The sequence below is a fragment of the Oncorhynchus clarkii genome, chromosome 1, assembly GCF_045791955.1.
Source record: "Oncorhynchus clarkii lewisi isolate Uvic-CL-2024 chromosome 1, UVic_Ocla_1.0, whole genome shotgun sequence".
NCBI lineage: Eukaryota > Metazoa > Chordata > Actinopteri > Salmoniformes > Salmonidae > Oncorhynchus > Oncorhynchus clarkii.
The window spans coordinates 21483139-21753709 of record NC_092147.1 but is presented as its reverse complement, the minus strand read 5'-3'; the positions used below and the strand labels follow the sequence as shown (position 1 = coordinate 21753709).

The following is a 270571-nucleotide window of genomic DNA, read 5'->3' as shown; positions in this document are numbered from 1 at the left end:
TGTGATGAAAGAAGTAAAAGCTGAAATAGAATAATAGTAGAGAGAATTATTTAACATTTCACATTCTAAAAATAAAGTGGTGATCCTAACTGACCTAAGACAGGGAATTTCTACTAGGATTAAATGTCAGAAATTGTGAAACTGAGTTTAAATGTAGTTGGCTTAGGTTTATGTAAACTTCTGACTTCAACTGTATATACTGCCTGCAAAATCATGTAAATGTTCCCTACAAGCCAGAATGTTGAATTAAATTACAAACCGCACATACCGGTTCTCTGTGCGGTTCGTCCTTCAGCTGCTCTACATTTTTTACAAAATATCCACAGGTAAGTATTGTTTACCTGACTTTTTAGAGAGCTGGTAGGCATATCAGAGTAGGATGGAGAACAAGCAACACCTTTTTAAAATGTTTTATTAGGATTTAAATATACCAAAAAATAAAAATATATTTTTTTATGTTGTTCTTCATCCTCTCCTGATTTGTTACCTTTATTTAACTGGGCAAGAAGTTTAGAACAGTTATTTTCTTTTAAATGACAGCCTAGGAACAATGGGTAAACTGCCTTCTTCAGAACAACATATTTTTAACTTTGTCAGCTTGGGGATTTGATCTTGTAACCTTTCAGTTACAAGTCCAACACTCTAACCACTAGGCTACCTGCCAACCCATTGTTCATGGAATGCTTGGTTCAATAGCTATAGATGAGTGAAAACCAAATATCCAATATAAAACAAACTTTACCTTGGTGCCTAATCAAACCATACCTACCAGCTCCCTAAAAAGTTGGTTAAGCAATACTTTCCTGTGGATATTTTGTCCAAAATTTAGAGCAACTGAAAGACAAGCCGCACAGGCAACCGTTAGAGAAAGTTTACATTTTGTTCATCATTATGGCTCGTAAAGAACGTTTACACGATTTTTTCAGGCAGTATCTCTCAATTGCCCTACTGTAAATGTACAAGTACAAGGATCTGACATATACTGTGAGCCACACTGTTGATGACCACCATACTGTGGGCTATAATGTACTTACAGTCAGGCTAATAACCTAGTTTGGCAGCTTCCCAGAAATGTCATGAACATACACAATTGAGTGGAGAAACAATGCATGCCGGTGAGATAATAATTTAAGATGAATACAAATATATACACAATTCCTGGAAGCGGAAAATGTCAGAGTTCCTTCATGGTCTGCGTACTCACCAGAAATGTCACCCATTGAGCACGTTTGGGATGCTCTGGATCAACGTGTACGACTGCATGTCACAGTTTCCGTCAATATCCAGCAACTTCGAACAGCCATTGAAGAGGAATTGGACAACATTCCACAGGCCACAATCAACAGCCTGATCAACTCTATGCGAAAGAGATGCACTGCATGATGCAAACTTATTATTTTTTTTAAAGATATCTGTGACCAACAGATGCGTATCTGTATTCCCAGGCATGCAAAATCTATAGATTAGGGCTTTATTTATTTATTTATTTCAATTGACTGATTTCCTTAGATGAAATGTAACTCAGTAAAATCTTTGTTCCATGTTGCGTTTATATTTTTGGTCAGTGTACATTAAGAAGACAGAGAGCCTTTCACACACTCACTCCTCCCTCTAATGCCAAACATAGATCAGGGCTTGTCAGATACTCCACAATCTCATATTTTATTTACCACTGATTAAGAGAGACATGTGAAATCAATAAATTCCATTAGCCCTATAAGTCTGTGTAAAACTAAATAAACACTTTGAACAGCGAATCTCACTCCCCAGCGATGGGATTGACAGTGGTCTGCTGCACTCACTGCTTAGTATGCAGACATGTTCTGCAGAAAGTCTATTGACCTTCTCTCAGTGAGTGCCTTGGATACACAGACTCCTGGGAGTTGAGAGGTTAAACGTCAAGCTGAGGATTGGCTGCAGCAGTATTGTGTGTAAGGGGTGGTTGGTGTTGTCATTGTGGAGCAGAGAGCAGCAGACTAGGACTGGCCTGACTGCACCACTGGGATAGAGCATACAAACAGGAACAGTTGAGGACAAAACTACAATTACAACAAACCCTACACTGAACAGTAGGCTACAACATAGATAGTGTTGTGTTGTAAATGTGCAAGCTTCCGCATTCACAATGGCTCACAAATTCTGGGGAAAGTATAAGAGGTAAAATTAAGGGGGGGGGGAGAGAGAAGCAAGCTGTGTAAGGTTGTAAAGCCACTTGGAAATACCATTGTGTAGTCTTTCTAGTGATAGGGAGTAGTGAGCTACTATACATTTAGCTCCACTAGTAACTATACTCCATTTTGCAGTAGCTTGGTGGTAGTTTAACTAAATTCAAATATAGTTAGTGTTTTCAGTAGTTAATTACTATTTTGCCATGTAGCGGTGTAGAAAACCACTGGAATTACTAATAAATTAATTTTTTGCAAAAAGTAAAGATGGGTCTACATTCTTAGAAAAAAGGGTTCCGAAAGGGTTCTTCACGGTTCTCCTATGGGGACAGCCAAAGAACCCTTTTAGGTTTTTTGTTTTTCTTCTAAAATTGTAGGCAAGAATTTCCTTTCTTTGTTAACATAATACCTGCCTCATTTTCACTTGAAACATAGGTTTGTGTTTAATAGACTCAACAACACATCCTATTAACAAGGGACTCGAGAGTGATCTGTTTTTGCTATTTGTATTATATGACATTTTAGATTTGCATATGATCATTTTTCACAAAGTAGTTTGGATGTAGATAACTACTTTTTCAATGTATCTTTAGTTAATAAACTATATTTTTCTGAAGGATAGATTTAGTGTAGCTGAATTCTTCCAGTGTGAAGTAATTGGTACCTTGGAAAACTATATTTTCAGAATAGCTTCCCCAACACTGAATCTCTTTCAACAATACATGGACTTTAAGCTTGAGCTGGAACTCAGAACCAAACATCATAAAGACAATCAAATATTCCATCCAGGACACAACTGTTGCATGTTGCCCTCCCCTATTATAAATCATGTATAGCAGCCATGAGAATTAACAACATGTGAGCTGAGCCAGGTCTCTAGTTGAATTTATTCAATTTAAGCTCAATGTATTAATTAGTCCCTGTAATAATGGTGTATGTAGTAACACTGGTTAATTCATGTAATAACTTTTATAAATATAATAACATTTAGTATTTTATTAAGATCCCCATTAGCTGTTGCCAAGGCAGCAGCTACTCTTCCCAGGGTCAGAAATAAAACATTACATCATACAAACATTGTGCATCATATGTACATTGCTCCATTATTACATTACTAAGAATGTGTATGTGTCTCTCTCTCATTGTGCTGTGAGTTGTTTTATCTGTTTTTTTTAATCAGATTTTATTGCTAGCTTGAGTTACCTGAGGTGGGAGAGAGTTCCGTGTAGTCATTGCTATATATAGTACTGTGCGTTTCTTAGCCTCTGTTCTGGACTTGGGGACTGTGAAGAGACCACTGGTAGCATGTCTTGTTTCAGTGGGGTATGTATGTGCTGTGTTTTAACTGATTGAAACAGACAGTTTGGTACTTTCAATACCTCTGACAAAGACAAGTAGTGATGCAGTCAATCTCTCCTCCACTTTGAGTCATGAGAGATTGACATGCATGTTTTTTTGTAAATTCCTGTCAAGAAAAGAGACTCAGAAGCACAGTTAGCCTAAAGTTTGAAATGGAGGTCGCTAACAAACAGTTTCAATGCTGCAGGAGCTGTGATATTTTGTTTTATTCCCAGATAACGTGGTCCCCCCGGACTTTCAATGTAGCAACTGTTTGCTCGCAGAGGTGAAGTGGCTACTCTTAGCAAACAAGTAGTGAACTTACACAAGCTACTGGGGAATCCACATCACCTGACTTGCCTAAGTAAATACAAGTTAAATATAACAAAATAAAACATCCACATACTTTCTCTTCTACTCCAGTAGCTGGACGCCGCTCTAACCTGATGGGTGTGTTGCCGCCATGTCGTCTCTCCATAAACGACTGGCCAGTGTTCTGCAGGGATCCCTCCACGAAAGGGTCTCCCCCTTCCCTGGGAAATTGAATTAGTAGGATGCTCCTGGATGACTTAATGGATGTTCCTATTTGTTACAGGCTTAGGTTTTTCCATTTGTTGTTTTGACTGAATGAAAGGCCAATGCAATGATACTGTATGTTGTGTGGTTCTAGGTTAGATATTGTCCACCCTACATACTAACATACTGTACATTCAAAATTCAACATATCACCTACCTCAGTCCAAAGTCTTTTGACGGCTGGACATTTCCATAACAGATGCATTAGTGTACCAACCTCGATTTTGTGCTTTTCCATGTTGCATCCCACTGTACTGCAGTGAGAGATACACCCAAGTCCTGTTCCCAACATAACTGAGCAGGGATGTTGTTGTTTGAGGAGGAGATGCCAACCAGCTTGTATAAGGCGGTAAACATTTTTTTTCCCATAAGCAACACCCCTCAGTTTGTTGTCTATCACACTTTTAGATCCCACATCAATACCGTTGGAGGATTTACATTTTATTATTGATTTGTGTCAGGACCTGGTTACGAACTCAGGTCTCCGATGTGAGAAACAGTCACTTAGTAAACTGAGCCACTAATAGTCGGCAGAACCCAGAAGATGAGGCAGACACAGCAGTACTAGAGACGGTGATTTAATAAAGAAAAAAATCTTCAGGCAAAAATATAAATCCACAACGTCAGAAGTAACTCCAAGAGAAAACATGTATATCCTCCAAGACACAAGGAAAATCCACAAAGTGGTAAGAACAGCAGGGAAAAAACAAACCTCAAAAGAATAATCAAAAATAAACAAGAACAAAAAACCAGAGTACCTCAAGAAAATCCAACTAGAGAAACAAAAGTTCACAGCATGGCTGGGTGCTAACATACAAACACAGAGCAAAGAACTGAGGAACACTAAGGGTTTAAATACATTCAAGGAAAATGAGGCACAGGTGCAACTAATAACTAGAACAAGGGAAAAACAAAAGGGTCAAAAAAGCACAATGGGGGCATCTAGTGACCAAAACCTGAACAATCCTGGGCAAATCCTGACAATTTGAGCTGCAAATAGGGTAGAAATGCCGTATCTGTCACGCCTGTTCCCCCTCCCCCTCTCTGGCACTGGAGGGTGCCAGGCTGCCCATCATTACGCACACCTGTCACCATCGTTACGCACATCAGCACTTCATTGAACTCACCTGGACTCCATCACTTTGTTGATTGCCTCCATTATATGTCTATTCCTCAATTTGATCCCCATGTCAGCATTCATGTCGTTATGTTTCCCTTGTCCAGGCGCTGTCCGTGTTTTGTTTCATGTCTGTTATTTATAAAATATTCAGTCCATGTACTTGCTTCCCCTCTCCCAGTGTCTGTCCTCACACCAATATTGGAAGCATCAGGGAGTTTTTTGTTGTTTTTTGTTTTGGTTGGTGAAGTCGGGTCCGTGTGCCACTGCCGAAGAAACCAGGGATGCCTTAGCTGGCTCGAGAGGTTTTATTATTTTTGTTATCCCTTTTTCTCCCCAATTTCGTGTTATCCAATTGGTAGTTACAGGTCAAGAGCTATGCATCCTCTGAAACACAACCCAGCCAAGCTGCACTTCTTCTTGACACAATGCCCTCTTAACTTGGAAGCCAGCCGCAGGAAACACTGTACACCTGGCAACCATGTCAGCGTGTATTGTGCCAGGCCCGCCACAGAAGTCGCTAGTGCGCGGTGGGACAGGAACATCCCTGCTGGTCAATACGAACCACAGAACCCCACCCCAAAAAATACTCTGTTAGTGATCCCTCTAAATTCTGGAAAACTGTTAATTCACTGAAGCTTGGTAATTCCTCTACTTCCCTGCCTAAGCAAGTAGTTTTAGACTCCATCATTACTGAAAAAGTTAAGATCTGTGATGCTTTTAATTAGCATTTTATCTCTGGCTTCCTGTTTGGCTTCATATTTCCTATTCCTGGTTTCCTATTTGAAAGAAATGGTAGTCATACCGGTCTTGGCCAGCCAGTTAAGCACCACTACGGCCACCATGGCTGTTGCAAATTAAATTGCAAATGCCTTAGATAATGAATTGTGCTGGCAATTTTGTAGCTTGTTAAAATCTTTTGGTACTGTAGTCCATGTTTTTCTGTTGAATAAGCTATCCTCAATAGGGTTGGGTACTGATGCTTGCCGATGGTTTCATAATTATCTCAATGACAGAACTCAGGCCATCAAGGTAGATGGGGTCAAATCTGAGTTCCTTTAGTTACTTAAAGGGGTTCCCCAAGGTTTGATACTCGGCCCAGTATGCCCCACTAATGTTTACAATCTATATATACTGAACAACAAATGTAAAGTGTTGGTCCCATGTTTCATGAGCTGAAATAAAAGATCCCAGAAATGTTCCAAACACACAAAAAGCTGATTTCTCTCAAATGTTAGTGAGAATTTCTCTTTTGCCACGATAATTAAATCCACCTGACAGGTGTGGCATATCAGGAATCTGATTAAACAGCATGATCATTAGACAGATGCACCTTGTGCTGGGAACAGTAAAAGGCCACTCCAAAATGTGCCTACCCTTAGTGACTATTAAAACCTACCCTAACCAGAAACCGTGGATATGTAACGATCTTCTTCATCTGAGGAACAGGAATAGGAAGGATCAGACCAATATGCAACGTGGTACGTGTTCATGTTAAATGTATTACAACTGAACACAAAATAACAAACGTGAAACAACGAAAATCGAAACAGTTATGTATGGTGAAAACACAGACACAGAAAACAACTACCCACAAACCATAGTGGGAAAACAGGCTGCCTAAGTATTGTTCTCAATCAGATACAACGATTGACAGCTGCCTCTGATTGGGAACCATACCAGGCCAAACACATAGAACTATAACACATATAATGCCCACCCCAATTCACTCCCTGACCAAACTAAAATAGAGACTAAAAAAAGGAACTAAGGTCAGGACGTGACAGTACCCTCCCCAAAGGTGCGGACTCCGGCCGCCAAACCTAAACTCTGGGTGGGCATCTGTCCTCGGTGGCGTCTCCGGCGCGGGACGTGGACCCCACTCCACCTTAGTCATGGCCTACTTAGGTGGCGCCTTTAGAGTGGCGACCCTCGTCGCCGACCCCGGACTGGGGACTCTTACATCGGGCCCCGAATAGACGGGAGTCTCTGGCAGCGCCGGACAGGCGGGAGACTCTGGCAGCGCCGGACAGGCGGGCGGCTCTGGCAGCGCCGGACAGGCGGGCGGCTCTGGCAGCGCCGGACAGGCGGGCGGCTCTGGCAGCGCCAGACAGGCGGGCGGCTCTGGCAGCGCCGGAGTGAAGGGCGGCTCTGGCAGCGACGGAGTGAAGGGCGGCTCTGGCAGCGCTGTAGTGAAGGGCGGCTCTGGACAGGAGGGAGACTCTGGAAGCGCCGGACAGGTGGGAGAACCTGGAGGGAGGAGATGGAGAGACAGCCTGGTGCGTGGGGCTGCCACAGGACCCACCAGGCTGGGGAGACCTACAGGAGGCCTGGTGCGTGGAGGAGGCACCGGATGGACCAGGCTGTGGGGGAGCACTGGAGCTCTGGTGCGCAGCCTTGGCACCACTCCTCCATGCTGGATGACCACTTTAGCCTGGACCCTCCAAAGTGCAGGTACAGGTTGAACCGGGCTGTGGGGGAGCACTGGAGATCTGGTGCATACCACTCGCACCTCTCAATGTCCACATTCGCCCGGCACGGGCGGAGCGCAGGCATAGAGTGAACGGCACCCTCCCAACACCCTGGCTGGATGCCCACTCTCGCATGGCACTTGCGAGGGGCTGGCCTATAGCGCTCCAGGCTATGAGCGCGCACTGGCGACACGCATAATAACACAGTGCCTGACCAGTACTACGCCTCTCCTGGTAAGCACGGGGAGTTGGCTCAGGTCTATTGCCTGACTCCGCCAATCTCCCCGTGTCCCTCCCCCCCAAAAATTGGGGGGCTGCCTCTTGTGCCTGTTGCGCTGTCTTACCTCATATCGCTGCTGCTCAGCTTTCGCTGCCTCCAGTTCTTCCTTAGGGCGGCGATATCCGCAGCCTGTGCCCAGGGTCCCTTACAGTCTAGTATCTCCTCCCAAGTCCAGGAGTCCAGAACCCTCTGCTCCTTGTTACCACGCTGCTTGGTCCTTTTTTGGTGGGTAGTTCTGTAACAATCTTCTTCATCTGAGGAACAGGAATAGGAAGGATCAGACCAATATGCATTGTGGTACGTGTCAATGTTAAATGTATTACTGAACACAAAATAACAAACGTGAAACCACGAAAATCGAAACAGTTCTGTATGGTGAAAACACAGACACAGAAAACAACTACCCACAAACCATAGTGGGAAAACAGGCTGCCTAAGTATGGTTCTCAATCAGAGACAACAATTGACAACTGCCTCTGATTGGGAACCATACCAGGCCAAACACATAGAACTATAACACATAGAACAAAAACATAGAATGCCCACCCCAACTCACGCCCTGACCAAACTAAAATAGAGACATAAAAAAGGAACTAAGGTCAGGACGTGACAGGATAGATGGCAGCATTCGCGCAACACTGAAAGCACGAACCATCGCATTTAACCATGACTGAGAATATTGCTGAATACAAAAAGTGTAGTTTTTCCGTCCACAAGGCAATCAAACAGGGCGAAATGTCGGTATAGGGACAAAGTGGAGTCGCAATTCAACGGCTCAGACACAAGACGTATGTGGCAGGGTCTACAGGCAATCACGGATTACAAAGGGAAAACCAGCCACGTCAGAGACACTGACGTCTTACTTCCAGATAAACTAAACATCTTCCTTGCCCGCTTTGAGGATAATACAGTGCCACCAACATGGCCAACTACTAAGGGCTGTGTTTCCTCCCTCTCCTTCTCCATGGCTGACGTGAGTACCAACAACGACAAGACAGCCTACAGGGAGGTGGTGAGGGTTCTCGGAATGTGGTGTCAGGAAAACAACCTCTCACTTAACATCAACAAATCAAAGGAGATGATCGTGGACTTCAGAAAACAGCAGAGGGAGCACTCCCCTATCCACATTGACTGGACAGCAGTGAAGAAGGTGGAAAGTTTTAAGTTCCTCGGCACATCTCGGACAAACTGAAATGGTTCACCTCACACAGACAGAGTGGTGAAAAAGGCGCAACAGCGCCTCTTCAACCTCAGGAGACTGAAGAAATGTGTATTGTCCCCTAAAACCCTGACAAACTTTTACAGATGCAAAATGGTATGGCAACTGCAGCGCCCACAACCGCAGGGCTCTCGCATCACCGTGGCCAAACTATAGGACACCTACAGCACCCAATGTCACAGGAAGGCCAAAAAGATCATCAAGGACAACAACCAACCAAGCCACTGTCTGGTCACCCCGCTACCATCCAGAAGGTGAAGTCAGTACAGGTGCATCGAAGCTGGGAACCAAAAACAGCTTATATCTCAAGGTCATCAGACTGTTAACAGCCATCACTAACAAAGAGAGGCTGCTGCCTACATACAGACTTGAAATAGAACCCCTTCAAATTCATAGACAGTGCTCTAGTTGCAGAAGCAGAAGCTGTACACGGAGTCTCTGTGTTTACACAAATACACAGATTGATGGTGGCAACACTTCCTTATTCAGCTATTGCTCCACTATAACTCAGAGGCCAGTGTAATAAATAAGACCTGATCGCTGCTGCTGCTGGGACTGAGCTCACTACTTTCTACAGGACCCTCCCCCTCTACACCACTACAATACAGGCAACCTGACCTCAGGACACACCAGGACTGTTTACATGGGAGGGTTTCTGTTGGAACTTACCTTAGTCAGTGGTCATATCCAAATGAGTTAATGAGAAACTGGCGAGTCATCAGCGTCTCCCTTGCCTGAACTTTACTTATCTCCGATACTACTGTGATCTTCAAAAAGTGATGTATTTCTTTGCTCTCTCCTAATCTAATCCCATATAACAGTATAGTTACATTGCTACATGTTCAGTGGATCATTTCATATTTTATATTTTCTTTCATAATTTGTTACGGTTAAGTGAATCATTTTATGTAAACCTGCTGAGAAAATTCTGAACATGACTTACTGTATTGCCTACTGTGTAATGACAGCTTGAGAGAGGGGAATGTAGGAGCGAACATAGCATTTCCACAGAAACATGCTGTGACACGCTCCACCCAGGTTAAGATTGTCAAATTTACATAACAAGAGTGGAGATGCCGGGTATAGGTAAGCCCAGGGCTCGACAGCCCAGGATCTCTGTGCATTACTCTGGGGTAATGTCATCTGTCTGTCTGTCTGGCAGTAAACGTGCCAAGTGTGGGAAGGAACTATGCGAGAAATGAAGCTGTAAAATCAGAGGTGACCTCCCAGAGCAGTGCTGAAACAACAAAGCTTGTGCTGGATGCTCACACTCTGTCTTACACACACTTTCTCTCACAAACATGCATATACACGCTCTCTCTCACACACATGCATGCACACACTCGCATGCGCACAATCCCATGCACGCACACTCACACACAACAAAGTACAATATAAAACTTTAATTTTTGCTAATCCTTGAGAGATTATCTTCAAGTACACAGCTGAGTAGAGGAACAGCATGCCAGGGGAGAACAGTGTTCACACGTCAACAGCACACAGAAGAATGAATCTGAGCACAGGGTTTAGTCACTCTTTGCTGCACTGCCTTTTAAAGTAGGACACTTTGTTTGTTGTCATTGTTTGCATTGCTGTTTCCATTTTCTCGTGAGTGAGAATCATGTTATGTAAACCATGTTCACTGGTGAAAGAGCAGGAGAGGGGAGATGTGAAGTGGGTAGAAGGGAGGAGGGAGGAAGGGAATGGGGGAGTTGTTTCAAGCCTCACACCTCATCGAAGAAAGATATTTTGGAGGCAGTCATGTCAGCCACAGACTCAGCGTGTGAACAGGGCCCAGTGGGGGTTTGATGCGTCCTCTTATAGAAAGCACAACCTGAAGAAGTGTAGCCTGATGTTCTACCCCGAGAGGAATACTGTAGAAAGAGCATGGAAGTCATCAGTTATCACCAATGTAATTTGTAAATGTATTATGGAATCTACGTGGAAAAAACCTTGGATTTGAAAATAGTTGTTTGAGGGTGAAATTTCAACCACAGGATTATGTCATCATGGTAACCAAATTTCAACATAGACAAATCTTGAATAAAATATGTAAAATTTGTACCTTTAGAACAATGTCAGATTTTCAACGTTATATCCATTACCAGACAAAAATGATAGACCGGGCAGCACCTCCTACTGGAGAATTGATCTATCTACAGCTATCCATTTGGTCTTCCATCCAGGGATTTAACCAAGCCCAGCTTAGATATGATATTTGTCACTGACTATTACCAATGTGCTATAGTGAGAATGATTATTGAGAGATCTCCAATTAAAAACTAAATAGATTCCCAGTTTCTAGTGAAGTCATTCCTAAGGGTAGGTTTATCAGAGCGAATGAAATGTGGCCATACTTTATCACTCATATATAATTTGTAAAGTCATCAACAGCTATAGTTTCAATTTAACTCAGAAATCAACTAACAATAGACAATACAAAAAAAAACGGGTTCTTTGGCTGTCCCTATAGGAGAACCCTTTTTGGTTCCAGGTTGAACCCTTTTTTTGTTCCATGTAGAACCCTCTGTGGAGGGTTCTACATGGAGGGTACAATAGGGTACAATAGCTTATTTACTTGTCGACAAGTTAACAATTTATATGTTGGATTCATGTTTCCAACTCAACCTAAAATACAAATTTAAGAATGGGATTAAGCCAGTGTCTCAGATGGAACTATCCAAGCAGTAGTTACATCTCCTTTAATTGTTGATATTTGGTTGCATTGTCAACCAAACACACTTCAATATTACTTTTGTAATACAGTAAAAAGCCTGAAGTTAAGGCTATTTTACAAACTAATGTAACATTCTATTTTAAAATTAGTAACACATCCATGGCCACATTTCGAGGTTACTGTAACTCTAAATGTCTTATGAAACCATATAAAGTGGGCATGTTCAAGAGAGCATGCCTAGGTGGTTACAGGTCTGTGGAGATCTTCACAATTCCTGTAATAATCTGTGCAGAATCTCGAACAGCATTAATCACCTGCACATTGCACTTATAATGTAATCTCAACTGCAATCCATCCAAGTCATTTGGTTCTTCTATTAGATTAAGCATAGTGATAACATCTGTTGTATGAATAAACAAAATATCTGATGTAGTATTCCCATTTGAATTTAGCTATGCTTTTAAAGGATTGAAAGTGCAGTGATAGACATTTGTATGAAAACTAAACAAGCAATCTGTCAAAAAAATAGTTTTTCCATTTAATTTTGGTTGTACTTTTAGATGGTTGGAAGCATAGTGATACCACATTGGAAATTCAACTAACTTTTGGCTGTATTTTTGAGTGGGTGAACATAGGTTGTAGTCTTATTGATCAAAGTCTCAACCAAATGCACTACTTGACCAAAAGTATGCTCGTCGAACATTTCATTCCAAAATCATGGGCATTAATATGGAGTTGGTCCCCCCTTTGCTGCTATAACAGCCTCCACTCTTCTGGGAAGACATTACACTAGATGTTAGATCATTGGTGTGGGGACTTGCTTCCATTAAGCCGCAATAGTTTATATTGAGGTCAGGCACTGATGTTGAGAGATTAGGTCAGGCTCGCAGTCGGAGTTCCAATTCATCCCAAAGGTGTTCGATGGGGTTGAGGTCAGGGCTCTGTGCAGGCCAGTCAAGTTCTACCACACCGATCTCGACAAACCATTTCTGTATGGACCTCGCTTTGTGCATGGGGGCATGTCATGCTGAAACAGGAAAGGGCCTTCCCCAAACTTTGTTGCCACAAAGAATCGTTGATAATGTCATTGTATGCTGTAATGTTAAGATTTCCCTTCACTGGAACTAAGTGGCCTAGCCCGAACCATAAAAAATTGCCCCAGACCATTATTCCTCCTCCACCAAACTTGACAGTTGGCACCGTTCATTGGGGCAGGTAGCGTTCTCCTGGCATCTGCCAAACCCAGATTCTACCAGATGGTTAAGTGTGATTCATCACTCCAGAGAACGCATTTCCACTGCTCCAGAGTCCAACGGCGGGAAGCTTTACCCCACTCCAGCCTCTTGGCATTGCTGCTCGGCCATGGAAACCTATTTCATGATGCTCCCGACGAACAGTTCTTGTGCTGACGTTGCCTCCAAAGGCAGTTTGGACTTGGTTGTGAGTGTTGCTTCCGAGGACAGACAATTTTTACGTGCTATGAGCTTCAGCACTCAGTCCCGTTCTGTGAGCTTGTGTGGCCTACCACTACGCGGCTGAGCTGTTGTTGCTCCTAGATGTTTCCACTTCACAATAACAGCACTTACAGTTGACTGGGGTAGCTCTAGCAGGGCAGAAATTTGACAAACTGTTGGAAAAGTGACATCCTATGATGGTGCCACATTGAAAGTCACTGAGCTCTTCAGTAAGGCGATTCTAATGCCAATGTTTGTCTTTGGAGATTGCATGCCTGTGTGCTCGATTTTATACACCTGTCAGCAAAGGGTGTGGTTGAAATAAGCCAAATCCACTTATTTGAAGGGGTGTTCAAATGCTTTTGTATATATAATGTATTACCCAATTATCCAAGTTTAAATGGCGTGGTGTGCCCATTGGGCAGTATTCTTCCTTTCCATTTTGTAGTCTTGCTCTATAGACTCCCCAAATATGGTAAATATGTCACTGGAAGAGCACTATACTTACAGTGCTCTGTGCGCTATGCAGGGATTCCACTTCCACATTTCAGGACTCTGTATACTGTATACTCTAATGTGGATGGAACCTCAAAGGTCTCCCATCCCTCCCCTCCTGCCAACAGTTGTGTGACAGGACAAGGCCTCTTGTTAGTCAAGGTAGGTACAGTACAGTCTGCAGTGAACAGGGCCATGCACCAGCCAGAGCACCGCGGCTCCCAGGGGCCCGATGGACAGGCCTGGTCAGGACATGACAGGAGACAAGAGAGGTGTGGTCCCCTGGACAGATGAGTCATCCCACACATTTTTAACAATGCAATTAACAGCCTTTGAAGAGGTGGGATACCCGGCCTGTTGGAGGGAGATCTCTGGGGTACGGAGCAGTGAAGAGAAGAGAGGAGACGAGTGGAAAGAGGAGAAGAGGAGAGAAGCTGCTGGCTCTCTCTCACTCTCTGAGAGGAGTTGTTCTACCTCTGGAAATCAACAGCAGCCAGCCTTGGTGCCAGAGTAGAGTAGAGCAGAGCCAGTGTGTCAAAGACAGGATATGCAGCATAACACATCCACCCTAATGGACCTTACCTGGCATTCCTGTCCTTTATCAGATCACTCTGCACTTTAGAACCCAACCCTGCTATATGCTGAATCACTACGCTATACAGATGATGAAAGGGCACGGTGCCTTTCAAGAAAACTGTAGGAATGCTGTCATAATACATCATAGCATAATGTAAGCTCTTTACGGTAAATGTGTCATATATAGCATGCCACTGCAAAGGACACAGTGCAAAGGACACTAGCAAATTATAAGGTCATTAATAAAGTAATGTATAAAGTATGGTGTTCAGGTGTTGTGACAATAATCGTCAAGAGGTCACTGTTGGTGCACAGTAATCTATTTGCCATAATAGCTGGAGAACAGTATCCTGAAAACCCGGGCATCAGAGCAGCCATACTGCTGTTATTCTTTAGTCTCCTCTCCCCTTCTTCTCTGAGTGACCTCTCCTCTCTCCCTGGTTTCCCCTGACTGTAATTCAGTGGAACACATTACTATGGCTCACGTAACCACCCTGTCACATTGTCTACTGCGGTGTTCAGGGTAAATACAGCTGCTGCTCCCTCCCTCCTCCTCTCCATCCCTCTCCCTCCAACAGTAGGTTATATGGCCAGACCGAGCCAACTGCTGGGGCCGAGGGGGGGGTGGGCTCAGGGCGTCAGTCTGTCCAGTCCTAGTAGCTGTGTGTTTGTATAACAGTCGTATGACACTGTGACTAGGTATTATAACTGTCCTGAGGAGGGGGTGGGACAGGGTATAAACCCAGTGTTTAGAGGGGTAACCACCGGAATGTCTGGGATAATACTCGCCTGAAGCTGTCCAAGCTGTAATTTTGGTCCCACTCTTGAAAGTTGTAATAGTAGAATGAATGGTAACACTTTACTTGACACTCAGTGTCACAACACATCATAATATGTCATAACCGCTGACATAACTTGTCATTAACTGTAATATGGTCATAACATTGTCATGACACATATTTAGACCTGTTGTGACATATATTGCGTTATTTTAAGGCCGGTTATGACTCCTACATAAGAGTCTCAAAACCCACAAAGCCTACAACACGAGGCAAAACATTCCATTACACCATAGCCTACGTGTCAACAGTATGTTTAATTAATTACATTGACCATATTAAATTATACAGTCGAAGTCGGAAGTTTACATACACCTTAGCCAACTACATTTAAACTCAGTTTTTCACAATTCCTGACATTTAGTCCTAGTAAAAATTCCCTGTCTTAATTCAATTAGGATCACCAATCACCAATCAGTTAGGATCACCAATATTTTAAGAATGTGAAATGTCAGAACAATAGTAGAGAATGATTTTTTTCAGATTTTACTTATTTCATCACATTCCCAGTGGGTCAGAAGTTTACATACACTCAATTAGTATTTGGTAGCATTGCCTTTAAATTGTTTAACTTGGGTCAAACGTTTCGTGTAGCCTTCCACAAGCTTCCCACAATAAGTTGGATGAATTTTGGCCCATTCCTCCTGACAGAGCTGGTGTAAATGAGTCAGGTTTGTAGGCCTCCTTGCTAGCACACGCTTTTTCAGTTCTGCCCACAAATTTTCTATAGGATTGAGGTCAGGGCTTTGTGATGGCCACTCCAATACCTTGACTTTGTTGTCCTTAAGCCATTTTGCCACAACTTTGGAAGTATGCTTGGGGTCATTGTCCGTTTGCGACCAAGCTTTAACTTCCTGACTGATGTCTTGAGATGTTGCTTCAATATATTCACATAATTTCCCTCCCTCATGATGTCATCTATTTTGTGAAGTGCACCAGCATCACCTGCAGCAAAGCACCCCCATAACATGATGCTGCCACCCAGTGCTTCACGGTTGAGATGGTGTTCTTCGGCTTGCAAGCCTCCCCCTTTTTCCTCCAAACATAACGACGGTCATTATGGTCAAACAGTTCTATTTTGTTTCATCAGATTCGAGGACATTTCTCCAAAAAGTACGATCTTTGTCCCCATGTGCAGTTGCAAACTGTAGTCTGGCTTTTTAATGACGGTTTTGGAGCAGTGGCTTCTTCCTTGCTGAGCGGCATTTCAAGTCATGTTGATATAGGACTCGTTTTACTGTGGATATAGATACTTTTGTACCTGTTTCCTCCAGCATCTTCACAAGGTCCTGTGCTGTTGTCCTGGGATTGATTTGCACTTTTCGCACCAAAGTACGTTCATCTCTAGGAGACAGAACGCGTCTACTTCCTGAGCGGTATGACGGCTGCGTGGTCCCATGGTGTTTATACTTGCGTACTATTGTTTGTACAGATGAATGTGGTACCTTCAGGTGTTTGGAAATTGCTTCCAAGGATGAACCAGACTTGTGGAGGTCTACTATTTCTTTTCCGAGGTCTTGGCTGATTTCTTTTGATTTTCCCATGATGTCAAGCAAAGAGGCACTGCGTTTGAAGGTAGGCCTTGAAATACATCCACAGGTACACTTATTGACTCAAATTATGTCAATTAGCCTATCAGAACCTTCTAAAGCCATGACATCATTTTCTGGAATTTTCCAAGCTGTTTAAAGGCACTGTCAACTTAGTGTATGTAAACTTCTGACCCACTGGAATTGTGATACAATGAATTATAAGTGATATAATCTGTCTGTAAACAATTGTTGGAAAAATTACTTGTGTCATGCACAAAGTTGATGTCCTAACCGACTTGCCAGAACTATAGTTTGTTAATAAGAAATTTGTGAAGTGGTTGATAAACAAGTTTTAATGACTCCAACCTAAGTGTATGTAAACTTCCAACTTCAACGGTATTTATATATTTTCCCTTTTGTACTTAACTATTTGCACATTATTACAACACCATACATAGACATAATATGACACATCTTTATTATTTTGGAACCTTTGTGAGTGTAATGTTCACTGTTAATTATTTATTGTTTATTTCACTTTTGTTTATCTATTTCACTTGCTTTGGCAATGTAAACTTAAATTGTAATTGCACACACATTGATGTCAGACATGCACCTACCCCAATGCTCTGTTGCTGATGAGTGGGATGACTGCAGGAGCAGATTTCAGCAGCAGGACAACACACCCTTTTTTTTGACTTATGACTGGCATGTACATGATAGGCCTATTCGGCTTATATGATAATGATGGTCATAATGTTTCTTGACAGTGTCATAAAATGTATTTTCTTATTCCAAGGAAAGTGACACAGGATGGTCGTAATGCTTCAATGACAGTGTCACAAAGTTATTTAAAATATGATGGGGAAAAAACATGACTGTAAAGAATTCATTAGAAAAAAAAAAACAAATGAACTGAGAAAAATACTTTCAGATGAAAGGAATCTTCTTGGCAGGGGAAAAACCAATTTGAATAATTTGGGTTTTGACATTCTTATTTAGGTGTCACAACCAGCCATAAAATAATGCAATATATGTCACAACAGGTGTAACTATATAGGTCATGACAGTGTTATGACCATATTATGACATGTTATGACAAGTAATGTCAGCTGTTATGGCACATCATACATGGTTATTACTGTGTCACAGCGTGTAATGACACTGGATGGAGAGTAAAGTGCCATTTCGAAGTTGGGTAGTGCATCAGCAGTTTGTCTCTTGTCATGCCAGTCATTGCAGACCTTATATTTATAGCTTTTCAGAAATGTCCAGATCAACTAGCCTTTTTTTTAGCTAGGATTTTAACCCATTGATTTTGTTGTAATGTTGGTCACTCAAATATCACATGAACAAACATGAGCTTTAAAACTGCAAAATGTTCTCTCCACCCAATGGCAAATGTTGTATAATTGCAGGAAATTAACTTTAAATTAGCTTTTAAATGAAAAAAAATAAATAAATGTCCACACCATGGCAAAATGTATGGAATTGCAGGAAATAAGCTTTAAACCTGCAGAATTCTCTGAATTTTCTGAAGGCACAGAATTCTCTGAATTTTCTGAAGACACAGAATTCTCTGAATTTTCTGAAGGCACTTGTATTTCTACGGGCACAAGCACTGTCTCATTGACAGTGCTTGTGCCCGTAGAAATACAAGTGCCTTCAGAAAGTATTCTCAACACTTGGCTTTTACCACATTTTGTTGTGTTAGAGCCTGAATTTAACATGTATTACGTTTAGTGCAATTCTTATTTTCAAATGTTTACTAATTGATTAAAAATGAAAGGCTTAAATATCTTGGGTCAATAAGTATTCAACCCCTTTGTTATGGCAAGCCCAAATATGTTCAAGAGTAAAATTTTGCTTAACAAGTCACATAATAAGTTGCATGGACTCACTCTGTGTACAATAATAGTGTTGATTATTTTTTTATGACTATCTCATCTCTGTAACAAATACATTAAATTATCTGTAAGGTCCCTCAGTCGAGCAGTGCATTTCAAACACAGATTCAACCACAAAGACCAGGGAGGTTTTCCAACGCCTCGCAAAGAAGGGATTGAAAATCCTTTAGAGCATGGTGGAGGTACTAATTACACTTTGGATGGTGAATCAATACACCCAGTCAGTACAAAAACACAGGCATCCTTCCTGAAGCAGTTTCCGGAGAAGAAGGAAACTGCACAGGGATTTCACCATGAGGCCAATGGTGTCTTTAAAACAGTTACAGAGTTTAATAGCTATGATAGGAAACACTGATGATGGATCAACAACATTGTAGTTACTACACATTACTAACCTAATTGACAGAGTGAAAAGAAGAAAGCCTGTACTGAATACAAAATATTCCAAAACATGCATCCTGTTTGCAACATGGCACGAAAGTAATACTGCAAAAATTGAGAAAAAGGAACTTTTTGTCCTGAATAGAAAGAGCTATGTTTGGGGCAAATCCAATTACAGAGTACCACTCTCCGAATGTTCAAGCATAGTGGTGGCTCCATCATGTTATGGGTATGCTTTTCATCGTTAGGGACTGGGGAGTCTTTCAGCATAAAGAAAAAATGGAGCTGACTCACAGCTGTAATCACTGTCAAAGGTGCTTCTACAAAGTATTGATTCAGGGTTGTGAATATTTATGTAAATTCAATATATCTGTATTTCATTTTCAATAAATTAGCAAAAATGTAAAAAAACAAACATGTTTTCACTTTTCCATGATGGATTATTATGTGTAGATGGGTGAGATTATAGATGTACAGTTTGAATTCCGGCTGTAACACAACACAATGTGGAATAATATAAGGTGTAGGAATACTTTCTGAAGGCAATGTAAACGTGACAATAGTGAAAAAGTTCAGGAACCACTTCCCTGCTAGCTGGAGAATGACAATGACTGACGGTGATCACAGCTAAGATATTAGGTTTCCATGAAGGCCAAAGAAAAGTATTTGGTCAGATGTTGGGTAAAATGTGGAGAAATTCTATTAAGAAAAGGAGAGAACACAGCACAGGCACACACAAACATTGAGTGACAAAATAAGATTTCTGAGAGGATACTATCTAGAAAACAACTTACGGTAGTTTCACACGCGAGGTGTTGCCGTGCGTCAGCATAGGGTACCATCCACTTTCACACCTTTCAGATGAAATCATAGAGAGAGAACACGCTGTACTGTCAGAGGGAAGGGGAAACAGGAAACGGGATGGATTCATTATAAAACTGTATTCACATCAAAGACACCGTATTACTGGTCTGGCATGGAATTTTAGAAACACTCGAAGGTCATGCATCTCCTCATAATGAACATTGATCCACAGGGATCCGAAGAGGATATATGATGGATATGAAAGATTCCTGTCATTCAATCAGAGTACAAATAACTATATAAGGTTCCACAGTCGACAGTGCATGTCAGAGCAAAAGTCATGAGGTCAAAGGAATTGTCCGTAGAGCTCAGAAACAGGATTGTCACAGTGGCCTCCATCATTCATCAATGGAAGAAGTTTGGAACCACCAAGACTCTTCCTAGATCTGGCCGCACGGCCAAACTGAGCAATCGAGGGAGAAGGGCTTTGGTCAGCAAGGTGACCAAAAACCTGATGGTCACTGACAGAGCTCCAGAGTTCCTCTGTGGAAATGGGAGAACCGTCCAGAAGGACAACCATCTCTGCAGTACTCCACAAATCAGGCCTTTATGTTAGTGGCCAGACGGAAGCCACTCATCAGTAAAAGGAACAACAGCCCGCTAGGAGTTTGCCAAAAGGCACATAAAGGCTCCCAGACCATGAGAAACAAGATTCTCTGGTCTGAAGAAACCAAGATTGAACTCTTTGGCCTGAATTCCAAGCGTCACGTCTGGAGGAAACCTGCCACCATCACTACGATGAAGCATGGTGGTGGCAGCATCATGCTGTTGGGATGTTTTTCAGCAGCAGTGACTGGAAGACTAGTCAGGATCGAGGCAAAGAATAACAGAGCAATATACAGAGAGATCCTTGATGAAAACATGCTCCAGAGCAGGTTCACCTTCCAACAGGACAACGACCCTAAGCACACAGCCAAGATGCAGGAGTGGCTTCGGGACAACTCTCTGAATGTCCTTGAGTGCCCAGTCAGAGCCCGGACTTGAACACAATCAAACATCTCAGGAGAGATCTGAAAATAGCTGTGCAGCAATGCTTCTAATGCAACCTGACAGAGCTTGAGAGGATCTGCAGAGAAGAATGGGAGAAACTCCCCAAATACAGGTGTGCCAAGCTTGTTGCGTCATACCCAAGAAGACTCAAGGCTGTCGTCGCTGCCAAAGGTGCTTCAACAAAGTACTGAGTAAAGGGCCTGAATACTTATGTAAAGTGATATTTCAGGGATTATTTTTTGCTTTGTCATTATGGGGTATTGTGTACAGATTGATGAGAAAAAACAAATTGAATCAATTTTAGAATAAGGCTGTAAAATAACAAAATGTGGAAAAAGTCAAGGGGTCTGAGTACCTTCTGAATGCACTGTATACAGAATCAGCACAGTACTAGTACAGTAGCTTGGTTGGGATGTTTCTATGTGGTGAGTGTTTCATCACTGTTATAAATCAAATCAATAATGTCATATGCAACAGCAACAGACTGAGAATGGCTGCTGTGTAATCCTTTAGCCCAACCGTTGAACCTATCAGATCCCTATGGATCTCTAATAGGTTATAAATGACCATTGGCAGACTCAGAGATATGGATGGATAAAGAATGAAGGAGAGGAGGGGGTGGCACACCATTGGTCCTCTGTCTCTCTCTGTCTCACTCACTCATCCTTTCTGTGAAAAACAGCCTATCTATCTGAGTGCATAGTGCCATTAGTGTTCATTGTTCAACCATTGATGGGAACATACACACATGACCTGACAACAAATGTCGGCACTTGTCTGAGATTGAGGTTCCTCTCCACAATAATAATAACACCCTGCTTTCTATTACCTGTCACCTTCCTCCTGTGGCTGGACTGTGAGGGGAGCAGGATAGGGGAGAGAGAGAGGGGATGGGCATTATACAAGCCTATTTGTAAGAGGAACAACACAATCTACGAAACTGACTCCCTCCACTGTGACACAATATGAAAAAGATGTTTAATCTTTATCAACATCTAGCATAAAAAATATATATAACACGCTTGAGGGTGTCTGGGGGAAATCAAAGGCTGGCAATGGTGAACATGCTGTTTTTGATACTCAATGGCCGTTCTGTTCTCTGTTCGTATTGAGACACACTCTCTGTCTGGATTTAAAGCCCAAGAAGTAATTGATGGAGTGGAAACACGTCCGTTATCACAAAGGAACCCAAAAAGAAGAGACAAATGTGGAGCAGACAGAGAATGCCATTGTTAAGTAGTGAAAGGCTCTCTAGATTGATCTCTCATCTTCATTAGTCACACCCTATTAGCAGGCTTAATTACTCCTATCTCCCTGGCCACTGGTCTTCCAAGTGTAATCAATCAATCATGCTCTGGACCCGGCTGACAAGGACGGGAGAGGACTGGCTTTCATGGCTGTGTGATCAGACTGACCAACCAGATGCATTCCTACAATTTATGTCTACAGGTGGCAGATGCATTACTATGTCTACGGTTATGAATATGAAACTTACTAATAATAAACTCTCTCCAAAAACAATGTTTGTTTCTAAGCTGCTGCAGGAGCTGGACTGACTTGGCTTCCACCCCTTTGGTGAGCCATAGCTTATAGATAAATAGTGCACTTTATAGCAAATATTACAGTCTGGCAGGGGCAGACCGAAACGCCAGATAGGCTGGATAATGTTTTGCCTAGTGGGCCTGTCTAACTAGTTTTTTTTGCACAAAATGATAAATATCTGGCTAATAATCGGGGCCTCAAGGAATAAATGGGCTGGTGTGGGGGCCTTGAATGGGCTGGTGTGGGGGCCTTGAATGGGCTGGTGTGGGGGCCTTGAATGGGCTGGTGTGGGGGCCTTGAATGGGCTGGTGTGGGGGCCTTGAATGGGCTGGTGTGGGGGCCTTGAATGGGCTGGTGTGGGGGCCTTGAATGACAAAATGTGCCGGTGTTGGGTCCTCAAGGAAAAAAACGGTCCGCTGTGTTTGAAATGTTCACTTTATCAAACTGTTTCAAGGTATTTGCATGCCATATGGTCCGCTGTGTTTGAAATGTTCACTTTATCAAACTGTTTCAAGGTATTTGCATGCCATATGGTCCGCTGTATGTAGGGATGTGAACATAGCAGAATCAGTGTGCCCTATGGCGTACTTTTTAATGAGAGACTTAAGTGACCAGGACAACTAGTTAAGAATTATTATCAAAGGCTAAAACTAGGTCCCAGAGTTTTTCCTGGTTAGTTTACATGTGGAAGAAACACTCCTGGTCCTATCCATAGCCTATCAGGTGTGTGATTGTAGTTGTTCATTAAATTGCCTGCCTGGGACCTTGGTATAGGCTGACTGGGGCCCTGGCATGGTCTGAGTTGGGACTTAACATTGAGATGTCAGAACCCTAGCGTCCTCACAATGCTCCTTCAGAGAATGTGACTCCTGTCCTCTCCTCGCTTCATTCCATTCCAAAGCATTTAGCAGTGATGTTCAGTAAAAAAGGACACTGATTGGCTTAAACCTATAGCATATTTTCCCCCTACAGACATGAATCAACAGGTTTCACTTCGGTTTTCAAGATAGTTTGTCTTACTTCAAAATGCAATTATGAATTATTGATAACAAAATACATTTCTTGAAAGTGAAAGGGGAGAATACTATGTTGTATACTGTACATACTGTTAGAATGAATATAATGAACAATCCCACCAGTTCCATATGTTATTTTTGTGTCAACCTGCTGTGCAGAAGACAATTCCTCTACCCCATTCAAAGTAGGCTAAACAATTTGAATGCCTAATGACTAGAAGTCTTGAGTGGTCAGATCATGAAATTCCAATACTTCAGACTAGTCAAGGTGCCCTGCCCTGCCTATGGCTCTGACCTCCAGCCAAGTTTCTCTCAAGCAACATGTTTGTCTTCTTTCTCTCCTCTTTTTCATTACAGGGTGGTATTTGCCAAGCAGCTGTCACTGAGGAGATGTTGGCCATTGTGTGTCAACAGCCTGGTAACCATGGAGTTATGCCCAATAGGAAGCATCTAAATCAAAGTCTACAAAATATTTACATTCATCAATTTTTGTTTTAAACAGAAGTCCCATTTAAAGTTAACGGTCACAACCTTGAAACTAAAAACTTCTAGACAGAGAACTACATCAGTGGTCATCAACTGGTCAATCACAATCGACTTGTCAATCTCCAAGGCATTCCTAGTCGATCGCTAAATATTTCTGTAAAAAACCCAACGATAAAGCCTTGCGTTCCTATTTTTAAAAAATTGTATTACACTTTTTGCAGTAGGTCCACCCGATTCAGGTGCACTGCGCACCGGGTAGGCGAAGTGTTCCCATTTTATGTGTCTGAAGGTTCAAAATCAGCCTTCCCGGTGGACCCGGAGAGCAAATCAAGTGCTCTATAGGCCTATTGCTGGCCAATCGGATGTCTCAGATTTCCATGTCTGCAGTAATGTAGCAGACGTTAAAAAAAGAGATTTCTAAACGTTTAAAACCATGACCTTAGTGATCACTCTTTTACAGTCTAGACCAGAGAGCTGTGTAAGGATATCAGGGTTAAAATTGTAGACCTGCACAAGGCTGGGATGGGCTACAGGACAATAGGCAAGCAGCTTGGTGAGAAGAAAACAACCTTTGGCGCAATTATTAGAAAATGGAAGAAGTTCAAGATGACGGTCAATCACCCTCGGTCTGGGGCTCCATGCAAGATCTCACCTCATGGGGAATCAATGATCATGAGGAAGGTGAGGGATCAGCCCAGAACTACACGGCAGGACCTGGTCAATGACCTGAAGAGAACTGGGACCACAGTCTCAAAGAAAACCATTAGTAACACACTACGCCGTCATGGATTAAAATCCTGCAGCGCACGCAAGGTCCCCCTGCTCAAGCCAGCGCATGTCCAGGCCCGTCTGAAGTTTGCCAATGACCATCTGGATGATCCAGAGGAGGAATGGGAGAAGGTCATGTGGTCTGATGAGACAAAAAATATAGCTTTTTGGTATAAACTCCACTCTCCAAGTTTGGAGGAAGTACAACCCCAAGAACACCATCCCAACCGTGAAGCATGGAGGTGGAAACATCATTCTTTGGTGATGCTTTTCTGCAAAGGGGACAGGACGACTGCACCGTATTGAGGGGAGGATGGATGGGGCCATGTATTGCGAGATCTTGGCCAACAACCTCCTTCCCTCAGTAAGAGCATTGAAGATGGGTCGTGGCTGGGTCTTCCACCATGACAACGACCCGAAACACACAGCCAGGGCAACTAAGGAGTGGCTCCGGAAGAAGCATCTCAAGGTCCTGGAGTGGCCTAGCCAGTCTCCAGACCTGAACCCAATAGAACATTTTTGGAGGGAGCTGAAAGTCCGTATTGCCCAGCGACAGCCCCGAAACCTGAAGGATCTGGAGAAGATCAGTATGGAGGAGTGGGCCAAAATCCCTGCTGCAGTGTGTGCAAACCTGGTCAAGAACTACAGGAAACATATGATCTCCGTAATTGCAAACAAAGGTTTCTGTACCAAATATTAAATTCTACTTTTCTGATGTATCAAATACTTATGTCATGCAATAAAATGCAAATTAATTACTTAAAAATCATACAATGTGATTTTCTGGATTTTTGTTTTAGATTCTGTCTCTCACAGTTAAAGTGTACCTATGATAAAAATTACAGACCTCTACATGTTTTGTAAGTAGGAAACACTGCCGATTTTGCAGGTTATCAAATATTTGTTCTCCCCAATGTATATCACTCCAGTGTAAATTGCTAAATTGTAATTACTTCGCCACTATGGCCTATTTATTTCCTTACCTCCTTACTTCATTTGCACACACTGTATACAGATTTTTCTATTGTGTAATTGACTGTACGTTTATTTATCCCATGTGTAATTCCGTGTTTTTGTCGCACTGCTTTGCTTTATCTTGGCCAGGTCAAAGTTGTAAATGAGAACTTGTTCTCAACTGGCCTACCTAGTTAAATAAAGGTGAAATAAAAATACATGTAAAACAAACTGTGAACTCTCCTTCCAGACTCACATTAAGCATATCCAATCCAAAATTAAATCTAGAAACGGCTTCCTATTTCGCAACAAAGTGTAACGGTTTTCTTTATGAGAAGGAGAGTCGGACCAAAATGCAGCGTGTAGATTGCGATCCATGTTTTAATGAACAAACGTAAAACACGAATCAATGCAAACACTACAAAATAAAGAACGTGATGAACGTAACGAAAACCTAAAACAGCCTATCTGGTGAAAAACACATAGACAGGAACAATCACCCACAAACACACAGTGAAACCCAGGCTACCTAAATATGGTTCCCAATCAGAGACAATGACGAACACCTGCCTCTGACTGAGAACCATATCAGGCTGAACATAGAAATAGACAAACAAGACATGAAACATAGAATACCCACTCAGATCACACCCTGACCAATCAAAACATAGAAAATACAAAGTAAACTATGGTCAGGGCGTGACAGTACCCCCCCCCCCCAAGGTGCGGACTCCGGCCGCAAAACCTGAACCTATAGGGGAGGGTCTGGGTGGGCATCTGTCCGCGGTGGCGGCTCTGGCGCTGGACGTGGACCCCACTCCATGACAGTTTTAATCCCCCTCCTAAACGTCCCTAAATAGGTTACCCACCACAATGATAACATGGGACAGAGGGACAGCTCGGGACAGAGGTAACTCGGGACAGATAGGTAGCTCAGCACTGAGAGGAAGCTCAGCACTGAGAAGAAGCTCAGCACTGAGAGGAAGCCCAGGCAGGTAGTAGAAACTACCAGAACCTGGCTGGCTGGCGGTTTCAGCAGATCCTGGTCGACTAGCAGATCTGGGAGAATCTGGTCGACTGGCGGATCTGGGAGAATCTGGTCGACTGGCGGATCTGGGAGAATCTGGTCGACTGGCGGATCTGGGAGAATCTGGTCGACTGGCGGATCTGGGAGAATCTGGTCGACTGGCGGATCTGGGAGAATCTGGTCGACTGGCGGATCTGGGAGAATCTGGTCGACTGGCGGATCTGGGAGAATCTGGTCGACTGGCGGATCTGGGAGAATCTGGTCGACTGGCGGATCTGGGAGAATCTGGTCGACTGGCGGATCTAGGAGAATCTGGTCGACTGGCGGATCTGGGAGAATCTGGTCGACTGGCAGATCTGAGAGAGTCTGGACGACTGGCAGATCTGGAAGAGTCTGGACGACTGGCAGATCTGGAAGAGTCTGGACGACTGGCAGATCTGGAAGAGTCTGGACGACTGGCAGATCTGGAAGAGTCTGGTCGACTGGCAGATCTGGAAGAGTCTGGTCGACTGGCAGATCTGGAAGAGTCTGGACGACTGGCAGATCTGGAAGAGTCTGGACGACTGGCAGATCTGGAAGAGTCTGGACGACTGGCAGATCTGGAAGAGTCTGGTCGACTGGCAGCTCTGTCTGCTCCATGCTGACTGGCTGCTCCATGCTGACTGGCAGCTCTGGCTGCTCCATGCTGACTGGCTGCTCCATGCTGACTGGCAGCTCTGGCTGCTCCATGCTGACTGGCTGCTCTGGCTGCTCCATGCTGACTGGCTGCTCTGGCTGCTCCATGCTGACTGGCTGCTCCATGCTGACTGGCTGCTCCATGCTGACTGGCGGCCCTGGCTGCTCCATGCTGACTGGCGGCCCTGGCTGCTCCATGCTGACTGGCGGCCCTGGCTGCTCCATGCTGACTGGCGGCCCTGGCTGCTCCATGCTAACTGGCAGCTCTGGCGGCTCCTTGCAGACTGGCAGCTCTGGCGGCTCCTTGCAGACTGGCAGCTTTGGCGGCATCCTGCAGACAGGCAGCTCTGGCGGCTCCTTGCAGACTGGCAGCTCCATGCAGACTGGCAGCTCTATGCAGACTGGCAGCTCCATGCAGACTGGCAGCTCCATGCAGACTGGCAGCTCCTTGCAGACTGGCAGCTCCTTGCTAACTGGCAGCTCTAAGCTAACTGGCAGCTCTATGCTAACTGGCAGCTCTATGCTAACTGGCAGCTCTATGCTAACTGGCAGTTCTGAACAGGCGGGAGACTCCGGCAGCGCTGTAGAGGCGGAAAGCTCTGACAGCGCTAAACAGGCGGGAGACTCCGACAGCGCTGTAGAGAAGGAAGGCTCTAACAGCGCTCAACAGGCGGGAGACTCCGACAGCGCTGGAGAGGAGGAAGGCTCTGGCAGCGCTGGACAGGCGAGGCGCACTGTAGGACTGATGCGTGGTGCTGGCACTGGTGGTACTGGGCCGAGGACACGCACAGGAAGCCTGGTGCGGGGAGCTGCTACCGGAGGGCTGGGGTGTGGAGGTGGTACTGGAAAAACCGGACCGTGCAGGCGCACTGGAGCTCTTGAGCACCGAGCCTGCCCAACCTTACCTGGTTGAATGCTCACGGTCGCCCTGCCAGTGCGGCGAGGTGGAATAGCCCGCACTGGGCTATGCAGGCGAACCGGAGACACCGAGCGCAAGGCTGGTGCCATGTAAGCCGGCCCAAGGAGACGCACTGGGGACCAGCTGCGTAGAGCCGGCTTCATGGCATTAGGCTCGACGCTCAATCTAGCCCGGCAGACACGCGGAGCTGGAATATACCGCACCGGGCTATGCACCCGCACTGGAGACACCGTGCGCACCACTGCATAACACGGTGCCTGTCCGGTCTCTCTAGCCCCCCGGTAAGCACAGGGAGTCTGCTCAGGTCTCCTACCTGGCATAGCCATACTCCCTGTTAGCCCCCCCCCAAGAAATTTTTGGGGCTGCCTCTCAGGCTTCCATCCGCGTCGCCGTGCTGCCTTCTCATACCAGCGCCTCTCTGCTTTCACCGCCTCCATTCTACGGTAACCCTCCTCGCACTGCTCCAGCGAATCCCAGGCGGGCTCCGGCACTCTCCCTGGGTCGGCCGCCCACCTGTCGATCTCCTCCCAAGTCCATACCCCCTCTTTGGGCTGCTCCTGTTGCCTCTTCTCCTGCTGCACCTTTGGGCGGCTACACTCCCCTGGTTTAGCCCAGGGTCCTCTCCCGTCGAGGATTTCCTCCCATGTCCAGAAATCCTTATTGCGCGTCTCCTCGCGCTGCTCCTGCCTGTTGACACGCTGCTTGGTCCTTTTGTGGTGGGTGATTCTGTAACGGTTTTCTTTATGAGAAGGAGAGTCGGACCAAAATGCAGCGTGTAGATTGCGATCCATGTTTTAATGAACAAACGTAAAACACGAATCAATGCAAACACTACAAAATAAAGAACGTGATGAACGTAACGAAAACCTAAAACAGCCTATCTGGTGAAAAACACATAGACAGGAACAATCACCCACAAACACACAGTGAAACCCAGGCTACCTAAATATGGTTCCCAATCAGAGACAATGACGAACACCTGCCTCTGACTGAGAACCATATCAGGCTGAACATAGAAATAGACAAACAAGACATGAAACATAGAATACCCACTCAGATCACACCCTGACCAATCAAAACATAGAAAATACAAAGTAAACTATGGTCAGGGCGTGACACAAAGCCTCCTTCACTCATGCTGCCAAACATACCCTCGTAAAACGGACTATCCTACTGATCTTTGACTTCGGCGATGTCTCTTACAAAATAGTCCCAAACACTCTACTCATCAAACTGGATGTAGTCTATCACATAGCTATCCGTTTTATCACCAAAGCCCCATATACTACCCACCACTGCGAACTGTATGCTCTCGTTGGCTGGCCCTCATTACATTTCCGTCGCCAAACCCACTGGCTCCAGGTCATCTATAAGTCTTTGCTAGGTAAAGCCCCACCTTATCTCAGGTCACTGGTCACCATAGCAACACCCACCCATAGCACGCGCTCCATCAGGTATTTTGCACTGGTCATCCCAAAAGCCAACACTCCCTTTGGCCGCCTTTCCTTCCAGTTCTCTGCGGCCAATGACTGTAGCGAAATGCAAAAATCACTGAAGCTGGAGTCTTATCTCCCTCTCTAACTTTAAGCCTCAGCTGTCAGAGCAGTTTACCGATCATTGTACCTGTACACAGCCAATCTGTAAATAGCACACCCGACCACCTCATCCCCATATTGTTACTTATCCTCTTGCTCTTTTGCACCCCAGTATCGCTACTTGCACATCATCATCTGCACATCTATCACTCCAGTATTAATGCTTAATTATAGTTATTTTCGCATCTGGGGCCTATTAATTGCTTACCTCCCTACTCTTCTATATTTGCACACACTATACATAGATTTTTCTATTAAAAGAAATGTTGTGCTATTGACTGTATGTTTGTTTATGTGTAACTCTGTGTTGTTTTTGTCGCACTGCTTTTCTTTATCTTGGCCATGTCGCAGTTGGAAATGAGAACTTGTTCTCAACTGGCCTACCTGGTTAAATAAAGGTGAAATAAATAACCATGTTGTCATGTGGTGTTGCTACATGATGAAATGTGTTGCTGCCATGCCAGGTTGTCTTAGGTCTCTCTTTAAGTAGTGTTGTTGTGTCTCTCTTGTCGTGATGTCTGTTTTTTCCTATATTTTTATTTTTAACCCCAGCCCCCGTCTCCGCAGGAGGCCTTTGCCTTTTGGTAGACCGTCATTGTGACTTGCCTAGTTAAATAAAGGTTAAATAAAAATAAAAATAAAAACTAGAGCGAGAATGTCAGCGAATACAGCAAAGAGCTTTTGTTTTTATGAGCGAATTCATGTTTAAGTTCATTCTCAGCACTGTCAACGCAATTCATTCAACACTTTTATAAGCCATAAAATGTGAGTTCTATCTTCTTCCACTCACTCTACAACCAGCATTGCAGCTGTAATGAGTAAGTAGGAAAGTGTATCAATAGGCTTGGTTGCATTGTTATTAGCGGATTGGGACTTTTTTAATATCGAGGAATTTCACTTTCTCTGCTCATAGGAGTAACAACAACATGAATTTGTGCATGAGGCAGAAATAATGCGATGCGACTCAAGATTCACCATCAGCTGGAAAACAGTGTACCTTTTTGGTCAGTGTGTCACGCCCTGACCTTAGAGATCCTTTTTATTCTCTATGTTTGGTTAGGTCAGGGTGTGACTCAGGTGGGAAAGTCTATGTTTTCTATTTCTTTGTTATTGGCTGTGTGTGGTTCCCAATCAGAGGCAGCTGTCTATCGTTGTCTCTGATTGGGGATCACATATAAGTTGTCATTTGCCTTTTGTGGGATCTTGTTTTCTGTTTAGTGTCTGTACATGACACAACTGTGCGATTTCGTTTTCACTTTGGTTATTTTGTTTGAGTGTTTTTTGAAAATAAAATATCATGAACACTTTCCACCCTGCGCTTTGGTCAACTCCTTTCAACGAGAGCCATTACACAGTAGAGGAAAAGGAGAACGGAGGGATGTTGAGATGCTGACTGAGGATGAGACTGACTATCAGCTGCAGGCACCATCAGCCCAGTAAAATACAAATAAAATACAAATGACTTAAATGTATGCTCACTCAGCTGTTCCCCACAAGTAATATAACAACTAATCTATTACAGGTGTGATTATATAGCCTACCTGACATTTTTCAAATATATACAGTACCAGTCAAAAGTTTGGACACCTTTTGTAGAGTAATAGTGAAGACATCAAACTGTGAAATAACACATGGAATCATGTAGTAACCAAAAAAGTGTTAAACAAATCTAAATACATTTTATACATTTGAGATTATTCAAAGTAGCCACCCTTTGCCTTGATGACAGCTTTGCACACTCTTGGCATTCTCTCAACCAGCTTCATGAGGTAGTCACCTGGAATGCATTTAATTTAACAGCTGTGCCTTCTTAAAAGTTAATTTGTCAACATACATTTTGACTCAAAGTGATTTTGACTCAGAAAAGTTTGGTGACCACTGAGGTGCATATACAAACTGGTGGAGATAAATATTTGTTTAACAGAGTAAAAACTCAAACAGACAACTAGTGAAAGCTCAAACCAAGTTTCAACCCAATGGGTGCCTCAGCTGCAAGCACAACATACAAGTCACAGAAGCAAATACTTATACCTAAGATAAACAATCCTTCTCTGTTGCTAGGCAGAAACTCAGTCTGCTCTTCTTACTGGTATTGTCATGGCCCTGCCTAAGTCCTCTGGCCCCCCTCCCAAAGGTTTCTTCTCTCTTCAAATGCTGACCTTATTGAGTTTAGTTCCACACCCATCCTTATCGTAGTTCTACAGCATCTGGAACTGAGACTAGACTGTTACTCTTCACTCTTCGGTGTAACGCTCGTCGGAAGAGGAAGAGTAGTAAATGTTCATACTTTATTTACAACTGAACACTAAGCAAAACAACAACGACCGTCACGTTCTGACGGCTACACAGAGCTAAAAAAAAAAAAAAAAAACATCCCACAACCTAAGGTGGCAAAACAGGCTGCCTAAGTATGATTCCCAATCAGAGACAACGATAGACAGCTGTCCCTGATTGAGAACCATACCCGGCCAAAACATAGAAACACAAAACCTAGAAATAAAGAACATAGAATGCCCACCCAAATCACACCCTGACCAAACCAAATATAGAGACATAAAAAGCTCCCTACGGTCAGGGCGTGACATTCGCCTCCTTCCTTAGAAATATTCATATTCTTCAATGACATGTTTGCACAGCTATTAACTTTCTGTACTTCCCCTTGTCTCACACAGTAACTCTCCTTACACAAAGTTTGTATTCAACCTTCATTTACCCCTAACATATACTGTAAATGTCTTATATATGCAAAGTAATCAATGTTCTATAATGGTGACATGAATAAGTATATTTGAAGACAGAATCCAATAGGTAATTGTTGTCCCATGTAGCTGATTTGGTAGAGTATGGCACTTGCAACACCAGGGTTGTGGGTTTGATTCCCACAGGGAACCAGTATAAAAATGTATGCATGCACTACTGTAAGTCGCTCTGGATAAGTGTAGTAATTAGATCACAAACAAGGCCCTACAGCTGCTTGCCCTGTGACTGGGGGTGAAAAAGCTGACTACAGTTGTTTGTGCACCCAGACCATGGACTGTGGCATTCACTACTCTGGATGCAGCATTCCAGGGGTTTCTATACATCTGCATTTGACCAGAAACCCATTACTCAAGCTAATGCCAGCACAAAACACACCCATTAATATTTTTCTTTTTTAACACCCATCAACAGAACATACAGACAGGCCAACCGACACAACATACTGCACTTCCTCAAAATACTCTATTTACATACAGACACAGAGGGCTGTGGTAATTGGTCAGATGACACCCAGTGGGCTGTGTAGTGCAGCTCCCCCAGAAGGCCCAGTAAGATCAATGAGCAGTCCGTCTGGTCTATTCAGGACAGAGCAGAACAACGCTCCATCAGAAACATGGTGGAGCCTGGAACCCCTGATCGGCATGCCGATGAACTCATCCTCTCTCTCTCAAAGAGCATGTTCACCAGGAGCCCAATGGACTCTCACATTTTCAACTGGCCTGGCAGGCCCTTTGATCTATTGTTGTGCCCCAGTGATTGAAATTTCCTGCTTGCTCACCAGTAGCTGGTTGCAGTGCCTGGTCAGCCTAGTGCTAATGAATGCACACACAATCCCAGAAGCTTCCAAAGCCCCCGCTAGTCCAGCGCCAATGGCAGAGCGAGTGCTAAGCTCCCAGTGAACCGGCACATTAAAATACCCTTGTTGACAGCCGTAATGGAGCGAAAACAATTGAATTCCTTCAGCTGCGGCTACAAACCACAGATTCTATTGTGGCCTGTGTGTGTGCATCTTGCATAATCCCCCCCCCCCCCCCCCCCACAGAGCTAGGGGATGTTGGAGGAGAATTGGGGGAGTGCCTGGTTGTGGTGGGCTGGTGAGTAGAAGACGGTCTTTGGGGAAAACACAGCAAAATTACAGAGCATGCAGAGAAGGGCAGCATCTGCTGGAGCACAGAAGATGATGACCAAACCCCTCACATGTCACACCAAGAATGTGCCTGACTGCTACAGCACAGTGGGAGGCCATAGACAACCAATAATGGGCAGGGAGGAAAAGTGCTTTTGAAGTGCATGTACCTTACAAAAAATGAGTTCTGGTTCAGAAGAAAGACATGTTCATTTAACAGCCTGAAAAAGAAGCAGAAGTTCTGGATGAGCATTATTATCCCTTCTCTCTCTGCCACTCCAACGGGATCAATATAGCCCTAATGCCATCATTTATGATTAATGGAAAAGGCAAAAAAAGAAAAATATTCTGCAGATCAGGTATAGAGAACAAATTAGCAGAAATAGAGATTGAAAGGTGGAGGAGGAGAGAGGAACAGAGGGAGGGAGTAAAACAGGAAGAGAAGGAGAGAGAAAGAGCTGCAGAGCGGAAGCAATTTAGTTCTGAACCTTTAAGAGTCTAGGTGAAATATGATTTGCCGATGGTGGGAGCCGCTGAGGGGGTAAATTATGAACCCTAGTCTCATCATCGCTGCCCCCGGGGAGAGGAGGCCCAGAGATGGATGGAAATGGCTTCAGACCCTCTGCCTCCCATTTCCATCAGACAGTGATTGAGTTCAATAATAACCCATAGGGTGCTGCCTGCGTGGTGTGTGGGGGAATGGGAGAGACAGGGAGGCACTGCACTGTCCTGCCTCCAATGTGATATATATGGAATGAACAAAAGAACGTGACACCTGTGAGATTTACGAGGTACTGGCTTGTAGAAACCCAGGCTGGCAAGTTATACAGCTTTCATTGTAAAACAAAGACATCAGTCAGCCATCCATCTGAGATGACCGCCTGTCTCATTAAAGTTATTATCATATTGAAATAGCTCAATACCATACAGGCTGGCCTCTTTAATACATCTTAATATGTATTATGTTTCTTTGATGCCTCTACGTTCTCTAAGATCAGTATATCAGTATATTCTTCATCTGGTATCAAGGTGTTTCCCATGTTATATATACACAGGTTTCCGTACTCAACTGAGGCAGATAGGTTGCCATAACATACTGTAAGTTGACGACCACGGTGAGCAGATCATTGATGTTTGTACTATAATATGTAAAAGGAGAATAATGACTCATGCCCATATCGGAGCACAACACCAGTCTGCCACTATTGTTCTAGCGAACATACCGACAGTATTTATATGCCCGTCGACACAGAACACAATAAAGACTCAGGTTTCTTTTGTTTTGTTCCTTTTTCTTTTCTTCCCCCAGATGGAGCAGTCTAGAATGGCTCTTTCACGTTACACACCAATTGGCACCAGGAGCTAGATAAAGGTCACTACTGACAGTGAGCAATGCATGATAATATCATCCTTTACAAGCCAAATCTCTGCTCTTCTGCTCACATTCTAACGGTGTGACAGGTTGCCCAGTCATTCTTCCACTGCAGTTGAGGGAGGGAGGGCCAGGGGGATTTGGAAGCACTTTGAAAAGGTCATACTAGCAAAGATGAATATGTGCTTAGGTGAAGTTATAATGGCAGACATCTTGTAGGCTGGAGCTTTGGGAATTATATAGATCTGGACCTGAAAGTGGGGCATTTCACAGCAGCTGCTAGAGAATGCTCATCACGGCTTAATAAAGCTGTTCGTATCCCAAAAAACGTTCAAAGTCAAATATGGATACTCATCTGGGACAAAATAATAGAAAGCAGAAATAGAGAGCATAATGTGTTAGTTAAAAACTGATAGATTGAATGGATCTGATTAGACAGTTTATCTTCCCATCCTCGTACCTTGAAGTCCTGTGTTTCTCCTCGGCGCAGTGCAGTACGATGCAGGCCAGCTGGGCAGGGTCACTTATTGTCACTGACAAAGGCAGGGCTAGTCACATCCAGAAGTGGACTCCGCCACACCCTCTACCACAGAATTCCTCCTGAAGCCACTCTCAGCCTACAGAGCTGTCAGTGAGGTGGATGAAAAAGACAAGTACATTTCTATCTTGTCCATGGAGTGGAACACACAAGCGTAAAGAAAGACAACGTCCCCGGCAGAGGAATGGCAGTTTCGCGAGGTACCTCGTCAAACTAGACAGCACAGGATCTTAGAGACAGAGAGAGAGAAAGAAAGTAACGGGTGGTTAAATCAAACATACCCTCTGTGCAGCTGGCATCAGACAGTCAATTAAGGCCAACATTCACCCAAAAACTGTGAAACACGATCCGTGCAGTTGTCCTGCTTGACTGGCCCTTATGTGTGGCCTAGAGGCAATTAACACACAAAGACAGGGGGAGAAAATAGACACAGACACAAATCTCAGTTGACAAACAATAATAGTTATTTATTAAGAGAAAAATGAATTTACATTTTATACCTCCAAAACAGGGAGGACACTGATAAATAAAGCCTCATTATAAAAAGCTTAAATCGATCCAAAAATCCACAAACAATACTTTAAAAGTTAAATTTGTACATGACACATATTTACATAATGGTTGCTTTGCCCTTTTATTTTTTATTTTTACATGAAATTCCGCAAGAAATACAAATTGTACCTTTTTAGTACAAACAACAAATGACTTTAAAAGCACTGGTATACAGTATAACTGTAAAACCCACTCCAACTCCTCACAGATGCTGGCTAATATTCTAGTGCATTTCAATTTGAGCATAATGGTCTCCCCTATCTCTGCATTTGCCACAATGCGTCATGTACAACATTTCAGAGCTACTGAAGCACTGCTCAACATCTATACTGTAGACGGCCATGACAGTTGTTGTTGAAGGGATGATTAGCAGATATTCCCAGAAGAATATCAAGTGATAAAGGGTAGGGTCTAAGAACGTTCACACCTGTCAAAAGCGGAATATGTCTATTAAGGCAAGTCAGTAAATGTGAATGAACCAATCAATCAACCAATGATCCCTCCCTATGCTTTCACTTTTATAAAATCACTAAACAAGGCCATGAAACACCATGCTAACGTGGTGATTCACTTTGCATATATATGACCAGGGGGAATTGTTGTGAAATATCAAGATGACAAATCGAACAGAGTAGATAGTATTGGTGAATTATGAAGATTGCCACAGCGCCATCTGATGGTCAAAACAAGATAAACCAACGCAGACAAGAAGAAGCAGAGCAGTTAGGCTGCATTTACACAGGCAACCTAATTCTGATATTTTTTCCACTAATTTGTATTTTTACCCATCAGACCATATATATATTTTTTTAGAGCTGATCTGATTAGTCAAAAGACCAATTAGTGATAAACAGATCAGAATTGGGTGTAAACACAGCCTATGTGACCGATGATTAGCACCATATTTCAGTTTTACAGAGTCAGAAGAGGACTTTGCTGTGCTTTCATTTTAAATTCTGCTCATCAGCAGTAAAGAGAAACGACAAAACTGAAATATTACGCATTATGAACCACTGGTTATATGGATCAAAACCCCAGACTGGAGCATGGACGGAAAAATATCAATGAAGAAAATACAGGGACATGAATTATTCTGGACTATTTGAGAGGCACAAGAGAGCTTATGGTACCACAGGCTACCAATACTAGAGCAGACTGCAGGGAAAATAGGGAAATGTGGGGTTTTGTCCAGAGGAAAGGTTTGCTTTGGTTTGACTAATGGACGAACAGCCTGTCCTGCAGGCAGATATACAGTATCAGTGTAATTCCAATGGGAATGGTTGGTCAGGGCTAGATTCATCTATTCCAATATCAGCATTAAAATATTACCCCAAAATTGTATCAGAATTTTTGTCTGTAAATCCATTCTTGTGAGATAGATATCCCTTAATCAGTCTGGATTTCGATTTAGGCTGTGTACATTGAATGATTGTCACTCATTGTAAAGCAGGAAGTCTTGCCACTTGTAACAGAGTGAATATTATCATCACCTTCAAACCCTATGCCAGTATTGCATTGCAGTGATTGACAAATAAAATGGTTCACAAATTCAAACTCAAGTGTGCAGTGGAGGAATAGAAACACCGCAAATGTTTCTTCTACCCATTCAATCAGCTGGAACCGTAACGTCTAACAGTTTATCATCATTATATTCAATTGCAAAGTGGACAATAGCGACAAAAGCAAGTCAGCCACTATGTCTTTGAGTTTCGCTTCCTTACACACTCTCTTTCTTCAGCTCTTCCTCTTCGTCACTCATCTCTCTCTCTCTTTTCTCTACTTTCTCTCCTCCATTACAAGCTATTCTTTCTCTTTCTTTGGCCTGTCTTGTTTTCCGTTCCTCCCAGACTCATTCATCCTCTTCTCATAACTCGAACTCTGTGGTTAGTCATGTCTTCTCTAACCTTGAGTTGCCTTTCTTTACAACTGATGTAGTGCTGATGGGAGAAATGAGGCTGTAGTTCCTTACAGGCGGGAACAAAGCATTATGGGGCCCAGTGTTAAGCAATACCTTTAGAAGTATGACAATAAACACTATTGCATAAGCTTTACTCACTCAACTGGAATTGTTGAATAGGGTGTACTGTATGCTCTCTTTTGTCATATTGGCTATTAGGGTATACTTACATTTGTGAAATGCAGCATATTCTACAACAGTCACTCCCCTACGACACCTGCTCTGTTAAATCTTCCCTTCACATAGAAAACGAATGTCAGCTACTGTATACTTCATGAATGCTAAATCTTCTTCTAGCCATGGTAAAATTCCTGAAACTGTCCAAATCATATCTGAACACTATCAAACTCCAAAGTAACCAACCCATGCATACCAATCCAATCCATGCCACAGCAGACTTGCAGCTTCACCACAGAATCAAACCCAAATTATCTTCATCTAAAAGTTACACCTTGACAATTCAGTGGCAACTAAGCGCGAAGTGTCTGCATGGTTCCGTAATAAGTTCACAGGAAGTGCTCAAGCTGTACATCCTGTCCATGGCCATGGTCGACCCCTCCAGGTCCAGGTCAGTGGGTAGGGTACAGTATGTCAATGGGGTGCATGTCTATCTGGCCACACTACTACATGGTCTGGCAGTCAGTTGATGCAGTGAGTGTGGGGCATTGTGGGATAGTGGATGACAGCGGGATCAGCAGAAGAAGATCTTTCCGTCGCACTGAGACTCTGTGACCCCAGTGTTCCCGGGATCTGTGGAGAAGAAAGACGGACATAGACTTTAGTTAGACTGTAACAACATCCCTTATACACCGAGTATACCAAACATTAGGAACCTTTCCCCCCTTTCGCCATCAGAACAGCCTCAATTTGTCAGGGCATGGATTCCACAAGGTGTAAAAAGCGTTCCACAGGGATGCTGGCCCATGTTGACTCCAATGCTTTTTCTACAGTTGTGTCAAGTTGGCTGGATGTCCTTTGGGTGGTGGACCATTCTTGATACACACAGGAAACTGTTGAGCGTCAAAAACCCAGTAGCATTGCAGCTCTTGACACAAATCGAAGCGCCTGGCACCAACTACCATACCCTGTTCAAAGGCACTTAAATCTTTTGTCTTGCCCATTCACCCTCTGAAAGGCACACTGTCACATACATAATCCATATCTAAATTGTCTCAAGGCTTACAAATCCTTCTTTAACCTGTCTCCTCCCCTTCATCTACACTGATTGAAGTGGATTTAACAAGTGACATCAATAAGGGATCATAGCTTTCACCTAAATTCCCTTGGTCAGTCTATGTCATGAAAAGAGCAGGTGTTCTTAATGTTTTGTACACTCAGTGTATAGCGCGTAGCACAGGTAACTCAACTTTTCCCATGGCTCTCTTTTCCTTACAAAGATGTTTGGTGCTACTGGTACCTAGCTGGTGCTACTGGTAGCTGGCTGGTGCTACTGGTACCTGGCTGTGATTGCTGCCCCTTCCCTTTCTTCTTCTTCTTCTCCTTCTTGTCCTTGGTCTTGGCCAGCTGCATCAGGCGGTTAGGGATTTGGTTCTGGCCCTCTGTGCTGCTCTGGGCCTTGGAGTTGGCGTTGGAGGAAGAGGACGAGGAGGAGAAGGGGTTCAGGTTCTTCCCTTTCCTCTTGGAGCCCATCCTGAGGAAGGGGTCTTTGGTGGCGGGGGAGGAAGACAGCTCTGCCTCCCCTCCTCCAGGCTCTTTATCCAGAGAGGTGGAGCTCTGAAACTTCATGGACTCCTCTGAGGTGGTGGAGGGCGTCCGCTGGGTCCTGTGTGCCTGCTCTGCCTACAGATCAAACCAAACCATACAACAACAAGTAGGCACTTAAGCCTCACAGCAACTTAATGATGGAATCTGACTTTTGAAGGAAGAGATTATGTCTAGGATTCAAGGTTGAGCTAGTTTTAGAATTAGAAGCTCAGGCTTGAGCCCAGGTTATGGTAAAGGGTTATTTAAAGGCCATCATTACATGGCCCATGTGTAGTCAGTCCATTGTGGTTACATTTTGTTAAATAATAGTTATTTGATTTCTGTAATGTAAGGTAACAGACAGTGAGCAGTAGCCCTCTTTGAGAACCGTGTTGGCCGATCCAGCTCACCTCGGCTTTCTTCATCTGCTCCACCATCTCAGCCTCCCGCTGCAGCGTCTCCTTGTCTCTGTCCAGCTTCCTCTGGGCGTCCCTCAGCCTCTCCAGATCCCTCTGATACTCCTCCTTCCTCCTTAGAAGCTCCTTCCTCTCCTCCTCCATCTGCCTACGCCTCTTCACTGTCTCCTCCTCCTGCTCCTTCACCTGCACCTCCCTGTCGCCCAGCCCCGACTCCCTCACCTCCCACTCCCTCTCCCTCCTCCTCCTCTCATCAGCGTGGGCCACCTGCTGGCGCTGCAGGTTGGCCACCTCCTGCCTCTGCTTCTCCAGGCTGCGCTGTTTCTCCTGCTCGATCAGGGAGTTGGGCCGCGAGGAGGAGGAGGACAGGGAGGAGGTGGAGGAGTGGCGCGAGGCAGGCCGCTCAGCCAGAGCATGACGCTGGTCCTCAATGAAGGTGTCCTGCTGCACCACCACTGCCTGCAGGAGGACAGTAACAATGGTTATAAACACATGAAGTTGTATTGACATGCATACTAATGGACAGTTTTTGTATGTCAGTGTGCTTTTTAACAGCTTTGCGTGATTTATCAAATAAAAGAGGATAGGAAACATGAAGAAGCGAGGAGAACATCGTATGAAAGAGAGGAGAAGTGGATATACCTGCAGTGTGCTGAGGAGGTCATGGAGGTGTGTGACACTCTGGAGGACCTGCTACATTATAAGACGAGAAGAGAGATCATAAACATGTACCTGTGTATGGTTACACAGTAGGAACATACACACAATAAAATACTTCCTATGAAATAACATAATACAGTACAGCGGCAACTAGAGGCCTGTCTGTGGGAACAGGTAGTGATGCCTCTCTCAGTCAGCCAGCCAGCCAGTCAGTCAGGGATGTACAGTATGCTGGTAGTGTAACATAGCGTTGGAGTCAGACCTACCTCACTGTTCCTCTTGAGCAGTAGCAGTAGGTTGTTGTTGCCCCCCTGTGGAAGAAGACAAGTACAGCTGCAGTTAGTTACTGAGATATTAACAGAGCTGCTGAAGCGAGGGGTCACGTTAATCACCCCCTCAAAGGAAGAGATTGATCCCACCTGCCTGGCGGGGCGGCCTGAGCAGAGGAGATTGTAGGCATTAAAAGCACAGGACTGCTCCCACACATTTCAGCCCAGCCCGGGGGCATCACCTAGCCTAATGGAGCCTTATTAATATGGACCAGCTCAGCTCAGCCAGCCCAGGGCCTCGGGCTGGGATAATGTCTGTCTGTTAATGTCAGTGGTGGTGATGGGGGACCGGACCAGGCCTACTGAGACACATACAAGTTTAAATCCTTCCTGATGGCATTGGTTAGGAAATAATAGTTATAAAGAATAGCCAGGAGTTAATGAACAAAGTGTGTGTGTGTGTGTGTGTGTGTGTGTCTAAGCTGGTCTTCAAGCATTCCTCTGTTCCTTTCATTCATTTGCTGTGACTCACACACATACACCTCTGAGTTGTACAGTTACTGTAATTACCTTCTTTAACACACCGTCTGACTCAGTCCTCCGAAGGTCTAATGAGTCATCCCCCTCTTCTTTCTCTCCGTCTGGAATAAAAAGAGACCTTTATCCCACAGCTCAGCTACAGTATGACAGGCAGTCAAGGTACATAGGGAGAGGGAGTAGGAGTGAGTGATGTGACCTTACTTTTGGAGATGTTCATCTGGTGGCTGTCAAAGCCACCGAAGGTCTCAGCGCGCCGAGGCAGACACACTGGCCCCACACTGCCCCCTGATGCATCTTGGGTACTGGACACCTGCTGCCCCACGGCCCCGCCCAGACTTCCATTCACCAGCACATGGAGAGTCTCCACTGAAACACACACACACACATTACACACATAAGGATAGGACCTGCACTCTAGTTCTGTATTCATGCCGGAACATGACATAAAATCATTCACAGTTGTGTGTTGTTTTTTATTACTATTTGCCAGGTCTTGTGACCCTTAACTGGCTACATGTACACACAGCATCCTGTATGATTTCAGTAACGACTACACACACTACTCTAGGTAGCTGAAGAAACCTGGACAGACCTCCATAAACTGGGTTTCTAAGGGAACCAGGAGAAAATGAGAAAAAATATAAATATCTGGCTCATTACTCAACCTGCAGTGTTAAAGCAATCCATTTGTATTGATTCTATCGCTGTCTACAGAGAGAAAACGCTGATATAAATAACTATGACAAGTAACCATATATCACTCTGGCTTTAGCCAACAATGAGTTTTCGGCACTATTCTGTAATCTCTCTGCCTTGGTCTTTCAGCTGCTACCGGCATTATATTATATTAGGGGTATTTTCGGGTAATTTCCTGATTGTTTCTGATTGGTCCTGTGTGTCTTTAGGGGCGAATCACTGGTTGGCCATGTGTCCAGGTAATTCAATAGGTGACCACTGATTGAATAAAGGGACATCTGTGTTGTGTTTGGTCTCTGCCAGAGGACTGTCCACTCTGACTCACCTTCCCTCAGGGCATCCTTCATGATGGGCTCTCCCTTGGTGATGTCATCTGGGGTGGCTCTAAACAGCATTTTGGTCCTGATAGACTGGGTTGGTCTGGTCTCCTCTGCTGGTCCCTCACACATGTCCCTGAACACCTTCACCTTCTCCTCCAATAGACTCATGATCTGCTCATCCTTCTTCCTCAGCAGCTCTGAGAGGAACAGAGACACACACTGTGGTTAATACCTGTCATACACAACACTGACAGAGGATATCCTTCAGGTTATACAGAATTTGATGAAAAAAACAGAACAGGTGTTTTACCTCTAATCTCCCGTGCTTTGGTCTCTAGCAGTCTCTTGTCTTCCTCGGTCTCACTGGGGATTCCCTCATCGTCATCCTTCTCTCTGTTAACACACACAATCCTCCATCAATCAAACCATTTACACTGCATGTGGAGTATAAAACAAACATGTTCTGCGTATATATTTGTGTATTTGTGGGTACACAATGTGTGTGTTCCCATTGATATAGAATTCCAGATATTTTTTATAATAAACAAATTGCTGTGGTCTGATGGGTTTTCCCCATTCTAGTCATTATATTTCTATGTGTGTTCCTGTCTAACTGACTCACATGGAGTGCATGGCGTCTTGTATGAGCTGCATCCAGGTGTTGCGTTCCTCCTTGGTGCTGGCCAGCACCTCCACCATCTCTGGCTTCTCTATTCCCGCTGTGATCAGGAACAGACCCCTCTCCTCGTTAGCCACCTCACGCACAATCAGCTTCTGCAGGGAGATCACCGTGGACCGCTGATCCTGGGGGACGGGAGAGCGGGATGGAGGGGAAAGAAAGAGGGAAGAATGGAGTGAGAGGAAAGAGAGAGAGAGAGAGAGAATGGAGGTGAAAGGATGTATTGACCAGGTTTCTATTGAAGGATGTATAGACCAGGTTTCTATTGAAGGATGTATAGACCAGGTTTCTATTGAAGTGTGTATAGACCAGGTTTCTATTGAAGTGTGTATAGACCAGGTTTCTATTGAACGGCGTATAGACCAGGTTTCTATTGAAGGGTGTATAGACCAGGTTGCTATTGAAGGGTGTATAGACCAGGTTTCTATTGAAGGATGTATAGACCAGGTTTCTATTGAAGTGTGTATAGACCAGGTTGCTATTGAACGGTGTATAGACCAGGTTTCTATTGAAGGGTGTATAGACCAGGTTTCTATTGAAGGGTGTATAGACCAGGTTTCTATTGAAGGATGTATAGACCAGGTTTCTATTGAAGGGTGTATAGACCAGGTTTCTATTGAAGGATGTATAGACCAGGTTTCTATTGAAGGGTGTATAGACCAGGTTTCTATTGAAGGATGTATAGACCAGGTTTCTATTGAAGGGCGTATAGACCAGGTTTCTATTGAACGGTGTATAGACCAGGTTTCTATTGAAGGATGTATAGACCAGGTTTCTATTGAAGGGTGTATAGACCAGGTTTCTATTGAAGGATGTATAGACCAGGTTTATATTGAAGGGTGTATAGACCAGGTTTCTATTGAAGGGTGTATAGACCAGGTTTCTATTGAAGGATGTATAGACCAGGTTTCTATTGAAGGGTGTATAGACCAGGTTGCTATTGAAGGGTGTATAGACCAGGTTTCTATTGAAGGGCGTATAGACCAGGTTTCTATTGAAGGGTGTATAGACCAGGTTTCTATTGAAGGGTGTATAGACCAGGTTTCTATTGAAGGGCGTATAGACCAGGTTTCTATTGAACGGTGTATAGACCAGGTTTCTATTGAAGGATGTATAGACCAGGTTTCTATTGAAGGATGTATAGACCAGGTTTCTATTGAAGTGTGTATAGACCAGGTTGCTATTGAAGGGTGTATAGACCAGGTTTCTATTGAACGGTGTATAGACCAGGTTTCTATTGAAGTGTGTATAGACCAGGTTTCTATTGAAGGATGTATAGACCAGGTTTCTATTGAAGTGTGTATAGACCAGGTTTCTATTGAAGGGTGTATAGACCAGGTTGCTATTGAAGGGTGTATAGACCAGGTTTCTATTGAACGGTGTATAGACCAGGTTTCTATTGAAGTGTGTATAGACCAGGTTTCTATTGAAGTGTGTATAGACCAGGTTGCTATTGAAGGGTGTATAGACCAGGTTTCTATTGAACGGTGTATAGACCAGGTTTCTATTGAAGTGTGTATAGACCAGGTTTCTATTGAAGGATGTATAGACCAGGTTTCTATTGAAGTGTGTATAGACCAGGTTTCTATTGAAGGGTGTATAGACCAGGTTGCTATTGAAGGGTGTATAGACCAGGTTTCTATTGAACGGTGTATAGACCAGGTTTCTATTGAAGTGTGTATAGACCAGGTTTCTATTGAACGGTGTATAGACCAGATTTCTATTGAAGGATGTATAGACCAGGTTTCTATTGAAGGGTGTATAGACCAGATTTCTATTGAAGGATGTATAGACCCGTGGGAGGTTTCTATGGAAGCTACTATAGGGAAATTCAATGTAAAGCCCAAGGAAAGGGGAGCTGAATGAAAACTCCAAACGTAAGTGAATGGTAAAAAACTGCAAGATAAGATTCTACAAAGAGTGTAACCAAGCTAATATACTGCTTCATTAAAATGTACATCTAGAATGCCACGGCCTTGCGAGGCACAATATTAATAGAGCTGGATAAACCTTGAAGGACTGGTGTTATAACAGCACAGAAAGGTAAACTTGGTGTAAAGTAACATGAAGTGGGCACAGTTCTCTACAAAGTGTGGTACATATGAAACATTGAGCTGGGAAAAACAAAAATAACATACCAGTGAGGCAAAGACATATTTCTGGTCTTTCTCCTGGAGGAACACAAACACGTCAGACAGCAGCATGGCCTGGACATCTGAGGAAAATAACAGAGTCGGGATCAGTGGAGGAGGGAGGGAGGGGCAAGAGAGGGAGAGAGTGAGAGAAATTGAGGACAGAAAGAGTGAAAAAACTAGAAGGAGAGGGAGAGAGGAGGGAATGAGAAAGAAAGAGAAACCTAGCGAGAGACAGAGAAGGCGAATGATACAGAGATAAACAAGGCTGATCCCGTACCCTTTAGTCTGCCTGCAGAGTTCTTGAGCTGCAGTGGTCCATCATGCAGCAGCCTCCTGCCTCTCACCAGGTCTTCCCGTGCAAACATCTGGCCACTCTTCATCCTCTGAATGGACTTGCTGTCCGTACGGCTGTACACTTCTTTCAACCGTTTCTTCTTGTCGTGTTCATTCACCTTGTTGTCCACCGCATTTAGAATCTCCTTCACCAGTCTCAGAGCCTGGGTTATATCGTCATGGTCTTCCTCATTCTCTGCATCAGGGAAAGAAGACCCGCATGTCACTTCAGCACACACAGAGGGAGAGACATCACCACTCTTTCTCACAAAGTAAGTGTACGAGTGCCATTCAAGGAATAGAGAATACCAGGCCTCACCTTTGGTGTGATGCAGTATTCTCTGTAGTAGCACGGGGTACTTGGTTATTCGCTGTGTCACTAATAAGATACACTCTGGAATGCCTAGTCTTCGGACGATTGTGCTGCTCATCTTTTTCTGAAAAACAGACAGATCCAATTCATATATGAATATTCTGTTTCAAACAACTGCAGATTTATGCAATAAAATTACAACAGTGCAGTGGCACCACCTGGTGGATAAAGTTATGTTTTTCATACTGCTTATAATCAATAAAATGTATTTATAAAGCCCTTCTTACATCAGCTGATGTCACAAAGTGCTGTACAGAAACCCAGCCTAAAACCCCAAACAGCAAGCAGAAGAAACCTAGAGATGAACCAGGCTATGAGGGGTGGCCCGTCCTCTTCTGGCTGTGCCGGGTGGAGATCATAACAGAACCAGCAGGGTCAAATAATAATAATCACAGTGGTTGTAGAGGGTATAACCATGTACAACAAAGAGCAGTTAGTTACCTTGATGAAGGCTTGGAAGCGTTTGTCTTTGGTGTGAAGCTCCTTATAAAAGTTAACCGCCTCATTGTGGCGACTGCAGAATTTCCCGTAGACTTTCTTCATGCGGTCGGCATTGGGCCCTGAGAACTAAAGACCAGACAACCCATCGAAGATTAACTTACAGGTTAGTCTGCTAGTCAACATTTACACAACGATCACTAAACCCCTAATGCCGTCAAACGGTCTCCCCCTGCTAACCTGTGAGACAAGGACGTCTCCTATCTTGTGGATGAGGAAGCTCCCGTCATCCCGACCCTCGATTGAAGACTCCCTCTTGCGCTCCAGGAGGTGGGTGAAGAAGTCTGTGTGTAGGTCCAGGAGTTCGTCCAGCATGGGGAACACCCGCTCCACCGTGAGGGCCTCCAGCTGCAACTCCTTCTGCAGGCCCTTACTGTACACCTCAGACATAATCCTCAGCGTCCGTACGTGGTGCATCTCTGTCTGGACCAGCTCTGCAGAGAGACAGGAAGGGAAGGGTAGGACGGAGAAGTAGAGAATGGGTTATAGTGCAACATCCCAATTAACAACACCCTCCTCACATTGTGTTTAACCCCAGGGTGAAAGTAAGCCGGTAAGGTCCGGTACAGAGTACCGTTAAAATAACTAGTGGGGATACGCCGTACCGGTTAAACATGGCCCTATCACAATAATTAAACAAAGATGCAAATAAAACTGTCAGCTATTACACTTTTATTTATCATTACCACATGTCAGTCGCATGAAAAAAATGTGTGAATGTGTAATACGCTCCGAAATGCGGTGTGGTTCGACGACAAAGGTGTCATTTTGCGAAGGCAGAGGTGAGTGGCCAAGATGGAGATGCACGCGGACAGCAGTGGACCCATTCATTCAGGTTAAGTCTAATGAATGACCATCACTGAATGTCATTCATTACATGTTGGGGTGTTTTGTAAAGCCTGTCGCATGCTTCCCAGTCCAAACAGCGCATATATTATGAAAACATTTGTGTCGTTTTGCAGTGGTGTAAAGTACCTAAGTAAAAATACTTTAATGTACTACTTAAGTCGTTTTTTGGGGTACCTGTACTTTACTAGTAATATTTTTGACAACTTTTACTTTTACTCCACTACATTCCTAAAGAAAATAATGTACATTTTACTCCATACATTTTCCCTGACACCCAAAAATACTCGTTAGATTTTCAATGCTTAGCAGGACAGGAAAATGATCTAATGCACGTGCATATCAAGAGAACATCCCTGGTCATCCCTACTGCCTCTGATCTGGCAGACTCACTAAACACAAATGCTTGTTCGTAAATGATGTATGAGTGTTGAACTGTGGCTATCCTCTGGCTATCCGTTTAAAAAAAAAAGAGAAGAAAATGGTATCGTCTGGTTTGCTTAATATAAGGAATTTTTTGTGATTTATACTTTTGATACATAAGTACATTTAAAACCAAATACTTTTATACTGTCACTCAAGTAGTATTTTACTGGGTGACTTTCACTTTTACTTGAGTAATTTTCTTTTAAGGTATCTTTACTTTTATTCAAGAATGAAAATTGGGTACTTTTTCCACCACTGCGTTTCTGTTGGTTTTGGTGTTCAGCAGGTTTTTTTCGGTTGTTCGTACACCATTTGTTTTCTTGAGGCAAGTCGAAGTCCGGTAGACGAAGTCTACGCCCCTTCGTTGGTGATTGTTCAACAGTAATACTCTTAGTAGGAGTGGGAACTATGAACGGGATTCTTCAATGAAGTGTTTCTTGTCATTCAACAAGAGACGACTAGTTTTCATGCACATTATTTCACATGAGAAATAATGCACCGAACATCTTAGTTTGATGTAAAATTAAGCGACTAAGACCTCCTCGGCAAGAACAAGAACAAAGTGAACCTAGTATGCAGGCGCCTTAACAGATGTCTCTTTCCACTCATCAAATGGCGGATGTACAGTGCAGTGTACGGATGTAGGAATGATTTTCGAGTAGACAGGCTTACAGGAGGAGCCTATTGAAGTGATTGTTTGACAATCAGTTGAGAACATGATGACTGGTTGTGTTTATACCACATTAAAAGGTAATACATTTTAAAAGTAAAATGGACAAATCTTTACTATTAGTCCCACAGATATCCTATTAAATTAATAAATGAATTGTTTGACTGAAACAAAGGATGGGAACATATGAAGGAATGAGTGGGATTGGGAGAGTTGCCCTCCTACCATAGATGACGTCCTGTCTCTTCACCACCTCCTTCTTGAGCCCCTTCACATACTTCTTGTCCACAGTGAAGGTCCAGGAGTCTGCCTCAAGATCCTTAGACTCTGCCTCAAACTCTCCCATCAGCTGGCTGTCCATCATCTCAGTCCCTAGGACAACACACATAAAACACACATGAACAGTTCGTTTGGACGGGGCAGGAGTGGCTATACTGTATGTACTGTAAGCATTCATATGCTCTCCTACACTCACATATGCTGTAAATTGGACCAATACAAAGTCATGCAAAACAACAGCTGAAAACAGAAGAAATCCGAACATGTCACATTTGCTCACACCTTTGAACCGATCCCCACAAAGAGAGTACAGCAAATACAGGCTTTGTCACAGTGATAACTCTCCAGCTCACTACCGTACCTTCATCAGTGAGAGACTCAGTGGACTCATTGACCTTGGAGGTCTTGTGCAGTGAGTCTGTGGACTGGGACAGGTACTTCAGGCCCTTCAGTGGCATCTCATCCATCAATGGCCTGCATGGACAGACAGACAGACAGGGTGGAAGAGAGAAACAGAGTTAGTGAAGGAGGGACTGTTACAGTGATAACATAAGTTGTGTATACACTCTGGTTGTACAATGCATTTGACACAACACTTGTGAGTACACAGTATTGTTGATGTGTGTCAGCATGAAAATGTACACCGTTTGTACAACCCTAGTATGTAAGGGGCGATAGTGAGTTGGTTGGTGATTGAGTGGCGTTGTGTCTCACCCTGCGATGTTGCTGATGGAGATGCTCTTGGACAGGTTGCTTTTGTTAAAGGGGAGGATGCTGTGATTCCTGCGAGGCACCACCGCTGCCACCGTAACCATGGCCTGGTCATCAGGGGACAAGATGGCAGACCACGGACGCTCCCGAGACGATGTCGATGATGTAGCTGATCACACGAATACAGTTAGCATGTAAAGTAGTACAGCTCATTAGGATATCAGGAATTCTACATGCACAAAGTCAAATAAATACTGTACATAAAAACATATACAGTACTTGGGATTTTTGGGGGGGGGGAAATATTAACAATGCATAGATTGAGACAGACAAGGTTGAAGTCAGAAGTTTACATACACTTGGGTTGGAGTCATTAAAACACGTTTTTCAACCATTCCACAAGATTCTTGTTAACAAACTATAGTTTTGGCAAGTCGGTTAGGACATCTACATTGTGCTTGACATAATACATTTTTCCAACAATTGTTTACAGACAGATTATTCACTTATAATCACAATTCCAGTGGGTCAGAAGCATACACTATGTTGACTGTGCATTTAAACAGCTTGGAAAATTCCAGAAAATTATGTCATGGCTTTAGAAGCTTCTATTAGGCTAATTGACATCATTTGAGTCAATTGGAGGTGTACCTGGATGTATTTCAAGGCCTACCTTCAAACTCAGTGCATCTTTGCTTGACATCATGGGAAAATCAAAAGACCCCAGAAGAAAAAATTGTAAACCTCCACAAGACTAGTTCATCCAAGGAAGCAATTTCCAAATGCCTGAAGGTACCACATTCATCTGAACAAACAATAGTACGCACGTATAAACACCATGGGACCACACAGCCGTCATACCGCTCAGGAAGGAGACGTGTTCTGTCTCCTAGAGATGAACGTACTTTGGTGCGAAAAGTGCAAATCAATCCCAGAACAACAGCAAAGGACCTTGTGAAGATGCTGGAGGAAACCGCATAGAAGTGTTTGGCCATAATGATCATCGTTATGTTTGGAGGAAAAAGTGTGAGGCTTGCAAGCTGAAGAACACCATCCAACAGTGAAGCACGGGGGTGTCAGCATCATGTTGTGGGGGTGCTTTGCTGCAGGAGGGGCTGGTGCATTTCACAAAATTTCACATCATCACTTCACATCATGAGGATGGAAATTTATGTGGATATATTGAAGCAACATCTCAAGACATCAGTCAGGAAGTTAAAGCAAATGGTCTTCCAAACGGACAATGACTCCAAGCATACTTCCAAAGTTGTGGCAAAACGGCTTAAGGAAAACAAAGTCAAGGTATAAAAGGTGGCAATCACAAAGCCCTGACCTCAACCCTGTAGAACATTTGTGGGCAGAACTGAAAAAGCAGAACTGAAAAAGTGTGTGCGAGCAAGGAGGCCTACAAACCTGACTCAGTTACACCAGAATTGTCAGGAGGAATGGGCCAAAATTCACCCAACTTATTGTGGGAATCTTGTGGAAGGCTACCCAAAACATTTGACCCAAGTTAAACAATTTAAAGGCAATGCTAACAAATACTAATTGAGTGTATGTAAACTTCTGACCCGCTAGGAATATGATGAAGGAAATAAAATCTTAAATAAATAATTCTCTCTACTATTATTCTGACATTGCACATTCTTAAAATAAAGTGGTGATCCAAACTGACCTATGACAGGGAATTTTTACTAGGATTAAATGTCAGATATTGTGAATGTCAGGAATTGTAAATGTACTTGGCTAAGGTGTATGTAGACTTCCTACTTCAACTGTACATCTGAACTGCACAAATAAATATATTACATTTACTTCTCAATACGACTCCGGATATGGACTCAGAATCTGGCACCGTTTGCTGCTTCTGCTGCTGAAAAATACAGTAGTGTATTACAATACATCAATGCCATTAACAAGTCTGTTACCCATTCATTCACGATAGACAGAGACTGATCCCGCACAGATGCATTCTGCTCCTGTGTGTTTGAACAAAGTAGCGTTGTAGACAGCTGACGGCAAGCTTACCTTCATTTTGACCTGGACACACACAGGAAGACGCTCTCTGCAGCCCTTATGGACCTGTGCATTGCAGTCTGAAATCATCAGAAGAAAAACAACATTAGGACAAAGATTTGGTAGAAACATCTGTTAAAGACTGCAGGAAAAGCAGAGTAGTATGGTCTACCCATCTCACTCTGCTCCTTCATCAGGTCACAACGTTGCTACTTGCTACTATTGTAAATAATGTAATTTCAATGCAACAAGATCACACAACAGTGTAAAAAACCTGCTAGCTTGGTGATGTGACTCATACCAAATCAACATTGCTCATCTGAACCACCCTGAACTATAGAAACAAACAGGCAGCAAGAGGAAACTCTAATCTGTACACTGAGAAAATGTCTTCATCCAGATTCCATCCCATTTTAGGCTGCATAAAAGAATTAGAAAAAGTCCCAAAATGGTATGATGTTCTGTAAAGAAAAACATATTTTCTATGTTTCTGCCTAGTTTCCCTTTTCAGACAGGGTACAGTGTCTTACAGTACCTCTTCCAGCACTCCATGTCTGACCTCTGAACAACTACAAAGTCTTGTTTGCTGAATACAGTTAGCAGACACACCCAGGTTAAGGTGAGGGGTGTTCAGAGCAGGCGCCATATAAACAGTTGACCTAACAACATAAAACATAAAACAGAGGAATCAAGACTAAGTGTAGAGTAGGAACAGACCATAGAGTTCAAAGTGTTCCACTCCACCTCCAGTCAAGCCCATCCAAACAACACCAACACAACAACACTTCAGGGAAGAAAGAGTTGGGAAGAGGGGAGAAACACAACAATGAGCAGGCTCTCCCAGCTCTCCCAGCTGGAGGTTTTAAACAGTGAGAGGGGACTGTGCTATTACTCTCTCCCAGCTGGAGGTTTTAAACAGTGAGAGGGGACTGTGCTATTACTCTCTCCCAGCTGGAGGTTTTAAACAGTGAGAGGGGACTGTGCTATTACTCTCTCCCAGCTGGAGGTTTTAAACAGTGAGAGGGGACTGTGCTATTACTCTCTCCCAGCTGGAGGTTTTAAACAGTGAGAGGGGACTGTGCTATTACTCTCTCCCAGCTGGAGGTTTTAAACAGTGAGAGGGGACTGTGCTATTACTCTCTCCCAGCTGGAGGTTTTAAACAGTGAGAGGGGACTGTGCTGTGCAACACGGTGTGTGTCCATTTTTTAAATTGTGTGTCAAACACAGATCGAATCTCTCAAAATGAGTCTGAGAGAACAGAGAGAGGAGCAGTGGTGTAAAGTACTTAAGTAAAAATACTTTAAAAGTACTACTTTGGGGTATCTGTACTTTACTTAACTATTTATACTTTTACTTCACTACATTTCTAAAGAAAATAATGTACTTTTTACCCCATACATTTTCTCTGACACCCAAAAGTACTCGTTACATTTTGATAGGAAAACGGTCTAATTCACACACTTATCAAGAGAACATTACTGGTCATCCCTACTGCCTCTGATCTGGCAGACTCACTAAACACAAATGCTTTGTTTATGTCTGTGTGTTGGAGTGTGCCCCTGGCTAACCGCCAATAAAAAAAAACAAGAAAATGGTGCCGTCTGCTTTGCTTAATATAAGGAATTTGAAATCGTTTGTACTTTTACTTTTGATACTTAAGTACATTTTTAGTAAATCTATTTACTTTTGATACTTAAGTATATTTTTAGTAAATCTATTTACTTTTGATACTTAAGTATATTAAAACCAAATACTTTACAACTTTTACTCAAGTAGTATTTTACCTGGTGACTTTCACTTTTACTTGAGTCATTTTCTATTAAGGTATCTTTACTTTTACTCAAGTAAGACAACTGAGTACTTTTTCCACCACTGGAGAGGAGGCAGCTCTCCATTAGACACTACACTCTATTAGTTCATATTTCAGAAAGAACTCATTGACTCTCCACAAAGCCCTATTTTACTATTAGATAAGATAAGGATCAAAATCACTGATCAAGAAAAAAAAAAATCTGAATAATTATGTCAATTGTCAAAATGAAGGGCTGGTTTCAAATGTAGGTCTTTGCTCGTCAAACCCGATGTGGGCCACAATTCTGTGTATCTGTGTGACAAAAACGAAGTCACTTTTGAGAAATGAGCAAAGGAAGCCCATATAGGGCTTACAGCACATTCTCTGCCAGTGGAAGAAAGGAAGAAAGAAAAGAGAGAGAGAGAGAGAGAGAGAGAGAGAGAGAGAGAGAGAGATAGCCGGGATGTAAGAGTAGAGTTGACATCTTCCCAGCTGCGTCAGGGGCCAGGGGCAGGGTGATGCAACCCATTGAAACGTTGAGAGGACTGACTGGGCCGAGGGGCACATCCCTCCCCTGACTCTGGTTCCCTCTAACCACCCAACTCCTATTCACTGGGACAGACCCACCCAGTCCATCACGCTTCAGACAGACTGACAACAAACAAAGTAGCTCTGAGAAAAAGTATTGGGAGTGGTCTACTCTGCTCTTCTAATGCATGCTGCTGGCCATACAGAGATGGTGGGAGGAATGAATTTACTGCAGCGACATAGTTCCTATATATGTCCACTTCTGATGGCCCCAGAATAAACAACATCCTCTTTAGCTCTCTGCAGATAGACCCTGGATATAGAGAATTTCCCGTGTCCTGCTTAATGTGGAGCAGTTTCAGTAAAGTGACTAGACTGAATGAATAAACAGGATAACCAGTCACCATTTTGTCACATTACTTGGAGCTAACGTAGGATGTTCCACCACCAGACATTACACAATGATGGAAAACACGGCTTGAGCCCCTGAAAACATACCTTAAAGTACTGAATCTACTGACTTACGGAGACAGCATAGTTTCAAAGTTTCAAAATACACACAAAACAGGTCCAAAGCAGCACCAAGGGTAGGCCTATGTAATCACCATGTAAAGGAATAAGGGGTATTGAGGTGTGGTAAATGGCACTAAAACTAGAGCAGTGGTCCCTTACCATGGAACAGAGAGACTAAATAATTATGTGGAGTCTGGTTTCTCATAAACACTCAGATTTGTTGTCTTACTGGTGCAGAGGAAGGCTTCTTTAGTGATAATGGGTTTGTTGCATTGGTGGCAGGTTGAGGATGGGGCTGGGTTCACAGAGCTGAAGAGATGGCCGTTCAGGTTTTTTTTCTCCTTCTCCTTGGGGTCTTTATCTTTCCCCTGAGCCTTCTCTTTCTCCTGCAGAGAGTTAGAGACACAAAGGGAATACCATAAATTCTCTAAGTCAAAGCACTATGGCACTGTGTATGCTTTCCGTACTGTAAGCAATCAAGGTCTCACAAATAGATCTCACACTTCGATAGTACTTAGCCAAAGCCGAGAGATATGAGTCATTTGTGCAAAGATGTACTGAAGTTTGACAGCTGTCAAAAACCCCTTCACAATATTTCTGTATTTTCTATCCAGAAGTCTCATTCACAAAAAGAAACATAATTATGAAAAAGGTTACAATATATCAATATAACCACAGACACAATACACTGGACTGTCCGATAACACACTCTCAGGTTGACTGTACAGGTAGACACTCATTCATAATCAGTACAGGAAATTAAACAACCAATATCCTATGATTCTGACTCAAACTAAATGTGTTGCTAAAGCAATTCCTCCTGAAAAAGGGAAGAATGTGTATTTAGAGAAGAGCATCAGAGCCTGTTCCTTTCTGAGCAGTGAGCCGTGAGACAGGCAACAGGCGTTAGCCAACACAAAGAACCAATATCTCCTACCTCATCCTGTATTGTATCAGCCCTCAGCTTCAGGGAGCAACCGTGTGCCAGGACATGTCTACACAACATCACAGTGGCAGTCTGTCTCTCTGTCTGATACATTATTACAGTGGCAGTCTGTCTCTCTGTCTGATACATTATTACAGTGGCAGTCTGTCTGTCTGTCTGATACATTATTACAGTGGCAGTCTGTCTGATACATTATTACAGTGGCAGTCTGTCTGTCTGATACATTATTACAGTGGCAGTCTGTCTGTCTGTCTGATACATTATTACAGTGGCAGTCTGTCTGTCTGTCTGATACATTATTACAGTGGCAGTCTATCTGTCTGTCTGATACATTATTACAGTTACAGTCTGTCTGTCTGTCTGATACATTATTACAGTGGCAGTCTATCTGTCTGTCTGATACATTATTACAGTGACAGTCTGTCTGTCTGTCTGTCTGATACATTATTACAGTGGCAGTCTGTCTGTCTGTCTGATACATTATTACAGTGACAGTCTGTCTTTCTGGCTGATACATTATTACAGTGACAGTCTGTCTGTCTGTCTGATACATTATTACAGTGGCAGTCTATCTGTCTGTCTGATACATTATTACAGTTACAGTCTGTCTGTCTGTCTGTCTGATACATTATTACAGTGGCAGTCTATCTGTCTGTCTGATACATTATTACAGTGACAGTCTGTCTGTCTGTCTGATACATTATTACAGTGACAGTCTGTCTGTCTGTCTGTCTGATACATTATTACAGTGGCAGTCTGTCTGTCTGTCTGATACATTATTACAGTGGCAGTCTGTCTGTCTGTCTGATACATTATTACAGTGACAGTCTGTCTGATACATTATTACAGTGACAGTCTGTCTGTCTGTCTGATACATTATTACAGTGACAGTCTGTCTGTCTGTCTGATACATTATTACAGTGACAGTCTGTCTGTACGCTGGTCTGTACGCTGGTCTGGAACAACAGGCAGTACAGAATCTACAGATGGAACTCTGGCATTCCCATGTTGCCAGCCATCAGCCCAAAAGAAGGAAGTGAGATACCATGGATGTACCATGAGTGTCTGTGCTGACTGTTTTGCAGTCTCCGTTACACACCAGCCCCACTGCAACTTCCAGCCTATAATCTAGCTCACAGTCTCAGCAAACTATTGTAAAGTATGTACAGGGCATTCAGAAGGTACTCAGAACCCTTCCCTTTTGTTACATTACAGCATTATTCTAAAATGGAATAGATCAATGTTTTTCCTCATCAATCTACACACAATACCCCATAATGACAAAGTGAAAACAGGTTGAGAAATGTTTGATAATTTATTAAAAATAAAAAAACAGAAATACCTTATTTACATAAGTATTCACACCCTTTGCTATTAGACTCAAAATTGAGCTCAGGTATATCCTGTTTCCATTGATCATCCTTGAGATGTTTCTACAACTTGATTGGAGTCCACCTGTGGTAAATTCAATTGGTTGTACATGATTTGGAAAGGCACACCTGTCTATATAAGGTCCCATAGTTGACAGTGCATGTCAGAGCAAAAACCAAGCCATGAAGTCGAAGGAATTGTCCGCAGAGCTCCGAGACAGGATTGTTTCGAGGCACATATCTGAGGAAGGGTACCAAAACATTTCTGCAGCATTGAAGCTCCTCAAGAACACAGTGGCCTCTATCATTCTTCAATGGAAGAAGTTTGGAACCACCAAGACTCTTTCTAGAGCTGGCCACCCGGCCAAACTGAGCAATCGGGGGAGAAGGGCCTTGGTCAGGGAGGTGACCAAGAACCTGATGGTCCCTCTGACAGAGCTCCAGAGTTCATCTGTGGAGATGGGAGAACCTTCCAGAAGGACAACCAAGATTCTCTGGTCTGATGAAGCCAAGATTGAACTCTTTGGCCTAGAGGAAACATGGCACCATCCCTACAGTGAAGCATGGTGGTGGCAGCCTCATGCTGTGAAGATGTTTTTCAGCGGCAGGGACTGGGAGACTAATCAGGATCGAGCAAAGATGAACGCAGCAAAGTACATAGTGAAAACCTGCCCCAGAGCTCTAAGGACCTCATTCTGGGGTCAAGGCTCACCTTCCAACAGGACAATGACCCTAAGCACACAGCCAAGACAACGCGGGATTGGCTTTGGGACAAGTCTCTGGATGTCCTTGAGTGACCCAGCCAGAGCCCGGACTTGAACCCGATCAAGCATCTCTGGAGAGACCTGAAATTATCTGTGCAGCGACACTCCCCATCCAACCTAACAGAGCTTGAGAGGATCTACAGAGAAGAATGTGAGAAACTCCCCAAATACAGGTGTGCCAAGCTTGTAGCATCATACCCAAGAAGACTCAAGGCTGTAATCGCTGCCAAAGGTGGTTCAACAAAGTACTGAGTAAAGGGTCTGAATACTTATGTATATGTGATATTTAGCAAAAATTGCTTAAAACCTGTTTTTACTTTGTCATTATGGGCTATTGTGTGTAGAGATTGATAAGGGAAAAAACGATTTAATACATTTAAGAATAAGGCTTTAACAAAATGTGGAAAAAGACAAGGGGTGTGAATACTTTCCGAATGCACTGTACAGGGTACATACTTTCAAAACCCATATTGGAAGCTATACAAACATTGAACATTTTTCTCGGTCTGTATGCATGTGTTATGGATTGAGTAGCATTTTTGATGATAAGCATGTTTTTCTATGTAATAACTAGGCCTGCTATAAAACACATAGAAATATATTGTTTTGGATACAACACAGGGAAATCAAATCACATGAGAACTGTGTTGATGCATGGTCTGGGCATTACTGTTATTTCCCTTAATGTTATCAGGAAGTCTAATGTTATTAGGTCTGAAAGAATTGTGGTTTGTTTTCGTAGCAGCAGTGATGCCATACAGACGTCTGTTTGAGACAAACCACAGCATGCCTCTGTTTCCTGTTTGGCTTCCCTACTGCGTGCAGACCAGGCGCCTCGCTCTGCTTCTCACAACTCACAGACTCACAGCCAGATACACTTACCCAGCAGATATATACTGTATACTCCCTCACAGTCATTTACAATCTGATTATGACACCTAGAACACAGATAAGCACCAGGGAAAAGTATCTTATTCTGGAAACTACAGTTTTGAGATTGCAATATGTGTATTAGCCTGCACACATAAGCCTGGACATAAATTATAACCTGAAAACGTGTATCCAAAGAACTACAATGAGAAACCTTTAGACACGTAATAATCCATTGGATTCAACACCAATACAGACAATGGCGCTGGGATCAGACTGAAAAGGTACTGTACTACTGGATCTTCTTAAATTCAAGTCACTTCAATACTTTATTTATCCCCTGAGGGGCAATTCGGAGCCAGGCCCTATGCCGGTTATTTCATTGTTAGTCTACACCTGTGTGTACACCTTTGTTTACAAAGCATGTGACCAATAAAATGTGATTTGCTTCGCTAGTGCAGGAGGAGGAAGAGAGGCTGAATGGACAGACTCACCTTGTTCTTCTTAGTACTCATCTTGCTCTTGAGGTAACTGAAGGTGCGGCTGACCTTGGTCCCCTGTCTCCCCTCAGAGTCGCTCCGCAGTGGCCCCGGGTCCTCCTCAGAGATGCTGGATGAAAAAGAGTAGGAGAACCAGAGAGACAAACTCAGTATACTGTCAGATACTACCCTGCTGGAGAAATAGCCTTTAAGAACAGGCCCATATAAAACGGGACAAGGTTTCTGTCTTACCTATGCTCTAGTGATGCCGATCCCATTCCTACAGCAGAAACAGAGAGAGGAGGTGATGAGCTGGATCAATGGAACAGCAGTTTGTGTCATTTATTTATTTACATTTGTATTATTTTTTATTGGTACACCAGATAGGTGCAGTGAAATGTGGTGTTTCACAGGGTCAGCTATAGTAGTACGGCGCCCCTGGAACACATTAGGGTTAAGAGCCTTGCTCAAGGGCACATCTACAGTTTTTTCACCTTGTCGGCTCAGGTATTTGAACCACCGACCTGTTGGTTACTGGCCCACACTCTACGTGGTAGGCTACCTGCCACCATAAATGGGACAGGGAGTTGTAAATGTAGTTAGAGAAATATAAATATAATCAAAATATAGTTGTACATGTATATACAATACGAGCAATGAAAGCATGTTGAAACAACAGAGATTACAGAGTGGAATCCCCCCCCCCAAAAAAAAAGATATGTACTTTTATCAGTATTTTGGTTCAGTACAAGCATACATTACATAACCATTACAATACATTTCCAAGCAGAGGTGATATCACATAACACGTAGTAGTACCAACATCCAACAGAACCAGGTTAAATGTGGAATTGCACACTGGGTCATTTGGTTAAGGACTTGGCCAATTAACAAGACCAACAAATACATACACAAAGGAATGTGACGATTATGCAGCATAGATGTACACTAGTAGTCAAGGGTGGCCAATAATAAAGAGATTTACTGAGGGTCAGACACAGCACTGAAACGCAGCCTCAGAACTACAACAATGCTCAATAAGACACACATATCACCACAAACACAGAGACATTTTCAACAACAAAAATCTGCCAGGCAAAATCTCTCACAGCTCTTAAGCTGTAGATATGGCACGCTAGAGCAGCGAAAGCCCTTTGAAACGTCATCCTCCAGCAACGGCCCGGGCAGGGATTTTCTTCCAATCGTTCTCTCCAAAATAATATACAAGGCTCAAAGGAGTGTGAAAGCAGCAGTGAAATGTTCCTATCCTTTCTAGCAGCTGTGAAGCCCAACAGGAACACTTTGACATGTGTTTATGTGGATTCCAAAGAATGGAGGCTAGGGGGAATAAATAGAACTGATGGAGGAAAGAGAGGGGAGAAATGTGTGTAAAACTCACAGGAGAGACAATAGGAATGTCAGCCATGTCAAACACAATAGAAAAAGGGCTACTTTGAAAAGGGGCTACAATGCTAACAGAACGCTGATTATTTGGTCTCAGTTAGATACCAATAGAGGGAAATAGATTCTGGGATTATATGTGTCTCCAGCAGATGTAACATATGGCTGACTGGACTGGAAAAGGGCTTTTCACTCTGCTACAGCGTCCCTACTCTTTCAAAAAATCTGCACAATGAGTCTGCTGTTCTTGCATGGGTTTCAGCAATGTAGATAGTTTCAGAAATACAAGGCTCTTAAAAGGACAAAAGAGTTAACTGTTCATAAACATTTATGAAATATGTGAACATCTTGGCAGGTTTGACATCCTTTCATACTTTTTTCAGTCATTTTCATGGCAGCCAAGGTTTTCGAAGCTGATCAAATAGTTCAATTTGCTTGAAACTTTACATAAACAGAACAGCAAACAGTGCATATTTGATCACCTGTTGAGATTTGTATTAGTAACTAGAGGCAATTTAAGCCTATGTAAGTAAAACATTTTTAGAAACAATGGCTTCTACTGATTGATATTTCATCAAACCAAATTATTTGCCTGACAATGTTAACCGTGTTAAGGTTAGGGGACCAAACAGAGATGAATTGATTTAAAAGAGTTGATTTAGAGAGAGGTAACGTCCTTTAGTGACACGGGTTGACCTAGAGGCACACTACACAGGAAGCAGCCAGGGGCTAAGGGGCCACTCAGGGCATTCTGGGAAAGGTAGAACATCACTGGAGGAAGAGCCAATAGAAAATAATGTTCTATGTTGAGTCGGTCCACTGACTATCCAGTTCAAGGGTACAAAAAATATCAAATCACACGTTAAATTAGCACAAGAACCTGGGCCGCCCCTCATTCCCTTCCAAGTGATCAAATGACTGAACCCTACACAAAGGGACAGGGAAACGAGAGAAGGCAGAAATAATAACCCCAGTGATAGTGAGGAGAAGATCTAACAGTAGCCCCTGTTAGCCCCAGAGGAGATTGGGATTGAGAGAGTTAACAAACCACCTGATTCCTGTCTGGGAAACACAGCAGAGGGACAGAGAGAAAATGTACCTGTAGGACGAGGTTGGAAACAGCAGGTGACAGGAGACTTGATTGTTGGATAGATAGAGGCATGGGCCTGAATCCGCAAAGCATTTCAGAGTAGGAGTGCTGATCTAGGATCTGTCCATATAATCTTATTCATAATGACCTAAAAGGCTAAACTGATCCTAGATCGGCACTCTTACTCTGAGACACTTTGTGGGTACATGCCCTGGCCTTGTGTACCACTATGTCACCACAGAGAGAGAGAGAGAGAGAGAGAGAGAGAGAGAGAGAGAGAGAGAGAGAGAGAGAGAGAGAGAGAGAGAGAGAGAGAGAGAGAGAGAGAGAGAATGTAGAGGGTAACCCAGAGAGAGTGTTAAAGTGACCCTCACCGTCCAGGTCTCTGTGACTGATGGCCAGCATGGACACCGACTTGGTGAGTGCTTGGTGAGGAATGGAGGTACAGCTGTGTCTCACAGGCAGAACTCTACCTGATTTCTGAAATAAAGGAGAGAGAGAGAGAGAGAGAGAGAGAGAGAGAGATCAGTGAGCTGTCTGGGTGAAAATAAAACATGAACTATTGTGCATAGAGAGAACCAGTCTACATGGGATGGTACGAAGATTCATGGATTCAGTACAAGTGCAAGTCATTGTGCAAGCAAAACACAGGACCTCTATGGTAAAGATACGCCTGGACAGTATAGTGTGTGAGGGTTACCTGGCTGTCGAGGCTGCTGTAGTCTCCCAGGTCTGACTCCTGCTCCTCTGTTAGGGACAGAAGCGAGCCCCTCTCCTCACTGTCCAGACGCGCAACAGTTCCCACACCAGAGGAGATCTTCCCAGCATCCTCCTCTCCAGCTAGACCCTCCAAACTGTAACTGCAGACAAAACAATACCATGTTAGTGAAAGAACACTCCACTGGTGTTTCTGGTGAAAGATGTGGTAATTTGTTTAGGGACAGTAGATACAAACACCCTGTTCGATCTTTAAACCCTTGGCAGGAAGTGAACTCACACCCAGCAGATCTTCATGCTCCAGAAAGGATGACACAATCAGTTATTTCAAAACTGAAACCACACAAGTGGAGAGCACAAGTACATACAGATATACACAGTTAAAGGAAAAATCCACTCCAAAACAATATTTTTTATTTTTTTAAATTAGCCCACTGTTGATACAGTCCCAAAATGTTTTGCATGTCAGCAGTTACGTTTTGAAGATATTCGATTTTCAAGAAGCAAAGTGTCACTTGCCACATCATGATAATGATGCGTTTTGCACATCTTGATATCTTGAGAACTTGAAAAAAATAACAAAATATATTTTCTGAGTGGATTTGTCCTTTAACTAGATCCCTGCAGTGAGGAGATGATGAGATACAGAAAAGAGGAAAAGCATGTATAGACAAAGAAAATACATATGAACACCAGCACAAACAGGAAGAAACACATACATGTAAACCTAAACACAAATGTAAGAGGGAAATAACTGAAGTAAAATAAACATAAAAATACAATTCCCCAAGCTTCAAATCAGTTAAACAACCTAGCTAACTTGATTAAAAAGTGTAGCATGTTAAATAATAGGCGACAAATAAACCCCTTTGAGACCATACATATGTCATTTATGAATGCATAACGAATCAGCATTCACTATTAGAGTACAACAGATCTATTATCTCATTCTAGCTGTGTGTCAATTGATCCTCTCACTGAAGCTGTAAGTCTGGCTAAGCGAGATGAACAGAACTAAAACCATAACTCACCTGTCTGGCTCACTGATGATGATGACGACTATATTAGTCATTCTAATCTTTGCAATAGTTAACAAGCAGTGTAGCAGTATAATACTATTGTTCTAAAGATGCTTGATGTTTCCTCTCTAAATTCTAGCTTCCTTGTCTCAGAAGAGAGAGAGAGAGAGAGAGAGAGGGGAAGAAGATAAGTGACTGTGCATCGCTGAGGTCGACCACAACTGACCAACAAGGTGAATAAGACAAAGAGAGAGCAACAGCAGCAGTGACAAAGCATACACCAAGCCAGAGACACACCAAGCCAGAGACACACCAACCCAGAGACACACCAAGCCAGAGACACACCAAGCCAGAGACACACCAAGCCCGAGACACACCAAGCCAGAGACACACCAAGCCAGACACAGACATGCACAGAACAGAGAACATGCAGAGGCCTCTTCCTCTATTTTTATTTATTTCATTTTGTTTGTGTGTTTGTCCTCTTAAGCTATTAGTTGACACGGTGATGGCATACCTTCTGCTATCAATTTGTTCCGGGTGGGGAGGGGGGACGTTGGAGGGACACCAGCTCATACTGACAGGGAGAAGCCAGGGAGGGAGAGGGATGGAAAGGGACAGGACAGGACAGGACAGGACAGGAGAGGAGAGGAGAGGAGAGGAGAGGAGAGGAGAGGAGAGGAGAGGAGAGGAGAGGAGAGGAGAGGAGCAGAAGGGAAAGGGTGATGTTATTTCAGGGTGAGATGTGATGGTCAAAGGGGTGAGTTAATGGGGAAGGTTTTTTTCGCATTGAAGTGTCTTGATACATATCATATTGGAGAGATAAATAAATAAAAATAATAAAGTTTTCACTGTCTTCATTCTTTATATGTTTTAGAAATGATTTTTCCATTGCATAAGGCACATAAAATACAATTTGATTTGATTAGGGAGTGTTCAATATAGGTAGCAATGAATTTTACATTTTCTTCCTGTAATTAAAACACAGCTTGGCAGTGACACACCAGGGAGAGTCAGAATGGAAACAGTGAGGAATAACTGTGTGGTACCTTCTCCTATGAAATGTTGGCTTTCGAGGCTTCCCTTCCCCTTGACCTTGCAATAAACTGAGAAGAGATGGAGATGAGGAGAGGACAGAAAAGATGGGATGAACAGAGAGAGATGAGAGCACTGACAGTACAGAACATGATCACATGGGTGATAATGAATAAAAAAGGAAAATGGTGCCAATAAAAATCACAGTGTTTAACCTTTGACCTGGACCAGGTCTTTTCCACAAAGTCCACTGACACAGAGGTGCCTCCAGGCTTATCTAACTGTACTGTATAAGGCTCCCTGAGGGAAAAGCATGGATTAAATACACACAGAGACAAATATCTACATACACATGCGCTCACACACAAACAGTGGCCCACTGACACACAAACACAAAGTGTCTGAACTTGAGGCCGTATGAGGACCAGTCCTCGGAAAGCAAGTCTCTGTCAGTCTCATCCCTGCAGACTGCGCTTCCCAGGGTACTACTGTCTCAAGTGACTCCCCAATAGATATCATCATACCGAGGACAAGTCAGGATACTGTAGGAGTTGGAGGCTTATGGTTCACACAGATTATGACTTTTCACCACTCATCCATAGCTATCCTTCCTGGGTATGTACTATAGGGTAGTGAGTGTGTTGAGTTAGAGGTCAGTGTGTGGGGTTAAGAGGACTCACCTGCGTTGGTTCATGTCTGTGTCTCCTGCAGGATTCTTCCCCGGGCCCCAGCTGTGCCGGCGGAATGGAGAGAGCGAGCGGATAGAGGAGCGCAGGATAGCGGAGCACACAGGCACCTCTGTCAGCTTGTCTTTCCTCTCGTCCTCCTCTCCGTCCCTCCCTGTCGTCTGCCAGGCGTCTCCGGCACTCCAACTGGCCCTAGTGCTCAACACCCCTGCCCCCGCCCCAGTCCAAGCGGGGCCCACTCTGCCCTGGGAGGAGACACTGAGAGGACCCACACTGCCCTGGGAGCTGGCGCTGAGGGGACCCACACTGGCCACGTCGTCTATGGAGGAGAAGGACACCGACACACCACTGTTGCTTTCACTTGGCCCAGTCACAGCCTCCTCTCCCTTTGGACAGAGAGAATACAGAAAGACCCTGTTACCCACTGCAGTCAAAGTCAACTGAATGGCATTGTGGAAGGATTTGGAATTGCACATTTCAGCTAACACATTTGGGTAAGGGGCACTTTGTTTTACACCAAAAACAAAGCTAAAAACATAAATTATACTAAAGGTGTGAAAGCTAAATAAATCTGTATCTATTGTCAAGGTAGTCAGTTTTGACCTAATGTCCTGTCTTGTATGCCAGTGAGGTTAGACCTGATGACCGGTCTGAGCTGCCTTTAGTCTGAGCTTACTGCAGCCTTCAGTGTGGCGAGGGGAAAGGGCAAGGCAGTGAGAGAGAGACATGCTGCTGGGAGAGAGAGTTCTTTCCAGCCCTATGAAAGGTTACATAACAACAGAAACACGCACACACCCTTTAGGGAGGCCGGCAGGCAGGCAGGCTGCAGATGATTTCCATTGGGACTGTATCATTAGTTTTCACATTGTCCAGTAGTGGGCGTGCGAGCGGGTGGTGAGCTAACGGACGGCCACTGTGGCTCAGAGCATAATCATGCAGGCCCCTTTATGAGGACCAGGCCATAGAATATCAGCTTCCAGAACAAATGAGTCACCCTTCCTGAGCTCATGCAGCAGAGCAGCAGTCAACCAGCTAACACTGTCTACACAAACACACACCTATAGGCAAGGTTATTATAGTAAATGAAAACTGAAACTAAAACAAGAACTAAAATTGGAAAAACTATTTAGTAAAGTGATATTAAAACATTTGAAAAAAGAAAACTACTGAAACTACTCCCTTTGACTGTAAAACTAATTAAAATAAAATAAAAACCATCATAAATTAAGCTGAGTTTTTTTCTTCTACACTCAGGACAAAAATCTAAAAGGGGATTTCAAGCTTTTTTGGTAATGGGGTTTTTGAGCTTCTGAATCTGGAGGTAAATGCTGCCAGTTGATGGCGATGTTTCAAATAGGCGGAGCTTGTGCATCACTATCCTTATCTATAACGAGCTAACAGTCAAGAAATCTGAGGGCGAGTACAGGAAGTAACTGAGCCAATCTAGAACAGCTTGTGAAGTTGATGGAGCCGTTCGCAATCCAACCAAACCAACTTCAAACTGACAGCCATTCACTGATTGATGTGGTGACTTGCCTTGAGGCACATTTGCAGTCAATTACTGTTGCAAAATAGTTGGCACAGGTCCTCCTGAAGTTACTGCGTGAGCTCTTCGCATGCATTCTGAATCCTCTGGCATCCAACTTTCATCCAACCCCTGCATTAGCTTGCCTCATGGCACAGATACAGAGATGTTAGGTTTATCCAAGTCTATGGTCTTGGCCTATCACCTAATGTATTACTGCCCCTCAGCGGCAAGAAGTGGCACCCCCCCCCCCCAAAAAGACTATAGGCCTACAACACATAAATAGCTCCTAGCCTCCCACGCATAGGCTACTTTCTGTCCCTAACAGTAAAACAGAAATTAAATAATAAAACGAAATAGAAATGTTGTTATCAAACTAAAACTAAATAAAAACTAGTAAATCAAGTCTAAAATCTAACAAACTAAAATAAGTTTAAAATAAAATGTTAAAATCTAACATGAAAACACATGTAATAACCATTATACTAATTTTGATAAAACATGAAAAGGTCTTGAGTCAATAAGTATTCAACCCCTTTGTTATGGCAAGCCTAAATAAGTTCAAGAGTAAAACTTTGCCTAACAAGTCACATTATACGTTGCATGGACTCACTCTGTGTGCAGTAATAGTGTTTAACCCCCTAGAGTTGGTTGATGCACTGGCGCGTCAATCTAAATTACATAACAAAAAAATCTGTCAGTTTAAGCTAGAGATATATTTTTTTTGTGGGGGGGGGGGGGGGGGGTGGGCACAAACTAATGGAAAGGGGAGATTATGGAAAGGGGAGATTCTCACGAACACCTCTCCGTTTTGCTCTACGACCCTAAAACTGTCACAGAACTCATCTGAAGCTAACCGGTACCGGTTTAAAAAAACAAATGGAAGCATGAAGATTGTTTTGTGACTAACCAAAAAAAAGGGGTTAAATGTGTGTAAAATTGTATATACAGTGCATTCGGAAAGGATTCAGACCCCTTGACTTTTCCACATTTTGTTACGATACAGCCTTATTCTAAAATATATAAAATTATGTTTTCTTTTCGTGAATCTACACACAATACACCATAATGACAAAGGGAAAATCAGTTTTTAGACATTTTTGCAAATGTGTTAAAATTTTAAAAAAAAATAATACTTTATTTATATAACTATTCAGACCCTTTGCTATGAGACTCGAAATTGAGCTCATGTGCATCCTGTTTCCATTGATCATCCTTGACATGTTCCTACAACTTGATTGGAGTCCACCTGTGGTAAATTCAATTGATTGGACATGATTTGGAAAGGCACACATCCGTCTATATAAGGTCCACAGTTGACAGTGCATGTCAGAGTAAAAACCAAGCCATGAGGCATTGTCCGTAGAGCTCCAAGGCAGGATTGTGTCGAGGCACAGATCTGGGGAAGGGATTTCTGCAGCATTGAAGGTCCCCAAGAACACAGTGGCCTCTTCCTAGAGCATGCCGCCCAGCCAAACTGAGCAATTGGGGGAGAAGGGCCTTGGTCAGGGAGGTGACCAAGAACCCGATGGTCATTCTGAGCTCCAGAGTTCCTCTGTGAAGATGGAAGAACCTTCCAGAAAGACAACCATCTCTGCAGCACTCCACCAATCAGGCATTTATGGTAGAGTGACCAGATGGAAGCCACTCCTCAGAAAAAGGCACATGACAGTCCGCTTGGAGTTTGCCAAAAGGCATTTAAAGGACTCTTAGACCATAAAAAACAATGATTATCTGGTCTGATGTACCAAGACTGAACTCTTTGGCCTGAATTCCAAGCGTCACGTCTGGAGAAAACCTGGCACCATCCCTACGGTGAAGCATGGTGGTGGCAGCATTATGCTGTGGGGATGTTTTTCAGTGGCAGAGATTGGGAGACTAGTCAGGATCCAGGAAAAGATGAACAGAGCAAAGTACAGAGAGATCCTTGATGAAAACCTGCTCCGGAGCGCTCAGGACTGGGGCGAAGGTTCACCTTCCAACAGGACAACGACCCTTAGCACACAGCCAAGACAATGCAGGAGTCACTTCGGGACAAGTCTCTAAATGTCCTTGAGTGGCCCAGCCAGAGCCCAGACTTGAACTCGTTCTAACATCTCGGGATAGACCTGAAAATAGCTGTGCAGAGACGCTCCCCATCCAACCTGATGGAGATTGAGAGGATCTGCAGAGAAGAATGGGAGAAACTCCCAAATACATGTGTGCCAAGCTTGTAGCGTCATACCCAAGAAGACTTGAGGCTGTAATAGCTGCCAAAGGTGCTTCAACAAATACTGAGTAAAGGGCCTGAATACTTATGTAAAAGTTACATTTCAGTTTTATTTTATTTGATACATTTGCAAAAAAATCTAAAAAACAGTTTCTGCTTTGTCATTACGGGGTAATGTGTGTAGATTGATAAGGGGAAAAATTATTTAATCAATTTTAGAATATGGCTGTAACATAACAAAATGTGGAAAAAGTCAAGGGGTCTGAATACTTTCCAAATGCACTGTATATATTTCCTGATTTAGAACAGACACAAAATCTTGTTTCTTATTTTTTATTTTTTGACTGTCCTTTTTGCCATTTATGAATATGTTCTTCAATGGTTCTATGGCCTTTAGTATTAAAAGCCAAAATCAGTATTTATCCACAAGAAACAAGAAATGAGGACCAAGGCTGTAATGTGAAATTGCATTGGAGTGCCATTATGCCGCAGCCCAAAAAAAAGGGTGGGGGGCAGGGCAGGGGAGGAATGAGCGAGCGAGGGGGATGAGGTCATAATGAGTTAGCTGGCCCAGGAAGGAGTGCTCATGGGAGGCTGCTGATGTTACATGGAACGGGCAAGCTGACCAGTCTGCTGTGGACTGGAGGTGGGGGCCAGAGGCCAAAACATAAACTAACGAATAGAGGAGCTGGGAATTATATGGAAATATATCACCAGAAACATCCAACATAAAGTCATAGACCATGTTGTTTGTGTTATAGGATAACTGACTTATAATATACTTGTATGCTATCATGTCATAGCCACTCAAGACACAGGCTTACTCTTCTTCTTTGACGGTGTTGTGACTATAAAGGGAATGTCTCGATCCAGTGTGCTGATCTCACCTTTCTGAAGACACCTTCCTCTCCCAGACTGTCCAAATCACTGACAGAGTCCCACAGGGTGGTCGACACAGAGCCTCCAACAATCTCTGAGCATGGCGATACTGGGAATTCTGGGAAAGAGAAAATTGGTATTAAGATTAGAGTCAGATATTTACTATGGCAAGGCAGCACATATTTAATTGTATTGTTATTTTTAAATTGAACCTTTATTTAACTAGGCAAGTCAGTAAAGAACACATTCTTATTTACAATGACAGCATACTCCAGTCAATGCAGAGTCAATTGTGTGCTGCCCTATGGGACTACCAATCACAGCCAGATGTGATACAGCCTGGATTCGAACGAGGTACTATAGCGACGCCTCTGGCACTGAGATGCAGTGCCTTAGACCTCTACGCCACTCGGGAGTCCCAAGTCAACAGGCTTTAAAAGACAATCAGATTTTTCAATATCAAAACACAACAGAAAGATTGATCATCAAGGTCACATTTTCTAAGAGAATTGGGCCAGATTCACCACTTTGATCACAACACAGTCAAATGATCAGTAAGAAAAATGTGCTGCAAAACATAATTGCATCGCCAGTTGCAATCCTTTTGGGCAGGATGTTGATGTCAGAAAGGATTTTATTCTATGAGTATACTGTATGAGTGGGTTGTTGTTTTGTCATTGTTTGCCCTAGCAACCAGTGGAACAGTGGAAGTGAAAGTTGCCTAAAGCGAAGGGAAGCGCATAACATAAACACAAGATACAGTGATTTGGAGATCTTTTTAAGCTATGATCAAATCAAATCAAATGTTATTGGTCACATACACATATTTAGCAGATGTTATAGCAGGTGTAGCGAAATGTTTGTATTCCTAGCTCCAACAGTGCAGTAGTATCTAACAGTGCAGTAGTATCTAAAAACGATTCACAACAATACACACAAATCTAAAAGTAAAAGAATGGGATTTAGAAATATATAAATATTAGATTGAGCGGCATTGACTAAAACACAGTAGAATAGAATACAGTACATATGAGACAAGTAAAGCAGTATGTAAACATTATTAAAGTGACTAGGGTTCCATTATTAAAGTGGCCAGTGATTCCAAGTCAATGTATAGAGGGCAGCAGCCTCTAAGGTGCAAGGTTGCGTAACCGGGTGGAAGCCGGCTAGTGATGGCTATTTAGCAGTCTGATGACCTTAAGATAGAAGCTGGTTTTTAGTCTCTCGGTCCCAGCTTTTGATGTATCTGTACTGACCTCGTCTTCTGGGTCATAGCGGGGCGAACAGGCCGTGGCTCGGGTGGTTGATGTCCTTAATGATCTTTTTGGCCTTCATGTGACATCGGGTGCTGTAGGTGTCCTGGAGTGCAGGTAGTTTGCCCCCGGTGATGCGTTGGGCAGACCGCACCACCCTCTGGAGAGCCCTGCGGTTGCAAGCTGTGCAGTTGCTGTAACAGGCGGTGATACAGCCCAACACTATGCTCACAATTGCATAATTTAAAAGTTTGTGAGGGCTTTAGGGGCCAAGACAAATTTCTTCAGCCTCCTGAGGTTGAAGAGACGCCATTGTGCCTTTTTCTCCACACTGTCTGTGTGGGTGGACCATTTCAGATAGTCAGTGATGTGTACATCGAGGAACTTGAAGCTTTTCACCTTCTCCACTGTGGTACCGTCAATGTGGATAGGGGAGTGCTCCCTCTGTTGTTTCCTGAAGTCGATGAACAGCTCCTTTGTTTTGTTGACATTGAGTGAGAGGTTATTTTCCTTGCACCACTCTCCCAGGGCCATCACCTCCTCCCTGTAGGCTGTCTCGTCATTGTTGGTAATCAGACTTACTACTGTTGTGTCATCTGACAAACTTGATGATTGGTTGATGATTGAGTTGGAGGAGTGCATGGCCACGCAGTCATGGGTAAACAGGGAGTACAGAGGGGGCTGAGCACACACCCTTGTGGGGCCCCTGTGTTGAGGATCAGTGAAGTGGAGGTGTTGTTTCCTACCTTCACCACCTGGGGGGTGGCCCGTCAGGAACTCCAGGACCCAGTTGCACAGGGCGGGGTTCAGACCCAGGGCCCCGAGCTTAATGATGAGCTTGGAGGGTACTTTGGTGTTGAGTGCTGAGCTATAGTCAATGAACGGCTTTCTTACATAGGTATTTCTCTTGTCTAGATGGGATAGGGCAGTGTGCATTGCAATGGCAATCGCATTGTCTGTCGATCTATTGGGGCGGAAAGCAAATTCAAGTGGGTTTAGGGTGTCAGATAAGGTAGAGGTGATATGATACTTAACTAACCTCTCAAAGCACTTCATGATGACAGAAGTGAGTGCCACAAGGCAATAGTCATTTAGTTCAGTTACCTTACCTTCTTGGGTAGAGGAATATCTTGAATCAAGTGGGGACAGCAAACTGGGAAAGTGAAAGATTGAATATGCCTGTAAACACAACCAGCCAGCTAGTCTGTGCATGCTCTGAGTACGAAGATAGGGATGCCATCTGGGCCAGCAGCCTTGCGAGGGTTAACACGCTTAAATGTCTAACACACGTTGGCCACGGAGAAGGAGAGCCCACAGTCCTTGGTAGTGGGCCACGTCGGTGGCACTGTGTTATCCGCAAAGCGGGCAGAAGAAGGTGTTTAGCTTGTCCGGAAGCAAGACGTTGGTGTCCGCGACGTGACTGGTTTCCCTTTGTAGTCTGTGATTGTCTGTAGACCCTGCCACATACATCTCGTGTCTGAGCCGTTCAATTGCGACTCTACTTTGTCTCTGTACTGACGTTTTGCCTGTTTGATTGCCAAACGGAGGGAATAACTACACTGTTTGTATTCGGCCATATTCCCTGTCACCTTGCCATGGTTAAATGCGGTGGTTCGCGCTTTCAGTTTTGCACGAATGCTGCCATCTATCCACGGTTTCTAGTTTGGGTAGGTTTTAATAGTCACAGTGGGTACAACATCTCCTATACACTTCGTGATGAACTCAGTCCCTGTATCCGTGTATTCGTCAACGTTATTCTCAGCGGCTACCCGGAACATATCCTAGTCCGCATGTTCAGTAACAATCTTGAAGCAACGATTCCGATTGGTCAGACCAGCGTTGAATCGACCTTAGCACGGGTACCTCCTGTTTGAGTTTCTGCCTATAGGAAGGGAGGAGCAAAATGTAGTTGTGATCTGATTTGCCAAAGTGAGGGCGGGGGAGGGCCTTGTAGGCATTTCGAAAAGTTGAGTAGCAGTGGTCCAATGTTTTACCAGTGCGAGTACTACAGTCAATGTGTTGGTAGAACTTCGCTAGCGCTTTCCTCAAATTTGCTTTGTTAAAATCCCCAGCTACAATAAATGTGGTTTCCAGTTTGCATAAAGTCCAGCGTAGTTCTATAACCGAAGACAATTATCTTGGGAGTTAATACGGTCGGATATGATTGAGGTATTCTAGGTCGGGTGAACAAAAGGACTTGAGTTTCTGTATGTTATCACAATCACACCATGAGTGGTTAATCATGAAACATACATCCCCGCCTTTCTGCTTCCCGGAGAGTTCTTTATTCCTGTCTGTGCGATGTACTGATAACCCACATGCCTGTATGAATGGGGACAGTATATCCTGAGAGAGCCATGTTTCCGTGAAACAGAGTATGTTACAATCCCTGATGTCTGTCTGAAGGGGATCCTCACCCTGAGCTCATCTACTTTATTATCCAGAGACTGAACATTAGCGAGTAACATACTCGGAAGCGGTGGATGGTGTTCACGCCTCCTGAGTCGGACTAGAAGTCCACTACGAATATCTCTTCTCCGCCGGCTGTTCTTTGGGGCAGCCCCTGGAATAAGTTAAATTGCCCTGGGGGAATACGAACAACGGATCCAATTCGGGAAAGTCGTATTCCTGGTTGTAATGTTGGGGAGTTACCGCCGCTCTGATATCCAAAAGTTATTTCTGGATGTATGTAATAACATAAAACATTTTGGGCTAATAATGTAAGACATAACACACAAAAAAACAAAATACTGCAAAGTTGCTTAGGAGCTAGAAACAGAACTGCCATATAAACTCAGCAAAAAAATAAACGTCCTCTCACTGTCAACTGCGTGTATTTTCAGCAAACTTAACATGTGTAAATATTTGTATAAACATAACAAGATTCAACAACTGAGACAGAAACTGAACAAGTTCCACAGACATGTGACTAACATAAATGGAATAATGTGTCCCTGAACAAAGGGGGGGGTCAGAATCAAAAGTAACAGTCAGTATCTGGTGTGGCCACCAGCTGCATTCAGTACTACAGTTCATCTCCTCCTCATGGACTGCACCAGATGTTCCACTCTTCCACCAAGGCACCTACAAGTTCCCGGACATTTCTGGGGGGAATGGCCCTAGCCCTCACACTCCGATCCAACAGGTCCCAGACGTGCTCAATGGGATTGAGATCCAGGCTCTTTGCTGGCCATGGCAGAACACTGACATTCCTGTCTTGCAGGAAATCACGCACAGAACGAGCAGTATGGCTGGTGGCATTGTCATGCTGGATGGTCATGTCAGGATGAGCCTGCAGGAAGGGTACCATATGAGGGAGGAGGAACGCACAGCGTTGGCATTGCCTGCAATGACAACAAGCTCAGTCCAATGATGCTGTGACACACCGCCCCAGACCATGACGGACCCTCCACCTCCAAATCGATCCCGCTCCAGAGTACAGGCCTCGGTGTAACGCTCATTCCTTTGACAATAAACGCAAATCCGACCATCACCCCTGGTGAGACAAAACCGCGACTCGTCAGTGAAGAACACTTTTTGCCAGTCCTGTCTGGTCCAGCGACGGTGGGTTTGTGCCCATAGGCGACGTTGTGCTGGTGAGGACCTGCCTCACAACAGGCCTACAAGTCCTCAGTCCAGCCTCTCTCAGCCTATTGCAGACAGTCTGAGCACTGATGGAGGGATTGTGCATCCCTGGTGTAACTCGGGCAGTTTTGTTGCCATCCTGTACCTGTCCCACAGGTGTGATGTTCGGATGTACCGATCCTGTGCAGGTGTTACACGTGGTCTGCCACTGCGAGGACGATCAGCTGTTTGTCCTGTCTCCCTGTAGCGCTGTCTTAGGCGTCTCACAGTACGGACAATGCCATTTATTTCCCTGGCCACATCTGCAGTCCTCATGCCTCCTTGCAGCATGCTAAGGCACGTTCACGTAGATGGAGCAGGGAGCCTTGGCATCTTTCTTTTGGGGGTTTTCAGAGTCACTGTGACCTTAATTGTCTACTGTCTGTAAGCTGTTAGTGTCTTAATGACCGTTCCACAGGTGCATGTTCATTAATTGTTTTTGGTTAATTGAACAAGCATGGGAAACAGCGTTCAAACCTTTTATAACCTCAGGGGGCTGAAGAAACTCAGCTTGTCACCAAAAGCACTCACAAACTTCTACAGATGCACAATCGAGAGCATCCTGTCGGGCTGTATCACCGCCAGGTAAGGCAACTGCTCAGCCCACAACCGTAAGGCTCTACAGAGGGTAGTGAGGTCTGCACAACGCATCACCGGGGGCAAACTACCTGCCCTCCAGGACACCTACACCACCCGATGTCACAGGAAGGCCATAAAGATCATCAAGGACAACAACCACCCGAGCCACTGCCTGTTCACCCCGCTATCATCCAGAAGGCGAGGTCAGTACAGATGCATCAAAGCAGGGGCCGAGAGATTGAAAAACAGCTTCTATCTCAAGGCCATCAGACTGTTAAACAGCCACCACTAACATTGAGTGGCTGCTGCCAACATACTGACTCAACTCCAGCCACTTTAATAATGGAAGTTGATGTAAAAAAATGTTTTATCACTAGCCACTTTAAACAATGCCACTTAATATAATGTTTACATACCCTACATTACTCATCTCATATGTATATGTATATACTGTACTCTATATCATCTACTGCATCTTTCCATCTTTATGTAATACATGTATCACTAGCCACTTTAAACTATGCCACTTTTATGTTTACATACCCTACATTACTCATCCAATATGTATATACTGTACTCTATACCATCTACTGCGACTTGCCTATGCCGTTCTGTACCAGCACTCATTCATATATCTTTATGTACATATTCTTATCCCTTTACACTTGTGTGTATAAGGTAGTAGTTGTGGAATTGTTAGGTTAGATTACTCGTTGGTTATTACTGCATTGTCGGAACTAGAAGCACAAGCATTTCGCTACACTCGCATTAACATCTGCTAACCATGTGTATGTGACAAATAAAATTTAATTTGATGTGAAGTTATTTGGATTTTTACGAATTATCGTTGAAAGACAGGGTCTTGAAAAAGGGATATATTTTTTTGTTGCCGAGTTTATGTCGGCGAAATCTTACTTAATGGCAACTAATCTCTGCACAGATGTGAACAGTAGTCTAAATCCTATGAAATAATGAGCAACATAAACTATCTTCTTCAGATATCAAAGGTAGCAGAGGTAGGTAGCCTTGTTCGTGAGCTGCACAGTGTGCTGCATGCCTGGCCTGCCAAGCAAAGGGGTGCAGTGATACCGAAGGGACACATGGTACAGTAGGGATAATATTCAAAGAAAGCAGTGCCATTCCATACCCATCTTATCTGCATCAATGACCTTACCATTTCAGTGCTCCAGACTGGGACTATTTAGTTGCCGTTTTCGACCCTTTGACTTGACTGTGCAAGTTCAATTCTTAATTGGTGGCATTGGTGCGAGCTGCACATTATATCTATATGGTCACCTTACTTTAAAAAAAAAAAAATTTTTAGGAGGCTAAAACCATGATTTGGTGAAAAAGTCAAGTACATTAACTGCATCATTCCTGTAAAGAAAGTGTCTGCCTGCCCCTGTACCTGTTTCACTGCTGTGTGGAGCAATCCACTTTCTCTCCTTTCCTGGGAAAACATTTCTGTTCCAGTGTTCTTATTGTATAACATTTCAAAATCCAAATGTGGGGAAACCACAGCTATCATGGTTCTCAGCTTTCTGTAGGTATCATTTTTATTTCTCAACTCAAAATTTTGCGCTCAATATAAACTATTTTGCAACAGAGATACTTGATATGGTTTTGAGATAATGGAATGCGCAAAATGCGATATGGCCATTGAGATTGCATAGGCCTCATTGGGCAGCATAGGCTATAACAAAATTTGTCAATTACTTGCCTGAACGTGTTTTTGTTTAGGCATTTTAGTTTGCTTGATATTTGGCAATGTGAAAACAACTGGACCAAATGAAAAAAAATACAATGTAACAAGTAATCTAAATGATTCGAACTATAGCTCAGAACTGTGTGTGAAACGCCCTAAGCCTCTCTCTCTCCTCCTACAAAGCGCTGCTCTCTCCTCTACAGTATGTCTTAATCCTCTGAAATCAAGTTACAACCTCGCCTTTCCAACTGAGATCCTCCAGAAATCAAATTACATTCTGGCAAATGCTCTTCCATGATCCAAGCAAGGACCTCTGGAACTCTGACATCCCTCCTACTCTTCATTTATGCTCCTCTCTATTTTATATAACCCCCAATGATTAGTGACTGCCTGACAGAAAAGAAAACTCAACACTGGCAATGCCATGGCTGGAAATTGTCAATACAAATTCCCCTGACAAGCTGCCTTGAAGACAGAGTTCCTTTGACTAACAGATCTGTATGTAAGTTCCCTTAGCCTCATCTACAGTACTGCATCATATTTTGACTCGTTCTTACCTGTGCATTCTGGGATCGTGGTTTTCACCTGTAGTGTGGGATCTGTGCAGGGCTGGACAGGGTAAAATGACTCCTTCTCTTTGTGGATCTGTAAACAGAGGAAATTTGGGATCAACAAGACTGAACTTATACAACAGATGTCTTCAGCAATGTAGAGGGTAAAATGTTGTAGTTTTTGAGAGACAAAACCACTACTGGATATTCACCAACTACCCGTTTCTCCGAATGTTCTATTTTCATAAACCCCAAGAACCTGAGAAGAATTCCTAGTATTCTCAACCACATTGTCTTGGCTGGTTGGTTGTGTATGAACAGTCAGACAGACTTACAGTAGTGTTAGTCTCAGGACATTAACATTGATGGCCTCTACTTTGGAAGACCCCATTTTCCCTACCACAGAACCATTTTCCTTACCACAGAACCATTTTCCCTACCACAGAACCATTTTCCTTACCACAGAACCATTTTCCCTACCACAGAACCATTTTCCCTACCACAGAACCCAGCCTTGCATATGGGGGAGAGAAGAAATACATTCCTGGGGGTAGAGAGAATCTAATCACGTGAATAAAAGTGGGACTGTGCCGCAATCTGACTTGCCAGGCCCACATCTGGCCTATCCCATGGGCCCAGGTCTGCTACAGGCAGCATAGAGGCATCATACTGTCTGGAACAGCCTGGGCTGAGCTAAGCTGAGACTGCTGTTCACCACACATGCTGCTGGGAATTTGGACTGGGAGTCAGAGAGGAATTCTGCCCACATGTAAACATGAGGCCTGATTGACATTCAGCTAACAGCTGCTAGCAGTCTGAGGCTCTGGGTCTAGCAGGAGTTCAAGTAATATAAGGATGATCAGTGTTCACTGTTCAGATGGCAGTACGAGCAGAATGGAAGAGGGAGAACACAAACACTCAGATTCATACAGAGAGTGATGACAAAATGAATAGAGATAAACTATTGCTTTTTCTAGTAGATGCCCTTATTACAACCCAAATAGATCAGCTGAAGATTTCAAGAGTTAAAATATAGTGACTACAATAATTACACTTCTCCAGGGAGGGGTTTATTGAGAACTTGGCCATGGAGAGTTGAAGAGGACAGAGAGGAGATTCACACCGCTCAGCCTCAGTACCCCATCATACAGCCCCAAACATCACACCCACAGTCAGCCCACTCATCATGTGACTCCAGGTCGCCAACTACAGAGCCAATCCTGGCCATGTTCTATTATAATCTCCACCCGGCACAGCCAGAAGAGGACTGACCACCCCTCAAAGCCTGGTTCCTCTATAGGTTTCTTCCTAGGTTTTGGCCTTTCTAGGGAGTTTTTCCTAGCCACTGTGCTTCTACACCTGCATTGCTTGCTGTTTGGGGTTTTAGGCTGGATTTCTGTACAGCACTTTGAGATATCAGCTGATGTACAAATGGCTATATAAATACATTTGATTTGATTTGAATCCTCACATGTACTGTACTCAGTTTGTAATAAGTGTGTGTGTGTGTGCATGCTCGCGTGTGTGTGGCTGTGTGCTTTTGCTTATACTATCTTTGTGGGTACCATAGTCCTCACAAGGATAGTAAAACAAGGACAATTATGACAATTGAGGACATTTCACCGGTCTCCACAAGAAAAAAGGCTATTTTAGGCTTAAAGGTTAGGTTTAGGGTTAGGGTTAGAATTAGGGTTAGGTTAAGGTTTTAGAGAAAATAGGATTCTGAATGGGAATCAATTGTTTAGTCCCCACAAGGATAGTAAAACAAACACGTGTGTGTGTGTGTTTACATGAGTATATTATTCAAATGCACTCATGCATGCAAGTGTGACTGCGTGTGTGTGTGTGTGTGTGTGTGTGTGTGTATCTGCTTATGTTTATGTGTTTATCCAGGACATTCTCCAGTCACACACACACAAACACGCACGAGCAGCTGCTGATTACAGGGCCTTATTGTTCCTCCCCTTATCAGCTGCTGCTGCTCAGACTCAGGCCAGGGTGACAATACGGACACGTGACCTGGTGATACTATCCTCTCAGACCACACAATGGCTTTATCACACCACACGACCCACGGAAAGATAGATGACCCATGACCACATCTCAACATGCTTTTATCACTGACAGACAACCCACGATGAGACCTCATCAAGGTTTATCTCACATAGACAACCCACGGACACATCGCAACATGCTTCGACAGTATCACACCAGACGACCCACATTCGGACATAAGTATGGTTTATCACGAAAACCAAAACACATTAGGACCTTTCTATCCCTTTACAACCTGTAGATGACCCTGTGGAGACCTATCACATAAGGCAACCCCATCCTATCACAGACCAGCCCCACAATGCACCACCCTTTATCCAACCAGACTCTAAGATGTAAAGGTCCTGACTGAATCAATGACTATGGTCCCATCAGCCCAGACCCAGTTGAGTTTGTGACAGCCCCCTGGGCCCCTGACGGTGTGCCCAGTCCACATCAAACACAGGACTCTGACACCGGACACAGTTCATTGACAAACTGCTGGACACATAGCTGGATTCCATTCTGATGCCATGTTGTGTAGTCACCAATTGTGATGTTAATGAGCCTTGCAGTCTGGGTTGGTAGGACACACAACCTGGTCTACAGTCAGCGAAATCCTATCTTGGCTAAATATCCGTCTGAAGACCTTGACTCTGACTCAACCACACACACAGAGCTACAGTAATCAAGAAATATGCAATACATTACACGGGTCTGTATTACTATACAGTACATTCTCAAAATGGGCAGAAAAATGATCAGCTATCTGGACTTCCAGAGGAGAGTTCACTGTCTATTGGGTTTCCACCACTGAGGAGAGAAAAGTCAAGACGTCCAGGATCTTTTTGTTAAAGAGGAAATACATCAGTCAATCAGTTACCTGTCTGGACTAAACAGTCCTTAAGGGCCAGAGATTGAAATTATTTATGATCCAACAATTAAGTTATGAAGCCATTCCAATGCTTTTTTTCACAACACAAACATGTGCACTGACGTTCATTACTAATGACAACTTACTTGATGACAAAACTGATTGAGTCAGGTAAAAGTCAATTATATTTCAAAGCATGAAACCCAATAAAATCTATATGCATTTTTGTTATGAGAGAGAGAGAGAGAGAGAGAGAGAGAGAGAGAGAGAGAGAGAGAGAGAGAGAGAGAGTGTGTGGGAGAGAGAATAAAGTCCATGTGTACATTGCTCTTCTCTGTAGTGGGAATGTGAAAACGTGGATTTCCCCATGCTTGTGGTTAATTGTCTTAGCCCCACTAGAGGGATGTGGGGGGAGGGGGCTTCTATACCAGGGGCTCTGCACAGTCAAAGTGGCTAGTGGACAATGCACAAGGCCTAATTGATGGGCCTGCCTACAGCCCAGTCAATCACTGAGCAGCCTCTGTGTGCCCTGCAGCACTAGGTGGAGGAGAACACTACACTCTTATTCTCCAGAAGCCCAGGGTCCAGGCCCCACAGCAGACACACACACCGGACACACATACTTAACATACAATATAGAACATGAGACATGGACACAGTTCTTATTGTATACAATGCATGCAGGTACAAACACATATCCATTATTATCCAACAATGAATAATAATTCATTTTTGTTCTATTCTATTTTATTATATTCTATACAAAAATAGCATGCATTTACACAGTATTTCAGGCCTTAAGCCTGTGCTGTCTGAGAAAGTAGATGATCAGCTAAAAATTGATTTGGTGGGTGGAGAAAGAGGCTCCATGTTTAGAAGTGTCCCTGAAGGAAAATACACCAAAATATAGTGTATGGCAGACAGAGACATGCCATTTCCACAGTGACAGCCAATGGCTGGCGTGACACAGTGACATCCAATGGCTAGCATGACACAGTGACACTGCAAGGGAGAGGAATGTCCTTGGAGAGAACTAATTCGAAGTGCTTTGTTACAGTACTTACTGTGTAGATAAAAACAACACTGCCAAGCTTAGTTTACGCACATACGATCAATACATGCACTTAGAATAGATTTGTAAATTGTTTTTATTTAACTTGTATTTATTCAGGCGAACCCATTGAGACCAGGGTCTCAATTACAATGGTGCCCTGAGGACAACGATACAACAAATTCAAAATGATCAATAAAAATAAACTGAAAATTACATAATAAACACTACAGCTTCAAACACCAAATACAATTGTTTATATTAAATCCAAATAGTTGCAATTCTCATTAAATTCATTCAACATTAAAGTCCTAAACTGCCCTAGAGGCACCAGAGTCAAGATGAGTTTTGTAGACTATTCTAAAAATGGGAGGGGCACTAAAACTGAAGGCGGCTTTACCGAGGGGGGGAGGGGGAGGGGGGGTAATTTCAGAAAAGATTTCTCCCAGGAGTGGTACTAGCAACGAGTAGCAAGGAGTTTTACCCTGGTCTATCTGGCACTGAGTTCACTTGGCCATCGCCCTTCACGGCACACATGACCACACCACACCAAAGAACTTCACAGGACAGTTTGTCAGTCTGAGAAAGGGCCAAAGCTAAGGAAAAATAGATTTGATCTGACCACTAACGCCGTCAACCCTACTTTTGAGGGATGGTGTAAGACAGATGCAATAAATAAGGTATAGAGGCCATCTTGTCTCTAATATACAGTGCCTTCAAAAAGTATTTCTATCCCTTGACTAGTTCACAAATGTTTTTTCCCCCCTCACCCATCTACAGTACACACAATACCCCATAATTACTAAGTGAAAACATGTTTTTAGACATTTTTACAAATGTATTGAAAATTAAATACAGAAATATCGAATTTACATAAGTATTCACACCCGAGTCAATAAATGTTAGAATCACCTTTGGCAGCGATTACATCTGTGAGTCTTTCTGGGAAAGTCAGGTTGCTCCAGTGTATATTTGGCCATGTGTTTTATTCTCCTGCTGAAAGGTGAATTCGTCTTCCAGTGTCTGTTGGAAAACAAACTAAGACAGGGGCTCCTCTAGCATTTTGTCTGCTTAGCTCTATTCTGTTGATTTTTATCCTAAACAAACTCCCTAGTCCTTGCCGATGACAAGCATACCCATAACATGATGCAGCCAGCACCTAGCTTGAAGTGGTACTCAGTGATGTGTTGTGTTGGATTTCCCCCCAAATAAACACTTTGTATTCAGGATATAAAGTACTTTTCTTTTCCACATGTTTAGCAGTTTTACTTCAGTGCCTTATTGCAAACAGGATGCATGTTTTGGAATATATGAATTCTGTTGAGGCTTCCTTCTTCTCACTCTGTTATTACAGTTAGTATTACAGTTAGTATTATGGTTAGCATTACGGAAAGTATTAGACTCACAGATGTAAATTCTCGGGCCGACTCTTTTCTCTGTATATATCAATGATGTCGCTCTTGCTGCGGGTGATTCTCTGATCTCTTTCTTTGCTAGGTAAAGTTCCGCCTTATCAGCTCATTGGTCACCATAGCAACACCCCCCCCCCATAGCACGCGCTCCAGCAGGTATATTTCACTGGTCATCTCCAAAGCCTACACCTACTTTGGCCACCTTTCCTTCCAGTTCTCTGCTGCCAATGACTGGAACGAATTGCAAAAATCACTGAAGTTGAATAATTATATCTCCCTCACTAACTTTAAGTGTCAGCTGCCAGAGCAGCTTACAGATCGCTGCAGCCGTACAGTGCCTTGCGAAAGTATTCGGCCCCCTTGAACTTTGCGACCTTTTGCCACATTTCAGGCTTCAAACATAAAGATATAAAACTGTATTTTTTTTGTGAAGAATCAACAACAAGTGGGACACAATCATGAAGTGGAATGACATTTATTGGATATTTCAAACTTTTTTAACAAATCAAAAACTGAAAAATTGGGCGTGCAAAATTATTCAGCCCCCTTAAGTTAATACTTTGTAGCGCCACCTTTTGCTGCGATTACAGCTGTAAGTCGCTTGGGGTATGTCTCCATCAGTTTTGCACATCGAGAGACTGACATTTTTTCCCATTCCTCCTTGCAAAACAGCTCGAGCTCAGTGAGGTTGGATGGAGAGCATTTGTGAACAGCAGTTTTCAGTTCTTTCCACAGATTCTCGATTGGATTCAGGTCTGGACTTTGACTTGGCCATTCTAACACCTGGATATGTTTATTTTTGAACCATTCCATTGTAGATTTTGCTTTATGTTTTGGATCATTGTCTTGTTGGAAGACAAATCTCCGTCCCAGTCTCAGGTCTTTTGCAGACTCCATCAGGTTTTCTTCCAGAATGGTCCTGTATTTGGCTCCATCCATCTTCCCATCAATTTTAACCATCTTCCCTGTCCCTGCTGAAGAAAAGCAGGCCCAAACCATGATGCTGCCACCACAATGTTTGACAGTGGGGATGGTGTGTTCAGGGTGATGAGCTGTGTTGCTTTTACGCCAAACATAACGTTTTGCATTGTTGCCAAAAAGTTCCATTTTGGTTTCATCTGACCAGAGCACCTTCTTCCACATGTTTGGTGTGTCTCCCAGGTGGCTTGTGGCAAACTTTAAACAACACTTTTTATGGATATCTTTAAGAAATGGCTTTCTTCTTGCCACTCTTCCATAAAGGCCAGATTTGTGCAATATACGACTGATTGTTGTCCTATGGACAGAGTCTCCCACCTCAGCTGTAGATCTCTGCAGTTCATCCAGAGTGATCATGGGCCTCTTGGCTGCATCTCTGATCAGTCTTCTCCTTGTATGAGCTGAAAGTTTAGAGGGACGGCCAGGTCTTGGTAGATTTGCAGTGGTCTGATACTCCTTCCATTTCAATATTATCGCTTGCACAGTGCTCCTTGGGATGTTTAAAGCTTGGGAAATCTTTTTGTATCCAAATCCGGCTTTAAACTTCTTCACAACAGTATCTCGGACCTGCCTGGTGTGTTCCTTGTTCTTCATGATGCTCTCTGCGCTTTTAACAGACCTCTGAGACTATCACAGTGCAGGTGCATTTATACAGAGACTTGATTACACACAGGTGGATTGTATTTATCATCATTAGTCATTTAGGTCAACATTGGATCATTCAGAGATCCAACTTCTGGAGAGAGTTTGCTGCACTGAAAGTAAAGGGGCTGAATAATTTTGCACGCCCAATTTTTTAGTTTTTGATTTGTTAAAAAAGTTTGAAATATCCAATAAATGTCGTTCCACTTCATGATTGTGTCCCACTTATTGTTGATTCTTCACAAAAAAATACAGTTTTATTTCTTTATGTTTGAAGCCTGAAATGTGGCAAAAGGTCGCAAAGTTCAAGGGGGGCGAATACTTTCGCAAGGCACTGTACACAGACCATCTGTAAATAGCCCATCCAACCAACTACCTACCTCATCCCATATTTGTTTTTGATTTTCTGCTCTTTTGCACACCAGTATTTCTACTTGCACATCGTCATCTGCACATATATCACTCCAGTATAAATGGCTAAATTGTAATTACTTCGCAACTATGGCCAATTTATTGCCTTACCTCGTTACTTCATTTGCACACACTGTATACAGATTTTTCTATTGTGTTATTGACTGTACGTTTGTTTATCCCAGGTGTAACTCTATGTTGTTGTTTTTGCTTTGCTTTATCTTGGCCAGGTCGCAGTTGTAAATAGCCTACCTGGTTAAATAAAGGTGAAAAAAACTAAAATGTTGTTGATCCATCCTCAGTTTTGTCCTATCACAGCCGTTAAAACTCTGTAACTGCTTTAAAGTCACCATTGGCCACATGGTAAAATCCCTGAGCGATTTCCTTCCTCTTTGGCAACTAAGTTACGAGGAATGCTTGTATCTTTAAAGAGTAATTAATGACTTCGCCGTGCTCAAAGGGATATTCATTGTCTGCTATTATTTTTTTTTTTTTAAATACCAATCTACCAATGGGTGCCTTTCTTTGTGTGGCATTGGAAAACCTCCCTGGTCGTTGTGTTTGAATCTGTTTGAAATTCAGATTGTGTGGGGGACAGAGATGAGGTAGTCATTCAAAATGAGGAAAAAGTAACACAATAACAGTGTACTTGGTCTTCTCTTCCCCTCTGTATTGAAGCCATCCAAAATGTTATTTAACATTTTAGTGATACAGCAGACGCTCTCATCCAGAGCAATTTATAATTAGTGCATTCATCTTAGGATAGCTATGTAAAACAACAGTCACAGTTGTAGTGAGTACATTTTCCCTCAATAAAATAGTTATTAGCAAAGTCAGTGCTAGTAAGAAAAGACACATTTGGGGATTTATTTAAGATACTCTTTTTAGAGGTAGGGTTTCAAACGTTTTTGGAAGATGGGCAGGGACTCCGCTGTCCTAACAGAGTGAAGCTGGTTCAATCATTGCCAGGACAGAGAAGACTGGGCTGAGCGGGAGCTATCCTCCCGTTCGGGTGGGACGGCCAAGAGCAGAGGAGGCAGAACAGAGTGCTCAGGTTGGGTGTATGATTTGAGCATAGCCTGAAGGTGGGGAAGGGCAGTTCCTCTTGCTGTTCTGTAGGAAAGCACCATGGTCTTGTAGTGGATGCAAGCTTCGACTGGAAGCCAGTGGAGTCGGTGGAGGAGCGGGGTGACATGGGAGAACTTGGGAAGGTTGAACACCAGGTGGGCTGTGGCTTTCTGGATAAATTGCCGGGTTTTTTTGGCACAAGAAGGAAGCCCAGCCAACAGAGAGCTGCAGTAGTCCAGACGGGAGATGACAAGTGCCTGGATTAGGACCTGCGCCGCTTCCTGTGTGAGGAAAGGTCGTACTCTACAGATGTTGTAGAGCATGAACCTGCACTGCCTTGATATTTGCAGAGAAAGACAGGGTGTTGTCCATGGTCACGCCAAGGATTTTTGCACTCTGGGAGGGGGACACCATGGAGTTGACAACCGTGATGGAGAGTTCTTAAAGCGGGCAGGCCTTCCTCGAGAGGAAGAGCAACTCCGTCTTGAGGTTGAGGTGGTGGGCCGACATCCAAACCAGGTGTTAAATCTCATCATTGTCCAATGCTAGTCTGGCCTGTTCTGTGACATCCAAAGATGATGGCGAGCAGAGAAGAGAGGTCGCAGGACTCAAGCCCAAAGATAGAGTCTGACGCCTGGCCACAGAGATGCAGCCTGAGCCCTTATCACACACCTAATCCACAGGCCACTCTACTCTGTCCAAGTGCTTGAACAGGCTCTGCTGATTTGGGCTGGCCTCTCTCAGACACAAATAAAGTGCCCTTCCTTACCACTACATATACTGTATATTCACCAGCCCAAAGCCCACAAGACACATTCCACCTCTGTTCCCAGTGCCACCCAGCTACAGTAGGGAGACATGCTTGATGTGATAATGATGTGAGAGATGCTATGAATATCACTCAAATCCTTCATCCTCCACTGAAAAGGTTGCCATACCCTTGAGCAATAATTGTGTTTTACAGAAAACAAATTCAGGTTTGCCTGTTTTATAAGACTGTATCTGTGAACGTCTATGGAAAAACATGATCTAAGCTGTATTATTTTTTAAATAAAATGTTTTATCTGTACAATTAAAAAGGGGACAGGTTTTGACAAGCCTATGAGATATTGTAGGCATAATCTATCCCGACACACACAGACAACTGAATACGCATCACATGCAGAATCCTAGCATTGTATTCAGTGACTCACACTTTGCACACAGACAAAGAGTCAACCAAAATAAACAAGGAGCAAGAGTGATAGAAAGGGAGAGAGAGACAGATCGGGAGAGGAGAGAGAGGAGAGAAGGGAAGAGAAAACAGTGAGAATGAGAGAGAAAGAGAGAAAGACAGAATGAAAGAGAGAAAGAAGGAAAGAGAATGGATATTAATGGGATCTGGCCTGCAGGCCTCCACTCTCCATCCAAAAACAAACTCCGCCCTGAGAGCACACTCCTAGAGGCTGTCAGTGTGCCCATCTACCAACGGCTCACACACACACTCCACACCTCCTGAGCACACACAGAGGAACAGCTAATAATTAGACACAACCGGACAAATACACACTCAGCGACTAAATAATGTTTCTGTGACATTTTTGCGACGTAGATATGAAATCTACTTTGTTACCACACGGATACAGCAGAGAAGAAAAGCTAAAATACAAAACACACATTTATAAAAACTAGTTACAAAATATTTCCATGACCATATCCATAGGAGTAGAGCTCTCTCTCATGTGGCAACTGAAAATATTCTCTGTCCATTCATACCTTTATCAAAACGACATCCACTGTTCTCTCCCCCTTTCCACGCAGACTGTACCTCCGCTTGTGTCGCTCGTACATCTTTCCAGGCAGTGAAAAGGAGTGGTTATTAACAGAAATGCGCTAGATTCCAACATGAAGCCCAGCCTTGTGGAGTCCTTCGTAAAGTTTGGGGAAAATGAGCAACTCTTCCCACATCTGCTCACAGAACCAGCCCCTGGGTCTGACCCTCCCTCCCTCTCTCCCACACACTCCTCCCTCCTCTCAAATTCACTGTTACTCACCGAGCCTCTCCCTCTTTTCCTGGCCTCCCTTTTACTGATACTGTTTTTTTGGCTTTTTTGGCTGTTTTCCTCTATTCATCTATTTCCATTTTTGGTTCATTTCCCGTCCTCTTATCCTCCCTTCTATCTCCATCTATTTCCTCTTCCTGTGTCTCTTTAGTGACGAGTTGAACAGTGTTGTGCTGTGATGCTGAGCGGCAGGGAGAGCGTGTGTGTCTTTGGAAACAGTCTAAGGCAGCCAGCCATGAGAGAAGCCTCTGAGGCCTGCCCTGAATACTGCCATCCTGACCCAGGAGAGGGATGCTCTCCTACAAACGGTGATTCCTCGGCCATAAGGAAGAAAGATAAGTATTTTCCTAAGGGAAAATAAAAGTGTGTTAGTCACATACACAGTTTAGAAAATGTTATAGCGGGTGCAGTGAAATTCTTGCACTAGCTCCTAACAATGCAGTAAAATGTCAAATAACTACACAAATAATCAAACACAAATACTGTTACTTCTCCCATAGGTTTCTATTAAATAACACTACAGTTAGTAATTGTTTTCATTAAAAACATATATTTAAGTAGAAACAGCAAATGCATGGTAAACATCCCAAGCTTATCAGTAAGCTCACAATTCATATCTCAATGTGAGTAAAATGACCTCAACCCCCGGGAACAGAAGAGATGGAGAATGCAGAACTGCCCCCTGTGTGGAAGACTGGGGAAGAAAGCAGGAAAAAACTCCACATCTGCAGACAGATCAATGGAAAGGACAAACAGCTGGAAGCATGGCAACCATTAAAAAACTGTCCACTTGACAAGAGAGAGAGAGAGAGAGAGAGAGAGAGAGAGAGAGAGAGAGAGAGAGAGAGACTTGAGACGGCTGGGGCTCCTTCCTTTCTAACTAACACGTCTGGGCAGCAGAGCAGAACGCAACACAACCCCTGGAACCAAGAGCAAAATGGTCCTAATCCTACTACTCCCCGGGGGCACACTACACATAACATTAGGAGAGGAACAGAAAAGAACAGACCAAAATACATGATGTGCCCATCTTGTTTAGGGTTTTTTTCTAGTCAGGTCATTCTCATTGGTGAAAACCTATCACTATGGAGAAGGGGTAAAACATGTGGTTTAGCTCCTCTTTTTCCTTCCGACTGCGTAACTTGCAAGAAATGTCCAACCAATTCACATTGTTACATCATTATTACAATTGCTAAGATAGTTCAATCAACTGGCAGTCTGGTTTAGCAGCCATTCTGAATAGGAAGTCACACACGAGGGCAAAGACAGGACAAAGCCATGCAAGCTGATAGAAACACACTGTGCACACAGAGTGCATAGCCAGAAAATTAGAAAACAGCACAGAACACTCTCAAGGGCACACACACACACACACACACACACACACACACACACACACAAATCACCCTCATAGCCAAAGCTTCCTGTTTCTATTGAGACTGATCTGCGTGCCCCGCCCCCACCCGACCGTTCTAACAGTAAACACTTCCATATTTCCTCCAGCCTCTCGTGCTGCGCTAACAAACGGCGGCCTTCTATTTGAAGGCAGTCGTTTGCATGCCACAACAAACTCTCAACACATGCCTACCGTAAATAACAGCCCTTTTCAAAACATTTAAGAACGCAGAATTCACTAAATGTCAATAAGCGTATCATTTCCCATGCTGCCTGCTCAGTTAGCATAGTGGTGTGGGTGCAGCTCGTCCCCTGGGAGAAGGATCATTTATCATAAAAGGGTCAGGGTGGGTTGAGAGAGGTGGTAGAGGGGGGGGGGGGGGGGAGCACTGTGAAGGGGCCTTTGTAAAGCCCTGATGCATACAAACATAGAGGGTCTGAGACTGGGTCTCTGCTAAATACATGGCACCTATGGAGCTCTGGGCTTAGGACCTAGGCTAGTTCAGGACCATAACCAAAAAAGACCTAGGCTGTTATAGGACTACCCTATAGGACATACGCTGGTGTAGGACCTCCCTACAGTAGGTGTTAGAGAGAAAGAAAGAAAAACAAACTATGTTTCCTCATAGACTCTTAGGACATTTTTTTAAACTAGGCAAGTCAGTCAAGAACAAATTCTTATTTACAATGACGGCCTACCAAAAGGCTTCCTTCGGGTATGGGGGCTGGGATAATACATAAAAAAAAATATATAGGACAAAACACACGTCATGACAAGAGAGACACCACAACACTACATAAAGAGAGACCTAAGACAACAACATAGCATGGCAGCAACCTAAAAGGGTTATTCGGCTGTCCCCATAAGAGAACCCTTTGAAGAACCCTTTTTGGACCCAAGTAGAAACCTTTTGGGTTCCATGTAAAACCCTTTCCACAGAGGGTTCAACCTGGAACCAAAGAGGGTTCTACCTGGAACCAAAAAGGGTTCTACCTGGAACCAAAAAGGGTTCTCCTATGGGGACAGCGAAAGAACCCTTTTGGAACCTTTTTTTCTAAGCGTGTATCCTGCTGTACAACTACAGAGGACCTACGGAGGAAGAGGAAGAGAAACCAGAGGGAGGGAGAAGAAGAGGGACATATGTAAAGACTTAGTGAAACGACTGATATTCCCCTTTTCACACACACTCACGACAGCTAGACTCACCATGGTCAGACTCAGTGAGCCATGAACAGGCTCAGTGTGTTTGTCTAGCTCCACTGATCAATCTCACTGAAGACTTCACAAGCTACCCCTTCCTCCCATCCCAATCGTCCCCAAAATCAAACAATATGGTGGAAAACCTCCTTCCTGTTATGAATGGAGCACTGAGCAGCCTCAGGATCTACTAAGTTGTACAGTGCCCAGACAGCCCATTTCACTGCAGTAAGGACGAGTGCCAGATTTATAACAGCCTTAATACCATGCTCGCTTTGGTAACCTGTGAAAACTCTCAAAATCATTACCCTTCCTAATCACAATTCCTGACTAAACTGCAGGCTCTCAAGAATTCCTCTAAAATATTACTGAACCAAGGCTTCTGGAGAAGAATAAAAACAACTTTTAATAATCTGTGTTGTCTTTTTCTTGTTAAACCATATGCATTGCAGTGAAGAGCAGCCCAAGCACACATCTGGAGGTAGTTATACTAGAACACAACACAAGGGGGTGCCTGAGGACACACAGCCATGGCTGGCAGGAACAGAAGCTCCATCTGCTCTGTCTTTGAGGACCTACTTCTCTCCAGGCTGCTCTCTGCAACTCTTCCCCCACAGTACTCAAGAGTTCTGTTTTTCGAAGATTACTCAACTGTACCTCGCGTTAACTCCTTCACACTAAAATCTGTGATGCATGTCAAAACAAAGCATTCCACAAACGTAACATCTTACTTTATATCATCAATGTAACATCAATAGTGAATCTGTAAGTGCTCTATATTCTCCTTTGTATGATCCATGTATTGTTGAAAACTTTGGTCATGAACATTTTCAAACAAATGTAGATCTCTGGTGCAGTCTGTTGACTAACATGCAGCTCCAGTTGATGTAAAACATCTCTCTGTTGGTGACAAGCACCAAATTATTATTCCAGGCATCTCCTCCAATCTGTCCCTCTTGACATGTTGTCATAATCAATGAGGCAGAAACCAAAGATTGTGAATAAATAAGATAGTTTACTCAGGCCATTTACCATTGAAAAATGTTTGTCAAGGTTCCTGTTCCTGTTAAACTCAACTTCATGATTTACGATGGTGTTTCGAGCTCCGACGTCACATAAAATGACATTTTTATCCAAAACGACTGATTTCAGCAACTAAAACAATAGTCCGCAATTACACACAACATTGTGTGAGTTTCTTAAAAGAGAGAGTGCTCCAGAGTTAGTGTAATTCCTTTCAAATGCTAACAATGTAGGGAGGTGGGAGTCTGGCCAAGAGAGAGCTGCGATAGTGGCCCTGTCTACAGTGCCTTCAGAAAGTATTCACACCTCTTTACCTCCTCCAGATGATGTTGTGTTACAGCCTGAATTAAACATTTATTACATTGATATTTCTTGTCACTGGCCTACATACAATACCGCATAATGTCAAAGTGGAATCATGTTTTTTGAAATGTTTCCATTTTAAAAAATGAAAAGCTGAAATGTCTTCAATATGTATTCAACCCCTTTGTTATGGCAATCCTAAATAAATTCAGGAGATTATCTCGTCTCTGTACCCCACACAAACAATTTTCTGTAGGGTCCCTCAGTCGAGCAGTGAATTTCAAACACAGATACAACCACAAAGACCAGTTAGGTTTTCCAATGCCTCGCAAAGGAGGGCACCTACTGGTAGATGGTTAAAAAAAATATGGACATTGAATATCCCTTTGAGCATGGAAAGTGTATTATTACACCCAGTCACTACACAGATACAGGCATCCTTCCTAACTCAGTTGCCGGAGATGGATACGGTGGATTTCATCATGAGGCCAATTGTGACTTTAAAACATCTAGTGGACCAGTATCCCTGTGGAACACTTGACACCTTGTGTCCATGCCCTAATGAATTAAGGCTGTTCTGAGGGCAAAAGGCTGGGAGGGAGCAACTCAATATTAGGAAGATGCTCTTAATGTTTTGAACACTCAGTGTATACTTCCATCAGTTTTTCAAACTGGTACTGGGCTATTTTCAGACAGGTATTTTGAGGCTTGTAGGCATCCTATAGCAAAACAACTGACATGTTGGGGTCATAATAGAGGGGTCATAATAGCCTGAGAAGAACAATTTTCGGGATTAAAAAATAATAATATGCTAATTAGATTCCTGCAGGGGCGCGGAAATTGACTTGAGGGTTTTAAAACAGTTACAGTGTATAATGGCAGTGATAGGGGAGAACTGAGGACGGATCAACAACATTATAAGCTAACATTACCAACCTAATTGATAGAGTGAAAAGGAGGAAGCCTGTACAGAAAACACCTATTCCAAATGCATCCAAGTCACTAAAGTAACACTGCAAATAATGTGGCAAAGCAATTAACTTTTTTCCTCAATACAAAACTGGTTGAGAGAATGCCAAGAGTGTGCAAAGCTTTCATCAAGGCGAAGGGTGGCTACTTTGAAGAATCTAAAATATATTTTGATTTGTTTAACACTTTTTTGGTTACTACATGATTCCATGTGTTATTTCATAGTTTCAATGTCTTCACTATTATTCTACAATGTAGAAATCTGTTTGAAAATCTATAGTAAGACTTGAAAATGGTTGTCTACCAATGATCAACAACCAAATCAACAGAGCTTGAAGAATTTTTAAAATAATAAATGGGCAAATGTTGCAGAATCCAGGTGTGGAAAGCACTTAGAGACTTACCCAGAAAGACTCACAGCTGTAATCGCTGCCAAATGTATATTTCTGTATTTAATTTTCAATACATTTGCAAAAAATGGGCTATTATGGGCTATTGTGTGTATTGTAGATGGGTGATACATGTTTAATTGAGGCTGTAACACAACACAATGTGGAATAACTACTTTCTGAAGGCTCTGTGTACGTATACATGCCACTCCCCAGATTAGCATGAGAGCAGCACAGCTCCGCCACATTCAGAGTGGTGGGGGGAACAGAAGTACAGAACAAATTACAACTTAACAATACTAAAATACCTCATGAGGAAATACAAGTATCATAGTTGCAGACAGAGTTTAAGCTAAACAACGTCGATGACGAGCACACTGTGAGATTGTGGTGTGATTGTTTGTGTGATTGCAACAGTGGTGCCACACACCATGTGTTTGTGGCTGAAGCATATGACATGAATGAAGTATACAGTATGAGATCATCCCAGTCACATAGGCTCTGTGGCCTATGCTGACACAAAATACCACAAGACAATCACAAAGGAAGGCTGCCTACATCTGCAAGGTCAGTCCCTCACCATAACATCATTAAGCAATAAGGCCCGAGGGGTCGTGGTATACGGCCAATATACCACGGCTAAGGGCTGTTCTTAAGCACGACGCAATGCAGAGTGCCTGGATACTGGCCCTTGGCCGTGGTACAGTATATTGGCCATATACCACAACCCCAGAGGTTTTATATTGCTATTATAAACCAACGTAATTAGAACAGTAAAAATAAATGGTCTGATATACCATGGCTGTCAATCAATCAGCATTCAGGGCTCGAACCACCAAGTTTCTAATACCTACTATACAACAGAAGGACACCTTTTAGAACCAGGTGGTCAAAAACCAATAACGACAATGGTATGAAACAATATGGCTTCCCATAGGAAGAGATATGTTTCTAGAGCTGTGATGGAGGGCAGTGCCCTGGCCCTGCTGGTGTGGATGTATCATGCTGGTAATAAGACACTTCCTCTCCCTCCCTTCCTTCACACTTCTTGCTGCTGCTGTCAGACTGTTATTTCTGCCTCCCTCTCTACGGCTTGTTTCTTACCCCTCATATCACTCCTCTCAGGGGAGAGAAGATACAGTGAGGTCATCTTTCTTTTCTCCTGGTTAAACAGGGCAGGGCAGGGCGCACACACACAGTGAACCGCATGGCCACAGCTTTCCCAAATCTTCCCACTCGACTTTTAGAAGACAGAGTTCAACTTATCAGGTCGAAAAGTGCGTCATGTTTGTACGGACATCCCCAAAAGTGAAGGCAAACATGAAAAGGGTTTATTTAGTGAGGTCAGGTGAGACTGCTTCCCAGTAACAAATAGTCTCCCAGTCATGAAAAATGTTACATTAATCAAACTACATGTGACTTCCCCCTGATTTGTGGGAACTGGAGTCACAGTACGTTTTTACTTATGTTCCAAGTTCTTAAACAACCTGAGACTGTACATTCAGAAACACATGAACACAAACTCACCAGTGTAGAGTCTGCCGTGTCTGAGAGGGATTCCTTCTTCTCCTTCTCTTCTCCCTGGGATGGACAGACGATGTCTTTGTCTGGGGAGAGATACAGTAAGAGACATAGGTATGACACAGGAAGAGGAATATGAAGCCATGACCTTATGGAAAAACTAACACAGAATCCGCTCAGTAAATTAAACTTCATTTGAACTCAAAACACAAACTCATAATAACGAATCATACCAGTAGTGTCTAATGTATAAAATGGTCTATGCCTTGACAACCATTTGGATAGCAACAACAAACCAGCTGTCATGCAGGAAGAGAGGAGGTAGGTTGGGGGAAACATAGTCATTTCTATTAGGGAACAATGATGTTGCTCAGCATCAGTCAACACTGCCCTGCTATTTATACCACATCAGTGTAGATGTAGAGGATCTATTCTGCCTCATATTCCCATCCAGACGGGAAAGGGCCAGGGCGTAGCCATGTGCTTACAGACTGCCAAGATTTGGCCCGGGGCTCCGAGTGGAAGACCACCGTTCAGGCTACCTCTATTTTCAGAACCTACTGTAAGGTCTGGTGAGATCATTGTATTGTTGCTTGGATACACAGACTGACATACATAAATACACAGCCAGCTCCATTCACATAGCGCTCTAGATGACTGATATGAAGCCTTTGACCTCTTCAGACTGACTAAAGGACCAGAGGCCAGAGGCTCATGTTATGTTTCTCCTGAAAATTAAGCTTCTCTAATTCACATACTGAAGCTGACAATATTATGGACTTAAGTTACATTTTGTTCTAGTTTCTGTTTGGGGACTTGTTTGACGTAAATATTCCGTAGTTCAACATCGCCAGAATGTCATGACAAATGACAGCCTCTCTTTAGCAGCAGTTGACACATAGCTGAACTAATGGTCACATGCTCAGAGTCATACGACAGTGTGCCATGCCTCAGAGCAGGCGGTGCACTTCAACAGCATTTGAGGGATGCACACTGGGCCTGAACTTAGCAGCTGGGCCAGGCTCAGATACTGTATACAGTAGAGCAGGGGTCTCCAACAGTTAGTTCACCAGCTAACAGCAGCTCGCAGCCATCCTCAAGTTTCAAGTTTTTAATTAGTTGTATGTATGGGATACGCATGGTATACATCGTCCAATGAAATGCTTACTTGCAGGTTCATTCTCCACAATGCAACAACAACAAGAAATAATACAAGATAAGAACACACACTATGAGTAGCTTGCCAAGCAATTCGGAAAGTACATGCGTTTTTTTCATGCGTTCCATCGCAAACTGTCAAAAACATAAAGCTCCCGGTTACTTTCCAGTCGAAGCCACATTGACATTATCCCACTCCTATTGGCTTAAAAAGCCAAACGTAAAACACATTATCTGCCAATTCATTGCCAGCAATATTGCTTGTCTGTCTGTTTGGTGTGCACATTTGTCTATCACCCTGTGCGTAGCCAGTTAATGATGCTAATGATAACCGTCTTGAGGGTAGACAGAAAAACTTTCCCCAAAAACCTTCTCAAGTAAATGGTAATTGCTAAGCAGGCTTACCTGACAGAATATGATTATTTGTATCAATTGGTTGGCCATTGTTTTGCAAAGTGCTGTATCAGTAGTCCTAACAGCAGAAACATTCCTAGACAGACACATTCCTCTCTTATTTAATATACAATTAAATGTGTATTACATAACAACAACAAAATAATCACCTCAAAATTGGTCTTCTGATGCATTGACATTGACTCAGAACATACATTTTCATGAATTCTCTATGAATATGTGTATTATTGAGAGTAAAAAAATATAAAACCAGGAAAACGTCCTGAGTCAATGTCAATGCATCAGAAGACCAATTTTGAGGTCTTGGAAAATAACTAAAAAAAAATGTTTTTTTTGTGTAACCTTAAATTGTGCAAGAGAGGAATGTGTCGGTCTAGGAATGTTTCTGCTGTTAGGCCTACTGAAAAAAATTGGGGGCCCTTATAGTTGCTTATTAACCATTATTTTACCAGTTATATTGACAGAAAACACATCTCTTCTACACCAAGGACCAGGGGGAGAATAGAAGAATGTGCCTATTTGAAAGCTATAAAATGATGATGCTAGAAAAGGTTGGAGACCCCTGCAGTAGAGGGTGCATGTAAATGAAATATGAGCTTCAGGTTAGCCTCATGACCCAAATCTCTTTGAATTTCAGCTAGTGCCGACTGTATACTAAAAGCATTCTTCTTGAGCAATAAATTAATATCTATGCAAGCAAAACAAAGACAAAAACGGCATAATCAGGATATAAAAGGGCCATAATTAGCTACAAACTAGCTATATGTGTATTATTATGTGGCCTTACCTTTCACTGGCTTGTCAAGCTGTCTTAAATCTTCAGAATGCTCTTCTTTAGTATCCAGTGTTCTCACACACACACCATCCAGGCTTTCCAGTGTGTCTGAAGACTGAAGGCCCAAGGACATGCCAATGACTACTTCCACAGAGGAGCTGTTCTGCTCGTCATCCAGGCCTGTTCCATTGTCTAGCTCCAAGGGGGAAGTCAGCTCTGGATTCAGGGATGTACCACTGTCTGGGTGTGTAAGGGTGGTCAGGGTCAAGTCACTGGGTGTATGTGTATGTTCAGGTGGGGCTGGTGGGGCCAGGCTCTCTGGGATGGCCTCCTGATGTGTCAGCTCTGAGGATCTCTCTGGGGAGATAGAGGAGGAGGAGGATATGACCTCAGCACTCTGTCTGTCCACAGCCCTTTCATCATGTAATAACGTGTGCGAGTGGGAGTCTGCACACTCTCTGCTGGCTTCTACACTTTCTTCCTGTGTCAGACTCAGGCCTGGTAGTTGGGCCTCCACTCCATTCTCACTTCCATGTGTGGTATTGGACAGATCACTGTTCTCCTCTACCTGTCTGACATGAGGCTCATCCGCTCCCTTTGAGGGGTTCTTGACCATCACATCCTCCTCTAATGGACTTGCTGAGACAGTCGGACCCCTGTCTGAGGTGCTAAGGTTCTCAGTGGCCTCAGACACCGTGACCCCTGACCTTCGTGCAGTGTCTTTGGGTCCAGTCTGATGCTTACTCTGGCTCTCTGCGGCAGCTTCCTGTACCTGGCCTCCCTCCAGCATGGAGTTGGAGTTGCATTGTTCTAGGCTTGCTACAGCAGCTGCTACTGCTACAGCCACCACTGCTACTGCTGTTGCTGCTATTTCCTCTCTACATGCCAGAGAGTCTGCCTCTTCTAACGATGCCCACTGTACAGACACCTTCTTCCCAGGGGCCTCCTGTCCTGTGACTGTCCCCTCCTTAGACAGTTTGTCTGTGGAGCAGCCGACAGACTGGACGAGTTCCCCATCCTCACAAGAGGATGTGTGGACCGTGACATCACAGTGTTGTCCTCCCATGGTCTCTCCACTCTCTCTGTCCTCAGCTGTTCTGCTGGCTAAGTCAGTGGACGGCTGTTCCTCACATTCCTGCCCAGTCTCGTGGCCCTGGCTGTGGGTGCCGTCCTGGTCCTGCCTTGGCTGTGGTGGGGTTGCCACTACCTCCACTGTATCCTCAACTTGTTGATCCAGGACCTGCTGCTCACTGGGTTCTTTTGCTGTAACGTAACCTGGTCCGTGTGAATGGCTGCTCTTGATTTCTCCCTCCACCATAATGGGGCTCTGCTTCATGCTGTTTGTGTCAGTCTCTCCACTTCTGCTGCTGGTTGTCTCAGTGCTACCGTTGGTCTGTTGGCTGGGGTTTCCTGCCTCTGTCTTTCTCTCGTCTGTACCGCCCCTCTCAGACTCCCAGGTCTGTTTGCTGTTATCGGCCCACTCGGGCTCCACAGAATAACTTGTCACTGCTGTAGTGGTTTCCTGTCTTTGTTCGGAGTCCTGTGCCTCTACAGCTTGTGCCTCATGGCGGCTCACAGCTCCCGTCAAAGTCTGAAGAGTACATTCAGAAGTGGCCTCAGCATACTCCACCTCAACCTCACCGCTATGTTTGTCGTGCTGTCCATTCTCCACAGGAGCCCCAGACTCCATCTCCTGGATGTTCTCAGGCTCGCCCTGCCTTTCCATAGTCCTCTGAACACTTGTGTCCCCACAGCCACTACTTCTGCTGCCTGTAGTCCTCAGGGACTGATGCTTAGCTTCCGTGTGTTCCTGAGACTGCGCGTGGCCCATGGCTCGTGAAGCCTTTGTCGGAGCAGCAACAGCCTTATCGCCCGTCTCAGTCTCTGCTCTCCACTTCTCGTTCTCTTCCTGGTTCCTTTTACAGCGCCCTGCCTTGCTGCCCTGCGTGGCAGTGATTACGCCTGTCCTCTCTCTATCAGCTTCCTCCTGCTGGTCTCCACAGGATGGTGCGCTGAAAGCTGGAGTCTCGCCCTCTCTTCGCTGCTGGGCATGGCTGTGGGGGGGCTGGGACTCTGTGGCTGAGTGTGCTGATGTGTTGCTGATGCCACTGGATCCTGCTGTAGTGTTCAGCTCATCTGGTGACTGCTGCTGGAGCACATGATCTTCCTACAGCACAAACAGAAACACAGTGTGAATAACAAATGACACAAATAATAAATCACACACTATTTATTATACACACACACACACACACATATTAACTTCCTGTAAAGATAAGATGTACAAAAAACTTTCAGAGCAAGCAAACGGAGAGCATGCAGGTAACTCACAATAGGCCATGTTTTCTCTTTTGGCAGATATGAATTAGCTAGCTAGTGCACACAAGATTTGGTTGTAGGATCTGAGAGTACATACTGTACTGTATGAGCCCTTAGTTCTATTAGGAGCTGTAAGGAATACCTCAAGTCATGATTTAAAACAACAACATGTGAGAGTTAAAATCAGAAAGAGATGAAAGCAGACATGGTTTAAAAACAGATAGAGTTATATATCTCACCTTGTCGTCTCTGTGGCGCTGTATGAGTTTCTGTAGCTCCTCCACCTCTCCCTTTAGGCTGGGCAGAGGTTTCCCTAGCAACGTGTCCACCGTCAGGGTGTATGTGTTCAGTTTAGGGTGGTGCTGCAGCACTCGGCCTCCTGGGTAACACTGTCTCTCCTCCGTCTTTATCCGGGTCTCTGACAAGGTCTCAACCCTGCCCAACACAAACAGAGCACACCGTGTCAGAACGGAGGTAGCCAAATCACATAGCACTGATTCAGCATTCAGCACCACTACCTACGCCCATAATATATCACCTAGTGTGAATGACAGGTTCATTCTGGGGGTAGGAAGGCACTGGAGACATGGTGTACTACCAAACCTTTCAACAATCAACCGCCAACATCCAAACTGGTTCAGCTTCATTGTATTGCTACTTCTACTCGGTCAGCTTTCTGGTATTTAATTCATTGTTCTACGGTATCAGTGGAATTGAAAATGAAAACACTACCTCTCCCTTTCTAATCTACTTCACGTGAAAACACTTCTACCGAGTAACAAAAATGAAGAAAAGAGACCAAACATGGCTGAGCTAAAATTAAGTTTCCTTCATGGTTCTAGACTAAATGTGTCTTGTAATGGGTAAACCCAGGTAGGGTCGAAATGTCTATAGCAGTGTATTGTCCTGTTGAGCTGGCTCTGGGTCTGTCTCTGCCTGGGTAGAGTCACATTTTCTACTCTCTTACAATGCGTGTAACTGACCCCAACTGACTCAGGGGTGATGATGTCACTGCTGGTACACTCCGGTGAGAGACACAACAAAACAATCTGATGGAAATAGGGCTTTAGAAACAAAAGGAATGAGGGAGTATGTAAGTCCCCCTCTAGCCCCAGCCCCATGAAGCCCCTGGGACAGGAGTGCAGACCTGGGTTCAAATAGTATTTGAAATCATTTAAAATACTTAATCTGTGCTTGATTGAGCTTGCCTGGCATGTTGGACAAATGGAACAGTCCCAAAAACGTCATATCCCCGCCATATGGTACTCCAGGCAGGTTAGAGCAAACACTAAAAGATTTCAAATAGTATTTGAAGCCAGGTCTGCAGTAGTGATGCGATCTGGGGCTGTTCTCACCTGCCTCATGGCACTCAGTGCCAATGCAGGGCAATAAAGGGCTGAATGGGTGTCCATGGCAACCCCCTGACATCACTCAGTGGGGACTGAAAGGCAAGACGCAGGGCGGGGGAAGAACAGAGGCACTTTGTGGGGCCTGAGGCAGCCTCAACTCTCTGCACATCCAGGGGAGATATCTTAACAACACACAGAACTGCACTATACATGTTAGAGCTGTTACTACTTCATTACTAGATTACTAGTATACAACTTAACCAACTTCTTCCCACAGTCAGCAGGTGGAATTAACACATGTATGCTGTCTTCAGAGTTGGAATTCAGTCATGACACCTAACTGTTGTCTTGTGCCAAATAACAGCAGGCCCTCTGCTTCTCCCTGACCTGAACTAATCCTGTCTCAGAGCATTTAACACCAGCAGCCAGGTGACTCAATCTCTCTACTCCCAGCTTAACTCAGGACTACTTCAAAAACATAACAGCTTCCCCTAACAATATCAGACAGATAGGCTTGGTGTCCAGGTGAAGGAGTACAGGTAGTGTAGGTAAGAAGAAAATGCTGGTCTGGTATGGAGAAAAGCTACAGCTTGGTTCTCTTCTGTAACACACACACACACTAACTCTCCGAGGAGCTCCCACCAGGCCCTTTTCTTTCCTATGGTTATAAGGTTTCACCGCCTCCACCAAACCAGGGCACGGCCGACAGACACCCAGGATCCGGTGACCTAGGGGACAGCCTGTGTGACGCAGACCGACCGAGAGACACCGTTGATGTGGCCTGAGAGTGTCCCTGGGCCAACTCTTTACTGTTCCTGGTCAGCACAGGATAGCATATCTCTGTCAAGGACTGGGCGACACCTCAATCTCCATGTTATAGAAAAAGCTGATGATCTCAGGTGATCTCTGTAATGAGGTTGCTCATATGTGCTCAGCTGGAGAACAGATCACCACCTTGTCACGGACACTGATGGAACAGGTAAACAAACTGGTTTGGTGAGGTGCCAGTGGAGGTTGTGTTCATCGTCTACCAATAGGATAGAACTACCCCTGCTAGATCAAATCTGATAAAGCTCTGACAGTTTGTATACAAGGACCCTAGAACATCTATTTCCCGCCACTTGTACATGTGGTGCCTGGTGTTTTTATACAGCTCAGATGTGTCACAGAGCACATGAAAACAGTCCCATACAGCTATCACAGCCGGTGAGAACGCTGTGCAGTCTACGAGCTGTCATCTAGCACGTACACTTTTCCTCCTAATTCTAGGTACATTTTGTGATTTTATCCCACGACAAAAGACCCATACTAGTCTGATTTTATGTACTTTAACAAAGTGCATATAAATAAAGTTGGATTCTGTGGTGATTTCTGTGCTGACTTCAGCTGTTTACAGCAGCAGTCCGGAGTTTGTCCTTGGTCGGTCTGCTTATCTGTGTGTACCGCCAACACTCCAAACACATTTCAACATCCACAACAAGTCCCTCCTAACCATAGAGCTGCTCCCATTCCCATGGTTACATAAAGACCTCTCGTTGATTTGGATTCCAAATCCTAGTTTGCTAGCTAATGTCTTGAAGAATATAGGAGTGCAAGAGTATGTGTTCAAAAAAGAGGAAGAGGTGCTAGGTAAAGATGTGACGATGTTGAGAGCCAATAAATACTGTGGAGAGGGCTGTGCCTTTCATTCACAGATAAAACAGCAGAATATATTATGATGACACTGTTAGTTCAGCAAGTTCTGATGTTCAGCATACAGTCCGTCCCAGGGCTAGTAGAAACGATTGGCTAGCCAGCCTACTCCCATAGAAACATAATAATAATGTATCTGAAGGTTATTACTAGTGTAATAAAGGCTATTAAAAGGTTATTCATGTTTAGAGCCTGTGTGTAATATACAGTATGTGATCCAGTTAAGTACTTACTCAGTGAAGAGCTGCTGTAGCTGGTCGTGGCCCCTCTTCTCTGCCACGCTGACTGGTGTAGAGCCTTGCTTGTTGGGCAGTCTGAGAGACTCTCTGCCTCCTGGCTGATGGAGCAGAAACAAGGCTACCCTCCGCAGACCGCGCCGAGCCGCAAAGTGCAAGAGGGTCTCGTGTGGACCGGGCTCAGCTGAACGGGACACACAGGGAGGGAGAGTTACACTGGGCTCAGAGACGGTCAACAGTTACAGCCTTCTAACTAGAACACAACACACATTCAACGATGTCCTGCCAGTGAGCATCCAACAACACTCCAGCTTCTGCTTAATATCCAACCTGTTTTCTCTACTACCGTGTGACCAATAATCTGTTTTGCAGTACAGTATGTTCATATGTAAATCCCTCAGTGCGTCTGCAGGCGGACACGGTCGTCCCTCTCTCCACTCTCCCTAACCCCTCCCACCTTTGCTATCAGCCTTAACTGATAACCCTGTCAGAGTCCCGCCCCCTAACCTGTGTGACACACTGTCCTTCCTGAGTCATATGTCTATTAACCCCACCCCCTCCTACCCTTTCACTCCTACTGGTCAGACTGCTGATTCTCTGCTTCAATGCACACTGAGTCACCAGGAAGGCCTGACTAACTGTGTGTCTAACTAAAAAAACACACAGCTATAGTCCAATTCGGTGTGAGTAAGTGATTAAGTCTTATGGAGACCTTCTCCCTACCGATCACAATGATGTAGTAGGAGATACAGTGGGGCAAAAAATTATTTAGTCAGCCACCAATTGTGCAAGTTCTCCCACTTAAAAAGATGAGAGAGGCCTGTAATTTTCATCATAGGTACACTTCAACTATGACAGACAAAATTAGAAGAAAAAAAATCCAGAAAATCACATTGTAGGATCTTTAATGAATTTATTTGCAAATTATGGTGGAAAATAAAATAAACTTTTGTTATTGACCAAATATATTTTATTTTATTTTCCACCATAATTTGCAAATAAATTCATTAAAAATCCTACAATGTGATTTTCTGGATTTTTTTTCTCTTATTTTGTCTGTCATAGTTGAAGTGTACCTATGATGAAAATTACAGGCCTCCCTCATCTTTTTAAGTGGGAGAACTTGCACAATTGGTGGCTGACTAAATACTTTTGTGCCCCACTGTAATCTGGCCTTGTCGATGGGGCCTGGCAATCGCCATTACCATCCCAACAGTATGAGGACACACAGGGGGAGGATTCAGAGGCTGGGAAAGAGACTGCCACAAAACGGAGTCCTACTAGAACCGTAACCTGGTATTGAGGAGATAAGGATTAGGTCCTAGCAGGGGTGAGGATTTAACACAGTTACACCAGGTCTAACAACAGGGGTCTCATTTATCAATCATATGAAGGCAGAAATCTGCGCGTAATCCATGCGTAAGATCATGTACACGCAAAGTGTGAGATTTATCAGTATAAACATTTGGTTGGGTGTGTGTGAATTTACACACAACCATGACCATGCGTACACACACGTGCCAAGTGCTGGAATGAGGGAGCTGCTTGTCAAGCACAGAATGAGGAAAAAATATATGTTGACCTTTTTTTAAATTATGATAGTGGGCCTAATAATGATGATAGTGGGCCTAATTAATTGTATTTCCATTGTGAATTCATGCAACATATCTTGACAGGCTATATATAATTTGACCATATCAGTGCCTTTGTTACAATATTAATCAATATAAAGTACAGTCATTTTGCTAAATTAGAGGCACGTGTGAAATTGAGACCTCTGTTGAAATACTATAAACTATAAACTGTTGGTAGATTTGGCACACGCTGCATTTCGCAGAGAGTGCGTTTTTAGAGACAGGTGGGACTTTTTTGCAGAAAGTACAGATCGGTTCATCAGATATCGTTTCCCAAAACCAATCTCATAGGATCTTTGTGAGGATGTGAGACCTACTTTAGAAAGGCAAACGTTCCATTCCGGTGCACATCAAAGTGCTATCTACCCTCTGGATTTTGGCAACAGACACGTTTCTGCGGGAGATTGCAGATCGGCATCTCACATCCCTCTATGAGCCAATGTTTTGGATGCAATCATCACCAAAACACCATCGCACAACAGGTTGAAGTCAAGAGGGGTTTCTTTGCCATCAATGGGTTCGCAAATATGAACTGAGCAATAGACAGCACCCACATCACCATAAAAGCACCATCCCATAATGAGTTCAACTATGTGAACAGAAAAGGTTTCCACTCTTAATGTACAGGTGATAGGTTATGTGATGCGCAAAAAACACTGCTAAATGTGGAGGCCTACAGGAGGGAGCTGTTGAGGATGGATGGCTTATTAGTGAGTTTTGCCTACTCATTTGAACTCTATTTTCCATTGTTAAGGCAACTTGAAATTGCCCAATTGGTCCTCGCTTTATACTTACGTTTGCATTTTTAATGATCAAAATATAACCGAGGCAGCCAAATTAAACCTTTTGGCTGTACTCAGTGTTTTGTTTTAAGCTTTTTTTGGTTGCGCCATTGTAGGCTATTTCATGGTACGGAGTTGTATATTCCCCATTGGCTTTAAAGGGATGATTTTTACCATAGATGGTGGTCACTGTTTACCCACGACTGCGTGGCCAAACAAGACTCCAAAACTATCATTACGTTTGCTGACGACACAACAGTGGTAGGCCTGATTACCGACAACGATGAGACAGACTATAGTGAGGAGGTCAGAGACCTGGCAGTGTGGTGCCAGGACAACAACCTCTCCCTCAATGTGAGCAAGACAAAGGAGCTGATCGTGGACTACAGGAAAAGGCGGGCCGAACAGGCCCCCATTAAAGGGGCTGTAGTGGAGCATGTCGAGAGTTTCAAGGTCCTTGGTATCCACATCACCAACAACCTATCATGGTCCAAACACACCAAGACAGTTGTGAAGCGGGCACGATGACACCTTTTCCCCCTCAGGAGACTAAAAAGATTTGGCATGGGTCCCCAGCTGCTCAAGAAGTTCTACAGCTGCACCATCGAGAGCATCCTGGCGGGTTGCATCACTGCCTGGTATGACAACTGCTCGGCATCTGACCGTAAGGCACTACAGAGGATCATGCGTACGGCCCAGTACATCACTGGGTCAAAGCTCTACACCCAAGCCATAAGACTGCTTAACAATTAATCAAATGGCCACCCGGACTATTTACATTCATACCCCCCATTTGTTTTTACACTGCTGCTACTCGCTGTTTATTATCTATGCATAGTCACTTCACCCCACCTACATGTACAAATGACCTCAACCAACCTGTACCCCTGCACACTGACTCGGTACCGGTACCCCCTGTACACAGCCTCGTTATTGTTATTTTATTGTGTTAATTTTTTATTTATTTTTGGTAAATCTTGTCTTAACTCTTTCTTGAACTGCACTGGTGGTTACGGGCTTGTAAGTAAGCATTTCACGGTATTGTATTCGGCGCATGTGACAAATAAAGTTTGATTTGAACCAAATAGCCAAGGTTGTGCACGAGCACTGAGAAGAATTGGTATTTATCAACAGTTATCATCTCCTACCACTGTGAGTATGAAGCTCGTAGGATTGTTTGATAAATCACACTTTTTCTATGCGTACAAACATTCTAAATTCTGTTCGTAAGTAGAAGCAGAGATTGTAATCACCACTGCAGAGTAGAGGTTGTTTTTATGTTTTGCTCTCATTTTCCTGTCAGAAGATGGCAGAGAAAAAGGGAAGTAAAACAAGAAAAACAGGCACTGTATTTCGTCACACTGACAGACACACAGGACAAAAAGAACAAATCAAATGTTAGGAAATCTGTAATACCCGAACTTACCATAATGCATGCATAATAAACAATATAAACTCAATGGCCTACAGTTGACGGGAAATGATCAACGTGAAAAATAAAATCAACCCCGCTCCAGATCTCTACAGGCTCAGTTCAGTGGATCCGATTTGTAGAAACACAGAGACAATATGAGCATGGGCCTTCATTTCCTCTCTGTCAGCCCCATTCTATGGTAGAACTCTCACTCCAACAACCACTTACAGGAGTAGGGAGAGACACTAACAAATCAGATTTTCCACCAGTGCTGGATTCTCATGGCTACTTTTCTCCCACAAACCCCCAGTCTAATAGACGCCGAGCGATGCGCTGGAATGCTAGCAGATCCTCTGTTGGCATTTAGAGCGCTGGCAGCCGATGTGACAAGGGATGAAATATGCCTTTAGGAGTTTTTCTGCGTTCTTCATGATATTAATGCCCCTCTGTGCTTTATTTTACTCAGATTTAGTTTTTGGCTGTGGCCGGGAGGTGCCAGTAGAGCCACCTAACAAAGACAGCCTCTAGGCCAGGCGGTGCCATCATGCAGCTAACAGAGAGAGCCTCTAGACCGGGCGGGGCCAGCAGAGCCAGCTAACAGAGAGAGCCTCTAGACTGGGCGGTGCCAGCAGAGCCAGCAAACAGAGAGAGCCTCTGGGCCGGTTGGTGCCAGCAGAGCCAGCTAACAGAGAGAGCCTCTAGACCGGGCGGGGCCAGCAGAGCCAGCTAACAGAGAGAGCCTCTGGGCCGGTTGGTGCCAGCAGAGCCAGCTAACAGAGAGAGCCTCTAGACCGGGAGGGGCCAGCAGAGCCAGTTAACAGAGAAAGCCTCTAGACCAGGCGGTGCCAGCAGAGCCAGCTAGCAGAGAGAGCCTCTAGACCGGGCGGTGCCAGCAGAGCCAGCTAACAGAGAGAGCCTCTAGACCGGGTGGGGCCAGCAGAGCCAGCTAACAGAGAGGGCCTCTGGGCCGGTTGGTGCCAGCAGAGCCAGCTAACAGAGAGAGCCTCTAGACCGGGAGGGGCCGGCAGAGCCAGTTAACAGAGAGAGCCTCTAGACCAGGCAGTGCCAGCAGAGCCAGCTAACAGAGAGAGCCTCTAGACCGGGCAGGGCCAGCAGAGCCAGCTAACAGAGAGAGCCTCTAGACTGGGCGGTGCCAGCAGAGCCAGCTAACAGAGAGAGCCTCTGGGCCAGGTGGCCTGCTGCTAGCTCCAGTTTCAAGGCTCACTGTGCCTCACCAAGGTGCCCTGGACCAGCTTCAGGAAATGCCAGGGCTGGATAAGGCATTAAACAGCTGGCCCACTCTACCGGCAGGTTGGGGAGAGGAATGAAATGTTCCTAACCTGACTGCAGCATCATCTATTCTAAAAGGACCATTCATCTTTCCCCCTTTTCTTTTTTCAAACATCAAAGAGTTTTGGAATCAAATATTTTCAGGGAAGACCTCAGGTAATAGTGGAACCGGAGGAGATGCAAAGCACAGGGGATAAAAGCAGGCTCACATGTCCCACCAAATAGAGGACAGCATGCTTTCATATGGGTGCACGTCAGACTCAGAACCACCTGAAGCATATAAACCGGCCAATCTGACAGGTGTTTCTAGCTCGCCATACATTGTTGGCTTGTTCTGTAAATTGTTACTAGGCAGATCCCTGTGCTCTTACATGCTGAATCCCTGAGAAAAAAGGATCAAAGCCATTCTGATACTATAAACCTATCCCAATGCGTTTAATAGGGATATATCTATCACTGAGTGGACAAGACAACGCAGTCCTTTGAGAGGCTGATAGGAGGGGCTCAGTCTTCTAGCTCTGTGAGTTTTTGTGTTCCTCTTATCTATTCCTGACAGAGGCACTGGTTTACAACCCAGACAGAACATCTGCTCACCACATCAGCTCTGACAGAATGCAGGAATTGGAACTAACATTAGAGGACTAAACACATTCTGTTAGTATTACAATCTGTCATCAGTCAAAGCTAAATACACAGACGGTAGACTCAGACATGGGTACACAGCATACCGATTTTAGGGCTTTGGAAGTCAGACCATGGTTGTGTCCCGATCCAAAGGGCAGCTGCCTGCTGCCTACCTGCTTCCAAATGAACCTATCTTAGTAGGTAGCACTTTCCATTTGGGACAAGGCCCAAGGCAGCATCACGTGATAACACATTCACATTCCACTGAGCGCGAGACATTTGTTTACATTGTAGTCACTGTAGCAGGGTGAGCTAGCAATTCAGTGAACAACTATCCCAAAATTGAAATATCTGACATGAATAACAAGTAAACAAGTAACAGAGTCGATCTCCTCAGTACCTGTTAAGGAATTAAGTTGACACCGACCAGAATAATTATCCTACGTTATAGGGTCCTCCTCTCGCATATTGCTTGGTGTGCTGCTCCATCGTTGTGGACATGACAGGTAAGCTTGCTTGCATGATAGAGGCTACGATTGTTTTTTTTATAGCTAAATAAGCTATTTTACTGAGTGTTTAGGAATTATTAATAACCATAATAGTGGTGTTTCAGTGTGAAGCTAATATTGCATTCGAGCTTCTATTGTTTTTTTCTAATAAGTAGGCTTGCATTGTGATTCATTCATACTATCAAACCATCACACCCGTGCATATTATTAAATGACACGGATGGTCAAGATAACGTAGTGTTATATTAGTTGACAACTAATATTGAAAGGTGATATGATGCAATCTAACTAGATTTAGAAGGCTACTTCAACTTAATGTCAGCTGAAAAAAAAAACAAGGTGTTGTGGGTTAGCCTCCCCGGCAAAGGATACATGGGATGCTACCTTCAAAATAGCCGAATGAAGAGTTCTGATTAGACGGAGTACAACTACGACCGGAAGGACTTTTTTATAGCAGGTTATGATAACTAAAGTGACAGGTTGGGGACTTAGGTTAAGGTTAGGAAAAGGTTCAGACAGAGTTAGATAAAATGCTCTCCTAACCTGCTACAAAAGTCACTTCCGGTCATAGCTGTACTCCCTGTAGTCACAACCTGAATGAAGGCCCCTTAGAAGGCAGCACTTTAAGGTACCTTGGGATTGGGAGGCAGCATCCTCGTCATTTGGGACACAGCTCATATGTGCCTATGTCAACAAAAGTCTCAGGGGATGAGAAGCACAAAGGACTGAAAGGTCCTTCAAATGGCTTTCTGTAGTATTGCTGTAAATATCAAATCAGCCTGGAGTTTACATTCTTAACTAAAGATATGTGCATGATGGATTATAATTGCTAAGCACTGACAATGTTAGACAATGTTAGAAAACAGAAATCTGTCTTCTCCAGTATGGTGTTCCAAATTACCCAGCAGGAGCCAATAGTTTTCATGATGACCTATGGGTCCTATACTATTACAGTATATTGCTATAGGGCCATACATTCAAGTGGCTGAAAGGGCTGCCTGTCTGTCTCATCTGCCTCTAGTTTTTTCATGACTGTTCATGCACAATTATTTCATCCTAAAATACCAGGTTTTTCCTCCTTTACCACAATCTCTTATTACTGGTGCAGAGAGAGAGGAGCAGAGAGAGAAGGGAGGAGAGGAGAGGAGCAGAGAGAGAGGGGAGGAGAGGAAAGAGGAGCAGAGAGAGAGAGGGGAGCAGAGAGACGAGAGGGGAGCAGAGAAAGAGGGAAGCAGAGAAAGAGGGAAGCAGAGAGAGAGAAGAGAGGAGCAGAGAGAGAAGAGGGGAGGGGAGCAGAGGAGAGGGGAGAGGAGCAGAGAGAGGGGAGGGGAGCAGAGGAGAGAGGAGCAGAGAGAGAAGAGAGGAGAAGGGAACAAAGAGAGAGGAGTAGAGAGAGAGGAGAGGAGAGGAGAGGAGCAGAGAGAGAGGTGATAGCACACTAACACTCTACTGACAAGAAGAGGCTTACTGTCTCCAAATGAAACAAGTACAAGTCAGCTCTGACCAGAGCCGACATTTATCCCAAATGTCCCCTTTTGTGCTCCAGAATATGTCCCAGGCTCTGGTTAATAGGCCATATAAACACTGTGTGTTACTGCCTACTTATTAATTGGGTGGGAATGTTTGTTTTTAGCATATCTGACATTGCATTCCTGATTTATGATGATGAGGAGCAGAAAACAGAAACACAGAGGAAATAAAGTGGGTGTAAACGCAGTCGGAAAGCCGAGCAATGAACATCAGGAGTGGAGAACTGGTGCTATCCCAGGGGACACTGCTCTCTCAGCTAAAGCCCTTCCTCTCCTTTCTAGGGTAGACCTCTCTAGTCAGACTCTCTCCTCTGTCAGGACCCTCTGTGTGCCAATTAACAGAATCGCTGCAGTTTGACTGAAAGTAGTTACACATGTCAGAGCCCTTCCAAAAAAACACAAAATGAATAAAGTGACCTCTGAGTGGATCTTTCTCCTAAAGGTGGCTGTTGCGAACATTAATGCACAGGCGGAGCTGGAGTATCATTAGTGAACCACCTGGTGGGCACGCTCCACTACTCACACAGCGGAATGGGACCCCGGCCAAATAATCTCTCGGTGGAAACAACAAATGTTCCCTAATTACCTCACTGAGGTGTGAACAGAACACAGCAACACATACTGTAGGAAATCTACAGGCACATTAAGAGGGTATAAGGCATAATAATGTACAGACAGACCGTGCTGCAACACTAAACTGTGAGAAACATACAGAAGTAGACGCACAGAGACACACAAAGCAGAGACCCCATCCCTACTCACCAATGCTGTTGTCCAGGTTGGTGCCTGGTGGTGTGCCTACGTTGGAGCCCAGGACGCTCCACCCCTGGGGCAGGGCCAGGTGTCTGAGTGCCAGGGAGAGGCTCTCGTCTAGTCTCTCACACTCCTGCAGGGGGATCTGGCACTCATCCAGCAACAGAGCCCCCTCCAGACCGTCGGCCCGCCCTGCAGCGCTCACCAGGAACTGGGCCATGTCGAAGGCCAGGTCCTGGACGAATTGGAAGCGCTCCTCGGCCACAGGGTCCACCGAGCCATCAGACCGCGCAGAGCACAGCGTGACCTGCACCGACTCACAGCAGTCATGGGCTGGGGAGGGAGAATGGAGGGTTAATATAACCTGCACACGTGCTTCAGACATGCCAAATATACTTTACAGTGTGAGTTTACAGTGTGTCGTAGCCCTACAGCTCAGACTCCAGAGAGAAGAACAGAGAAAACCATGTTCAAGCTCCACTGTCCTGCTGCAATGCTGGCTTGAGTTCTGTGGCTTCGCTGGTTGCTAAGATGCACAAAGTCCAAACATTAAACACTATTTGTCAGTGAATAGTTTTAAAAACCACAGAGAAATGAAAAGGAAGCCTTTAGCATGTATGTCTCTAGTCAGCTAATATGGGTGGGAGTGACAGAGTAACTGCCACGTTGCTTGCCCAAATAACTTGGTTGCATGGGGTCAACAGGTTTCAAAGCAGACAAACATGAATCTAGCCTCCATCCCAGTGGATCATTAAACAGACCATTTTAAAACAGACCACAGATAGAGATGTAACATTGAAGAGGCCTGTGAACCAAAAGGTAAATATGCTATTCTCACAATCAGAGGAATATTCATTCATATTCAAATTACCATCAAAACCTATTAGCAACAACAAAACGTGTTTAAAACATGGCCTAGTGACGTGATATACAGAGCTGTTCATTACCATGTTCCTCCTTCCCTCTAAACGTGTTTAAAACATGGCCTAGTGACGTGATATACAGAGCTGTTCTTTACCATGTTCCTCCCTCCCTCTAAACGTGTTTAAAACATGGCCTAGTGACGTGATATACAGAACGGTTCATTACCATGTTCCTCCCTCCCTCTAAACGTGTTTAAAACGTGGCCTAGTGACGTGATATACAGAGCTGTTCTTTACCATGTTCCTCCCTCCCTCTAAACGTGTTTAAAACATGGCCTAGTGACGTGATATACAGAGCTGTTCTTTACCATGTTCCTCCCTCCCTCTAAACGTGTTTAAAACATGGCCTAGTGACGTGATATACAGAGCTGTTCTTTACCATGTTCCTCCCTCCCTCTAAACGTGTTTAAAACATGGCCTAGTGACGTGATATACAGAGCTGTTCATTACCATGTTCCTCCCTCCCTCTAAACGTGTTTAAAACATGGCCTAGTGACGTGATATACAGAGCTGTTCATTACCATGTTCCTACCTCCCTCTAAGAATGCATGGACTCCACAGCAAAAGGACTTCAGTTAAGGAGAGCTCATATTATGAAACAGGAGTGATAAGACAGAAGACCCAAATACACACGCACACAACACACACACACACACACACACACACACACACACACACACTGATAAATCAAAGCTGGGGCAGCCATCATACCATCATCAATATGCCACTTCAGCCATGTTTTACATGGCCCCTGCATTCTGCTCAGGGTGATAACTGAAGCCGGGTGAAAGACAAAAATACCTAAATATATTTTTGTTTTATCACCAAGTCTTCTTCTGGTAAGGCTGCCTAGACATAAACAGCCCTTTGATGAAAACATGGTTTATTGCCAACAACCAGACTGAGATAGATATACAGTCGTATGAAAAAGTTTGGACACCCCTCTGAGGCTGCATAATAATTGACTCTGTCGTCACAGAAAATGATCACAATGGCCATTCATTTTCTAATAAAAGCTGAGTACTGGGGTATTGTCCAGTCAAAGATTTTTAGTGTAGCAATATTAAGTTGTATGGAATTAAATCAGATGTGAAAAATAGGCTATGCAAAAATGTGGGCACCCTTGTCATTCTGTTGATTTGAATACCTGTAACTACTTAGCACTGATTAATTGGAACACACAATTGGTTTGGTGAGCTCATTAAGCCTTGAACTTCATAGACAAGTGCATCCAATCATGAGAAAAGGTATTTAAGGTGGCCAATTGCAATTTGTTGTTCTCTTTGACTCTCCTCCGAAGAGTGGCAACATGGGGGCCTCAAAACAACTCTCAAATGACCTGAAAACAAATATTATTCAACATTATGGTTTAGAGGAAGGCTTCAAAAAGCTATCGCAGAGATTTAAGCTGTCAGTGTCCACTGTGAGGAACATAGTGAGGAAATGGAAGACCACAGGCACAGTTCTTGTTAAGGCCAGAAGTGGCAGGCCAAGTAAAATATCGGAGAGGCAAAGTCGAAGGATGGTAAGAACGGTCAAAAACAGCCCACAGACCACCTCCAAAGACCTACAACATCATCTTGCTGCAGATGGTGTCACTGCATTGTTCAACAATTCAGCGCACTTTGCACAAGGAGAAGCTGTATGGGAGAGTGATGCGGAAGAAGCCTTTTCTGCACACACGTCACAAACAGAGTCGCTTGAGGTATGCAAACGCACATTTGGACAAGCCAGCTTCATTTTGGAATAAGGTGCTGTGGACTGATGAAACAAAGATTGAGTTATTTGGTCATAACAAGGGACGTTATGCATGGCGGCAAAAGAACACTGCATTCCAAGAAAAACACTTGCTACCCACAGTAAAATGTGGTGGGGGTTCCATCATGCTGTGGGTTCCATCATGCTGTGGGGCTGTGTGGCCAGTGCCAGTACTGGGAATCTTGTTAAAGTTGAGGGTCGTATGGATTCCACTCAATATCAGCAGATTCTTGGGAATAATGTTGAAGAATCAGTCACAAAGTTGAAGTTATGCCGGGGCTGGATATTTCAACAAGACAATGACCCAAAACACTGCTCAAAATCTACCCGGGCATTTATGCAGAGGAACAAGTACAATGTTCTGGAATGGCCATCCCAGTCTCCAGACCTGAATATCATTGAGAATCTGTGGGATGATTTGAAGCAGGCTGGCCATGCTCGGCAACCATCAAACCTAACTGAACTGGAGATGTTTTGTAAGGAGGAATGGTCCAAAATACCTTCATCCAGAATCCAGACACTCATTAGAGGCTATGGGAAGCGTCTAGAGGCTGTTATTTTAGCAAAAGGAGGCTCTACTAAATATTGATGTGATTTTTCTATTGGGATGCCCAAATGTATGCACCAGTCTAATTTTGTTTCGATGCATATTGCACATTTTCTGTTAATCCAATAAACCTAATTTCACTACTGAAATATTACTGTGTCCATCAATTATTTGATAGATCAAAATGAAATTGCTGATCCAAACACCCATTTATAAATGGAAATCATGGAAATTGTCAGGGGTGCCCAAACTTTTTCATACGACTGTAATTATTGAGCAATGTTCTCACATTATAACAATGTATTTCCATGACTGTGAAAAAAGCAAGATGGCATACATCTAGGAGAGAAGCAGTCATTTACAAATGCTACTTTCCTGTGGCAGCTACCAAGAGGCTCGTCCCATTTTAGTGGAACCATAAAGCACAAATCATTAGCTGGAAATCCATGTACAATGTCTCTCTGTGCCCATGAAGAGCAGGGTGTGTGTGTATTACTATCCTCGTGGGCACCGGAAATCCTCCAAAGTCCCCACAAAGATAGTAAAACAAGGACAATTATCCCTCGTGGGGACAAAGGCTATTTTAGGCCTAGGAATTAAGTTTAGGGTTAGAATTATGGTTAGGATAAGAGAAAATAGGATTTTGAATGGTAATCAATTTTAGGTCCCCACAAGGATAGTAAAACATATGGTGTGTGTGTGTGTGTGTGTGTGTGTGTGTGTGTGTGTGTGTGTGTGTGTGTGTGTGTGTGTGTGTGTGTGTGTGTGTGTGTGTGTGTGTGTGTGTGTGTGTGTGTGTAGTAAAACAAGGATAGTAAAACAAGGAAAGTAATCTCCCTTGTGGGGACATTTCCCACATCCACATGTGGGCAAAGGCTATTTTCAGCTTGTTGTGTTACAATTAGGTTTAGGTTTAGTGTTACAATTAGGGTTAGGTTTAGTGTTACAATTAGGGTTAGGTTTAGGGCAACGGAGGTTGCTGAGGTGAGGTCGGGTCATAATAATGGCTAAAAAGGGGCAAATGGTAGCCATGTGTTTGTTGTTGATACATTTCCACCTATTCCACTCTAGCCATTACCAAGTGCCTGTCCTCCCCAATTAAGGTGCCACCAACCTCCTGTGCTTTAGGGTCAGGGAAAATAGAATTGAATAGAATAGAATTGTAGGTCCTCACGAGGATAGAACCACATTATGTGTGTGTGTGTGTAATCATAAAAGACTTGGTTAATCCAAACGGATCTGCCACACACACACCACCAGTACGACTGTCCAGCATCAGACCTAGCAACCAGTTGTGTGTGTGGTGCATGGTGAAATTTACCTGGGCACACAGCCTGTAGGGTGACATGGCTTATCCTCAAGGTACTGGTCAGGTGCCTCTGGGTGGTGCCAGCAAAAAGCAGGTAGAACTCTACATCCTCCTCATCCTCCAAACGCTCTCCATCACCCAGCTGCACCGTCAGAAGACACTCACCCTGGAACAAGACAGACAAATAGAAATACAGTTATACATTTGATCTACAAAGTTTGATTTACATAGTTTTAACCCAAACAGAAACAGAGAACATTAAGATCATGGTGGTCAGGTATCAACACCTGTCTATTATAGTAGGAAGAGGCTGGGTTTTGTTATTTCACTATCAACCTGTAATGTAGGTTGGAACACTCTACTGTATACAGAAAAACAAACCCTGCTAAAACAATAATTACCCTGCCTTATTTAATTACAGTGTATTGCGTAAGAAATGTGTGTGTACCAGTGTTGGGGAGTAGTGAACTACATGTAGTTCAACTAGAAATTGAATTACATTTTGCAGTAGCTTGGTGGTAGTTGAATTAAATTCAAATCTAGGTAGTGTTTCCAGTAGTCAATTACTCTTTTGCCATGCACAGTGCCTTGCAAAAGTATTCACACTCCTTGGATCTCTTCACATTTTATTGTGTTACAAAGGGGGAATAAAATAGATTTAATTGTATTTTTTGTCAACAATCTACATAAAATACTATTTAATGTGAAAGTTAAAGACTTTAAAACATTTTTAAAAGATCGATAGCAATTCAATAACTAGATATAGGCGTTACATAAGTATTCAGCTCCCTGAGTCAATACATGTTAGAAACCCCTCTGGCAGCGATTACACCTGCGAGTCTTCTTGGGTAAGTCACTAAGAGCTTTACACACCTGGATTGTGCAATATTAGCCCATTATTATTTTCATAATTCTTCAAGATCTGTCAAGATTTTGGGGATCATAGCTAGACAGTAATTTTCAAGTCTTGACATATTTTTTGAAGCAGACTTAAGTCAAAACTGCAACTTGGCCACTCAGGAACATGCACTGTCTTCTTGGTAATCAACTCCAGTATACACCGAGTCTACCAAACATTAAGAACATGTTTATAATATTGAGTTGCATGTTTCATCCTCAGTTTTCTCCCATCACTGCCATTAAACTACGTAACTGTTTTAAAATCACTAATGGCCTTATGGTAATATCCCCGAGAAGTTTCCTTCCTTCCCTGCAGCTCAGTTCAGAAGGACGACTGTATATTTGTGTCTGGGTGGTTCAATACATACTGTAATCCACAGCATAACTTGACCATGCTTAAAGGAATATTCCATGTCTGATTTGATATTGGTAACCATCAACCAATCACTGCCCTTCTTTACGAGGCTTTCGAAAAGTTCCCTGGTATTTGTAGTTGAATCTGTGATTGAAATTCAATAATTGACTGAGGGACTTTACAGATGTTGTACGTATGGGGGACAAAGGAAGGGTAGGTCATTCAAAAATCATGTCAACCACTATTATTTCAGTGAGTACATGTTACTTATTATGGGATTTGTTAAGCCAAATTTTACGACTGAACTAATTTAGGGTTTCCTAAACAAAGGGGCTGAATACTTAGGCAACAAATATATTTAAGTTTTCACATTTTCATTAATCTTAAAATATATATACACTACCATTCAAAAGTTTGGGGTCACTTAGAAATGTTCTTGTTTTTTAAAGAAAAACAATTTTTTTTTGTCCATTAAAAGAACATCAAATTGATCAGAAATTCAGTGTAGACATTGTTAATGTTGTAAATGACTACTGTAGCTGGAAACGGCTGATTGTTTATGGAAAATCTACAATGGAGTACAGAGGCCCATTATCAGCAACCATCACTCCTGTGTTCCAATGGCACATTGTGTTAGTTAATCCAAGTTTATCATTTTAAAAAGGCTAATTGATCATTAGAAAGCCCTTTCACAATTATGTTAGCACAGCTGAAAACTGTTGCCCTGATTAAAGAAGCAATTAAACTGGCCTTCTTTAGACTAGTTGAGTATCTGGAGCATCAGCATTTGTGGTTTTGATTACAGGCTCAAAATGGCCAGAAACAAAGAACTTCCTTCTGAAAGTCTATTCTTCTTCTGAGAAATGAAGGCTATTCCATGCAAAAAAATTGCTGTGTACACAATGCTGTGTACTACTCCCTTCACAGTACAGCACAAACTGTCCCTAACCAGAATAGAAAGAGGAGTTGGAGGCCCCCGTGCACAACTGAGCAAGAGAACAAGGACATTAGTGTCTAGTTTGAGAAATAGACGACTCGCAAGTCCTCAACTGGCAGCTTCATTAAATAAAACCCGCAAAACACCAGCCTCAACGTCAACAGTGAACAGGCGACTCCGGGATGCTGGCCTTCTAGGCAGAGTTGCAGAGAAAAAGCCAAATCTCAGACTGGCCAATAAAAAGAAAAGATTAAGATGGGCAAAATAACACAGACACTGGACAGAGGAAGACTGGAAAAAAGTGTTATGGACAGACAAATCTAAGTTTGAGGTTTTCGGATCACAAAGAAGAACGTTTGTGAGACGCAGAAAAAATTAAAAGATGCTGGAGGAGTGCTTGACGCCATCTGTCAAGCATGGTGGAGGCAATGTGATGGTCTGGGAGTGCTTTAGTGGTAGATAAGTGGGAGATTTGTACAGGGTAAAAGGGATCTTGAAGAAGGAAGGCTATCACTCCATTTTGCAACGCCATGCCATATCCTGTGGACGGTGCTAAATTGGAGCCAATATCCTCCTACAACAGGACAATGACCCAAAGCACAGCTCCAAACTATGCAATAACTATTTAGGGAAGAAGCTGTAAGCTGGTATTCTGTCTATAATGGAGTGGCCAGCACAGTCAGCGGATTTCAACACTATTGAGCTGTTGTGGGAGCAGCTTGACCGTATGGTACGTAAGAAGTGCCCATCAAACCAATCCAATTTGTGGGAGGTGCTTCAGGAAGCATGGGGTGAAATCTCTTCAGATTACCTCAACAAATGTACAACTAGAATGCCAAAGGTCTGCAAGATTATAATTGTTGCAAATGGAGGATTCTTTGAAAAAAAGCCAAGTTTGAAGGACACAATTATTATTTCAATTAAAAATCATTATTTATATCCTGGTCAACATCTTGACTATATTTCCTATTCATTTTGCAACTCATTTCAAGTATGTTTTCATGGAAAACAAGGACATTTCTAAGTGACCCCAAACTTTTGAACGGTAGTGTATATAATTGTTCTTGCACTTTGACATTAGAGTGTATTGTTATATATATACACTGCTCAAAAAAATAAAGGGAACACTAAAATAACACATCCTAGATCTGAATGAATGAAATATTCTTATTAAATACTTTTTTCTTTACATAGTTGAATATGCTGACAACAAAATCACACAAACATTATCAATGGAAATCAAATTTATCAACCCATGGAGGTCTGGATTTGGAGTCACACTCAAAATTAAAGTGGAAAACCACACTACAGGCTGATCCAACTTTGATGTAATGTCCTTAAAACAAGTCAAAATGAGACTCAGTAGTGTGTGTGGCCTCCACATGCCTGTATGACCTCCCTACAACGCCTGGGCATGCACCTGATGAGGTGGCGGATGGTCTCCTGAGGGATCTCTTCCCAGACCTGGACTAAAGCATCCGCCAACTCCTGGACAGTCTGTGGTGCAACGCCATGCCATATCCTGTGGACGGTGCTAAATTGGAGCCAATATCCTCCTACAACAGGACAATGACCCGTGGATGGAGCGAGACATGATGTCCCAGATGTGCTCAATTGGATTCAGGTCTGGGGAACGGGCGGGCCAGTCCATAGCATCAATGCCTTCCTCTTGCAGGAACTGCTGACACACTCCAGCCACATGAGGTCTAGCATTGTCTTGCATTAGGAGGAACCCAGGAACCAACCGCACCAGCATATGGTCTCACAAGGGGTCTGAGGATCTCATCTCGGTACCTAATGGCAGTCAGGCTACCTCTGGCGAGCACGGTCCCCCAAAGAAATGCCACCCCACACCATGACAGACCCACCGCCAAACTGGCCATGCTGGAGGATGTTGCAGGCATCAGAACGTTCTCCACGGCGTCTCCAGACTTTGTCACGTCTGTCACATGTGCTCAGTGTGAACTTGCTTTCATCTGTGAAGAGCACAGGGCGCCAGTGGCGAATTTGCCAATCTTGGTGTTCTCTGGCAAATGCTAAACGTCCTGCACGGTGTTGGGGTGTAAGCACAACCCCCAACCTGTGGACGTCGGGCCCTCATACCACCCTCATGGAGTCTGTTTCTGACCGTTTGAGCAGACACATGCACATTTGTGGCCTGCTGGAGGTAATTTTGCAGGGCTCTGGCAGTGCTCCTCCTGCTCCTCCTTGCACAAAGGCGGAGGTAGCGGTCCTGCTGCTGAGTTGTTGCCCTCTTATGGCCTCCTCCACGTCTCCTGATGTACTGGCCTGTCTCCTGGTAGCGCCTCCATGCTCTGGACACTACGTTGACAGACACAGCAAACCTTCTTGCCACAGCTCGCATTGATGTGCCATCCTGGATGAGCTGCACTACCTGAGCCACTTGTGTGGGTTGTAGACTCCATCTCGTGCTACCACTAGAGTGAAAGCACCTCCAGCATTCAAAAGTGACCAAAACATCAGCCAGGAAGCATAGGAACTGAGAAGTGGTCTGTGGTCACCACCTGCAGAACCACTCCTTTATTGGGGGTGTCTTGCTAATTGCCTATAATTTCCACCTGTTGTCTATTCCATTTGCACAACAGCATGTGAAATTTATTGTCAATCAGTGTTGCTTCCTAAGTGGACAGTTTGATTTCACAGAAGTGTGATTGACTTGGAGTTACATTGTGTTGTTTAAGTGTTCCCTTTATTTTTTTGAGCTGTGTATATATATTTTTTTACTATTAAACCTATTTTAATCCCACTTTGTAACACAATAAAATGGGAAGAAATCCAAGGGGCATGAATACTTTTGCAAGGCACTGTAGTGGTATATCTAACTACTGGAACTACACACTACTATTTTTGCAAAGGGAGTGTCTCCTAATCTGTGACCAGGGCTGCAGGCCAAATTCAAAGTAGACAGCCCTCGGCCCTAAACCCTCAGCCCTTGAATTACGTTTTATATCGTCATATGCGAATGTACCTTAAATGTCCATTGCCCAAGGGAGAGAGTGATGATTGGAGAGGCAATGTCTCTAGTGGAAATGTTGAAATTCAGTTTAAAAACAACCAACCTAAAGCTATTAATGTACCTAGCAAGCTAGCGTAGCTAGCTAGCTACCGTACAGTTACTCATAGCTGGCTAGCTAGTTTTATAATTTGGTCATGTATTCCAATACGTTTCAGAATTCCCTAAAATATGTTTATGAAGCTAGTTATATTTTAAAGGCTCCTCACTACGAGACTGAGACGATTTTACAACAATAAAATCAATGTCATATAGTACCAGTCAAAAGTTTGGACACACCTATTCATTCAAAAGTTTTAAACAAATCAAAATATATTTTAGATTTTAGATTCTTCAAAGGAGCCACCCTTTGCCTTGACAGCTTTGCACGTTCTTGGCATTCTCTCAACCAGCTTCCCTTGGAATGCTTTTCCAACAGTCTTGAAGGAGCTCCCACATATGCTGAGCACTTGTTGGCTGCTATTCCTTCACTCTGTGGACCAACACAATCCAAACCATCTCAATTGGGTTGAGGTCAGGTGATTGTGGAAGCCAGGTCATCTGATGCATCACTCTTCTTCTTGGTCAAACCAGATGGGATGGCGTATCGCTGCAGAATGCTGTGGTAGCCATGCTAGTTAAGCGTGCCTTGAATTCTAAAGCAATCACAGACCGTGTCACCAGAAAAGCAACCCCACCATCACACCTCTTCCTCCATGCTTCACGGTGTGAACCAAACATACAAAGATAATCTCACAAAGACACGGCGGTTGGAACCAAAAATCTCAAATTTGGACTCATCAGACCAAAGGACAGATTTCTACCGGTCTAATGTCCATTGCTCGTGTTTCTTGGCCCAAGCAAGTCTCTTCTTATTGGTGTCCGTAGTGGTTTCTTTGCACCAATTTGACCATGAATGCCTGATTCACGCAGTCTCCTCTGAACAATTGATGTTGAAATGTGTCTGTTACTTGAACTCATTTATTTGGGCTGCAATATTTGAGGCTGGTAACTGGCTGAACTTATCCTCTGCAGCAGAGAACTCTGGGTCTTACTTTCCTGTGGCGGTCATGAGAGCCAGTTTCATTATAGCGCTTGATACTTTTTGCAACTGCACTTGAAGAAACTTTTAATGTTCTTGAAATGTTCAGGTTTGATTGACCTTCATGTCTTAAAGTAATGATGGACTGTCATTTATCTCTGCTTATTTGAGCTGTTCTTGCCATAATATGGACTTGGTCTATTACCTAATAGGGCTATCTTCTGCATCCGGTTTCGACGAACTAGACTTCAGCATGCTAACTAGTTATTCGGGCCTGAGCAGTCGGTGTCCAACTTCTTAGATGGACAAGTGGCATTCAGCCACACGAGATTGAGCAATAACAGGTATGTGATGCCCTTAGATGTCCAGGGCTGCACGCGCGCCACACTCAGCAGATCAGTATGTGTATACCCTTTGCCGAGAGGCATGGGTAACCCGCCGAACCCCACTCATGATAGGAACAAGGAACAAGGAATTCCCAGTAAGCACGGATCATAAGTCCCTGCCCTTTGTACACACCGACTGTCGCTACTACCGATCGGATGGTATAGTGAGGTCCTCGTATCGGCCCTGCCGGGGTCGGTCACGGAGCGCTGAGAAGACGATCAAACTTGACTATCTAGAGAAAGTAAAATTGGTAACAAGGTTTCCGTAGGCGAAACTGCGGAAGGATCCTTAATGGTTTGCCAGCCGCCGGCACAGCTGACAGCTGCCCCCCCCCCGCCCCCGGCGCAGGCAGGGGTTTAATGTGTCCCTTCCTGTCATCTCATCAGGAGCGCCCGCACGCTGTCATTTCAACCTCAAACCTTTTTGCTCTGTGAACTGTGGCCTCTCGCTCTGATAAAGACGGGGGAAAGGAGGGCAACCTTCCTAACACTGCCTAGCCACCAGCCTCTGCATAAAAACAAAACGAGTACAACCCTTGGCTGGTGCGTCGATGAAGAATGCAGCTAGCTGTGAGAGCTAATGTGAACTGCAGGACACATTGATCATCGACACTTTGAACGCACCTTGAGGCCCCAGGTTCCTCCTGGGGCTATGCCTGTCTGAGGGTCGATTTGCCATCAATAGGAACCCCTGGGGTTCCGTGTGGCCTTCGTCCCCCTAAGTGCAGACCAGGACAGCTCGGTGGGAGTGGGCCTCGGTTCTCTCTCCTCTTCCCTGTGCACCCTTCCCTTCCTTCCATGGGCGGGAGGCACCCACGTTCGCTGCATGGTTGGGCGTGGCTTCCGGTGGACTCTGTCTCTTTGTGCTGCCCGCACTACGTATGCAGTTCTCGGGGAAGCCCTCAGGGTTAGGTTTGGGCCACGGATCTCCGACCACCGACCCGAACTGAGAAGGTGAGCCCGGGCGCCCGGCCACACTCCATCACTTTGACTACGACCTCAGATCAGACGAGACAACCCATTGAATTGAAGCATATTAGTAAGCGGAGGAAAATCAACTAACCAGTATTCTCTCAGTAGAGGCAAGCTAAGAGCCCAGTGCCGAATCCCCATCCATGCAGTGGGCGGCTCGCATACCACGCCCGGGCTTCTTACCCATTTAAATATTGAGAATAGGTCGAGATCGTTTCGGCAAAGTAAATACCTGCTTCAAAAATATCTCTCATTGCATTGCATGCTCATGCATGAAATCTTTAGTTGTGTTTTTTTTTGCATAAGAAAGAGGACTCACCCAACATGTATGATAGGTACTGACCGAGGATGAAAAACCTGATGACCACTAAATGTCCTCGTTTACCCATATTTAGATCAAATGCACTTTTTTGTCAATACTGTGCGAATGACAAGTCCATTCAATCAAGTGTGTGTGAGTGACACTGTGAATATCATATTTTAGAATGTTTTAAATATATATTTGGGGGGGGGGGGTCTTTGACGGTTGAGGGGCAGCTCTCGAGGGGAAATGTGTGGAAATGTGGATGGTTCATGGCCTGGAGGTTGGGAGCGTGGGCCGGTGGCCGAGAGGTGTTTCATGTCCTAGATTCACTTGGTGGGAGATCTGGTTGCTCCTGTGGGTCGTTCTGGATGGGAGTATCTGCTAGATGACTGAATGTAATGTAAATGTTGAGCAGCTTCACTGCAAGTAGATTGTATGGCAGTTAGCCTAGTGGTTGGAGCATTGGGCCACTAACCGAAAGGTTGGTGGCTCGAATCCCTGAGCTGACAAGGTAAAACTCTGTTGTTCTGCCCTGAACAGTTAACCCACTCTTCCTAGGGTGTCATTGTAAATAAGAATTTGTTCTTAACTGACTTGCCTAGTTACATTTTTAAAAATGCACCAAAAAAAGATGACTATGTGCTGCAGAATTTGTGAATTTTGTCTTGTATAATAAATTATATACATTAGTTTATACTAGATTAAGCGTAAACTTTCATTAACTGTAATTTTGTTAGTTATACTCCAATTTTCCTTCCATCTTGTGCCAACATCAGTTCCTTTTTAAATCTTGGTTCCAATAGTTTAGAATTTCTTCTAAGAGATGGTCAGTTGGATATGCTATCTGCAAGGTTTTGTATATCTTCCCTATCATATGAACATCCTTTTCTGACTCCAATTAGATTCCTGCAGGTTGCTCTGATATCCAAAAGATGTCAAATAAAAATTGTGAAATGTTACTTTTAAGTTGTATGTATTTGAAACTATCTAGATTGGTCAGTCCAAAATTGCTTTTTAATTCTGTCATGGAAATTAATGTATTTCCGGTTTCTATTCCTTTAGTTTTCCATGTGGACCAATTCATCAGTGAATTCTGAAAAGCTATCCAAGGATTGTTCCCCATAAGGTTGTGTTTTATGGGAGTGATATTGGTTCTTGTAGAACACGTTTCATTTTCTTCCATATTGTTGTAGTGTTTTTAACTCAGAAGTTGTTGATGCTCTTCGCTTTATCCTTTGAAATTAGACAAGTAAAAACGTTGGGTAGCGAGTTGATACAATTACAAGGAAGATGTCCTTTTTATTCTATGAATTTTATTTGCCCATTTAAAGTCTGATATGAACGATTATACTTTTTTAAAGAATGTCTTTGGTGGGGTAATTGGTATTACAAAATAAATACAAAAACTTTGGCAGCCATGACATTCTTAAGAAGTGTATTCTACCTGTAAGATGTATGGGGAAATGAGTCCATGTATTTACAGAGCCCTCTGTAATTATTGGGACAGTGAAGCATTTCTTCTTCTTTTGGCTCTATACTCCAAAAGTTTGGATTTGAAATCAAACAATGACTATGAGGTTAACATGAAGACTGTCAGCTTTAATGTGAGGGTATTTTCATCCATATCGGGTGAAATGTTTAGAAATTACAACAGTGCATAGTCCCCCCTCAAAAGTATTGGGACAAATTCACTTATATGTGTATTAAAGTAGCAAATTTGATCCCATATGCATAGCACACAATGACTACATCAAGCTTGTGACTACAGGTTGGTTGGATGCATCTGCTGTTTGTTTTGGTTGTGGTTCAGATTATTTTGTGCCCAATATAAATTAATGGTAAATAATGTGTTGTGTCATTTTGGAGTCACTTTAATTGTAAATAACAATATAATATGTTTCTAATCACTTCTACAATAATGTGGCAGATACCATGATTAATCCTGAATGAATCTTGAATAATGATAAGTGAGTTTCACAAAAAGAAAAAAATGGATGAAGTAGGTAACAGAACTCTTCAAATTGATATTGATTGATGCCCTATGTCTGGAGTTACCTTTTCTTTTACATCCCGGCTATGTGTAGTTCTTCAGACAGGTCTGCTATATTTAGGGACACAGTGTAAAATGCAAGACAACCTGTCGTTCCGTTAGAACCGGTAGATTTATATATGGGGTTCGTGACATGACGTTACCAAGCGCATGGTCCAGTGTGACAGCCAGCCACGCATAGCAATAGCCTCAGCCTGAGAGGAAGGAGATAAGATTAGAGGATGGCTATGTTTCCTGACAGGACTGCCCTTATTTATAGGTTATCTGTTGGCCTGTCCAAAGCACTGCACTAATAGAGATGTCTGCCTGCTCTCCGTTATTTTCCTCACAGCTCCACATCATAGCCACTTTATCACATGCAGCAGTAGATAACGGCTGGGGGACATTCAGAGTCAGACACAGGGGTACTGACTGTCTAGTCCAAATAAACCAACTCTCTCCTTCAGTAACAGGATCTCTTCATAAAGAAAGAAACACTGAAGACATGCAAAAAACAAATATGTGGGAAACATACATTTCATGGGTAAAAAGAATGCATAGCATATTCACTCATTACACGCACCAACAATTCCCAAATACAAAGACTATACAAAAAGTGGTTCAGTGCTGCAAAGACACAAGATGACACATGCAACGTGTCCACTGACAGTATTCTTCAAACACTGGAAACACAGGCCTAATGTGAAACATGTTTTCATGGTTCAGAGCTACCAATTGTAGCCTTTGTAGCGGCTAGCTAGCTCACTATAGTGGTTGTTCAATATGGGAGTGACGTGCAGTGGGCCTATGTGGACAGGACTATTGACTTTGGACATCCTGCAGTGCTGAATGCCAGTAAACTTTTCTCTCTGGCTGATGACGGTTAGAGGACAAGAGGCACAATATGGGGGAATACAGTATTGAAGGCTCTCTGACCATATACAGTTGAAGTCGGAAGTTTACATACACCTTAGCCAAGTACATTTAAACTCGTAAATCCTGACATTTAATCCAAGTACAAATTCCCTGTCTTAGGTCAGTTAGGATCACCACTTTATTTTAAGAATGTGAAAAGTCAGAATAATAGTAGAGAGAATGATTTATTTCAGCTTTTATTTATTTCATCACATTCCCAATGGGTCAGAAGTTCACATACACTCGATAAGTATTTGGTAGCACTACCTTTAAATTGTTTAACTTGAGTCAAATGTTTTGGGTAGCCTTCCACAAGCTTCCCACAATAAGTTGGGTGAATTTTAGTCCATTCCTCCTGACAGAGCTGATGTAACTGAGTCAGGTTTGTAGGCCTTGCCCGCACATGCTTTTTAAATTCTGCCCACCAATTTTCTATAGGATTGAGGTCAGGGCTTTGTGATGGCCACTCCAATACCTTGACTTTGTTGTCCTTTAGCCATTTTGCCACAACTTTGGAAGTATGCTTGGCGTCATTGTCCGTTTGGAAGACCCTTTTGCAACCAAGCTTTAACTTTCTGACTGATGTCTTGAGATGTTGCTTCAATATATCCACATCGTTATCATTATTTTGTGAAGTGCATCAGTTCCTCCTGCAGTGAAGCACCCCTACAACATGATGCTGCCACCCCTGTGCTTCACGGTTGGTATGGGGTTCTTTGGCTTGCAAACCTCCTCCTTTTTCCTCCAAACATAACGATGGTCATTATGGCCAAACAGTTCTATTTTGTTTCATCAGACCAGAGGACATTTCTCCAAAAAGTACAATCTTCGTCCCCATATGCAGTTGTAGACAGTAGTCTGGCTTTTATATGGCGATTTTGGAGCAGTGGCTTCTTACTTGCTGAGCGGCCTTTCAGGTTATGTCGATATAGAACTTGTTTTACTGTGGATATAGATACTTTTATACCCGTTTCCTCCAGCATCTTCACAAGGTCCTTTGCTGTTGTTCTGGGATTGATTTGCACTTTTTGCACCAAAGTATGTTCATCTCTAGGAGACAGAATGCGTCTCCTTCCTGAGCGGTATGATGGCTGCGTGGTCCCACGGTGTTTATACGTGCGTACTATTGTTTGTACAGATGAACGTGGTACCTTCAGCCATTTGGAAATTGTTCCCAAGGATGAACCAGACTTGTGGGGGTCTAGCATTTTTTTCTGAGGTCTTGGCTGATTTTCTTTGATTTTCCCATGATGTCAAGCAAAGAGGCACTGAGTTTGAAGGTAGGCCTTAAAATACATCTACAGGTACACCTCCAATTGACTCAAATGATGTCAATTGGCCTATCAGAAGCTTCTAAAGCCATGACATAATTTTCAGGAATTTTCCAAGCTGTTTACAGGCACAGTCAACTTAATGTATGTAAACTTCTGACCCACTGGAATTGTGATATAGTGAATTATAAGTGAAATAATCTGTCTGTAAACAATTGTTGGGAAAATTACTTGTGTCATGCACAAAGTAGATGTCCTAAACAATTTGCCAAAACTATAGTTTGTTATCAAGAAATTTGTGGAGTGGTTGAAAAACGAGTTAAAATGACTCCAACCTAAGTGAATGTAAACTTCCGACTTCAACTGTAGGCTAGCACTGCTGTACTAACTGTAACATACAGCTGGGGAATGGAGCACCTGAGATTATGGCTAATCCTGCAAGAGATTATGTCTCATCCTGTATGCATCTGAATGTGCAGAACCAAATTGCCCTAGAGCCTTTGTACCGCATGTATCTTTAACACTGCACACTGTCCTAACCCATCTGGACAAGAGGAATACCTATGTGAGAATGCTGTTCATCGACTACAGCTCGGCATTCAACACCATAGTACCCTCCAAGCTCGTCATCAAGCTCGAGACCCTGGGTCTCGACCCCGCCCTGTGCAACTGGGTACTGGACTTCCTGACGGGCCGCCCCCAGGTGATGAGGGTAGGCAACAACATCTCCTCCCCGCTGATCCTCAACACTGGGGCCCCACAAGGGTGCGTTCTGAGCCCTCTCCTGTACTCCCTGTTCACCCACGACTGCGTGGCCACGCACGCCTCCAACTCAATCATCAAGTTTGCGGACGACACAACAGTGGTAGGCTTGATTACCAACAACGACGAGACGGCCTACAGGGAGGAGGTGAGGGCCCTCGGAGTGTGGTGTCAGGAAAATAACCTCACACTCAACGTCAACAAAACTAAGGAGATGATTGTGGACTTCAGGAAACAGCAGAGGGAACACCCCCCTATCCACATCGATGGAACAGTAGTGGAGAGGGTAGCAAGTTTTAAGTTCCTCGGCATACACATCACAGACAAACTGAATTGGTCCACTCACACAGACAGCATCGTGAAGAAGGCGCAGCAGCGCCTCTTCAACCTCAGGAGGCCGAAGAAATTCGGCTTGTCACCAAAAGCACTCACTAACTTCTACAGATGCACAATCGAGAGCATCCTGGCGGGCTGTATCACCGCCTGGTATGGCAACTGCACCGCCCTCAACCGTAAGGCTCTCCAGAGGGTAGTGAGGTCTGCACAACGCATCACCGGGGGATAACTACCTGCCCTCCAGGACACCTACACCACCCGATGTCACAGGAAGGCCATAAAGATCATCAAGGACATCAACCACCCGAGCCACTGCCTGTTCACCCCGCTATCATCCAGAAGGCGAGGTCAGTACAGGTGCATCAAAGCTGGGACCGAGAGACTGAAAAACAGCTTCTATCTCAAGGCCATCAGACTGTTAAACAGCCACCACTAACACTGAGTGGCTGCTGCCAACACACTGACACTGACTCAACTCCAGCCACTTTAATAATGGGAATTGATGGGAAATGATGTAAATATATCACTAGCCACTTTAAACAATGCTACCTTATATAATGTTACTTACCCTACATTATTCATCTCATATGCATACGTATATACTGTACTCTATATCATCGACTGTATCCTTATGTAATACATGTATCACTAGCCACTTTAAACTATGCCACTTTGTTTACATACTCATCTCATTTGTACATACTGTACTCGATACCATCTACTGTATCTTGCCTATGCTGCTCTGTACCATCACTCATTCATATATCCTTATGTACATATTCTTTATCCCCTTACACTGTGTACAAGACAGTAGTTTTGGAATTGTTAGTTAGATTACTTGTTATTACTGCATTGTCGGAACTAGAAGCACAAGCATTTCGCTACACTCGCATTAACATCTGCTAACCATGTGTATGTGACAAATAAAATTTGATTTGATTTGATTTTATAGCACTGACAGCACCCTTACGAAAAAATATTGCAGTCAGAGTGCAGTATAACTGCTGTACACTGTAGTATAACTGCTGTACACTGTAGTATCTCTCTGCTCTGTCTGCAGCAGCCATTTTCTACAGTAATGGTGCATGGCAACACAAAAGAGGAGGGTAGCTAGTGTGTCTGTCTGCAGCTACCTCCCTGCTACTATGCTGTGTTGCGCTGTTACTACAAGCTTCACTCTTGATCGAAGGTTACGTATGTAACCACGGTTATGTGAGCTATATGGATTACTAAAATATTGGAGGTGAGGATTTACAGATTTACTCCCTATATACAGAACCCATGGCCGCGACACAGGTTCTCTACATAATCTTGAGGCGCCTCTAGCACCGTAGAGGATTGGAGTGATCCATATAGCTCACATAACCATGGTTACATGCGTAACCTTCATTATGTTTCACTATATTGGATCACTCCAAAATATTGGTATACCCGTACCAGAGTTAGTCGGTGCTAGAGAGGCCAGGCCAGCGGTAAAGACCCAGCGCGGGACCTCGACACAAGGGCAGTCAATGTGGAAGTGGGTTCCTTGCACAGTCCCCGGGAAGGGGAGGCTACACACAGGACTGCTGAACCAACCGCAGAGGGAGGTGCCACATCACAAGGTGCAAGAGGAAGACCAGCTGGCCGCAGCACAGATGTCAGTGAGGGGCTCTCCTCTCAGTAGAGCCCAGGACGAAGCCACACCTCATGATGAATGTGCCACCACAGATCCCAGCACTGGCCTGCCAGCCAGGCGGTATGCTGTCGTAATCGTGTCCATGATCCAGTGAGAGAGCTGCTGCTTTGATAACCCAGCCCCCAGGACTATAGCACTATAGCAGACAAAGAGCTGGACTGTTGTTCTCACTGACTGTGTCCGCTCCACATAAGCAGCCTGTGCCTGCACAGGGTACAGCATGCCGGAGGGAGGCCCAGACTCCCCCGCCACTGCCGGGGGGTCATAAGCAGAGGATAAAAGAGATGTTCACATGCCTGTCTGACAGAACATTTGAGAGGAATGAAGGGTTAGGGCGGTAGCACTCGGAACTTACCGAAAGATCATGGAGCTCACCCACCCTCTTCATGGGAGTAAATCGCTACCAAGAAAGCCAACTTCATAGAGAGGTGTTTCAGGGAGGCAGACTCCAACGGTTCAAAAGGCAGATTTGCCAAAGCTGCCAAGACCACATCCAGATCCCAGCTCGCCATTGAGCGGGTCCTAGCTGGATGCAGGTGATGAACCCCCTTCATAAACCTGGAGACCAAGGGATGACGCCCCACTGGCCTGTCCATCCACCCCACATGGCAGGCAGATGTAGCAGCCAAATACTCTCTCAGTGTAGAGGCTGCCAAGTCCTCATCCAAGTGAAACTGCAGGTATTGGAGGACATACTGCACCCTGCATGACTCAGGCACAACCCCTTGTCTGGAGTGAGGAGATCTCCATCCGCAGGGTTCTTCTTCAGGGGGTCGGCCACAGTGGTGATACAAAGGCCCATGAAGGACGGGGGCCGGCACCGGAATTGGAGTCGGTACCCCTCGAGCATTATGGACAAAACCCAGGGGGACTACACACCCTCCTTCCACTATGCCCTTTGAGACCGGGAGAAGCGGCTGAGGGCGGGGAAGGGTGTGTCAGGGATCCTGCCGGGGCCTTCCTCTCCTCTGGTGCCCCGAGGGTCTGGGTCACCCAGCCATGTTCCTATGGTGGTGACGGTTAACAGGTTAGGCTGTGCCCCTCCCCACTGTCGTCCCTCAGCGCGATGGGGCAAGATGGGGCATGAGAGGGACCCCACCATCATTTGGGTGCAGGTGGGTGGAGACGGTCCATCTGCCTTGGACCCGGGGCCTGAGGAGGCGGCATTAACTGTCTCAGGGTCTCCCAGTCCCTACGAACCTTATCGGTCTGCTCTAGAACCATACTGCTCCAGAACCTCAGAACCTCTTCAACCACTGGGTAACAGAGTCTGCAGGTAGACCTGCAGCAGTATCGTATTGGTAAGGCGGCCAAGAGAGCAGAAGGACCCAGATGTGGCTTTCAAGTCCACCTCAATACTCTGGGGGGTCCCGGCTTCAGTCGTGGGTTCCGCCCTATAATCTCCTGGTCTGGGAGGACCATGGCAGCTATCATGATGTCCATGGTCGGGTACTCCCGGAGGCCGAGTAACTGCACCCGCAACATAACTCCATGGTCCAGTCTCTGCTGTGAGTTGGAAGCAACCCCTGGCAGAGGCCCAGCTCGCCTTGCGGAACTCAGCAGAGATGGGGACAGATGGAGAGTCATCACTGTCCACCAGTTTGATGTCCAGTGCAGTGGCTACCCGAGTGAGTAAGCTCCTCTGCCGGCTTCTGATGGCCTGTCAGCCTGGTAGCCCCGCTCACGGTGAACAGTGACATCAAGAACCGCCTATCACTGGCCAACAGGGAACAGCTGTCGTCACCATTGAAGCTATCAAGCTCCCGATGCAGGACATGTGCCCTCCGTTCAAGGTGGTCCCATCGGTACAACTCCTGCCCCCGTCCAGTACTAGCAGCAGATGGGCTCTGCCTTTGATGGCTCGCGCCATCTTTTGACACTCGCGTGTGGCCTCCAAACGCACCAGGCGCAGGCATTCTGAGATCACCACACAAAACAGGCATCCAGTAGGGCGCTCCACCGCCCTCTCCGCGTGGCTCAAACCCAGGCGGTGCATACACGAGGTATGCGGATCACCAGGGGGATGCCACCATCACACCTGTCACAAAGGGAAGCCATAAGCTCAGCCAAGCCAACAAGGCCACGGAGCAGGGGTCCCTGAGGGACCTTGTGTCGTGACCCGCTTGGAGGAATAGGAACCCGGTGAGGGATAAATTACCCAATACCTCTGCAAAAAATGGGGAAAAGCAGGCAGACAAAAAAACACCAACCAGGTAATGGATTTGATTTATTCATTTTTTTTGTTTTACGCCAACTGCAATATTACCTAGCCGGTTTAATATCCAAGCAGTAAAAACAGCACCATATGATGGAGTAACTCTGTTAAGGAACTCCAGAGTTATTGTCTCAACGTAGTGGAAAGCCCACCACGATTCTCTTACACTCTACACTCTACAGGGAAAAGAACAAGAAAAAAACCTGCGGGGTAATTAGCAGAGCATAGGCGTGGAAAGCAGCATGTTAAAGCAATTCACAACACACTAACAGAAACAGCCAGTCGGCAAGTTGTGTATGGTAAATTACAGTTTGTGGCAGCAAGAGCCATCATATTAACGGATGCACACAGAGTCGTAGTGTAACGCTAATGAAACACAAGTACAAACCACAGGCGGAAGATACAGATCAACCGCGTGCAGCGAGTGGAGCACTCAAGAGGAAGGGCCAGCAACCCCAGGCTGCAAACAGACAGTGAGTATACTTCCACACAAGATATTACACTTACCAGTGACTTACCAAGCGAACTTCAGAAAGTTTGTACCTCAAACCATACGGACATCCGCCGAGAAAATGAAAGAGAACGTGTGTCGCGGCCATGGGGTCTATATATGGTGGCGGGCCCCAGCCGTAACACAGGTGTACACGGGAGTAAATCTGTAAATCCTCACCTCGGATGTATCCCTCCGCCGCGGAGTGATACCAATATATTGGAGTGATCCACCTTTTGGAAACATGATATCCTCGCCGGTCCCACTACCATTCACAAGGGGGCAATAGGAAGAGTCGCCTTCCCTTGCTAGTAGTAGCTAGCTGGCAGCCTTTTTAGATTCCCACATCTCCATGTAAAATAATCAAATTTATAATAATAAAAAACATGACCTGGCTTTTTACCTGCGAGTGTAACCTAAAACATTATTCCAGTTTGATATGCTGCTTGTGTATTCATTCCAATATCAGATAAAAATAGAGTATCATCATGTTTTGGTCCCAGAGAAAAAAAAGCACATGGCTAGCTAGATGGCTACAGCAGGATCTACCAGTAGTCTGTAATCACAAGTTAATGCTTCTAAACAAAATAACTTTTTGGTTGGATTCTTGTTGTTTGGTTAACAATTTGAATAGTCGCTGAGATTATATTTGGTTATCAATGCAAAATACGCTACTTTGATGAATTTCCTATATAGCCAATAGTTTAGATCAAGGAACCAAGTGACAACAATACCTCCACGGCTGCGGAAGGAATGATACGGAGCGTCTCAATTTTCAGGTAGGAAAAAGTATGTTGAATGCAGGAGCATATTACAAGGAGCCGCCACTTTTGTGAAGAAAAACACTCAGAATCTTGCATCTGCATAGAGCTTGTAGTAAGCTTTAGACTCAGATCACATTGATGTGGAGGACACCTCCTCCACCTGTTGATGTGCACTACCCTGCTAGGCTAGCAGCTGGCAGGTTGGGTACCTGGAGACTGTAGTCACTGAGAACAGAGTCTTCCATTTGTAAATTCTGGAGCACATTATAGTTGTGTATGATGTGAAAGAACAAAGCCGTCTACAGTCTATTTTTTTTCATTTAAAATTGTTAAAAGTTTTTCCACTTATGTTGCCAGGGAGTTAGACAGGTTTGAGACTTGGGTCAAATGACACAATTCTGTGACAAAAAGCTATTTAATATTTTGAGCAGACAGAATTACTTGTTTGCAAAAGGTTTTAGGCCTGTCATCTGCAATATGAAGGCAATCTGAGAGCATCGGAGGACAAACGTTTCTTTCAAGCAATCAAAAGTACAAATGGTCAAGAGTCTAAAACAAATCCAACCAATACAAAGTAAAATCATGAAGTGCTCCTCAGCAATGACAAAAGGCTTAAAACACCAAAGAGAATAGTCTGAAAAGAGAAAGGAATCACTGCAAAAGAGTCAGAATAAGTATAATGCATTGCTGTCCAAGAGCTTGAGAATGAGCATGCATGGTTAACTGGGCCTTGGGCCACTTTCAGACTGTGAAAGCCCAATATGGACAACAGGTGTTGAATCAGAAAGAAACAAAGAGGAAAGAGAGAACTAAACAATGAGACAAAAGACAACCCTGCAGGAGTTTAAGATTGTGAAATATATTTTGTATATATTTAAGATGTGATTCTTTGTTCCAAATCATGTAGGGTATGTAGCACTACATGACTACCAGACGTTGGAAATTGAATGTCCTAAGGTTTTAGGCGATACGGCCTAAAAATCATCTAGATCTTTTCAAATTTATGGGAGATTCACGAGTATGATTCACAAGTACTTCCTGGTTTGGGGGCTTATCTAAACTTATGAAGGGGAAGCTCCAGATAGCCCAGAATAAGCTGATCAGGGTAGTATTGAAGGTGAGTCCACGTACTTACATAGGCAGAAGCTGCTTTCAGGAACTAAACTGGCTGCCTGTTGAGGCTAGGGTGTCCCAGATTAGACTGGGTTTGGTTTACAGGAGTATTTATGGTTCTGTGCCCAGATATCTAAGTGATTACGTTCCTCATGTTAGGGATGCACACAATCACAGCACCAGATCAGGTGTTGCTGATGTGTGCTTATACAGGTTCAGGAGTAATGCTGGGAAAGGTACTTTCTTGTATACTGGAGCCTCAGAATGGCAGGGTTGCTTCTGTCTATAAAAACAACATCCTCGCTGGACAGCTTTAAAAATAAAGTCAAATTATGTTTGATGTATGATGTAACTGGAATGATGAGATAGATGTTCTTCTTCTTCTATGTTTTTGTTTTATTATTTCAATGCCATACGATATTGCCATTCGATATTGTCTAGCCATCTTATGTCAAAAGGACCACAATGGAAATTAGTCCCAGACTTTGTTTTATCCTTGATGATTTTATTCATGTGCATGTATGGCTTAAGTTGTATGTGTGCTTGTTTTTTTTAAATGTTCGAATTAATAAACTAAACTAAATACAGTGCATTCGAAAATAATTCAGACCCCTTTACTTTTTCCACAGTTTGTTACGTTACAGCCTAATTCTAAAATGGATTAAATAGTTTTTCCCCCTCAACAATCTACACACAATACCCCATGATGACAAAGCAAAAACGTTTTTAGACATGTAAACAAATGTCTTTAAAAAAAACTTAAATATGACATTTACATAAGTATTCAAACCCTTTACTCAGTACTTTGTTCAATCACCTTTGGCAGCGATTACATCCTCAAGTCTTCTTGGGTATGACACTACAAGCCTGGCACACCTGCATTTTTCTAGGGCTTGCCATGCTTTCCACCTGGCTACTCTGTACGGCTCTGACTTAGAATATGTGAACTCTAAATACCTAGGTGTCTGGTTCGATTGTAAACGTTCCTTCCAGCATCTCCAATCCAAAATTAAATCTAGAATCGGCTTCCTTTTTCGCAACAAAGCCTCCTTCACTCATGCTGCTAAACATACACTTGTAAAACTGAGTATCCTACCGATCCTTGACTTCGGCGATGTCATTTACAAAATAGCCTCCAACACTCTACTCAGCAAATTGGATGCAGTCTATCACAGTGCCATACATTTTGTCACCAAAGCCCCATATACTACCCACCACTGCGACCTGTATGCTTTCGTTGGCTGGCCCTCACTACAAATTCGTCGCCAAACCCAATTGCTCCAGGTCATCTATACGTCTTTCACTGGTCAACCCCAAAGCCAACTCCTACTTTGGCCACCTTTCCTTCCAGTTCTCTGCTGCCAATGACTGGAACTAATTGAAAAAAATCACTGAAGCTGGAGACTTATGTCTCCCTCACTAACTTTAAGCATCAGCTGTCAGAGCAGCATACTGATCATTGCACCTGTTCACAGCCCATTTGTAAATACGCCACCCAACTACCTCATCCCATTTTGTTATTTATTTTTGCTCTTTTGCACACCAGTATCTCTACCTGCACATCTATCACTCCAGTGTTAATGCTGAATTGTAATTATTTCGCCACTATGGCCTATTTATTGCCTTACCTCCCTAATCTTACTGCATTTGCACACACTGCATATACAGTGGGGCAAAAAAGTATTTATTCAGCCACCAATTGTGCAAGTTCTCCCAAATAAAAAGATGAGAGAGGCCTGTAATTTTCATCATAGGTACACTTCAACTATGACAGACAAAATGAGAGAGAAAAAAATGAATTTTTAATGAATTTATTTGCAAATTATGTGGAAAATAAGTATTTGGTCACCTACACACAAGCAAGATTTCGGGCTCTCACAGACCTGTAACTTCTTCTTTAAGAGGCTCTGTCCTCCACTCGTTATTATGGTGGAAAATAAGTATTTGGTCAATAACAAAAGTTTATCTCAATACTTTGTTATATACCCTTTGTTGGCAATGACAGAAGTCAAACGTTTTCTGTAAGTCTTCACAAGGTTTTCACACACGGTTGCTGGTATTTTGGCCCATTCCTCCATGCAGATCTCCTCTAGAGCTGTGATGTTTTGGGGCTGTTGCTGGGCAACACAGACTTTCAACTCCCTCCAAAGATTTTCAATGGGGTTGAGATCTGGAGACTGGCTAGGCCACTCCAGGACCTTGAAATGCTTCTTACGAAGCCACTCCTTCGTTGCTCGGGAGGTGTGTTTGGGATCATTGTCATGCTGAAAGACCCAGCCACGTTTCATCTTCAATGCCCTTGCTGATGGAAGGAGGTTTTCACTCAAAATCTCACGATACATGGCCCCATTCATTCTTTCCTTTACACGGATCAGTCGTCCTGGTCCCTTTGCAGAAAAACAGCCCCAAAGCATGATGTTTCCACCCCCATGCTTCACAGTAGGTACGGTGTTCTTTGGATGCAACTCAGCATTCTTTGTCCTCCAAACACGACAAGTTGAGTTTTTACCAAAAAGTTATATTTTAGTTTCATCTGACCATATGACATTCTCCCAATCTACTTCTGGATCATCCAAATGCTCTCTAGCGAACTTCAGACGGGCCTGGACACGTCTGGCACTGCAGGATTTGAGTCCCTGGCGGCGTAGTGTGTTACTGATGGTAGGCTTTGTTACTTTGGTCCCAGCTCTCTGCAGGTCATTCACTAGGTCCCCCCCATGTGGTTCTGGGATTTTTGCTCACCGTTTATATGATCATTTTGACCCCACGGGGTGAGATCTTGCGTGGAGCCCCAGATCGAAGGAGATTATCAGTGGTCTTGTATGTCTTCCATTTCCTAATAATTGCTCCCACAGTTGATTTCTTCAAACCAAGCTGCTTGCCTATTGCAGATTCAGTCTTCCCAGCCTGGTGCAGGTCTACAATTTTGTTTCTGGTGTCCTTTGACAGCTCTTTGGTCTTGGCCATAGTGGAGTTTGGAGTGTGACTGTTTGAGGTTGTGGACAGGTGTCTTTTATACTGATAGGTTCAAACAGGTGCCATTAATACAGGTAACGAGTGGATGACAGAGGAGCCTCTTAAAGAAGAAGTTACAGGTCTGTGAGAGCCAGAAATCTTGCTTGTTTGTAGGTGACCAAATACTTATTTTCCACCATCATTTGCAAATAAATTCATAAAAAATCCTACAAAGTGATTTTCTGGATTTTTTTTCTCATTTTGTCTGTCATAGTTGAATTGTACCTATGATGAAAATTACAGGCCTCTCTCATCTTTTTAAGTTGGAGAACTTGCACAATTGGTGGCTGACTAAATACTTTTTTGCCCCACTGTACATTTTTTCTAATGTGTTATTGACTGTACGTTTGTTTATCCCATGTGTAACTCTGTGTTGTTGTTTTTGTCGCACTGCTTTGCTTTATCTTGGCCAGGTCACAGTTGTAAATGAGAACTTGTTCTCAACTAGCCTACCTGGTTAAATAAAGGTGGGAAAAGAATTGGGTGGAGTTTCTCCGATTCTTCAATGCAGATCCTCTCAAGCTCTGTCAGGTTGGATGGGGAGCGTCGCTGCACAGATATTTTCAGGTCTCTCCAGAGATATTAGATTGGGTTCAAGTGCGGGATCTGGCTGGGCCACTCAAGGACATTCAGTGACTTGTTCCAAAGTCACTCCTGCATTGTTTTGGCTGTGTGCTTAGGGTCGTTGTCCTGTTGGTAGGTGACGCTTGGCACTCAGGCCAAATAGTTCAATCTAGGTTTCATCAGACCAGATAATGCTGTTTCTCATGGTATGAGTTCTTTAAGTGCCTTTTGGCAAACTCCAAGCGTGCTGTCATGTGCCTTTTACTGAGGAGTGGCTTCTGTTTGGCCACTCTACAATAAAGGCCTGATGGTGGAGTGCTGCAGAGATGGTTGTCCTTCTGGAAGGTTCTCCCATCTCCACAGAGGAACTCTAGAGCTCTGTTAGAGGGACCATCAGGTTCTTGGTCACCTCTCTGACCAAGGCCCTTCTCCCCCGATTGCTCAGTTTGGCCGGGCGGCCAGCTCTAGAAAGAGCCTTTGTGGTTCCAAACTTCTTCCATTTAAGAATGATGGAGGCCTCTGTGTTCTTGGGGACCTTCAATGCTGCAGACATTTTTTGGTACCCTTCCCCAGATCTGTGCCTTGACACAATCCTGTCTCGGAGCTCTACGGACAATTTCTTCGACCTCATGGCTTGGTCTTTGCTCTGACATGCACTGTCAAATGTGGGACCTTATATAAACCAGTGTGCGCCTTTACAAATCATGTCCAATCAAATGAATTTACCACAGGTGGACTCCAATCAAGTTGTAGAAACATCTCAAGGATGATCAATGGAAACAGGATGCACCTGAGCTCAATTTCTCATAGCAAAGGGTCTCAATACTTGTTTTTAATACATTTGCAAAAAATAATCTAAAAACCTGTTTTCGCTTTGTCACTATGGGGTATGTGTGTTGATTGATGAGTAACATTTTTATTTAATCCATTTTAGAACAAGGCTGTAATGTAACAAAATGTGGAAAAATGAAAGGCATCTGAATGCACTGTATATGTAGATTTTTTAAAATGTTTTCTCTTTAACCTTTATTTAACTAGGCAAGCCAGTTAAGAACAAACTCTAATTTTCAATTACGGCCTAGTAATGGAGCCCCAGATCGAGGGAGAGTGCGGGATCTGGCTGGGCCACTCAAGGACATTCAGTGACTTGCTCCAAAGTCACTCCTGCATTGTTTTGGCTGTGTGCTTAGGGTCGTTGTCCTGTTGGTAGGTGACGCTTGGCACTCAGGCCAAAGAGTTCAATCTAGGTTTCATCAGACCAGATAATGCTGTTTCTCATGGTATGAGAAATGGGTTAACTGCCTGTTCAGGGGCAGAACGACAGATTTGTACCTTGCCAGCTCGGGGGTTTGAACTTGCAACCTTCCGGTTACTAGTCCAACGCTCTAACAACTAGGCTACCCTGCCTGCCCTCTAAATAAGCTTTGTTGTACAATTAAAGGTAAAATACACTGCATTTCAAACAGCCAGCAATATCTTAAAGAATTCAAGGTTTGTGAAATTATACCTAGGATTATTAATTTTATCAAAATAGTTTAACCTGCTTTTTTGAAATAATCACTGATCTGGCTTTCAAGTCTGTCTATGAAAACACGCTTTTTGTTACAAATTTAACCAGATCCATGCATAATGCACATTCCCTGACAATTATCAAATTCTTGTAGCAGGCATTCTAGAACATTAACACAATCTCTCAAGCACAAGCCCACATGCTAGTGAGTAGCCAGCTAATCTTAATATCTCAAGGCAGAACAGTTGAATTGTTATGAACACACCATTCTGTCTGTCTCCAACTGTTTGAACAGCACGCTAGTCTGTCCCCTTTGTTCAGATGTTGAAATCAAGTGTCCTACCTTACTTCTCCTAATGAGAACAAGTTGCCAATTCCTTATATAATTGTGTTTTATGCTTTTTGCACATTTTTAAAACACAGACTAGACAGCTAGTATAACAGCATTTGGTTCAAATTCTGCTAGCGGTACATGGCACTGCGCACAACAAACTGAGCATACATTTTCCAGAATCAGTGTTCATTGACACTCTCATTTTAGTGTCTTCTCTGCACGCAATTTGAGAAGTTGAGACATAAATAAGGTATTGTCAGAAAGGTTTAACTTCTCTATTAAAGTAAAATAATGTCTCAATGTGTTTCAGTATCCATTAGACCGATTCTGTTGGACCAAACCTCAAACACAAATAGCGAGTTGAAACCACTTGTTAGGGAAGAAGAAGTGATCTCTCATCTTTGTCGTTGTGAGTAGCAGAGGGAGGGGCTTGGTGTGTGTGAACAGAGAGGAAAAGGTGAAGCAGGAAGTTTCACTCTCGCTAAAATCTTTCAAAAATAAGCCCAATACTTTTCTACGGGCTTATTTTGGACCTAAGCTTGTTGCCTGCCTTCCCACCTTTAAGACAATGACTCCCATTGTTAGGGCGGAGACATGAAGATCTCGTCATTATATTCAGATCTCTGATGTAAATTGGCAGGTGCGCACTGCACAGAAGGAGCGAAGGAGACCAGACCAAAAACTCAACATGAAAACAAGAGGACATAAATGCTCATAAAAACATCTATAAAGAAAAAGTGTGATTCTTGCTATATAGGCATTTGGAATATCCCGCAAAAACATACATTCTAATTAATCAAACAATTTCACCATATTACGTTGCCCTGGTTCCAACTATTCCACTTCTCTGCCCTTGGGTCCTGAGTGGGTTGCCTTGCCTTCTTATTGTATGCTCTTAGGCATTCTTGGGTTGTTTGTGATGCTGTTCCAGATATCTACATCAGAAGTAGGCCTAAATGCTCACTGGAAATAACCCCAGAGAGAGACAGTCCAAGGAGGGGCTCCTTCCTGGCTGCCTGCACCCTACTGATGCACTTCTAATGACAGACTAAATTTGACACTCCTCACACCAAAGACAGGGTGGCTTTCGGGCCCAGAGTGTGTGTGTGCCTTAACGTGTGTGTCCTGTGTCCTCCTATTCATTCAGAGACTGCTGTATGACTCCAAGGGCCCTTGTCAAGGACATAAAGTACAATCTCCAAGGCTTTGTACAAGAACTGGAGTCAGGACACAGACTCTGTACTCTGTTCCTACATTTGTTCTTAGCCAGTCTGCAACAATTACATCAAATCAATAGTGCAGGACATGTGATTAAATTATCCACACTGCTCCACTACTCTGACTCATTTAGCTCCAAGGCCATGACCAGAGTTGGTCCCTGTAGGCTTAAAATCACACAGAGCCTAAACCTCTACTGTCAGAAACAAGTTCAAACACACAATATTGGAAAAATAATTCACTTTTTTGAGTGCTTGTGCTATGTGCAGGATGAGGATCCCTAGTTGAAATGTCCTCCCTATGCGTACACCAGCATGTGCCAGCCACAGCACAGCCACACAGCATATGTGAATGAGTACTGTCACGAGTGGCTGGCATGGTGAGGTGTGCCCCGGTCCCCATACATTCCTGACCTCTCTACTCACACTACACCACAGCCAGCACCCTGAACCAGGGGAATGAGTACTGTCACGAGTGGCTGGCATGGTGAGGTGTGCCCCGGCCCCGATACATTCCTGACCTCTCTACTCACACTACACCACAGCCAGCACCCTACCCCAGGGGGCTAACTCTGAGCTTACAGTCTCATTGTCGAAGGTGAGGAGCCAAGGAAAGATGAAGAAAGAAAGAGAGAAACAGAGAAATGGAATGAACTTCTCCAAATGTAGCCTAGTTACTTCCTTCCTCCTCTATGGGTGGGGCACCAGAGGCAAAACAGTCGTGTGTTTCAAAGTGTGTCAACTCTTCACACATCACTTAACTTATGTGTTCCTTATAGAACAGAGTTGTTACTTGAGTTCACTTCTCTGTTCAATATTTAGAATAAAAAGCTGACAAACGTCACGTAATGGACTGGAAACAGCAGACACATGGCAGGAGTAAGCAACCAATAGTGACCACATACACAAGTACTGCAGCACATCTCAGTCACGTTGCTCTGCAGCTGTTAGTCTAGTTCAACGCCTGGCTCAGTGTGTCGGAGAGGTACTCTAAGAGAATGTTTTATAAATCAAATCCCTTGTTTTCTGCATGCTTTCTGCCACCGCACACTGAACCTTTTTTTTCTCCCGTCTCCTGACAGAATCCTGTACTTTAGCCTTACCCACCACAACAGGCACAAACAGTGATAGGTTGCATGCATCCAGAGAACACTGCTTAAGTTACGGAACATTTACTTTGTCAGTGGCTCTGATGTCAGTACATCAGCCAAGTAAAGTTTTGAAAGTAAATGCTGCGTCGCAAAATTAGGTAATCCAGCTGGCCACAAATCTGTGGCCAAATAAGGACTGTATGTATGAATGTATTAGATCAGAGTTGTAATAGCTGATCTTGCGTCTGAAAGCAGAATATCTGTGGTGGAGAGCAAGGCTGGGATCGGATCCTCAGAGTGATCAGGTTCTGTTTGCTTTCCTCTCTGTTAATGAGGATACCAGCACATACACTGAAAATACAAAACATTAGGAACACCTTCCAAATATTTAGTTGCATCCCCTCTTTGCCATCAGATCAGCCTCAATACACCAGGGCATGGGGGGGGGATCAGATTTAATATTGCAAATAGATTATGACTTCTATCAATGTAATTGTTTGTATCATTTCCAATCCCCCATATGTATTTTTTATGTACTGTTCTTGTCAAAAGTTTGGAAACAATTACTCATTCTAGGGTTTTTCTACATTTTTTTCTATTAGATTTGTTTAACACCTTTTTTGGTTATTATATGATTCCATGTGTGTTATTTCATAGTTTTAATGTCTTCATTATTATTCTGCAATGTATAAAATAGTAAAAATAATGAAAAACCCTTGAATGAGTAGGTGTGTCCAAACTTTTGACAGTACTGTGTGTATATATAAACTCAGCAAAAAAACGAAACGTCCTCTCACTGTCAACTGCGTGTATTTTCAGCAAACTTAACATGTGTAAATATTTGTATGAACGTAACAAGATTCAACAACTGAGATATAAACTGAACAAGTTCCACAGACATGTGGCTAACAGAAATTGAATAATGTGTCCCTGAACAAAGGGGGGGGGGTGAAAATCAAAAGTTACAGTCAGTATCTGGTTTAGCCACCAGCTGCATTAAGTACTGCAGTGCTTCTCCTCCTCATGAACTGCACCAGAATTGCCAGTTCTTGCTGTGAGATGTTACCCCACTCTTCCACTAAGGCACCTGCAATGAGCCTGCAGGAAGGGTACCACATGAGGGAGGAGGATGTCTTCCCTGTAACACACAGCGTTGAGAGCAAGCTCAGTCCGATGATGCTGTGACACACTGCCCCAGACCATTACGAACCCTCCACCTCCAAATCGATCCCGCTCCAGAGTACAGGCTACGCTCATTCCTTCAACGCTAAAAACGAATCTGACCATCACCCCTAGTGAGACAAAACCGTGACTCGTCAGTGAAGAGCACATTTGCCAGTCCTGTCTGGTCCAGTGACGGTGGGCTTGTGCCCATTGGCAACTTTGTTACCGGTGATGTCTGGTGAGGACCTGCCTCACATCAAGCCTACAAGCCCTCAGTCCAGCATCTCTCAGGATATTACGGACAGTCTGAGCACTGATGGAGGGATTGTGCGTTCCTGGTGTAACTCGGGCAGTTGTTGTTGCTATCCTGTACCTATAACGCAGGTGTGATGTTCAGATATACTGATCCTGTGTAGGTGTTGTTACACGTGGTCTGCCACTGTGAGGACAATCAGCTGTCCGTCCTGTCTCCCTGTAGGGCTGTCTTAGGCGACTCACAGTATGGACATTGCAATTTATTGCCCTGGCCACATCTGCATCTCCTCATGCGTCCTTGCAACATGCCAAAGGCACGTTCACGCAAATGAGCAGGGACCCTGGGCATCTTTCTTTCAGTGATTTTCAGAGTCAGTAGAAAGGCCTCTTTAGTGTCCTATGTTTTCATAACTGTGAACTTAATTGCCTACCGTCTGTAAGCTGTTGGTGTGTTAATGACTGTTACACAGGTGCATGTTCATGGTTCATTGAACATGCATGGGAAACAGTGTTTAAACCCTTTATAATGAAGATCTGTGAAGTTATCTGGATTTTTAAGAATTATCTTTGAAAGATAGGGTCCTGAAAAAGAGACATTTATTTTTTTAGCTGAGTTTATATCAGTAATGTATTTGTTGGCAAACAAGTTTCACTGTTACAACAAATATTAGTTATGAGGTCATTCAACTTGGAAACCCATACAAAAATGAATAAATAAAAAGTCATATTCATACTCATAATAAAAACTACTCTGTGTTGCTGAATTATTACTACAAATACAGTGGGGCAAAAAAGTATTTAGTCAGTCACCAATTGTGCAAGTTCTCCCATTTAAAAAGATGAGAGAGGCCTGTAATTTTCATCATAGGTACACTTCAACTATAACAGACAAAATGAGAAAAACAAATCCAGAAAATCACATTGTAGAATTTTTTATGAATTTATTTGCAAATTATGGTGGAAAATAAGTATTTGGTCAATAACAAAAGTTTATCTCAATACTTTGTTATATACCCTTTGTTGGCAATGACAGAGGTCAAACGTTTTCTGTAAGTCTTCACAAGGTTTTCACACACTGTTGCTGGTATTTTGGCCCATTCCTCCATGCAGATCTCATCTAGAGCAGTGACGTTTTGGGGCTGTTGCTGGGCAACACAGACTTTCAACTCCCTCCAAAGATTTTCTATGGGGTTGAGATCTGGAGACTGGCTAGGCCACTCCAGGACCTTGAAATGCTTCTTACGAAGCCACTCCTTCGTTGCCCGGGCGGTGTGTTTGGGATCATTGTCATGCTGAAAGACCCAGCCACGTTTCATCTTCAATGCCCTTGCTGATGGAAGGAGGTTTTCACTCAAAATCTCACGATAAATGGCCCCATTCATTCTTTCCTATACACGGATCAGTCGTCCTGGTCCCTTTGCAGAAAAACAGCCCCAAAGCATGATGTTTCCACCCCCATGCTTCACAGTAGGTATGGTGTTCAATTTTACATACCACCCAAACAGATCCACAGATGATGCAATCCCTATTGCACTCCACACTGCCCTTTCCCACCTGGACAAAAGGAACACCTACTGTATGTGAGAATGCTATTCATTGACTATACAGCTCAGCGTTCAATACCATAGTACCCTCATAGCTCATCACTAAGCTAAGGATCCTGGAACTAAACACGTCCCTCTGCAACTGGATCCTGGACTTCCTGACGGGCCACCCCCAGGTGGTGAGGGTAGGTAGCAACACATCTGACACACTGATCCTCAACACTGGAGCCCCCCATGGCCAGGCACAACTCCAACATCATCATTTTGTTTGCAGATGACACAACAGTGGTAGGCCTGATCAACGACAACAACGAGACAGCCTATAGGAAGAGGTCAGAGACCTGGCCGGGTGATGCCAGAATAACAACCTATCCCTCAACGTAACCAAGACTAAGGAGTTGATTATGGACTACAGGAAAAGGAGGACTGAGCACGCCCCCATTCTCATCGACGGGGCTGTAGTGGAGCAGGTTGAGAGCTTCAAGTTCCTTGGTGTCCACATCACCAACAAACTAGAATGGTTCAAACACACCAAGATCAAGACCAAGCCTATTCCCCTCAGTAAACTAAAAAGATTTGGCATGGGTCCTGAGATCCTCAAAAGTTTCTACAGCTGCAACATCGAGAGCATCCTGACTGTTTGCATCTCTGCCTGGTACGGCAATTGCTTGGCCTCCAACCGCAAGGCACTACAGAGGGTAGTGCATACGGCCCAGTACATCAGGCTAAGGTGCCTACCATCCAGGACCTCTACACCAGGTGGTGTCAGAGGAAGGCCCTAAAAATTGTCAAAGACCCCAGCCAGCCCAGTCATAGACTGTTCTCTCTACTACCGCATGGGAAGCGGTACCAGAGTGCCAAGTCTAGGACAAAAAGGCTTTTCAACAGTTTTTACCCCCAAGCCATAAGACTCCGGAACAGGTAATCAAATGGCTACCCGGACTATTGTCCTTACCCGGACTATTGTCCTTATTTTCTATGGTGGAGTAGGTCAGGGCGTGACTGGGGGTTAGCCTAGTTTATTATTTCTATGTGGAATTCGAGTTTTGTTTTTCTATGTTGGTGATTTTGTATGATTCCCAATTAGAGGCAGCTGGTAATTGTTGTCTCTAATTGGAGATCATATTTAGGTAGCCTTTTTTCCACCTGTGGGTTGTGGGATATTGTTTTGAGTTAGTGCACGTAGCAACTCTGTAGTCACGGATCGTTGTTTGTTTCTTGTTTTGTTTATTAGTTTCACTTTAATAAATTATGTGGAACTGTAATCACACTGCGCCTTGGTCTGTTTCTACAAACGATCGTGACAACTATTTGCACTGTGTGCCGTTCCCCAACACCTCTTTTACGCTAATGCTACTCTCTGTTCATCGAATATGCATAGTCACTTTAACCATATCTACATGTACATACTACCTGAATCAGCCCGACTAACCAGTGTCTGTATGTAGCCTCGCTACTTTTATAGCCTCGGTACTGTACAGTCGGGGCCAAAAGTTTTGAGTGACACAAATATTAATTTTAACAAAGTTTGCTGCTTCAGTGTCTTTAGATATTTTTGTCAGATGTTACTATGGAATACTGAAGTATAATTACAAGCAATTCATAAGTGTCAAAGAATTGTATTGTCAATTACATGAAGTTGATGCAAAGAGTCAATATTTGCAGTGTTGACCCTTCTTTTTCAAGACCTCTGCAATCCGCCCTGGCATGTTGTCAATTAAATTCTGGGCCACATCCTGACTGATGGCAGCCCATTCTTGCATAATCAATGCTTGGAGTTTGTCAGAATTTGTGGGTTTTTGTTTGTCCACCCGTCTCTTGAGGATTGACCACAAGTTCTCAATGGGATTAAGGTATCACCTTTGCCCTATGACAAGGTGCTCCATCATGCTGGAAAAGGCATTGCTTGTCACCAAACTGTTCCTGGATGGTTGGGAGAAGTTGCTCTCAGAGGATGTGTTGGTACCATTCTTTATTCATGGCTATGTTCTTAGGCAAAATTGTGAGCGAGCCCACTCCCTTGCCTGAAAAGCAACCCCACACATGAATGGTCTCAGGATGCTTTACTGTTGGCATAAAAAGGACTGATGGTAGCGCTCACCTTGTCTTCTCCGAAAAAGCTTTTTTCCGGATGCCCCAAACAATCGGAAAGGGGATTCATCAGAGAAAATGACTTTTCCCCGGTTCTCAGCAGTCCAATTTGCAGAATATCAGTAAGTCCCTGATGTTTTTCCTGGAGAGAAGTGGCTTCTTTACTGCCCTTCTTGACACCAGGCCATCCTCCAAAAGTGTTCGCCTCATTTTGCGTGCAGATGCACTCACACCTGCCTGCTGCCATTCTTGAGCAAGCTCTGTACTGGTGGTGCCCCGATCCCGCAGAGGAATCCACTTTAGGAGACGGTCCTGGCGCTTGCTGGACTTTCTTGGGCGAACTGAAGCCTTCTTCACAACAACTTAACAGCTCTCCTTGAAGTTCTTGATGATCCGATAAATTGTTGATTTAGGTGCAATCTTACAGGCAGCAATATCCTTGCCTGTGAAGCCCTTTTTGTGCAAAGCAATGATGATGGCATGTGTTTCCTTGCAGGTTACCATGATTGACAGAGGAAGAACAATGATGCACCACCCTCCTTTTGAAGCTTCCAGTCTGTTATTCGAACTCAAACATTATGACAGAGTGATCTCCAGCCTTGTCCTCGTCAACACTCACACCTGTGTTAATGAGAGAATCACTGACATGATGTCAATTGGTCCTTTTGTGGCAGGGCTGAAATGCAGTGAAAATGTTTTTGGGGATTCATTTTTTTTTTTTTCTCCACCTTTATTTAACCAGGTAGGTTAGTTGAGAACAAGTTCTCATTTGCAACTGCGACCTGGCCAAGATAAAGCGTAGCAATTTGACACATACAACAACACAGAGTTACACATGGAATAAACAAAACCTACAGTCAATAATACAGTAGAACAAAATTAAACTAAAAGTCTATATACAGTGAGTGCAAATGAGGTAAGTTAAGGAAATAAATAGGCCATGGCGGCGAAGTAATTACAATATTGCAATTAAACACTGGAATGGTAGATCGGCAGAATATGAATGTGCAGGTAGAGATACTGGGGTGCAAACGAGCAAAATAAATAAATAAATAAATACCAGTATGGGGATGAGGTAGGTAGATAGATGAGCTATGTACAGGTGCAGTGATCTGTAAGCTGCTCTCACAGCTGGTGCTTAAAGCTAGTGAGGGAGATGTGAGTCTCCAGCGTCAGAGATTTTTGCAATTCGTTCCAGTCATGGGCAGCAGAGAACTGGAAGGAAAGACGACCGAAGGAGGAATTGGCTTTGGGTGTGACCAGTGAAATATACCTGCTGGAGCGTGTGCTACGAGTGGGTGCTGCTATGGTGACCAGTGAACTGAGATAAGGCGGGGCTTTACCTAGCAGAGACTTGCAGATGACCTGTAGCCAGTGGGTTTGGCGACGAGTATGAAGCGAGGGCCAACCAACAAGAGTTTACAGGTCGCAATGGTGGGTAGTGTATGGGGCTTTGGTGACAAAACGGATGGCACTGTGATAGACTGCATCCAGTTTGTTGAGTAGAGTGTTGGAGGCTATTTTATAGATGACATCACCGAAGTCGAGGATCGGTAGGATGGTTAGTTTTACGAGGGTATGTTTGGCAGCATGAGTGAAGGATGATTTGTTGCGATATATGAAGCCATTTCTAGATTTAACTTTAGATTGGAGATGCTTAATGTGAGTCTGGAAGGAGAGTTTACAGTCTAACCAGACACCCAGGTATTTGTAGTTGTCCACGTGTTCTAAGTCAGAGCCGTCCAGAGTAGTGATGCTGGACGGGCGAGCAGGTGCGGGCAGTGATCGATTGAATAGCATGCGTTTAGTTTTACTTGCGTTTAAGAGCAGTTGGAGGCCACGGAAGGAGAGTTGTATGGCATTGAAGCTCGTCTGGAGGTTAGTTAACACAGTGTCCAGGGAGGCGCCAGAAGTATACAGAATGGTGTCGTCTGCGTAGAGGTGGATCAGAGAATCACCAGCAGCAAGAGCAACATCATTGATGTATACAGAAAAGAGAGTCGGCCCAAGAATTTAACCCTGTGGCACACTGTCAGAGGTCCGGACAGCAGGCCCTCCGATTTGACACACTGAACTCTATCAGAGAAGTAGTTGGTAAACCAGTCGAGGCAATCATTTGAGAAACCAAGGCTGTCGAGTCTGCCAATAAGAATGTTGTGATTGACAGAGTCGAAAGCCTTGGCCAGGTCAATGAATACGGCTGCACAGTAACGTCTCTTATCGATGGCGGTTATGATGTCGTTTAGAACCTTGAGTGTGGCTGAGGTGCACCCATGACCAGCTCTGAAACCAGATTGCATAGCGGAGAAGGTATGGTGGGATTCGAAATGGTCAGTAATCTGTTTGTTAACTTGGCTTTCGAAGACCTTAGAAAGACAGGGTAGGATAGATATAGGTCTGTAGCAGTTTGGGTCTAGAGTGTCTCCCACTTTGAAGAGGGGATGACCGCGGCAGCTTTGCAATCTTTGGGAATCTCAGACGATACGAAAGAGAGGTTGAACAGGCTAGTAATAGGGGTTGCAACAATTTCGGCAGATAATTTTAGACAGAGAGGGTCCAGATTGTCTAGCCCGACTGATTTGTAGGGGTCCAGATTTTGCAGCTCTTTCAGAACATCAGCTATCTGGATTTTGGTAAAGGAGAAATGGTGGGGGCTTTGGCGGGTTGCTGTGGAGGGTGCCAGGCAGTTGACCGGGGTAGGGGTAGCCATGTGGAAAGCATGGCCAGCCGTAGAGAAATGTTTATTGAAATTCTCAATTATAGTGGATTAATCGGTGGTGACCTTGTTTCCTAGCCTCAGAGCAGTGGGCAGCTGGGAGGAGGTGCTCTTATTCTCCATGGACTTTACAGTGTCCCAGAACTTTTTTGATTTAGTACTACAGGATGCAAATTTCTGTTTGAAAAACCTTGCCTTAGCTTTTCTAACTGCCTGTGTATATTTGTTCCTACCTTCCCTGAAAAGTTGCAAATCACGGGGGCTATTCGATGCTAATGCAGAATGCCACAGGATGTTTTTGTGCTGGTCAAGGGCAGACAGGTCTGGAGTGAACCAAGGACTATATCTATTCCTAGTTCAACATTTTTTGAGAGGGGCATGCTTATTTAAGATGGTGAGGAAGGCAATTTTAAAGAATAGCCAGGCATCATTTACTGACGGGATGAGGTCAATGTCATTCCAGGATACCATGGCCAGGTCGATTAGAAAGGCCTGCTCGCAGAAGTGTTTCAGGGAGCGTTTGACAGTGATGAGGGGTGGTCGTTTGGTCGCAGTCCCATTATGGATACAGGCAATGAGGCAGTGATCGCTGAGATCTTGATTGAAAACAGCAGAGGTGTATTTAGAGGGCAAATTAGTTAGGATGACATCTATGAGGGTGCCCGTGTTTACTGATTTGGGGTTGTACCTAGTAGGTTCATTGATAATTTGTGTGAGATTGAGGGCATCAAGCTTAGTTTGAGGATGGCCGGGGTGTTAAGCATGTCCCAGTTTAGGTCACCTAGTAGCACGAGCTCAGAAGATAGATGTAGGGCAATCAATTCACATATGGTATCAAGTGCACAGCTGGGGGCAGAGGGAGGTCTATAGCAAGTGGCAACAGTGAGAGACTTGTTTCTGGAAAGGTGAATTTTTAGAAGTAGAAGCTCAAATTGTTTGGAGACTTAGGTAGTAATACAGAATTCTGCAGGCTATATTTGCAGTAGATTGCAACACCGCCCCCTTTGGCAGTTCTATCTTTGCGGAAGACGTTACAGTTAGCAATGGAGATTTCAGGGTTTTTGGTGGTTTTCCTAAGCCAGGATTCAGACACGGCTAAGACATCTGGGTTGGTAGAGTGTGCTAAAGCAGTGAGTAAAACAAACTTAGGGAGTAGGCTTCTAATGTTAACATGCATGAAACCAAGGCTTTTACATTTACAGAAGTCAACAAATGAGAGCACCTGGGGGGTGGGAGTGGAGCTAGGCACTGCAGGACCTGGATTAACCTCCACATCACCAGAGGAACAGAGGAGAAGTAGGATAAGGGTACGGCTAAAGACGATACGAACTGGCCGTCTAGCACGTTCAAAACAGAGAGTAAAAGGAGCAGGTTTCTGGGCACGATAGCATAGATTCAAGGCATAGTGTACAGACAAAGGTAAGATAGGATGTGAGTACATTGGAGTTAAACCTAGGCATTGAGTAATGAAGAGAGAGATATAGTCTCTAGAGATGTTTAAACCAGGTGATGTCATTGCATATGTAAGAGGTGGAACAACATGGTTGGTTAAGGCATATTGAGCAGGGCTAGAGGCTCTACAGTGAAATAAGATAGTAATCACTAACCAGGACAGTAATGGACAAGGCATATTGATATTAGAGAGAGGCATGCGTAGCCAAGTGAACATATGGGTCCAGTGAGTGGTTGGGCTGGCTGGGGACACGGCGAATCCGACAGTTAGCAGGCTAACAAGCTAACAGTTAGTAAGCCGGGGCTAAACAAGCTAGCAGCTAGTAGACCGGGGCAAGCTAGCAGTCAGCAGGCCGGGTTAGCAAGCAAGCAGTTAGCATGGGCTAGCAGTTACAGACCGAGCAGGTAAGCTAGCAGTTAGCAGGCCGGGCCTAAACAAGCTAGCAGTTAGCAGGCCGGGTTAGCAAGCAGTTAGCAGGGGCTAGCAGTTAGCAGACCAGGTTAGCAAGCAAGCAGTTAGCAAGGGCTAGCAGTTAGCAGCCCGGGCAGGCAAGCTAGCAGTTAGCAGACCGGGTTAGCAAGCAAGCAGATAGCATGGGCTAGAACGTTAGCCTTTGGGGGACGTCGCGATGGGGGTGAGTCTGTTTTTGCCTCTTTGTGCGGTGACGTCGATAGACCAGTCGTGGAATTAGTAGGGTTCCAAGTAGCTCTAGATAGCTAGCAGGCCTAGCTGGTTAGCATAATGGGCCTTCAGCGGGCGTCGCGCCTGAGGGGCCTGTTGGAATCCTCGGGCAGATTATGTAGGTATTCCAGTCGTACGGGATCTGCGGGGTTCCATGCCCCGTACCGGCTGTAGAAGGGGTCCGGATATTGTAGCCCAGGAGTATACTTCGGTGGTAGCACAGGAGCCCTGGCCGGGCTAGCTTCAAGCTAATTGGTGCTTACTCTGGGATGGAAACGCTAGCCAGGAGTAGTCTTCCGGGATTGCGGTTAGCTAGTTGTGAAGATCCAGATGAAAATGTTCAGTTTGCGGTAGGAATCCGGGGATAAAAATAACAGGTCTGTTATGCTCTGGTTAGAGTCACATTGTTCGAACTGACGAGAGCTTTCCGAGCTGAAGGTTAGCTGATGACCGCTGGCAATGGTTTGCTGACTGATAGCTTGTAGTTAGCTGGCTAGCTTCAGTTGAGGGATTCCGGATCCGAAGTAAATATAAATACTTTAGGAAAAAAAAGCAGATCCACGCCACATTGGGTGAGGCGGGTTGCAGGAGAGTATTTAGATGTTGAGGTTTAGCAAAATATTTTAAAGGATATGCGACGAAAAAGATGTAAAACGATATATACAAGGGACACGACAGGACAAAGACGTCTGACTGCTACGCCATCTTGGAGATGGTTTCATTTGCATGGCTTCATTTGCATGGCAAAGAGGGACTTTGCAGTTAATTACAATTCATCTGATCACTCTTCATAACATTCTGGAGTATATGCAAATTGCCATCATACAAACTGAGGCAGCAGACTATACGAAAAGTAATATTTGTGTCATTCTCAAAACTTTTGGCCACAACTGTATATAGCCTCGCTACTGTTACTTTTCACTGTCTTTTTACTGTTGTTTTTATTTCTTTACTTACCTATTGTTCACCTAATATCTTTTTGCACTATTGGTTAGAGCCTGTAAGTAAGCATTTCACCGTAAGGTGAAACACCGTAACACCTGTTGTATTCAGCGCACGTGACAAGTAAACATTGATTTGATTTGAACATGGACAACGAGCTTTAACGAGAGGTACCACCTGCATGTTTTAAAACAGTATAACAAGTTACAGTAACCCACATAATCTAATAACAGTGTTATGTCTTGAGCCCAGCCACCCTTCTGAAATGTGGGCACCACATGCACTGTGTAAATCTAATTAAACATGCTCTAACCCAAGCAAAACACCAACATGCAATTACCCAGGGCAGCAATATAACTCGGCCCACTGGCCCTCACTGTCACAGAGCACAGACAGACTCTATCACTCACTCAAACCAATGTTATTTACCCATACATTCTATGTACCATCTATATTATGGATACATTTCTCTCTTTTATTCTTAGGTTCCTTTAATTAAAATTTCAATATTTAATTTACTTGTCACAAAAACAGAACTCTTTAATATCTATAGAATGTATTCCAGCAACCATAATAGGTTTTAATGGTTTGAATCCATTTCCCAGATGCACCACAGACAGAAATACGATTTTGGATTAAAGTGGCATACTTACATATAGCGGAGCTTGCTGTGGATTTAGTTTCATGACACTGGACACTGTGGAGAGAAGAGGGAGAACATCAGAGTTAATAAATATAGTAAACCCCAAAGCAGAGGGCAGCATGAGGTAAGCAGCAATTATATAGTCTTACACTATCACTTCTCTGTGTCAGCTCCACACAACAGGCCAACAGCCTAAATCAGACCATGGAAGGCGGTGTGGCTGCAGTAGCACTAGCCTTGGGTCCAGACGAGGCATTTATTAATCCTAAATCAGACCATGGAAGGCGGTGTGGCTGCAGCGGCACTAGCCTTGGGTCCAGACGAGGCATTTATTAATCCTAAATCAGACCATGGAAGGCGGTGTGGCTGCAGCAGCACTAGCCTTGGGTCCAGACGAGGCACTTATTAATCCTAAATCAGACCATGGAAGGCGGTGTGGCTGCAGCAGCACTAGCCTTAGGTTCAGACGAGGCATTTAACAGACCAATCAGGCCTAATAACCGTCATTAAGGGCACATTACAGAAATGTAGCTGCCTATGCCTATAATGGCTACCCTGTTCTTCGTTTTTCTCTGTTCCCTAAACTAAGGAATCTAGCTGCTTTCTTTGTCTGTAGAGAACACTGCAGACAGAGAGAGACCATTCCTGAGGTTTGGGATTTTGTTGTTAATGATTAAAGTCTAAATATTTTAGCATTTTCTATGCTGTTTTCATGGACTACAGGTTGAAAAAATGTCTGTGAAGATGTGGTGGACCTTGACTCTGATCAGCTGAGCACTTTACATATGTACAGTCGTGGCCAAAAGTTTTGAGAATGACACAAATATACATTTTCACAAAGTTTGCTGCTTCAGTGTCTTTAGATATTTTTGTCAGATGTTACCATGGAATACTGAAATATAATTACAAACATTTCATAAGTGTCAAAGGCTTCTATTGACAATTATATGAAATGTATGCAAAGAGTCAATATTTGCAGTGTTGATCCTTCTTCTTCAAGACCTCTGCAATCCGCCCTGGCATGCTGTTAATTAACTTCTGGGCCACATCCTGACTGATGGCAGCCCATTCTTGCATAATCAATGCTTGGAGTTTGTCAGCATTTGTGGGTTTTTGTTTGTCCACCTGTCTCTTGAGGATTGACCACAAGTTCTCAATGGGATTAAGGTCTGGGGAGTTTCCTGGCCATGGACCGAAAATATCGATGTTTTGTTCCCCGAGCGACTTAGTTATCACTTATGCCCTATGGCAAGGTGTTCCATCAAGCTGGAAAAGGCATTTCTTGTCACCAAACTGTTCCTGGATGGTTGGGAGAAGTTGCTCTCAGAGGATGTGTTGGTACCATTCTTTATTCATGGCTGTGTTCGTAGGCAAAATTGTGAGTGAGCCCACTCCCTTGCCTGAAAAGCAACCCCACACATGAATGGTCTCATGATGCTTTATTGTTGGCATGACAGGACTGATGGTTGCACTCACCTTGTCTTCCCAGGACAAGCTTTTTTCCAGATGCCCCAAACAATCGGAAAGGGGATTCATCAGAGAAAATGACTTTACCCCGGTCCTCAGCAGTCCAATCCTTGTACCTTTTGCAGAATATCAGTCTGTCCCTGATGTTTTTCCTGAAGAAAAGTGGCTTCTTTGCTGCCCTTCTTGACACCAGGCCATCCTCCAAAAGTCTTCCCCTCACTGTGCGTGCAGATGCACTCACACCTGCCTGCTGCCATTCCTGAGCAAGCTCTGTACTGGTGGTGCCCCGATCCCGCAGCTGAATCAACTTTAGGAGATGGTCCTGGCGCTCGCTGGACTTTCTTGGGTGCCCTGAAGTCTTATTCACAACAATTGAACCGCTCTCCTTGACGTTCTTGGTGATCCAATAAATGGTTGATTTAGGTGCAATCTTACTTTAGGTGCAATCCTTGCCTGTGAAGCCCTTTTTGTGCAAAGCAATGATGACGGCACGTGTTTCCTTGCAGGTAACCATGATTGACAGAGGAAGAACAATGATTCCAAGCACCACCCTCCTTTTGAAGCTTCCAGTCTGTTATTCGAACTCAATCAGCATGACAGAGTGATCTCCAGCATTGTCCTTGTCAACACTCACACCTCTGTTAATGAGAGAATCACTGACATGATGTCAGCTGGTCCTTTTGTGGCAGGGCTGAAATGAGGGACTTTGCAATGAATTGCAATTCATCTAATCACTCTCATAACATTTGACTCGTTTCAGGAAACTAGGCGTATGTCGTGCGTCACTACTTCACAGGATAGCCATTTGAACGTAAACTTTTTTTTATTTTATCAAAATGCGTTTTTCGGCAGAAATGCCTTCTGGAACATGTGAACTTTCATGTGCCTTAATAACAAACGTGCATGCCATCTGTAAATACGAATAAAATTGTAAAAATGATGAGCCTAGTTGGTTTAGCCACAGAAAAAGAGAGGAACCTTGTGCTGGTCAGGATGTGTAGGTAATAATTTGTAACTCTGCTTTTTGAAAGATATCACATAGCAGAAATGCAAAAGTGTTGCTCTCTACTTCCTGGAGGACCGAGTTTTGAAATCTTGAGATGGGGAAAATTCTGGCAATGATTGCAAATATGCAGATAAAGTCGAAAAGAGAACATACAAAAGGCTGTTGTATAAAACACGGTCTCCCAATTACATCTTCAAACTAAGGCAACAATGGCTTCTGTGGGAGAAGTGTCCATACATGTAACGGGTAAGAGTCTAGCTAACTATATTTCCCGATATTACACGTTTCTAATTTTGTCAGAAAGTCATTTTCATTTCAAGTTAAAGCGTACTGTTAGCTAGCTAGCTAACGTTAGCTGGCTGGATGGCTGGCTCGCTAGCTAACGTTACGTATATGATCCGTGTAGTAATATTATTCATATCTCATAGCTATTTGCATTGCTAGTTATAGCCTAATGTTAGCTAGCTAGCTAACATTGAACCTGGTTGGTTAGCTACCAGAAGATTCATGCAGGATAGTAACGTTATGAGTTGGTATTATGGCTCATTGTTTAGCTAGCTAGCTACATGTCTAAGCAAAAGACTCCACTATGCAAGTAACCATTTTAATAAAATGATGTCACTGCGACAACTGTTGATAGTAGTTGGTAAATTCGCTCTGATTTCAGAGCTCTCTCGTCTGAGTGTGCCAGAGTGCAGAAAAACTGACGAATTTACGAATGCTCAACACCCGTTGAATATGGCCGGTGTCAGTAAACGTTGGCCAAAAAAGCATAATTAAATTGTTGCCAGCAGCACAGTTGCAGTCACCAACGCTCTGAATAACATAACAACAGCCTAACCGACTCTGCTGGTGTGAGTAAAATGAGCTGTTCCCTCATTTATGTCAGGAAGTAGCTAGTAAGCTAGCCAACATTAGCCAGTTAGCTTAGGAATTGTTAGGTCAGAGCGCTCGGATCAACCCTACTCCTTGGACAGAGCGTCCAGTGTGTGCTTTGAACACTCCGAGAGCGAAACGCTCTGAATTTACGAACGGACAATCTGACAACGCTCTGAGATTATGAATGCCCTGACGGGCCGCCCCCCAGGTGGTGAGGGTAGGCAACAACATCTCCTCCCCGCTGATCCTCAACACTGGGGCCCCACAAGGTTGCGTTCTGAGCCCTCTCCTGTACTCCCTGTTCACCCATGACTGCGTGGCCACGCACGCCTCCAACTCAATCATCAAGTTTGCGGACGACACAACAGTGGTAGGCTTGATTACCAACAACGATGAGACGGCCTACAGGGAGGAGGTGAGGGCCCTCGGAGTGTGGTGTCAGGAAAACAACCTCACACTCAACGTCAACAAAACTAAGGAGATGATTGTGGACTTCAGGAAACAGCAGAGGGAACACCCCCCTATCCACATCGATGGAACAGTAGTGGAGAGGGTAGCAAGTTTTAAGTTCCTCGGCATACACATCACAGACAAACTGAATTGGTCCACTCACACAGACAGCATCGTGAAGAAGGCGCAGCAGCGCCTCTTCAACCTCAGGAGGCTGAAGAAATTCGGCTTGTCACCAAAAGCACTCACAAACTTCTACAGATGCACAATCGAGAGCATCCTGGCGGGCTGTATCACCGCCTGGTATGGCAACTGCACCGCCCTCAACCGTAAGGCTCTCCAGAGGGTAGTGAGGTCTGCACAACGCATCACCGGGGGCAAACTACCTGCCCTCCAGGACACCTACACCACCCGATGTCACAGGAAGGCCATAAAGATCATCAAGGACATCAACCACCCGAGCCACTGCCTGTTCACCCCGCTATCATCCAGAAGGCGAGGTCAGTACAGGTGCATCAAAGCTGGGACCGAGAGACTGAAAAACAGCTTCTATCTCAAGGCCATCAGACTGTTAAACAGCCACCACTAACACTGAGTGGCTGCTGCCAACACACTGACACTGACTCAACTCCAGCCACTTTAATAATGGGAATTGATGGGAAATGATGTAAATATATCACTAGCCACTTTAAACAATGCTACCTTATATAAATGTTACTTACCCTACATTATTCATCTCATACGCATACGTATATACTGTACTCTATATCATCGACGGTATCCTTATGTAATACATGTATCACTAGCCACTTTATACTATACTATGCCACTTTGTTTACATACTCATCTCATTTGTACATACTGTACCCGATACCATCTACTGTATCTTGCCTATGCTGCTCTGTACCATCACTCACTCATATATCCTTATGTACATATTCTTTATCCCCCTACACTGTGTACAAGACAGTAGTTTTGGAATTGTTAGTTAGATTACTTGTTATTTCTGCATTGTCGGAACTAGAAGCACAAGCATTTCGCTACACTCGCATTAACATCTGCTAACCATGTGTATGTGACAAATAAAATTTGATTTGATTTGATTTGATTTGCCCAAAGCGAACTCTGAGCACACTCTGGCACTCCAGATTGAATTTACGAACACACCCGTAGTAAAAACCAGCCTTTAGTCTTGAAATCTTTGGTTGTTTAGTACATGGCCTCATGCGAATCCTTAAAGAGATGGTTTGGGGCTTAGGCTTAAGAGGGTGTGAACGATTCTGAATGGGTGTAGACAAAGAAGAGCTCTCCGGTAAGTGTATCAAAACATTCATGGACAATTTTCTCAAAAGTGAGGTTACAAGTTTATCAACTTTCAAAGCAGAATTAATTTCCTATTTTTCCTCAACTGTAGTGTATGATGTACCATTTTCTAACTCTGAGTCTCTGCTTTTATCCAATGTAAAAAACACTATTTAAAGTTTTGCTACATAAGACCGAATTGAGCCGGTCCTTTAAATGCAAACTCTGATCCCGGGTCAGCTGATCTGTGTGACGAGGCTCTGTTCAAAGCAGCAACAGGAAGTGTCTCCATTGAAAAGTGAACAGAGAGGCCTAACAGGCCTGGATGGCACAAGCCCTGCCATTCATCCCAAACATATCACTTTACATGGCAAGTAGAGACCCATAGATATGCACAGGCAGACAGGCAGGGAAACTGTTATGGCCCAATAAATACAACACAGACAATGTTGCACTGCAGTGAGCAATGGTAACTTTTAAAGAGACAGTAGCATTAGTTTCCAACTCAATACTTATTTCCTCTTTAGCATTACTTCATCATGTACTATGAACTCACTTTGAACTTGCACCAGTTGTTATATCGTATTTGATCAATGCATAAAATCACACACACAAACAAATGCGCATGAAGCTGCCTGCCTTCTACACAACACAGAGTGACTGTGACACAGACCTCACTTCAGGTATATGTTTTGAGAGAACAGAGCAGGCCTGAGAATATGTGCATGTGCCCTTTCCATGCTTTGGAATCTCAGTGTGCTGCTGAGTGTGATACCCATGTGCAACAGGGTGTGGGCTTTAACCAGCTCAACCTAGGCATGAAAACATCTATGCACCACACACAGTAGGCCTTACTCAGTCCACAGCAACACTGACTGAACTAGTCGCAACTAGCCTCCTTATTGTATCATTGAGGAGAATGTTCTCTCTTGTCAATCCATTAGGGCGTACTTTTTATCTGTGAAGCAACCATTCAATGGGAGCTGAGTAAATGGAAAAACCTTCCTCCTCATTATCTTGTCCACCTTCTGTCTACTTCAGATGATAATCCCCCCCCCCCACTATTGTTTAGTAATCAGCCTCAAGTCACGTTCTGCAGGGGGGAGTTTAAAGAGGCAATCTGATTATTGAGTCCCAAGTCACACACTGTACCCATGCCCACTGACAAAATGAAAAACTGATTTGTTTTTGGAAGAATATATGACTTTAAACTGAATTGCAGTCCTGTAGGTGCCGGTCACTCACATAAAGTGTCTCTCTAATCCTTCATTGTGATGTCAAACTCCCAGTTATAACTCCCTTTAAAACCACCAGCACAACTGCACAGACCATAGCCCTGCCTGCCCAACCCCCACTATAAGCCACTGCTGCAGCTCGAGCACCAGCCCCATTCTACCCCTTCCCTCATCAAAGCCCCTGTTCCAGTCCCAGCTTAACCCCCATGAACCCTCAAAGTGAGTAAAAGCCCCAGCCTCATCCCCAGTCCCCATAAATTATTTTGATTAGCTAATGTTACCTTGCTAGCTAATGTTACCTAGCTGTGTAGCATATATTATAATATGAATTACACTGCATGATAACACAACTGTACTTTTATATTCGTATGGGAGAGGTAAATGTTCATAATTGATATGCTAACATTACTTGATCATGAAGCATGCTGTTAGTTAGCTAGCTAGCCAGCAGGAGTGAGCTGTATAGCCTATTGTCAGCTAATTTAAGTGTAGGGATGAGAAAATAAACACTTTAATTGTCTGCACATGCTTGTGGATTGTTGCATTATTCAAGAGTGTAATGTGGTTTGGTTGCATTATTCAATATTGCAACATGTTATAGAAGAAAAGTTGCTCGGATTGTTAAATAGTTTGTGCTTACTGGCTCGTGGCTACTGGGATATTTACGGTCAAAATGAGCTCCGGACCAAGAATGTCGCATTGCCAGCCACAACGAAAGGTAAGGATTTAATGTGAATTGAAAAGTAGAAATCTCTTTTGCCACTCCACTCCTCAGACTTCCTCTCTCATAGTGGGAATAGGGCCTTAGACCCAGCCACATGCTGACCCCCTGCCACAAGCGTCAGACAGGGACCAGACAGCCTGATGCTGTTGGCCTCACACTCACTAAACAGGTGCTGATTTAACATGGAACTCATTCCAAATACATCATCAGCTTGTCCACATACTGAGCAGTGAAGTGATCACCACCAGCAAGGAACATCTCAATCTCTGCCATTAGCCAGGACCAGGCAGAGACAGTTTGTCAGAAGGAGGAAGAATGTCCTGACAGAGTGCTGTACGGTGAGCTGCTGAACATGGCTACAGAGGGGAGATTAAGAATGACGAAGGAAAAGAAACCGCAAACAGACAAAAGTGGCTCCCTGAAGTAGAAAAACACTATAGGATGGGCCAGGAGAGCGACTGTAGCGGCAAACTGCAGAATCAGCAAGGCTGCGGTTTTCCGCACCATATCCATGTCTAAAGGCATTCACAAAAAAGTAGAGAGGGGGAACTGTTGTTTGTGTGCCTTGGCTAGCTCTCTCTGGCACCGCTGAAACTCGACCCGTACATTTTGTCTGCTCCAAAACCCCATAAACCCAATAAAAAGCCGACCATTTCAGAGGGGGAGAGGACAGGACAGGACAGGAAGTGGGGATTCAAATAGAGTGTATGGACAACCAGCAGCTCAGAGTCAGCTCCTCCCAGCATCATGAATAAGTCTGGAGGAGTGAGGGGGAATCCATCATGGGGCAGGTCATGCTCACTGTTCCTGGGACAGTTTCTAGTTCTTTCCTCCGTAAATGGTACTACTGTTGGAGTCAGATACACAAACAAGTTAGAGGGATAATCAGCTGTCTCTAATTATACACATTGATCTCATCCTGATGCCCTAAGTCCTCACAGTCCAGTCTTGCAGACAGAAAGACAGACGGACAGAGGGATGGACACACACAGCCCTATACCTACTGACTCACACAGACAGAGCTTGAACTCTGACCTGTAAAGCATCTGGACATCAAATGCTGTCAAAAAAAGCTGTAAGGAGAGATGCTAGTAGGGTTGTCCCAGACTAAAAAAAAATCTTGGTCGACCGAGAGTTGTCTGTTTCGACCAACCGATTGTTAGAAATGTTCAAACCTGTATTTTTCCATATATAGACACACCCTATGTTTGAATAAAATCAACTATATGTAGGCTAATGAGCTTTTCTGATGCTTTAAGCACTGCAATGAAAAATGAAGACACACAAATTACTAAAGAGGGAGGGAGAGATCAATACGGCCTAACCAGAAAAAAAATAAAAAACTTTTCCTGACCCCTTTCCTTCCGCTGCCCAGTTAACCTCCTGATGTTGCTGGTAATAGGCTACACCAGCTGTCTGCAACCTTTTCCATTTGGAAAGCCATGTTATCCTAACATTTCTACTGATCTGCGTGCCAGTTATGATTTTTACATGCACATTTTTGTGGAACAGTTTAATTTAATTTAAAATAAAGTGTTCATATCTCAAAATCAAATTTCATGTGGTTAATCAAAATTCTAAATGAAATTATATAAATCTAAAAGTAACTTCTATTGCATTGCCAATATGTAAAATAGCCAACATAAAGCTAACAAATAAAAACATTGCAGCCCGCAGGTAAAAAATATCTTGATTAAAATAAATATCCTATAAATCACATTGGCTACGTATGGCCTGTCTGCAAGGAACTTGAAAAATTGTATCAACTATGTATTAACTTGGTCCAGCCCGAAGCAGTGCTAGCAAACTTGCAACATTGTATAAAATATAAGGGATAAGAAGTAAATTAGGTAGGCTTATTTTCTGAAGTTTCCACCAGATCAGAACATTACATTTTTTGTTTACTTGCTGATCAAACATCTCTGGAGAGACTTCTGGAGAGACCTGAAAATATCTGTGCAGTGACGCTCCCCATCCAACCTGACAGAGTTTGAGATTACCAGCAGAGAGTAATACAGGTGTGCCAAGCTTGTAGAGTCATAACCAAGAAGACACAAGGCTGTTATCGCTGCCAAAGGTGCTTCAACAAAGTACTGAGTAAATTATCTGAATAGTTATGTATTGTGATATTTCTAAAAAAAAAAAATCTAAAAACCTGTTTTGATTTGTCATTGTGGGGTATTGTGTGTAGATTAATGAGGCAAAAAAAACTATTTAATCTATTTTAGAATAAGGCTGTAACGTAATAAAATGTGTGAAAGGTCAAGGGGTCTAAATACTTTCCGAATGCACTGTATATTGAATGCATTAACATAAATCACCATAACAAAACAAACATTGTAGATTAGAAATGATGGGAATTAACAGTAAATGTACCACTGGTGATTTGGACACATATGTTTCATGTTAGTTGCAGATGAACCTGCAGGGCTTCCGTAGTAAGTTTGTGTTCCCTGATATTAATCCTTAACAACAGGTCAGGGTACCTGCGGTGCATGACAGAGCGTTGCCTGGAGATTATTCTATATATCCAGAGAAATACCCGTTACTAACCTATAATAACATCTGATCTTCAAAGGGAGTGAGAGAAGAGGGCCTGGCTCACTGCTACTGCCCTGAAGTTGTAGTTGTTGCACAATAGACCACAGAACGAGTTCAGCCAGCGTAAACTAATACTGTTCTGCGTAAAAAAAATGCTGCTATAAGTTATGCAAGCAATGTTTTTATTAATATAACACTTACTTTCTTCGCTATACAATCCGGTTTCCGAGCTGGTTTCCGAACTACTTCTCAGATAGAGTTCAGTGTGTCAAATCGGAGGGCCTGTTGTCCGGACTTCTGGCAGTCTCTATGGGGGTGACACAGGGTTCAATTCTTGGGCCGACTCTTTTCTCTGTATATATCAATGATGTCGCTCTTGCTGCGAGTGATTCTCTGATCCACCTCTACGCAGACGACACCATTCTGTATACATCTGGCCCTTCTTTGGACACTGTGTTAACAAACCTCCAGACGAGCTTCAATGCCATACAACACTCCTTCCGTGGCCTCCGACTGCTCTTAAATGCTAGTAAAATGAAATGCATGCTCTTCAACCGATCGACGCCTGCACCCGCCTGCCCGACGAGCATCACTACCCTGGAAGGTTCTGAATTAGAATATGTGGACAACTATAAATACCTAGGTGTCTGGCTAGACTGTAAACTCTCCTTCCAGACTCATATTAAGCATCTCCAATCCAAAATGAAATCTAGAATCAGCTTCCTATTTCGGAACAAAGCATCCTTCACTCATGTATAAGTCTTTGCTAGGTAAAGCTCCGCCTTATCTCAGCTCACTGGTCACTATAGCAGCACCCACCTGTAGCACGCACTCCAGCAGGTATATTTCACTGGTCATCCCCAAAGCCAACACTTCCTTTGGCCGTCTTTCCTTCCAGGTCTCTGCTGCCAATGACTGGAACGAATTGCAAAAATCATTGAAGTTGGAGACTTATATCTCCCTCACTAACTTTAAGTGTCAGCTGTCAGAGCAGCTTACCGATCGCTGCAGCTGTACACAGCCCATCTGTAAATAGCCCTTCCAACCAACTACCTACCTCATCCCATATTTGTTTTGTTTTTCTGCTCTTTTGCACACCAGTATTTCTACTTGCACATCCTCATCTGCACATCTATCACTCCAGTGTTAACTGCTAAATTGTAATTACTTCGCCACTATTGGCCTATTTATTGCCTTACCTCCTTACTTTATTTGCACACTGTATATAGATTTTTCTATTGTGTTACTGACTGCATGTTTTTTATCCCATGTGTAACTCTGTGTTGTTGTGTTTGTCGCACTGCTTTGCTTTATCTTGGCCCAGGTCGCAGTTGTAAATGAGAACTTGTTCTCAACTGGCCTACCTGGTAAAATAAAGGGGAAATTATTATAATTATTATTATTTTTGGTATTTTTGGTTTTGCATTTTCATGCCAAAAATGTGCATCAGCAGCAAAAAGGACCAGCCACTCATTCTGCACTTGAAAACATTTGAGTAAAAAGCGAGAAAGTGCTTACCGGTATTGTAATGCCGATAATGGCTTTACTCAGTAATGGAGCACGTAGTCTGACAAACCACGACACAACTAACATATTTACTCTGTTTGTGTACATCCTTGGGTTGTTGTCTCAGTCTATGTGGATGAGTGGAGTGTGTGTGGAGTTGATTTGCTCTGCAACCACAGCTTCAGTGCCTTCAGTGGTGGTGGCCATGATGGGTAATCAGTAAACAAAGGAATTGTGGCACATACCTCAGTGTGGTAGAATGAGACATTGTTCCGCAACAAGAACAAGGTCAGTGAGTTTAACTTGATTTATTAATCTGGTGAAACACAGACCCGCAACACAGATAGTTAGAGCAGGCTGCAGAGTCTCTCAGGTTAAAGACCTAGAAGTAGAGTATCCAACTAAACAAAAACAGACAACTATGGTCAATCCCAGAATGAGTGGAGAACTCTGTGGAGTTCAGCAACTAAGGCCAGACACCTGTTTGTTTAGTCTGAGTAAATACATCAGACCACAGACTCCTCAGTGCTAGTCTCTACCTCTGGTCTCTGTTACCTCTGGTCTCTTTTAGGGAGGCATTAACTGCACTGAAACTGACTATTTCTCTTTAAAAAATCATAAAATATTAAAGTTCTGCTGCAGAACTAACATACTGCAAATCAAATGCAAGGGAGTACCCTGGCAGTAAGTCTAGAGAGAGAGACAGTATTGATGTACTGTAGCTCAAGCCTAGGTAAGTCAATTCCCTATTGCACTACACAATTACCAGGGAGGGGGATATTAGTGAGGATGTGGATGATGCTGAGACAACAGCACTACACGAAGCCTGAAATAGCATTAGGTGATTACGGATTAGCTGGCTAACGCTAACCCATTTATTACATTACATTACATTTGGTTAGCTTTAACCCTCTCATCTGCACAATCCATCCCAACAGAGAAACAAAAAACTATGAATGGATGATAAGGACTCCCATGTCTTTCAACACAACACAATTACCGTCATGAGTTATTATATGAAAAGCATGGCAGCTAAGAGGTATCATGGTATAAGAACACGGCTGGACCCCTGGTACAGACTCTCATGCTATTACATGTGCATGCCTTCGTCATGGTGGAGGAATGCATGAACAATCTGAGCTACAGGGGCTGATGTTCATTCACAAGGGTCTGCAGAAATAGTTTGGATGTCAATGTCCCTCCCGATGGTGGTGTTGTTGCTGCGAGTCTGTGTGTGTATTTACAGAGCCGACTCAGAGGGATAACAGTGCATTGGGGGCTGATGGCGTCAACGCGCACGCATACACACTTGTGACATTAACAGGATGTAGCATGTGTCACTCTCTAAGGAACTTCCTAGTGGAACATGGGAAAACCTTTGTACTGTGGACCAGTCAGGCCCTCTGAGAGGTCAGGGGTCATGTGCACCATCTCCTGCAGATTGCAGCATTACATAACTGGTTGTGTACCTGATAGCCATATGCAAGACAACAGAGTACATAGCAAAGACTATGGGCTATCTGAATTATTCTTAATCAAAGCCTGGTATCTCTCTAACTATGACCAAGCCATCATGTGGTGGGAACAAATCATTATGTTAGGTAATGTTTACATTAAAGAGATTCTCCGGTAGGTTTGTATATTTTCTTAGCCGGTAGTTCTGAAAGTAGTGCTCAAGAGCCAAAAGTGGTACTAGCCTCCAATGCTCCGGAGCATGTCTCTAAGCACCGGAAGCATTCACTAGACTTGGAAAAGACCAGCTTAAGTTGAGACCTTCAAAGCGCTACAGCATATCTACTCTACCATGACAGGATTCCAATGTTGGCAAATCATTCTTTATGCATTCAATACCTTTCTTATTTATTACACTTGTTTACCATAGACCGGGGGGGGGGGGGTCTGTAAGAAGTCACCTTGGCCTTTACATGATACCATTGGCACCACTGTGACTGAGTTAACGGCAAGGTAATATTTCTAACACACACACACATACACACACACACAAAGGTGGAACATTGGCCCAGATTTTGTTCGTACAAGGAGTGATTAGATTGCATATCTGGCTTAATCATTTCACTTCAGTCACACTTTGTGATTTTAGCTGCCTGTCTCACCTCCTGGAGCTCAACAAATCAGCTGTCTCACAGTTAAGGTCTCCATGCCGACAGACAAACAAAAACAGCTCAGTTAGGATATCCCTGCTGCAAGTCAATCCCGGGATTTCTAAATGGAGCCCTAGCCATTAAGGGAGTTAGGGAACTGTAGTGCTGGTAAATCAGAAGGGAATATATAACAGCTACAGCTGGCACAGGATCATCATGTAGCAAGGCCAAGACTGCTTTCAGATATATTCAATGTCCTAAAAAATGACCCAACAACTGATGATTGATCTCACTGTTAATGCGTTTTGTAATACAATAGTGTCTAATCAGTCTTCAGACCAATAGCCTGGTGGAACACTGAACAGCTAAGAGTCAAGCAGAAATAGCCTGATGCTCACTGTGTCTAAATCAGTCTCTGGTGCTGTAAACAAGCCTTCTTCGTTTGGGGTCATGGCCTGTGTGCGACTGTGTGTTCTGAGGGTGGGACAGAATCTGTTCAGGTCAGCAGGACAGGAATATTAAGGTTTGATGGAGTTAAAGTTTAACCAGAGACCTGGTTAATGCTCACCCCATTGGTAACTGCAGGAGAAACTAGCCTCCCACAAACCACCATGAGCCACCTCTCCTCCAGAGGGAAGGGGAAAATAAGAAGACAAAATGGAACATGTAGCATCTCTAAAGATCAGGTTTGGTATAGCAATTATTCAGAGTGCAAATAAAAAATATATATATTTTACTTTTAGTTTCTACGATGAGGTAAAACAATGTAACGGGACATCTTTGAAGTAAACATGGGTCTTCTTAAAAAGGTTTGGCATTTGAGTGGCTGCTCTGAACCTGTGAAGAGTTTTGGTGGAATGCATACCAAGGATGGAGAACACTCAGAACAGACGGAGCATCTAAAAGGAGCCTGATAACCGCCTGTTCTGAAGATGGCGGTGCCCAAATTTAGAGATCGCTAAGAGCTTGTTGAGAGGCTTTCATGCCAGCAAGAACCACTGGTGCACAGAAGAAAGCAAGGCTCTGGGGATGTTATAGGAGGAGTGGTGGGAGATAAAGTAAGATGAGGATCAGCCCATGAACTGCAGGTAAAACAATCCAAATGTTGCTACACTCCTGCCGGAGCGCTCATCGGTTTTCCTCAAGTCAGGACAGAGGAGCAATAGAGGTTTCCTATTGGTTGAGAGGATCTGCCTACATGGGCCCTACTTTAATAGATATCAGGATATGTACCATAAATGACCCCGCCTCTACACACAGCTGTGACCGACCAGCAGAGCCAGAACTCAACTCACAGACCCAGAGGGGTGTCCAGGAGTCTCCCTCCACAGCAGACTTATTCTCAGTCACTGCAGTCCCTGGTTCGAATCCAGGTTGCATCACATCCGGCTGTGATTGGGAGTCTCATAGGGTGGTGCACAATTGGCAAAGCGTCGTCCTGGTTTGGCCGGGATAGGCCGTCATTGTAAATAAGAATTTGTTCTTAACTGACTTGCCTAGTTAAGTAAAGGTGAAATAAATAAATAAATCTCTGTCCTGAGAGTGATGCATGTAACCTAGATGTCGCTCAAATATACTGTAGCCTGGCAGCAATACTGGCATATTGGAAAGAAGTCATGAACTAAAAACAGAATATGGCCTGTTGTTTGTGAAAAACAAAGCTCTGGATTTGCATATAGCCTAGGTGTGTAAAATCCCAAATACCTTAGTAGCTGTCTGATCACAGTGTTCTAAATTACCTCAATGTCATCAATCACTTTCTATACAGGAATGACATTTTGCTCCATTATGGCCTGGAAACAGCTGTATTCTGCGAGTATACAGTGGGGCAAAAAAGTATTTAGTCAGCCACCAATTGTGTAAGTTCTCCCACTAAAAAATATGAGAGAGGCCTGTAATTTTCATCATAGGTACACTTCAACTATGACAGACAAAATGAGAGAAAAAAATCCAGAAAATCACATTGTAGGATTTTTTATGAATTTATTTGCAAATTATGGTGGAAAATAAGTATTTGGTCAATAAGAACTTGCACAATTTGTGGCTGACTAAGTACTTTTTTGCCCCACTGTATGTACAGTATAATCACTGTTTCTAACACATAAATAAGTTAAATAGTCTCTCAAACAGGACAGAGGGCGCATCTGCTTGCCTCTATTCACCATAACTATGACAGTCACATCATCACACACTACACGGCAGCACAAGCAGAAATCAGAGTCCAATTAAAAACCCAGTCTGATGACAATACCTCCCAGTCAGTCCCAGGCAGCTTGGCCGCTTGGACACTCTGGCAGAGAGACAGAGAGCTGCAGCTCATTCACAGACAGGCAGACAGACAGACAGACGGACGGACGAACGGACAGACAGAGACATGCAGGCAGGGGGCTGTGCTGACAATCCCCAATTCTCATCCACCTCTACACAGACTGCCATCCATTTGAAGTAAAAACAAAACATGGATCTCCAAATAGTAAATGATACAAGTGTCAGGCAGGAATAACATGGTGCCCAAAGAGAGCCATGTCTGTCTGTCTGTCTGTTCAATTACAGGTCCTGACTGAAACCATAACACCGGAAATGTCGCTTACATCAAACTGGAAGTATTCCGACTAGCTTAGAAAGACAGTACCGAAGAGACCTCACTGCTGCTCGATCATCCTATTTTTCCAGGTTAATTGAGGAAAATGATAAATAATTTATTTTTGATACTGTCGCAAAGCTAACTAAAAAGCAACATTCCCCAAGAGAGGATGGCTTTCACTTTTCAGCAGTGATAAATTCATGAACTTCTTTGAGGAAAAGATCATGATCACTAGAAAGCAAATTACGGCTCCTGTTTAAATCTGGATATTCCTCCAAAACTCAGTTGTCCTGAGTCTGCACAACGCTGCCAGGACCTAGGATCAAGGGAGACACAGAGGTTTTTTAGTACTAGATCTCTTGACACAATGATGAAAATAATCATGGCCTCTAAACCTTCAAGCTGCATACTGGACCCTATTTCAACTAAACTACTGAAAGAGCTGCTTCCTGTGCTTGGCCCTCCTATGTTGAACATAATAAACAGCTCTCTATCCACCGGATGTGTACCAAACTCACTAAAAGTGGCAGTAATAAAGCCTCTCTTGAAAAAGCCAAACCTTGACCCAGAAAATATTTTAAAAACTATCGGCCTATATCGAATCTCCCATACCTCTCAAAGAATTTTGAAAAAGCTGTTGCGCAGCAACTCACTGCCTTCCTGAAGACTAACAATGTATACGAAATGCTTTAGTCTGATTTTAGACCCCATCGTAGCACTAAGACTGCACTTGTGAAGGTGGTAAATTACCTTTAAATGGCGTCAGACCGAGGCTCTGCATCTGTCCTTGTGCTCCTAGACCTTAGTGCTGCTTTTGATACCATCGATCACCACATTCGTTTGGAGAGATTGGAAAGCCAAATTGGTCTACACGGACAAGTTCTGGCCTGGTTTAGATCTTATCTTTCGAAAAGATATCAGTTTGTCTCTGTGGATGGTTTGTCCTCTGACAAATCAACTGTAAATTTTGGTGTTCCTCAACATTCCGTTTTAGGACCACTATTGTTTTCACTATATATTTTACCTCTTGGTGATGTAATTCGGAAACATAATGTTAACTTTCACTGCTATGCGGATGACACACAGCTGTACATTTCGATGAAACATGAAACAAGCCCCAAAAATGTTCTACTTTTAAATTCAGACAAAACAGAGATGCTTGTTCTAGGTCCCAAGAAACAAAGAGATCTTCTGTTGAATCTGATAATTAATCCTGATGGTTGTACAGTCGTCTCAAATAAAACTGTGAAGGACCTCGGCATTACTCTGGACCCTGATCTCTCTTTTGACGAACATATCAAGACTGTTTCAAGGTTAGCTTTTTTCCATCTACACAACATTTAAAAAAATCAGAAATTTTCAGTCCAAAAATAATGCAGAAAAATTAATCCATGTTTTTTTCTAGGTTAGACTACTGCAATGCTCTACTTTCCGGCTACCCGGATAAAGCACTAAATACACTTCAGTTGGTGCTAAACACAGCTGCAGGAATCTTGAATAGAACCAAAAATTTGATCATATTACTCCAGTGCTAGCCTCTCTACACTGGCTTCCTGTTAAGGCAAGGGCTGATTTCAAGGTTTTACTGCTAACCTACAAAGCATTACATGGGCTTGCTCCTACCTATCTTTCCAATTTGGTCCTGCCATACATACCTACAGGTACGCTACGGTCACAAGACGCAGGCCTCCTTACTGTCCATAGAATGTCTAAGCAAACAGCTGGATGCAGGGCTTTCTCCTATAGGGATCAATTTTTATGGAATGGTCTGCCTACCCATGTGAGAGACACAGACTCGGTCTCAACCTTTAAGTCTTTATTGAAGACTCATCTCTTCAGTATGTCCTATAATTGAGTGTAGTCTGGCCCAAGAGTGTGAAGGTGAACAGAAAGGCTCTGGAGCAATGAACCACCCTTGCTGTCTGCCTGGCCGGTTCCCCTCTCTCCACTGGGATTCTCTGTCTCGAGTCACTGGCTTACTGGTGCTCTTCCATGCCATCCCTAGGAGGGGTGCGTCACTTGAGTGAGTTAAGTCACTGATGTGATATTCCTGCCCGGGTTGGTGCCCCCCCTTGGGTTGTGCTGTGGCGGAGATCTTTGTGGGCTATACTTGGCCTTGTCTCAGGATGGTAAGTTGGTGGTTGAAGATATTCGTCTTGTGGTGTGGGGGCTGTGCTTTGGCAAAGTGGGTTGGGTTATATCCTGCCTGTTTGGCCCTGTCCGGGGGTATTGTCGGATGGGGCCACAGTATGTCCCGAGGTGCATTTACTCCTGAGGTGCTGACCTGTTGCACCCTCGACAACCACTGTGATTATTATTATTTGAACCTTATGGTCATCTATGAACATTTGAACATCTTGGCCATCTTGGTTCTGTTATAATCTCCACCCGGCACAGCCAGAAGAGGACTGGCCACCCCTCATAGCCTGGTTCCTCTCTAGGTTTCCTTCTAGGTTCTGGCCTTTCTAGGGAGTTATTCCTAGCCACTGTGCTTCTACACCTGCATTCCTTGCTGTTTGGGGTTTTAGGCTGGGTTTCTGTACAGCACTTTGAGATATCAGCTGATGTACGAAGGGCTTTATAAATACATTTGATAAATTTGATACCAGTAGGCTGAGGTAGACAAGAGTGCAGTCTAACGTCTTTATAGAGGTGTAGAAGGAGAGGATGTTTTTAATCACCTGCTGCTGGTTCGTCTTATCTAAACACCCTATCAGGCCCTGAAAAGGCCTATTGTACAATCCTGTGCCACTATGTTTACACACTGGATATTCAATACTAGTTAAGAAAGGCTACACATCAGCGCACAGTCCACATCAGTAAATAACTTCACTGTTTTTTACAAGATGTACAAAGGTCATTTTGATGAATGATTTGACTTCCTAGAAGGACATGACTAAACACTCCAAACTTCTGCTACGAAGTGGACCATGAAATAGTGTTCATTAAAAGTCATTATCAACACATTTCCTAAGAGGAGAGAAATTTAAACGCTCTTACCAAGCCCATGCCTACACCCAAATGCTAAATACGGCATCTGTTCTAAGGGTTGAAAAAATATGAAATGATCTTTCTGTGGATTAAGTAACACAGTGGGTGTAGTGAATTCATAAATTAACAAATGAAAAAGATAACAAAAAAACTGGTGTCTCACTGACCTAACCTTTCATAAAAGTAGAAACAAACGTTGTTACTGATAACACAGCACAAATGGCAATGTTTACAATTCACTGCACACGGGCTACAAATGGAATACTGCAAATAGCAAAAATCATTTGCAAAATGACTCTGACCGATAACTGCTATGATTACATTGGGACTAAGTAGTAGCATATTAGCGACAGAGATCTACCACCACCACAGAGCATGACAAAGGGCAAGGGAGACCGAGGCTGAGCAGATGGTCATGAAAGCTACAGCAGTGTAGTGGATGTGGATAGGTCCAGCTAGCACACTGCTGCTCTGCTCACAGGAAGCTGTCCAGACGCAGGCACATCATCATTAAAAGTGCAGATGTGGGCTCAACTCACACAAAGGAGGACAAGTTGAAAAGGAAGCTGAAGAATCATTCATCTCAGAGGTAACTAAAGGTCACCAAAGTTCACGGCAACATTCAGATCTGAAAGTATCCCAGCACTTTAAAACTCTTGCCACTGGTAGAGTGCTTAACTGAAGGCACTTGTTGGAACTTGGAAAGGCCCGCCTTTTAAGGTCTGAGTGAGTGATTTTCATAACTTATTTTCCTTCCATTTACACGGAAGCACAATACATATCGAATGCAGACTTTACATCAACAAAAAAATAGGAAGCAAGGCAGTGTTTGGAAAATGCAGTGACTCCAGAGGATCCCGTGTGTGTGCTTGGCCAGGCTGAGGCCCACTACACTGATTACAGAAGGGCTAAATATGGAGATGGTGGTGAGGGGGAGATAAAAGCTGTGATGTCACAGTGGAGAGGGGGAAAGGCAGCCAGGCCACAGGCAGGTGTGTGTCAACAGCACTGGAGTGTCTGGGACATGTGCTGTTGGATGCTGTTGGTTGCACTCTCTAGTGCAGATTTGACTTGGCTTGTTTAACACATGCTCCCTTCTGAACAGTTGAGGGCCCTTCTGTAAACTCCTCTATAGTAGGAATGCTAAAAATGAAAGATTGGTACAGAGGATCTGTTTGCAATCAATGTCGTCCACTACAACACAAGGCACAAGCGTGAGTATGACTCGACACAAAGAAAGCCTAACTTGGTTAGCTAATTCCATACTTTTGAATCAGTGCTATGAATAGAAGTGTTGCTTGGTAGTGCCATCAAGTTTTCAACATATTCTAACACAGCCTCTATCTGAAGTACTGTCATTCTATTGTCACATCCTTTGTTGGAGTAAAAGGTGCTGCTTGGTCAAGCCGAGGTCTGCATTGGCCATGCAGCATTTACGGTGATATGGCCTCTGAGAAGTCAGGGCATTCATACTTGCAAAGGAAATTGTCAAGGAAGTGAGTTTGAGTTTATACAGGACATCCCACCGTCACCTACCATTAACCAATCATGTCAATGCGGAGCTATACGGAGTCCTCTGCATTATTAGAACATTTGGGAGGCGCACGGCGATATGGTACGGAGCTCAATTTGGCCTCTGCGTGGCTCCAGAGGCTCCACAATTGCATCACACCATCCATACAGCACTTCCGACCACATTTTCGGATCAAGTATAAATGGGCTCTTAATGTGCGCTGCAATTGAGGACACAACCAGAGTTCGGTGTGCAATCTTTCATTAGGGGGAGTTAGCAGTAAGTCAAGCATGCTTCGTATCAGACCGAGACAGTTGGGCACTGGAAAACCACTTCTCAAGTGACATAAAAAAGGAAAAGCAGGAATGATTGGAATTGTGACCATGCTGACCATTGCAGAATAACCACAGACATATAAGTGGAGTGAAGAGAAAACAAAATCACTGGACAGGGAAGACAGTATAGAACACTGAGCTCTGCTCTCATACATTATTTCCCGTCTGAAATAATAACACCCCAATAATTCACCCAGTCCATCTGTGAAACAGCCCAACAGCTACAGTAGCCAAAGAAAGCTTATATACAGTGGGTATCATAAGTATTCCACCCTTTGAAAACAGTTTTAACTATTTGAACCAAGACTTAAAAATAACTGATGTTGGCACATCATACCTGTCCGTCTGTGTGGGGCAGACACGAAGAGAAAGAGAAGACAGAAGAACAAGCGATCGAGAGGGCTAGAGAGCAGTTGCTTCGTGAGGAAAATACATGATCTAAGTGATTTATAGTTGGAATTCAGTTGGTATTCATAAAAATATGCAAACTAATCACTAAAATAGTGATTTTGTCAGATAGCATAGGCAGCAGCTCTATAGAGATGAGATGAAATAAAGTCATCAAATAGCACAAATGTAATACACACAACAACTGAAATATTTTATTAAAGTAATGTGAATAAAGGATGGTTGATGGTTAATAAGTGATAAGCATTAATGGGCTGTCACTACCATCGTGGGACTTTTATTAATGGTTTTATTCTGTATTATTACAGCATTCAACCTACATAATATCAAAGGGCTACCCAGACCGCTCTTTTACGCTGCTGCTAGTCTCTGTTTATTATCTATGCATGGTCACTTTAACTCTACCTACATGTACATATTACCTCAATTACCGGTGCCCCACGCACAACGACTCTGTACTGGTACCCCGCTGAATATAGCCTCGCTATTGCAATTATTTTACTGCTGCTGTTTAATTATTTGTTACTTTTATTTTCTATTTTCTTTTACTTATCTATTTTTTTTATTTAACATGTTTTTCTTCTTAAAGCATTGCAGGCAGTCAAATCAAAGGCACTCCATCAATATAGCGATGTTGCACCTCTGGGTTTAGAAACTCTGTGACTTAGTGTTGTGTGCATTGTGCTGCACATACCACCCCATTTGTTACATTGGAAGTGTGTGTGACCTGAGATAAAGAGGTGAAAAATAAGCCCACAAATTGAGTATTTGTTTTATGGAGGTCAATGAGAGTGTTGAATTTGGTCAACTAAAAATGTCATTGCTAATTTGCCACGTGAGGCGTATTTGATTGAAAATAAGTTCCATAATGGTTAGGTTGATACGAATGCGCTGATATAAGTGGACGTACACATGGCATTACGGCAACTTTGAAAAAAACAACTTTATATCGGAGTTGTTTTTTTTCCTGCAGTATTACTCTAGTGCCTTGCTAAATCATGTCCACCCCTATTATTTTACAATGTGGGAACATTGTCCTTGACTTATTCCACATTTGGTTTTGTTACAGCCTGAATTCATTAATTAATTAAAATTATCCACAATGATTGTTCATGTGCTTAGCTCCATTCTGTTTCTTTTTTATCCTGAAAACCTCCCCAGTCCTTAATGATTACAAGCATACCCATAACATATTGCAGGCACCACTATGCTTGAAAATATGGAGAGTGCTACTCAGCAATGTGTTGTATTGGATTTGCCCCAAACATAACACTTTGTATTCAGGAAAAAAAGTGAATTGCTTTGCCACATTTTTTGCAGTATTACTTTAGTGCCTTGTAGCAAACAGAATGCATGTTTTTGAATATTCTTATTCTGTGCAGGCTTCCTTCCTTCAATGAAGGAAGCCTGATTTAGCATGTATTTCTTGGTATGGCAAACTCCCCAAAAATGTTTTAGATGCATGCCAGAAAAGCCACTACACAACAATAAACAATACATTAATTGCACCACAACGGTGGCAAAATGTGCCCACAAACTCTTAGGGCCTACATGAAGCTTTCTTTTCAGCACCATGGAGTGAATTCTTACCACTGCTACACCTGGCTATCAGCGGAGCTTTGTCTGGCAGCGAATGTATTGCCTTTTAAAAAAACAGATGATATGGCCGACTTGCTTTAACAAATTTGGTTTCTACTGACAATTGAGATGTACAAATTATGGCATAAGGGGACAATGAGCAAATAAAAGGCAAGCCATAATTTCGATTAATAAATTATTGAGCGAGCTAGGACAGACATAGTCAATATAACTATTCGTTCAGCACTTTTGAAATGTACAGCGACAGAATTCAGAACATGGGCCATTCTTACAGTATTCTCCCTGTACACCAAGTCATAACCGTAGGATAAGAAAAAGGGGGCATATCAGCAGACAATGAAGCTCTTACAATATTCGATGATTACATTTCTCTAAAACAGGCTATAGGATACATGTGCACAACCAAGTCAGAACAGTAGGCTAAATTATGAGGGAGAAAGGGACCAAATGATGAGGGTGAGGCACATGGGCTACTAACAGCTTACTACACAACATACTAGGAATGCACGATATATCGGTGAACTTATTGGAATCGGACAACATTAGCTAAAAATGCCAACATCGGTATCGGCCCAATGTCTAGTTTAACGCTGATGTGCAAAACGGATGTCAAAGCAGATATAACGTAAGTACATGACATAATGACTCCAAGGAAAATATTGCGCTACACAGGCAACACAGCATTCCTAACCTAGCCCACAATGTCTGCTGTGTGGATCGAGCAGTCATTTGAAAGAGTAAGACATTTTCAGCGAGACAACTCAAAGGTGAAATCTATTAATGCCAAGATAATGGAATTCATTGCCCTTGACAATTAACCGTTCTCTGTCGTGGTTGACGTTGGCTTTCACCAACTAGTCGAGCACCGGTACACACGACCAAGTCAAGTGCGCTATTTTTCAGATGTTGCCCTACCGGAGTAATAGCATCAGTGATAGCATCACTGCTATTAGCTTCACAACATACTATGGAACGCCGTGTGGGTCTTTAAGTATCAAAAAAGATACACGTCAAATAACACTATTTGACGAGTAAAATTCCCCTATTTGACGAGTTAAATGAGCTTTTAATTTGAGACGTCAAATAACACAGTTCTATTATAGAATGTTGTGTGTTCTGAATTAGCATGTGCAAGCCAAGCACCACCACTATCAGCCAAAGCTGTACAAAAAAGTCTGCAAACAAGCAAACACCAACCACGAACGATGTGTTTACAATACCGCGTTGGTAATAACGCATTATTTGTTTGACCACAACTTCTGGGGTAGCTAGCTTTAGCTTGGTACCTAGCTAGCACTAACCAGCCTGAAAACACTGACCAGTAGAAACTGCAGTCGTTTTTGTTATTCTTAGCAATGATTTAGGAATCCTTGTGAGTAAGTATTAGCTTGGTAGCCACTTGTTGTTCTCCTATTGAAATTGAACTTCAGTTCATGAAAATAATCAGCTGGCCAGCTACTTCCCTGTTGCCTAAAGCTAACGTCATAGGCAGTCAGCTAGCTTCATCTGGCTAGTGATGCTCGACCGGACCGGGATATGTGTTATGTGCTAGCCACAATAAGGATTAGGCACAATAGTGGAATTTTGCCTTCAAAATAAAAGTACCTCTTTCAAAGTGATGGAGACGTTTACAATTGATGGAATCATGCCATATTTAGACTAGATAATGTTAAACAAGGTTGGAATGTGAAGCAATGAAATTGGGTATCAGTCTACTCAGTGACACCCACAGAACACAACTGTAAAGTGTTTACACAAACATTAGCGTTGCAGCTCTTAAAGTGCATTGAGAGACTAGTCAAGGACCATATCACCTCCACACTACCTGACACCCTAGACCCACTCCAATTTGCTTACCGCGCCAATAGGTCCACAGACGACGCAATCGCAACCACACTGCACACTGCCCTAACCCATCTGGACAAGAGGAATACCTATGTGAGAATGCTGTTCATTGACTACAGCTCAGCATTTAACACCATAGTACCCTCCAAACTCGTCATCAAGGTTTCGACCCCGCCCTGTGCAACTGGGTACTGGACTTCCTGACGGGCCGCCCCCAGGTGGTGAGGGTAGGTAACAACATCTCCACCCCGCTGATCCTCAACACTGGGGCTCTACAAGGGTGTGTTCTGAGCCCTCTCCTGTACTCCCTGTTCACCCATGACTGCGTGGCCATGCACGCCTCCAACTCAATCATCAAGTTTGCGGACGACACTACAGTGGTAGGCTTGATTTCCAACAATGACGAGACGGCCTACAGGGAGGAGGTGAGGGCTCTCGGAGTGTGGTGTCAGGAAAATAACCTCACACTCAACGTCAACAAAACAAAGGAGACGATTGTGGACTTCAGGAAACAGCAGAGGGAGCACCCCCCTATCCACATCGACGGGACAGTAGTGGAGAGGGTAGTAAGTTTTAAGTTCCTCGGCGTACACATCACGGACAAACTGAACTGGTCCACCCACACAGACAGCGTTGTGAAGAAGGCGCAGCAGCGCATCTTCAACCTCAGGAGGCTGAAGAAATTCGGCTTGTCACCAAAAGCACTCACAAACTTCTACAGATGCACAATCGAGAGCATTATGTCGGGCTGTATCAACGCCTGGTACGGCAACTGCTCCGCCCACAACCGTAAGGCTCCCCAGAGGGTAGTGAGGTCTGCACAACGCATCACCGGGGGCAAACTACCTGCTCTCCAGGACACCTACACCACCCGATGTCACAGGAAGGCCATAAAGATCATCAAGGACAACAACCACCCGAGCCACTGCCTGTTCACCCCGCTATCATCCAGAAGGCGATGTCAGTACAGGTGCATCAAAGCAGGGACCGAGAGACTGAAAAACAGCTTCTATCTCAAGGCCATCAGACTGTTAAACAGCCACCACTAACATTGAGTGGCTGCTGCCAACATACCGACTCAACTCCAGCCACTTTAATAATGGAAATTGTATTCATCCGTTATTTTATCAGGTAAGTTGACTGAGAACACATTGTCATTTGCAGCAACAACCTGGGGAATAGTTACAGGGGAGAGGAGGGGGATGAATGAGCCAATTGTAAACTGGGGATTATTAGGTAACTGTGAAGGTTTGAGGGCCAGATTGGGAATTTAGCCAGGACACCGGGGTTAACACCCCTACTCTTACGATAAGTGCCATGGGATCTTTAATGACCTCAGAGAGTCAGGACACCCGTTTAACGTCCCATCCGAAAGACAGCACCCTACACAGGGCAGTGTCCCCAATCACTGCCCTGGGGCATTGGGATATATTTTTTAGACCAGAGGAAAGAGTGCCTCCTACTGGCCCTCCAACACCACTTCCAGCAGCATCTGGACTCCCATCCAGGAACTGACCAGGACCAACCCTGCTTAGCTTCAGAAGCAAGCCAGTAGTGGTATGCAGGGTGATATGCTGCTGGCAATTGATGGGAATTTATGTAAAAAAAAAATGTATCACTAGCCACTTTAAACAATGCCACTTAATATAATGTTTACATACCCTACATTACTCATCTCATATGTATATGTATATACTGTACTCTATATCATCTACTGCATCTTGCCATCTTTATGTAATACATATATCACTCACTAGCCACTTTAAACTATGCCACTTTTATGTTTACATAACCTACATCACTCATCTCATATGTATATACTGTACACGATACCATCTACTGCATCTTGCCTATGCCGTTCATTCATATATCTTTATGTACATATTCTTTATCGCTTTACACTTGTGTGTATATAAAGTAGTAGTTGTGGAATTGTTAGGTTAGATTACTCGTTGGTTATTACTGCATTATCGGAACTAGAAGCACAAGCATTTCGCTACACTCGCATTAACATCTGCTAACCATGTGTATGTGACAAATAAAATAAAATATTTTTTTTTATCTGAGCAGTAGACGTCAGCTTTTTGACTGCAAAAATGATCTGACCACTGTTCCATGGCAACTGAGTTAGGAAGGATGCCTGTATCTTTGTAGTGACTGGGTGTACACCATCCAATGTGTAATTAATAACTTTACCATGCTGAAAGGGATATTTTTTAATATTTTTTTAAATATATTTTTTTAATTGAATATCCGAAAAATACAACATACTTGCAGTGAAGCCGCTCAACAACTACACCATACCAATCATCCAAGAGACTCCCATTCAGAGCGACACACAGAAGCATCCAGAGTCAATGCCCTGCAGTTCACATTGACAGATCTCCCGACAGGCCAAAAAACATGAACCCAAACCCTCCAAGATCCCCCCCTCCCACAGTTCCCCAATAGCTGTCCCTCAACCATTCGAGACCCCTCCCACAGTCGCCCCCCAAGAAGAAAAATAAAAATACAATTAATTCCGTTCCACACCCCCAATGCACCAAAACTGAATGCACTGAAAGGGATATTAAACGTCCTTTTTTACCAATCCACCACTGGAAAAGCTCCCTGGTCTTTGTGGTTGACTCTGTGTTTGAAAATCACTGCTTGACTGAGGAACCTTACAGATGTATGGGGTACAAAGTAGAGGTCGACCGATTAATCGGAATGGCCGATTAATTAGGGCCGATTTCAAGTTTTCATAACAATCGGAAATCGGTAGTTTTGGGCGCCGATTTCTGATTATTTTTTTAATTAAAAAAATAAATAAATAAATGTTTATACCTTTTATTTAACTAGACAAATCAGTTAAGAACACATTCTTATTTTCAATGACTGCCTAGGAACTGTGGGTTAACTGCCTTGTCCAGGGGCAGAATGACAGATTTTCACCTTGTCAGCTCAGGGGTTCCAATCTTGCAACTGCACAGTTAACTAGTCCAACGCTCTAACCATTGCACTCCACAAGTAATCTGCCTGTTACGCGAATGCAGTAGAAGCCAAGGTAAATTGCTAGCTAGCATTAAACTTATCTTTTAAAAAACAATCAATCATAATCACTAGTTATAACTACTAATCCAGTTAAGCAGGCAATATTATCCAGGTGAAATTGTGTCATTTCTCTTGCGTTCATTGCACGCAGAGTCAGGGTGTATGCAAGTTTGGGCTGCCTGGCTCATTGCGAACTAATTTGCTAGAATTTTACATAATTATGACATAGATTGAAGGTTGTGCAATGTATCAAGAATATTTAGACTTAGGGATGCCACCCGTTAGATAAAATTACAAACGGTTCCGTATTTCACTGAAATAATAAACGTTTTGTTTTCGAAATAGTATCATATTAATGACCAAAGGCTCGTATTTCTGTGTGTTATGTTATAATTAAGTCTGATTTGATAGAGCAGTCTGACTAAGCAGCAGCAGCCCCGTAATCATTCATTCAAACAGCACTATTGTGCGATTTGCCAGCAGCTCTTCAGCAGCTCTCACAGCGCTGTTTATGACTTCAAGCCTATCAGCCTAATGGCTGGTGTAACCAATGTGAAATGGCTAGCTAGTTAGCTGGGTGTGCGCTAATACTGTTTCAAACGTCACTCGCTTTTAGATTTGGAGTAGTTATTCCCCTTGCACTGCAAGGGCCGCGGCTTTTGTGGAACGATGGGTAACGATGCTTCGAGTGTGGCTGTTGTCGATGTGTTCCTGGTTCGAGCCCAGGGAGGGGCGAGGAAGGGGATGGAAGCTATACTGTTACACTGGCAATACTATAGTGCCTAATAAGAACATCCAATAGTCAAAGGTATATGAAATACAAATGGTATAGAGAGAAATAGTCCTATAAATACTATATTAACTACAACCTAAAACCTCTTACCTTGGAAGATTGAAGTCTCATGTTAAAAGGAACCACCAACTTTCATATGTTCTCATGTTCTGAGCAAGGAACTTAAACATTAGCTTTTTTACATGGCACATATCTTTACATGGCACATATTACTTTCTTCTCCAACACTTTGTTTTTGCATTATTTAAACCAAATTGAACATGTTTCATTATTTATGAGGCTAAATTGATTTTATTGATGTTTTATATTAAGTTAAAATAAGTGTTAATTCAGTATTGTTGTAATTGTCATTATTACAAATAAAATATTTTTTTTTTTTTTAAATCGGCCGATTAATCGGTATCGGCTTTTTTGGTCCTCCAATAATTCGGTATCGGCATTGAAAAATCATAATCGGTCGACCTCTAGTACAAAGATAAGGTAGTTATCCAAAAATCATGTTAAACACTACCATTGCACACATTGTGAGTCCATGCAATGTATTATGCAAATGTTTACTCCTGAAATGAGTTAGGCTTGCCATAACAAAGGGGTTGAATACTTATTGACTCAAGACATTTCAGCTTTTCCTTTTTAATTAATTTTTAAAAATTCCACTTTGACATTATGGGGTATTGTGTGTAGTGACAAAAAAAATCTAATTTTAATCATTTTTAAAATCAGGCTGTAACACAACAACATTTTGAAAAAGTCAAGGGGTGTGAATACTTTCTGAAGGCACTGTATTATACCCACCGTAGATTGAAAAACTGAAATAAAACTCTAACAATCCAGAGAGGTGTTGGTGATTCAGAGGTGTGGTCTTCCCCCGTGTCACTCGTCCCCCCTCTCACCAGGGTATCCAGCTGGTGTCATGGGTGTTTAGACACAAGGGTGCACGCTTTGTTAATAGAGGGTTTTTAATGTTGTCATACCACATTGAAATGGGAGGAAACTCAGGCAGTGAATGCATTCTTCAATCATCCACTACATACAAAGACCTCCCATGGATTTGAGTTCTAACCTTCCTGTCTATGTCTTCTAGCCAGCCTGAGGACCCCAACCAGCCAGTGATGTTGGCTTGGCAGCATATCTACCGTTCTACTGTGGAGAATGTTGCTGACAAGATGCCAGTATGCAATTCCCTTTAACACCTCCATCCTTAGAGTCACACTTGAAAAATAAAAAAGGTCATATTTCAATCAGCAAGTAATGAAATAGGCGAGAAACAGACACATTGCTCAAAGTGAAACTCAGACAGGATAATTTCATATACCCCTGTTTAACCCCAGGAAAACGTGAAAGCACTTTCAGATCAATCTTTAGCAGGCCCTGTAGTCTGTGAGGAACTACTCATATAAGGAGCTGAAACTTAAACCCAGGCAGTGTGTTTCATTAGACAGAGAATTCCACTGTATGAAATGTTAGAAACCACTTTCTCCTGTTTTACAGTTCTATTCCCAGAGCAATTTCTTCCCACAAGAGTGGCTGTTTTAAACGTCATATTCCAGAATAGAATGTGTCAATCTTCAGAATACAATGTTTCTCATGATTTTAGGCCTATATCATCAAAGTGCTATAGCAGTCTTTATGAACCAATGTGACTAACTGCCCCATGCCAAAAGATATCAGACAGATTCAAATACAGTGCCTTCATAAAGTATTCATACCCTTTGAATTATTCCACATTTTGTTGTGTTAAATTGTTTATACACAAAAAAACTTCTAGAAATGTTTGCAAATGTATTGAAACTTAAATACACAAATCTAATTTACATAAGCATTCACACCCTTGAGTCAATACAAGTTTGAATCATCTTTGGCAGTGATTTCAGCTGTGAGTCTTTCTGGGTAAGTCTCTAAGAGCTTTGCACATGTGGATTGGGCAATATTTGCACATATATAGATGTTTTATTATTATTCAAGGTCTATCAAGTTGGTTGTTGATCATTGCTTGACAACCAGTTTCAAGTCTTGCCATAGATTTTCAAAACGATTTAAGTCAAAACTGTAACTAGGCCACTCAGGAACATTCAATGTCATCTTGGTATGCAACTCCAGTGTATATTTTGCCTTGTGTTTTAGATTATTGTCCTGCTGAGAGGTGAATTTGTCTCCCAGTGTCTGTTAGAAAGCAAACTGAACCAGGTATTCCTCTAGGACTTTGCCTGTGCATAGTTATGTTCTGTTCATTTGTATATATATTTTTAAACTCCCTAGTCCTTGCCGATGATAAGCATATTCAAAGTCTGCGTTTTTATATTTACACGGCATGGCCGAGTAATTAGGGCCGATTTCAAGTTTTCATAACAATCGGTAATCACCCTTTTGGACACCGATTACATTGCACTCCACGAGGAGACTGCGTTGCAGGCTGACGACTTGTTACGCGAGTGCAGCAAGGAGCCAAGGTAAGTTGCTAGCTAGCATTAAACTTGTCTTATAAAAAACAATCAATCTTAACATAATCACCAGTTAACTACACATGGTTGATAACATTACTAGTTTAATTAGCTTGTCCTGCGTTGCATATAATCAATACGGTGCCTGTTAATTTATCATCTAATCAAAGCCTACTTCGCCACAATCCTGTCTCTGAGCTCCACAGACATTTCTGTCACGACTTCCGCCGAAGGTGGCTCCCCTTCCTGTTCGGGCGGTGCTCGGCGGTCGTCCTACCGTCCTACTAGCCGCTAACGATCCCTTTTTCATTTGTCTGTTGGTTTTGTCTTATTAGTTTCACCTGTGTGTATTTCGGTTGAATTAGCTTCCCTATATGTAGTAGTTTGACCCGCCCTTGTTTTGTGCGGGATTGTTTTTTGTTACTCTGTTGGTTGTGGTTTTCATGTTTGTATTCTCCGGACTGTTTGGTCCTGTGTTTGGGCTGGTCTGTTTATGCGCCCTGTATGTTGGCGTGACCGTTTTTTGCCGGAGAATAAATTACGATTTACCGAACCCTGCTCTCTGCGCCTGACTCCAACCCACCACTCCTAGTAAGCTGTGACAATTTCCTTCAAACTCATGGCTTAGTTTTTAGCTCTAACACGCACTGTCAACTGTGGGACCTTATTTAGGCAGGTGTGTGCCTTTCCAAATTATGTCCAATCAATTGAATTTACCATAGGTGGACTCCAATCAAGTTGTAGAAATATCTCAAGGATGATCTATGGAAACAGGATGCACCTGAGCTCAATTTCGAGTCATATAACAAAAGGGTCTGATGACATATGTAAATAAGGCATCTGTTGTTGTTTTTATACATTTGCAAACATTTCTAAAAACCTGTTTTCGCTTTGTCATTATGGGGTATTGTGCGTAGATTGATGAGGATTTTTTAAATTAATCCATTTTAGAATAAGGCTGCAATGTAGCAAAAAGTGGAAAAAGGGAAGAGGTCTGAATTCTTTACCAATTGCACTAGAGTTCAACTGATTATGATTTTTCAACGCCGATGCCGATACCGATTTTATATATATATATATATATATTTGTAATATTGACAATTACAACAATATTGAATGAACATTTTTTTTTAAGTTAATATAATACATAAATAAAAATACATTTAGTCTCAAATAAATAATGAAACATGTTCAATTTGGTTTAAATAATGCAAAAACACAGTGTTGGAGAAGAAAGTAAAAGTGCAATATGTGCCATGTAAAAAAGCTAACGTTTAAGTTGCATATGAAAGCTGGTGGTTCCTTTTAACATGAGTCTTCAATATTCCCAGTTAAGAAGTTTTAGGTAGTTATTATAGGAATTATAGGGCTATTTCTCTCTATACCATTTGTATTTCGTATACCTTTGACTATTGGATGTTCTTATAGGCACTATAGTATTGCCAGCCTAATCTCGGGAGTTGATAGGCTTGGAGTCATAAACAGCGCTGTGCTTCAAGCATTGAGAAGAGCTGCTGGCAAACGTAGGAAAGTGCTGTCAGACTGCTCTATCAAATATCAAATCATAGACTTAATTATAATATAATAAACACACAGAAATACGAGCCTTCGGTCATTAATATGGTCAAATCCGGAAACTATAATTTTGAAAACAAAATGTTTATTTTTTCAGTGAAATACGGAACCTTTCTATATTTTATCGAACGGATGGCATCCATAAGTCTAAATATTGCTGTTACATTGCATAACCTTCAATGTTATGTCATAATTATGTAAAATTCTGGCAAATTAATTACGGTCTTTGTTAGGAAGAAATGGTCTTCAGACAGTTCGCAATGAGCCAGGCAGCCCAAACTGCTGCATATATCCAGACTCTGCTTACACTAAACGCAAGAGAAGTGACACAATTTCCCTAGTTAATATTGCCTGCTAACATTCATTTATTTTAACTAAACATGCAGGTTTAAAAATATATACTTGTCACGCCCTGACCATAGAGAGCCCTTAGTTCTCTATTGTGTAGTAGGTCAGGGCTTGACTAAGGGGTGATCTAGTATAGATATTTCTATGTGGGTGCTATTATGGTTCCCAATTAGAGGCAGCTGTTTATCGTTGCCTCTGATTGGGGATCAAATTTAGGTAGGTTGTTTCCCCACCTGCATTTGTGTTTCACGTTTTGTTGTTAGTTTATTGATTTATTGTTTTGTTTTGGCTAAGTTTCACTTCATAATAAATATGTGGAACTCAACATGCTCTGAGCCCTGGTCCGTCTCTCCTCACCTTCGTGACAGAAGATCCCACCATAACAGGACCAAGCAGCGTGCCCAGGAGGAGAAGGGATCCTGGACTTGGGAGGAGGTCTTGGATGGGAAGGTATCCTGGACTTGGGAGGAGATCTTGGATGGGAAAGGATCCTGGACTTGGGAGAACATCATTGCAGGACAGGATAGCCTTCCTTGGCGTCAGACGCAAGGAGAGAAGGGAGGCCAGTGACAATGCCGGGGTTCGCGGCCACAAAGAAACCCCAAAAAACAGCCTGACATTTTTTTGGGGGGGGGCACAAGGGGTGAACCAGAGCCAGTCTGGGAGAAGAGGGATAAACTGGAGGAGAGTGAACGGAGAGTCAGAGACTGTCAATGAGTGGATGGAGATATTGGAGGAGAGAGAACGGAGAGAGTTGTTGAGTTGGTGGAAGATGCACGCATTTGCCCTAAGGAGCATGTTATCAGTTTAATGCCACCTGAGTCAGTTCTCCGTACTCGTCCTAAGGAGTGTGCTATCAGTCTGGTAAAAATCTGTGCCGGCTCCACACACCAGGTCTCCGTACGCCTTCCCAGCCCTGTACGTCCTGTGCCAGCTCTCCAAACTCGCCTTGAGGAGCGTGTCATTTGTCCGGTACCAATACTTGTGTGTTGATTTTAAGAAAGGCATTGATGTTTATGGTTAGGTACATTGGTGCAACGACAGTACTTTTTTCGTGAATGCGCTTGTTAAATAAAGCGAAGCAGGCTTTGATTCGATGATAAATTAACAGGCACCGCTGTTTTTTATAAGATAAGTTTAATGCTAGCTAGCACCTTACCATGGCTCCTTGCTGCACTCGCGTAACAGGTGTTCAGCCTGCCACGCAGTCTCCTTGTGGAGTGCAATGTAATCGGCCATAATCGTCATCCAAAAATGCAGATTACCGATTGTTATGAAAACTTGAAAATCGGCCATGCCGATTAACTCAGCTTTTCCTTTTTAATAAATAATAAATAGATTTGACATTATGGAGTATTGTGTGTAGGGCAGTGACACAACAATATAATCCATTTTAAATTCAGGCTGTAACACAAATAAATGTGGGAAAAGTCAAGGGGTGTGAATACTTTCTGTAGGCACTATATCTAGGCTAAAAGTGATGATTTGCACTGCAATCCTGATTTCTTACAGACAATAAGAATTTGTTCTTAACTGACAATAAAGGTTAAAAAAAATATATATATATATATATATATATATATTTTTTTTTTTTTACCTTTATTGTCAGTTAAGAACAAATTCTTATTTTCAATGACAGCCTAGGAACAGTGGGTTAACTGCCTGTTCAGGGGCAGAACGACAGATTTGTACCTTGTTAGCTCGGAGACAGACTGCGAGTCCAACTGTGTGTGTGTGTGTGTGTGTGTGATATTTAATGCATGCTGTGGGAAACAGAGACCCAACATATGTTGGGAATTCCACTACTCCAATTCTTAACAACAAACTCAAAGCTACAGAATGTAATCAGACATTCTGAGTTAAAAGCAATAAAACATCCAAAACAATAACATGTAGCATGTACTGCAGGCTAGCTCCCAGGCCTTGGCATGTTTTACCAATCACAAACTCTCTTGGAGAAGTCACACCGAAGTCTGTCTCCTGTAGCCAATTGGTATAAACATCTTATCTAAACAAATAGATTGTTTAAAATAAAAAAACATGTATTATGTTTATCACAATGCTAATGTTGTAGTCTAGTAATAAATGTTACATTAACATCACATCTGATTCAATGTGGCTGTGTGTTTCAGACCACATTCCCGAGCCCCTGACCTTACAGAAGAAATAGTCCCCTAACAACATATAGCTATCTGAATTTTTACAAAAGTAATACAATCTTAAATGGTGAGACACCTGTATAGTGAAAAGGTAACAGGTCGGATTTTGTATTGCACGAGTTCTATAAAAACGACATGAAATAACATCAGAATTACATGTAGGCTAATTACGTCATGGAAACCATGCATTGTATTAATATTGCAGGGGATCATTTTTAGGAGGTCATTCTATTCAGTCTGGTAATAAATGTGTCCGTTTTACTGGCACAATAGTGGAGTGCAACCCCCCACGTCTTTTTGGTGGACACTCATTTAGCATTTATATCTGATCCGAATTTCGGAGGTGATGCATGGGACGGGGTTGTACCGGTGTGTGCCACAATTATTTACCACGGACATAGCTTCGATTTTTTGGATTCTAAGCAGCAAGGCCACCTCAGGGTCACTACGACAACGTTCTTAACACTTTTACATTGGTGCAATCATGAGGCTAGACGCAATTAACCGGCTACAATCTGCCATTTCTAATATGGGGGAAAAAACATTGTATCTCGTGCAAAAGAGACCGAAATAATTGTTTCAAAATAGTTTCCAGAAAACAGTTTATTCACATTTCCCAAACGCTACTGTCCTTTTACTCAACTCGTGCTACAGCCTAAAATGTTTCTTACCTCGAATTTAGCGGGTGTTTAAAGCGTGCGTTCCTCTTTCCGAAGCATTCCCCTCTCCATTCACAAGTTATCAGAAAACAAACCACAACCTTTTCGTGCCATCTATACTCATTGATCTGCAGAGAGAAGTCCAGATCCCTTGGGCATCTAATTTTCATATAAAGTCCCTCTTCTTCTCAGCATATTGAATGGCCGCTACTTCTAAATGCAGTAGGGCTACTAGATTGCTCCCAGAGCGCCCACTTGTTGATCTCGCTTAAAACTCTATTCTCAGTTCACCAGAAGACTAGTATTCTGCCAGCATCACAAACAATGACGTGACTATCATATGGTAATTTTGAAACCTTCAAAATAAAAGCCCGCATTTCAAAACACTGCAATGTGGATAATGCATTCATAATAACCTGAACAAAAATACAAACGTTGGTCCCATGTTTCATGAGCTGAAATAAAAGATCCCAGAAATGTTTCATACACACAAAAAACATATTTCTCAGAAATGTGTTTACATCCCTGTTAGTGAGCATTTCTCCTTAGCCAAGATAATCCATTCACTTGACAGGTGTGGCATATCAATAAATTGATTTAACAGCATCATCATTAAGCAGGTGCAGCTCGTGCCTCTGGAAAATAAAAGGCCACTCTAAAATGTGCAGTTTTGTTACACAACACAATGCCACAGATGCCTAATGTTTTGAGAGAGTATTCAGTTGGCATGCTGACTGCTGGAATGTCCACCAGAGTTGTTGCCTTACAATTAAATGTTATTTTCTCTACCATCAGCAATGTCGTTTTAGAGAATTTGGCAGTACGTCCAACCGGCCTCACAACCGCAGACCACGCCAGCCCAGAACCTCTACACCCGGCTTCTTCACCTGCTGGATGGTCTGAGATGAGCCACCCAGACAGCTGATGAAACTGTGGGTTTGCACAACCAAAGAATTTCTGCACAAACTGTCAGACACAATATCAGAGAAGTTAATCTGCGTGCTCGTTGTCCTCATCAGGGTCTTGACCTGACTGCAGTTTGGCATTGTAATTGACTTCAGTGGGCAACTGCATATCTTCGATGGCCACTGGCACGCTGGAGAAGTGTGCTCTTCACGGATGAATCCCGGTTTCAACTATACCGGGCGGATGACAGACAGGATTTATGGTGGGTGAGCGGTTTGCGGATATCAACATTGTGAACAGAGTGCCCAATGGTCAGGGTGGGGTTATGGTATGGACAGGCATAAGCAACAGACAACAAACACAATTGCATCAATGGCAATTTGAATGTACAGAGATACCATGACAAGATCCTGAGGCCCATTGTTGTGCCATTCATCTGCCACCATCACCTCATGTTTCAGCATGATAATGCATTGCCCCATGTTGCTAGGATCTGGAAGCTGAAGATGTCCCAGTTATTCTATGGCCTGCATGCTCACCAGACATGTCACCCATTGAGCATGTTTGGGATGCTCTGGATTGATGTGTACGATAACGTGTTCCAGTTCCCGCCAATATCCAATAACTTCGCACAGCTATTGAAAAGGTGAGGGACAACATTCCACGGGCCACAATCAACAGCTTGATCAACTATATGCGAAGGAGATGTGTCGTGCTGCGTGAGGCAAATTGTGATCACACCAGATACTGACTGGTTTTCTGATCCAGGCCCTTACCTTAAAAAATGGTATCTGTGACCAACAGATGCATATCTGCAGTCAGGTGAAATCCATAGATTAAGGCCTAATATGTTTATTTAAATTGACTGATTTCCTTACATTAACTGTAACTTAGTAAAATCTTTTAAATTGTTGAATGTTTCATTTATATTTTTGTTCAGTGTATATTGCATTTTAATCAATGGCCCCTTTTTATTATTCCAACAAGAAAATGCAATGTAATTTATGAAAACAAACATGTAAAATAAAAATAGAATAAAAAAATTGCTACTTAAATATGATCCCCAATTAGAGACAATGATTACCAGTTGCCTCTAATTGGGAATCATACAAACACCAACATAGAAAATATGAACTAGAACACAACATAGAAATGATCAACTACAATACCCCCTAGTCACACCCTGACCACCATACCATAGAGAAACTATGGTCAGGGAGTGACACCTTTTCTACCTGTCTCAGCTGTCGTGGGGTGGAAAATACTCAGTCGGGTCTCCACTAAGTTTTGGAGGTGGACTGTTTAATAGATATATGCATTTAGTCCTGCGTGTTATATTAATTTCAAACAACACATTAATATACTGTTGTTGTGTTGAATATCAGTTGGAAAGACAAAACCCCTTAACACTTATTTTTTTGTTGCTTACTCTGTTTGCTCCCAGTGTGAAATAAAATTCCATTCCATCCTAAACTTTCATGCATTCTTGCCTTGCCCTAATGGAGGTGCCAAATATTGATTATTAGCAGTTGATTAGTCTACAAGACAAAAGACACAATGTAACAATGATGGACTGGCAGGCCTGTTACTGACCTAGATTAACTTCATGGTGATAGTAATGGCTGCACCTTCACACATTTAAATCAGCCCAAGGCCAGCCTTGACAAAAATGCGTCAGGTCAATCTCTTGGCCTGGCAAATAAAATATTTTTTTAGGCTTATATCACCCCAATAATGCATAGCCTTCTAACACTTTCATAAAACCCAGCTTGGTCGCAATTAATCCAAAAGGTTTGCCTCTTGGACTTTGTTTTACATGTCCCTTCTTACTTACTTACTCTCTAAAGCAGTCTTATTAGCAGTCTTACTTTGACACAATAGCATTTTTATATGAGTTATTAGAGAGATAATTACTTTGTAATACATTTTTTTTAATCTACAGAAAATGCCTGGTAATAGTCATTACATGTCATTTGTAAATGTAAAATGTAAATTAATTAGATTTTTGTTGAGTGTGTATTGATTTCAGGACCATGGATAGTACCAGGTTATTTGTGCAACATGGTTATTTAAAGCTGAATATGTATGGCATGGTCCTCCTCCAAAACTATCCATATTTGGTTAGTATCGACCCTACTGAGTATTTTCAACCCCACATTAGCTGAGACAGGTCGAAAAGTTTTCTCTAGAAGCCAATATGTACAGTTTGTTACAGCAGATTGCATTGTGGGCTATGGAGGGGGCGGAGCAAAAAGCCAGCAGCAGGCCATGCGACACAGTCCCCCTAAAAAAACGAACCATGTTTGGTTAGTGAAGACTCAACTGAGTATTTCCCACCCCTGTTTATATAAGATATACGTTTTTTTTATTTTTATCTACAACCCAATAAGTGTCCCAGATACAATGCATTGCATTGCAGTGAATGGAGTGGATGGAGTAAGGAGTCACCAGCACTCTGTATTAAACCCATTGCCCAGCAATGTTTTGCAGATTCTATTGAGTAATTCCAAAAACATATATTTGTACTTTATTACAAATGTATTTCTTTAAATATAGTTTACACAATAGCTTTCAAAATACCAGTATTTGTGTAAACTTTCAAAAGAAATGCTGGTTTAAATAATACAATGTGAAAAATAAAATACATAAAATTATCCATTTATTGCTTGAAAGGCGTTTGCAATGCTGTGATAAACAGTTGTACTGCACTAGATGGCTAAACAAATTAATAATCTCAAAGTTTAGCATGTCTTTCCCTGGGGACTTTATTTTGAAAAATGTGTATCTGCGGTCCTGCTAACTATTTCAGTATAATATATCCTGCTGCTAGGAGAACGGTAATCACAAGACGCATGCATCAGAGGGCGGTTATACCATCTCTAGGGAGACGATGTTTAGTTGGAACTATGTTCCATTGTCTTCTCTCACCGGTCCAACGAGCTGTCACTCAGTCATCCTTATAAAATATAGGTTAGTGCTACCAGAGATCCTTGGGACATCCCTACCCAACATCCTAACCCTAACCTTAACTATTTTAAATGTAAACTTCAGTAGGGTGATGTCAGAGTTATAAAATAGGGTGGGTTTTGGCATTGTTTCGGGTTTCTTTCTATGCAATTCACGTTTTTAAAATGCATCAATTATAGGTGATGAAACAACTGCATATAAAGTTGACAACTTGTCATTTTCACATCATTGCATAAGACTGTACAGTATGCTTTGAAACCATGGAGTATTATGTGTGAAGGGTAAACACAGTACATTTATTAGGCAATCATGAATGTACTTCATGGAAGTAAGGTGGACTTCTAGTGGCTATGTGAAGGGACATGGTTTATTAATGTCTCTAACTTATAAATGCATACGCTTAGACTGCACTGTGATTGACATGGCAATCATGCATTGCTCTGCATGACCAATAGCATGTAATGCCATCGCACTGTACCTGTTAATGTAGTTTATTTTGCCTCAGCTACTGTAGAAAATGTCATTAAGGGTGGTTATTGGTAAAGAAAAAACATAGGTGAGAAACCCATTAACTCCAACTTTAATGGTTTTACTGTTTGTCATAAATTCTATTTAATGCACAATAGATCTAGTAGCAGGTCCAAGAATGGGGCCTTTAATTAGCAGCTTACGTGCAAGCTGCCCAATAGCACTTTGGTCCTTATTCCTGGAACGGGAGAGGGGGTAAACAGAGGGTTAGCTGCTCCCAAGCTGAAAAAACATTGTGTACGTGTATGTATACGCACACACACACACGAACGCACGCACACGCGCACACACACAGAGGAGAGACAGTGTGAGTGCTTTGTGGTCATGCTGAGAATACACCACAGTTTTATGTCCTCATGAAGTGTGGCAGTCTGTCAGAAAACAGGTGATTGAGGCCCGCTCTCCAGGAACACTGGCCCCCGCTATTTGGTCACCTCTGAGAGATAACTGTTCACGTGAACTGTCCTCGGCCCCAGCCGACCGTATAGTCATTTCAAGCACAGCCAGGGTGCCACAAGACGTAGCCATAATAAACATATTATAACCATTAGTAGATGGGTTTAGTGAGTTAGAATAATTTAGTTCAGCTAAGATCTGTTTATATCACCACCCAGGACCACCTGGCTGGAAGTGGATCATGCATCCTCAATGCTTTAGCAGATAATAAATATTACAACTGGAAACCTGTGTGGGCCTGTGCTGTGTAGTCAGTGCATGCATGTGTGAGTGAGGCACCCAGTGTGGGTAGGGTACAGCTCCTTGTTCGTGTTTGGGGTATCAGTATGGTCGAGACAGTGTTAGGTTTTATAGGGAGCAATGGACATTGCATACTAGGGATGAAGAAGAGAGTGAGAGTCGGAGTGGGGCTAGATTAATAAAACTTGGGGCCTCTGGGTTCAAATAAAGTGCACCACACTAACACCAGTGTACAGTCTAGCTCGCCATTCTCTATTCATCCAGGGAGGGAGTCCGCTTGAAAGCCGGTCTGTCTTCTGAAGACTGTGGCATTATCTTGGGTACTGCTGTTATATCAAACGGTTTAAAGGTGCTGCTGTTATATCAAACTATTTAAAGGTGCTGCTGCTATATCAAACCATTTAAAGGTGTTAATGTTATATCATACTGTTTAGAGGTGCTGCTGTTATATCATACTGTTTAAAGGTGCTGCTGTTGTATCATACAGTTTAAAGGTGTTAATGTTATATCATACTGTTTAAAGGTGCTGCTGTTGTATCATACAGTTTAAAGGTGTTAATGTTATAACATACTGTTTAAAGGTGCTGCTGTTAGATCATATTGTTTAAAGGTGCTGCTGTTATATCATATTGTTTAAAGGTGCTGCGGTTATAAACCAACTAAAGGTGCTGATGTTTTATATCAAACTGTTTGAAGTCTAGAGACTCAGGTTAGTGTGAATCTTTCAAACGGGTGCAATGTTTTTTTTATTTTTTAAATCAAGTGAGTCTGCCTCTTGCTCTTTTTCTATTCAACCCTTTCTCATTCCTGTCTTTTCCCGTCTTCCCTCTCCCTTTTCCTGCTTCTCCACCCTCCTTTCCTCGCCCCCTCCGAGAACGGGGCCCCTGGACTACACACTGGTTCCATGACTACCACGTGTTAGTGGGCTTTGAAGAACTGTCATGTTTTTTTAGGCTGAGAATGTGTCGCTGTCCAAAGGTTAGATAAATAGGACACTGGGCGCGAGGAGATGCAGCTCAGGTTTTCTATCATGCTGGGCTGCTTTGAAACGCATTTGTCCAGGGCAGCATCAGGCCTGATTCTGAGGGTGGAGGAGCGTAGGGGTACTCTCAACGGCGGTGCTGTGGGACGCTGCTACTGTGGGCTGCCTGGGAGGATGAATGGATGGAGAAAAATGCACAGGGGATCACTAACCAATGACCATTAGGACACAAATAAGCACGAAGTAGATTCTGTGTTACAGCATCAGTGATTGTGGGTTAGAGGACATCTTGATATGTGCATACAATTGCATTGTAGTTTTCAGTCATCCGTTATATAGTATGGTACTTATACAAAGGCAATAATATATTTTCACCAGATAATCAAGAAAAATATCTTTATCCACTGCATGTAACATTTAAATACCCACCAGGCAGGAGACCTACAGGCAGGGAAGGAACACAAGTGATATGTTACAGAGATTCCTGCCAAGAGCAATAGGCAGTAATGTCTGAGGCTGACAGACAGAGGTAATATAGAGTCTAAATTTAGTTTCTCTAATCCTGCAGGAGCTCTAATGTGCTTAACAATAATGAGATTCATCCCCCTGTAATTCTTTAGCTTCAGCATTTTATTTCACTAGGCAAGACAGTTAAGAACAAATTCTTATTTATGATGACAGCCAGTGGGGTAGCTGCCTTGTTCAGGGGCAGAACAACAGATTTTCACCTTGTCAGCTCAGGGATTCAATCTAGCAACCTTTCAATCATTGGCCCAATGCTCTAACCACTAGGCTACCTGCCACCCCAAAGCATTATTTTTCCTTTGCTTGATCTGGAAGTGGTATTCCATTCAAGGTAATTCATGAGACATTTCTAAGCAATGAAGTGTGTCCAGTTTTGGACAATGTAAAAGCAATTTATGTAAATTGAATAAAATAAAGTTTGTTTATACAGGAGGTGGGACCATTATCAGTAAAAAAATATTACATCATTTGTCAAGTAGAGGGCACTGTAGTCATTTTAATTAAAACACAATGGATGTTTGTTTCAATGGGAGACATTTACTTGGGCCCGACTCCATGAGGGGGAAAAAGGGGACTTAGCCCCCTCAGTTGAAACTTGTGCCCCTCAGTTTTAGTTTTATGTCCCTATATAAAAATAGCAAAAAAGTTCAAATTATTGAGTGACAGGTTGGAGCAAAATCTGTATCTCCGCTGCACATTGTAAGCAATGGACAGAGCGCGCCAAGTGTGTAGGGGGGCTCTGGAAAGCCACTGGGACAATTAGGTATGAATCCTTTGGGTTTCCATAAAAAGCGTGAAAGCCTACAACAGAAGAGAAGCGTGTTAAGTAAATAAGGTGATGTGCCTCCGCATGTAATATTGTATTTTGATTTATAAGGGTTAAGTTTACCATTGAAGCTGCTTCACTCAACTTTGCCTCGCGCCCCACCATAATTTCAGAGTTAAGTTAGCTTCTTAGCTAGCTGTAAAAACCATGTTATTAGCATATTTAGCTAGCTCAAACCAGCTATTCTGCAACAGCCACGCATGATGGATATCAGAAATTGGTTTCACCAAAGTATCCAAACAAAGCGAAAGGAGAAGGGGAAACCTGGCTACTGTGTCAGTGGTTGTTAAAAGTTCCACTGACATCAAAGTCAGACTCGAAGGTACAGGGCTGCTGAAGGCAGTGATGGACCCGGCTTTAAGTTTACAGCCACCATGGTGCACAGAATCCTCAGTCTTCTCAATACAGATCTTTACACTGGAGTCAAAGTGGTCCACAGTACTTTGGAGTGCAAGAGAAGCTGAGGTGTGACAGTGAGTTTGAAGTCATTTGGGCACAGTGCAGTGCCAGTGGCACTGATGCACCACCAGCTCCAAGCAAATGACTACATTATGTAGGCTGAGTACAAGTAACCAGCAATACGTGGTGGACAGTACCGTAGGCCACCAGGACAGAGGACAAGAGACTGTAAAAGACTGTTCTTCAGCCCGTTGGATGCTGTCATTGGTGAAGTATGAAATATTCTGCTAACATAAAAGCCAACTGGTGGAGGGCCTGCGTGCCCTTGACCGAGAGAGCCATATCTTTCTAGATGTGAAAACATTAAACCACTGCTGGATCTACGCAAAACAAATTTGGTGGAAGCTGAGTTTAGTGTTGCCCACTAGTTTTTGCAGTTTGAAATTTCCGGCTCTGGCTCCAATGAGGACAAATGGACCCCACTTGATATCCTGCAACTATTCTCTGGGCTTTTCTATGCTATGCCGACTGTGTTTACCGCACTGAAACATGTATTGACTTTTGGTGCGTCCAAAGCTACATCCAATAACTCGTTTTTCACTTTGACAAACGTATTCAGTCAGCACAGAAGGAGTATGCTACACCTGAGGAAAGCTCAACTAATACAATTGGCAATTGAGGGGGATCTTAAAAAGAACAATGGAATTATCGATTACTCGGGAAGTTCTACAGAGCTTCAAGGAGGCTGCAACTCTTCTGTAAAGGTAAGAAACAATCTAGCTGGTTGTTTAAATCAAAATCTTGGTGTTTTCAGCAAAAACATAGGGTATGGAATGGTAAAAGGACTTCATTAGACAGCCTTGGTTTTCAACAGCATTGCTTTAGTGTGTGTCAATGGTGCTTGTAGAGCGCAGCTGAGATGTCGCGCCAACCTGTTCCTTCTTGGGCAAAAGCAAAAGGCATTTGAACTTTTGCTTATTTTGGTATAGCATGATATACAGTTGAAGTCGGAAGTTTACATATACTTACGTTGGAGTAATTAAAACACATTTCTTGTTAAACAAACTATAGTTTTGGCAAGTTGGCTTGGACATCTACTTTGTGCATGACACAAGTCATTTTTCCAACAATTGTTTACAGACAGATTATTTCACTTATAATTCACTGTATCACAATTATAGTGGGTCAGAAGTTTACATACACTAAGTTGACTGTACATTTAAACAGCTTGGAAAATTCCAGAAAATTATCTCATGGCTTTAGAAGCTTCTGATAGGCTAATAGACATGATTTGAGTCAATTGGAGATGTACCTGTACCTTTTGTAACGGTTTTCTTGAGGCGAAGGAGAGGCGGACCAAAACGCAGCATGGTTTCTATTTATGGTACTTTAATAAAGCAACTACACATGAACAAACTAACAAAACAAGAAATGTGGAAAAACCAAAACAGCCCTATCTGGTGCAAACACAAAGACAGGAACAATCACCCACAAACCCAACACCAAACAGGCTACCTAAATATGGTTCCCAATCAGAGACAATGACTAACACCTGCCTCTGATTGAGAACCATATCAGGCCAAACATAGAAATAGACAAACTAGACATGTAACATAGAATGCCCACTCAGATCACACCCTGACCAAATAAAACATAGAAACATACAAAGCAAACTATGGTCAGGGTGTGACACCTTTCAAGGCCTACCTTCAAACTCAGTGCCTCTTTGCTTGACATCATGGGAAAATCAAAAGAAATCAGCCAAGACCTCAGAAAAAAAATTGTAGACCTCCATAAGTCTGGTTCATCCTTGGGAGCAATTTCCAAATGCCTGAAGATTCCACATTCATCTGTACAAACAATAGTACGCAAGTATAAACGCCATGGGACCACGCAGCCGTCATTACCACTCAGGAAGGAGACACATTCTGACTCCTAGAGAATAACGTACTTTGGTGCGAAAAGTGCAAATCAATCCCAGAACAACAGCAAAATACCTGGAGGCAACTGGAGGCAGAAGATGCTGGAGGCAACAGGTACAAAAGTATCTATATCCACAGTAAAACGAGTCCTATATCGACATACCTGAAAGGCCGCTCAGCAAGGAAGAAGCCACTGCTCCAAAACTGCCATAAAAAAACAGACTACGGTTTGCAACTGCACATGGGGACAAAGATTGTACTTTTTGGAGAAATGTCCTCTGGTCTGATGAAAGAAAAATGGAACTGTTTGGCAATAATGGCCATCGTTATGTTTGGAGGCTTGCAATCCGAAGAACACCATTCCAACCGTGAAGCTCGGGGGTGGAAGCATCATGCTGTGGGGGTGCTTTGCTGCAGTAGGGACTAGTGCACTTCACAAAATAGATGGCATCATGAGGCAGTAAAATTATGTGGATATATTGAAGCAACATCTCAAGACATCAGTCAGGAAGTTAAAGCTTGGTCACAAATGGGTCTTCCAAATGGACAATGATCCCAAGCATACTTCCAAAGTTGTGGCAAAATGGCTTAAAACTTCTTAAGGCTAGGTAGGGGGTGGTATTTTCACATCCGGATGAATAGCGTGCCCAAAGTAAACTGCCTGCTACTCAGGCCCAGAAGCTAGGATATGCATATTATTAGTAGATTTGGATAGAAAACACACTAAAGTTTCTAAAACATTTTGAAGGATGTCTTTGAGTATAACAGAACTTATTTGGCAGGCGAAACCCAGAGGACAAACCATCCAAGAATGTTATTTTGGAGGTCACTCTTTTTTCAATGGGTTTTCATTGGGAATCTAGAATTCTAAGGCAGTTGCTTGCAGTTTCTATTGCTTCCACTGGATGTCAACAGTCTTTAGAAATGGCTTGATATTTTTCCTTTGTGTAATGAAGAAGGAGGGCTGTCCAGAATGAGGATCGAGTGAAGTGTACTGTTTGATAGAGGCAAGTGACCTGAAAAGCACGCTCCACTTTGTTTTCCTCCGGTATTGAACGCAGTTTATCCCGTCTTAAATTTGCATCGATTATTTACGTAAAAAAATACCTAAAGTTGTATTATGAAAGTTGTTTGAAATGTTTGGACAAAGATTACAGGTATGATATTTTGTAGTCATGTTGCGCCAGTTGGAACCGGTGTTTTTCTGGATCAAAAGCGCCAAATAAATGGACATTTTGGATATATAACAACGGAATTAATCGAACAAAAGGACCGTTTGTGATGTTTATGGGACATATTGGAGTGCCATCAGAAGAAGCTCTTCAAAGGTAAGGCATGAATTATATCTTTATTTCTGAGTTTTGTGTCGCGCCTGGCGGGTTGAATTATGATTGTCTGTCTTTGTTTGATGGGGTGCTGTCCTCAGATAATAGCATGGTTTTCTTTCACCGTAAAGCCTTTTTGAAATCTGACACGTTGGCTGGATTAACAACAAGTGTAGCTTTAACTTGGTATATTGCATGTGTGATTTCATGAAAGTTTAATATTTATAGTAATTTAATTTGAATTTGGCGCTCTGCCATTTCACCTGATGTTGTCAAATCGATCCCGCCAAAGGGATATGATCCATAAGAAGTTTTTAAGGACAACAAAGTCAAGGTATTGGAGTGGCCATCACAAATCCCTGACTTCAATCCTATAGAGAAGTTGTGGCAAGGAGGCCTACAAACCTGACTCAGTTACACCAGCTCTGTCAGGAGGAATGAGACAAAATTCACCCAACGTATTGTGGGAAGCTTGTGGAAGGCTACCCACAACGTTTGACCCAAGTTAAACAATTAAAGGAAATGCTAACAAATACTAATTGAGTGTATGTAAACTTCTGACCCACTAGGAATGTGATGAAAGAAATAAAAGCTGAAATAAATCATTCTCTCTACCATTATTCTGACATTTCACATTCTTACAATAAAGTAGTGATCCTAACTGACCTAAAACAGGGAATTTTTACTATGATTAAATGTCAGGAATTGTGAAAAACTGAGTTTAAATATATTTGATTAAGGTGTATGTAAACTTCCGACTTCAACTGTAAGCAGAATTCAATATAACGTAACAATCCATATTATCAGCATATTCAACAGCATTTAAAAAATATAAAATATATTGCCTTCAATAATGTTATTTTGTGATCAAGCCATCAATGTTTTGGGATTATTTGTGTCGTAAAAAAGTTAGCTAATGGGTTACAATTAGCATGTTTGACATTTCAGTGGAAATACTACTACTATCAGCTTTTTGATAAGTGGTTTAGCAAAGAAATACATCCTGTATTATCTGCATATGGTCCCCAGTTATTGGCCACCTTACTATTTTGGTCAATTACAAGATATATCCGTTTCATTTTGTTCAAAAACAGACACCGACCTCGTATGCGAAGTGTTTACTAGATAGTTGACTAGCCGTCCAGTAAAATATATATATTCTTTAAACGGACCTGGCAACTTGTCAATTCGTAGCCCGGTCCGATGTTAGGGGAAAATTTGCTAATTTCAATGCAAGAACCCAAATGACGCCCCTGCGTCAGAAACATATCAGTATGTTTCACCATAGAAATAGATAACTATAATAGACTTTCTTGGTAGCCTACTGGTTTTCGTGGTTATAAATGGAACTGTACGAATTGGAAATGTGTATATGGTAGGCTGGCATTGCTTAATTGATTATGTGGGTTGAAATTGATCCACAGAAGTGTATCGTGTCGTATTACAACTCATGATTTCCATGTTTGAAGCGACCTATAGGTCTATTTATTTGACAGGACAGCTGTGGATGGCTGCATCTCACTGTAGTAGGCTGTAGGGTATGTTTTGTTTATTTGGATCTCCATTCACCTTTTGTTTACCATGTTTGTTTACTATTAATGGAAAATATAAATTGTGTCATGCCTTTATTGATCTGATATTTTGTTTTCTAGGCCTACTTGGTACCTCTGTTTTGTTCTGTTTACATTCATTCGTTTGCATTCGCAGTTGTCGGTATTCTAAGCCAAACTGCTATTCAGTGTTTTTGTTTGCATGCATGAACAAATAGACAACTACTTTCAACATTTAAATTGCATTATTTTGGTAAGACAGCAGTGTGTATGGCTGCATTCACATAGGGTAATTCACCTATTACAAACAGTCTATCTTGTAGCCTATATTCATTACCAAAATGGCCTTGCTTTCGTGTGTAGGGCGCTGTCCATTGTGCTGATACAGCGCAGCGGAGAAAGGCTACAGATTCCTTGGCAATCTGTCACTTCTGTCACTTCAAAAGCACTCAAAAGCATTTCGCTAAACCCGCAATAATATCTGCTAACATGTGTATGTGACCAATAAAATTTGATTTTGATTTGATATATAAATTCTTTAGCATGGTGGTGGTGGTGGTGGTGGTGGTGGTGATGCTGATGCTGGTATGTGATGTGGAATGCCCGTCCACGCTGCATACAATATGAAGGATGACTGCTGCTAGCTGTACTCTGCAATAATGTATGACAGACGCCAGCCTAACCCTGCAGCAGCCAGTGTGTAATGTCACGTTGATATTGATACATTATTTAGCTGTGAACTGCATGCAATCAGAGACCCTGGGTTTCTGGAGTTGGTGATACAACAAATACAGTATAATATAAATGCATTTCTATGTTAAAAATATAAGTGTGCCGTTCTTAATTTGATTCTGTTTGTTCCCATAGAGAGTACTTTTCCTGTAGGATACCTGGCTCTACCTGCCATACAGGTACATACAACCCTTGTTACAGTATGAGCAGTCAGTCAAGAGTTAGATGCAGGCTGGCAGTGGGTCTATGGTCTGATCCAGCCAGTGGATAGTGCTGACTGGGCAGGATTCTGGTTGTGAGTGGGTGTTACAGGGAGGGGGTCTGCTCTGCACTCCTCCACTCATGGGGAAAGGCCTCCACTATCTGATTAGCATTCAGCTAGTGCCCAGACTGCATCAAGAAACTCCGCTGCTCTAATACTCCACACTCCTTCCTCCCTCCCTTTCACCTCTCTCACTCTCTCTGCATCATTCTGCTGGACCGGGAGGACCCTCCAATACAAAGTGAATGCCGTGCAGGGGTCTTCTAATCTCAGGGATGAAGGTAAACAAAATTCCATATTCTCTTGCTTTTACAAAAAATAAACAGCACTCAACTTGGCTGAACTCAGAGATTATTGTAGTTTTTTTTTAAAGTAAATCAATACTTGTTGGGCTCACTGGGTGTACAGTAAGTTCTGCATGATGATGTTACAGAGGTTCCTCATTACATAACTGCTGTGGGAATATCAGTGTACTTATGGAAAACATACTGCAGCATAATCTGATGTCTTTGAAGCATTCCCTCTTGACTCATTACTCTATTATCACTACTGATTACAATTCTGACTCCGTAGAAAGATCAATCGATAAATTGATACATGAACAGGTTTTCATATACAATTTTAATTTATTGTTGGTTTTTACTGTAAGGCAGACTTTATAATGTTGCATAAAGACAGCGCTGTTGCAGTTGGTCAGGAGATTTGCTTGCCCAGTCCCATTGTGGGGATTCACCTGTAGCTTATTGCAACTTTGATTTGCTAATATTCTCTATTTGTATTCTAATTCTATTTGTGAATATTCCGATTTGTATCTTTCAGTCTGGAAGAACTCTGGGTTTAGTTGTGGTGTTGGTTGTGCTCTGATGCAGTAGGGTTGGGGTTGCAGCATCCCTGCATTTCATCAATCTTGATCACATTGTTTATTTGAATTCCCTTCGTAACATTAACATCCCATGATTGTGAAAATGGTGAGATTAAAACGGAGTGAAATGTCTTCATGTTTCTCGAAACATAATGAGATGGGCTACCTGAAAGGATAAAGAGTATTGAAAGAACTGATCTAGCCTTGAGACAGGTACTGATGTTTCTGATTCAAGCCTTCATTTCCGCAGTGCATCCAGCAATGTCCCAGTTATTCAAAGGAAAATGTATGAGTACACATTATTCCATCCACAGTCCACTATCCTAACAAAGGCTGTGGATTGATGGGTATCACTTGGATGTACAAAACTAATACAAATAGAAAATCTATTGATTCTCAAGCCGTTTGTTTTGCTGGAGTTAATTGGGAGGTGAGTTATCCACTTATCCCAAACCATTCATGAAAACAAACATTGTTTGTTGCACGTAATATCTGAGCAGGGGAACACAACCCTTCTGGGCATAACGTGAAGCGGCAGGGCATTAAAGCATCTAACGACCCACTTAGTTTTTCTACAAGTGGTCTGAGGCAGTTGGTAAATATCGAAAGGCTTCAAGTGCAATTTTAGTAACAATGGTTTTAGGAAACAGATTTAACGATGCACCTACAAAGGTTCTAAAGATGAACTTAGCCTTAAGATGCTTTTGTGAAACCGGTCCAGATATTTAGCCAATTATTGGGCAAAATATAGGAATTGGGCTGCCTGTGTCAACGCAGCCTCAGTACCAGGAAATTAATCATAGAAATTAGGTCTGAGGGCTAAGATGGGAACACAGGGGCCATTGACACTACAGGGGAGCTAACGGAAATATGCAGTCCAGCGTTATCATCGTTTCGATTCAGCTCACACACACCCAAACATAATTATAGGGATTACCAATCAACAGGTCAAGAGCTGCTGGAGCTGGTGTTACATCCCTACATCCCATTTGTGATGAAGGGCTATGCTCTCAGGATATTTGAAAACACCAGATATATAACAGTTCCTATATCAGAGTAATGCTTTAACAAGATCATAGTGATTTGGGCACCATTCAAAATATATATTTTAAGTGTTTTTGATATGGTATGGATAGGAGCGTTTCATGTTTATCCTAACATGTTCCAGCAGTACACGTTTATATCATACTAGGAGTATTTGACAAGCATAACATAATACAGTATTAGAAAGAGCTGTCATTGTACTTTATCAAAGATGACTTATTCATTACTTACATAATATAGTTATTGAAGGGAAATGACCACAGGTGGCCCTTGGTGTCCCTACTAACATACTGTGTAGCCAGGGCAGCGCTAGTGCAGTGGGTGTCGTCATTCATTCACCTGCCCTAGTGCCTTTCAGCTGTGTAAAGAGCAGGAGAATAGACACTCCGCCCCCACACCTCGGCACCTGGCCTCTCTCATGGGCATGGTTGTCAGGCAGGTAGCGCTCTCTGTTCCCTTTTAGATCTTTTTTTTTTAAGTATCTCCCTCTTTTCCCTGGGCTAGATCAAGGGGAGGCAGACATTACAAGGCCTGATCATTATTTATGTGGCGTCCAGAGGGGGTTATAAACCAGGTAAATAAAAAATATATAAAGTTAGGTAAGGTAATTGTGTATCTAGGATATCTACAGTTGGTCTGATTGGGGGGGTCATTGTTTATTTCTGGATAATAATTAGGAATGAACTTGTGTTATTTTCCGGCGCCGACAGAGATGGCCGCCTCGCTTCGCGTTCCTAGGAAACTATGCAGTTTTTTGTTTTTTTACGTGTTATTTCTTACATTAGTACCCCAGGTCATCTTAGGTTTCATTACATACAGTCGAGAAGAACTACTGAATATAAGATCAGCATCAACTCACCATCAGTACGACCAAGAATATGTTTTTCGCGACGCGGATCCTGTGTTCTGCCTTACAAACAGGACAACGGAGTGGATCCTATGCAGCGACCCAAAAAAACGACTCCGAAAGAGAGGGAAACGAGGCGGTCTTCTGGTCAGACTCCGGAGACGGGCACAGCGCGCACCACTCCCTAGCATTCTTCTTGCCAATGTCCAGTCTCTTGACAACAAGGTTGATGAAATCCGAGCAAGGGTAGCATTCCAGAGGGACATCAGAGACTGTAACGTTCTTTGCTTCACGGAAACGTGGCTTACTGGAGAGACGCAATCCGAAGCGGTGCAGCCAACAGGTTTCTCCACGCATCGCGCAGACAGGAAAAAACATCTTTCTGGTAAAAAGAGGGGCGGGGGCGTATGCCTTATGACTAACGTGACATGGTGCGATGAAAGAAACATACAGGAACTCAAATCCTTCTGTTCACCTGATTTAGAATTCCTCACAATCAAATGTAGACCGCATTATCTACCAAGAGAATTCTCTTCGATTATAATCACAGCCGTATATATCCCCCCCCAAGCAGACACATCGATGGCTCTGAACGAACTTTATTTAACTCTCTGCAAACTGGAAACAATTTATCCGGAGGCTGCATTCATTGTAGCTGGGGATTTTAACAAGGCTAATCTGAAAACAAGACTCCCCAAATTTTATCAGCATATCGATTGCGCAACCAGGGGAGGAAAGACCTTGGACCATTGTTACTCTAACTTCCGCGACGCATATAAGGCCCTGCCCCGCCCCCCTTTCGGAAAAGCTGACCACGACTCCATTTTGTTGATCCCTGCCTACAGACAGAAACTAAAACAAGAGGCTCCCACGCTGAGGTCTGTCCAACGCTGGTCCGACCAAGCTGACTCCACACTCCAAGACTGCTTCCATCACGTGGACTGGGAGATGTTTCGTATTGCGTCAGATAACAACATTGACGAATACGCTGATTCGGTGTGCGAGTTCATTAGAACGTGCGTTGAAGATGTCGTTCCCATAGCAACGATTAAAACATTCCCTAACCAGAAACCGTGGATTGATGGCAGCATTCGTGTGAAACTGAAAGCGCGAACCACTGCTTTTAATCAGTGCAAGGTGTCTGGTAACATGACCGAATACAAACAGTGCAGCTATTCCCTCCGCAAGGCTATCAAACAAGCTAAGCGCCAGTACAGAGACAAAGTAGAATCTCAATTCAACGGCTCAGACACAAGAGGCATGTGGCAGGGTCTACAGTCAATCACGGACTACAGGAAGAAACCCAGCCCAGTCACGGACCAGGATGTCTTGCTCCCAGGCAGACTAAATAACTTTTTTGCCCGCTTTGAGGACAATACAGTGCCACTGACACGGCCTGCAACGAAAACATGCGGTCTCTCCTTCACTGCAGCCGAGGTGAGTAAGACATTTAAACGTGTTAACCCTCGCAAGGCTGCAGGCCCAGATGGCATCCCCAGCCGCGCCCTCAGAGCATGCGCAGACCAGCTGGCCGGTGTGTTTACGGACATATTCAATCAATCCCTATACCAGTCTGCTGTTCCCACATGCTTCAAGAGGGCCACCATTGTTCCTGTTCCCAAGAAAGCTAAGGTAACTGAGCTAAATGACTACCGCCCCGTAGCACTCACATCCGTCATCATGAAGTGCTTTGAGAGACTAGTCAAGGACCATATCACCTCCACCCTACCTGACACCCTAGACCCACTCCAATTTGCTTACCGCCCAAATAGGTCCACAGACGATGCAATCTCAACCACACTGCACACTGCCCTAACCCATCTGGACAAGAGGAATACCTATGTGAGAATGCTGTTCATCGACTACAGCTCGGCATTCAACACCATAGTACCCTCCAAGCTCGTCATCAAGCTCGAGACCCTGGGTCTCGACCCCGCCCTGTGCAACTGGGTACTGGACTTCCTGACGGGCCGCCCCCAGGTGGTGAGGGTAGGCAACAACATCTCCTCCCCGCTGATCCTCAACACTGGGGCCCCACAAGGTTGCGTTCTGAGCCCTCTCCTGTACTCCCTGTTCACCCACGACTGCGTGGCCACGCACGCCTCCAACTCAATCATCAAGTTTGCGGACGACACAACAGTGGTAGGCTTGATTACCAACAACGATGAGACGGCCTACAGGGAGGAGGTGAGGGCCCTCGGAGTGTGGTGTCAGGAAAACAACCTCACACTCAACGTCAACAAAACTAAGGAGATGATTGTGGACTTCAGGAAACAGCAGAGGGAACACCCCCCTATCCACATCGATGGAACAGTAGTGGAGAGGGTAGCAAGTTTTAAGTTCCTCGGCATACACATCACAGACAAACTGAATTGGTCCACTCACACAGACAGCATCGTGAAGAAGGCGCAGCAGCGCCTCTTCAACCTCAGGAGGCTGAAGAAATTCGGCTTGTCACCAAAAGCACTCACAAACTTCTACAGATGCACAATCGAGAGCATCCTGGCGGGCTGTATCACCGCCTGGTATGGCAACTGCACCGCCCTCAACCGTAAGGCTCTCCAGAGGGTAGTGAGGTCTGCACAACGCATCACCGGGGGCAAACTACCTGCCCTCCAGGACACCTACACCACCCGATGTCACAGGAAGGCCATAAAGATCATCAAGGACATCAACCACCCGAGCCACTGCCTGTTCACCCCGCTATCATCCAGAAGGCGAGGTCAGTACAGGTGCATCAAAGCTGGGACCGAGAGACTGAAAAACAGCTTCTATCTCAAGGCCATCAGACTGTTAAACAGCCACCACTAACACTGAGTGGCTGCTGCCAACACACTGACACTGACTCAACTCCAGCCACTTTAATAATGGGAATTGATGGGAAATGATGTAAATATATCACTAGCCACTTTAAACAATGCTACCTTATATAAATGTTACTTACCCTACATTATTCATCTCATACGCATACGTATATACTGTACTCTATATCATCGACGGTATCCTTATGTAATACATGTATCACTAGCCACTTTATACTATACTATGCCACTTTGTTTACATACTCATCTCATTTGTACATACTGTACCCGATACCATCTACTGTATCTTGCCTATGCTGCTCTGTACCATCACTCATTCATATATCCTTATGTACATATTCTTTATCCCCTTACACTGTGTACAAGACAGTAGTTTTGGAATTGTTAGTTAGATTACTTGTTATTACTGCATTGTCGGAACTAGAAGCACAAGCATTTCGCTACACTCGCATTAACATCTGCTAACCATGTGTATGTGACAAATAAAATTTGATTTGATTTGATTTGATTTTAAATGCTCATTGGGTGTTAATTACCCTGTTTTGAGGGGTTGATGCCAAATGGGCCTGTCTTGTCTGGTCACTGCCATCTGTTTGTAGATAATTATCTGTTGGGAGGGAGGTAAAGTGGTATGACAGCTGACGGTAGTAAAACATACATTATCCCTGTTTAACGGCGCTTCATCCAGGAGAGATGATAGGCTCCGCAGAAGAATAGAGAGAGATGCTCATCTGGGTCCACGCTGATTTATGAGAGAGAAAGGGAGGGAGAGATGGAGTGAGGGAAAGGGAGAGTCAGAGGGAGGGGGGACTCACTGGATGCCCCACTGGATTGTAATGATGATTTGTGTCAGGGCCTGCAGAGTGGCAGGCAGCATAGTATGGGGGATAGACAGCTCAATGATTAATGTTGGGGCCCTGCTGCACCAATCTGTTCAGAGGGATTTGATGATGCTGGTGTGGGTTTAAACACCCGCCCCATTCCTCCAGGACCCACCCCCTACAGGCTGATATATATTTTCTCTCTCTCGCTCTCTCTCTGTCTCTCTCTCTCTCTCTCTCTCTCTCGCTCTCTCTCGCTCTCTCTCGCTCTCTCTCGCTCTCCCTCGCTCTCTCTCCCTCTCTCTCGCTCTCCCTCCCTCGCTCTCTCTCTCTCTCTCTCTCTCTCTCTCTCTCTCTCTCTCTCTCTCCCCCTACCAGTTAACCAGTCACTGATACCATCTCTCAAGCAATGTAGCATTTTGTCATCTGCATATAAACTAATTCTATGGCAGAATATTTTGAGGCGGCAAGCATAGTGATCCCTATGAGGTTTAATGAAATGCAGCCACACTGATATAATCAAAGTGGTTATGCATACAAAGGATGATGGATGACCACTGGAGAAATATAAACCAGCCAGGAATTATGAATTGAACTAAACTCATTCAAACCACTGAGAATAATAAAACGTGATTTATACCCCTAGTGTGTACCCAGCATAATCCCTATATCTACCTCAGAGAGCCTCCTGCCTGAAAAGCAAACAGATACACGGGGTCAGTTGGAATCAAAGCTTATCGATCCTGTGTGACGACTACAACAACTGGACGTGTCGGTTTGCTCTCAGGGTGGAGAGTAAATTGCCCCGGATGGCGTAGTTATTTTAAGTCAGACCGGTAAGAATGAGGTTGGTGAATGAGGTTTGTGAATGGATAAAGGTTAAATATTTTTTTTAATAAATGTACTATACTGTAGTAAAGTAATTGTCAATAATGAAGACAGATTGTCTATTAAATATATTTAGTGGATGGTTCTTCCTCCTGACCGACTATCTGTTGGAATTAATCCTCTTTCGAGCAGAATTATATGGCATGGGGATTAGGGATCTTTCCCCCTATGCTGTGTTGGCCATCTACTCTCCATAATGATGTCCTAGTAGGCAGCAGCAGGACAAACCAACTGGACCTCTCCAGGGGTGGGCCCTCCTGCCTGCCTGTATGCCTGGCTGCCTGGCTGCCTGGCTACAGGGAGGGGCTTAGGGGGAATCACCCACATCACAGCTGTGCAGTTAGGACAGAACTCCATTTTAGGACGATAGCGGAAGTCCCACTACACCATTTTAGAAGCATGTACAGTACATACATCATCGTAGACAGTTATTATTATTATTATTATTATTATTATTATTATACAAGGGATGGGTGCGGAATGCTGATATTTGAATTATTGATGACCAATCTGAGGATAGTCTGAGGATAGGAAGTACCAACAGTTTTATTCTCGTTCTGTGCTTTTCATGGCTCATCAGAGACAGAGAATGTAATTCTTTCTATTTGGTCATTCCTGCAAATGTTCAGTTGAATGTCACTGGTAATAGGAGAAATTAACTGTGTTTTTGACAGACTGGCTATTTCATCTCACAGATGCCATTTCCAGTCAAACTATTTTTATTAAACGTTATGTACATTATGTAGTTGGAATTTGTCAGACAACTTGACATCCTGAATGGACCATCTTATGAACTCACCATATTATTAAGTGAAGACAACTTTCTGAATCTTAGAAGACAATTACCTTTATTCAGTACAGTATAGGTCTTCTGGCAGAATAAACAGCAGCCACAGCATCTGTCTGTGAAAGTCAAGGACCAGGCCAAGCCTTTTAATGAGCACAGTGGGTGCTCCCCCCCCCCCCCCCCCACCCCCACCCCCACACACACACACACACACACAGTTAGGCAGACTGAAAGGTGAGAATAGAGGGCCTGCTGATCTGGATCAGGTAAACAGCTCTGGACAGAAATCTGTGGGCCAGTGTGGCTGTTAATCTAATCCTGACAGCGAGCTTTTATTCCATTATAATAGCTGGTTATTTATCACTGTACAATTCTGCCCAAGGAACTCTCATCAATTAAGATGAACGGGAAATATGACAGGGTAGCTTCAATTCCCTGCCACGCTAAAATATGTTTTTTTAAGCACTATTGTAAAACATTCAAGGTGTGGAAGCCTACAGTTGTATTTGACAGTATGCTGCCAGCCGCATCCTCCTGTGTGTAACATCACTCCATCTTAGAGAGGAGCCAGAGCAGCATACTGTAGACGGCCTGCAGTAATTCACCTGTCCTGTGTGACACTGCTGAACTCCTTCTCCTGAAAACCCATCTGAAAGTGTCACAAGACAAACAGCAGCTCTGAGCTGAGCTGCCTCTCCTCCCACTGTCTATTGTAGGAGTACAGCAAGATCATCCATTTCCACTTTAACCTAAGCCAACACGAGGCAGCAGATAACCTAGCTGTTAGGAGTATTGGGCCAGTAACCGAAAGGTTGCTGGTTCGTATACCTGGGGGAAAAAATTAACACGGTAGTTAACCCCCCAACAACACTGGCTCCCCAGGTGCCGATGACATGGACATTGATTAAGGCAGCCCCCCGCACCTCTTTGATTCAGAAGAGCTGCGTTAAATGCGGAAGACACATTTTGGTTGAATGCAATCAGTTGTGCAACTGACTAGGTATCACCAGCCACCCATCTGCCAGCCTCAATCCCTCCTCCACATCTCTGCTCTCCTCTCATTTTCACTCTCCCTCCATCACACACACACGCACACACACACACACACACAATTCAGCGCAGTAGTGTGTCTCTCCTTCCTTCCGGGGAAGAGGTGTGAGCTTGTTGTTGCAGAGAGGTTGGGTGGACTCTACCATTGTGAGTGTGATGGGGTGGGCGTGATCAGGGATAGGGAGCTCCTCCTTTGATGAGTGGGGCGGATAGCAGGCGCAGACCCTAATCTGTTCCTGAGTTGTACACTGAAGCTAGAGGAGGGTATCCTCTGTTACTTTACTACCATAGGCCCCAGTCCTGGATTTGAACCTCTTTTAAGGGATGTTTTGGTCTTTATCTAAAGGAGGAATTACTGTTTTGATGCCAACACTGGTAAGATGACACATTTTTGTTTGTTTGTTGATGTTTTTTCATTTCAAATGCATTATTTTCTCTTGATTTTAGATTAGATTCTGATAGAATATTTGCTGGTGTTTTTATCCTAGAAAAAAGGCTGGAGGCAAAGGCTGAGGATGCAATCTCAAAAAGCCCTGCACTTTTCAGCACTTTTTTCACATCTTAAAACAGAAATCATTCCAGGCTAGTTTTGGGAAAACCTTACAGATAAGCAAATGCAGTAAACACCGTCTTCAAATAAATGAGGAAGACACTAAGGAAGGAACTCCAATTTCAGCAAGATAGATTACGGGTGATATTGCACAATCAATAGATATATTTCAGATACACTTTTCCCTGAAAAGTTTTGAGTCATTAATGTAGCATTGCCAATGAAAATGTATTTGATACTTACATTTTTGTATTATTCATTTATTTAACCAGGAAAACCACTGTTAGGGTAAGAAATCATGACCAGAATAGCAAGGATGTGAAAACAAATGCAAAAAAAGTTTAAATCATATAAAATTTGATTTCACATGCTTCGTAAACAACAGATGTAGACTAACAGTGAAATGCATATTTTGACATTTTCTGTTTGTTTCCAAAATACTGTAATATCATGAAGATACTCATAAAAGCGATTGCCACAGATTCCAGCGCTATTCATTTCTACTGTAGTGTGCAGATAAAGTTGCTACAGATGAGAGAATGTTGTTTAAATCAAAGAATGTACCAAGAGTTTGTTGCTGTGCTACACAATTTTTATTTGGATCCTCTGTTGAAGAAGCAGCAGCTATTCTTCCTGGGGTCCACACAAAACATAGAATATGACAAAATACATAACACTAATGGACAGGAACAGCATAGTACATAGATCACAGAATTGATGTGATGCTGCAGCTAAATTAGTGTAGGTTCTATTGCTCTACTTAGCTGGGCTTTACTGAGGGAGTGTGTGTATGAGGGGACAGGCTTCTTCCTGCAGTGGAAAGGAACATATGCATTATTTATCAATAATAATCTTGCCTATGCAAGGCAGAAGCAAAGCACGGCGGTGCATTACTGTCTTTAGATCACATAACCAGAGCTGGCCTGTTAGCACGTTATTCTCCTCCCTAAGAAGACAACAGCCAGAACAAGCCCACTTACACTCTCTCTTAACCTGCTGTCACATGCAAAGTGTGGACAGATGGGAGGGTGGAATGGGACTCCCATAAGCACCCTCCCTGGGTATTTCAGTCACGTTTTATCTGTATTCCACATTCATCTTAACCACGATCAGGAAGAAGATCGTATGTGTGTAAGAGCTAAATCAAATGCTCCAGAGCAAAATATCCAACATTTAGAAGTTGACAGGATATCTTAGACGATTAGATCTCTGAGATGGTTGGTGTGCTTTGAGATAGGGCTGATATGGTGTGCACCAATAAAGTGTTGCCGGTAGAATGTGTGTTTAATCAAGAAAGACAGGTTGAGGGTAGACTCGATATTAAACAACGGGACGAAACATCAATGCTTTGCTGCAACAGGTTCTATAGCTAACTTAGATGCCCAAGGGAAAATAACACAATCGACGGTCTACTTTCATCTTGACAATCTGACAGTTTGTCCCTGTTGAAAGGTCGAGAGAATGTTGTTTTCAATCCTGTACGTCTGATGATCTATACAGGGACAATATGTAGCTTCTAAAAAGTGAAAATACCAGGACTATGTTAAAACCAGGTAGCAATACTTCATGCATGAAGTAAAACCCCAAAACAAATATAACTAAATAGATTCATTCAAAATATTTAAAGGTCATTTAATTTGATGGTCAATCTACTTGGAGAAATGCTGATTGTTATAAAACAAATACATTAATCAAATGCCAAATACTTACTCAATGCTCTTTGTATGTACCAGGGACATTATGTGGTCAGTTCAATTTACTGTGGGTTGAGAGCCAGGACCAGTGGTTTGGTTTTATAGTGGGCCCTCCACTATCGAGTGAGGAAATTGACTGACCGGCCTTTTCTCAATTAGATTTGCTCATCTCCTGCATCCTCACTCCTGCGTCCTCACTCCTCCAACCTCTCTCGCCTCCTTTTAAAAAAGGTCAAAGGTAATCGAGTAGAGGTGGCGAGGAATATGAATGGAGATGAAAATGCTCTTGTTTGAAATAAGCTCCTTTTCCACTTGCTCGTCATCAGGCAAATTATGTTTACAAGAGTGGATATCAAAAGAACCTTGTAAAGTGATAAAAACTAAATAAGTAAGTTGTAATTCAAATGTTTAGTACCACATCGTTTTTAAATGTCTGCATGCTTTTCTCCTGCGACAATACAACAGCTGATTCAAAGGGTGTTTGGCAGATATCAAAACTCTTCCGCGTTAAGGTACACTTGTGCTTCTTCGCCAAAAGGAGGCTATAGAGGGGAGGACCGTTTGCCTGTTAACGAATTGGCACTCCTCGACCACTCTGCCACTTATCGGTTTCTGGGTCACAGAGAGAGGAAGGAAGATGGACTTTTGCCCAAACGAGAAAAAGCCATAGAATATGCTAATGCTTGTACACATACAAAATAATTGCCTGCAATCGACGCAGACGATTGCATTTGTGGCAAGAAAATATGAATTTTAAATAAAAAGGACAACTTCAGTAAGGTTACATTCAGGATACTATACATTAGAAGCTCTATCCGGTGAATCATCAAGACTCTTCAAACATGGTTGAAAGTATTCCTTCTAATGCTAACTGCTTAAGAGTCTATTGATGCTATTTAGCTGTACAGCTGAGGGCTTTGGGGGCTGAAAATAATGTGGTACAGACTGTCCCTGAATATGAATCTTTAATATGCTGCACTTTAAAGCATCTCTCTCTCTTTCTCTCCCCCATTCTTTCTCTTTCTCTCCCCCATTCTCTCTCTTTCACTCCCCCATTCTCTCTCTTTCTCTCCCCCATTCTTTCTCTTTCTCTCCTCCATTCTTTCTCTTTCACTCCCCCATTCTCTCTCTTTCTCTCCCCCATTCTCTCTCTTTCACTCCCCCATTCTCTCTCTTTCTCTCCCCCATTCTTTCTCTTTCTCTCCTCCATTCTTTCTCTTTCACTCCCCCATTCTCTCTCTTTCTCTCCCCCATTCTTTCTCTTTCTCTCCCCCATTCTTTCTCTTTCTCTCCCCCATTCTTTCTCTTTCACTCCCCCATTCTCTCTCTTTCCCTTGTTCTCTCTTCCTTTTCATGACCCTCCTTCTCTCCGTGGCCTCTTTGAACACCTTCATGTGTGTTTTGAAGCTTTGTTCTTTTATTTTATCTGCTGACGCCATTCATAATGTTGAATTTTACCGCTACAGTACATCCCTGGACATGACATAATTACAACAAAATGGTCTTCCAGAACAATACCAGTAATGAAAATAGCATAGCAATGTCCTTCCGGAGACCCATCTCAGAGAAAGCGTCTCTCTCTGGCTCTAGGATGGACGGTTGTAGGAGGCAGTAAATAGAATGTGCAGTCAGACACCAGTGGGTTCTTTAATATTTAACCATGAGTTACAGCAGCATAGAGGCACTTCTCCTAACGACACAGAAGATCCTCCACTTCATCTTAAACCCACGGCTCGGCTATCGTCACTGAACCTCTTCCAGTGGACCCTTTGTTCTCCCTTCAGGTCACAAAGGCTGTTCAGACCCATGCCATCATATTTCATTTAACACATGTCAAGCAGCTTAGGGCTTCCCAACTGATTCCCTGACTTTGTCATTGTGACCATTCCTTTTGAAGTGAGTGATAGCTGCCCAGGGATATTGGTCATAGGTGACATGTCCTCTGTGTGCCTGAACATTGGACCTTGTTGGTGCACACAGTGAGTAGTCTCTCCCCACAGCCACTGTAGTGAGAAAACACAGTGACAGTCACTGGGAGCTCGTCAATAACATCATGATGAGTTCTAGTCCAAGGTTATTATCTCAGTTCTGTCTTTGGTGATCAGTAAAGCTACATTAGATGGTATGGCTACCTCATGATGACACACTGCCAGCAAAGGAGGTACCATCGGCGATATTATGTCATTAGCAATCTTCAATTGCTACCTGGGCATGACGATCATTGATGACCAATGGTTTACTCCTAACAATATATCCAATCTCCTGTGCTGAATCATTGGTCACACAGCAATGTCATTAGGACACTTGTTGAATGACACTGATGAGACTGGCCGGAAATGAACAGTGGGTTCAATTAACAAGAGGCTATGAGAATGATCCAGTAAATTCCATTTTATCCGTAGAACGGGCCCCATAGCAATCTGGAATCTCTCTGTCCATTGGTAGTGTTCTTAAAGAACTGAGGGCCAGAAAGTGAATCAATAACAAATTATTGAAACTAATGTGTGCTCTGTTCTATGTGCCTTGAAGCATAACGGTACACACTGCAGGGCCGAGTAATAGACATCAGCCTCCCCCTCTCCGTTTAATGGACCTTTCACTTTTATTTCTCCCTTTTTATTTGCGGGGTAGACGACAGCATGAGACCAGCACACTGCCACCCCTCAGCCTGGCCCCTGACTGGCACACCAGGCCTTATAACATATATTTTATTCCCCCACCCAGGGATGGCTTGGTTTATATCTCTGATATTTACCATACACCCAAAATTGGGATGTATCAGAACATATCTATCTTATTTGTATGTGAGATGTTGATGAAATACATCGCAATGGAGAGGTAGTGATAGTGGTGAAGATAAAAAATAATACTGCCAGAGCAGAACCATGAAATTAGCCTATGTGTGAGCATTTTCATTTGCTGAGACTACAATGTCTTGCTTGGTTTCTTGAGCAGATGTAAAATGTTTTGGCTTCAGTTATGTTTTGTACTAAACTATGAGTCATTGCCTTTATGCGCAAAAAGCTCAAGCAAACTTTAATGACGTAACAACACCGAACACTAGGTACAGTATTCTTCCCTTTATAACAAGATTCACTCAAGCATCAGATCTGAATCTGATACACCAGATGCTTAAAACAAACCTCTTTTGTTTTAGCACTAATTAAGATAGAAATACAGACATATGAGGAGATATACATCACATCACATCAATTAGTGGGAAGAGGGGATGAGATGGGATGACATCATGATGGTAGTTACAGTCTTGTCCCATCACTGCAACTCCCGTACGGACTCAGGAGAGGCGAAGGTCTTTCCTTCGAAAGACAACCCCGCCAAGCCGCACTGCTTCTTGACACACTGCTCGCTTAACCCAGAAGCCAGCTTCAGAGGAAACACTGTACAGCTGGTGACATAAGTCAGCATGCATGCACCTGGCTGCCACATGGCATTGCTAGAGCGAGATGGGACAAGGACATCCCAGCGGGCCAAACCCTCCCCTAACCCGGATGACGTTGGGCCAATTTTGCGCCGCCTCATGGGTCTCCAGGTTGCAGCCGGTTACGACACTGCCCAGGCTCGAACCCAGATCTGTAGTGATGCGTCTAGTACTGCGATGCAGTTCCTTAGACCGCTGCACCACTCGGGAGGCCAGTTACAAACACTGAAGTGAAGAGAACTCCTTTAAATGAACACGTATGCAAAAGAGCAAGGCAGCATCATTAGCCATTAACTTGTCCAGTGAATTTTCTGTCAACATTTAGAAAGTTTGCATAGAAAATAGATGCAAAAATTACCTGCTAGGGTGCGTTTCCATGGAACTTTGAAAACAGCTTGACGTAATGACGTCACACCTAAAAACTATATATCTCAAAAACCTACACTGTTGAATGAAAATATTGTGGTTGAAGGGTTTCCATTACCCATTTAGGCAAATTACGCATTAATATATTGGCGGCAGCTTGTATGCTCTCCCACCTATCTGTTTCATGTCTCAGGTAGCCCGTGAAAGCCAACATGGATAGAATGCAATAATTGACTAATATTTGCATATTGTAATAATTCTCATGTGCCAACGTATCGCCTCGGTTGATGACATGGTGAAACCTGCACTCCTGTAGATCTGAAGTAATTAGATGGTGAAACGTACACTCCTGTAGATCTGAAGTAATTAGATGGTGAAACGTGCACTCCTGTAGATCTGAAGTAATTAGATGGTGAAACGTGCACTCCTGTAGATCTGAAGTAATTAGATGGTGAAACGTGCACTCCTGTAGATCTGAAGTAATTAGATGGTGAAACGTGCACTCCTGTAGATCTGAAGTAATTAGATGGTGAAACGTGCACTCCTGTAGATCTGAAGTAATTCGATGGTGAAACGTGCACTCCTGTAGATCTGAAGTAATTAGATGGTGAAACGTGCACTCCTGTAGATCTGAAGTAATTAGATGGTGAAACGTGCCAACCAACCAGAAAAGTAAGATGAAGAATTCCAGGTATTCTTGAAGGTAAGGACAATCCATTTCCTTCAAAGAAACATCATTTTTATAGTTGAAAATTGATTTTTGCAAGACGTAGGCATTTACAATTAATTTTGGGGTGGAGCTTTATAGTTATGTGGTGACATCACGTGCCGGTAGGCTACCTTCATTATTATTTGCCAATCATAATTTATTCGAAAAAAAGTTTCCATCATCATTTGTCTTAATAAAGAAAGTTCTTCTACAGATTTTTCTACAGAAGAAAAATTCACCCATGTCGAACAGATAGAAATGTGGTCGATCTTTAGAAAATGTATCCTATATCTGCTGTTTCCATTACACATGTCGCAATGATTTTTTTTGCGACATTGTGTTTGTCAAATAAACCCGGGTCAATGGAAACCTGCCTAGTAACAGTTTAGCGAGATGTTTTAAATCAACTTCCGAAGCATTCTATAAAGTACTGTATTTTTCCAACCAAACAAACCTCATAGTCCTATAGTGTCCTCCATATATATTATTCTAATGGCCTTGGAGATATACATTGATACATGATAGAGAAAGGCATAGATGGAGTCAAAGCCAGGTAGACAGACTCAAAGCCAAATAGATGGAGTCGAAACCAGATAGACGGAGTCACAGACGCCATAGATAGATTTTTATGGTTCTGGATAAAGTACCTACCCAACTGAAAGGCACAAGCTAGTGTTATGCAACTCCCAGCTGGGCATGGCGTCAGCAAAGAGAGAACCAAGGCAGGATGGGCAAGGCGGGGCAGCAACCTGAAACACTCTGGATCATGGGAGAAGTGTTGTCCTCTGACTAGAGAGAGAGAGAGAGAGCGAGAGCGAGGATGGTCACATGAGACAGAGTTTATTTTGTTTGTTTTCAGACCGAGACAATGAAAACTGGTGAAAATTGACAACCTGGTTTGAGATGAGTTACGAATGGCCTCCTATGCCACTTTTCAGGGTAAATTTCACATTTCCCAGACTACAACAACTAATGTCGAGATTAGATCCAGTCAAGGAATAGAGGTGTCAACGTGCTCTAATAAAACCAGCCTACTCGTGTGTAGAAAGACACCAATGAAAGGGAGGGATTGTTTTTTCATTCAGCCAGACATTCATTTCCTTCTCATACGCAGCAATAAAAGCCGGGTCTCCTCCTGCCATCCTTCACTCCTGACTTTATCAGTTCAGTGTTGACATCGAAGCATGGAGTGCTGCATCTTTTATGTTTGGCCCTGTTTTTCTGCTGCTGGAACAATAATCTAAAGCTTTCGGAGCAGCGCTGGACATAATTACATTTCTGCAGTCTTCAGCAAGATTCAATTGCGGGGCAGCCGATCTCAATGTCTGATTTCTCTCTGTCCCTTTCACACACGCTTTCTCTCTCTTTCTCTCTCCCTCTCTCTCTGCATTAGCGTAAGGGTGGGTTAGAGAGAGAAAGAGCTGGACACAGATCGTGGGGTGGGGGGGGTCAGTCCAGTCACTGAGAATAAGTGGGCTGGTTGAGGTTTAATCTCAATGCGGGGGATTACAGATTGTGCTCTGTGTTAGTTCCAGCCAACCACCAGTCTCATTGGTCAACATGTATATTCCATCCAGCCATGCCAATAATCACCGTGACACACACCCTATAAAGACTTCTTACTTTGTTAAATATGGAGATTTTGGGTATGCGTTGCATGCCTGCCAATTAGTGAAAGTTGTTACACATAGAAAATTAGAATTATATCTATACCTGTTCAGATATCATCAATATGTCATGTATGACATTTGGCTTCCCATGGTTCATGTTGGCTGACTAACCTTTTCCTCAAACATTGATGTGGCCTGATTAGTCAGGGGGCAGACACAGAGGTTGTTAGAGAAGGTTGCTACTGTATTATTAAGGTTGCCACAATCATGTGTGCAGACCTGATGCAGCACCCAAGTGCTCTCTGCTGTGCTGTGGCTGTAGCTCCACACTGGTTCTCATGTGCCTTTCTACTTGATTATCTGCATTATGCCCGTTTCTGGTCCTTTGATCCCTAAGGCAGTAATGATGTACTACTGCCCAAGACAAAACCTCCTCATCATCACACTTTTAGATGATTTGAACATGTTGTGATGAAATGCTAATATCGGTCCCATAATTTGAATGGGATTTGTGCCACACATGCTAAAACGTTAGCATTAGCAAACGGTGCCAGCCACTGCCAGGGAAACTAAACCAAAGCATGGATTGCTGTAATACCTTGTACATAGACAGCTTACAGGGTAAGGAGACCAATGTGTCACTTTGTAATTTGGGTGAACTTTCCCTTAAAGAACAACACCAGGAACATAAAATATAAAATCGAGGATCAGGTCACCCCTGTCCATGTAATCTTATTCATGGTGTCATGAACTTGATAGATATGCTGCTCCTTACATAAAGTCAGGAGAAACCATAGAATCCTGACCATGGAAACAGAGACCATTTGTATGTACCAGGTTGACACAGATTCATGCCTGCAAACCGCCTGCAGTTTCCCTCAGATGTAGCCAACGTAGGCAGCAGGTACCAAGGGAGTGACCGTCCGTAGCCTAGATAGGGAGTTTTGCTTGCTCTCTGGGGTTTTAGGCTCGGTTTCTGGATAAGCACTTTGTGACAACTGCTGATGTAAAAAGGGCTTTATAAATACTTTTGATTGCAATAGATTTGTTATATGTTAGGAGGAGTCATCCCCTTAGACATGCAGAGAAAGATCAAACCTCATGGATGCAATTGTATATGATGCAGGCTGAAATCATCACATCATCTCATAACGTGATTTAATAATGAGAGGGCAGAACAAATAGTGTATATTATGAATACACCAGCATATCAGAATCACTGCTCACCCACTGGACACGCCCTGGTTGAATCAACATTGTTTCCACGTCATTTCAAGGAAATTACATTGAATCAACGTGGAATAGACGTTGAATTGACGTCTGTGCCCAGTGGGCAGGGCATAACCTGGTGAGTCAGCTATTATAGCATTATAGTGTTATAATGTTATAGACCCCAAACAAAATGTAGCTTTTGCCACAGAGTCTATTTATGGAATAAGGGTGTGGTATATGGCCAATATACCATGGCTAAGGGCTGTTCTTAGGCACGACGCAACACGGAGTAGCACGGCTGTCAGCCAATCAGCATTCGGGGCTTGAACCACCCAGTTTATAATGGTATAATTCTCTGGCATCTGGAGTGGAAGTTGTGACTCGTGCCTATCCTGTGCCAGAATGTCTCGCTCGGGATGTCTATACCTGGTGTAGTCGTGGTGGTGCTCAGTGTCAGGAAACAGAGACTGTCCTCTCTGGTGAGACTACACTGGGAGGGAGGCTGGCACAAACTCAGCTCACAGACAATAAAATGGTGGCGCAAGGAAAGCAAGGAAATCACTGTACTGTGGTGGTAATCAGCTCCAGGTCGGTTCTAGTAAACTACCTACACACCACTCACTTTCTGGTGTAGAAATACTGGAGTTTACTTGATCTGTTTGTTTGTGTCAGATTCATCCAATGTTCATGTGTTAAATATTACATTTTTTCTGAAGAGGAAAAAATATAGAATGAGTGTACAAAACATTAGGAACACCTTCCTAATATTGAGTTGCACCTCCTTTTGCCCTCAGAACAGCCTCAATTCGTCAGGGCATGGATTCTACAAGGTGTCAAAAGTATTCCACAGGGATGCTGGCCCATCTTGACTCCATTGCTTCCCACAGTTGTATCAAGTTGGCTGGATGTCCTTTGGGTAGTGGACCATTTTTGATACACACAGAAACTGTTGAGTGTGAAAAACCCAACAGCGTTGCAGTTCTTGACACACTCAAACCGGTACGCCTAACACCTACAACCACTGAAACATTTTGTCTTGCCCATTCACCCTCTGAATGGCACACATGCACAATCCATGTCTCAATTGTCTCAAGGCTTAACAAGTGACATCAATAAGGATCATAGCTTTCACCTGGTCAGTCTGTCATTGAAAGTGTTCCAAATGTTTTGTACACGCAGTGTATGAGCAGTCTGTATGTAGCCTAGGGAGTGTCTGCCTCAATCACTTAAATTCATCAGAGGAAACTATATCAATACATAAACCTCATATTCACTCTGGCATTCTGCCTCTGGAAAATGTAGATGAGCATAAAGAAAAATATATATGTAGATGGATATTCCAATATGATTTAAGGGAGCTCCTTATTGCCCTTTCCATTGTCTATAAAATACACAAGCACTTTTCCTGAATTGTAGTCATTACTGAAGCAGAAACAGACAGCCAATACCACAATACACAGTAATCATCATCAAGTAATGGCCCTTCATTTACCAAGCTCACTTCAGACATCCACCATGATATCCTTCACCATAGAATGGCCTTTTCACTCAATTTCTGGAAGGAGGCTTAGTGTGCATGAAATGGTGTCTGTGTAAAGAAACTGTTGTTTCTCATGTCATGCTCCACTCAAAATAATGTGCTTTAGATGTTTTCATAGCAAATGGTAGAGAGATCCGTTTGATATATATCCTTTAAACTAAATACCACAGCACTGGATGGGCTCAGCTGATTATCACATAACCTTTATTTGCAATTTATTACACGGTCTGAGTAACATCTTGAAAGAGCACTTGATCGCACCACAAAATATGATTTCCCTACCAACACATTCAAAAGGCTATAGATTCTAAATCATCCACTCCATGCTGTCACTTCACACTGTCGATAAAGCCTACCTCTCCTGATACCTGCTGGTGATTTGGCAGGAAAAACTGCAAACTATCATATAAAACTGAAATATTTAGTGAACTATAAACGCAAATGTTCTTAGACACACTCTAGTAACCTCAGCTCTATAATAGCGTAGAAGATTTTGTTATAGTGTCTATATGCCTCAAAGCAATCTCCATTCAGGGGTCAATTCCTGGGCAGTTGAAAGCACATATTATATTGGACTGGCGCAAGTAACACAGTATAATATTCCACTCTGTGCTTTAATAATCACCTACTACTCTGCATTTTGTTGATATTTCTAATGTTGCTGCTTCCCACATAAAGTCAAATATTGTTCAGACATTGGTGAGAAGGAATTGCTGTTTGAAAGGCACATCTCTAGGCGACCTGCAAAGTGTTCTACCTTGCTCAAGGATGATTCGATTCCCATAGACAGCCTCCTGTGTCAAGCTTCCTGTGTCACTTTATGACACTACTGTTATTGACAGTCTATTGCTTATTCAATGAGTTGTTCAAATCTTTGATTCCCTGCTGCTGGTTCCCTCCAGAGGTCTGTGCCCTCTCCCTGGTGTTAGAGTGCCTTCCGTTCATCATGTCATCACAAGAGAACAGAATAATTCATTCAAGCGTAATGCAGCTGTGTAGTAAGATTCCTGCAAGCCTGAAATTTAAGCTGTCTTTACATGGTGCTCCCATGCATAATATAAATGAAATAGACTAAAACATATTATTTTAAACCACATTTAAACCAAAACAAGAAAGGGCCGTTATCTACAGCAGTGTTTCCCCCAACAGCACACATTGTTGTTGTAGCCCCAGTCAAGCACACTTGATTCAACTTGTCAACTAATCATCAAGTCCTCAATGAGTTGAATCAGGTGTTTTGTCCGCGGCTACAACAAAAATGTGTGCTGTTGATGTTACTGGAGGACCGGAGTTGGGAAACGCTGACTGCTTGACTCGTACACACCTCAAACTCAACCCTGGACATCGAAGCCAGTTCCGTTAAATGTTTTCAGGGACTGATTTAGACCTGGGACACCAGGTGTGTGCAATTAATAATCAGGTAGAACAGCAGGCTCCGAACCTCATAGGGTAAGAGTTAAGTAACCCTGTCCTACACGGTTCTCACATGCCATACATTTGTGTTTGATCAAATGTTTTACTGGCCTGTCCTGCAGTCTTTATCCGACAGTGAATTCAACCATTTACACCTCATTGTATTGTACTCTGCTACCAGTACTTTTCGAACAGAGCATGGGTTAGCTACTGACCTTTTTCCCTCTCTCTGTCCAATACCTGTTCTGTCTCAGAAAGGAACCGCTCATCTCTCTGGGATCTCAGAATACAGGGTATCAGGTAGAGTTGGCAACCGTGCTGAAAGTGATTCCCTCCCTGAGCCTAGTCCATATGGGCATCGTGACCTTCACTTGTCTTAGTCAACAAACAAGGAAGTGGCACTAGAGTAGGTTCAGCAGTATAGAGGCAGGGCCAAGGCTTTCAGTATGCATTTTCACACTTTATGAAGAGAAATAGAAGAAGGAAAATATATATCCTACATCAGTGTTATTCAAATCCAGGTCTCAAGCTGCTGCTGGTTTTCTTTTCTACATCACAGATAATTGATAGATATTCAGTTTTGTACTCCACAGTATATTCGATTGGTTAGAGAGCCCACTCACCTGGGGTCTGAAACAGTCCCTTATTAAGAGCCTAGATGGGCAGGAGGAAAACCAGCAATGCTGCAGAACTTCAAGGCCCATATCCCATGTGCTTTATGGTCTTGCCACTGCAATATTAAACAAAATACACTACACGACCAAAAGTATGTGGAAAAAGCTCTCTAATTCATAGACAGAGGTTTGGATGCAAGGACTGACCATCCATGAGATCAAAATTATAGTTTTAACTATGCTTTGAGGCTATACAGTGTTTGTTTACATTTACATTGGTTTACTCCAAGGTTTGTAAACAATCTTATTTTGGGTTCTGATGGGTACAACAGTTAAATTAACTCATGAGGCATTTAAGAATAAATGGGTATATACAGTGCCTTGCGAAAGTATTCGGCCCCCTTGAACTTTGCGACCTTTTGCCACATTTCAGGCTTCAAACATAAAGATATAAAACTGTATTTTTTTGTGAAGAATCAACAACAAGTGGGACACAATCATGAAGTGGAACGACATTTATTGAATATTTCAAACTTTTTTAACAAATCAAAAACTGAAAAATTGGGCGTGCAAAATTATTCAGCCCCTTTACTTTCAGTGCAGCAAACTCTCTCCAGAGGTTCAGTGAGGATCTCTGAATGATCCAATGTTGACCTAAATGACTAATGATGATAAATACAATCCACCTGTGTGTAATCAAGTCTCCGTATAAATGCACCTGCACTGTGATAGTCTCAGAGGTCCGTCAAAAGCGCAGAGAGCATCATGAAGAACAAGGAACACACCAGGCAGGTCCGAGATACTGTTGTGAAGAAGTTTAAAGCCGGATTTGGATACAAAAAGATTTCCCAAGCTTTAAACATCCCAAGGAGCACTGTGCAAGCGATAATATTGAAATGGAAGGAGTATCAGACCACTGCAAATCTACCAAGACCTGGCCGTCCCTCTAAACTTTCAGCTCATACAAGGAGAAGACTGATCAGAGATGCAGCCAAGAGGCCCATGATCACTCTGGATGAACTGCAGAGATCTACAGCTGAGGTGGGAGACTCTGTCCATAGGACAACAATCAGTCGTATATTGCACAAATCTGGCCTTTATGGAAGAGTGGCAAGAAGAAAGCCATTTCTTAAAGATATCCATAAAAAGTGTCGTTTAAAGTTTGCCACAAGCCACCTGGGAGACACACCAAACATGTGGAAGAAGGTGCTCTGGTCAGATGAAACCAAAATTGAACTTTTTGGCAACAATGCAAAACGTTATGTTTGGCGTAAAAGCAACACACCATATCACCCTGAACACACCATCCCCACTGTCAAACATGGTGGTGGCAGCATCATGGTTTGGGCCTGCTTTTCTTCAGCAGGGACAGGGAAGATGGTTAAAATTGATGGGAAGATGGATGGAGCCAAATACAGGACCATTCTGGAAGAAAACCTGATGGAGTCTGCTAAAGACCTGAGACTGGGACGGAGATTTGTCTTCCAACAAGACAATGATCCAAAACATAAAGCAAAATCTACAATGGAATGGTTCAAAAATAAACATCTCCAGGTGTTAGAATGGCCAAGTCAAAGTCCAGACCTGCATCCAATCGAGAATCTGTAGAAAGAACTGAAAACTGCTGTTCACAAATGCTCTCCATCCAACCTCACTGAGCTCGAGCTGTTTTACAAGGAGGAATGGGAAAAAATTTCAGTCTCTCGATGTGCAAAACTGATAGAGACATACCCCAAGCGACTTACAGCTGTAATCGCAGCAAAAGGTGGCGCTACAAAGTATTAACTTAAGGGGGCTGAATAATTTTGCACGCCCAATTTTTCAGTTTTTGATTTGTTAAAAAAGTTTGAAATATCCAATAAATGTCGTTCCACTTCATGATTGTGTCCCACTTGTTTTTGATTCTTCACAAAAAAATACAGTTTTATATCTTTATGTTTGAAGCCTGAAATGTGGCAAAAGGTCGCAAAGTTCAAGGGGGCCGAATACTTTCGCAAGGCACTGTATAATTAATTAATGAGTCCAAAAATGTATGTAGCAACTAAGGATTCCAGATTTAAAATAAACACAGATGGACAAACAATATCATTCCGACAGCTATGGAATTGGGCAGGGGGAACAGCTGCTGCAAAATGTATTATAAATAGATTTTACTCAGACAACCCTTTTCAAACTAGTGGGAACAATGCCTTGGGGAGCTCATACCTCATGGCATAAGCAGTCTTCTTTTCCTGAACCCCTATTCTATTCATGCAGTATGATTGTATCATACAGGACAACCCTCCAATCTGTCACAGGTATTGCTTTGCGCCTCTTTGCTCCTTGTTCTCATCCAATTTGCCATTCATTTCCTCTTTGTAGAGAGAAGGGCCTTGGTGCATGAGTGCTGTGTGAACTAGAGTGCTTGCATGGAGAGGTGAGAGAATGTTGCTGTATTGCTGAAGGCAGCCAGGCTGGGTGGGTGGGTGTGTGTGAAGGAGGATGGGAAGTGTTGATAAGATGTCAGAGAGGAAGACATGCACTATATATACAAAAGTGTGACTCCTTAAAATTAGTGGATTTGGCTATTTCAGCCACACCCGTTGCTGACAGGTGTATAAAATCGAGCACACAGCTATGCAATCTCCATAGACAAACCTTGGCAGTAGAATGGCCTTACTGAAGAGCTGTTATTGTGAAGTGGAAACGTCTAAGAGCAAAAACAGCTCAGCCGTGAAGTGGTAGACCACACAAGTTCACAGAATGGGACCGCCGAGTGCTGTAGCGCTTACAAATCATCTGTCCTCGGTTGCAACACTCATTACCAAGTTCCAAACTGCCTCTGGAAGCAACGTCAGGATAAGAACTGTTCGTCGGGAGCTTCATAACATGGGTTTCCATGGCCGAGCAGATACACACAAGCCTAAGATCATAATGCACAATGCGAAGCGTCTGTTGGGGTGGTGTAAAGCTCGGCGCCATTGGACTCAGTTGAAACGCATTCTCTGGAGTGACGAATCATGCTTCACCATCTGATAGTCCGACAGACGAATCTGGGTTTGGTGGGTGACAGGAGAACACTACCTGACCCAATGTATAGTGCCATCTGTAAAGTTTGGTGGAGAGGAATAATGGTCTGGGGCTGTTTGTCATGGCTCAGGCTAGTCCCCTTAGTTCCAGTGAATAGAAATATTAACACTACAGCATACAATAACATTCTAGATGATTCTGTGCTTCAAACTTTGAGGCAAAAGTTTGGGGAAGGCCCTTTCCTGTTTCAGCATAACAATGCCCCCATGCACAAAGCGAGGTCCATTCAGAAATGGTTTGTCGAGATCGTTGTGGAAGAACTTGACTGGCCTGCACAGAGCCCTTACCTCAACCCCATCAAACACATTTGGAATGAATTGGAACGGCGACTGCGAGCCAGGCCTAATCGCCCAACATCAGTGCCCGACTAATGCTCTTGTGGCTGAATGGAAGCAAGTCCCCGCAGCAATGTTCCAACATCTAGTGGAAAGCCTTCCCAGAAGAGTATAGGCTGTTATAGCAGCAAAGGGGGGACCAAATCCATATTAATTCCCATGATTTTGGAATGAGATAGTTGACGAGCAGGTGTCCACATACATTTGGTCATGTAGTGTAGATCCAGGGAATCATCATCACACACGCACAAACACACACACGCAGTTCCTGGCTTGGCCTCCTGGGACTCCTTATCCGTTTAATGAATCCAAGAAGATGCCCATGTACCTTCCGGTGTCCCTCATTACACCATGATTAAAATGGAGAAACAAATTAATCCTATTCTCATTGACTACCACTAAAAAATAGGCTATTAAATACTCAAAGGTTGGCTGATATAGAATATTTAGTGGGGTAGATTCACAAAACTTCTAAAAGATTCAAAAAGTAGAGATAATTCTCAGTGAGTCACATTTGCCTCATTCCTACCAGATGAATGATTAGACTCTGATGGGGGGGGACCAAACCAACACTTCCTCGACAGCAGCCATAGTGTCATCTCAGTGTAGTGACATGGTGGGAACAAGTGATAGAGAGGAGGGGGAAGTTGGAGTGGAGGCATCCTATCCAGAGAGCCAGTTGAGACTAGTGACAGCCAGCCAGCGTCGCCCAGGGCGAGACGAATCTCATTTGTAGCATTACCAGGCTCTTTGGTGTGTGAGAGGGCTGAAGAAAAGGCCTGCTTGTGACTGTGACAGTGTGGATTCCCTCCCTCACTGCTCTCTGGCTATAGAGATTTAAAGAGCACTGTTATGGGGTGGATTAGTGGGGGAGATTCGTTAGGGTTCCGCTGATCTCAATATCAGAATGAATGTTCAGAGGTTTAACAAGAATCTAGATTCCAATCTGCACCATATGAAACTTTAGAATAATTTACAATTATAAAACGGTTGTTTGGATCCTGGAGGCTGATTGGTTGATAGCAGGGAGTAATAGCACCACAATCCTCGCATTCTCCGGGTAATGCATGTTAACAGTTCCATTAGAATTATCAATGCGCATCCACTGTCCCACAACCCAGCCTGTTAATTTATTAACTGTACAGAGAAATTGTGAAAGTGATATATATAATTACACAATTATAAGGCTCACCAGGTATGGGGTGCCTTATTATTGTTGTCATTGTTGTGTTTAAGTGTTAGCTGAATGGTCTGAGAGGTTATTACATTATACATCTAGTCTATGACCTGAGGTAACTTATTGTTGGTAAAGACATGTATAAGTAGCAATAGGAATTCTCTAAGGAACATATTGAAATTGATCATGTTAAGGAAATATTTTATCATTCCAGTGAACAAATTAACCCCCTGAGGCATATTCATTCAATTTGAAACACTTAAGGTGTTTCAGTATTGAGTGCATTAGAACAACAGAAATCGTCTCATTATAAGCCTTTTGTGTGGTAACAAATTAGATTGAAAACGAAAGTGCAGGATAACTGTTTTATTTCTTCTGTTTTACGAGAGAAGAGCAGGCAGATATCAGGGCTGTCGCTGAGACCCAATAGATACAGTGCCTTGCGAAAGTATTCAGCCCCCTTGAACTTTGCGACCTTTTGCCACATTTCAGGCTTCAAACATAAAGATATAAAACTGTATTTTTTTGTGAAGAATCAACAACAAGTGGGACACAATCATGAAGTGGAACGACATTTATTGGATATTTCAAACTTTTTTAACAAATCAAAAACTGAAAAATTGGGCGTGCAAAATTATTCAGCCCCCTTAAGTTAATACTTTGTAGCGCCACCTTTTGCTGCGATTACAGCTGTAAGTCACTTGCGGTATGTCTCTATCAGTTTTGCACATCGAGAGACTGAAATTTTTTCCCATTCCTCCTTGCAAAACAGCTCGAGCTCAGTGAGGTTGGATGGAGAGCATTTGTGAACAGCAGTTTTCAGTTCTTTCCACAGATTCTCGATTGGATTCAGGTCTGGACTTTGACTTGGCCTTTCTAACACCTGGATATGTTTATTTTTGAACCATTCCATTGTAAATTTTGCTTTATGTTTTGGATCATTGTCTTGTTGGAAGACAAATCTCTGTCCCAGTCTCAGGTCTTTTGCAGACTCCATCAGGTTTTCTTCCAGAATGGTCCTGTATTTGGCTCCATCCATCTTCCCATCAATTTTAACCATCTTCCCTGTCCCTGCTGAAGAAAAGCAGGCCCAAACCATGATGCTGCCACCACCATGTTTGACAGTGGGGATGGTGTGTTCAGCTGTGTTGCTTTTACGCCAAACATAACGTTTTGCATTGTTGCCAAAAAGTTCAATTTTGGTTTCATCTGACCAGAGCACCTTCTTCCACATGTTTGGTGTGTCTCCCAGGTGGCTTGTGGCAAACTTTAAACGACACTTTTTATGGATATCTTTAAGAAATGGCTTTCTTCTTGCCACTCTTCCATAAAGGCCAGATTTGTGCAATATACGACTGATTGTTGTCCTATGGACAGAGTCTCCCACCTCAGCTGTAGATCTCTGCAGTTCATCCAGAGTGATCATGGGCCTCTTGGCTGCATCTCTGATCAGACTTCTCCTTGTATGAGCTGAAAGTTTAGAGGGACGGCCAGGTCTTGGTAGATTTGCAGTGGTCTGATACTCCTTCCATTTCAATATTATTGCTTGCACAGTGCTCCTTGGGATGTTTAAAGCTTGGGAAATCTTTTTGTATCCAAATCCGGCTTTAAACTTCTTCACAACAGTATCTCGGACCTGCCTGGTGTGTTCCTTGTTCTTCATGATGCTCTCTGCGCTTTTAACGGACCTCTGAGACTATCACAGTGCAGGTGCATTTATACGGAGACTTGATTACACACAGGTGGATTGTATTTATCCTCATTAGTCATTTAGGTCAACATTGGATCATTCAGAGATCATCACTGAACTTCTGGAGAGAGTTTGCTGCACTTAAAGTAAAGGGGCTGAATAATTTTGCACGCCCAATTTTTCAGTTTTTGATTTGTTAAAAAAGTTTGAAATATCCAATAAATGTCGTTCCACTTCATGATTGTGTCCCACTTGTTATTGATTCTTCACAAAAAAAATACAGTTTTATATATTTATGTTTGAAGCCTAAAATGTGGCAAAAGGTCGCAAAGTTCAAGGGGGCCGAATACTTTCGCAAGGCACTGTAGATACAGTCAATAGGCCATATGCAGTAGATCCCAATAATATACAGTATGTCTGAGTTCTAGTGTCAGCTCCCAGTCAAATCTATTCAAAATGAAGAAACATTCCCATGTTTTCTGAGTAAATCAACAGAGTATTGATTTTGTTATCAATCATAAGAAATATGGATGGCATAACTGAATAAACTTCCTCTTTCAGGTTCAGCATGAGGCATTGTGAAGAACTGAACAGTCAAAGGTAGTTATTCGAAAACAATCATTATTGTTCCAGTCCAGGTATTGTTCAAAAGATTACTTGAACAACACCCTCCTCAGATTAGCAGAACAGGAACAAGAAACAGCGACAGCATAGCACCTGGAATACCAGAACACATAAGGAGCAGAACACCGGACCAAGGTGCCCAGAATTATGCCAATCTAGTCAGAATCACCTGAAGGATCTTACTGCAACAGTGCTGACTTGGCTCTAACGTCTCAGCGATAGCATGGCTGATCCTTACCAGAACAATGTGTACCACCAAGGAGGAGGTGACCCCTACGGCACCTACGGAGAGGGAGGAGACCAGGAGGGCTACGGTTACCAGGGCGAGTCCTACCCTCAGGAGGAGGATGCAGCCAGCGATGCCACGGAGGGCCATGATGACGAGGACCAGATGTACGAGGGGGAGTACCAGGGGATCCCCCACCCTGACGAGGTGAAGGCGGCCCAGAGGGCAGCGAGGGCCAAGGCCAGGCAGGCTCAGGCAGGGGCCACGGAGCTGGAGGAGCTGGCTGAGCAGTATGAGGACATCATGGAGGACTGTGGGCATGGACGGTTCCAGTGGAGCCTGTTTATAGTGCTGGGCCTAGCCCTCATGGCTGACGGGGTGGAGTGCTTTGTGGTGGGGTTCGTGCTGCCCAGCGCAGAGAAGGACATGTGCTTTTCCAATGGAGAGAAAGGCATGCTAGGTGAGTCATGGCTAAATGCCAACACTTGTTGGAAGACATACAACCCATATTAACACTTGTCTTGTATAACGTCTTGGTCAATTCATTCTGGGAAAAAGGAATAAGAGGCTGAATTAAGATGCTGAATTAAGAGTCTGAATTGTATTGGGAAAATAATAATGTTATATCTTCAAAATGTCTTACTTAAAGTTCTGATACCAAATGAAAGAATTCATCAGAGGACACAAGTCAGTCCCTGCACGACATTCTGTGGATATCAGTGCAAACTGTGTAAAAATCAAAGCTAAGTTGTGGATTGTCTTGGGGATGGTTCCAGCCAATAGCAGCCTTGCAGTCAATACTAGCCGGCAGGTACTTACTTAAGTGCTCCGTAAATTAAAAAAGTTCTCAAATAAGCTAATGGCACAGTTGATTTCAAGATGAATCTGGATGCTTTTTATGCTCTACTTTACTTCAATATATTCCTGCTTAGTGAAGCAGGGGAAAAATTGATTATCTGTTTCTCCACGGCAAATAACACGAGTTTGGCAACCGGAGCGATCTGCGGCATGCCACCAATCACACTGATTGAGACTATGCAGTATTTTGTAGGCCCATGTCTAAGGGAAATGTGGTTCTCTCTCCGTTCCACCCTAACATAAGCAGCTAGCTATATGCAAAAGTTGCTCTCAGAGACTGCCGTAGAATATTGCAACACAAAAAGGGGCATCCAAATGTTGAAAGTTTTCTACTCAAAGGCTAGATGAAAGTTTACATATCTATAAGAACTGACAGAGATATATCAAACTAGACTTGAGAAAATGGGGTTGAGAATAGGACTTCTTTGAAGAGTTGGACACATTGTTCTAGTGCAGTGGTGGATTTGAAATTCAGAGTCAGACACCACTTTGAAACCTTTGAAACCTGTGGGTGGAAGCTGTCCAAGGAGACAAGTATCTGGAATGAGAGGGCAGTTTTTTCTCCCTCTCCACAGCCTTCCCAGCCTCAGCGGCCCAGCAGCCCATCCAGCTGTACTGGTTGATAGTACTGAGTCAGCAGGTGGCTGAGGAGATGAGATCAATAGCCACTCTACTGACCTTGTGTCTAGGATACATACTGTTTGCCTGCTGCTTCACTTCCCTTTGGCTAACTACACTCTGTCAATCACAATCACGAGCAACTTTTATTCACAGTACTGTATATTCTGTAGCCCTCAGATCTCAGACTGACTCACATAGACAAAGTAATTGCCCTTCTGGGATAATTAAAAAAAATATATTATTGAATGGAATTTAATTGAATAAATAGGGTGGAGTCAACTTTTAGGAACTCAGAGGATACAGGATAAGCTGGATCATACACTGAACAATAATATAAAAGCAACATGTAAAGTGTTGGTCCCATGTTTCATGAGCTGAAAAAAAAGATCCCAGAAATTTACCATATGCACAAAAAGCTTATTTCTATCAAATTTTGTGCACAAATTTGTTTAAATCCATGTTATTGAGCATTTCTCCTTTGCCAAGATAACCCAACTGTCAGGTGTGGCATATCAATAAGATGATTAAACAGCATGATCATTACACCTTGTGCTGGGAACAATAAAATACCACTCTAAAATGTGCAGTTTTGTCATACAGTTGTTTGACAAAACTGCACATTTTAGAGTAGTATTTTATTGTCCCCAGTACAAGGTGCACCTGTGTAATGATCATGCTGTTTAATCATATAATGTGTAATGATCAACACAATGCTACAGATGTCTCAAGTTTTGAGGGAGTGTGCAATTGGCATGCTGACTGCAGGAATGTCCACCAGAGCTGTTGCCAGAAAATGTAATGCAAATTTCTCTACCATAAGCCTCCTCCAATGGCATTTGAGAGAATTTGGCAGTATGTCCAAATCAAATCAAATTTGATTGGTCACATACATATGGTTAACAGATGTTATTGAGAGTGTAGCGAAATGCTTATGCTTCTAGATCCGCCAGTGCAGCAGTATCTAACAGGTATTATCTAACAATTCCACAACAAAACCTAATATTGAACAAATTCCACAACAAAACTTAATACACACAATCTAGTAAAGGAATGGGATAAGAATATATTGGTATAAAATATATAGATGAGCAGTGACAGAGTGGCTAAGATGCAATAGATATTAAAGAATAGATAGTGTAGGATAAAGTATACAGTATATACAGATGAGAAATGCAAGATATGTAAACATTCTTAAAGTGGCATTATTAAAGTGGCCAGGGATATCAAGGCTGTAGGTAGGCAGCTGCCTCTCTGTGCTAGTGGTGGCTGTTTAACAATCTGATGGCCTTGAAATATAGAAGCTGTTTTTCAATCTCTCTGTCCCAGTTTTGATGCACCTGGACTGACCTCCCCTTCTGGATGATAGCGGGGTGAACAGGCAGTGGCTCGGGTGGTTATTTGTCCTTGATGATCATTTTTGCCTTCCTGTGACATCGGGTGTTGTAGGTGTCCTGGAGGGCAGGCAGTTTGCACCCCGGTGAAGCGTTGTGCAGACCGCACCACCCTCTCAAGAGCCCTGCAGTTGTGGGTGGTGCAGCTGCCGTACCAGACGGTGATAAATTGTGCACATGTAAAAGTTTAGTGAGGGTTTTCAGTGACAAGCCATATTTTTTCAGCCTCCTGAAGTTGAAGAGGTTTTGTTGCGCACTGTCCATTTCAGTTTGTCGGTGATATGTACACCAAGGAACTTAAAACTTTCCACCTGAGGATCATCGGAGTGGAGATGTTGTTTCGTACCTTCACCACCTGGGTGGCGGCCCGTCAGGAAGTCCAGGACCCAGTTGCACAGGGTGGTGTCGAGACCCAGGGTCTCAAGCTTGATGATGAGTTTGGAGGGTACTATGGTGTTGAATGCTGAGCTGTAGTCAATAAACAGCAGTCTTACATAGTTATTCCTCTTGTCTAGATGGGATAGGGCAGTGTGCAGTGTGATGGTGATTGAATCGTCTGTGGACCTATTAGGGCGGTAAGCAAATTGGAGTGGTTCTAGTGTGACAGGTAGGGTGGAGGTGATATGATCCTTGACTAGTCTCTCAAAGAACTTCATGGTGACAGAAGTGAGTGCTACGGGGCGGTAGTCATTTAGCTCAGTTACCTTAGCTTTCTTGGGAACAGGAACAATGGTGGCCATCTTGAAGCATGTGGGGACAGCAGACTGGGATAGGGATTGATTGAATATGTCCGTAAACACACCAGCCAGCTGGTCTGCGCATGCTTTGAGGACACAGCTAGGGATGCCGTCTGGGCTGGCAGCCTTGCGAGGATTAACACATTTAAATGTTTTACTCACGTCGGCAACGGAGAAGGAGAGCCCTCAATCTTTGTTTGTGGGCCGCGTCGGTGGCACCTTATTGTCCTCAAAGCACGCAAAGAAGTTGTTTAATTTGTCTGGAAACAAGACGTCGATGTCCGCGACGGGGCTGGTTTTCTTTTTGTAATCCGTGATTGTCTGTAGAACCTGTTTGAACCGTTTAATTTCGACTCCACTTTGTCTCTACACTGACGCTTTGCTTGTTTGATTGCATTACGGCGGGAATAACTACACTGTTTGTATTCAGCCATGTTTCCAGTCGCCTTGCCATGATTAAATGCCGTGGTACGTGCTTTCATTTTTGTGCAAATGCTGCCATCAATCCATGGTTTCCGGTTAGAGAAGGTTTTAATAGTCACAGTGGGTACAACATCTCCTATACACTTCCTTATAAACTCGCTCACCGAGTCAGCGTATACGTCAATGTTATTGTCTGAGGCTACCCGGAACATATCCCAGTCCATGTGATTGAAGCAATCTTGAAGCGTGGAATCCGATTGGTCAGACCAGCGTTGGATAGACCTAAGCACCGAAGCTTCCTGTTTAGGTTTCTGCCTATAGGAGGGGAGCAACGAGATGGAGTCATGGTCAGATTTGCCAAAAGGAGGGCGAGCCTCACATCCGGCCTCACAACCGCAGACCATGTGTATGGAGTTGTGTAGGTAAGCGGTTTGCTGATGTCAACGTTGTGTATAGAGTGCCCCATTGTGGCGGTGGGGTTATGATATGGGCAGGCATGAGCTTCGGACAATGAACACAGTTGCACTTTATCGATGGAAGTTTGAATGCAGATGATGAGATCCTGAGGCCCTTTGTCATGACATTCATCCGCTGCCATCACCTCATGTTTCAGCATGATAATGCATGCTCCCATGTCGCAAGGATCTGTACACAATTCCTGGGAGCTGAAAATATCCTAGTTCTTCCATGGCCTGCATACTCAACATGCACGACAGGTGTTCCAGCAACATCGCACAGCCATTGAAGAGGATTGAGACAACATTCCATAGGCCACAATCAACAGCCTGATCAACTCTATGCGAAAGAGTTCAGTCGCGCTGCATGAGGCAAATGGTGGCAACACCAGATACTGACTGGTTTTCTGATCCACACCCCTACCTTTTATTAAGGTATCTGTGTCCAACAGATGCATATCTGTATTCCCAGTCATGTGAAACCGTTGAATAGGGCCTCATTTATTTATTTCAATTGACTGATTTCCTTATATGAACTGTAACTCAGTGAAATCTTTGAAACTGTTGCATGTTACGTTTACATTTATGTTCTGTATAATTATCTTGTGTAACATCTAGATTTAAAAAGAACAAGTTAGCAGCTTTTCTGTTTAAGTGTGGCATGATTACAAATTCAGTCAGGTATCCTATTAGTTATTCACTATCTCATCTTGCCCTAAATGTTGCTCTTTACGGTAATTTAATCTACAGTTTATCCAATGCCCCTCAACATTTTTCATTCCAAATGTACAGAATACACTACAGTTTACTTCAATGGTTTAGATTTTGACTTCCTAACCATAATCAATCAGCCTCAATTGGTCTACTAAAATATGAGATGCCTCTAATTCACACTTTCACTGTGATCACTGCAAACATTCTGACTCAATGGATGTAAACTGTCCAATCAGAAGGCAGAGTGGCAGCACTGTCACTGTTCTACAGGGAGAGGAGGTTGGGGGATTGATCCTCATCTCCATATGTTTATCCGTTGACAGCAGGCCCGAGTCTTCGCTCTCATACCAATCATCACCCACACCCCCCCATGGCATTGCCATCTGCAGTGACATCATGCCACCATGCTAGGCGCTGGCACTTGGCACAGGCTGCTGGTGGTAAAATGTGTTCTTTTTGGGAGATTTTTCCCCAGTGATAGGGTTAGGTTGAAAGGCTACAGGTAAACTGAGTAATGGTTTAGATGTACAAATAAAGTGCATAGAAAAGTGCTCTCATCTGCAATAGTCAAGCAGGCCGCTGGTGTACAGTACTTGAATGGGCACATTAATTATATCTACGGTTGGAAATTTACATACACTTAGGTTGGAGTCATTAACTCGTTTTCAACAACTCCACAAATTTCTCGTTTCTAATTTTGGCAAGTCGGTTAGGACATCTACTTTGTGCATGACACAAGTAATTTTTCCAACAATATTTTTCAGACAGATTATTTAATTTATAATTCACTGTATCACAATTAAAGTGGGTCAGAAGTTTACATACACTAAGTTGACTGTGCCTTTAAACAGCTAGGAAAATTCCAGAAAGCTTCTGATAGGCTAATTGACATAATTTCAGTCAATTGGAGGTGTACCTGTGGGTGTATTTCAAGGCCTACCTTCAAACGCAGTGCCTCTTTGCTTGACATCATGGGAAAATCAAAAGAAATCAGTCAAGACTTCAGAAAAAAAATTGTAGACCTCCACAAGTCTGGTTCATCCTTGGGAGCAATTTCCAAATGCCTGAACGTACCATGTTCATCTGTACAAACAATAGCACGCAAGTATAAACACCATGGGACCATACAGCCGTCATACCACTCGGGAAGGTCTCCTAGAGATGAATGTACTTTGGTGTGAAAAGTGCAAATCAATCCCAGAACAACATCAAAGGACCTTGTGAAGATGCTGGAGGAAACAGGTACAAAAGTATCTATATCCACAGTAAAACAAGTCCTATATCGACATAACCTGAGAGGCCGCTCAGCAAGGAAGAAGCCACTGCTCCAAAACTGCCATAAAAAAGCCAGACTGCGGTTTGCAACTGTACATGGGGACAAAGATCGTACTTTTTGGAGAAATGTCCTCTGGTCCTGATGAAACAAAAATGGAACTGTTTGGTCATAGTGACCATCATGTTTGGAGGGAAAAGGGGGCTTGCAATCCGAAGAACACCATCCCAACTGTGAAGCACGGGGGTGGCAGCATCATGTTGTGGGGGTGCTTTGCTGCAGGAGGGACTGGTGCCCTTCACAAAATAGATGGCATCATGAGGTAGGAAAATGATGTGGATATATTGAAGCAACATCTCAAGACATCAGTTAAATAGTTAAATATTGGTTGCAAATGGGTCTTCCAAATGGACAATGACCCCAAGCATACTTCCAAAGTTGTGGCAAAATGGCTTAAGGACGACAGAGTCAAGGTATTGGAGTGGCCATCACAAAGCCCTGACCTCAATCCCATAGAAAATGGGTGGGCAGAACTGAAAGTGTGTGTGAGCAAAGAGGCCTACAAACCTGACTCAGTTACACCAGCTCTGTCAGGAGGAATGGGCCAAAATTCACCCAAATTATTGTGGGAAGCTTGTGGAAGGCTACCCACAACGTTTGACCCAAGTTAAACAAATTAAAGGCAATGCTACCAAATACTAATTGAGTGTATGTAAACTTCTGACCCACTGGGAATGTGATGAAAGAAATAAAAGCTGAAATTATTCTCTCTACTATTATTCTGACATTTCACAGGATTAAATGTCAGGAATTGTGAAAAACTGAGTTTAAATGTATTTGGCTAAGGTGTATGTAAACTTCCGACTTCAACTGTACTTATCTGGGGCTTAAATTAATAGGCTTTATTACCCAAGGTTAGAAAATACTGTACTTTCTGAGGCAGAAACACATACTGTCACGTTCTGACCATCGTTCGTGTGTGTTTTCCTTGTTTTAGTGTTGGTCAGGACGTGAGCTGGGTGGGCATTCTATGTTGTGTGTCTGGTTTGCCTATTTCTATGTTTGGCCTGATATGGTTCTCAATCAGAGGCAGGTGTTAGTCATTGTCTCTGATTGGGAACCATATTTAGGTAGCCTGTTTTGTGTTGGGTTTTGTGGGTGACTGTTCCTGTCTCTGTGTTTGCACCAGATAGGACTGTTTAGGTTTTCACTTTTCTTGTTTTGTTTAGTCTGTTCATGTATAGTTGTCTTTATTAAAAACATGAATAACCACCACGCTGCATTTTGGTCCGCCTCTCCTTCACCACAGGAAAACCCTTACACATACACCTTCATGATTATATCAAATGTCAGCGTTTAGCGTACTTAAACAAAAAAATAAATAATTATGGAAGCATTCATTATATGCTAAAAATAGGTGTTAAAGTCAAGCTTTGAGAGATGGACAAATGCACACATTAAATACTGTTATGTTTCTTTTGATACAGGTTAGTCCTAAAAAAAGTCCTAAAAGTGGTATGACATAGAAATATGATACCTGTTAAGGCTTCACAAAATACCATTCAAGGCTATTCAATTTGACCAAAAATACATTTTGTCTGTCGTTACCTTAGAAATGCAATTTTACCCCTCTGACCTAGCCTTGAGAATGAGTCAGAATGCAGAGTACAAAAATATATTTACAAATGCACAACTATTAAAAAATATATATATATTCGTTTTTGGGGTATTTTCAGTTAAAATGTATTGTATTACACAGAGAGATTTCTCAATACTGCCCTAGGACATTGCCCTCCACTGTCTGTCTGTCAGGAGGGATGTACAAGCCTGTCTCCTGGTGGACAACATCAAAGTGGCACCAATGTCCAGATATCCAGTTTCAGCATTGCTGCCGATGCTGTGGTAGTTGTTGAGCATTCAAAAACAACTCTGTATACTGTATGTCATCAAAGGTGTCCCTAAAATACCGTTCTGTGATCCATAAAAGCACACTGCATCACCAGAATGTATGGTCATCAATCTACCTTCCACTTTATTCACTGAGTTCAAATCACTAGAAACATGTCTGCTAGTGAACTGTACCTGTACTGGCTACTGACTGTGTCTTGCCTTTCTCTCTCTCCTGCAGGTTTGATAGTGTTCCTGGGCATGATGGTTGGGGCGTTCATCTGGGGAGGCATGGCAGACAAACTGGGCCGCCGGAAGTGTCTGATCTGGGCACTCACCATCAACTGTGTCTTCGCCTTCCTCTCCTCCTTCGCCCAGGGATATGGCTTCTTTCTCTTCTTTAGGCTCATCTCCGGCATCGGGTAAGAAAGACCCCATCTATTGAGAGCGGGGAAACGAGATGAGTTTCTACTTGAAGGAATTAGGGTTGTGACTGGGATGCTATAGGACAAGTGAACATGATCCTTTCGACCTGATAAAATATACTTTGAACAACGTAACGGATACAAAACCACAGCCTCTGAAGAAGCTACATGGAAGAGGCAGTAGTTACTGTAGGACTCGTGCTAGATTACACTTCCTCTCATGTTCAGCACATTCAGAGCTACTCTCCTCCTCCACCTACAACAATGCAGCATTGTGCTATCTCAGAATAGCGTTGTTCCACAGGGATGTAAGCAAGCTTTGCTTACTGACTCCAGAATCAGGTCAAAGCGTATGCAAAAACATTGTGTATACAGAAGACCTCAGCTGGAGGAGCATGGTGTATTAGACTATTGTGTATCTATGTATGGTTGGATATTAGTGGAAGCTCAAATTACTGACCTTCAACTACTGACCTTTCGGAAACTTACCTGATTACAAAAATACTGAAGTCTGTTCTTCCTCGAAAAATAGATGATTCATCTAGGGACTTCCTGGATTCATAATGGTGAAATAAAAAAGCAAATCTCTTGTGTTATCTACAATCATAATCTGTCAATGAGTTCCTATACTAATCCTCTGTATCTCCCTTCAGTATTGGAGGTTCTGTCCCCATCGTCTACTCCTACTTCTCAGAGTTCCTTCAGATGGATAAGAGGGGGGAACACCTGAGCTGGCTGTGTATGTTCTGGATGGTGGGAGGCATCTATGCCTCCTTCACAGCCTGGGGCATCATCCCTCACTATGGTACAGTACAATACTGCATACTAAACACTCAACAGACAACCCTTACTATAGCGGCCATGACCTGGGATTAATATCATCCTCCTTGCTGACATAAGCAAGTTCACCCAAGTTCAGCTACAGCAGTCCCTGCATTGGATGTTATGGTAACGTAACACGACTAAGCCACAGGAGGTTGGCGACACCTTAATTGGGGAGAATGTGCTTGTGGTAACGGCTGGAGTGGAATAAGTGAAATGGTATGCCATTCCAGTCGCTACGTTCTAGCCGTTATTATGAGCTCAGCAGTCTCCACTGGACTAAGCATATGTGTTGGGTTAATTAACTGGCTGATAGATTTGTAATCCTAATATTAGTCTGTAAACACACCTATAGACCCAGGGAGTGATTTGGCTTGTGTTCCAGGTTCTAGAGTCTAGACACAGGTAATGGATGATGATTGTGTGGTGGCTGTATTGTATTGTGTTGTGTTCCAGGCTGGGGCTCTAGACCGAGATAATGACTGTGGTTGTATGTTGTGTGTTGTGTTCCAGGCTGGGGATCTAGAACGAGATAATGACTGAGGTTGTATGTTGTGTGTTGTGTTCCAGGCTGGGGATCTAGAACGAGATAATGACTGAGGTTGTATGTTGTGTGTTGTGTTCCAGGCTGGGGATCTAGACCGAGATAATGACTGAGGTTGTATGTTGTGTGTTGTGTTCCAGGCTGGGGCTCTAGACTGAGATAATGACTGAGGTTGTATGTTGTGTGTTGTGTTCCAGGCTGGGGCTCTAGACTGAGATAATGACTGAGGTTGTGTGTTGTGTTCCAGACTGGGGCTCGAGACCGAGATAATGACTGAGGTTGTGTGTTGTGTTCCAGGCTGGGGCTTCAGCATGGGGACAGAGTTCCAGTTCCACAGCTGGAGGGTGTTTGTGCTGGTCTGTGCCCTGCCTGCCATCACCTCCCTGGTGGGGCTCATGTTCATGCCTGAGAGCCCCAGGTTCCTCCTGGAGGTAAGATCTATTTTCTTAAGATTAAGATGAACAGTACAGGAACGTAATACTCAGGACCTTTAACATATGGTGTTGATCATACGATATTTTCATACAAAACCCCAAACCGAGTTTGCAGATGTATTTGGTTTAAAAACACACAACTGAAATGTGTGGACTATAGGGAGGTTTTGACTTACAGTGTAACGATGTGCGCTGAGAGTCAGGAAGCAAGTTCAGGGAGTGAGTGTTTTTAATAAATAAACGCAACATAATACGAAACATGAACAACGCACAGACATGAAATACAGTATGTGGCTGTCTTTGTCAGAATGCCAAACATGACGAGGCCTGGATGATCCTGAAGAATGTCCATGACACCAACTGGAGGGCAAAGGGCCAGCCTGAGAAGGTCTTCCAGGTGTGTAGAGACAACATCACAGATGACCACTAAATAACACTTGCTTGAAGGGCTGCTTTGGCATTTTCAGCTTCACAGAATATAATGAAACAAAGTGAACATCATTTCATTCCCCTCAGGTGACACACATCAAGGCTCCTAAGACCCAGGAGGATGAGTTCATTGAGATCCAGAGTGCCACAGGGACGGCTATGCAGCGGTGGGCCGTCCGGACCCTCACTCTGTGCAAACTGGTAGGACCAAAAATGTTCTGAAATCAAACACATTACTAATGAGACCAACATTAACACCAACAGGCTATTAGTACTGTATGTGATGTGTCACTATGCTGTGTTTTCATTGCAGGTGCTGAAGAACGTTGCTTCTCTCTTGGGACCTGAGCTGAGACTGAGTACACTGTTCATGGCAATCATCTGGTTCACCATGGCCTTCAGGTAAATACAGTGCCTTCCACATTTTGTTACGTTACAGCCTTATTCAAAAATGTATTATTGTTTTTATTCCTCATCAATCTACACACAATACCCCATAATGACAAAGCTAAAACAGTTTTTCTGAAAATGTTGCTAATTTATTAAAAATAAAAAACTGAAATATCACATTTACGTAAGTATTCAGACCGTTTACTCAGTAATTTGTTGAAGCACCTTTGGAAGCGCCAAATACAACAAGTGTAGACCTTACCGTGAAATGCTTACTTACAAGCCCTTAACTGACAATGCAGTTCAAGAAATGTAGATAAGAAAATATTTACTAAATAAACTAAAGTAAAAATATTGAATCAAATCAAAAAGTAACACAAGAAAATGACATAACAATAATGAGGCTATATACAGGGGGTACTGGTACCAAGTCAATGTGCGGGGGTACAGGTTAGTCGAGGTAATTTGTAAAGTGACTATGCATATGTAATAAACAGTGAGTAGCAGCTTTCAATGTAAATAGTCCGGGTGGCCATTTGATTAATTGTTCAGCCGTCTTATGGTTTGGGGGTAAAGCTGTTAAGGAGCCTTTTGATCCTAGACTTGGCATAGCTTGCCGTGCGGTAGTAGAGAGAACACTCTATGTCTTAGGTGACTGGAGTCTTTGCTAATTTTTTGGTCTTTCCACTGACACCGCCTAGTATATAGGTCCTGGATGTCAGGAAGCTTGGCCCCAGTGATTTAGTGAGCCGTACGCATTACCCTCTGTACCACCTTACCGTCAGATGCCGAGCAGTTGCCATACCAGACGGTGATGCAACTGGTCAGAATGCTCTCGATGGTGCAGCTGTATAACTTCTTTTCATTCTCCTGAGGGGCAAAAGTTGTTGTCGTGCCCTCTTCACAACTGTCTTGTTGTGTTTGGACCATGATCTTTAGTTAGTGATGTGGATACCAAGGAACTTGAAACTCTCGACCTGCTCCACTACAGCCCCGTCGATGTTAATGGTGGCCTGTTTACCCCTCATTTTCCTGTAGTCCACAATCAGCTCCTTTGTCTTGCTCACATTGAGGAAGAGGTTGTTGTCCTGGCACCACACTGCCAGGTCTCTGACCTCCTCCCTATAGTCTGTCTCATCATTGTCGGTGATCAGACCTACCACTGTTGTGTCGTCAGCAAACCTAAGGGTGGTGTTGGAGTCATGCTTGGCCATGCAGTCGTGGCTGAACAGGGAGAACAGGACGGGACTAAGCACTCACACTTGATGGCAGATGTGTTGTTGCCTACCCTTACAACCTCGGGCAGCCCGTCAGGAAGTCCAGAATCCAGTTTCAGAGGGAGGTGTTTAGTCCCAGGGTCCTTAGCTCAGTGAAGAGCTTTGTGGGCACTATGCTTTGAACGCTGAGCTGTAGTCAATGAACACCATTCTCGCACATGTGTTAATTTTGTCCAGGTGGGAAAGTGCAGTGTGGAGTGCGATTGAGATTGCGTCATCTGTGGATCTTTTGAGGTGGTATGCGAATTGGAGTTGGTCTATGGTTTCCGGCATGGGGCTGTTGATGTGAGCCATGACAAGCCTTTCAAAGCACTTCATGGCTAAAGACGTGAGTGCTATGGGGTGGTAATCATTTAGGCAAGTTACCTTTGCTTCTTGGGCACAGGGACTATGGTGGTCTGTTTGAAATATGTAGGTATTACAGACTCGGTCACCGAGAGTTTGAAAATATCAGTGAAGACGCTTGTCAGTTGGTCTGTGCATGCTTTGAGTACATATCCTGGTAATCCGTCTGGCCCTGCGGCTTTGTGAATGTTGACCTGTTTAAAGGTCTTGCTCACATCGGCTACGGAGAGCGTGATCACACAGTTATCCGGAACAGCTGGTGCTCTCATGCATGCTTCAGTGTAGCTTGCCTAGAAGGGAGCATAAATGGCATTTAGCTCATCTGGTAGGCTTCCGTAACTAGGCAGCTCGTGGCTGGGTTTCCCTTTGTAGTCCGTAATATTTTTCAAGCCTTGCCACATCCGACAAGCGTCAGAGTCGGTGTAGTAGGATTCAATCTTAGTCCTGTATTGATGCGTTGCTTCTTTGATGATTCATTTGACGGCATAGCGGGATTTCTTATAAGCATCCAGATTAGTGTCCCGCTACAAGTGTTGCTTGTAATCCATGGCTTCTGGTTGGGAAATGTACATACGGTCACTCGATGCACTTATTGATGAAGCCGGTGACCGAGGTGATATACTCCTCAATGCCATTGGATGAATCTCAGAACATATTCCAGTCTTTGTTAGAAAAACAGTCCTGAGCGAGTCACTGGTACTTCTTGTTTTAGTTTTTGCTTGTAAGCAGGAATTATGAGAATAGAATTATGGTCTGATTTGCCAAATGGAGGGCGAGGGAGAGCTTTGTATGCGTCTCCGTGTGTGGGGTAAAGATGGTCCAGAGTTTTTTTCCATCTGGTTGCACATGTGATGTGCTGGTAGAAATTAGGTAAAATGGATTTAACTTTGCCTGCATTAAGTCACCGGCCACTAGGAGCACCGCTTCTGGATGAGCATTTTCTTGTCCTTATACAGCTCATTGAGTGCAGTCTTAGTTCCAGCATCAGTTTGTGGTGGTAAATAGACGGCTATGAATAATATAGATGACAACTCTCTTGGTAGATAGTGTGGTCTACAGCTTATCATGTGGAATTCTACCTCAGGCGAGCAATACCTCGAGACTTCTTTAATATTAGACATCGCTCACCAGCAGTTATTGACAAAGAGACGCGCCCCTCGTCTTACCAGATGTAGCTGCTCTGTCCTGCTGATGCACAGAGAAGCCAGCCAGCTCTATATTATCCGTGTCGTCATTTAGCCATGTCTCAGGGAAACACAAGATATTACAGTTTTTAATGTCCCGTTGGTAGGATAGTCTTAATCGTACATCGTCCAGTTTGTTTTAAATTATTGCATGTTCTTGGGGACCTTCTTTACCTACTTCTCTAATTCTTACAAGGCACCTCGTCCTCCTCCCCCTTTTTTTTCTGTCTTTCTTCACACTTATGACTGGGATTTGGGCCTTGTCTTGACAGAGCAGTATATCCTTCGAGTCGCACTCATTAAAGAAAAAATCTTTGTCCAGTTCCAGGTGAGTAATTGCTGTTCTGAATTACAGAAGCTCTTTCAGTCATAAGAGACAGTAACAGCAACATTACGTACAAAATGAGTTAAACAATATTAAAAAACAAAACAAAATAGCACAGTTGGTTAGGAGCCTGTAACACGGCAGCCATCCCCTCCGGCACACCTGTATTTGGGGAGTTTCTTCCATTCTTCTCTGCAGATCCTCTCAAGCTCTGTCAGGTTGGATGGGAAGCGTTGCTGCACAGCTATTTTCAGGTCTCTCTAGAGCTGTTCGATCGGATTCATGTCCGGTAAATTTTCAGTTCTCTCTAGAGCTGTTCGATTGGGTTCATGTCCGGGCTCTGGCTGGGCCACTCAAGGATATTCAGAGACTTGTCCGGAAGCCACTCCTACGTTGTCTTGGCTGTGTGCTTAGGGTCGTTGTCCTGTTGGAAGGTGAACCTTCGCCCCAGTCTGAGGTCCTGAGCAGGTTTTCATCAAGGATCTCTCTGCCCTTTGCTCCGTTCATCTTTGCCTCGATCCTGACAAGTCTCCCAGTCCCTGCCGTTGAAAAACATCCCCACAGCATGATGCTGCCACAACCATGCTTCACCATAGGGATGGTGCCAGGTTTTCTCCAGACGTGACAGTTGCCATTCAGACCAAAGAGTTCAATCTTGGTTTCATCAGACCAGAGAATCTTGTTTCTCATTGTCTGAGAGTCTTTAGGTGCCTTTTGGCAAACTCCAAGCGGGCTGTCATGTGCCTTTTTACTGAGGACTGGCTTCCATCTCACCACTCTATCATAAAGACCTGATTGGTGGAGTGCTGCAGAGATGCTTGTCCTCCTGGAAGGTTCTCCCATCTCCACAGAGGAACTCTAGAGCTCTGTCAGAGTGACCATCGGGTTTTTGGTTACCTCCCTGACCAAGGCCCTTCTCCCCCAATTGCCCAGTTTGGCCGGGCGGCCAGCTCTAGGAAGAGTCTTGGGGGTTCCAAACTTCTTCTGTTTAAGAATGATGGAGGCCACTGTGTTCTTGGGGAGCTTCAATGCTGCTGAAATGTTTTGGTAGCCTTCCCCAGATATGTGACTTGATACAATAATCTCTCGGAGCTCTATGGACAATTCCTTCGACCTTTTTGCTCTGAGCAAAGAGTTTGCATACTTATGTAATAAGGAATTTCTGTTTTTGTTTTTTAAAATAAATGTGTTAATTTCTAAAAACCTGTTTTCGCTTTGTCATTATGGGGTATTGTGTGTAGATTGCTGACAATGTTATTTTTTTTAAGTCCATTTTGAATAAGGCTGTAACGTAACAAAACGTGAAAATATTCAAGGGGTCTGAATACTTTCCGAAGGCACTGTATATGTACAATATATGTGATGCTAAACAGGAAAGATTGTATACTGTGAGCAGCTGATTGTAAATACCTGTCGATACAGTCTGTGTCCCAAATGGCACCAAATTCCTCCCATGGGCCCTGGTCAAAAGCAGTGTACTATATAGGGAATAGGGTGCCATTTAGGATGCCAAAATACTGTATTTTAATGTTGTCTACTGTGGTCCAATAACGCTGATACCATCGTATTTCAGTTACTATGGACTGGGTGTGTGGTTCCCTGACATGATCAAATACCTTCAGCAAGAGGAGTATGAGTCCAAAGTCAAGGTGTTCCACAGAGAGAGAGTAGAACGCTTCCACTTCAACTTCTCCCTGGAGAATCAGATCCACAGAGAGGGAGAATACATCAATGACAAGTATGTAATATCCATGCTCCACCTTCTGGCCCTTCTAAGTACTACACCACAGCAAGTAATACTGTATTACAACAATTTATCATTGTCATGTCTCTTGATAATATCACAATGTAACATATCATTCTATGTAAGTACGGCACGTATTATTTATTTCACAATGATACAGACAATATTGAGGAAGGACTGTGCTGTCTGTCTTTCTAGCATGTAATGTGCCAAGTCATCAAAAAGTCAGGAATCATGCTTTTGTGTTCCATCCCTTTAGGTTCATCAACATACAGATGAAGTCTGTTAAGTTTGAGGATTCACTGTTTGAAGATTGTTACTTTGAGGACATCGAGTCCACTGAAACAATATTTGAGAACTGTACCATCAGATCCACTGTCTTCTATAACACAGGTGGGAGCCGCTGGAGGTGTTACAGTAGGCCAACCAATGCACCACATTGTCAACAAGTTTAACCCTTTGGAATGCTTCCAAAATGAAAAAAGGTTCAACAGAGATTGAACTTTTGCAAAAATCAAGTCCTGCTCAATATGAATGAATGATGTATAATGACAAACAGTATGTAATGCATTTCAAAATCATCAATTACCGTTGCTATATTTCACTGAAAACAGACAGTACATATTGACCAGTGGACTGAGAATTGCAAAGCCATGAATGTTTCTCCAAGTACACTATTTATGTTATATCGTTGGCATTGTCACGTTTCCTCCAGATCTGTATGAGGAAAGGTTCATAGACTGTAGGCTGGAGAACACCACATTCCTCCATAATAAGAAGGGTTGTCACTTGGACATCGACGAGGAGAACGATGTGCTCATCTACCTGGTCAGCTTCCTGGGGTCCCTGGCTGTTCTACCCGGCAACATCATATCAGCTCTGTTCATGGAGAAGATAGGCAGGGTTAAAATCATAGGTGAGTTGGTCTGTATTGGACAAAGTACAATGGTAATAGGTTTCTATGATTTTAACTGTATTGGTTCTTATAATGGACAGGTAGGACAGGTGTAGATTAAGTGTATAGCAGCAGCTCAGCTATTATTCTGACATTCTGCTCTTCAATTGGCAGATGAGAAAAGTATGAGCATTGAGTTTTATAAGGGTGTGCGCCTTGATATATGATCAAGGAACATCGAAGTGTGATAGATTCTTACCGCACACCTCACAGCTCCATCTCCCTCTGCACATGATGTGCCAGTGCCACTGTGCTCACTGTTTCCTACTATGAGCCCAATCTGCTCCTCCCTTTGCAGGCCTCTCCATGCTGATCTCAGCTGGCTGCACTTTCTTCCTGTTCCTGAGCTTCAGTCAGGCGGCCATCATAGCCTGGCAGTGTCTGTTCTGTGGGGTCAGCGTGGCAGCGTGGAACGGCATTGAGGTCATCACAGTGGAACTTTACCCAGCCTCCAAAAGGTACAGTACAGCAATCTGGAAATCAGACATGAATGTATTAGCTAGGCCCATCTAATTTATTATATTGTGCCTATTGGAAATAGATTGTTGATATGATATTGTATGATTTGCTTCATACTGTTAAAAGTATGTCAACCCATTATCATCAGTTACTGAATAAAATGGATGTAAAATGGTACATTTAATTTCAATCTTTATTTTACTAGGCAAGTCAGTTAAGAACAAATTCTTATTTACAATGATGGCCTACCCCGGCTGCGCCAATTGTGCGCCGCCCTATGGGACTCCCAATCACAGCCAGATGTGATACAAAATGGATTCGAACCAGGGACTGTAGTGATGCCTCTTGCACTGAGATGCAGTGCCTTAGACAGCTGCACCACTGTGTCCCCTGTGGTGTATTTAACCGATGTCCCTAACCTCCTCTCACAGAGCCACAGCGTTTGGGGTGTTGAATGCTCTCTGTAAGCTGGCGGCCATCCTGGGCACCTCCATTTTTGCCTCCTTTGTGGGGGTCACCAAAGTTGTCCCCATCCTCCTCTCCTGTACTGCTCTGGTGTGTGGAGGTCTGGTGGCCCTCAAGCTACCTGAGACCCGGGAGAAGATACTCCAGTGAGGAGGTCATACTGGCTAAAGGTCACAGGAGCAAGGAGCCACCTTTACAGGCGGAGTTCCTCTGGAAGATACACAGGCATTATGCAAGATTGGTTGTAACCACCTGGAGCTGACAAGAGTTTGTTCCACCAACATAGAGATCCTTTAATTACATGCTAACTAACAGTGTTCTTCATTGTCTGTTCTGTCTCATTAGCCACGATGTGTTTGGAGTGAAATGCTTTAAAATCAACTCCAAAAATCTAAATTATTATTGGGATTAAATGGGAATATTTCTCTAATTCCTTATCTATTGGTCTAAAAACCATAGTTTGCCCCATTAATGTACGATATTGTCGACACAAGATAAGAATGGGAAAATATGTAAACCTCTTGATGGAGACTGGTAACCAGAAACAGATTTCTGGTCAAGGGAATCTTTCTCCAATGCCATTTTGAATTCAGGTACTGTTTTGTTTTGCTAAAATTATGTTGTTTTAATCTTGGCCCTGCCTTAATGAATACTTATCAACTCAAACACTCTACCTTCTCTCCAAAATGTAAACTATATTGACTGTAGTGTAGCATTCCCTCCATGTATTCTCGTCTTGTGTTTCAATCAACCCACAGTATGTAGTGGGAGGACAGCAAATATCCTTCACCACATCTATACTGTATTTTTGAATCATTACCTTTAGTTGAGTGTTTGAGGTTGTAGTCCATTAACAAGGGGTATATTCAGTAGGTTGCCATTTAGGGAACAGCATACAACTGCTATTTACTGCAGTATTCTCCATCAAAATGAGGAGATAACGTATTTGGCCGTTCCATTCTAATCTTATTTTCTGACATGCTCTGAAAATGTAATCCTGCTGAATATGCACCTGCAATCAAACCAAAAAAATTGCATTCCAATTTTCCAATTGAATCTAACTTGCAACTTCAGCAAACTGTTTGGTCCTACAGTCTGTTTGTGTGCTTGATGTAAATGTTCTCAGTTTCTCACTTGGGCTGTGGTTTATTTGTGTTGACTATGCAACGCCATCTTTAGTTTTTCTGTGGACGTGGTACCACATAGGAATACGGGGGGAAAAATGAGTTTTAAAATATGTGGGGGAAATGCTCTTATTGGTGATGGGAGATTCACTGAAGCACACAGTGCTGTTTCTGCTAACTATTGACTGAGTTGCATGTGTGTGTTAGTAATGTTTCTGTGTCTTTCATGTGTTGTTCAAAAAGTAAGTCATCTGAATGATGATTGCTGTCTGTGTGTGTCACTGTAAATAGCTGACTGGATTGTAGCCTGTACCGGCTTGAATTAACAATCACTTTAGTTAGTTTAAGAATTTCTTAGCTGTTTCTTGTCAAGTATTGTGGAGCCAATTGCATTTCTTTCCAATACAAAACAAGACTTTTGCCAATTATTTCTGTCATACTAACAATCTAACAGTTGCACAAACTGAAGCTTTGCTGTTGTATCTACACTATATTCACACAATAACATATTTCAAAATAGAGAAAGCTACAAAACAAGAATAAAGGTGATGTTGCATCATCCTTTTTCAAAGTGTAGGTTTGGTTTCCTTTAGTCTATAGAACATCTGTACCATTATATGGAGGTATACATAATTATTTCCTATACATTGTGTAATACCTGTTATCAATTGAGTTGCAGGAAGAAATCAGCCTTAACTGAATGCGAGGATTCAATAAAACCTTTTTTCTTTCTCAAGCATCTTTTTGAGCAGCAGCATCACTGTTATAAAGGGATTGGCTTATGGATACACTTCTTGGGTGCATTCATGTGTGTGTCTGCATCTTTGTGAAACAGAAAGCCATACTTTGTTCATTGTTTTTATATTTTTATCTCAAAATATTGTCTGTCGTGGAAAAAAATATTTTGCATATATTTTTTGTTTTGGGGTTTTGTGACTGTGAAAAGATGAAACAAATCAAATAAATCTATCAGTGTACTGTGAGCGATGGTTGGTTTGTTCTTCTTGGCATTAAGTCTGTGCTGTTTACTCTACCAGAGGTGTGAAACAACTTACTTCACCAGGCAGTTCCTCATGGACCACAGGTCCAAAAGCAGAGTAAAAATGGGAGCTGTGGATATTTATAGGTAAAGTGGGACAGAATGAATAAATTGTATTTCTTCGTTTGCATATTGTATGAAGAATTGTTAACAATTATATCGGACATCTATATAGCGGCAGGTAACCTAGTGGTTAGCGCGTTGGGCCAGTAATCGAAAGGTTGGTGGATCGAGTCCCTGAGCTGACAAGGTAAAAATCTGTTGTTCTACCCCTGAACAAGGCACTTTACCCAATGTTCCTAGGCTGTCATTGTAAATAAGAAATTGTGCTATCTTGGTTCCTCTCTAGGTTTATTCCTAGGTTCCTGCCTTTCTAGGGAGTTTTTACTAGCCACTTGCTTCTATATTTGCATTGCTTGCTCTTTGGGGTTTTAGGCTGGGTATCTGTATAGCACTTTGTGACACCTGCTGATGTAAAAACGGCTTCCTAAAATACATTTGATTGACTGACATGATAGAGGTCAACTGCTACAAATATGAATCTAGAGAACATCCATCACAGCTCTTCTCTAAAACCCCAAACAGGACTTTAATGGTGAAAACTAGACTCACGGCTTTAGACAACACTGGACAACTCTGGAGAACTAGTGAGTGCTGATTGCGCACCCCTGGGAAGGCTCAGGCCATGTCAAGCTGGCTGAAGGTTTTGGGGGCATGGGGAGGGGACAGGACAGGTGCTAGCTCGGGCTCCAGCTTTCTCTATGAGGTGCTAATGGCCACTGCCTCTACCCCACAGGCCACTGGCCTCTCCCACATAGTTGTGGGAAATAGTTTGGGCCCGCGCTGCAGATGTCTTCACTTATTATTCTACAATTTCGAAAATAGAAAAAATAAAGAAAAACCCTTAAATGAGCCAGTGTGTCCAAACTTTTGACAGGTACTGCAGTTGGCTATGTCAGTCCGCTAATACAGGACTATTAAAGGCCCACTACTTTCACTACTTTCACTACTTTTGTGAATTTAAAAATATATATATTCTATATATATATATATAGAGAGAGAGAGAGAGAGAGAATTAAAAAAATTATAATAATCATTCATAAAAGTAGTGAAAGTAGTGGGCCTTTAATAGTCCTGTATTAGCGGACTGACATAGCCAACTGCAGTACCTGTCAAAAGTTTGGACACACTGGCTCATTTAAGGGTTTTTCTTTATTTTTTCTATTTTCGAAATTGTAGAAAAATAAGTGAAGACATCAAAACTATGAAATAACACATATGGAATCATGTAGTAACCAAAGAAGTGTTAAACAATAAAAAAAAATGTCATATTTTTGATTCTTTAAAGTAGCAACCCTTCGCCTTGATGACAGCTTTGCACACTTACACACTTTAAAGAAGGAAACCCCCACAAACCTCCCCAGTCCCAGTGCATGAGGTGGGCAACTCATTGGTTCTTTAACTGATCATATAAAATCACAATCTATTTTGAAATTCCTCATATTGTTCATTTTTTTAATATATGGGTTAGTAGGGGATTCAAGACTGGTCCTTCAAAGTGAAAATATCCACATATTAAATAAAGATAACATTAATAAAATATAACGACTGTTGCATACTATTCAATAAGTCAGTTATACTATCTCATAGTGCCAGCATACTGTAGCATGTTTCTCAATCACAGCGAACTATGAAAGGCCTTAATTGTGTTTGACCATCTCTTTAGTCCCAGTTACACGTGGGGTGTGACTTTCCATTACTGGTTCACACAGTCCAGAGAACAGTGGCTGTGTCTTTAGCTGAGCTTATTACAGGTGCCAAGTGACACCTTGGCTCTGAGAGAGTTACCCCTGCTCTAAACTGACCACCAGTGTACACACTACGATCTGGTGGCGCTTCATATTGTGGTCTTAAACTGCCATGCTGTAGGCGATATGTGTAGTGCCTTCAGAAATTATTCACACCGCTTGAATTCAAAATGGATTAAAAATAAAAAAAATTCACCCATCTACATACAGAACCCTATAATGACAAAGGCCCAGATTCTGACCAGAGTCAAGCGCGCGTACATGGAACTATAATTTATAACTTCATAATATCTATAGAGAATGAGTAATCCATTTGGAGAAGGGGATTGTAAAATACACATTTTATACACACAATACACAAATACACACAATACACATTTTCCTTATGATCTCTGGAGACGAATGTGAAACCAGCCATATGGAAGAAAAGTGAAAATCATATCAACATGACATGCATTGCGGTCCCTTTTCCACAGTGAAATAGTCTATAAATATACGTGTTATGTTGTTTAGATTTCTAATTGTGTGCCCTTGTAATTTGTGTGGATGAAATTTGGAGACCAAGCTATAGGCTTCTGTAAGACTGAACCTGTCGAGTTGATGTATGCGCTTAAGAACGTTTTGATTGTATGCCTGGGCTTTTCTCCAGTTTATTTTACAATTTGTATCATTAAATATGTTTTGTATCATTAAATATGTTAAATATTAGCCACTATTGGGAGCCACCGTGAGTAAGAGCCACATTCATGTATTTTTGAATGATTCTATTCCGTTTAATTTACTTTCCTCTGTCACGTCCTTGTAAATTGTTCCCGAGGGTTGTTAGCATTAGTGGATCATATTAGTCAACGTTGAGCAATACTTTGGGACATGTAGCCTATTTGAATCATTATGGAACTCAGAACACATGTCGCAGGTTAAACCTGGAGCCTGGCGCACAGTTCACGACGACTGGATCGTTGTCATACAGTTCCATGATTAGTGAGAATTAGGGTAGAGTTATAGGATTATTGTTTAACCCCTATTGTACACTTTTTCCCCCACCTTTCATCATGGACCTGAATATGACAACTTTATTAATAAAACCACCTTATTTTGTTATTCATCAATAGACATTATTTAGTGGGTAAAGGCTCTCCAAACCATTAAAAAATATATATACAGTTGAAGTCGGAAGTTTACATACACCTTAGCCAAATAAATTTATACTCACTTTTTCACAATTCCTGACATTTAATCCTAGTAAAAGTTCCCTGTCTTAGGTCAGTAAGGATAACCACTTTATTTTAAGAATGTGAAATGTCAGAATAATAGTAGAGGGAATGATTTATTTAAGCTTTTATTTCTTTCATCACATTCCCAGTGGGTCAGAAGTTTACATACACTCAATTAGTATTTGGTAGCATTGCCTTTAAAATGTTTAACTTAACCTGACAGAGCTGGTGTAACTGAGTCAGGTTTGCAGGTCTCCTTGCTCACACACGCTTTTTCAGTTTTTTCGGGGCTTTGTGATGGCCACTCCAATACATTTACTTTGTTGTCCTTAAGCCATTTTGCCACAAATTTGGAAGTATGCTTGGGGTCATTGTCCATTTGGAAGACCCATTTGCGACCAAGCTTTAACTTCCTGACTGATGTCTTGAGATGTTGCTTCAATATATCCACATTATTTTCCTACCTCGTGATGCCATCTATTTTGTGAAGTGCACCAGTCCCTCCTGCAGCAAACCACCCCCACAAAATTACACTGCCACCCCTTTGCTTCACTGATGGGATGGTGTTCTTTGGCTTGCAAGCCTCCCCCTTTTTCCTCCAAACATAATGATGGTCATTATGGCCAAACAGTTCCATTTTTGTTTCATCAGACCAGAGGACATTTCTCCAAAAAGTACGATCTCTGTCCCCATGTCCAGTTGCAAACCGTAGTCTGTTTTTTTATGGCGGTTTTGGAGCAGTGGCTTCTTTCTTGCTGAGTGACAGGTTATGTTGATATAGGACTCGTTTTACTGTGAATATAAATACCTTTGTACCTGTTTCCTCCAGCATCTTCACAAGGTCCTTTGCTGTTGTTCTGGGATTGATTTGCACTTTTCGCACCAAAGTACATTCATCTCTAGGAGACAGAATGCTTCTCCTTCCTGAGCAGTGTGACGGCTGCGTGGTCCCAATGTTTTCCTCTGGGATTTTTCCTTTGTTTAGCTCCATTCCATTAATTTTTTTATCCTGAAAAACTCCCCAGTCCTTAATGATTACAAGCCAATCCATAACATGATGCAGCCATCCCTATGCTTGAAAATATGGAGAGTGGTACTCAGTAATGTGTTGTATTTTATTTGGCCCAAACATAATACTTTGTATACAGGAAAAAAAGTGAATTGCTTTGCCACATTTTCTGCAGTATTATTTTAGTGCCTTGTTGCAAACAGGATGCATGTTTTGGAATATTTAAATTCTGTACAGGCTTCCTTCTTTTCTCTCTATCAATTAGGTTAGTTTTGCGGTGTAACGACAATGTTGTTGATCCATCCTCATTTTTGTCCTATCACAGCCATTAAACTCTGTAACAGTTTTAAAGTCACTATTGGCCTCATGGTGAAATCCCTGAGCGGTTTCCTTCCTCTCCGGCGACTGAGTTAGGAAGGACACCTGTGTCTTTGTAGTGACTGGGTGTATTGATACAGCATCCAAAGTGTAATTAATAACTTCACCATGGTCAAAGAGATATTTAATGTCAATTTTTTTTTACCCATCTACCAATAGCTTCCCTTCTTTTTGAGGCATTGGAAAACCTCCCTGGTCTTTGTAGTTGAATCTGTGTTTTAAATTCATTGCTCGACTGAGGAACCTTGCATATACTGTAAATGTATGTGTGGGGTACAGAGTAGTAGTCATTACAAAATAATGTTAATCACTATTATTGCCCATAGAGTGAGTCCATTCAAGTTATTATATGAGTTGTTAAGCACATGTTTACTCCTGAACTTATTTAGGCTTGCCATAACAAAGGGGTTGAATACTTGTTGACTTCAATACTTTAAGACATTTCAGCTTTAAATTTGTACTTAATTAGACAATGTTTTCGAAAAACACAATTACACTTTGAAATCATAGTGTTAGGTGTAGGCCAGCGACAAAATAAATAATAATTATTATTATTATAAATTCAGGCTGTAACACAACTAAAATTTGGAAAAGTCAAGGGGTGTGAATACTTTCTGAAGGCACTGTACCTATATTAAACAATTAATACACATTTTAAATATTATTTTATATTTTATTTAATTGTAGTCTATTTAATCATTTGTCTTTACGCACACAAATGGATATCGCTTTCAAAATGTGTTTGGATGTATAAAAGGTGTTTGAAGGAAATGTTTCCCACGTCATGAAAAATGAAAGCAGTCAATCAGAATATTCAGCCTCTGAACCACTACGGTCTGAATGAAAGAATATTAACAGTGGCCTTATTCAAATCATTAGCTGATGTATCTCATGAGGGACAAAGACAGATGACTATGGAGGCCACAATGGTAAACACATTATAAGAGAGAAATTGTTTATTGTTTTGGTGAGGGGTCAAATTTGACACGTCACTCTCTGAGCAGCAGTAGTTGTATTTTTTCCCAGCAGAGGACTGCTGGTGGCTACTCTCTCTGTCCAGGAGCTCTGGGAGGCCATGATGATGGTCTGAGAGGGTCTGTGGAGGTGTCACTTCACACCTCAGACACCTGCATAAAACCAAGGCTCTCTGAATGACCAGCCCACAGGCCAAGCTCTTCAGTTCAATCCTACTGTTCAACATACAGGACACAGCATGGATATCTCTGCTCCTCTACTCAGCAACTATGGTGTTGGTGTGCAGTACCACTGGAGTTATCCCAGTTCAGACTCTGAGTTCTATAACCTCTCTTCTCCAGAGACCTGTATCATCTCACCGACCTCCTGCATGGACTTCTCCCTCTCCTGGCTACCTCGGGGGACCGCCACAGGACCTCACAGACCAACATACTCTGGGGGAGCCAAGGCATCCGCTTCCCCGTCCTCCAGCGATGAAGGAAGACTCTCTGAAGGGAGGATTAGAAAGAACTGCTCCAAGAACCCCAGCAAGCAGAGACAGAGTGCCAGCGAGAAAGAGAAGCTGAGGATGAGAGACCTGACCAAAGCCCTCCACCACCTCAGGACCTACCTGCCCCCCTCTGTGGCTCCTCCTGAACAGACTCTGACCAAGATCGAGACGCTGCGCCTCACCATCAGCTACATCTCCCACCTGTCTGCCCAGCTGGGACTCAGCGAGGAGGCTCTGTGCCAGAGGAAGGAGCTGAACCTCAACACATCAGGACACCACATATCACCTCAACAAGAGGTGTGCCAGTTCAACCCCTCCTCATCAGGGAACTGTTGGAGAGAGGAGGCAGAGATAGGGAGATGTGCAGGGCAGCACCAGACCCTCCACCACACAGCCACGTCCACGTACCCACTCCACAATACGACTGGGATGGAGAGACACCCGATCAGCAGTGAGATGTGTGCTTACGACGACGTTATCAACTCAAGTATGGATTCTCTGTTGGAATCGCCGGTGTATGCAGAGACTGCACAGTCAAGTCAGGTATGTACACTGATTATCCATCCACTACACATTTCAATAAAGCACAGATTCAATGTACTTGTAAGTTACAACTAGGTGTTTAAATAATTGTCAATTTATATGGTGAATGATACAGTGGATTGTGTCTCTGTACTACCAGTGATTATTCACTGCAGTGTTCCAGTTTGATGAAGTCCCATATTCAATGGAATTAGACATCCTATTTGAACCAGTCAACTAATTACACATTTCTTTCTTTAGGTATTCAGCAAAGATGACCATTATCAAAACTTTGCTCAAGACTTCTGGATGTAACAGATGTCCTCATCAAGAGAATCTACTGTCCAGTCAATGAACTTTTACTTCGATTTACAGAGTCATTATATGTTAATATAACTTGTTTATTTTACTTTCAAATTCTATATTTCATACAACGATCATTGTAAATACAAAACGTATTCTAATATTTATAATAAAATATTAACTAACTACTTAACTGTGTCTTTGGTTGTTTTAAAGTAAAGTAGTATTGTTTGCAAGTAAAGTACCAAGTAATACTATGGAAATATTAATGATGTATACTGTACTTTTCTGTCTAGACAATTTTACGTCAATCATGTAAGTCAGTTCACACCGCCCATATGCTTTTTGTGATGATGAAGCACAGTCATTCTTCAGCATGGCAGTATTATAAGTCCATTCTAATAATAAATGCAAACACAGTCAGGCTGCCAGACAACATTTACACAGCAAGATCAATTCAATAAAAGAGAAACCTCTGTTGGTCAATATTAAAACGAGTATTATATGAAATACAGGAAGTCTACAGTCAGACGTATCAGTAAACACATAGAGAAAAGATTCACACACAACTTAGCATGACTATGAAACACAGGGCATGAACCAGAGCACAAACATGTCTGTTGTACATAACCACAACATCTTCTTAACTTTACAGCACAGTTAGGTTTTCACAGAGAAGCTCCAGACTCCACACTCCTCTCTGACATTAACATTCTAATGACCCCTCTTATCCTAGTCCTGATAAAGAGTTTAGCACCTCCATGCTAATATGAGAATGAGACAACCCTGATTAGAGCCCTGGTGAGGGACAGAAAAAACAAGCTTTTATTTCACATGGAACATAAATCACACTCATGGAGAGTAATGAGGTCAAGGTGAAACGTTAACTTTGACTGAAACCATAGCTGCCAGAAACCTGTTAAAATAACTGATTGTAATATTGGAGAACTAAAGAGAAAGTTAGATATAGTCCTCTATCGTGATCAGTATACCACAGTGTGGCATACTGACAGAATGTAATATCAACAGAATGTAATATCTTATGTTGTTCTTGTCTGTTCTGTACTTTATTATGTGTTTGGATTTGTTATGTGGATCCCAAGAAGATTAGTAGGTCATGAGGATCTTAATGCACTAAACTAAACACACACACTGCAGTATCAGCCTATGTATCAACTATCTATCAGCTATGTATCAACTATCTATCAGCTATGTATCAACTATATATCAGCTATGTATCAACTATATATCAGCTATGTATCAACTATCTATCAGCTATGTATCAACTATATATCAGCCTATGTATCAACTATCTATCAGCTATGTATCAACTATCTATCAGCTATGTATCAACTATCTATCAGCTATGTATCAACTATCTATCAGCTATGTATCAACTATATATCAGCTATGTATCAACTATATATCAGCTATGTATCAACTATCTATCAGCTATGTATCAACTATCTATCAGCTATGTATCAACTATCCATCAGCTATGTATCAACTATCTATCAGCTATGTATCAACTATATATCAGCTATGTATCAACTATATATCAGCTATGTATCAACTATATATCAGCTATGTATCAACTATCTATCAGCTATGTATCAACTATCTATCAGCTATGTATCAACTATCTATCAGCTATGTATCAACTATATATCAGCTATGTATCAACTATATATCAGCTATGTATCAACTATATATCAGCCTATGTATCAACTATATATCAGCTATGTATCAACTATCTATCAGCTATGTATCAACTATCTATCAGCTATGTATCAACTATCTATCAGCTATGTATCAACTATATATCAGCTATGTATCAACTATCTATCAGCTATGTATCAACTATCTATCAGCTATGTATCAACTATCTATCAGCTATGTATCAACTATATATCAGCTATGTATCAACTATATATCAGCTATGTATCAACTATCTATCAGCTATGTATCAACTATATATCAGCCTATGTATCAACTATCTATCAGCTATGTATCAACTATCTATCAGCTATGTATCAACTATCTATCAGCTATGTATCAACTATCTATCAGCTATGTATCAACTATATATCAGCTATGTATCAACTATATATCAGCTATGTATCAACTATCTATCAGCTATGTATCAACTATCTATCAGCTATGTATCAACTATCTATCAGCTATGTATCAACTATCTATCAGCTATGTATCAACTATATATCAGCTATGTATCAACTATATATCAGCTATGTATCAACTATATATCAGCTATGTATCAACTATCTATCAGCTATGTATCAACTATCTATCAGCTATGTATCAACTATCTATCAGCTATGTATCAACTATCTATCAGCTATGTATCAACTATCTATCAGCTATGTATCAACTATATATCAGCTATGTATCAACTATATATCAGCTATGTATCAACTATCTATCAGCTATGTATCAACTATCTATCAGCTATGTATCAACTATATATCAGCTATGTATCAACTATCTATCAGCTATGTATCAACTATCTATCAGCTATGTATCAACTATCTATCAGCTATGTATCAACTATATATCAGCTATGTATCAACTATATATCAGCTATGTATCAACTATATATCAGCTATGTATCAACTATATATCAGCTATGTATCAACTATCTATCAGCTATGTATCAACTATCTATCAGCTATGTATCAACTATCTATCAGCTATGTATCAACTATCTATCAGCTATGTATCAACTATCTATCAGCTATGTATCAACTATCTATCAGCTATGTATCAACTATATATCAGCTATGTATCAACTATCTATCAGCTATGTATCAACTATCTATCAGCTATGTATCAACTATCTATCAGCTATGTATCAACTATCTATCAGCTATGTATCAACTATATATCAGCTATGTATCAACTATCTATCAGCTATGTATCAACTATCTATCAGCTATGTATCAACTATCTATCAGCTATGTATCAACTATCTATCAGCTATGTATCAACTATATATCAGCTATGTATCAACTATATATCAGCTATGTATCAACTATCTATCAGCTATGTATCAACTATCTATCAGCTATGAATAAGAATGTGTTCTTAACTGACTTGCCTAGTTAAATAAAGGTTAAATAAAAAATAAAAAGCAATGTATCAACTATCTATCAACCCTCTATCAACTGTGTATCAACTGTGTATCAACTGTGTATCAAGCCCCAGAGAGATAAACAGATCCAGGTCATTACTGATCCTTTGTGTTGGCACCTCTCAGTCTGGAGAGAAGGTATGATCCCTGGTTTAAACCAACCTTAACTATCCCCTAATGTGAGAGAGGATGAGTTAGGATATGCGTGTCACTGGGGAGGTGAGGTGTTGGATATCTGGGGAAATAAAAATAAGCACCTGTTTCATCAGCTTACCAAGGGCATTTGATTTGTTAATGGAAAGCTCAATACACCAATACACACAGGCAAAAACAAAGATTTAGACTTAAGTTGTAAATAAACAATCCAGCATGCAGGCTGGGAATGAAACTAGTTCATTTTAATTTGCTAATCAACCTTTGATCCTAAAGACTGCAATACTTCCTTATCCTTATCCCTTATTCTGGTTTAAGGGACATTAATCACATATGTTAAAAATCTCCTTTAGAGTTGAGAAGAGTAGAATATACAAAGCAAGAGTTATGACACAATTAGAAATAGTAACCAACAAAATACTACATGATACAAAGTCATGACAAAGGATTATGGCTCATATTTTGTGTTCATTAACATCAATGAACTACCCAGTAGCTAAACACAGATAAGAATAATTTTTGAATACATTCAGAGGGGTCTGATTCAGAGGTCAGGCCGAGTTTAGGAGAAGACATGGAAATGTTACCTTCTGACCTGTCCATCCCTGCATATGTCAGTTCTGTCAGTGCCACAGCGATGTCTCCTCACACGATGTCTCTTTAAGAAAACCCAGAGAAAAATCAGTTAGTAGACACTCAACTAATTAATTCTACCCATACTCCTTACTTTCAACAAATGTGACTCTACATTAAGAACACCTGCTCTTTCCATAACATAGAATGACCAGGTGAATCCAGGTGAAAGCTATGATCCCTTATTGATGTCACCTGTTAAAGGCACCTTAATCAATGTAGATGAAGGGGAGGAGACAGGATAAAGAATAATTTTTAAGCCTTGAGGCAATTGAGACATGGAATGTGTATGTGTGCCTTTCAGAGGGTGAATGGGCAAGACAAAAGATTTAAGTGCCTTTGAACGGGGTATGGTAGTAGGTGCCAGGAGCACCGGTTTGTGTCAAGAACTGCAACACTGCTGGGTTTTTCCATACGCAACAGTTTTCTGTGCGTGTCAAGTATGGTCGACCACCCAAAGAGCATCCATTCAATTTGACACAACTTGGGTAGCATTGGAGTCAACATGGGCCAGCATCCCTGTGGAACGCTTTTGACACCTTGTAGAGTTCATGCCCTGACGAATTCAGACTGTTTTGAAGGCAAACTTGGGGGGGGGGGGGTTGCAACCAGTGGCATGTATTCATGCATACCAAGGGAAGCCAGGCTTCCACAAAAGAGTGTGTCTTTCGTTTCTCTGTATTTAATGTCCTTCAATTCGCAACAGGTTGAATGTATCTCACCAGAGAAAGCATCTATCTATCTATCTTCCCTTGGATGCAAGGGAAACCAGAGAGCCTTTGGCCTTCCTTGATAAAAAAATAATATAATAATAAGAGCAAATCAGCGTTGACCTGAACCGAGTGAGCTCAGCTGTGAATGGTCCTGGCGCATCAAAAAAAAAGTGTCAAGGGAAGCCAGTTTGAATTTGGCTTCACACCAAACAAATCACATCAGAAGCCAAATGTCATTGACAGATAAAATCTAGAATAGTTTAATCTCATTGTGTTGTTGTCCTCTGGTGGCTAGCTAGCAAAAAATCATCCCTTTCCTAAATTAGCCATGGATGGAGATAGGGATTTGAACTTGTGGTTTTACTTAATTCTCCGTACTGGCCAATGATTATAATGGCGATTCTGATCCAATCATAACTTCATACATTATGCCCCTGGACTGAGAGGATGGAAGTTCAACATGTAGCTAGATGTAGTAGGCTAATGTTAACTAGCTGGCCTGGTGCATTGTTGCCTATGAAAGGAAATTAGGCTTGCGAGCAAGCATTTTAGCCAGGTAGCTTAGGAAAACAAAAACTCAAAGCGAGTTATGTATGCAGTGGCGACAGGCGGGGATTGCCTGTTTTGCATGTTATTTTGGCATTAATATGTGTCACATATCAGTTTGCAAACAATGTAAAATATATATATATATATATCATTGAGTTAATAAAGCCAGCTCAAAAATGCAGGTCTTTCAGCTTAGTTCAGTGCTTTCTGTTGTGGTAGGGCAAGCCAGCAGAAAATACGAAGCGTTGTGCCATGATTGGCTCAGTGTTCTGTCACTCATGGGGACACTACGTCACCACCAAGTCTAAGGTGAAAGCTAGAAAATTCTAGCCCCTTGTGTGCTGCCATGGAGTTACATTAGAAGTGCCGATCCAAGAAGGCTCAAGGTCTTTGGCCACAGATAAAATGATGTCAAATCACGTTTTATGTACAGTAGCTTTGTCAACATCATACTTTCAAAATCTTAAATAGCAGTCATCATCATGAATCACGTTGACAATCTACTGGCAAATCCGTTTTAATCCTTGTAATATGAAGAGAAATGATGAAGAGAAATTTTAGAATAAACACATCAAATTCAACAATGAGTGGTTTGGAAGGAATCAGGGACAATGGCTAACTTCATAAGCAATCACAAGCCTGCTATTCAGTTTAGTGGCTGTGTGGTCCCAAATCTCGGATTAAGGGTCTATTTTCCAAGTTCAAAATGATAAACATTCAACATTGGCCATGCTGTCAGTGAAGTATGATTTGTACGGCGCTCAAAGCAACTGTTAACTCGGAACTGCAAAAACTTGACTGCATTGAGTTCAAGACAACTGGGAAGTCGGGAATAAATGAGCTCCGACTGGGAAAATACATTTTGAACGGTCATCCAACTCGGATATGTAAATCCGGCTTCTTTCTCGAGCTACAACCTGAAGATCAATGACTTCATCATGATTCAATCTTGTTTTTTTTTCAAGTTCCGAGTTGTTTTGAAAGCTCCTTAAATCCAGAGAATGCCAGACTTTGATGACAAATTTTTCCCACGAATGACCACCGCGCCACCTTCCTGTTCAAGTGAGTACAACACAACAAGGTGAGTCCAAAATGATATTGTATGCTGCTGCATAAATTATGTAATATGCCAGGGAGATATGTATACTGTAGCTAAGAAAGTAATACTATATGTATGTTGTGTAGTAAGATGTTAGTAGCCCATGTGCCTCACCCTAATAATTTGGTCTATTTACCCCTCTTAATTTTGCCTACTGGTCTAACTTGGTGGTGCACATGTAGCTTATAACCTGTTTTAGAGAAATGTAATATTGTAAGAGTTTTCATTGTCTGCTTTTTTGCCCCCTTTATTTTTCCTACGGTTCTGACTTTGTGTACAGGGAGAACACTGTAAGAATGGCCCATGTTCTGAATTCTTTAACTGTATATTTCAAAAGTGCTAAACAAATAGTTATATTGACTACGTCCATCAAAGCTCGCTCATTAATGTCTTAATCGAAATTACGGATTGCCTCTTATCCGCTTGTCGTCCCCTTATGCCATAGTTTGTATACTATCTCAAGTGTCATTAGAAACCACATTTGCTTAAACAAGTCAGCCATATCAGCTATGTTTTTTAAAAAGGTAGTAAATTAGGCTAAATTAACTGTTTCGCTGCCAGACAAGGCTCCGCTGATAGCCAGTTGTAGCAGTGGTAAGATATTGGGGCTGCTGTTGGGACAGCTTTATTTAGGCCGTTTGTGGGCACCGTTTGTCGCTGTTATAGTGCAATTAATGTATTATGTAGTGTTGTGTTGTGTAGTGCCTTTGCTGGCATGCATCCCACATCTTTTTTTTCCCCCACCAAGATTTACATGCTACAATCGCCACTAACTGTATTACAGAGTCATAGACCGTTTAGCAACATGAAAGACTCACACTACTAATTTCTCTACAAGTAGTGTGAGTCAACATGTTTTTTCTATTTGCATGCATGCACACACACACACACACACAGAGAAATCAGTACCATGGACAGACACATCATATTTAGCTTACTGATTGGACTAAATCGTTTTTGGAATCTTTTAGTTGTCACTGTATTAGACAAAGCATAGGTGATTAGATCATGTTGAAATGTTGAAGTTGAAACATTGATGGAATAGTGGATGCAGCGCCTGTTTCCTTTGCGACTTGCAGTAACTCTAAATCAGTAGTTGTTTAGTCGTCCGAAAATGTGGGAAATATTAACTTTCTTGACCATGCTGTAGGTCATGTAACTGTTTGACACATGCAATAGGATTTGTGGACTTCACCGGACAGATGTTGCTCTACAGTTTTGTGATGAAACAAACGTGTGGTTGAGTTTATTCTGCCACTGTGTCTTCTTATTGTCTTGGCCTTAGCCCTATCACAGTGGCAAGGCATACAGTATGAAGTAACAGGTTATAGAGCAAACAACGCACATTTTTTTCCCTGTCTTGCTTTCCCCGGTGATTTTACCCACACACCGCTACTTGGTGCAACTCAATACGTGGAAGGTGTTCCTAATGTTTGATATACTCAGTGTATTTTTAGTCACTGTAGAAATGAATTAGAACCATTGGTTGTGTTGCTGTGAAACACTTTTTAAAAGTGTGTGTGTGTGTTCTGGCTATGTTCTGAGTCTCATCATCACAGCTCTACACCTATGAGGGAAGGGGTTAAATGTGACACTCTCTTCTGTGGGAACATTCTCTTATGACCAGTTCCACAACCACTGCAATCCACATGGCCAGGGCTGAGAAAGGTTGAGGTGTCACATAACACCTCAGGGCCAGAAGAACAGCTAAAACCACAAAAACACAACATTACTTCTGTTCACAGGGTTTATTAATATGAAAAAGGTGTTAGAGATGGTTTACAATAAAATGACTCTTTCCAAATCTAAAGTTATTATTAGAGCCTAGTTTCAGTTTTGTATACGAAACAATTACTACAGAGTAGTTTTCATCCACGTGTGATATCACATTGATATATCCCAGACAATTGGGCCTCTTTTTGCATCCGGTGACTAATTCACTCGCATAGAAGGGCATCGCCTTGATCTTGTCAGAATAACAACATCTCACCATAATTTGTGATATGACATTAAATGTAGGCCTAGTATGCATGAAGGGAGATTTCTTTCTCTCAATATTAATAGTAAATAATAGACAAAACAGCTCTACCTCTATTTCTCAAGGCAGTGTAGGAGCTTGTCTAAACAGAGGTGAGGTGTGACCTCTTCACACATTACAGCTGGCACACTTCTTTTACTACTGAGGGCTGCTGAGAACCCTAGGACTATTGGTCATGGAGAGGAGAATGATGAGATTCTGCTAAAGGCAGGCATTGTATTGAGTTATGTAGAAATAGAATTGAATAGACTTTGGGTGTTTATAATTATTTGCATAATCTGCATTCCAAAAAACAAATGTGAATATTTTATTTGCAAAATATTACCCATATTCAAAAATAAATCAATACAATCCTATCCATTACTGCCAAACTTAGTGAATTGTGCAATACAACAATCGCTCCCACTATGAATTCTTGAACTTGATGCAGACTTAATTCTAATCTGCCGGCTACCTCACACCTGGTTCTAGGAAGATGTGTTTCCCAGGGACCCCCTGCCTCTAGTGTGATCTCTCCTCGGGCACTTTGAAGTCCAGGCATCCTGAAGGGACCATTGAAGGTGACACATCACACCTCTGTCTGCAGGATAAATTGGGGAGCAGCTCTGAGGTGCCCCAGTACTCCACACAACTTCTTCAAGGACTGACTGAACTGAAGATCCCTGCTGCTCAGAAACTCTGCAGTCATGGACACTGCTGCCTTCTCCAAACTCTTGCTTCTTCAGGCTGGAGATCATCTTCTGGACAGTGATGCCTTGCTGGAGCCTGGTTGTCCCACCTTAGACCCTGGTTACTACAGTGCCTGTAGTAGCCTATCGCCTGCCTCCTCCATTGACTCCTGCTGCTTCTCTCCCCCTTGTTTCCAGTGGGGATCTGTTCAGGAGAAGGAGGCTGCAAACCCTTCAAGCTGCATCAGCCAAGCTGCCAAAAGACAGGGGAAAGAAGAACTCCCAGCTCAGGAGAAGAGACGGTCTAGGTCAAAGTTTCCTGGGAAGAAGCGGGAGAGCGCCAGCGAGAGGGAGAAGCTGAGGATGAGAGACCTGACCAAAGAACTCCACCGTCTCAGGACCTATCTGCCCACCTCTGTGGCTCCGCCTGAACAGACTCTGACCAAGATCGAGACCCTGCGCCTCACCATCAGCTACATCTCCCACCTGTCTGCCCAGCTGGGACTCAGCGAGGATACCCCATGTCTGAAAAGAAAAATGGATTTCACACCATGCCAGTACTCACAAGATATGCCACAATGCCCCCAGGGCAGGTCCATGTCTGGACAGTGGTGTCAAGAGATACTGCAGGGCAACAACCAGAGCAATAATCAATACTGTCTGCCACTGGCCACATCATATACCAACAACACAGAGCCACACATGGAAACAGACTACCTAATGCCAGATGTTTCCTATCAGGACATGTCCTTATATCACAACCAAGTTTTCCAGTGACAAGCTTGTTCATTTAGCCTATTTCCAATGCTGATTTATGTGGTTGTTGGGTGAATACACCAGAAGAAGATCAAATCAGAGACATTGGACAAAAGATCCCCTAAATATCTAAACTGTGACACAATTCTGATTGTTTCAAAGAGAGATGATTTGTATGTAGCTATTTATCAGATTATATTTATCCTAAATTGTATTTATTTCTTGGATTAGGTTTTTAATAAAACTAATGTTGAGAGTAATATTGCTTTGTGTATTTTATTTCTTTAATTCATCAATTACCTATCATGTTTTTGGCAATTTGTGAAATATATCCTTTGATTTTGTAGACTATGATTTACAATAGGCTACCTTAATGAGATTAGTAGCCTACAACTGACTGTTTTACATTTATCATAACTAAGGATTAGCCTGGCTGACGCGGCTCACGTGACTCATATTGCAGGGAGAGCTGTGACAAGGAGGACTTCAAGCTAGGTGTTAGCCAGACTAGCTAAGGATATACTCATAACCCAGAAAGCGTTCTTTTTTTACCACTTGTAAACTACTGAACCTTTATGAAACCTATGAGGATAAACATTTGACAATGTTGTAACTATGTGTCACAGCCTACTAGGAGTGGTGGATTGGAATCAGGCGCAGAGAGCAGGGTTCAGTAAATCGTGATTTATTCTCCGGCCAAAAAACGGTCACGCCAACATACAGGGCGCATAAAACAGACCAGCCCAAACACAGGACCAAACAGTCCGGAGAATATAAAACATGAAAACCACAACCAACAGAGTAACAAAAAAAACAATCCCGCACAAAACAAGGGCGGGTCAAACTACTACATATAGGGAAGCTAATTCAACCGAAATACACACAGGTGAAACTAATAAGACAAAACCAACAGACAAACGAAAAAGGGATCGGTAGCGGCTAGTAGGACGGTGACGACGACCACCGATCACCGCCCGAACAGGCAGGGG

The 270571-nt window shown here is 42.9% G+C and overlaps 2 protein-coding genes and 1 pseudogene across 11 annotated transcripts; 2 read left to right on the top strand and 1 right to left on the bottom strand.

Moving 5' to 3' along the window:
• Nucleotides 1-36101: 36101 nt before the first annotated feature.
• LOC139385512 (A-kinase anchor protein 13-like) lies at nucleotides 36102-190100 on the bottom strand. 9 transcript variants are annotated; one of them, XM_071130672.1, is made up of 38 exons: nucleotides 189810-190100; nucleotides 154313-154356; nucleotides 115613-115766; nucleotides 111073-111396; nucleotides 102526-102712; nucleotides 99491-99686; nucleotides 96945-99099; nucleotides 94592-94671; nucleotides 77282-77369; nucleotides 69572-69681; nucleotides 64945-65336; nucleotides 64279-64335; nucleotides 63747-63806; nucleotides 62194-62353; nucleotides 61868-61973; nucleotides 59255-59282; nucleotides 59018-59132; nucleotides 54803-54959; nucleotides 51752-51819; nucleotides 51533-51596; nucleotides 49727-49892; nucleotides 49374-49486; nucleotides 48959-49105; nucleotides 46972-47225; nucleotides 46735-46860; nucleotides 46240-46357; nucleotides 45865-46116; nucleotides 45591-45667; nucleotides 43396-43577; nucleotides 43084-43166; nucleotides 42779-42970; nucleotides 41959-42123; nucleotides 41788-41858; nucleotides 41215-41259; nucleotides 40931-40981; nucleotides 40283-40747; nucleotides 39626-39968; nucleotides 36102-38918 (listed from the first exon to the last, which is right to left on the bottom strand). In XM_071130672.1, exons 2-38 carry the CDS (start codon nucleotides 154343-154345, stop codon nucleotides 38860-38862), a joined length of 7443 nt encoding a protein of 2480 aa, XP_070986773.1. In that variant the 5' UTR covers nucleotides 154346-154356; nucleotides 189810-190100; the 3' UTR covers nucleotides 36102-38859. The 9 variants fall into 9 exon arrangements, with proteins under 9 accessions (XP_070986773.1, XP_070986931.1, XP_070987012.1 ...); XM_071130830.1 differs by having other exon boundaries at nucleotides 40931-40978; XM_071130911.1 differs by having other exon boundaries at nucleotides 51539-51596.
• Nucleotides 122749-122903, top strand: LOC139418286 (5.8S ribosomal RNA; annotated as a pseudogene).
• A 6866-nt stretch (nucleotides 190101-196966) lies between the features above and the next one.
• Nucleotides 196967-253070, top strand: LOC139385385 (synaptic vesicle glycoprotein 2B-like). Of its 2 annotated transcripts, XM_071130550.1 has the most exons (15): nucleotides 196967-198390; nucleotides 203291-203334; nucleotides 203643-203698; nucleotides 232518-233266; nucleotides 241407-241587; nucleotides 242244-242395; nucleotides 243254-243387; nucleotides 243698-243787; nucleotides 243907-244020; nucleotides 244133-244221; nucleotides 248914-249078; nucleotides 249344-249477; nucleotides 249800-250000; nucleotides 250338-250497; nucleotides 250930-253070. In XM_071130550.1, exons 4-15 carry the CDS (start codon nucleotides 232804-232806, stop codon nucleotides 251111-251113), a joined length of 2067 nt encoding a protein of 688 aa, XP_070986651.1. In that variant the 5' UTR covers nucleotides 196967-198390; nucleotides 203291-203334; nucleotides 203643-203698; nucleotides 232518-232803; the 3' UTR covers nucleotides 251114-253070. The 2 variants fall into 2 exon arrangements, with proteins under 2 accessions (XP_070986651.1, XP_070986578.1); XM_071130477.1 differs by lacking the exons at nucleotides 196967-198390; nucleotides 203291-203334; nucleotides 203643-203698 and adding an exon at nucleotides 212759-212913.
• Nucleotides 253071-270571: the final 17501 nt, after the last annotated feature.

Excerpts from the sequence above, each read along its gene's own strand:
- LOC139385512 (XM_071130672.1), bottom strand. The coding sequence starts at position 154,345 with ATGAAACTAAATCCACAGCAAGCTCCGCTATAT. Across the intron at positions 46,117-46,239 it reads AATACTGCATCACACCAAAG|AGAATGAGGAAGACCATGAC; the intron begins GTGAGGCCTGGT and ends TCCCTGATGCAG. Across the intron at positions 41,859-41,958 it reads CCAGATGAACATCTCCAAAA|ACGGAGAGAAAGAAGAGGGG; the intron begins GTAAGGTCACAT and ends TTTTTATTCCAG.
- LOC139385385 (XM_071130550.1), top strand. The coding sequence starts at position 232,804 with ATGGCTGATCCTTACCAGAACAATGTGTACCACCAAGGAGGAGGTGAC. Across the intron at positions 243,788-243,906 it reads AGCCTGAGAAGGTCTTCCAG|GTGACACACATCAAGGCTCC; the intron begins GTGTGTAGAGAC and ends CATTCCCCTCAG. Across the intron at positions 250,498-250,929 it reads CTTTACCCAGCCTCCAAAAG|AGCCACAGCGTTTGGGGTGT; the intron begins GTACAGTACAGC and ends CTCCTCTCACAG.